Source organism: Tympanuchus pallidicinctus, unplaced genomic scaffold, assembly GCF_026119805.1.
Source record: "Tympanuchus pallidicinctus isolate F22 unplaced genomic scaffold, pur_lepc_1.0 scaffold4, whole genome shotgun sequence".
NCBI lineage: Eukaryota > Metazoa > Chordata > Aves > Galliformes > Phasianidae > Tympanuchus > Tympanuchus pallidicinctus.
Genome location: NW_026294758.1, coordinates 23,681,051 through 23,924,843, shown reverse-complemented (window position 1 = coordinate 23,924,843; position 243,793 = coordinate 23,681,051). Strand labels below are relative to the sequence as shown.

Sequence of the window (243,793 nt, the reverse complement as noted above, 5' to 3'; positions counted from 1 at the left end):
TTCCATTAGGTGGGCAGATCAACTTCTGTCTATTTGGAAAAAGGTCTGACACTCTTTTCCTACTGCTCCATCACTTTTGTTGTCATTGCACAATGCTGAAGCCTATTCCCTTCTTTTGTTCTGGCATTCATGTATGAGACTTAAAAAAATGATAATAGGCAACTCATGGCCTTTGAGAGCTACAAAATGGGTGATTTTGCAAACAATCGAACATACATCACTGCTTCTTCATTAATTTGAATTTATTTCTGTGAGATGACAATTGAGCACTAGGAATCATTGTGGAACTTTATGGAGGAGATTTTTATGGGAGATTTTTTTTCTGGAGATGAGCAACTTGCATGTGGTGGATATAAACATGAGGGATGAGAGTGATCCCTTCCTGAAGGGAAGCCATCCAAACCTGGACAGGCTAGAGAAGTGGGCCCATGAAAACCTTGTGAGGTTCAGTAAGGCCAAGTGCAGGGTACTGCACTTGGGTCGGGGCAATCCCAGGTATTTATACTAACTATAAGAAGAACTCTTTGAGAGCAGCCCTGTGGAGAAGGACTTGAGGGTCCTGATAGATGAGAAGCAGGACATGAGCTAGCAGTCTGTGCTTGCAGCCTGGAAAGCCAACTCTGCATTAAAAGAGGAGTGGACAGCAGGGAGAGGGAGGTAATTGTCCCCCTCAGCACTTGTGTCCAGGCCTGGGGCCCCCAGCACACAAAGACAAAGAGCTCTTGGAATGGGTCCAAAGGAGGGCCACTAAGATGATCAGAGAGCTGGAGCACCTCTCTGTGAAGAAAGATTGAGCGAACTGCGCTTGTTTAGCTTGGAGAAGGCTCTCGGGAGACCTCATTGTGGCCTTCAAGTACTTGAAGGGAGCTTATAAACAGGAGGGAGTATGGCTGTTTATGAGGGTGGATAGCGATAGGACAGGGGACAATGGTTTTAAACTGAGACACAAGAGGTTTAAGTTAGATATTAGGAGGAAATTTTTCACAGAGAGGGTGGTGACACACTGGAACAAGTTGCCCAAGGAGGTTATGGATGCCCCATCTCTGGAGGCATTCAAGGCCAGGCTGGATGTGGCTCTAGCCAGTCCCCATAGCAGGGGGGTTGAAACTAGATGATCATTGTGGTCCTTTCAACCCAGGCCATTCTATGATTCTATGATTCTCCCGGCACCGCACTCGTGTCATTCAGGAGCACATCTGGGGCAGACACGGAACAGGATGCTCCCGCCGCTGCCGTCCTCGGGCGACTCGCAGCCACGCCCGCCGAACAGCCGATGCGCCGCGGACTCCCGATGTCTGACCGGGGCCCAGCCGTTGGGGGGCGCCGGGGTCCGGCGGGGCATTGGAGTCCGGGCCCATCGACGGGGCTACGGTGCGGGGCAGCTCAGTGGAGACCTAAAAAAATCGTTTCCTTCCGGAGCGACGATGGCGGGGCTGTAACTTCTCCGGTTCGGACTGGGCATCGGCGTCCTCCGGAGTGAGGCGCTCGGAAACCGCGGAGGAATGTAGCGGAGCGGCAAGCGAGGGCCGCTGCCGTGTGGAGGAGGCTGAGCGGTAGGAGGGGCGGGGAGGGACCAGCCGCGGCAGTGACAAGGTGCCAGCGAAGCCGAGGGGACGCTGCTAGGGCTCCACCGCCCACGTCGCCGCCCGCCCGGAGAAGTTTGCCTCGGGAGCAGTGCAACCGCCGGGGCCACCGCGGCCGGGCAGGGGAGCCGCGTCCGAAGCCGCCGCACCCGGAGCCGCGGCGGGACGGGTGTCGCCTCCGGCGGGACGCGGCAGGGGGACGTCGCCCCGCCTGCGCCATGGCAGCACGCTCGCGGAGACCCTGGCTGAGCGTGGTTCTGGGGCTGGTGCTGGGCTTCACTGCCGCCTCCTGGCTCATCGCTCCCCGGGTGGCCGAGATGAGCGAGAAGAAGCGGCGCGGCGCCAGCCTCTGTTCCTACTACGGCCGCGCGGCGGGGCCGGGGGCTGCCGGGGGCGCCGGCGCGGCGGTCGAGCAGCCGGCGGCCGCGGCGGTACTGGGAGGCACGGGCGTGCGGAGCAGCCCATGGGAACTGCCGGCGGGAGAGGAAGGCACGGTGTTCAGCCCCGCCGCCGGCGGAGAAGCGGAGCAGGAGGAGGAGGAGGAAGGCGGCGAGAAGCGGAGCGGGCGGCCCGGCGGCAGCCGCAACGGGAGCGGTGACTGGGGAGGCGCGGCGGGCTGCGCCAAGCCTCGCAACTTCCTCTACGTTGGGGTAATGACGGCCCAGAAGTACCTGGGCAGCCGGGCGGTGGCGGCGCAGCGGACGTGGGCGCCCTCGGTGCCGGGCCGCGTGGAGTTCTTCTCCAGCCAGGGCTCGGCCGCGCCCCCAGGGCTGCCCCTGCTGCCTGTCGTCGCCCTGCCCGGCGTGGACGACTCCTACCCGCCGCAGAAGAAGTCTTTCATGATGATCAAGTACATGCACGACCACTACCTGGACAAGTACGAGTGGTTCATGCGGGCGGACGACGATGTCTACATTAAAGGTGACCGCGGGTGTCCCGATAGTTGGAGGGAGGCAGGGGAGCACTGGACGCTTCGCGGAAAGAGGCCGTCCCGTCCCACCCGGCAGCGCCCACCGCGGGGGCTGTGGTCTGGCGCTCCTCGGAGGCGGCGTCTTCAGTTACAGTGAGAATTCTCACGTGGCTGAGTAGCACTGCAAGCCGAGCAGACCTCAAAGTCTACCTGTAAAGCTGCTGCTGCGCTTTGCAGCGCGTTCAGAAAGTATTGGCCCAGGTGCCGCGTGGGTGTTGTAACACCGTTAGTTAAGGACGTTCTGCAACCTTCTCCCTTTTGGTATGTGCTTGCCACTGCCTAAGGAAAAAAGTTGCTTTCTGATAACAAGAGAAAAACCACTGTTATTTGTTATTCCTAGGGATGTATGGCCAAATGGCAGAGGCAGGAGTCTGGGTTATGAGCGTGGTACAAACTGTAGAAATTTAACTTGAGGTAACTGCACTATTTGTCGCTTGGTTTGTCTGAGTCATTTAATAGGTTCCTTACTTGTCAGCTGTCATTCATCCCTGAACTGTTTACACACCACACCTACATGGATTTGGTTGCAGGAGTAAAAGCTGACACTGTTGTCTTTGGGCTTAGTTCTGAGTTGTAGTTAACCTGTCTTTAATCGGGTGCAAGTTAAACCTGTGTGCCAACTTTAAATTTCAGGTAAATGCTGAATTACATTTCTTGCAAAAAATTGGTAAGCCATTTAAAAGAAAATGCTGGATTTTTGCCATGTTCCAAGGGGAAGAACAGGAAATTATTCTGTATCAAAGGTTTCTTCTAATTTAGGCTTGAGCTCATCTTTTCCAAAATCAATCTCATTAGAAATAATACTTGACGTTTTTCCTCAGTGTCTCTTCCTCCTCAGCTTAGAACTATATTGACAAATTGTCTCACATTAGAGTTTTAAACTACTGAGGGAATGATTTCCATGTGTTGGCTGAATAGTGTAAGGCTTTGATTATGTTCTCTCTTCAGGCTACATGAAAGTGCCATTGAAATATTAATTGAGGATATTCATTTTAAAAAACAGTCTGAGACATATGAATTTGCCCAAGGATACTACACTGGAGGTAATTTCCTATGATAGTCTAAGGTGTCTGTTAGATTGCAGAGAACAAGCTTGAGATGCAGGAAAACAGATGTCTGACTAAGTAGACAGATAACAGTGGTTTTTTATTTTTTCAGGTGAAAAATTGGAGGAGTTTCTTCGCTCGCTGAACAGCAGTGAGCCTCTGTATTTGGGACAGACTGGTCTGGGTAACATTGAAGAACTTGGGAAGCTGGGACTTGAGCCTGGAGAGAATTTCTGCATGGGAGGGCCAGGAATGATATTCAGCCGGGAGGTTCTGAGGAGGATGGTGCCACACATAGGTGAATGCCTTCGTGAGATGTACACCACTCACGAGGACGTGGAGGTGGGCAGGTGCGTCCGAAGATTTGGAGGAACGCAGTGTGTTTGGTCCTATGAGGTAAGTAAAAGGATTTGTCCCACAGGGTTGTTTATTTACAGAGTTTTGCATCTTGCAGAGTATCTGCCATCTCTTTCCACTATAATTAGGTTTTGAAAAATGCATTAGAATGTAAACTGCAGACTGCAAGGAAAAGTGGTAGGAAAACATTCATAGCACGTGGCTGCAACCATCTACTATTTCTACCTGTACTTTCTAGTTTTCATTTAGTGATGGTTACTGTAGCTTATATCTGTGAGCAGCCATGTTGTAAGTATTGCTATCTGGTAAGTTGCTAAAGCATTACCTGTAGGTTTTCTATAAATAATCCTTGGCAGGGTGCTGCTCCATTTGATGTATAATGTTGAAGTTGGACCCTTTCAGAAATCATTTCTATATAAGCATCTGGCATATCATATTTTTCTACGGCACAGATTCATAAAATATACTGTAGTATTTGAAGAGGAATTGCCTGTATTTTCTTAATTATTCGGATGCATTTGAATAGAAATCCTGATGGACAAATGTAGAAATTGGGACTAATTTTTTCCTTATACAGACATGAAATTTGTTATATTGCCTGTGTCCCTGATACACTTTCAACAGTATTTTACTTAGTGAACGTATTTTACTCAGTGTTTAAATTTATGACAGATACATACAGCATAACAAATCTTAGTATGCTTAGATCCTTCTGGGAAAAAATGACTTCATTCAGTAGCAACATTTTCTGAAGTAATAAAGATGTGTTGCAGCTCCAAAAAAGTTTGTTTGCGGTGCTGAGACTAGGAATCAGGGCTATTTCATTAAAAAACATTGTGGTTAATGGCAACATCATCTTTGCAGATTGAAATAGACTGAGTGTGCAGCTGACAGGAAGAGTAACAGTGTTAGCATAAAATTTTAGTTATTTTGACTGGTTCTTTAATATTAATCTTTGCTTGTCCTTGTGACGTTACCTCATAAAGCAGAAAAATCATTTAAATGGGCCACTGAAAGAGGTTATATGTTATTAAAGACAAAAAGTCAAGAAAAATAATTGTTTTTCTGCATTGATTTTTTTTTTTTTTTTCTGAAAGGCCTGGAAAAAGGTGTCTATTTAAAAATGGGTTTGGTAGGCTGCACTGAATGAATGGTGAGAGAACTGTAAATCTTAAATTGCTAATATGGATTTAGGAGGTGGAAATCTTATCTCTTATTCCACTATAGAAATGTATTTTTAAAGACTACTTCAACAAGTAGTTTGAATTAAAATGTGATAAAATACACCAGCTGCACTGCTAGAGCAGGGAACGTATTTATTGTGCAGGTGACGATTAATATTTACTAGTAGTTCTTAGTCAGACTTTTAAGCACTGGTAGCTTAATTCTATATTTTGATGTATTTGGACTTTGCTTGTGAAAGTTCATTTTAAAATTCTTAATTCTTAAATGCCTGCTTATTTATATCAGAATTCTAATTCTAGCCTGACAGTAGTATCTTGTTTTTTTTTTCCTTTTTTCTTTTTTCTGTTTTGTCATCTTGGGAAGAAAAGTGATGATAACTTGCTTATAATTTACTACTGAATGTAAGTGGGATAGAGCAAAATATGAGTTTGCTTTTTTTCTGTTTTGGAGACTTGTGTCTAGGATGGACTGCAAAGCGTGTTTCACATTTGTCTTGAAGGGGTTTTGTACTGAAATAATGAACTTAGTCCTGCTGGGCTGCAAGGTTTTTATGAACATCACTACCTTTAGGGAGATTTTGAGGTTTGAATGTATAGCTGAAAACTAATGTGAACTGGGAACAATTCCATTCAGGTTTGTAGGAATAGAAAACCTCCAGAATAAAGTTGAATCTGTGTGACATAATTTTGTTACTGGATTTATTCTCTAGGAACGGGAACTGAAAGTCTTTTTTGTTGTTGAAGATGAAGGAAGTTGAAGAACTTATGAGAAAACGTGATGTGCTTGATCTTTGCCGGGTGCCTCTGGTGGTGTAGGTGAACCTGACTGCCACTCAGGCTTTGTTTTGTTCCTGTGTAGAGGTACAGCCAGAATGTTGTACTTGCCTGTGTGCCTATATTGATTTACACTTACACTGGCTGGCAAGGAAAGGTCTACAGTGTTATTTTAAGAGTGTTTTTCTCCATCAGAAAGAACAGGAAAAGAAGAGGTATATGAACCTGCAATAACTGTTGCTTAGAGAGTAATTTTCTGGACTTTAATCCTTCTTGTGCCCAGTAGGAAGCCAGGGCTGAGAACCTATCTCCCACATGCCAAGTAAGTTATGGCTGAGGTGATCTGTCTCTCTGTCTCTGCTGACAGCACTCTTCCTCTTTAAATCACAAGTTAGTCACTGGATTGTTGAGAAAGCTAGTCTAATAGCAGAATTTTTGAGGCACCTTGGGTGGAGCAGATGAGAAACAAGCCTGCCTTGGGGCTGCTGTTTGTCAAATGGCCACAGTCAGCATTAAAGGTGGCTGTTGCTGGTGTGCACTGGCTGCCCAGTACAGGTGTTCTGCTTCGCCTGCCATGCTCTGCATGCCTGTGGTGAACTGGATGGAGTGAGGGTGAACCGTCCAAATCTATGTCCCTGTGTGACAGAGAGACAAAGGGCCGATGGTGTTTGGGAGTGTCTGGGAGAACAGCATTAGGCAGGTCAGGAGTAACAGCTGAGCTATAGCAGCAGTGCAGTGCCCCAGCATGGGCGGGAGAGACTGATGGAGCCCTGTGTTGTGCTCAGATAGTTTTCTTCTTGCTTTTTGCAGGAAATCCATCTTTGTTCAGATGCAGTTTTCAATTACGTCTTAACTTATTGTCCAGTTTTGGCAATGCTATAGTGATTAAGGTGTGATTAAAACTGGCACATTTGCAAAAAATGCCTCTCTAAAAAGTCTCAAGAGATTTTTCTTTTTCAGCTTTAGCATCTTCTGCTTTCCCAGATCAATAATAATAGACATTAAATAGGATCTTTTGTGTTCTCAGAGTCCATATTTCAAGCGACCAACTATCCTCCACTAACTTTGAAGCCTAGAAGAGCTTTGCAGTGGATGAAGAGGGTAGCTTGGCGTTAATGATTCACACTTTGTTTTGTTCTTTGGAAAGTAGAGATACAGTTGAAAAACAGACATTGTGTTCCATGCTTTGCTTTTTATGAGGATCTATTTTGTAAAGGGCTATTATGTAAATGAAAAAAACCCAAAACTCGAGAAGGCCGATTGCTTTATTCTCATCCCTTCCTCTTTTCTTTTCTTTAAACTGATCTTTATGATGTTAAAAGATAGCTTTGTAATAAGTAATCTAAGTACATAACAAATCAGAAAAAGAGAAAATAAATAAGGTGACTAACAATTCTAACAGAAACCAAACATCTTCAGAATACAGATACTATCAGTGACCCAGGAGATTTTTTTTGTTTTCCAGAAATGGAAAGGTGAGAAATGCAACATAAAACTAATTAAGATTTTGAGACTTTTATTCTAATGCTAAGTTTGTAAGGGTTGTCTTTTTGTAGACTTCATTCTACTTTCTAAAGGAGAAAAAAGGCATTAAAACTACGTTCATAGAAATTGGCCTATACACTTTCAGTGTTTTGGTGATGCATGCTTTGATATTGAAAAAAAGTAATTTGACTGTACATACAAGCAATCCACATTAATGACTGCATGTATTTTCCCACTGTTTAATAGTCTCGTCTCATCAAGTTTTTTTTAAATTTTATTTTAAATAGAGGAACTCTTTAGTATCGTATTTGTTTTCTATTCCCAGTACTTACAGTAAGTATCCTGCAAAGATATCTCTTTATCAAATTGCTTGCCCTGGCACTGTGACTGTCTCTTGAGGTATAGGAATGCCTACTAATCATCTTCTGCTGGAAATACTTTCTTTAAATGCTGATTTTCCTTTCTTATGTATCATAATTTTTGGTGAGGGACTTATCTGTTTGTGTTTTGGTGGTCCTTTTTGGAGCCAGGGATTGGACTTGGTGATCCCTGTGAATCCCTTCCAGCTTGGGATATTCCATGACTCTCTGACTTTGTCTCTCTCTATTTTGAAGATGGTGGATAAAAGTGGAGCTTTCAGTTGAACACCATACAAGCATTAGGGGTGTATTTGTTTTTGGTGAAGATAGGATGGTGTTTTATTGTTAGGATACTGGCATGCTTAATTCTGAAGCAGAGATACGTAAGCAACTGTACTTGGGCTGAGCAGCTACATTAGATGTTTACTTAAATGCAACCATTATATTAAGAAGGCATAGAATAAGCTGTCAGTGATCCTAGAGAAAAAAATGTATGAAAGTGTGAATAATTAAGGTAGTAGCAGTGTCTGAGGTTGTGAAGAAAGGAATAGAATCACAGAATCACAGAATTGTAGGGGTTGGAAGGGACCTCCAGAGATCATCGAGTCCAACCCCCTGCCAAAGCAGGTTCCCTACAGCAGGTCGCACAGGTCAGCATCCAGGCAGGTCTTGAACATCTCCAGAGAAGGAGACTCCACCACCTCCCTGGGCAGCCTGTTCCAGTGCTCCGTCACCTCACTGTAAAGAAGTTCTTGCGCACATTTGTGCAGAACTTCCTGTGCTGCAATTTCCAGCCGTTTCCCCTTGTCCTGTCTCCACTCACCACTGAAAAGAGACTGGCCTCACCACTATGGCCCCCACACCTCAGATATTTGTAGACCTGGATCAGGTCCCCTCTCAGTCTTCTTTCTCAAGACTGAACAGACCCAGTTCATTCCAGCCTTTCTTCATAGGAGAGATGCTCCAGTCTTTTTTGTACTGGGGAGCACAAAAGAATAAATGATTTAGAATGATCACAGAGGCCTCCGAATGTGCTTTCTTTAACTATTTCTTATTTAAAGTTACCTTGGTACAGCAACATTAATGATAGATATCAAAATTGATTACTCGATATGGTTCTCACCGGATTAGAAGAGTGATTTGTATTTCCATACCATTTTAGTACAGTGTTTCATAGAATCACAGAATGGCCTGGATTGAAAAGGACCACAGTGATCGTCTAGTTCCAACCCCTCTGCTATGTACAGGGTTGCCAGCTACTAGGCCAGGCTGCCCAGAGCCACATCCAGCCTGGCCTTGAATGTCTCCAGGGATAGGGCATCCACAGCCTCCTTGGGCAACCTGTTCCAGTGCGTCACCACCCTCTGTGTGAAAAACTTCCTCCTAGTATCTAACCTAAACCTCTTGTGTCTCAGTTTAAAACCATTCCCCCTTTTCCTATCACTATCCACCCTCATAAACAACTGTTTCCCTTCATGTTTATACGCTCCCTTCAAGTACTTGAAGGCCACAATGTGGTCTCCCTGCAGCTTTCTTTTTTCCAAGGTTTCCTCAACCTTATTTCATAGGAGAGGTACTCCAGCCCTCTGATCATCTTAGTGGCCCTCCTTTGGACCCATTCCACGAGCTCTTTGTCTTTGTGTGCTGGGGGCCCCAGGCCTGGATGCCTCACAAGAGCTGAGTAGAAGGGGGCAATCACCTCCCTCTCCCTGTTGGTGGCCACTCCTCTTTTAATGCAGCCCAGAACACAGTTGGCCTTCCAGGCTGCAAGCACACAGTGCTGCTCATGTCCAGCTTCTTGTCCACCAGGAGCCCCAAGTCCTTCTCTGCAGGGCTGCTCTCAAGGAATCTTCTCCCAGTCTGTATAAACTTGGGATTACGCTGGCCCAAGTGCAGCAACTTGCTCTTGGCTTTGTTGAACCTCATTAGGTTCTCATGGGTTCACTTCTGCAGCCTGTCCAGATCCCTCTGGATGGCTTCCCTTCCGTCCAATATATTGGGTGCACTGCTTGGCTTTGTGTCATCTGCAAACTTGCTGAAGGCACACTGGAATCCATTGTCTGTCTTTGATCAAGTGTTTCTGTGTATACATGTTACCAGATTTATAAGAAGTCATTGAAGAGATACTGTTTCAGTAACTGTAGTGTTGAAATGACATTCTTCTGTCATTCCATGTGGTCCTCATTTGAGCCACGTGCTCCTATAGCACTGTGAGAAATCTACAGTCAACCATTCTTCCTGGGCAATTTGGAGCTCCCTCCTTTGAGTTCTTCTTGCCCCACATCATTCTACAATGGGAGTTTGGCTGGCAGTTGAAAAGGTTTGTGATGAGAAGGCAAAGATATTCCTAGAATTTTCATTTTCAAAATCTTTTTATTTCTTGTATTCTGATGTATAAACTTCCTTTCCACACTTGTAAGTTCTTTCATGTTTATGGTTTCTGACAAAGTGTTTTGCTTGACTGTATTACTTGAGCCTTTTTGCAGGTGAGTTATGTGTTGCAGACTGATTTAACTAAATTAAATGGTATAATGTTGCTCAAAGTGTGTGCAATATTTTCAAAGACTCTAACCAATCTGGTGGCCTTTTATGATGGAGTGACAGAATTGGTGGACAAAGGAAAGGCAACCAGTGTCATCTACCAGGACTTGAGCAAGGCCTTTGACATGGTCCCCCACCACATCCTTGTCTCCAAATTGGAGAGATGTGGACTTGATGGGTGGACCACTTGACGGGTAAGAAACTGGTTGAAAGACCAAAGACAGAGGGTGGTGATCAATGGCTCTATGTCCAGCTGGAGGCTGGTAACGAGCGGCATCCCCCACGGGTCTGTCTTTGGGACCTGTGCTCTTTAATGTCTTTATCAATGACATCGATGAGGGAATTGAGTGCACCCTCAGCAAGTTTGCTGATGACACCAAGCTGAGTGGTGCAGTTGACACAGTAGAAGGAAGGGATGCCATGCAGGGGGACCTGGAGAGGCTAGAAAGGTGGGTCCCAGTGAACCTGATGAGGTTCAACATGGCAAAGTGCAGAGTTTCACACTTGTGCCGAAGGAATCCCAGGCATCCATACAGACTGGAAGGAGCAGTCCTTGAGAGCAGCCCTGCAGAGAAAGACCTGGGGGTCCTGATGGATGAAAAACTTAGCATGAGCCAGCAGTGTGCTCTTGCAGCTTGGAAAGCAGATGGTATCAGAAGAGGGGTGGCCAGCAGGGACAGGGAGGTGATTGTCCCTCTCTATTCTGCTCTTGTGAGGCCCCATCTGGAGTACTGTGTCCTGGTCTGGAGCCCCCAGTACAAGAAAGACAGGGAGCTGTTGGAGAGGGCCACAAAGATGATCAGAGGGCTGAAGCACCTCCCTTACAAAGACAGGCTGAGTGAGCTGGGCTTGTTCAGCCTGCAGAAGAGAAGGCTGCAAGGTGTCCTGATAGCAGCATTCCAGTACCTAAAGAGAGCCTACAAGCAGGAGGGGAATCAACACTTTGAAAGGGTAGATAACAGCAGGACAGGGGAAAATGGTTTTAAGTTGAGGGAGGGAAGATTTAGATTGGATGTCAGGGGGAAGTTCTTTACAGAGAGAGTGGTGAGGTGCTGGAACAGGCTGCTCGCAGACGCTGTGGATGCCCCATCACTGGAGGTGTTCAAGGCCAGGTGAAATGGGGCTCTGGGCAGCCTGCTCTCATATTAAATGGGGAGGTTGGTGACCCTGCCTGTTGTGGTGTGTGTGGGATTGGAGTTTCATGATCCTTGAGGTCCCTTCCAACCTGGCCATTCTGTGATCCTGTGATACTGTAATAGGCAGAGGCACTATGTCCCTACTCCCTCTCAACTCCAGAATTGATGAGTTTTGTTACTTTTTCTAGACTTTTTTTTAATGTCTCTTTTTGTTTGTATTTAGAAAATCTCATGATAGCTTTATTCTGACTTCCCAGCTTCACATCCTTTGATGAGCTCAAAAGATGTGAGATTCTGCTAAAACAGAAATGGCTCAGAAAAAGAAACTGGAAGTTGTAAACAAGGAGAGTTTAACTGAAATAAGTACTAATTAAATGTACTTTTAGTCACTGGGGTGTTTTATATGAAAATATATATTTTGAGTTATTGTCCTTATGTGCTGTTATATTATATGTTTATTTAAATATTTCATATTGTGACATAAAATATTTTAAAAGTTAATTTGAAGTGTAGCAAGAACTGCTGACTTTCAATGTTTCTTGCTAGTTACGACTAATAGTTTAAGCTCAGGACTAGTCCACAAGTTAGTTGCTTTTTCAGTATATATTAGAAGCTGGACAGCAAATAAATGTTGTAAGAAATCTTTCAAAACATACATATACCTAGCAAACAAAGACCATCTTCAGCTGGAGGTATAATTTTAGGAAGTTCTGGGGGAGTAATAACATAGGCTTTGTGAATGCTGTTTTATGTATAATTTAGTCTTCAAACAAACCTAGGAAAGCAAAGGTTACCTTTACTTTTATTTTAGCTGAGTGCTTTGCAGTCACTTTCCACATTGCTTGAAGTTTTATCTTTAGTAAGATAACCCCTTTTGAATGTTAAAAAAGAGTTTAAGTCTCTTCTGGGATCCGTAAGTTTAAACAAGCAAGATAGGCTAAAGAAATATGGTATGTTCATGCCTGTAGTGCAGTGGAAGCTCCTTAAGACCTTCTAAGCTGTTCCAGGTATTTATTGCAACCTTACTCCTGTAAAGCTTAGGAATTTATCTTTCAGTTTTTCTTTACAGTTATATCAGTGCAATTCTGTTTTTTATGTACATGTATATGTTCTGGCTTCCAGATTCATTTTAGCTTTTTGGCTTTTCATTTTTCGTGACCATAGTGTGCCTGTTAGCATAAAAACTTTTCATCACCAAAGGGAACTTTCTTACCAGTGAACTGCTTGAAGTACACGACTTCTTATTTTTGATTATGGTAAACATCAGTGACTTTTTCAGTAACTTTATATTGGCTGTGCAAAAAATTTTCTGAAGTACACGAGTTTTAGTTATAGAAATCAGGGAATTTAACTAGAATAGATGTTAAGTGGTGACAAAACATTTTGTCAAATGAAACTTTTATTAAGCTTTTCTATTTTTTTAGGTTGTTAACTGTTTATTAAGTATAAACCTTTGAATAACAAATGAAAACAGATTTTAGTATTTTCTATTCTTTTTTTTTTTTTCTTTTTTTAATTTGTCTTCATGTGGAAAAAGAAGGGGGAAGCAAGGGGAAAATAATTGCACCTAACCAATTTCTGAAATGAATTAAATAGAACACAAAATATTGGAAAATGGTAAAAAGTAATTTTTCATAATATCTGGCCATGGAAATTTTGGAGAATGAGTTTTTAGTATATACAAGAAGGTCATATAAGTGTATATCTTTTGTGGTATCTTGGGGCTTTGAAGTTTACTTAAAGCTGCAGAGTGTGTTTGTTTACCTCTCCCAAACATTGGTTGCTCTTTCTACTTTCAGAAAGAATTCTGCACTGAAACTCTGCATTGGGCATCCTTACACGCGTCTTGGTCATAAGTAGTCAGAGTTTGCTGCCTTCTTTGAAGTCAGTAAGCCATCATGTATAGCATATGAAACATGAGAATGAGCCTAGCTTCAGATTTGCTTCGGTTTTCCTCTTCTTCTTGAGTGTAAGCATGTATGTTTGGTGATGGAAGCTCTGTGGGGACAGATGTGGGAGATGTGTCATCTTCCTGTAGTGTCCACCTGAAATGGCTGGTTGTCAGTCTGAGTGTGTTCATCAGCTGTCCAGCCCAGTCCAGGCTTCCTAGTTCATCAGCATGACAATGCTTGGAGCAGCAGTGGTGGTGTTATTTTACTGTGCATGATGGTAGAACCAGGAGAGGAATGTGCTGAAAGAAGCTAAGTTGGAACAGTATACTGACGTGCCTGCATTGAGGTCGGTGTGTTAGGAAGAGCTTCTGTTGAATCAGCACCTTGTGTTTGGGAATTCTATCTCACAAGACTTCTCTTGTGACATATTGCCTTAAAACAGGCATGTTTGAGGAGTGTAAAAGCACTCATGCTCCCAGATTGATCTGAATAGGATTTATATTAGCTGTGGATGCTGTTGATAAAATGCTGACAAAAATTAATTAGCACAGAAGGGGAAAATCTAATTGACACCTTTGAAAGAGTTGTGTTAGTTATTTAAGTATGTTCTAAGATATTCTATTATATGCTGTTCTTGGTTGAATTATCATTGATAAAATGGGAACTCTTACAGTTTTCTTATATCTGAACATTGGTGATGCCTACTTCTGCATTTGAAAATACATATTAAGTGTCCCTGCGGGAGCTTCCCATAAGGACTTCAAGTAACTCAGCTGTTGGCAATTGGATTGTTGAGTACTGCATTATAATCACAGAATCACAGACTGGCCCGGGTTGGAAAGGACCTCAAGGATCATGAATCTCCAAACCCCTGCCACAGGCAGGGCCACCAACCCCTCCATTCAGTGCTAGACCAGGCTGCCCAGGGCCCCGTCCAACCTGGCCTTGAACACCTTCAGGGACGGGGCATCCACAACCTCCCTGGGCAGCTGTTCCAGCACCTCACCTCACTCTAGGTAAAGAATTTCCCCCTGCCATCCAGCCTAAATCTTCCCTCCTTCAACTTAAAACCATTTCCCCTTGTCCTGCTGTTATCAACCCTTTCAAAGTGTTGATTCCCCTCCTGCTTGTAGGCTCTCTTTAAGTACTGAAAGGCTGCACTGAGGTCACCCCGCAGCCTTCTTTTCTCCAGGCTAAACAAGCTCAGCTCCCTCAGCCTGTCTTCATAGTGGAGGTGCTCCAGTCCCCTGATCATCTTTGTGGCCCTCCTCTGGACCCTCTCCAACAGCTCCCTGTCTTTCTTGTACTGGGAGCTCCACACTTGGACGCAGTGTTCCGGATGGGGCCTCACAAGAGCGGAGCAGAGAGGGACAATCACCTCCCTGTCCCTGCTGACCAACCCTCTTCTGATGGAGCCCAGGATACCATCTGCTTTCCAAGCCGCAAGGGCGCATTGCTGGCTGAAGTTAAGCTTTTCATCTATCTTGACTGGGTCTTTTTCTGCAGGGCTGCTCCCAAGGACTGTTCCTTCCAGTCTGTATGGATGCCTGGGATTCTCTGGCACGTGTGAAACTCTGCACTTTGCCATGTTGAACCTCATCAGGCTCACCGGGATCCACCTTTCTAGCCTCTCCAGGTCCCTCTGCATGGCATCCCATCCTTCTTTTGTGTTCTTTTTTTGTGTTCTTTTGTGTTCCTTCTTTTGAGTTGTGTTGACTGCACCGCTTGGTGTCATCATAAACTTTTTGAGGGTGCACTCAATTCCCTCATTGATGTCATTGATAAAGATGTTAAAGAGCACCAGTCCCAAGACAAACCCCTGGGGGATTCTGCTCATTACTGGCCTCCACCTGGACATAGAGCCATTGATTACCACCCCTCTGTCTTTGGCCTTTCAACCAGTTTCTTATCCATTGAGTGTCCACCTATCAAATCCACATCCCTCCAGTTTGGAGATAAGGATGTGGTGGGGGACCATGTCAAAGGCCTTGCTCAAGTCCAGCTAAATGACATCGATCGCCTTTCCCTTGTCCACCGATGCTGTCACTCCATCACAGAAGGCCACCAGATTGGTTAAGCATGGCCTTCCCCTGGTGAAGTTGAGCTTGCTGTTCATGGATCACACACACATTCCTCATGTCATCAAGTATGTCGTCCAGGATCTGCTCCATAATCTTCCCAGGCACAGAGGTGAGTCTCACCAGCCTGTAGTTCCCCAGGTCCTCCTTGCTCCCTTTCTTATAAAAGGGGGTGACATGATCCTTCCTCCAGTCATCTGGGACCTCACCTGACAGCCACAACTTTTCAAACATGATGGAGAGCGGCTCGGCAACCACCTCAGCCAGCTCCTTCAGAACCCTGGGATGCACACCATCCAGCCCCATAGACTTGTACACATTCAGTCTCATGAGGTGGTCTCAGACTTGCTCTGCCCTCACAGTGGGTGGGGATTTACCACCCCCGTCCCCACCTAGAGGTTTAGGGATGAAGGGCTCAGGGATGTGAGAAGTACTGGAATCCTGGCCCCCAGTGAAGACTGAGGCAAGGAACTCATTCAGTACCTCAGCCTTCTCTTTGTCCACTGAAGCCAGTTCTCCTGTTACATTTACCACAGGAGGTACACTTGCTTTGGCCCGTCTCTTCTGGCCAGTGTTCTGTCTTCAAAATGTTTTTTAATGTTTTATGGTGTAATTAACAAACATTGTTCACTGAGGGTAAAAACTTCATAAGAAGAAATGTTCAGTAGAGCTCTTTTGGCATCTGTTCATCAGTACAGATTATGAGTACTTTTGTGTCTAACAGATTGATATTTCCATTTATTCCCATATTCTAAGGAAATGCTTCTTAGTTGCTTAAGGTCTAGCTGGTTGCTGAAGGACAACCTGATACAAGAAGCCCAATTTTTTGGGGGGGATATTCTTGCACAGCTTACATGGGTTTTACTGTCTAAGCTCATGAAAATCTAGGGCTCTGTACTGATGTATTCCTGATGTATTATGTTCTGATTGCTTTAAAGGATGTGTACTGGAGCGTATCATCTGACTATGTGTTGGTAAATCTTTCTTTGTAAATATGTTTGCAGCTCCTTACTGGGAGTTATTTAATTTTTCTAATAAGATTATGCATAAATATATAATGTACTGTTTTTAGAACAGTATGTATTTATCACATAGCAGCTCTTTGTTCTCATGAGCAACCAAAACTGACCCAGAAATTACTTACAAATAGTATTTTAGGGGAAAATCATCCATTTCTGAACCTGTATTCTGTGTATTCCCTCATGTAAACAACAGAAATTCTCTCTCTGTCTTGATCTTGAATATATGAAGATATTTAAAGGCGTTACCGACTTTCTTGAATAAAATTCAATCTTTAAAATGCTGCTAATTAGTGCTTCTAATGAGTGCTTGAATTATGGTATGGAGACATCTGTACTATCTTACTGCTTTTGTCTTGTTCGTAGCTAACATACACGTTTAATGATTGATATTCTTTCTTTTTCTAAGTTTTTTTTTGTTCTCTATTAAGGCACACAAACTTTCCACCATATTTTCAAAAATAAAGAAACCCTCCCACCTTACAGGCTTGCTATGCATGATTTATTTTTGTTTTCTTGGGCTAAATGCTCTCTAGCATTTACACCTGGAGACTTGTTCTTTCTCTTCGCTTGTGAAAATGAAAGGACTCTTCTGGGAAGACTTTCCATTATTCGGCTAGTATAAGCATCTCTTCCCAGCCTTCCCGTTTATACTGTACTACATTTAAACAGTAGATTTTCCCTTTTTACTTGTGCTGCGCCACAGGCAAACTGTGCCACAGGGATACTGTGAAAATCTGACTGCTTCAGTAAGTAGCTTCTTTGCCTCTGAAGTTGTGTTTGACAAATACACAGCCGTTTGTGCCTGTACCATGTTTTATTTACCTTAGAAGGCTCTGGTATCTTCCCTTGAGCTTTGCTTTACTTTTTACTGTGGCACTACATTTTTCTTCTATGGGAATCTGCTTCATTCCTGCAACTCAGGATTATTCATCACATTGCACATTCATTATCTGCATTTGGTTGGTACTGCTAGGTCAGTATCATCTTCAACCATTTTCAAATATTGAGCCTTTCACTAGCAAAGTATTTTATATATGCTAAAATTTACTAGTTTAGGGGTCACATGTTTAGTCATGCCACCATTGTATAACTGTGCTGTCTTCAATGTGATGTTTTATGAGATAAAAATTATATTTCCCTGTATAAAAAGAACAAACTTGGTTAGCCTAATGGCATATGCAGCAATGGCAAGTGCTGTGGCAGTGGGAGAAGGAGTGTGCTGTGTTGTGTGATCACATCCCTATGGAAAACACGCTGTTGTTCCAATTTCTACCTCCAATGAGAAGAGTGATTAGTGAGTAAGAAAGATGTTAGCTTGCAAAGACTTTAGTCACACGTGACATGAGCTGCTAAGTGCTGTTCCTACTGACTATTCAGTGCATCTTACAGCATCTAATCTAATTCTTCTCTCCTTGAGTTAAAACCATCCCCTCTTGTCTTATCACTGTCTACTCTTTTAAAAAGATGATTCTCTTCCTTTGGTCTCTGTGATTAGCCATTTCTTTTTAGATTTTGTTTATTGTAGGAAATATATAAGCATGTAACTTACTGTAAATCTCCACATGATCTGAAAGGTCTATCTTTAAACACTGGACCACATTATTAAAGTCAGTTACTTGAATCCAAAGCTGAACATCTATGGAAGATGAACATACAGTAGTTTCCAGTGTTTGCTATGCAGCCATTGCAATCAGGACAAATACTGAATGAATACTGGACCTCATTGGTAGAGTTGATATTTCTGGTTGAAGTATGTCAACCTTGTAGTGCAGAATTTTCCATGCCACAATTTCTTACCTAATTGTAAAAAACAAAAATCCTGTGTGTGCTGTTTATGAATTCTCTATTCTTAAATAAATGGAAGACTCCAATTAATTGTTTAAGGAGCTGTTACTTGAACGAGTGTGTCCGTATATAAATACATATGCGTGTATGTGTGTGTGTGTGTGTGTGTATATATACATAGAAGCTGAGAATACTGACAAAGTAACTTGACGCGCCAGTGAGTTGCGTCAAGCAGGTATTCCCTTGATTACAGCAGCACTGGGTGCATGGGATATGCTCCTGTTGGACATGCACACTGAGAGAAGCAGCAATAACATATTTAGAGGCCTAATATATGCATATTCATTGCATTCCAGGGACATAGGCAGAAATTCCAAGAAATAATTAACATCTGTGGTGGTTGTAGGATGAAGGATGAAGTCATTCTCTCTGTGAATTTCCAACCTCTTACGGGGACGTAGCCCAAACCAGTTCCCACTGACATTGCATTGAGCTGAGGCATCTGTCTTGCCGTCTTATCTTCAACAACGGGACATCTATTCTACTTTCTTATGTTCACTTGACAACAAGCTCCACAGCTTCCTCTGCATTCTGTTCTTGAGCTTACATTTACACAAGCCTCCTGTCCTTCAGTTTGTATCTGCTCAATTTATGCAAAAGGCTGTTCTTAAAATGTAGAAATACTGTTCTTGTGATTCAATATGCTTAGGTAAATATATATAAAAGTTAACTAGGCTAGAAAAGCAAGCCAGTACTTTTAAATGTGGTAGCTAGAGCTAATTTCTTGAAATGTCAGCAATGAAATAAAGATGTTATTTTTAAAAGACACTTTTGGTTGTTCAAAAGTATGTTCTACTGAAAACAAGGACTTGGTAAATGTGAGCTCTCAAAAAAACAATGTGTATGGGGAAAATCACATCTTGAAAATGCACTATTTAGGAAAGGTGTTACAGCATCATGCGTACTAGATGGATAAAATTGAAAGCAGAATGAAAATTTCTAGTCCTGCATGGGTATGTTCTTCAAGTTTTCTGACTTTTTACATTTCTTTGTAATGACACTTAGCTGAACTTGCTGGCTGTTGTGAATGTGCATTTTCTTTTTACAGCTATACTGAATGAGCATTATGAAGAGACTTGCCAACATGTCACCCTGTAGCTGTCAGAAGGTTACAGTGATTTCCAAAGATTATATAGAATTTATCTCAAATCAATGCTTTTTTTTTTTTTTCCTTTTCCAACTATTATTGTAAGAGGCTTTTATAGTGTGTTTGTAGCATTTATAACCATTGTATTCAGTTGATCTATGGTCTAGTGCTGAGATCTTTATTCTAAAAGCAGAATTTTTTTTTTTTAAGTTAGCAGAATCCAATTTATTTTTATATAAAAGAAGGGATTTTTTTATCAGCCAAGAATGGATGATATGTTCCAAAAATAATGCAAGTGGAGTATGAATGCTCTCTTTTTAAGTTTAGCAACTAGCTTAAATTACATTCATTAAATTCATTTAAATATGTATGTAATAAAGTATTAATGTATGGTCATGTTAAGCAGATTAACGTTTGCTTTTAGTATGAATTTCTTTGAAGTATGAATAAATTATACAACATTTTGTAGATGGTGCTACACTGAGTAATCTAAGACAGGGAGAATGCTTAAGGAATGAAGAGTCATTCAGGATCTTATCTCAGATTTCACTACAGGAACAAGTCCATAGCTGTACTTCATTTGTAGTTACTTTAGTTTAAACATTTGTTTATATTTTTAAAATTAATTTCTAAAAATACATACTTTAATTCTAAAATTCAGAGCTTTTCAGCTTCAATAATAAGTTGTAAATATTTTCTGTGCTAAATCTGTACTCCTTAAGCATTTCAGATCATGCCTATGTCTTGAGGGTTTGCATCAGTCCTGGAACTAATATGAAGCAAACAATTTGGTCCGCTTACCGTGTAAGTGATCTACTTCTGCTAGCTCTAGGAACTGTCTTGAAAGAAAAACATGAGTTTTTGCAGAATCCAGCTTTTCCTGAGCAAAAAGATTAACTGAAGTTGTAGATATAAAGCTGTAGTATCTTTTCACAGTGATGTCTGTTAACTGCTGTTCTGTCTTCAGTTACAAAATTTTGTGTTGTTGGCGCCATTTTGGCATTGGAATGGTGACAACAGCCATGAAACTTGGGGTTAGCTCAGAGGCCATAGCACATGTAGGTGTTAAAACTGCTATGTGAGCTGAGCAGTCCAACTGCTAGCTTTGCTCTGATCAAAATTTCTGTCTTGTTATGTATTTTTCTAGTAGCTGCAGTGTGAAGCCTTTGGCTTATGGGCCAGACACAGTCAATGAGTTTGTCATGAGCACTGGGTGACTTTTTTGTTTTCTGCTTTTGGGTAGCAGAACATCATCATCTCCTTTGCACATGCTGGAAAGGAACAGTCTTTATTCTTGCTCTTGTCTTGAGAAGTCTCTGAAGTTGGATGTGTGGTTATATGCCACCTGTTGAACACAGGGACTGATTTTCTGACATGAATCACAGAATCATAGAATCACAAGGTTGGAAAGGACCTACAAGATCATGTAGTCCAACCGTCCTTCCATTACCATTGCTACCACAAGCTACTAAAGCATATCTCACAGCTTCTCATCCAGATGCCTCTTGAACACTGCCGGTGATGGCGACTCCATCACCTTCCTGGGCAGCCATTCCAGTGCCTGACCACTCTCTGACAGAAAAAGTTCTTCCTCATCTAAATCTCCTCTGGTGCAACTTGCGGCCATTTCCCCGGGTCCTGTTTGTTGCCTGGGAGAAGAGGCCAGACCCCACCTCATCACAGCCTCCCTTCAGGAAGCTGTAGAGTGCAGTGAGGTCTCCCCTGAGCCTCCTCTTCTCCAGACTGAACAAGCCCAGCTCCCTCAGCCGCTCCTCATAAGGCTTGTGCTCCAGACCCCAGCAACACATTCCAGGACCTCAATGTCTTTCTTGTAGTGGGGCCCAAAACTGAAATTGCCCCCTTCTGCAGGGCTCCTGCTCGCCTTGTCTTCTGCCCTTTTCTGGGGCTTTGCCCTTCATATTCTGTTGCCACTTGTTTTTGCAATATCTGTTATCTCTGCTTTTAAGGTAGTGGGAAAATCTGTAGGGGCATAAAGTATTGTTGTGTGTTACTGTGGGAGCAGAACTGTTTCATTCAGTGCATTGAACATACCTAGAAAAGGAAAATGACTTTTTCAGTGCCTGAAACATGAGTAATTTCTGGAGGTTTTTGAGGTGAAGGTCCTATTTTTTTGGGTGTTTTTGAACTGTTTTTTTTTTTTTTTTTTTTTTTGCCTGCAGTCCCAGGAAAGTATCTCTTTTTCTCTATTTTTCTCTATTTGCTTGAAGTAATAACTGTGTTCACGGATACTTCTCAACTACCAACTACATTCTCTTCCTCAAATTTTGGCTTGAGAAAGCTTTTTTTTTTCTTTTTCTTTTTAAATCTTTCCCAACCAGTATTCACAGAAGAATCATAATATGTAAAATGTATCGTTATGTTTCCAGAGCAGCTCTGGATAACAGCAGTAGTGCTGTTCAGTGCTGTTGCTGGAAGATTTGCTTTGACACAAGATATATTCAAACATAAAGTCAGTTGTACTGACAGTTCTGCATACCTTTATCATTAACTTATTTTTAGTAAAATTTTTCTGAAGTGTAGAATCATACAACTATTGCTAAGTTCAAGAGGTCACATAGTTTATATACACCCTTTCTGTTCACTGTCAAAAATTCATCTGTTAACTAGTCATGATAGACAGCATTTGTTATCATGAGTTTTCAAAAACTGAATAGTATGATCATCATGGGGCACTTATCTCAAGGCTTCGTCTCGAATGGGGTTGGGAGGAGCTTTTAGAAAGCATATTTAATGTTTAATAGTTTCATATGCATTAATTCTCTAATGCTCTCTAGTTAACAAAGTCACCCAAGCATGCTTTCAGCATGATAATGTATGTTTTCTTAGAATTTCTTCTTGAGTGCCAGCAGCCATGTTCTGTGTTCCAAATCTTTCAGATTTCATCAGTGAGATGTGGTTTGTTCTCAGCATTAATTGGATGAGAGATTTGTGAAAGATCTTGGGTGTTTGAGAGAAATAAGGTAATACCTTATGAAGTTCTTACTTTCCTGAATCCATTCTCAGTGAATGTCTTTGGATGTTGCTGAAGAGTGGAGCACTTACGGTAGTTACTGTTGAGATGCTGTCTTCAGAAAACAAGCAGAGTTTTGGTTCTGTCAACAAATGACCCGAAGAAACTCCTTGTTAACTTACTTGACAGTCTTTGCCTAACTTGTTTTGTTTTATGGTCAGCTTATGTAAATCTCTCTACAAAGTGATAGACTATAATTATATAACGTTAGGCAGCTAATTAATTTTCATTTTGTATCTGGAGGAATTTTTGCCCTTTAGAAGAACTGAACTGATTGTACTTCCATCCAATGTTTCTGTTTCATTTTTTGTGACCTGCACTTATATATTCATTCTCAGTGAGACATTAAGCAGTCTCTGATAGCAATGTTGTTGTTTGCCAAGTGGGAAGACCCTGGCCCCATGGGTGTTTCTGTGCACTCAAAACCCCTGCAGCAGTGCACATCTTGAGGGGATGAGCTGAAGATGAGGAAATGGAAGGCAAAACTATAAGGTCAGAGTGAGTGTGCTTGTTTAAAAAGTTTTGCAGGAGCTCTTGAGATGAGAGGACATTAAGAAGAACTTCATGCAACAACATAAAGAATATCACCTTCTTGTCCAGTATGGAGGAGGAGAAAAGTATTCAGAGCAAAGTGAGAATGTGAAAGAGACAAAGCAAGAAGTGAAGAAGAAATATCTTATAGGGAATAGGGAATAGGGATGAAAACAAATGTATCAAGTCAGAGAATCATAGAATCATACAATCATTGAATGGCCTGGGTTGAAGAGGACCACAAAGATCTAGTTTCACCCCCCCCTGCTATGGGGACTGGCTAGAGCCACATCCAGCCTGGTCTTAAATGCCTCCAGGGATGGGGCATCCACAGCCTCCTTGGGCAACCTGTTCCAGTGCATCACCACCCTCTGTGTGAAAAACTTCCTCCTAATATCTAACCTAAACCTCTTGTGTCTCAGTTTAAAACCATTCCCCCTTTTCCTATCACTATCCACCCTCATAAACAACTGTTTCCCTTCATGTTTATACGCTCCCTTCAAGTACTTGAAGGCCACAATGTGGTCTCCCTGCAGCTTTCTTTTTTCCAAGCTAAACAAGCCCAGTTTCCTCAACCTTATTTCATAGGAGAGGTACTCCAGCCCTCTGATCATCTTAGTGGCCCTCCTTTGGACCTATTCCACGAGCTCTTTGTCTTTGTGTGCTGGGGGCCCCAGGCCTGGATGCCTCACAAGAGCTGAGTAGAAGGGGGCAATCACCTCCCTCTCCCTGTTGGTGGCCACTCCTCTTTTAATGCAGCCCAGAACACAGTTGGCCTTCCAGGCTGCAAGCACACAGTGCTGCTCATGTCCAGCTTCTTGTCCACCAGGAGCCCCAAGTCCTTCTCTGCAGGGCTGCTCTCAAGGAATCTTCTCCCAGTCTGTATAAACTTGGGATTACGCTGGCCCAAGTGCAGCAACTTGCTCTTGGCTTTGTTGAACCTCATTAGGTTCTCATGGGTTCACTTCTGCAGCCTGTCCAGATCCCTCTGGATGGCTTCCCTTCCGTCCAATATATTGGGTGCACTGCTTGGCTTTGTGTCATCTGCAAACTTGCTGAAGGCACTCTGGATTCCATCGTCTGTGTCACTGATAAAGATGTTGAAGAGCCCTGGTCCGAAGACCGACCCCTGAGGGACACTGCTTGTGACTGGTCTCCACCCTGACACAGAACCGCTGGTCACAACCCTTTGGCTGCGTCCAGCCAGCCGAATCTTAATCCATCATACAGTCTATCCTTCAAATCCACACCTCCCCAATGAATAGAGAAGGACGTGATGAGGGACCAGTCAGAGGCTTGCAGAAGTCCAGGTAGATGATGTTCACTGCCCCTCCCCCATCGACCGAAGCTGTCACTCCATCTTGGAAGGCCATGAGATTCGTCAGGCAAAATCTGCCCTTGGTGAAGCCATGCTGCCTGTCTCAGATCACCTCTTGATCTTATATGTGCTTTAATATAGCTTCTAGGAGGATCTGCTCCATTATCTTCCCAGGCACAGAGGTGCCTGTAGTTCCCTGGGTCTTCCTTTCTCCCTTTCTTAAAAATGAGTGTAATGCTTCCCTTTTTCCAGTAACCAAGGACTTCACCCAACAACAATGACTTTTCAAATATGATGAAGAACAGCTTGGCAGCCACATCCGCCATCTCTTTCAGAACCCTATGATGAATACCATCCAGCCCCATGGCCTTATACACATTCAATTTCATGAGGAGGACTTGGACCTGTTCCACTGTCACAGTGGGACAGAAACCATTCCCCACACCCTCATCTAGAGGTTCGTGGTCCTGGCAGACATGGGAAGCCTGACCACCTGTGAAGACTGAAGCAAGGCACTCATTGAATAGTTCAGCTTTTTCTATGTCAGAGGAAGCCAGCTCCCCATTACCTTTCATCAGAGGGGGAACACTCTCCTTGGCCTGTCTCTTCCTGCCTGTGTACGTGTAGAACCGCTTCTAGCTATCTTTCACATACCTCGCCAAGTTCAACTCCATCTGTGCCTTGGCTTTCCTAATCCTATCTCTACAAACATGGACAACATCCCTGCATTCCTCCCAGGATATACAAGCCTGCTTCCACTTCCTGTACATTTCTCTCTTTTCTCTCAGTTTAAGCTGCAGGTCCTTGCACAGCTACAACAATTGCCTGCCTCCCTTGCTCTACTTCATTTGCTGGGAGAACTGTTGCACTCTCAGAAGGATATCCTTAAAGAGCTGCCGACTCTGTTCTGTGCCCATGCCCTTAAGAACAGTTTCCCAGGAGATTCCACTCAGCAGTTCCTTGAGCAGCCAGAAGTTTGCTCTTCTGAAGAACAGGGTCCTAGCTCTGCTTTTTTTCCAGGCTTGTATTCTTCAGATATGGGTTTGAGGCAGGACCTTGACATTGAGGACTGCCAGAGTTGATAACAAGACGCTTTCCAGAAAAGGAGATCCAGCTGGGGTTCTTGTAAGTCTATGAAGAAGGCATGCAGCGATTAAATGCTAATAACTTCAAATGGCAGTCAGTTTAAAACAAAATGGTAATGGTGATGGGATTTTCTGAGCAAGACTGAAGTATCTGTAGTTAAGATGTGACATACGTTTTGGCAGAAGAAGCTAGTGTGCTGTTTGTTATTCTTTGAAGGACTGTATTTATTGAGGGCATATAGCTAATATAAATGAAATGTGAACAAAGAATTTACTCAATTGTAGTTTTAAAAAGAAAGTCATTTCTGTAAGAAGCTTTAATAAATCAGGATTTTTTTTTTACAGCTCTCAGATTTGTTCAGTATAGGTTGTTATAGTTTTTACAGCAGCAGCATTAATAAACGCAATAAACACAATATAAACACAACAAAACTGCACAAATAAAAGCAGTAATCCCTGAATGGAAGTAACTTGTTTATCTTTGAAGGTATGTCTTATAGACATACATATATATAGTATATATACAGTATATACACTGTATATATATATACAGTAAGAGTTGCCTTACTGATGTTTTCATTTTTATTGTTCTTTTTTTCTCTTACATTGCCTTTAATGGCATTTCATTATTAAATAAAAAAATAAAAACATTAATAGCAAGCTCTGTGGTAGGATGATGATGCAGTTTATTTTCTTCACTTTTAGAATGTTCACATATACTCATTCGCTTGTCAACTTTTAGCTTGAAACACCGGGTTGTAGCACCTGGTTATTTCACCAGTCACTGAATGTGTCCATTTTACTAGGTTTGCCTTTATGTGGGTACTGGATGTTTTCTTCTGCAAAAGTTTCATGGTGTGAGTCCATTTGTAATGAACAGCAGAGAGAAAAAATGTACAAAATTGCAGCAGTGTTGACTTCTAATAAACTCATGGAAACCATTTGTAGGTAGACATTCTACTGAGTAACACCCATTTAATAAATAGCAGGCTCGTGTTTTCCTTCAGTCATTACTTTTCAGTCATGGTATAGAAATGAAGCTCTTCTGTTCAAATGCAGAGTCTAGGTCAGGAACATCTTTCTTTCAAGCCTCTTAATCCCGCAGGCTTCCAGTGGTGTGGGGCGTAAGACAGGGCTTGATCTCTGGAGGAAGATCTGACATTATGACCTGTCAGTTTATCCAGGAATTGAGTTAGAAATGGTGGTTTAATTACTGTGTTTTTCAAAATGTATAAGTTTTATATACCAGTGTATAAGTTTTCCATCAATGTGCACTTGTAGCCCAGGAGGCCAACTGGGTTGCATCAAGGGATGTGTGACCACCAGGCCAAGAGAGGTGATTCTGCCCTTCTGCTCTCGTGGAGACCCCAACTGGAATGCTGCATCCAGTGCTGGGGCCTTCAGCACAAGAAAGGCATGGAGCTGTTGGAATGGTTCTGAATGAGGGCTATAAAGATGTTCAGAGAGCTGTAGCACCTCCCCTACAAGGACAGGTTGAGAGAGCTGGGGCTTTTCATCTTAGAGAAGGCTCCAGGGGGATCTTTAACAGCCTTCCAGTACCTAAATGGGGAAAGCTGGGGAGGGACTTTTTAAATGGGCTTCTAGTGACTGAACAAGGGAAGTGGTTTTAAACTGGAGAGGGTGGATTTAGACTAGGTATTAGGAAGAAATTATTTTCTGTAAGGGTGATGCTCAGAGAAATTGGAACAGGTTGCCCAGTGAGGCTGTGGATCCCCCTCCTCTCTGGAAGCATTCAGGGCTGGGCTGGATGGGACCTTGAGTGACCTGGTCTGCTTTTATCCTTGTCAGCTGTTTATGATCTCTGTGAGCACTGTAGTTATTAAGGCAAATAAAAACAAGCATGTTTTTTGTCATCTGGATTTTTAAATTCATGTGTCTGCTCATTAGACATGTTGTGCTGTGTATGAAATGTTTTGTTTTGTTTTTACCTTTTTTGTTTTCCTCTTTCTATGGAAACTTATTATCAAAAGAATAAAGGATGCAAAATGTACTCCTGTTCATTCTATCAGTTTTACTGTCTTTGCTGCGTTAGCAGTCCCACTGGCAAATTTCAGTCAGTTGTTGCTTCTGTGATACATACTTTTTCAGACATTATTTATTATTTTTAATCCAGTAGATGTTACGCTGCATGTAGTCCTCTTTCACAGATCTGTAGCGTAAATTACGTATTTCTAATTGTTCTTTCAACAGCTACCTTCAGTAAGCTTACTGAAAAGCAGCTTGGATTTTAATAACCTGATATGTAGAACAAGTTCTAAAATACTCTAGTTTTGGATTTGTTAGTGTGAAGAAATGTTGGGAGATGCAGAGAAGGGATTTTGAAATGCTGATCTTCTCATCTGGCTACAGAATACCGAAGTAAAAGCAGAATTCTTGTTTTTGGCAGCCAAAGAGGGACAATAACATTTATACCTGGGAGCAGCTCAGGATTTTTTAAAAATCTGAAATGTTAATGTCTGAGTAGTGTAAAGTGTATAGGATATATATGACATGAGATGGTCTTGCTATTCCTTGCTGATCCAGAAAGAACTCTGAGCCGCCTCGTCTCAAAAAGTTTTAACAAAATGATCTGCGGGGTTTTGTTTGTTTGTTTGTTTTTAAATCACAGAAACTGCGTTTCATTGTTCTGGATTTTTTTTTTTTTTTTTGGTGTATGTATAAATCTGACTATGAAACACAAAAGGAAAAAAATGCAGTATTTTGGTCAGCTGTAAGTTCTGATTCCATGTTCAATATTCTGAGCACGTGAGTTCTTCATGGTTACGTTATCTGACTGTTTCATTCATTCATGTAAGCAAAGGTTTTACTTTCACCTTTAATTTAAAGTTCATGTTAATTTTAACTGTGTCAGCTTTGATGTTGCGTAACCATAGTTTTGAATTTCTCTGTCAAGTAATTCAGTGTTTTTTACTAGATGCAGGATTTCTACATCTGTAAGTGGTAGATATTCTATTTTGTGCAGGTGCTGGAGGAGTGTGTATACACGTGTATTTTTACTGTTTATGAACATGAACTTTTCTGAATGCATATATAAATAGTTATTCTGTTATTTCTTCATCCAGCCTCTTGTTCAGACTTCTTTTCCACAGAATTTGCCTTGAACAGACATTTTAGGTAGCTCTTTGTGAAAAATGATTGTCCATCAGCTAATGAGATACATTGAAACAAATGTGGTAATGGAATATATGGAAGAGTTGGGAAGAATCAAAGAATGGCTTGGGCTGGAAGGGACCCCAAGGGTCATCAAGTTCCAACCCCTCTACCGTGGGCATGACCACCAACCTCCAGATCTGTTACTAGACCAGGTTGCCCAGGGCCCCATCCAACCTGCTCTTGAGCACCTGCAGGGATTCCATCCTCTCTGAGCAGCCTATTCCAGCACCTCACCACTGTCTGTAAAGAACTTCCCTCTGACATTCAACCTAAACCTCCCCTCCTTGAGCTTAAAACCATTCCCCATTATCCTATCACTGTCTACCTTTTTAAAAAGCTGATTCTCTTCCTTTTTATAATCCCATTTTAAGTACTGGAAGGCTGCAGTGAGGCAAGAGAAGACTCCTTTCAGCCTTCTCCAGGCTGAGCAAGCCCAGCTCCCTCAGCCTGTCTTTGTAGGGGAGCTACTCCAGCCCTCCTTGTGACCCTCCTCTGGACCCTCTCTAACAGCTCCACATCTTTCATGTATTGGAGGCGCCAGATCTGGACACAGTACTCCAGGTGGGACCTCTCAAGGGCAGAGTAGAGCAGGATAATCACCTCCTTGTCCATGCTGGCCACCCCTCTTCTGATGGAGCCTAGACTAACATTGGCCTTCTGAGTTGCAAGAGCAAAAAGTTGTGATGTAAGTACTGTATTAATTTTTGCAGCCTTTCTGGTAGACTGAACTGGTGATTGTGGAGAGATTTCCCCCTTTATTAAAAACTAATAACTAAAACAGTATACTTAATTTGAGTTGTGTACATTAACTACTTCAGCTTGTATTCATAGCTTCAGTGAGCTATACCGTAGTGGAATGATAGGTTTTGTCCTGCTTAATACTTAAAAAAAAAATTTATTGCTTCTGTTGATTCCTTAGTCTAAAGAACTGTATCGTTTCCCCTCTGCTCCTGGAAATGTTCCTTTTGTTTCTTGGATTATAAGTGTTTTCCTACTCTGCTTAATAATTTGATAGTAATGCAATAGCTTGCTGAGATTTGTAGAAAATTGGCTTGGAACCTGTTATTATAGCAATTCAAGCAAGAATGAATATCAAGTAAGATTTAAAAGACTTCCCTTTCTCTTATTTATTTTAAGGATTTATCAGTATTTTAGTTTGGCAGATGTTGATTTATTTTTTTTAAACTTGGCCAAAAACGAGAGATGAAATCATTTTGTGATTAAAATGAAAGTGGAGATTGGTGAACTAAAGCCAGTAATTAGCTTATATACTTACTGAAGGATACATTGATTCAGTTTCTTAGCTTTGATGGATGGAAAGTAAACTTAGTCATTTCATTAGTATGCAGTGAATTGTTATTAAACTCAGTTGAAAACTACTGGAGTTTGATAGACACTTCACAGTGTACCTTCAGTGGTGGTAATCTTTTGAATTCTAACTTCTGCAAATAATGAGATTAATTACTGACAGTGATTTAGCCACTGAGATTAGATGACTTTGTTTCTATTGCATTCAATTCATAATCAGCAATTGCTATGTGCCTTTTCCCTTCCTTTCTGAAAGATCACAGAATAGGTGAAATTAACAGGGACCTCTGTAGGCCATCTGGTCCAGCACTCCATTCACATGGAATCCCCTAGAACACATTAACCAGGCTCATGTCCATATGGCTTTTGAATATGTGCAGGGAAGGAGATACTTATCTGGGCAGCCTGTTCCAGATCTCTGTCACCCTCACAGTAAATATCTTTTTGCTCATGTTCAGTCAGAACTTTCTGTATTCCAGTTTGTGCCCACTACCTGTCATCCTATCTCTGGGCACCGCTGACAAGAGTGTGGCCCCATCTTCTTGACACCCTCCCTTCAGATCCTTACGTACCATCAGTCAGATCCCTCCCGCGCCTTCTCCAGGCTGTTAGATGGTGTTGTCAGGGTGGTGTTATCACGATGATGTTCTCTTTAAGGGTTGGTAGGCAAAACTATTGTCCCACTAGTTTATCTTCATAATCAAATACAATCAGAAAAGAAAAGATGTTCTCTTTAAAGGTTGGTAGGCAAAACTATTCTCCCACTAGTTTATCTTCATAATCAAATACAGTCAGAAAAGAAAAGATTAAAAGTAAAAAAACATTTTATATGTCATTTTGTGTAATTGCAACTTGTCATCTTGACAATTAATTGTACTTGTTTTAAAATATCCTATCCTATGTCAGTGTACGTAGTTCTTGTGTTTGCATGTCCATGTGTTGTTTGAGTAGAACTTTCTCTTACTAAATCACAGCTATGCAGAAAAGCATCTTAAAAATGAAGAAATACTTCAAAAGTATGCTTTTGATACATTTTGAATTTTATTATCTTATTGCTGAAGAAGATGGAAATATTTCAGAATTTCAAAAAGAACAGAAAGGAAGATCTCCGGCTCAGACTGCCTATTTACTTCATGATGATATTCTTTACATTCAGAGAGTAATTGCAAGTGCAAATAATATGCTTTGACTGCATCAGAAATTGGCCATGGTTGGGAAAAGTTCTCTTGGTTTCCTAAAGGCAAAGAATATTCAAATTAGTTTCCAAACTGGATTTCTGCTTTCTTTGCTATAAACACTGAAACTTGTATTCATTTGCCTGTACAAAATGAATTGTATTTCAGTTCATTAGTAAGGCGGAGGAACAAAATAGATCCAAAAATCATTTCATACAGTGGTTTGAATTGGGACAGTTCTTTGTTATTGCAGGAAATACAGTAAAATTGCCTAATGAAAACAGTAACAAGATAGTCTGAGTATTATATGTTTTCTCTAAGTGGTGAAATTGCTTCAGGCAATTCTAACACAGGCTTTAAAAACATATTTCCATTTGGAGCTAGATTGAGTATGCTCTCACTTTAGAAAACTACTTGATTTTTCCGTGTCATTTTCATGCTGAATACTTGATGAACAATATGCTAGGTAGCCTGGAAAATGCCTGAACTACTGTGCCTCTTGGGCAGTAACTTATGGTTCTGTGTTTAATTAGTGTTTGGTGAAAAGTGGTGTGCTCAAGGTGTCCAATACTGGATCCAGAATTGTTTATCAGAGCTTGGTTGCTGAGGAGGAAAATACCCTCTGCAATTTAGCAGGGAAGGGAAAAAGTGGGGTGCAGTACAGAAGAATTTTAAAGAGAAATGTAATAGCAGCCTTGAGGCAGTTGAGGATTGGGCATTGTGAAATTTCATGAGTTAAACAGAAATTATTGCAAAGTTCTAAGGGACTGGATGAGGAAGAGCCAGAAGAGGACTTCAGGTTTTTAGGGGATCCAAAGTTGAGCCAAAAGTATGCTCAACTTGCAAATTAAGCACGCCGCACTCTGGTTAGGCATGATCATTAGACTTACTGAAGATTTGTTATCCTCTGTTCAGTGGTGGAAAGATAATGCCTAATTTTGAGGGGAAGTGTAGTTGTAACCTATAGGTAATAGAAGGACAGTTACAGAGATGAGGAAGTGCGTTTGTGTCAATAGCTCTAGGCAATATAATGCATCTATCAATGCATTGTGCAGGTACAATGAATTTTGGGTGAATTGAACAGTCAGAAGATGTGTTTCTCCCTCTGTTTAGTATTACTATGGCCTTGCCTTGAATATTCTCTGCATTTCTATTTTCTGCAATGTTAAAAATGTGTTAATGGGTTTGAGTATGTCCAGAGAAGAGCCACAGAGCTGGTAAGAGGGCTGAAAGGCATGTCTTAAGAGGAGAAGCAGGGCACACTTGGCTGTCTAGTTTGGAGGAGACCAAGAGGAGACCTCATTGTTCTCTGCAGCTCCCTGAGAAGGAAAGTAGAGGGAAATGCTCATCTGTTCTCCATGGGAACTAATAGCAGGATGTACAAAAATGGCAGAGAGCTGTGCCAGCTGAGGATCAGAATGAACATGAGGAGAAATTTCTTTACTGTGAGGCTGGTCAATCTCTAGAAAAGGCTTCCTGGCAAGTGGTTCGTGCCGTAGACCTGTAAGTGTTCAAGAGATTTAACTGAGTTTAAATTTTACTCAACTCTGGAGTGTTCTGGCAGTTGGATGTGATGACATTTCAAGGTCCCTTCCAAAGGAAATGTTCTATTCCAAACTGTGGCTTATGAGGTTCAGGTTGTACAAGGAATGCTCTGAAAGTAGTCTTTCCTATTTTATTAAGTTGGCCCAAGACGTTAGAGACGGAATGTGGCAGTATAACAGTAGAGGGTGAACCAGACAATATGCTATTACTTTTTGTTGATGAGTGACAGATGGCAGCAGAGGAGTGGTCTGGCAGAATGGCATCTGACACAGAAGTGTTTGTGAGTCAGAGGTGTGTCATTGAATTTGTCCATGCATAAAAAAATGGCACCCACTGACACTTAGTCACCTGCTGAATGTTTATGGAGACCAAGCAGTGCATGTGAGCACAATGCGACAGGCAGTGGGCAATGCATTTCAGCAGAGATGTTCATGGCTATGGGTCAACTCTGCTGGTGCAGATGTGTACGAGTGTGGTATGCAGGCTGTTGTTCACTGCTGGCAAAAATACATAGCTAATGGTGATGACTATGATTCTCTAATGTAATTTCTCTGCGTTTCGAGAAGGAAAATTTATTCTGAAATCTCCATTAAAAATAGTTTTGACCTTGTAATGTCCATTTCCATTCTTTGACAAATATCTATAACCACTGGATTTCAACATCGAAATTTAGAAGATAGCTAATTTTATGCGCTGTCAGATTCCTGGTCCAGTAAGTAACAGCAGACAGCAGTAAAATTTTCCATACTTCATCAGGAAATGGAGAATTCATGAAAGTGTTCAGGTTCATGACGTCTACAAAGGCACAAAGTTTAAGATAGAAGAATGTGTACGAATCAGACTCATAGAATTGTTCAGATTGGAAAAGACCTTAAAGACAATCAAGTCCAACTGCAACCTAGCCATACGACCCTAAGAACCTTTCCCTAAATCATGTCCCTGAGCACCACATCCAAAGGGCCTTAAACACATCCAGGGATGGTGACTTAAGCACCTCTCTGGGAAGCCTATTCCAGTGCTTAACAACCCTTTCTGTAAAGAAGGTTTTCCTGATATCCAACCTAAACCTCTCCTGGCACAACTTGAGGCCATTTCCCCTGATCCTGTCACCTGTCTCCAGTGAGAAGGGACCAACCCCGTCCTTGCTGCAGTCACCTTTCAGATATTGGAAGAGAGCAATAAGCCTCTCCTCAGCCTCCTCTTCCCAAACTAAACAACCCCAGTTCCTTTAGTAGCTCCTCATAGAGCATATTCTCCAAGCCTTTCTTCAGCCTTGTTGCCTTTTGGACCTTTGGTCTTGTGTTTATCCTCTTGTATGCAGAAGAGTATAGTGCCTTTCTCAATAACGGTGGTTTTGAGGAGGACTTCTTGCTTGGATCATCCTCTGCTTACTCTGCTACTTCTTTCTGCTCTAGATGCAATGACACCTGTTCCCATTTCTGTCTCTCCCCAGGGACAACTGGCGTTCATACTGGTGCCTCCTATGTTTGATCAGGTTGTACAGTTCCAATGTTCTTTCCCTCTAGTTGGGCTTGGAGTCTTCTCCTGTTGGCTTGGATCTCAGCTCAGAAGCTCTCTCTCTCTCTCTCCAGAATAGTTTTATGCAGAGCTTGGTAAGCACAAGCCAAACCTCAAATAAGTCATAACTCATCAGATCTACCTAAGATGCAGCATCCCTGACTTAAATACTTTCTTAGGTTCTTGGGGTTCCACAGGGGTTCAAGAATGAAATCCCACGATGTGTGGTCCTCATCCCTCTAAGGTTTTTCCTGAACCCTTCCATATTCCCTGCCACTCAGTAATCTCTGGGTTTGGAGAAGGCTTCCTCTAGGTGGAGTGAATGAAGAAGGATACATTCAGGGAGATTGGTAACGTAATCATCCATTTAGCTTTCCAAAAATGTATAAGGAACTGAGAGAACCTGGAAACCTGTTTAAACATTGTGTTGTCTGTAAAATTAGCTATTTGCTCTGGGATGTAACTGTCAATACTCTGATCGTACAGCATTGCATACAGGTGCCAGGTAGATGACTCTGTCAGTGCTCTCAATTGGTTATGTTGTATATATAACTCCAATATAGAGAATGTGAACTTAATAAGAAACCAGGTTCCAAGAGTAAAAATTCTGAATGCAATGGCCTTTAGTCGATTATATACTGTTTCTAAAATAAAGAACTTCATAGTTGGCATGGTACCAAAAGAAAAAGACTCAGTACAGTGTCCAGTGTCTAGCAGACTGCCTGGCCTGTACTCTGATCTATGAAGGTCAAAGCTAGCTACAGCACTATGTGACTCTCTGTATGGCACAGACCTCCATTTTGCTAATGTTAAAAAGCAGTTCTGTAGGCCCACCAGCCCAAAAAGGGGGTGGGGGAGCAAAGAGGAAGAAAAAAAAAAAACAGTGGCAATGATTTTAGGAGGAAAGCTAATCTACTAATTATAATAGCAGAAATATAAGTTAATTGGGTTTAAAGCTAATCAAATAAATGAGAGAATTTCTGGGAACCGAGGTTCTTACTCTGATCCACTAGGGAGCAAAGAGAGCTAGTCTCATGACTTCCACGAAGTTTTATCATTCCCAGCATCTGAAAAACAGAAACAGAACAGCAGAGTTTTCTGGGACTTGCAGTACATTTCTTCTCATCTGAGACTGCCAGTGTACTACGTGATGTGATGATGTGGAATACTGATAATGAAGATCATAAAAGCACAGCGCAAATGAAAGAAGTGCTTCCCTTGATTCCTTACTGGCTTAATAATGTGTATTTATCTGCCTTATATACCATGACTAGATTTTCAAGGAATGAAAATTAAATATTTCAAATGTTTAAGTTGAGCAACTTAATAGCATTCCTTTTTTAGTAGTTCTAATTCTTTAATATTAAAGGATATGAAAGCTTTTGCCTATTCTTACAGGCATGAATAGCAGTTGTAAAGTTTGTTCAACTTATCAGACTGTTCTTGCGTCTGTGCTGTATTGCCACAGAATGCTCACAAGTACTATCTTTTAATTCAGAGTCATATTGTCTTCGTTTCAGCTGTGGCAGAATTGTTTCCTTAGGAGTGTCTGCTATGATGCTGTTTTGGTTCTAGGAGAAAAACAATGTTGATAACAGACCAATGTTTACAGTTTCTGCTAAGCAGTGATATATAAGGCCAAGGCCATTTGCAGTGAAGGGTCCAAGAAGCTGGGAGGGATCAGAATCAGTACAGCTGACTTAAACTGGCCAAATGGATATTCCATACCATATGACATCATGTGGAAGGAGTTTTGAAGAGGGTGGGAGCGCACCTCCCTCTCTTCTGCTGCTTAGAGAACCTAACCGGGCATTAGTCAGGGGGTGGTGGGCATTTCCTTGTGTATCACTAGTTATCTATATTGATATGTATATTATAAGTATTTTCCTTTTCCTTTATTGTAGTAAATAGTTTTATCTCAACCAGAGTTCTACTTTGCTGTTTGTTTTTCTTTATTTTTCTTCTCTCTCCCTCATCTCATTGTAAGGAGGGAGTGAATAAATGGCTTTGTGGTGCTGAGGCACCTGTCATGTTAGACCACAGCACAAACAAGCTGTAATTTCAGAATTTGGGGAATTACATTGACTTGACAACAATTTGTGTCGTAAGAGCTATTTCAGCTTGTAGCAGAAGATAAGAAGGTGCTGACCCTTGCTGTTAATTTATCTAGGATGCTGTGTGTGTTAGTTAGATCTGTCTGGCTTATAAATTATTTGAGTGATGTGTCGTCACACTTATCTCATCTTCTACAAGTTTAGATTACTCCTGGTTATCACACCAGGCTGTAGAACTGTCTATGTAGTAATAGAAGAATTTCCAGAAGCATATTTGTCCTTAAGAAAACTAGTTGTGAATGAAGGTAGGAATTTACTGGAAGACAAAACGGTGGACAAAGTAGATGGTTTACCAAATTTCTAGCACTTTTTGAATATAAACTTACTACAGTAGCATTTTCCATAATATTTAGAAAAATTGAGTTTTTAGCACTTAAGTGACAAAGAAATATCTGACTTTTGACTACAATTTCATGTGCTGTATTGTTTGGTTTTATTGATTAGCTATTTCATTTTCAGTTTTGTAACCAGGATGTTGGTACCTTTCAAATGTTCAAATGTGACACTGAGATTTATTATTTTGTATTTTTAATCTAATTTTTAGTAAGGAAAACTATAAAAGTTATATAGTTCTTGGACATGAGCATTTTTATATTGCAAAGTTGTAGCATTATTCTCTCTCTAAAAAGTTGAATAAAGGCTTTTCTTTGCCAATTTGGTCTGAAGTCATAGAGCCTTGGGAGGATGACTTCTCTAATCTTTTGTAGCCTTTATTTCTGTTCCAGTATAGTGAAGAAACTTATTTATTTTATAAGATTATTAGAATGGAGTCTGTTTTAAAATACGTTGTAAGTAGCAGACACCAATTCTCAATATATGCAAATTCTAATGTATGAAAACTGAAATTGTACAGTTCCCAACTGAGTTCAGTAATGATAGTTGACAGTAAGTACATATTTAAAGGTAGTGTGCTCTTACAGTATTTATGATCACGCAGAAGTCTAAGAATAGCTGTTGTCTCCTTTTTGAAGTTGTGAGTTTTTATTTTCTGCTGATTTGGACCAGAGTTAAGGTTCGGCAGACTTGGCTGAGGTTAAAACTGGAAAAAGCTCATGCTCGCTGTTTTATAGTAGAAATAGGTATCTTTCGATTCTTTCATAGAGAGATTAACTCTTGATAATTTAGAATAATGATTTGTTATATAAACTGAAATCTATTATAACTTAATTTCAGATGCTTACAAACTTTTTGAGTATGAATGAGCAAAAAACTGTCAAATTGACTTATGCATGTTTCTCAGTGTTTCTTTAATTCATTTATGTGTATTAATTATTGTATGAAGTGAAGAACACAGAGTTCTTTAAATACAGAAAAGAGCAGTTTTTCTTAAAATAGGAGTTGCGATCATTTAACATGTTGGTAGGAAATACTAATTAGTCAGAATATGATTACTGAATAGCTTATAGCTTCTTCAAAGATCATGTCAGTTACTTTTACTTTTTTGAGCTCTTGAATTTTTTGAAGCTGACTATGTGTTATTCATGTTATTATATACCCCAGGTGTAGACTGTAAATTTCAGCTATTGCTTTCTTAAATTGAGATGAATGATTTGACATTTTTTACCACAGCAAAATTTTCAGTTATTGCATGCTTTGTGTAATATATTACTTCCAGTAGACTTCAAAAACATTGTGCGCTCTGCTGTTTTCCTCTGTTAACTGGTTACCTGCTCTGGACTTACTGGAGCAGTTGTGTAGGCTTGTTGGCTGTGCACAGCTGATATCAGAGCCCTGACACAGGTCTAGATTTACCAATCACTGGCCTGGCTTCATCCTGTACAGCATGAACACCATTCTGTCTTCTTCTTAACTCTTTGTATCAACATAGTATTGGAAACGTTAGAACAGCTGAATGCTCTTACAGCAGAAAAGGAGTGGCAAGGCTAGACTTCCTTTTAATGAAGTAAATGAAAGTATGTGTGCACATATATGTGTATATATATGTATGTATGCATATATGAAATACTGAACATAAATTAATTTCCATACAAAACTTACTATATATCATCTTATGTATATGTAAAAGCATGCAGAAGCTGAGATGTGGTCCTGGTACTTCCAGCTGATATATACTTCAAATTTAGGAAAGTTTTAACAGACCAGTGTTTTAAGAGTTGATCCAATGGAAGGAAACTTTTTAGTATCCTTTTTTAAGCCTCTTGCAAGTAGGAAGTTGTTTGGGACGTATTTGAAATTTGTGTCTCCATTCTTGTTGCTTTCTTATTTGAACATAACATTGTGCAAAAATGTGACCAAGTAAAATGTGACTGAGTAAATCAACTTCCAAAATTATTTTGGAAAGGAGGTAATAGTCTGTTAGAAAATTCCTGATCTGCTACAGTTAAGAATTGTACATGATCTTCTGAAATAAAAACACACAATACAGTAGCTGTATGAACTGCAAGACCAGTAGTAGTAAGCTATCTGTAAATATGGTTAAACAGAAGAATGAACTGTACACTTCTGAGGACAGTAAAACATTTAAGGGATTCCTTTGTTACAGTTGCCTCTCATTATATATAATCAGTGAAAAAAGAGACCATTTAATGAAGTGTGGTCAAATAATATGTGGATCATCTGACCTGAGGATCTGAAAGTGTTTCAGAAATTCATGTAGCTTACTTTTACATTTATATATAATAATAACTGGAACATTTTATAGGAGATACATACTCAAACATCCTCCTTTACAAAAACAAAAACAGAAAAAAATGGAAAAGTTGTTTGCCATGCCATCTATACGTCACGCTGTGTGCCTGGAAGGGGTGTATGTGACTAGAAGACATAAAGTACAGTGCAGTAGGAAATCAGTGTTACGGATGTGGTGATTCTGTGATTCTGTGATTGGACTGGAATGATTCTTTAGCACTGCTGCTTGCTTATAAAAGTCTAGAGGTATCTTCTAGGGTGGATTTTGCTCCTTAGTGGCAGTGTTCAGTTGCTACCAACCTCTGAGAAGAATCTATCTGAAAAGGCTCGCTTTTTTTGCTTTGTTCTATTTTATATTTTGGACCTTTACACTAGATCCAGTAATCAGGGTATATTGTAAATTTGCTGTTTATACAGTGAAAGGAAATTACTTAATTGAACTTGCTTCTGGAATTGTTCAGTGAAATTTGAAATAATTAGATTTCTTTCTAAAATACTTTTTCATTTGTCACTGAATTAAAAGCATTTATATAAAGCAAACTAAACCCGGGTATTTCAAAGCAGTAATGTTGCTGTGTCAAGTACTTAAAACACTGGGGTCCAATTTCAGTGTGTACTGCTTGTGTTAGAATGATGTCATGGTTTCATGTTTGTGAGGCATTCTACATCACAACATTATGTATGCGCTAGCAATTGAAGAGGTAATGCTGTAGTTCTGTAATTGTTCATAGTTCTGGTCACCTGATCTCAGAAGAGAGGAGTGAACTGCAGCTCCCAGAAGACTGCATTGTTCTGTTTCCATTTTCCGTTTGGAGGGAAAGACAGAACTTACTGGGAGTTGTCAGACTGTCTCTTTTTGTCTGCTTTGCTGCGTCTGCTCCTTGGCCGTTTCACCTACAGCATTAGAGTGAGGCCTTTGGTTTCAGATGCTCTGTAATTTTATTTGATTTGTTAGCTTCAGTTCCAATTATATTGTATTATCATGGAGTCGAGGAATCCTTAAAGTTGGAAGGGACTCTGAGGGCCATCTAGTCCTGCAATAAACAGGGACACCACGGCTAAGATTGCCCACGGCCTTATCCAGTCTCGCTCATGAAAGTCTCTAGGAATGGGGCATCAACTGCATCACTGGCAACCTGTTCCAGTGCCTCACCACCCTTAATACAAAAGATTTTATCCTTAAATCTCCCCCAAATCTATCTTCTTTGAGCTTGAAGCCATTTCCCCTTGTTCTATCGCCACAGACCGTGTTTGTCCCCTTCTTTCCTGTATCTCCCCTTTAGGCTGCTATCAGGTCACCTTGCAGCCTTCTCTTACTCAGGCTGAACAAGTCCAGCTCCTTCAGCCTGTCCTCACAGGTGAGGTGTTTCATTCATTAGAATATTTCTGTTGCCCCGCTCTGGATCTGTTCCAACAGGTCTGTGTAATCTCCTGTACTGAGGGTGCCTCACTCCAGGTGAGGCTTCACCAGCACAGTGTAGATGGGCAAGAGCACCTTCATCGACCTGCTGGTTATGCTTTTGATTTGGTATTATCTCATATTCTATTATTCAGTAATTTGAATTTTTCCCTCATTTTCTTCATTGAGGCCGATCTTCCTACCTTTTCTCTTCCTCCCACCCCCCTTTTCCTGGTAGATCCGTGGGCCTTTTGTTCCCTGTCATGAAGTAGGCCCAACCAGGTGAACCATGACAAGTAAAAGTTTTTAGTCACATTGTTGCACATGCTCTTTCTTGATGGCTACATGTAAAACTTTGTTTCAAGGGATGTTTCTAATATTATATAAATGAAGTGAAATCATTGCTGTAAAACAATGTACCGACCTTGCTCATGTTGCAGTCCGTGTTTTCTTCTCTTTAGTCCAATACATATTTTGCTACAAATGAGACTGTGGTGATACTAAAAATGGGGTACTGTGAGGAATAGTATTTAATTCTCCTTTCTAATGCGCATTCCTAATACTCACGAATGTATTTTGTGTTTTATAAAATGGGCTTTAATAGCTAAACTATATACTGTGTTTTAGATTTAGGCACAAGAGAGCATATAATGGATAGGTTGGCCTTGTCGTTTGTTTCAGCTGTTACTCTGGAAGTAATGCGTCCTATGTATTTCCATGGAAACTACAACAAATGCAATTATGTTACAAGAGAACTGTCTTTTTCTCTGGCCTGAGGCTGTAAGTTTGAGCCTTCAGCTTAGTCAGCATTGTGATGTGGCAGTCAGAATTGATGGGTTTGCCTGGGTTCCAGGAAAACCAGAATGATTACCTTTCCTAATACCAAAACACTGCACATCACTTTACATGATGAGGGCTGCATCTTGAACTTTTTCTTTGTATGTGGCCACTCCATGAATTGCATGAACCCTGACTCATAGTGGTGACACCACTTCTCTTCATTGGTGATGATGCGAGCCGGAAAACTATCACCTCTGGTCTTGTATTTGTTCAGTAGATCCTAAGAAATATGCATACAATATTCTTTCTGTTCCTGCATGACTATGCGTAGGACTGACCCAGTGCAAACCCGGTGATATTCCAACATTGCCACCATTTTTTCAGTGCATTGAAAACACTATTCAGATCTGTACACAGTTCCGTGGTGGTAACCTGCTAATCAGAGTGGATGAGCTGATCAACACACTCTCCATTTCATGGTGTGGCAGTTGTGCATGGACATCTGGAAAGTGGCATGTCTTTCACGTTGCTGTTGCCATTGCTGAAACACACCACCCACTGACACTTACACTGCTTACATCCACTGTTCTCCATAAACATTCAGCAGGCATCAGTGAATGTGGGTGCCATTTTTTTTCTGTATGCATGAATTCAATGACATGCCTTTGCTCCATATGCTCTTCCATGTCAGACACCATTTTGTCAGACTATCTCTCTGCTGCCATCTGTCAGACAGCAAAAAAATGTAACAGAATATTGGCGGTAAGATTCAACCTCTACTGCCACGACTCTGATATGGGCCAACATAATAAAAGAATAGGCATTACTTTTGCAGCTTCCCTCAGATACCTGTGCTTGATAATGACAACATTAGAGAGTGCAGAGTGAGTTTGGGTTTTTTTCGTTTGTTTGTTTGCTAAATGAGTGCACTTTTCTTTTGCTGTCCTGTTACCATTTTGAGATGTAAGCTTTTTAACAAAACTTATTTTCAAAGCCCTTCAACTAATTATGCTGAAACTTCAATAAAATGACAAAAGGAATAGAAGGAGAGGAAAAATGTCGCCTGGAACATATTAATGATACTGTTGAGCATAATAATGTTTGTGTGAGGTGATGCTGGACTACTTCAGAAGTTTTAGTTGATGTAATACTGTATAATAACACTGCAACTCAAAAAAGTGTTATTTTAGAAAATAGTAAGGCACCAGAAAAAGAGTGGTGAATAAAAGGGGACTACGAATACAGTTTTAATGGAACGAATGCATCTTAATTGGACAGAACTGTACTAAAGTGAATGGTGAATTCAAAGTTGAAGATAGAGTGCAGGTTAATACATCTTTAAAGAAATGTTGTGAGTGTAGCATTTGTATGTGTGTCTGCTGACTCCAGCTAACTCTGGTGAGGCTAGAGCAAGAAGCATGTAGTCCCTGTGTATGAGATGGCTGTGCAGCATCTTATGCAAAATAGTTTACCAAAACACAGTGATAAATATGTCATGACTTTGTGAAGCGTTTTGGAGTAGCTGAGAATGCTGTCATGCAGAAGTGGATGTAGTGGTAGGTAGAGAAAAGAGATCTGAGGAATGTCTGTTCTCAACATAAACAGACACAGTTTTGGCTGAATACTACTAGGTAGGTAGTAGATGATGCTCTGTGCTTGATGCCTTTTGAATAGGTTTGATTAACCAAAGAGTCCATTTACATTGGAAAGTGTTCTGATTTTCCATATGTTACATTTACAAGATGTGTCCAGATGTTTGAGATGGGAGAACATCAGACCATTAGGCAAGTGTTCTATAGACCATTGGTTGTTTTCTAATCAAGTGCATCTTTGAGTAATAGAGAATAGAGAATTTGTGTAGATTTATCTACATGCATCCTCCTTCATTTGTATTGATGAACTTGAATGTTTATCTATTACTTTGTTTTGAACTTTGAAAAACATGGCTTTGTTGGAATAATGTGTATCAGACTATCATTGCTGACAGTGTAAAACTGAAGTGCTGCAGGTCTCTACATCTCAAAGTTATATGATAAAAACAACTTCTGCTTATATTGAGTTCAACTGAATTGCACTCCAGATCATGCTTTAAAAGTTCAAGAAAAATAATCATTTGTTACCACTGTATAGCATTCTCAAATGGCTAGAGACATCACTTCAGAAAGCAGTGTCTTCAAACACATACAGTTCTATTGCATTTAATTTCAGAGTTCTGTCATTGTCCAACTTGAAACTAAAAAATGACAAAACTTTTTGAGTGAAGTTATGGGAAACATTATCTGGAAAGTTCAAGAAGATGGAAATGCATTTTTCCATTTCCTTGCTCATGTGATAAATTTGAAGATAGTTGACAAGGTTGTAGTTTTATTTTCGTCCTGCATTCAAGCTCTGCTTCGGCAACCTTTAAAAACATGTAATACCAAAGGAGAAAATAGTTTCTTTTAACTGTTGTCTGTGGAAAGCTGTGTGATGACCCACTTGCTTGGGTGACATGACATCTGTTATCCTGATGCTACGAGTCAGAGCAGATAGTCCTGAGGTATTTTTTAGTTGTTAACAATTTATGTGATTCTGCTGGATGGTAGTTTAGGTATAGATCATTCATTTAAGTAGGTATTGTCTTCACTGCAGCTGAATTATAGAATCACAGAATCACAGAATCGTAGAGACTGGAAGGGACCTTCAGAGATCATCAAGTCCAACCCCCTGCCAAAGCAGGTTCCCTACACCAGTTAGATAATTGATATCCTATAATTTTTCTGTTATGTAATTCAGTAACCTGAACCTATAGTGAGAACAGGGAAGTCTTATAGAATCATAGAATCACAAGGTTGGAAACGACCTGTGAGATCATCCAGTCCAACCATCTCCTCATCACCATTGCCACAAGCACTAAACCACATCACACAGCACATTGTCCAGATGCCTCTTGAACACTGCCAGGGACAGCAACTCCACCACCTCCCTGGGCAGCCATTCCAGTGCCTGACCACTCTCTGAGAGAAAAAGTTTTTCCTCATGTCTAATCTAAACCTTCCCCGATACAACTTGCGGCCATTGCCCCGTGTCCTGCTTGTTGCCTGAGAGAAGAGGCCAAATCCCTCACCACAACCTCCGTTCGGGAAGTTGTAGAGTGCAATGAGGTCTCCCCTGAGCCTCCTCTTCTCCAGACTAAACAATTCCAGCTCCCTCAGCCGCTCCTCATAAGACTTGTGCTCCAGACCTCTCTCCAGTTCTGTTGCTCTTCTCTGGACACGTTCCAGGGCCTCAACATCTTTCCTGTAGTGAGGAACCCAAAACTGGACACAGTGCTCGAGGTGCAGCCTCACCAGTGCTGAGTAGAGGGGGATGATCACCTCCCTGCTCCTGCTGGCCACACTATTTCTAATGCAGGCCAGGAGTATAAGGGCTGAGAAAGTCACAGAATCACAGAATCACAGAATTGTAGGGGTTGGTAGGGACCTCCAGAGGTCATCAAGTCCAACCCCCTGCCAAAGCAGGTACCCTACACCACGTCGAACAGGTAGGCATCCAGGCAGGTCTAAGATCCAAGTCCAAGATCTACTCAGAAGACTTAATGTACACAAGTTTATGGGGCCAGATGACATGCATCCCAGGGTCCTATGGGAGCTGGCTAATATGGTTGCTAAGCCACATCTGAAAAAAAGGTTGGAAAAACTTTGTAGACAGTAATAGGCTGTACACTTTAATGGAGTTCGAATTAGAAGAGTGCTTTGTAAGATGACACCTAATGTCATCTACATAACTGTGTATTTGTTGATGTCTGGATACTACCATAAATCTAAATTGTAAACCTGTTAGCTGGGTTGAAGTCAAGATATGCTGTTTGTTTGATTTTTTTCCTTAAGAATTTCTTTGAAATTAATGACTGAAAATATGAGGCTCATCTCAGGTTCTTTTCTGCATTAAAAGATGAGTAATTGTTTTTGTACAGTGTATCCTCTAACTTTTCTTTGTATCACCTTGTTATTTCAGAAAGCTGAGATAACAGCATTGCATTACTATGATTAAGAAGTTGTTCTGCAAGCGTAGTCTGACTCGCCGATGTTTTTGGCAAGATGAATACTATCATATTAAATTTGAAGGATGTTATCTGATGTCGCATTTGTAGAACATCTTGAATGTCCATACTTTTGGAATACCTTATTTATTGGGATGAGCACTGCAGAATTTATTGCATTTTTGTGCAGTCTTCTCTCACACTCAAATCTTTTGGGATCCTAATTTATTTTAAACAATGTTTTCAGTAGAATTATGGAAGATGAATGTTCATATCAAATGTTGTGTGAGTCAGTAACATGCAGAAAATTTCTGTCATCTGTGGAAAAGTTTTCAGATGAACCTTTTTTGGGGGAGAGGGAAAATCTTATCAAATCTTAGATAGTCTTTAAATTATAGCAGCCTTAAAAAGAGATTACCTCAACTAGTTGATTTTGAAGAGCTGAGTTTTGCACAATTAGGCTGAACTCATCAATTAGTGATCGGATTACACAATCAGCAAAGCTGTCTATACTGTCTAATATATTCAGTCCCAGTATAGTCCTTGTTCTTTTGTGATAAGCAAACCTTCTCAGTAGGTGCATCAGTAACTTTATACTTTGAGTATTGATTTACATAATTACTAGCAATGTTTTAATATTATGTGAAATGTAAACCATTTCATATTCTGTAAACTGTAGTTAACTAAATCTTTTCTGGGTCCTATATTTAGAATTTTGAAAATACTCATCAGATGCCAAGATTCTGCTTCATCTTCTTTTGTAGACTGTCACTTGAGGCAAGGCTACTTTTTTTTTTTTTATTGAGACATTTCCAGTGAACAGACTTTGAAAACAAACAAACCAACCAACCCATTATTTATAATGGTGGTATATTCACTTTCCTCCGTTTTAATATTGCTATTTATTCATATTTGAATATGCACCTTGATTAGTATTCCTTCATTGCATTTTGAGACAGGTGTGAAAGACACAGAGGCTGAAAAAGATGAGGATATAAATACCAAAATACTTGTATGTAGAAAACATAGCCTTTGCATTTTCTTCTACTCTTTTAAAATATACGTTTATATAATATATATATATATTTTATAAGTAATAAAGTAAAAAAAAAAGAAGTATTTTTACTTCTATGGGAAGGTCAGAGTAATCCCGATTACTGTTCTTGTAATCAATGATGTATATAGTGACTTAAAATATTTATTTTATCTTACATTCTAGCAATTCAACTTTCCTCAAATGCAAGAAGCTTAAAGGGTGTGACCTTTGTAGTTTAAATGTAGAGATCCAATTTTCAAAGTGTAAGCCAACTGATCACTGCAGCCACAGTATCCCACTGACGCAGCTTATCGCGCATTACCTCCAGAGCTGGAACTTGAGTAGATCAGTCACACATTCACACAGGATTCCATCTGCTTGTCCTGTTCACGTGCTTTGCAGCCTCAGAAATTGGTGCCCCTGCCTGGAGAAAGCACAAGTCAAAAGAGGTGGAACAATGGATGAATCTTTAGCTTGTCCCCTAGAAACAACTGAGTTCTGAAGGGTGATGGTTTCTCCCTGGGTTTGGTTGGGGGAGTGACCCCCATCTTGGCTGGGGGGAGTGACTTACCTCTTGTACTTTTGAGAAGAGATGATGAGAGTGCAGAAATATTTGTGGTGTTCGAAATGTGCTTTTGTAACGCACTGTGCTTTTGTAAATACATTACAGTTTTTCAGAAAGTCTCATTGGGCCAATTTGTTCAGCACTGACACATTTCTAGATAGCAGTATTGTAACTCGTAGTCTTCAGTTTGGGCTCCTTTTTTTGCTCTTATTTCTCATTATTTTGTGAACTGGCAGAAGGGACCGTTGGCAAGAAAAAAAAAAAGCAAGTGTGAACAATGCATACCTGTATGATTAGTTATCTGTTAGTAGATTGGTGTATGTATGTCCCAAGGGCTGCTGTAAGAGAGATGTGCTGAAAGCAGGAAATTTAACTGAGGGTACTGTGTTTCATCTGCAGAGCAGTCACACCAGCTTGATAAAATTCAGTGATCCTTATTCTTATTGTATATTCTCTTGGTCTGCCTTCAGCACTGTCACGTAAATATTTTTTCAGGTTTAATTTTCAGTAAGACAGATAAACTGTGTGAATACTCCTATTTTCTATCACTGGCAAGAGGCAGATAAATTGCAGATGCATCTCAGAACTGTCCAGTCTTCTGTCACTCATTATCTGTTTTGCTGCCACTCTCTATTTGTCTGTCAGCACTTTCTTAAGGTAAATCAAATCCAGTCTATTTGTCCACTTATACAGGCAAGCACAACCTGTATATTTTCTGAGCAGACAAGCTGCAGTGAACAGCCTGGTGGTTCTCAGAAGAGTTTGATTGCTGCTAGATTTGACTTCCTTTAAAAGCTGTCTGCAAAAATTTTATAGAATGGCAAGAATTAAAATAAGAGATACATCAGTGGTAAGATTTATGAAACTCATTAAACTTACATTTTATTTGGTATCAAAGATTAAATTGGAGTTTGCCTCATTTACATATTTCTCCAGATACTATTTGTTCCGGTGAAGTATTTGTCAAGGTGGAGCTAATGTTGAAGGTTTGGTAGAATTTGAGAAAAATTCAAGGGAGAGACAACACAGCTATATAACTGGGAGTGTTAGGAAGCTGCTTAGTGTTCAAGCAACTGACTGCTCCAAGCATCAGTGAGTAATTCTGTGTTAGTGTCAGGTAGGCAGGCAGTCAGTTAAGATCTTCACACGTATGTAGTCATATACATATATTATATGTGGTGTAAATATGCTTATGCATACTTCCTTTTAAGAAGGTGCACCTCAGGTATGTGGCTGTGTAGTCATGCTAACTATAAGTGTACCTCTGCTGTACTGGTCTCAGCTTCTGTATTAGCAATTATATGTTTAATTGCATTTTTTTAATTCATTTATTTATTTGATTCTGTGCCATCTAAGAGAATGGAAGAGAATCCACATTTGCACCACTGGGATAGTTTCAGAGATTTTCAAGCTGCTTCTGTTACTGTATTGGTGTGTCTCAGAGTCATTGTCTGAATAGGTTGTGTGCATGTCTGACATCTGCCACATTTCTCATGCCTCTGACTGTAGTGTTTTGTAAGATGCAGACTTCACATCAAGTTAATATTTGCTGTCACATAATATACAATGTTATTTGTGTTTAGAGTATTTTTAATCAGCTAATGTAATGTTCTGAGTTACTGATTTATTTTTTTTTTGGAAACAGTATTCAACCAAATAACTTTTCCTTCATACTAAAGGTTGTTTTTCAGGCATTTAAAAGAAGAGTTTGAGTCAAAGTACAAGAACAAATGTATTTAACTGAATGGTCCCTTTCTATGGAGTATCTTCAGAGCAATTCAAATAATAAAGAAGGGCTTCAAAGGAACAATTTTTGAATAACTCTTCCAATAAAATTGTGTTGTAGAATCTTTGTTGTTTCAGTTACTGGTGGTAATAAAACAGCTAAGAGTACTTGGCAGAATCCAAACATTTTTTCCTCCTTTTTTTTCCAGATGTGTGTTAGTGAGCTATCACTCATTATACACTGCATTTTTATGCAGAGTATAATGAGTATACAATAATAATACAATAATGTATACAGTATTATTATGAGATAAACACAAAACTTGTTCTGTTGTCATGCATATCTAGCAAGAAATGTATGAAAGGACATGAAATTCTCCAGTAGTTCTCTGTTGTCTTGTGTGGAATATTAGAAGCAGAATTGTACTGTAAACGGATGTTTTTATAAGAAAAATGTAACACGCTGTTTCAAGCAGGCTGTTGCCTTTCTCATCTTTCTATACTTTTCTTGTGGCATTCTGTGTCATTTTACTTGTCCTCTCTCTAGAAAAACAACATAATTCCTCCTGTTGTATCTTTGTGTTAGCTTTTCCGTTGGATTTCTAAACTTCTGGGAGTTATTCATGTAATAGTTTTATTCCCTATTGTGCTATATTTTAGGATCCCTTTTTCCTCTTTCTCATTCTCCTCACCTTTCTTAGTGTCTGCACTCTGGATTGACTCAAGAAGCAAATCCTTTTCATTTTTGATATTTCTCTTTATTTCAGTCCCCACAATATTAAATTTCACGAACCAGTCCTGTCTTATATTTTTTTCTAGGCCTATATGAGTGGCAACTCCTTTCATTTCTGTATTTACAATCAATTAACTTAGATCTGATTAGTCTAAGTGCACTGTGTTTGTGCATAGACTTTATCTGTCTGCATCCTTGTGTTATGAGACATACTTTTGTGTAATGTTGCAGGGATACTTGAATCTTGCCTCTTTTTGTTCTGGAGTCTAGTGACATTTCTTAACCAGAGATTTCTAAAGCATTAGAGCTTCTAAAATAAATGTTGACACTCTTCTCCCTTCCAAATGTAACATGGTTCTTTTTGTTATCCACTGAGGAATGTCTTCTGTATTATTTTCATAAGTGTGATCCTGAATGTTTTCAGAGTCTTTGTATTGTGAAAGTAGTTGTCATTTCCTGAACGCTGCTCTTGGTAATTACCTAGTTTAGATTCTTCTGGAATTTGTATGCTGATGACATTTTATAATACATACTTTCTGTCATCCATTTCCAGACTTCAATTGACAGGTGATCCTGCTGTTTATTAGGGCAAACTTAATGTATTTGGAGCTTCTCAGCAAAAGGATGATCGTCATTATGACAGAATTCAGTAGAGACCTTTAAGCTTTTGTCTGCATCTCATTAACTAGCTTATGATTTTCTAGAGTGGCTATTAATTATATAAGAGACGGGGTGACTATAAAGGATGGTTCAAAGACAGGCTGTCTTTAAACTTGTCCTTAAGAATTTTTTCCTATTTTATCCTTCCAGAATTGTACCATCTTTCTGACAGGTCTAAATAGAGTGCTTATATTTTGCAAGAAAAAATGTCTAAAGGACCACACTCACATTTTTATTTGTATTTGGAATCTCTTAATTTACTGCACTGCCAAATTCTGTACCTTCAGGGCTTAATTGGAGCCTTAGCGTAGCTGCAAAGCAGCTCAGGATGAATAAAATCTGACAAAAATGGAGATCTCTCTTAATATAAAATCTTACCAAGCTGTAAATGATGCTGTCAGGCTGTTAAAAAGTACTACTGTGAGTTACACTGTAATGTGTTACTGTGTTGTAAAGGCATGTAATTCAGGATATAATTACACATTTTATAAAGATGTGTCAATGAGTATGCTGTGCCTTGTTAACCACATCATTTATGAGAAATTTGTATTTCTTACTTGCTGTGGCTTAATGGCTAAACCCAGTTATGACTACATGCTTTAAAAAGCAAACAGGATACCTTTGCAACAACCTAATGATAAAATTGGTGGAAAATAAAATAAATGGTGTTCAACTAAAATTTAAAGAATATGTGTTGAAGTCTGTTTATCCTCTGCTTGAACTCACTGATGGTATCTCCACACTCTACAGATTTCTCAGAAGGCTCAAGTATTTCAGTAGCATGGCAAAATGAGAAAGAGGTGAAAGATCTAAAGCAGAGGAGAAAGTAGATTGTTTTTGGTTGGGATCAGTAATGATATTTTATTCCTGCTTTAAGCTTTGATCTACTATTGCTTTGCTACTCAACGCTTGAGAAGAAGAATCAGGGGAGGGGATGTGACACAGAGTAGACTGCAGCAAGAAACAGAAAATGAACTAATTTAAATTCTGGACAAACGGAGTCTGTTGAGAAACAAAAATGAGGCAGCCATGTGGTCTACTAAAAAGCAGTAAAATCTTAATTAGTTATTTCTTGATAGGTTGAAGTTAAGAAACTCAGAAAATAGTGGATGGTATTCTACTTTGGCATGAAAGATGATTTGCTGATGGGTTGTTGGTGGTGGTGGTAGTGGGTTTTTGTTTCGTTGTTTTTTTTTTGCTATTGTAGCTATTGTTGTAGGGAGAAAAATACAAAAAGTCAAAGAATAAAGAGAAAATCAGTAAAAGATAGGATGGTTTCCCTGTCACTCCTATTTTTTTCTTTTAAAATGAGGGCTGAATGGAAAAAGACTTGCTCATCATTTCCTTATCATAAGTCACTAGTAATGTAGTTATTTACATTGCATAAAACATGATGAATCCATGTTTTGAAAGAAGTATACTCATGAATATCCTTGGCTAATGTAGTCTTTATTTCAGAGCCTTTTGTATTTAAATCTCTATAGTATCTTGGATCTTTAAGTTCAGCCAGAATTGTTACTGGCATTTCTCATTGGTTCTAAAGTTGGGAGAGGCAAGTAGCACAAAGTCTCTCTCTTGTATCTGAGGTATACGATCATGACTGGATTTTAATGCTAGATTATATGTGTCTCTGTTAGGATAGCATTTTTTCTGCTTTGGATTGAGATAGAAGCTCAAAGGCATTGGTGTAGCAGCTGGGAGCTGGATCTGGACTTGCCAGAACTCAGTTATATTGAAGCCATGTCTGTTGGAAGGGTGTTTTAGGTGAAGACTGCTGTGTTACCTGAAAATTTAGGAAAGGTCTCTGGAGGTCAGAGTGGAGAAACAGAACTCTGATTTTAAGGGCCTTGTCTTTGGTGGGAGAAATTATTTTTTGAGTCAGTGGGTTACAGTAGATTGCACAAATGTTACTAAATGGATAACTGTACCTTTAGATATTATACTTTGTGGTTACTTCTGAAAAGGAAAACATTTATTCTGGGTCTGAGGTAAATCCAAATTTGCAGTACTGCCACTTGGGAGTGCTTTTTGTCTGCTACCTCAGCAAATTCTGCATTCACCTCAACCGTGAGACAAGAGAAATGAAAAACCCCTCAAATGCTTTTTATCAAGTATCTTTTTTAAACTAAGTCACATTTAAAGATTATTACTTTCCAAAGCACATCTATTTTAGAGGATTGCAAATTAATCTTACCTTTCATGCAATAATTATAAGCATGATTCATATGGTCTTCCATTGTAAAAGCTAATATCAGGTTTAGTAATTAATTCTAGAGTATGAGTGGTCCTGTTTTCAAAAGTGCAGAAATGGTTTTAGCAAGCAAAATGGTGTAATTTCTGTTATTTTACATGTACATCTTACATGAATCTGTATGTAAAAAGAAAAAGAATGAATGATCTTACAGTTGATGAATACCTACATGGGAAAGAGGACTGATGGAATCAGTGAAATGCATCATTGAATCAAGTCTGAAAACAAAATTGTGCAAACTTAGGTTTAAAGTGAGATCTAAAATCACACCAAGAAGGAGGAAAGACAAAGCAACTTAACTATCTCCCTAAGCAGCTGGTGTGTTTTCTTGATGAAAACTAGATCACTTTCTATTATAGAACATTTACAGATATCTGTAAGCATAAGGAGAAAGTGAAATCAAGATTCTAGTAACATTTTATAATCTGACATTGTACAAAAGATCAAGTGAAAGTAATACTTTTTCTCATGCTTTTGCAATTGTGAAAGTCTAATAGTACCTTAGGGATCTAAACTTGGTGTTAGTTTCATTTTGTGAAGAGCAGAGTATTTTCCTGCACTGAAACTTTGTCCTTACAAAGCACAGCCATTTTTTTTTAAGTTCCTCTTGCTGCTAGAGTGTTTGAGCTCACAATTTGGAGCTTGCATAGCATGTAGGTTCATTGCTCTCATGTTATTGCAAATTTAGAAAGAATTGGTTGTAGTATAACACAGTGCAGAGAAATGAGTATTTATAATTGTGAGTAAAGTTGTCAGAAGGATTTGCATCCTCTGAATTAACGTGTGAATGGTGTTGAAAGAACTACTTTCAACAATTCTATAGTCAGAAAGAAGAACGTTTTGATCAAATTTAAGTATTTTTTAAGCAAGTCTGAATTTGGTGCGTATGAGGTACATCTGGGAAACAGAAGTAGTGTACTTTGCTTGCAGTTGAAGTCACAGTGATTGTTGACTGATCAGGAACAACACGATAAACTTGATTTTCAATGCCATTTAGTGGGGAATGTTTTTATATTTAAAAATAGGTGTTATATGACCTAAAATAAAGTATATAACCTGCAGTCTATACTTTTCATACAGAACTGGGTCTTTGAAAGACTTGATAAAGAGAGATGAGATTGCAAAAACTGGTTGACATGGAGAATGAGATCATTAAGATATCAAAACTTAAATGGATTTTCCTGCCACATTACTCAAAAACTGAGCTGAAAAGTATTAAAATATCTTAAAAATGTTAGAACTGGGTATATGTTTTTTCAGTCAATCAGTGTAGCTAAAGGTACACAGCTTCTGGAGCATGAAAAATAGTGTGGTTTTCTTTTTTTTTGGGTGACAGTTTGGAATGGAAGTCATGAGAAATTGTAAGCTCTGTATTTTATTTTTTTCTACCTGTTTGAAAGTAGACTTGGCATTAGTTAGATGGGAATTGTAGCAGACCTTTAAAAATATATTTCTGCTGTGCTTTTTTTTTAATGTCAAAAATTTAATATAGCTAAGCATAAGTAGATTCAAACTTATTTGTGTATGAGAGGGAGACAGACATGGGAATGAATTATTTCTCTGATGTTACACATCTCAATTGTTGCATTTTATTTTTGTACAAAACACAGAACAATTCAGTCCAAGCATGTGCAGTGCACGAATGCGTGCACACATATGCAGACATTTGTTTTTTAAATTGTGTGTATGTATACATGTATTTTTATGCTTTGCTTGCATTGTTTTGTATGGTCTGCTGAATGGTGTGTAGTGTCTTTGAGATTTGCTTTCCAAAAATCTTAACTGCAGTAATAGACAAATATTATTCTCTAAAAAAGCGTAGAATATGCTAATTGTCCACATCCAGAATCTTCTGTTGTTTCATCGCATATGTGTGAGGTGTTCAAACAGCAACTGATGCTAAACAAACACATGCACTTAATATTGCATGTGTTGTAATTGACCAGACAGTAGTACATTGCCATCAAACAAACAAACAAAAAGTGTTTGTCTATCTTTCCCAGAGAGATATGTTTTTTTGCTGTTGTGTTGTTGCTTCGTTTTCAAAGTCTCATAGTTACTTGCGTTTGATGTTTACAAGGCCTGGAGAAATAAATGTGGAGCCATGCTTTCCACATGCTTACACAAAGGTTACCTGTGAAGCTGCTATTAGTGCCTGGACTTTCTGGGCCTGAATAACAGTGCTCAGGCCCAGCCTATTTGTAGGAGATGCAGTGACACATCAGAAGCCAGCATGGCTTCTGATCAGCTTCATCAGCCTGGGTGTGCAGAACTACACTGGAACAGTACATGGATTGTCTGGGCTTTGTTCCCTCTTGCATTTGACATCTTAAGTTAGTTAGGTGTCCAAAAAAAAGTTTTAATGAGAATGTTTCAGAAAGGAGAAGCACGGATATCCTTTGAAGCCTTGAAGGGCTGCTCTCTTAACAGGGAAATACATTCTTGCATTTCTTTTATGGTGATTTCATTCTTAGTTTTCCTGTGTGGATGATCAGTACTTTACTTAAGTGATAATAAATGATTGAATGCTTTTAGTCTGTTGTGTTGTCGGAGAGTATATCCAAATGTATAGTAACCATGTACAGTCCTAAGACAGGTCAGACAGAAGCATCTCTGCCTCTCCTCCCAGCCAGTTACCCATCCTTGGGAGGACAGGCTGTAGCCAGTCCTTAATATGTTCACAAGGACAAGCATTCATTCCTGGAAGGGATGGAATCCTGAAATTCCCTGTTGATGGCCACAGTGCTAAGACTCAAGGAGAACATCTGGCAGTATGGAGAGATGGTTCCTGGTGGAACCTGGAGAAGTGGCACAATCATCTTATGTTGGCCCAGGATGGAGGGCTTGGAAACAATCATGAACTGCTAGATTTTATTTGACAGGAATGTCCTTTTGATTAGGATAATCTTATGGTTATTATAAACCCAAAGCCAGCAATAATCAGTTATGTACTTGATTTTCCAAATAAATACATGAAGTACTTAAGAGTGAGTGTAACAGCAATTTTAGTCTTTGAGAAGAATATTGGAGTGCTATATCTTTGTGGCCTGTGTTTTGTTGGATTCAGTTGTTTATGACTGCTGGTTATGAGTGTTGGATTCAGCTTTATTATGACTATTGCACTGTCCTATAAAACTCTCACAATAATGGTAGTACTCTCATGTCTCTATTACCTAGAGTAAAATCGTTGATAGCCTATAGGGCTGTAGATTTTGTTAACATTAGTAGCTTATGAAAGTATACAGTGAGTGGTGGTACATGTTCCATGGTACGTATTCCAACTTGTTGACTCCAACTTGTGGTAGTGTGTACAGTTGCTCACAGAGATGTTACAGGATTTGGTTTGATAGATCACAGATTTGGGTTAATGTTCAGGCATCACAAATCCAGATTAATTTTCATCCTTGATACAATTTGAAGCATATTGTGCTTTCTTTCAGCAGTGTCATAACAGAGACAAGATACTCAGTATACATATGTAATAGTCTATTCATATTTTGTTTGTCACAGAGGAACTGAATATACTTTTAAAGCTTTTTTGATGTTGATTTTGAATGTGAAGTTTATGCTAAGCGAGGCTGTTATCTCTTAATTTTTACAAGCACCTAATTTTTACAAGAGCATAGAAAACTCCTACACGTTGTCTCTAATCCTGCAGTCCTATTTTTTTTAACTGTTACTGAGGGCTGTAAGAACATTTACTTGTTGAGACTGAAGGACATTTCCCTATCTTTACCTTCCTCATTTCTTGCTTTCTGATCAACCTACTCCTTGGATCTTATGGTCTGTCTGAATTTTCCTGTGCTTTTAAAGGTCTTTCCTCTAGCTTTGCTTTGCTCTGCTTATTTTACCTAACGGCTAAGTGAATGTGTTTCTTACAATACTGTGTGTCTGATCCTATGAAAATCATTGTTCCTTGTCCAAAACCTGTCAGCAGACACTTGATGAATGTTTTCTGCCTATCAGTACCAACATATTTAGCTTGAGGAGAATATGACATGCATATGGGAAAAGCAATTGCACCTGTGATGAGTATCCAGTTCTCATAAATAGAAAGTATGTAAGGTCTAAGATTGGCTAAACTATGTGCCTGAAGTAGAGGGAGAAGTTTGGGTCTTCAAGGGATGAAGCTTTCATTTAGAAACAGCTGCAAATCAGCACACTGAAGGCTTGTTCCTGGAATAACTCACAGGCTATCAATTTTAGAGCGTTGGTGTCTTGGTCAGAGGTACTGAAATTTTATATTCCACCCACTTAATCACTTGTGATATTAGAGTACAATATAAACCTAAGAAGGATGTTTTATTTGCAATTGCTGGCTTTAGATGTAAAGGTTACCCTGAGTGGCTGCAAAGAGATGCCTGTTTATGTGTCCTTAATAGCAACTTATCTTTTGCTAGTAACTGTAGAGGGAGCTAAGTAAGTCCTGTAAGTATTTCCTGTTTCCAATTCTTCGAAGACCTTCTTGTCACCTTGGTTGAGCTAACATGTCCAGTGTTTGTTGGTAGTTTGATATTTGTCAAGATGACAAAGGTGTGACTAAAATCACATATGAAAAATGAAGGAAAAAGGTATGCTAATGCTTTTGTGGTTTTATTGCTAAGTTGTAAGGCGCGATCGCTGCTTCATTACCTGTGGCAAAATTAATCTAAAGGTAACACATAACAAACTTTCAGAGCTGGTAACAGCACAGTTTTCTGAGAAGAGAGGAAGGAGAATATGTATACTAATCTTGGTTAACATGGATTTGCTCTAAGATACTGCACCGTGTTCTGCTTCAAATGGTTAAAATTACAGCTTTAAATTATGGTTAGTAAGCCACAACTGACTTTACTGAAGAGATGTTCAGTGTAGAAGTAGTAATACTTATATATTAAAGTAAATAAATGGCTACTGTAAAAAATTTGAAAATAGAAATAGTGTAAGTGCATGTGGCAGTGGAGGTCTGTCCTGACAGCCTCTAAGGAATAGTTAACAACCTAAAATAACGATTGGAAGCACAAGCAGCTACTTGTTCTTTCAAGTAGTGCCTAACTTTGCTCAGTCTGTTTTTCACTGTTTTGCTTTTAGAAAAGGAATTCTGAACTTAAATTTTACTATGCCTTTTATGAAACAAAATCTAGTTTCCAGCACTTCGATCTTGTATGCAACAGAAAGAGCACTTGACACAGGATTTGTAAAACATTGGAATTATCCATAGAAGGCTGGAAACAGGTACATGATTGAAATTTTAGATTGATTCTAGAATGGCTACACTGCAAGCTCACATTTTACTCTTAAAAGGTTACAGGCTTTGCCTTGAAAATGCCAATCAAACACAATCTCTTGCTTTTAACTGGAATTATCTGTTCTCAGTGATCTATAAATCAGTTGCAAATCCATTGTAATCTGGGCAGTAGAGTTATCTAATCCCTGGCATGATTTGGGTGTATTCAGGAAAGACATCAATTAAAGATCGTTAGACCTGCATGAATCACCGAGTAAATCACATTATTAATTGTGTGAATCATCCATATGGCACTTGTCTTTTATCTGCAGACATACTGTAACAATTGGCCATTTAATCTGGAAAAGGTGGCTTTATAAGTTATTTCTTCACTATCAGCCTTAAGGGAACTAAATCATATTCTGGTTTTCTCTGGGCTTTTAAGAAATTATGCAGTAGCTTCCAGACAATATGCAACTTAAAACAGATGGTTGGTAAATTTATATTAAAAATATGCAGTTTCTGTAACTTAATCCAGAAATTTCAGTTAGCACATGTTGTTCTACTGTGTTCAAGCTGTTTTCCTGAACACAGAAGTGCATGAGATATGATGATCAGAATCCAACTTGAATTTTCAATTGCAGTATTTAGTTTTTAAATCATGTTGAGGAATAATAGGTCATTATTTTGAAATGCTTTGTGCTGAGTTTAAAAAAAAAAAAAAAAAAAGGAACAAAATTAGAGAAAAAAATACTTTATCAGTTACATAATACTTGTTATCTTTTCAAGCCAGAGTTGTGTTTCAAGTGTTAATTCCAGAACATTTGTATTCATTTGTTTAGTACTGTAGATTTTTTGCTTATCTCATCCGTGAGTGGTATCAAATCTGGTATATTCTTTATTGCAGCATAGCTTGTTATAATAGAAAAACATAGAATCTCTGCATCTTCTAGAGATTTTGCTTGGATGAGCACTATTGAGGACAAATGTAAGTCTTTGTTTTCAAATCTTTGGCCTAGCTACTTGAGGTTCGTTTGACAACAGATATTTTACATCTGTTGATTTATTTTTAGAGAGCTTGATGATGAACACTGATGATGACTTTCAGCAAACAAAGCTGAGGTCCAGGTTCTGCGTTGAATGAACTTGGATGCTGAAAACTGAGAAGCACTTAACCTCCTGTGTCAGTGCAACAGCCTAAACACCTTGTGTCCACTGATTTATTATTATGTTCAGAAGATTTATTTTGGCAGACCTTAACAGACTTGTTCTGCATTTAGGCTTTTTGGAGTTAAAAATGTTTTAACACTGTGAATTTTACATTAGTTGTAATGCCCAATCAGTCATAGAAGCACAGATAGAGGTTACATCTCTGCCTACTCAAATATATATTGCAGGAGCTATGAAGCTATGATCCTTTTCTGTCATCATCAGTTTTACTTTTCTTCTTTTTCATTTGTTTATTTGTTTTTTGTCTTAATGATTCTTACTGCCCAAATTCCTGTGCAGCAGTAAAATCTTAGGCAGATTCTCATTGAGGCCTTTTAGTACTTAAGTGGAGCTTATAAACACAAGGGAAATCAACTTTTTGCACAGACAGATAGTGATAGGACAAGGGGAATGGTTTTAAACTAAAAGAGGGGAGATTGATTTAGATACTAGGAGGAAACTTTTTAGTCGGGGTGGTGAAGCACTGGCACAGGTTGCCCTGAGAAGCTGTGGGTGTTTGAGTCCAGATTGGATGGGGCCCTGGGCAGTCTGATCTGGTCATGGCAATCCTGCTTGTGGCAAGAAGTTGGATCTAGGTGGTCTTTGAGATCTCTTCTAATCCGAGCCACTCAGTGATTCTGTCATAATGACCTCTGACGGTGTCATTCTTTTGGCTGACTTAAGAACATATTAATGGAAGGAGAAAGCAGAAATATTTTAAATGTTGCTGGTTTTAATTTTCTTTTTTTTTTTTTTTCTTTCAAGATATTTGCCCTTTTGATGAATTGTGTAGGGTTCTTAACAGAATAGCTTTGGCTAAGTTGTGTCTTTAGGCTGAAGAATCCTAAGAGTTAGGCATGTCTGTGCTCAGTACATTCACATGTTCATATTCTTTCTCTGTGTCTGATTCTAAAGCTTTATTTGTAGAAATCTGATGGCTAGAGCCTGATAGGGAAAATTTTCTTCCAGGTATATCTCTTGTGTATTTATGTAGTTGGCACAGATTTCTGTACAGATAGCTACGTTATCCAGAGGTAAGTGGTCATGGATATCAGAAGTGATAGCTTCTGTTACAGGAATGCAAATGATAAAGCAGTGAAAACAGGAGGAAGGTGGTAGGAAACTCATTATAGGAATTTTCTGCAAAGGATGAAATAGAAGGCACTTCGGTAGTTTCTCTGGAAGGATGAGATGCAGAAGGAGCTATGTGAAACTACTGTACTTGTAAATTACTGCAAATTGTTCATGACCTGTGGCTTCTTGGCCCTTGTTCTTCTTCTTGCAGAAGTTATATTTGTTTCTAATGTTTTCCTTTCCCCTCCAACCATTGTTCTGTTACTCTTTTAATGGAGTGCTTTAGTCTACTGTCTGCTATCTAAGTTGGAGCTTTTGTTATCTTTAACACTTTTTAATCTTAAATTTTCTGAAGACTGTGAAACAATTTTGGTTTTCCACAGTATCAACTGCATCTCCTATTGGTGCTTCCAGAGACAGTCTTGAATTCTGCTGTGAAGAATTATGTTTCTCTTTTAGACCTTTTTCATGATATATTTTATTATCTTTGTAGTACTGTCATGTGTCAACAAATATATACGGTCTTTTGGATAGACATGATCTGATCTAAAACAAAGACTTAAAAAGTGCAGTCTCACAGCCTTGTCTTGTGACTGCTGGATCCTTATGTGATGCTAAAAAATGGTACGTGTATCTCATAAATGCAGGAAGGAACTGCAAAAGAAAAAAAAGAATATGGTATGTAAAATTTCGTTCTTGATGTTTCAAGGAAAGTATTAATTAACAAGGAGTGAAAAGTGTCTAATTGTAGTTGTTCTTAAATTGTAAATGTTGTAACACAAACATGGAAGAAAGGAAAATCAAAGGAAAAATGTTTATTATATGCTTAAGTTACATCTCTGACATGATTTGTTGATTTTGACCTAAAATATTTCCATTAAGTGAGAAAAAAAAAAAAGTACTTTTCGAGTTTTGAATTTGCTGAGTGACTTTGTTTTCCATTAAAACTTTGTGCTTGCGCAGGATGAATTTCTTGTGACATACAGCTTACGCTTTTGCTTTCTGGATGGCACTTGATGTTAGTGCAAAGGTGCTTCCAGAAAAACAAACATGTAGTCTATCCAGAAAGTATAGCTCCAAGCCAGGCCATTTTCCGAAGGTCCATGATTTTCTGTAACATCTTGGATAAATTCATGGGAGCAAAAAATATTTTCATCTTGAAAACATTTTGAAGTAGAGGAGATGTTTTGAATGAAAAAAAGAAAATATTTTGTCTTTTATTCATTAGAGATTTCCTTGATATTAGAATGGAGATGTTTTCAACATGATTTCCTAGTCACAGCAGTGCAACGTCATGCAACTACTATAATTTTTTTCTGTTTCATAATGAAAAGAGATTTGAAAATGCAGAGTTTTCATTTTCATCACATTTAGCTTTGTTGCATTCTAGAGTTTGCACACAGATTGAAAGTCCATCTGTGAATTTTGGCAAATAAAATTAGTGTCTAGCAATGGCAAATGAAAAATGAATTTTTAATTCAGTTCAAGAAATCTCAAGATTTCAAGTTGCGCTCTCGGTGTATTAGCTTAGTGTTAAACTTTTAAGGGAGATTTAATATATCAGTTGTTTATTATAATATAAAATAAATATATTAATAGGAGATTTAGCAGGAGTCCTTCAGATTTTTTATAGAGTGAGATTTAGGATTTTCTTTTAACAGGTATAACATCACTTTCCTGTTTGGATTATAGTAAAGTATAGCTATTGACATAGAGCAACAAGCTGGATCCTCCTTTGTTCTTACTCAGCACATGTAAGTGATGTAGTTTTGATTTAACATTTTGTTGCATCTCATCATACAATAACAAATAAGCAATAATTCTAGATTTTTCAGAGGAGTAGTTGAATTTTTAAATCTAGATTTAATTTATGGAGTACAGATTCTTTCTAGGATTTGCCAGGAGCTAACACTTCGTAAGCAGCAGAACTTCCTGAGGCTGGTTCTCTAAATAGGGTGAAACATTCCTAAGTGGTGGTCCCTGCAGGCTTCATTCAGTGGTGTTTGGTTTTTGTTTCATATAAAAAGCACTGGCGAATATTAAGAATGTCATGGAAAAGAAATGAGAGTTGTTACTGTGACAATAAATACAAGATCTCTGAACATTTGTCTGACAGCAAAATAACATATGAAAGACTGCTGCTAAATCTGTGTAGCTTTCACTGGAATTTGTCAAGTCATTTCCCTTTTCTTAATGTGAAGAAGCAAGTAGTTTATAATTTCAAATTCGGTAAGTAGAAGGTTAGTCTAGATACTAAGTGCAGTAATGACTATCATAGGAATTGCTGTTTAGTCTATTTCAAAAGTTTATTTTTCCTTGAACTTTTATTTTGTAATCATAATCTTGCCTACTATTGTTCTTGTATAAACAATTATAGTAGAACTATGCTGATGGCATTGCTCTGAGCAGTGTGATGATGTAATCTACCCTAAGACTAATTGTCCTTGCTTTACTCTTACAAGTACTTACATAGAAATAAAGAGGTTAATTGTTACCAGTTATTTCCTGGCTTGAAGTAATTTCCCTTTTATTGCAATTAGTTGTAATGTTCATCAAGGGATTGCTCTGAATTTTAATGAGTGTTTGTAGAATTGGTAGCAAAATTGTTCACTGAAAGTTATGCAGGTGACTGCAGAATTTATTTTAAATGTGAAAAGTTATCAACTATAACACAGATTTTACAAATAATAAAAATATTAGTAATAGTTTCCATTATTTGGTGTAATTTTTTTATATTCATAATGTTTTTGCAGTGGCAGTTTTTTTGTTGTTGATGCAGTTGTTATTACTACATATGAGCTAAATCAGCATTTCTGCATTTTGAATAGAAAAATAATACTGCTAGAACTGAAGGCTAATCAGAATTAATTCTGTTACATTCTCTTTGTGTATATAAGAGCTTTTTATAATGTCTCCTGATATGTCAGTTTTCTCCTCTATTTACTTACTAATTTTATTTTAAAATGCTGTGTCATACTAATTTTTTTTTTCTTTAATATCTATACCCTTGGGATTTAATTGGATAGAGATGCAGTGAGAGTATATTTTTTATTTTCCTTCCTTTGTATTTCCTTCCCAATATTTGGAAGAAAATTTTGAGTGGCTATAATGACTTTTCTGCAAAGAGTCCTCAGTGGTTGCAGCTTGCTGTCCTACAGTAGTCTGTGTGTTTGGAAGTTAATTAGAAAGTTACACAAGGACCATAGACATTGTTTGAAATCAGATAGAGAAGAACCTGAAATCCTGCATTATTCTTGACATTGCTGTCTGGAGGGCAATCTAAGTAAAGTGGATGTTACCTGCACCTCTTAGAAAGAGCTCTGAATGTTTTCTCCTTGTTCTTTTCAGCCTGCTGACTCTCTCTCTTATATTGTCATTCTTGAAGAATTCAGGTTAGAAAGACATCCATTTCATTCTCCAGTCTGATGTATGTTAGCCATAGATTCAGGATTCTTTTAACAGGGAGCTTCAGCCCTTTTCTGGACAGTATAAGCCAGGGTGAGTAGCTTCTGGTGTAACAATGCTCACCTGTGTACAGGACAATACAATAGAAATTTTGTTCAGTAAAACAGTATAATAGGAACCTGAAATGTTAAATGTATTTCTTCTTTTTTCATGTCAGAAATTAATTTGTTTCTTTAACTTTCATGTGTGTAGTGTGGACACCTGGATTTTGCAAACTCAGTTTTATTTTCAGAAATCTTAAATGCTTGTGAGATTCTTTCATTATGCTTGGATGTGACAATCTATTGTTACTACCAGCATGGTTTTCTCTTTTCCCCTTTATTGGTCTTCCACAGATTATCCTGTAGTTGTTCTGTTACTAGCATTTTTGGTCCTTGTTACTTCAGGCTTATCCCACTTCAGATTGTGTCACTTGAGTTGTCTGTGTAGTTTTTCCATATTAGCAAGGATGTAGATATTGCAGTTTTTGCTTGGTAGTAGTATTGTAACTTACACTATTTTATTTTCTTGTTTTGTTTTGTTTGTTTGTTTTTCTTTGAATGCTCCTCGGTTGAGTTAAAGAATTTGGTTCTTTCAGCTAATCAAAAAATTAATTTTGACAATGTTTCCCAATTTTTGAAATACTATTTCTTGAATATTAGTGGTTTAAATTCTGGATAAATAACTCATCAGTAAGAAAAAGATTTAGCAGAAAAATATGGGAAAACATTGCTAAATATAATTAACTAATCCTGTTATTTAATCTTGCTGCAGGTAAAAAATGAAGTAGAGTTCCCTTCTAAGATAGTAGTACAGTTATTATTTTTTGAAAATCTGATAATTTAAATCAGTGCTGAACTGTATGAACAACAATGCTATAAAGATTATATGTACTGTTGAATTACAGAATCACAGAATCTTTCGAGTTGGAAGGCATCCATAAAGGTCGTTTAGTCCAAACGCTCTGCAGCAAACAGGACACCCATAGCTATATCAGGGTGCTTAGAGCTCTGTTCAGCCTGACCTTGAATGTCCCCAGGGACAGGGTATCTACTGCATTTCTGGGCAACCTGCTACAGTGCTTTACTACCGTTAATGCAAAAAATCCAGCCTAAGTCACCCCACTTTTATTCAGAAACCATTTCCCCTTGTCCTGTCATCGCAGATCCTGCTAAAGAATCTCTCCCTTTCTGTCTTATTGTTCCCTTTTATGTACTGAAAGGCCACTCTCAGGTCTCCCTGGAGCCTTCTCTTCCCCAAGCTGAATAGCCCCAGCTCACCTAGCATGTTCATGCAATTCCATCTCGTGAATCATTTCTGTGGCCCTCCTCTGAGTGCACTCCAGCAGGTCCATATTTCTCCTGCACCAAGAACTTCACGTTTGGATGTAGTACTTCAGGCAAGATCTCACCACTGCACATTAGAGGGGCAGGATCACTTCCCTCACCCTGCTGACCACACTTCTTTTGACGCAGCCCAGGATAATATTGGCTTTCTGGGCTGTGTTGGCACATTGTCCTGTCCATTCACATGGCCTTTTCTGTCAGGGCCGTGTTCTTTTTGGTATCTTAATCTCATGTGAACATCTTCATTCAAATTACTTCTAAGTTGCAAATATATTATAGTAGTTTTTAGCAAAAAGCTTTTGGAATCATTAAAAAAAAATGTATCTGCAATCTTTCCAGGAAAAATATTCCATTAAGGCTATGCAAAATCTCCCTGTTAAGTGAACTTCCACATTAACTTCACTGGTCAATGTAATCTCCAGGGAAATTAAAAAGCTTTCCCATGGACATACTGCAGAGGTATTTGGAGGAAACCAAGTCACTGTTACAAACATGAGGAAATTCAGAGTTTTCGTGTTGACCGGGAATGTTTATCACTTGATACCATATTCTTTTTTTGTCATATACTTCTTTGGTGGCACAAGATTAATTCTATGAAATGTACTGGAAGGTAAATATATATTCAGTACTCCTTCTTTGCAAATCATTAAAGAATCGCTCGCATGGGAAAAAACCCTCAAGACCATGAGGTCCAACTGCAACCTTACCATACTACCCTACCTCTAACAACCCTCTGCTAAATCATGTCCCTGAGCACCACATCCAAATGAATTTTAAACACATCCAGGGATGGTGACTCAACCACTTCCCTGGGAGCCTATTCCAGTGCTTAACAACCCTTTCTGTAAAGAAGGTTTTCCTGATATCCAACCTAAACCTCCCCTGGCACAACTTGAGGCCATTTTCCCTCGTCCTATCACCTGTCACCAGTGAGAAGAGGCCAGCCCTGCTCTCACTGCAATCACCTTTCAGGTACTGGAAGAGAGCAGTAAGGTCTCCCCTCAGCCTCCTCTTCCTCAGACTAAACAGCCCTAATTCCTTTAGTACGTCCTCATAGGGCATATTATCCAAACCTTCACAAACCTTATTGCCCTTCTTTGGACCTGCTCCAGCACCTCAGTGTCTTTTCTATATTGAGGTGCCCAAAACTGAACACAGTGTTCGAGGTTGGGCCTCACTAGTGCCCAGTACAAGGGCAGGATGACTTCCCTCGTCCTGCTCACCACACCATTTCTGATGTGAGCCAGGATGCCATTGGCCTTCTCAGTAAAATAGTGATCCCAGCAACATTAATATTTTGAAGTAGGTTAGTGAAGTTCAGGTAGCTTACATTTTGCTTGGAAGGATGTCAGAATTAGGTTAAGGTAAACAGTGAATACAAACAGTGATGAGGTGAGTTGTGGAAGGGAAGACAGAGAAAGAGCCCTTGTGTTTGATGGCAGAAAACTGTTAGTTCGTTTCAGTAGTGAAGAGTAACTCATTTAATAAAATGAGATTGAAGAATGATAGGATTAAATTTAGTAAGGAAGAAGAGAATGTAGCAAGAAGAAATGCAGGTTTTAAAATCAATATGTTATCATCGAATGTTTCCTAAGAGATTTCTATATTAAACTGTGAGGCAAGCGTATGAGCTTGGGCACGTTAATAGTAATAATTTCATGTATGTTTCACTTAGTTTTACTGTATTAAACTTGTTATGATAATGTTTAAATTGTTTTAAGATACACTATAATAGTATCATTTGTGATTTAGTGAAGATAAAATAACTAAGTATTTTCTTTAGCATTAAACCTATTTGCAGTGTTACTATTTTAAAAGCAACTTGTCACATTCTGTGTAATGCAACCTAAATTGCTGAGACTTTCTGAAAATGCAAGTCTTCATGGCTGGGAATTGAAAATAGCAGAGTTCTTGCGAGTATTCTGATTTTGTAATGAGCTAGTGGATCATTGTGTTGTAGTTCGGTTTTACAGGGAATTGCTTAGTTCATTCAGCAGTTTAGTCTCTTGACTTTCAAGAAAATCATGGTGACTTCCAGTTTTCCTTTTGGTGAGCAGAAGCACTTGAATACTGGAAAACGAACATGCTTACAAAATACAAGCTAACTGTTTGTATAATAACTGCTGTCCTTTGTTGTTTCATTGCAAAATGGGGAGTATTTATACAAAAGGCTTTCTATAGTAACTTTTTCAATACCAAAGGTACAGGTAATGTTTGGAAAGTGACTTCATCACATCTGTCAACATCTGTTTTAAAAGTAATTATTTGTGCTGGAGAACTGTAATAAAGCCTCAAAGCAACTGTCAGGCTAGATATTGCAGTGAACAGTACCCATATATAACACTGAAGATTTTGTGTTCTAGCCATCCAGAATGACAGTATTGGTTTCTAGTCACAAGGATTTCATACTTACTATGTTGTAGTGTTTTGGAAAGGACTTAGGGACACATGAGATAAATCTACTGTGAAACGTGAGACTTTAGCAACGTAAGACAATGTAGCATTTATATTACTGTTACACAGCAGGCTATAAAACATAGATTTTTATAAAAATGAACAGTAATTAGATGTTGATGTTCCTAAAGATGACTGAAGCAGTGTGAGCATCATGTGGATCTGTTAGTTTAGCACTGAATTAAAGGAATCTTTTTTTACAGTTCTTCACTTTGTCTGAGCTACTACACTTAATTTCTTAGCTTTATGTTGTATAACGGCATTTAGTTTTCAAAAGTCTTCAGTATTTTGACTGTGTTAGGCACATTAGGATTCTTTTTCCTGGATACTGTCAAAATGAAAGAAAGGTAAGAAAATAGAATAAGCTAAGATTGGAAAAATAATCTGACTTTTTAAAATCAATCAATTATTTATTTATTTATTTATTTATAATTATTTTTTTATTTTGGTCTTTTTACCTAAATTATGATGATTTTCTTGACCAATGCTTCTGACTGTTTCTTTGAAAAGGAATGTGTGAACTTCTTCTGTTTCACAGTATGTTAATCACGAGCACAGGGAATTCACATGATTTCATGAAAAGAAGTATCTATTGGCGTCATCCACTAAAAAATACCGCTAAAAATGCTTTTAAAACTTTTTAGTTCATGTTAGTCATTTCTATTATGTTCTGTTCTTACAAAATATGGTTGAAAGTGGGCATATTCTTAGAGGCAAGGCTGTGGGGGTTTTGGAATTTCATAGTTCGGAGAGTATAGACGCTTGCTGTCTATTTGATGTGGCAGAATATGATTCAATGGATAAAGCTTTCTCTTTTGAAGCTGTGTCTATTTCTGTCTGCCCGTTTATTAGAATTTCTATCCATGAAAGGGGCTGCCACACCTATATAGTGTGTGTGCTTTTTCCATCTATTTTCTCATGTAAGCTAAGTTATCTTACGTAATAAAATTTTCCAAGCCATTTATTTTTGTCTTTGTTCAGCAAAAGTATGATAATATCCATACTAACTTCCACTACTGTTCTTCTCTGTTTTAACGTATTCACAACTTCTTCAGGTCCACTATTTGTACTCCTTTTAATTCTGGTTGTAGGAGTTGCTTTAAGACTTTATATCCTTCCTTGTTTTCAATCTGTGTTGTTCATCAATTATATTTCCTGTCTCTCTCTAACTTGCTCGTTTTGGTTTATATCATTGTCTTATAAGGATGGGTTGTTTTGCTTAATTATTGCTCTGTCCTACATAGAAATGTATCTTTTTTAATACTTTTTAATTCACACTGAATAACCTTTTCCCTGGATATCTTTTTCTCTGATGATTCTTTACTGCAGTCTCAGATGCGTTTGCGTCAGAATGCATTTGCCTCAATATATTGTTTTCACCAGAGGTTGATCTTTGAGAAGAGTTGTTCAGAATCATTTTTGGGGTGTCCTTTCTTCATTCAGTTATGTATTTAAATCAGGCATTACTTTCCAATTATCCTGGATTTGTTCTTATTTTTCCTTGAATGTTTTCCTGTAGTTTTGTATTTTTTGTTCTATCATACTCCTGTCAGTCTTTTTTGAAACCTTGTCTGTATTCAGTGTCTTGTGATTTCTCCTTTCAGCTTTCTTTAACTTCTCTATCAATATATTTTTCTCTCTTTTGAGTTGAACAAGTTTTATATTGTGCCACTGTTTCTAGTAGTCTGCATCAGAATACTTCAGTTCATATTCTGGAAGACATCACTCTTGTCTCATAGAGTCCATATACTCCAATTTTGAGTTGGAAAGCACAAATAAGATCTGTTCCTCCTGTGTGTTTTCTTTCTTTTTTTCTTTGTTTCATTAAAAGGTAAGAAGATTTGATATAAATTGTGAACATTTTTCATAATGTATATTGAACAATTGGAGTTACTTATATTCTTTGAATGATTTTTTCTTTTTCCTAAATGCTCTGTATTCACAGTACATTTTCTTTTAGTTAATTTGTTTTTCAAGTTCTATTCTAGTTGTGAAGTTTTATCCCTATATATGAAGATTCCTTGTATTGATAAAGTCATCAAAGTCCTTCCTGGAATCAGGGGCTGCTTTGACCTTAATCTGTTATGCCCTGAAGAGTCTGTGTTTATTTTTCACTACTGTCTTTTAATATGTGCATTTTTATGCCTTTTTAAAATTTTGATCTCTAGAAAGACTTTTTTTTCCATGAGAGAACAGCCTTTCAAGTAAACCTACATTTGTGTTTTTTTCAGTTCTCATATTCTTCCTGTAAAGTGAGTGGAGTTGGAAACTGATTGTAGCTTTTTCGTACTTTCCTTTTAGATCTAATACTTTATAAATGCTTGACATAACACTGAGATTTGACAACGTTTGAACATACTTTCTCATCACTGTTTTTTATGCACATGCTTATTCAACAGGAATCAGAATTTCTATGTAGGCTCTGTAATAGTTTCTCACACTTAGTAATACAAGAGGCTTAGGGTTTTTCTTTCTGATGCCTCCACTGTGGTGATCACCACTGTTGGTTACAGACACTATGCTACCATCTTCAAAAAGGTTTTTTTTTGCGCAAAAATAGCTTATATTTAAAAAAATAATTCTAAACTGTTCACACTCTGGATATTTATTGTTTTATTATTATTTTTGTTCCTCTTAGGTCTGATTCATCAGAAAAATATCATCTGTCTGGCTGTTTTTTTTGAAAATGTAGCTTTCTGTCTAGTCATAAGTCATAGAGCATAAGTGAGAGACTGATTTTTTTTTTTTTTGCATTAAGCATTCTAATCCACACCTTTTTCTGAGTTGTCCATTTAATCAGCTCTGACAAACTGCTGCTTATGGGAAATGAATCACAGACATGTTCACTTTTTTTTTTTTTTTCCAGTGATTTGGTCAGGGTCATGTTCTTCCCAAATAGCTGATGTCAGAGCAGTCAGATGAGAAATTTAAGAGTTTGTTGCCCTTCTTCTATAGAATCATTCTGAGGATTTTAAAAGAGTTGTGAGCAGGCTTATCAGTTTAAACCACAGACAACAGGGAAGGTGTGTTTGTTTAGGAGTAGTTGTTAAATGACAGATAAGTTGTTGTCAATAATTTAGACATTCTTCGCTGTCTTCTGCACACACAAAATTGTTTGTTAAACTGTCCAAGATACTATAGGTAAAAAAAAAATTCTATAAACAATCACAGAGAAATACATGAATAGATAAATAAATGAATTAAGTACTTTGCTAACAATATGTGGTTTCTGGGGAGGCTGAGAGAAATTATTTCTGCTTAAACTTTGTGAATATCAACAATAATCACATTTTCTACTGTTTCCTACTTTCTCCCTCAAATTTATATTTTTGAAGTATTTTAATAGATAATGTAGTCTCAATATAATATCAAAATACTCTGGTCTTGCTTAGGTAGAAAAAGAAATAAAAAGTTAAAAATATATTTGAAATCCTTGCATGTGGCACTGGAATGTTTTGGGTTTAATTTAATAGAACTTAGTGGAAGCTCCTTCATAAAATGGTTAGACAGTTGTTTTTTACTTCTGTTTTGAGATTGGGGTTTTTTGAACTTCCTTAATTTTTAATTAATTAATTAATTAATTAATTAATTTAATTGTCAGCAACCTTGAGATTTGGCTGCAAACTGCTTTATGTAGAGACTTTTATGGAAACGAGGAAGGTTGTGTGGAATGCATTTCAAAGAAGATTTTCTTTAAAGCATGCTTTATCTGGTTGTTTTACAGAGATACAGCTTTGAGTGCTTTGGTGGGTAGAAGTCAGTCAGATTTTTACTTAATTTTTATTGCTGGATGTTAAGATAGAGCTGGGTTTATTTGTTGTTTCTCCCATTGTGTTTGGTCGTTTGGTTATTTTGTATGGCTATTTTGTAACTTAATTGGTAACTGTGAGATGGCAGACATGAGACATGGTACTGAATCAAGCTGCACATTGTCTAGGTTGCCAAACACCTTTAAGGGAGTTCTGAATGTTCCTTCAGCAGTGTGACATTCACCTCAAGGAGATGGGAGAGTGTGGCTCTGAGCTAAGTTGAGCTGCTGATGAATAGCTGCAGAGTTGGTTGTCTTGAATGGTTCTAAATCTGAGGGTAGACTAAGGTAAACACCAGGAACTGTTTCTGCCAGAGTATCTGGAAAGAATGTATCGTTTAGAATTTGTATTTGTATCTACTCTAGCTTTTGGGGTGCTTGTAGATTCTGTTCTTATTTTTTGAGCTATCAGAGCAGAGAGAAAATGCAATAATTATTAGATTATGATAAAAATCTAATATTTGTCTTGAATTCTAAGATAAGCTTATACCTTGGACAAACTTGGAAGCTGTCAGCAGTCTTGTTTCTCCTTCTTCCTTTGTTGTTTCATATTGTTTTCATGGTACTTTTACATGTCAGAGCAGAAACTGGAAAGGGAAGTCAAGAAAAAGTTTTAGAACAACTAAAGTATCTGTTTGATTCCAAACCAAATATTCTTTAATGCTGAGAATGCTGGTTTGAAATTTGGAAATTTCAGGGGTAAAAAAATCACTAAAGAAGTTAGTTGGCAGCATTGAAACGGGTGATTTTGTTCTAATATATCTTGTCAGAATCCTTATGAGCTCAGAAATTAATTTGCCATGGATTTTCTTATTTATAATTCCTGAAAAAGCTTTAGATCGAAATTTCATTCAGTTCAAATGAGAATGAAATTCTCTACCATAGTTGACAATTCTTGACTAGCACCTTGGTTGAAAACACATCCATCCACATTTTTTTTGTGTCTTGATCTGTCCTCTGATAATCTTCTCGCTACAGACTCTGTTATTACTCTTGAAATAGTAGTTTTCCTGAAGATTTTTCTGGCACTATACATGGTTACATTAATTCAAAAAAGAAAACATTATCAAGTTATTTTTTCAAATGCTTATTAGTTCTAAGTTGGATTGAATCTTCTTGTTTTGCCTGACACGTTTTGGGATCCACTTTGTCTCAGTCTTATGAAGTTGAGATCTGCATTCTGTTCTGTATCTGTTTTGGTCTAGTACTACTTTAGTCACATAATCTCATTTTTTCTTATTAAGCTGTTTCCACTCTGGTAATTCAGAGATTCTGTATATTTAACATCTGAAGTATGATTATTTTGCCATTTACTCTTTCTGTTCTCTTTACTTGATCTTTCTGTATTTTTGGCAAAGAGAAAACACTTACTTCTTTTTTTCCATACTATCAAGGTATGATAAATCATTTTGTGGCTATTTTTTTTTTTTCCCCAAGTGTTCTTGTATGAAAGTTCAGATAAATGAGCTAAATGGGATAGGATTTCATTCATTAGGTGTTTGTTCTGAAAGGCAGCCTGACAGGTATGTCATTTCTTAAATGCTTGTCAACTCTTGTTGAATTTAATGGGAAACTTTTTATGATTTAATTTGGCCGTTAGTAGATATCCTTAAAAATACTAATAAAATTACTCAAATTTTTACATCTTATGTGGATCTGTATTAACATATAGAAAGTAAGATTTTTATGACGCCTACAAGAAAAATTTACTCTCTTTTCTGGTAGAAGGGCTATTCTTGCACCAGAATTAAATGAGCTGACTGAAACGGGAGAACAATTCATTATTCTGACTGCTGGATTAAATTTTACAAGTGGGTAAAGGGGTAATGATTTTCTGTTGAGGTGTTTTTAGTCTAAATTCTGCCTTTCTGAATGTATGTCTTTAGGGTATTTCTTTAACTCAGTCTTTGCTTTTGTTGTTTCTTTTCCCTTTTATTAAAAAAAAAAACCAACAAAACAAAATCCTTGGCAAAATGGCCTCGGAAGGATTGAGAAAGTGTTCTTAATTAAAAGCTGAAAAAGGAGACTATTGCTGTATGATATGTTTCTCCAGGTGATATAGTTAAAGAAGCTCAGAAGCATAATTTTTTCTTACTTCTCAGTGGAATTATTGATTAGAAAGTGCTATTGCCCTGAATTTATGGCAAGACAGAAAAAGCACTTATTAATTTTTTATTGCTCTTCACTTTAGCTGTCATCTTAGTGTAATATTCAGATCTCATAGATCTAAAAGTGAGTTTACATATGAGTGAAAATTCAGATGTAGTATTTCAAAGCAAAAAATAGCGCATACATTACATATTGTAAACTTCATCTCCTTGGGGTGTCCTCTTGATATTTAAATCCCGATTCAGATTTTTTGTTACCTTTCTGTTTCATTGTCCTTTGCATCTTAAGACAGTATGTTGTAAAATAAACAGTGTTCTCCATCAATATTGGTGTAACATCAATATTGCAAGAAAATTGAATTCAATAAGCAAGAAAAATGAATTGCCATGTGGAAAGTCAAATTTTCTATCATGGATGTCAGTAAATAGGAGGTTTCTTTGTAAGAAGCTCTCCAGTTGTTGTCTTATTTTCCACAGGAAAAAAATGCTAATGTTAAAAACTTCTGATGATGTTTCTTACTAAACAAAAGTCTGATTGAACACTCCTTAGCTTAGTTTTTCTTATAGTTGTTGTTGCCTAGTTCTTCATGTTCAATCTGTGGAATGTGTAATAAGTTAGAATTTTTCATTTTCATTTTCTTAAATGAAAATGTATGAATTTCTTAGCTCAGAATTGGGAAGGAAAGAACAATGGTGTCTAATGTATATATATATTTATGGCAGGGTAATGGAGATGGTAGATTGGCATTCTAAGAAGCTATTAGTTCATAGTCAATAGACTTGGAATGCAGTTTATCACAAAACATGGTTACTAATGCGAAGCTGAGAAAACTGAAGAGAAGAAAGGAATGTTTTGGCTTTTTTCTTGCAAATGTATCATTTTATTTTCCCTTCATCCACAGGTTCTCTCTTCTTTCTCTAGGGCTAGATGCATCTCTAACTATGCCATACCCCACTTCTGAGCACCGTGTGTGTAGGCACGATTTGCATGGAAAAGGAACAGTAGCTGCTGGCCAACATTTTAATCAGTGTGCTTTAGGAGACTCTTTATTGTGATTGTCTTCAAGTAATGTGTCAGGAAGTGTATCCCAGGTGTTCTTAAAGACATTACAGCTTATTTCTTGGCAGGACTTTTTTCCCCCTGAAAATTTTAGTTGACCTCCTGAGTTGCTCTCTCCAGATCAGTGCAGTCTCTTCATACTGACATAGTTGCGTAAGGTACATTGTTATCTTTTTCAATTACACCTTCCAGACGTTTTTGGTTTTGGGGAAAAGGGATTTCTGACCTATATTCAGGCTGTAGGAGCACGTTATGTTTTAAATAGTATCTTAAAATAAGTTCCAGAAGGAAACAGACTCCACATTTTGCATTGTGCTTCAACTCTTCATTTCACAGAATACTGAACATAAATATGAGTAGTCCCTATGCATTCATATTCTCCTTCAAAGAATTTACCATTTCAATTTGGTAATAAAGATAATGTTCCTAGTTGCCAGAGTTTGACAAAATTTTTAAGATGTTGAAAGATAGCACACCTGCTAATGAAATCTTAGAGAAGCAATGCGGTAAGAAATGAGCATAGTCAGAATCAGACAATAAAGCCAAACTAGTTCTAGAGTATGGCCTTAGAAACACTGCATATTAACTCACCTTGGATCTCACTTGGTGTTCATACTCTTCCCTTTGCTAGGAAAGAAAAAAAATCTCATGAAAAAATTAGCTGTGGTTATGTCAGAATTGAGCTATGGCTACACCAATGCTTTTATAAATATAAAAAAGTTAAACAAGCAATTAATTTAAATTTGATGTTTTAGGTTTTTAATTGATTTGATACAAGTCTAGAAAATTGCTGTTGTGTATGTCACAATAGCTCTGTTAACAATTGGTATACTTAAAATTTTCTATTTCTGACTTGGATTTGACGGAGTACCTGGTAAATGCAAATCAGCAGTTTATGTTTTAATGGAAAATTATAACCTAAACCAAGAAGCTCCTGTTGTCTGACTCACTTCTGAAATTAAAACCTGAGTTGTTTCTCTTATTTCTGACCTTGTCCAATATTTCAGAGCCTGATACCAGCCTGCTTATCAAAATCTTATTTGAAAGAACAGTGAGTTTTGGGTGCTGATTGCATCAAGCCGTATATGAGAAAAAAACCTGAACAAGCATTTTCCATCTGTATAGCTCATGTATGAAGTTTCCCTAAGGAGAAGATTATGTAATCATGCTGTAGCTAAATTCAGCATCTGAAGGTATGATAATTGTCTCTTGCCCTGATAAGTGCTTTACACCACCTTCCTTTTTTTCTTTTTTCTTTTAATGTGCTTGTGCGTGGAATTTCTGGCTATTCTGAACTCTTTGAAACTCTTTAACTTGTTTAAAAGTGCTGTACACACCCTTTTGCTGTGCCAAAGGCAAGCTGCAGTGCAGTGATCAGGCAGGTAGATAAACTGTCAGGAGTTCAGATGTCTGGGCAGTGCCAAGCCCTGGTCTCTTTTCACCATCTTTCTGGATACAGCAGTCTATCAATATATTGATAGAGGCTCACAAAATCTCAAAGGAATCTGAGAGAAGAAGGAGAAGCCTTAATAATTGATATCGACACTCCTCCATCAGCAGAAATTGGTTCTGGCAGTAAGAAGACGGACTGAAATGAGTAAGTCAGAAGGTGTGTCATATATCATATTATAAATTAATTTATGAACTCATGCTTTTGGAACTACATAGCTTCATTTCATATATATCGGATGATTTTTCTTCCCTGTACGCAGTGTTTTCTGTGTCGCGTACAAATATTTCAGCAAAGTAATATTCAGAAGTTAAGTGATTTCTCCAACTGATCAAATAAAAGAAAGAATATCCTTTATGTTAAATAGTTTCTGTGTGATAATGGGAGATGAAAAGGGAACGTGTAGACATATTAGGTCAGATTTTGTATGTATTGTGTACTGAGTCAGTGGTAAGCTGCTTTTTAAAATATCCTCTATTTCTACCAATAAAGGGGTTTCCCCATTCCGGTAAAAAAGCGAAAATGGTGCCCATTTCTTTAATATTAGTATCAGTAATTTCAACTTTCAAACATGTTTTATTTTTAAGGATGGTTTGCATTATTTTCAGTTATCTCTTACTGTAACATTTTTTTTTCCAATACATTAGTTGACAGTGGAAACTGAACTGAATTTCCTTAACAAAAAAGTTGGTACTTGTATAGAAATGACTTGAAAAATCAGGATAAAAGATTATAGAAAGTGATAAAGAAAAGGAACCAAAACATTGTGATAGTAGGAAAAAAAAAAAAAAAAAAAAAAAAAAGGATTAAAAGAGAAACAAAAACAACTCTCCAAAATAGTATCTGACTTAGGATAATTAATTTATTTCTTATTATCATTTTTCATTATCAGAACTGGACAAAATAGCACTAGCAGACAAAATATTCCAGAGGGCAACTGAGTACTAATCTTGATCTTTAGATCTTCCTAGCAGCTGTCTTATTCAAACAAGTAGGAAATCTTTGATAATTATCGATATTAGCATCAGGTGATCTGTTCATGAGTGCTTTAACTGTAACTAATATATATGTTTTTCTTGTTGTATAGCTTATTGTGAGAGAAAAAACGTGGAGGTTTTTTTGTATTTTTAATTTCGATTTGATTGACTTGAACAACTTAGCTATCTCAGTGCAACTGAGAATTGAAGAGAGAGTTTGTTACTGTGAAAGAAGCTTTAAGAATCAGCTTAAGAGAAGAGCTGATGCCACTCTTTGATTGTGTCAAACAATCTGGAGATTGTTGCAAAGGATTATTCTGGAGAGGTCTTGGAATGCAGCATTTGGCTGGTAAAAAAGCAAAACAAAACTTGACAGCAACCCATCAAGTACCATAAAGAAAATAAATTCTGGATTTTAATCTTGAACTTTTGTCTTTTCCACTAAGTATGTTCTTCACTTTCTGCTTGAAGTTATTAGCTATTGCGCGCAAAGTCAGATAGTGCAGTGGGCTCTTCCTGCTTCTTTCTGCCACCAGAGCTATCAAAGCTATAGTTCTTACTTCAGAGAACCCTAAAGGCTTTAAAGCATGTGTTTAGGAATATGTCACAAAAGGATGATAAGGTAAATAGTTTTCATGAATTCAGTAGAATAAAATTAAAAGGAAAAAAAAAAAAAAGATTTAAGCTTAATAAGGCTTAGGACTTTTGCTATAGAGAAGTTCATCAGCTGTACTGGCAATGTGTTTTCCAAGATAGCCAGCTGAAAATGGTGTGAAGAAAATTCAATTGAGTTTGGCTCTGTGTAGAGATTAAATGGAGAAAAATTCTCAGATCAGTTTTGATTTAAAAATAAACTTTATAAACAGTTAAGTTTGACGTATATACATATAAATGTTGCAAATATACAAAAGAAAAAATTGCATTACAAAATCCTTAAGCTTTCAGAAGCACTAATTATAGTGATGCAGGCATATGTGGACAATTTCAAAATTTAATCCGTATGAGATGAAGAGGGACTGATATGTTTGTTCATCTCTCTATTTTGTTTGTAGATGATCTTATTCTCTAACACTAATTTTAAGCAAGCTCGTGAAGATTACTTGGATGCACTTAATTTTCATCTAATGGCCTGCGTACAGTAATTGAAAGGTGCAAGATTAAAGAGTGTATTGTTTTTACATCTACCTGTGTGGTGTGTAGGATTTCTTAGTCATCTTGATCTTGAAGCCAGCTGAATATCTACAGATAAAGGGGTATTTTGTAATATAGTACTTTTGTAAAGAGATTTGCAGGTAACAGTGGAGAACAGTCATGTTTACAGTGCTCAGTTCAGTGACATTTCAGTCCTGAAGAAGATGTTTAGGTGTTACCAAAATTGCATGATCTCAAGACTAGCTTCAGAGTATGTAAGAACTCTTTGCAGAACTGCTAGCTGCAGCAATGTCACTGAGTGTGGGTGGTAAGAAAAAGGGAGCAGGACTGCATCTGTTATTGTGTATACTCTTTAAATACTGCAGAGCTTCAGATGAGCTGAGAAAATCCAAGTAGTGAATGATGTTTTATAACCTTCTTCTGACAGGCTGCAAGATGAACAAAATTCTTCTGTCTTAATTATTTACTTCCAGGCTGGGGAATACAGCTTTCAATTGCACTGTTTGCTGAGGACATAGGTAAAGACATAAGGATTTTGATATGGGTAAGGTCATTCAGGACAGATCTGAAAAAAGCCACAAGCCTTTTTAACATTCAGGAAAGCAGATCTGTATGGCAAGGGGAGAGGCCAAATGAAATGGAAAAGGTAGAGTCCCAAGTCTGGCAAGATCTGTCTGGAAAAGGTAGAGTCCACATGAAATATAATCACAGTAATATAGTTAGAAAAGCTAGCATTCAAACCTGAAGCATTTCATCATGCCATGTTGTGTTACCGTTGCTCACATGACAGACTACTAACTTCATTTCTACAGGATGGAACCATAAAATATTTTCCTCCCTAATTTATTTGCTGAGTGCATTATATTGATCTGAGGCATTCATAATAGCATGCAAGAGTTAATCTGTCTACTGTCATGCTTTAATTTCTCTAAACGATATTCCTATAAATTAATTTCTTTTCCTTCTTATTTTCAGAAATGATACAGTTAATTTTATCTTCTAAAAATGGTAAGAAATTGTAAGAAATGTATTTATATGTTGTGGATATGTCTATGTACATACATACCTATGTAGGAGGGGAAATGGAAAAAAATAACTTTTCTTTTAAAATAAAAATAGTCTCTGAAGCAACTTGTGTTCATTCATCTTGTAGATCATGTTGAGGTGCTGAATTTATTAGGCTCAGAAGTGAGAAGGCATAAAAGGTGAGAATCTGCCTTTTAAATAAATCTGTAGATATGCAGGCATAATGTAGATGTACACAGTGTAAATAATGAGTATTACTATTAGGTATGAATATAACCTTTAAGAATGCTGACTGCTAATAAAATTTAGTCAGGTTTTATATACTGGTATAACTTTGTTCTTAATTTCCAAACTTAACTTGTATTTGTAGAAGACATTCTTCAGTTGTAGCCAGTTTGTGCTGCATGACAGTTAGCTGAATGATAGGAACAAAGTTAGGTGAGTAGATGATTGAGCAATTCCCAGGAATCTCGAATGTCTTAAACAACACAAGAGTAGTCTTTCCCTTAGCAGTTACTGAGCCGTTCTGTAAAAGTTTACACAAAAAATAGATACTTACATTAAATTCAGTGATTATTACTTCCTTTAAGTTTTATTTAAATATGAATATTATGTGGAAAAGTGGTTTGCACAGACCACAAGCTGGGCTGTGTTGTCTCATATCTCAGCTTCTCTGGCCTCCTAATGACCTTCTGTGGATCACTGCTGTCCTGTAATGCACTGTGAGTCCCTGAACAGTGTTAGGGAGTGGTTTAAACCCATCACTCTGCCCAGGGAGGCTTACTGCCCTGGTCATGTAGTTTCTCTGTCTCTGGCTTCAAAAAGTGATGCAATGTGAGCATGAAACCAACTCATTCACGTAAGTAGTGAAATTTTATCTATATGTTAACAGTATCCTCTTTTCTAAAACAAGGCTCATGTCAGCAGCCCTACTGTATTTGACCTGGAGATGCTTTGTTGCCTTCTTATGATCATCCCAAAGTGAGAAAAAAAATCCTGTCCTACTTCCTGTGGCATCTCATAGAGAAATAGTTGCCACAGTGACATTGCACTCCCACGTCATCCTTAAAATCATAGAATGGAATCACAGAATCATAGAATGGCCTGCATTGAAAGGGACCCCAATGGTCATCTACTTTCAACCTCTCTGCGATGTTTAGGGTCGCCAAGGAGCAGACCAGGCTGCCCAGAGCCACGTCCAGCCTGGCGTTGAATGCTTCCAGGGATGCGGCATCCACAGCATCCTTCAGCAACCTGCCCCAGTGCATCACCATCCTCTGAGTGAAAAAACCTACACCTCTCGTGTGTCGATTTAAAACCATTCTCCCTTGTCCTATCACTATCCAACCTTGTAAACAGCCATTCCCCCTCCTGTTTATACACTCCCTTCAAGTATTGAAAGGCTGCAGTGAGGTCTCCCCAAAGCCTTCTCTTCTCCAAGCGGAACAAGCCCAGTTCCCTCAACCTTTCTTCACAGGAGAGGTGCTCCAGCCCTCCGATCAATTTAGTGACCTTCCTTTGGACCTGTTCCAAGAGATCTTTACCTTTGTGTTCTGGGGGCCCCAGGCCTGGACGCAGTGCTGCAGATGGGGCCTCACAAGAGCTGAGTAGAGGGGGACAATCACCTCCCTCTCCCTGCTGGCCACCCCTTTTTTAATGCAGCCCAGAACACAGTTGGCCTTCTGGGCTGCAGGTGCACACTGCTGGCTCGTGTCCAGCTTCTTGTCCACCAGGACCCCAAGTCCTTCTCTGCAGGGCTGCTCTCAAGGAGATCTCCCGGTTTGTATAAATACCTGGGATTACCTTGGCCCGATTGCAGCACCTTGCACTTGGCGTTGTTGAACCTCATCAGGTTCACATGGGCCCACTTCTCCTCAGAATGGCTTCCCTTCCTTCCAATGTATTGGCTGCACCGTTCAGCTTGGTGTCATCTGCGAACTTGTTGAGAGTGCACTCGATGCCATCGTCTATGTTGATGAAGATGTTGAAGATAATCCCAAGATCAACCCATGAGGTATACTGGTTGTGACCAGCCTCCAACCTGACGCAGCACCACTGATGAAATTATCTCGTTTGGTATGTTCTCTTTTTTGAATGAGTGGCTGAAGATATTCAGAGGGATGGGATAGAAAATTCTAAAAATTTCAGTGTAAAGAAGTTGAAAATGGTAGAATATCTTTATGATTAAATTTGAAAAAAGCAGTATTAAAATCTAGTGAATCTCAATCAAGAATCAGTTCCACATATCCTGTATATTAAGCTTGTAATATCTTGCTGAGTTAAACTGAATAATTTCAGGTTTGCTTTTTGCTTTTTTTTTTTTTTTTCCCCAAAATCACTTTTTTAGAATATACTTCATGAAATTTTATGGCTATAATTTATAAGTCACTTACTTTTTATCTTTGGAGCCGCCTGCATTTTCTCAATTGAGCATGATGATTATATTTGATGATGTGCCAGGAGGTCTAGAATGATTTTTATGTTGACTTCCCAGGCATTGAAGCTTGCCTTTCTTCCACAAGTAAAGGAAAATTCCTTGGAATATTTTCAGAAAAAAATGGGTTTTTTTGGAAATTTTGAATGTATCTGTATTACATCAAATAAGTAAAGTCTGTTCTGCTGACCAGTATTAATTAATACTTGTCATCCATGTACACTGATGTTACTATAAATTACTCTGGAGGTAGGCCTTAGAAAACTTTTGCATTGGAGTGTCCCCACAAATAAACTTGCATACAGTGGAGTGAAAGGAAGGGAAAATAAGATCTCTGTTAATTATAGCCATTGATTTAAACCAAGCATCGTATGAATTTTTGAGATCAGGTCAGTCTTTAGATTCTTTCTGGTTACATAATCATCAAAAACTGGTTATACACAGTACTTGTTAAAATACCATTACTTTCTGAATCTCTGATTACTGTCTGATTTGAAAATGGAAAATTGACAGTTGGTTACATGTGGGCAAGGGCAGGGCTGGAACAGCCTGAGTTAAAGTCAGCCTGCAGTCCCATGGCAGTGTGGCCTCCAGGCCTTGGAGCCAGTGGAGGAAGCCTTCACAGGAATCCTTGGAGATTTGGCTGGTTTTGTCACTCTGGTCTTAGTTAACATACAGACTTCTCAGTGTAGCAAATGAGCTGTGAAAAGGCCAAAGTGCTCAAGGCTAGTAACTGTAAAATTATAAATGATGTGGTTCATATTCAGTTCATTTATTTAGGTGATTCTTAAAGGCAATGGCTGAAGTGAGAATAAATAGAAATGAAATAACTTTTCCTATTTTATTTCGGCTTTTTCAGTCTGCATCTGAGTTAAATGAGTGATTTCCAATCCTGTCAGTTGGAATGCTCCCTGGAGAGTATATTGATGATGCATAGTTGCTTTATTTTATTATTCTTTTGGTAGCAAACTGAGAAGAATTTTCTTTGAAATACAGTTAAAGTCTGTGAAGAGTGTGCTATGCTGCATCATAATTTCATCTGTTAAAATGATTTGCAATCATAATATTCATACACTTGCTACATTGAAATCATATTTTGAAATGTCTAATTGCAGGAAACTGTAGAAAACTGCTGAAACGCTCCACGAATAATATAGTAAATATAGTATTTATTCTGCATCAAATTTTAGGCAGTGTTCCGTAAGTCATTGTTTTCTTAAGCTCAGTAACACGTGTTTCAAGTTTATTGTAAGGACTTGCAATAAATGTAACAGATTCAGGTTCATTGCTTCTGATGTTTTCCTTTTGCCAGCTAAAATTTTACTTCGTAAGTCTGTGAGAAAATATATTCTCCTAGATTGTGATGAGAACCTCATTAGGTTCACCTGAGCCCAGCCCTCCAGCCTGTCGAGGTCCCTCTGAATGGCATCCCTTCCTTCCACGGTATCAACCGCAAGGTCAAGAGTTTCTACGCAAAAAGTTTTCTTCAGGCTGCGGAAGACCTTACTGAATGTTATTTTCCTGCTAAGTTGTGCTGCTATTTTCAAAATGCTGTGGTTTAGTTTAATTTCTGTGCACATCCTGGCATCAGTGTAGTGAACACATTAATTGACCCAGTCTGATGGCAGCCACGGGGCCCTTAGGAAAAACTGTCTGGCTCCACTTGTTAAAGTGTAACGCCTGACAGAATGGTCATGCACTCTGTTGAATTTGGTGCTAAAGGCCTTTGTCTTTAGAATCATAGAATCATAAATCACACTGTTGGAAAGGACCTGCAAGATCATGTAGTCCAACCATCCTCCCATTACCATTGCTACCACAAGCACTAAACCATATCTTGCAGCTCCTCATCCAGACGCCTCTTGAACGCTGCCAGGGACAGCAACTCCACCATCTTCCTGGGCAGCCATTCCAGTGCCTGACCACTCTCTGAGAGAAAAAGTTCTTCCTTATGTCTAATTTAAACCTCCTCTGGTACAACTTGTGGCCATTTCATCAGGTCCTGTTTGTTACCTGGGAGAAGAGGCCAAACCCCTCCTTATCACAGCCTCCCTTCAGGAAGTTGTAGAGTGCAATGAGGTCTCCCCTGAGCCTTCTCTTCTCCAGACTGAATCCCATCTGCCTCAACTGCTCCTCATAAGACTTGTGCTCCAGACCCCAGCAACCAGTTCCGTTGTCCTTCTCTGGACGCACTCCAGGGCCGCAATGTCTTTCTTGCAGGATTTTAGTTTTTTCTGCTGCTAATTTTACTGCCATGATAGGCTTAGGCTATTAGCATAGTAGATGTCTGTTCTTAATAATTTATTAAATTATTGAAATGATTACACAGTAACAAAACAATCATCACAGATATTATCTTATCGTTCTGGAAGTTCATCTTAACCATGTCAGTAGTAGAATTTTGAGCTTTGCTTACAGGAAAATCCCATCTCCTTCATATATGGACTTACAGTTTTCTAGTTGTTACGTTATATTTAAATTAAGCCACATACTTGTGCCCATCCATACAGGTATTCTGTGGAAATGCACAATCTTTAGTGAGTACTTCAAACTTAACTGAGGATAGGTTTGTGGAGCATACTTCTGCTCTGCATTTAGATTTTGTCTACTTGGTGAGTCAACTTTATTTTACTCACAGCACTTTTTCATAATGAATTAACTACAAAAAATTTTTAAGAACATAAATAAAATAGATGGTATAGCAAAAACTTCACACTTCGGCCCTGGACAATCATAGAATCGTGTAATAGTTTGGGATGGAAGGAACCTTTAAGATCATCTAGTTCCAGCCCCCCCTGCTATAGGCAGGGATACCTCCCTCTAAACCAGGTTGCTCAGAGCCCCATCTAACCTGGCCTTGAATGCTTCCAGGAAGGAGGCATCCACAACCTCACTGGCCAACCTCTAGCACCAAAGTTTTTGTGACTCTCATGCACGTCCATATTTTCTCTATGCTGCTTCTTTGAAATAGAAAATATACTGTTTTTAGAAGGAAAGTTGAGATTTTAATAAAAATTCAGGCAGAAGGCTATTGCTGTCTATCACTCACATTCTGTGAAATGACCATTCCATAGAAGGTCACTTCTGTCTGCCAGTGTTGTCCCTGGAATTGCACTTGTTTTAATGAAAATGAGCTTGTTTAATTTAAATGTAAGGAGCCTGACTAATACATCAAGAGGCCAAAAGTCTGTCATGGTTGTGAACTGTTAAGTCAGCTGTACCTGATCCAGGTCTATAAATATCTAAGGTATGGGGGCCAGAGAGATGAGGCCAGACTCTTTTCAGCAGTGTGTGGAGACAAGACAAGGGGAAATGGCCAGAAACTGCAGCATAGGAAGTTCCTCACAAATGTGCGCAAGAACTTCTTTACAGTGAGGTGACGGAGCACTGGAACAGGCTGCCCAGGGAGGTGGTGGAGTCTCCTTCTCTGGAGATGTTCAAGACCTGCCTGGATGCCTGCCTGTGCGACCTGGTGTAGGGAACCTGCTTTGGCAGGGGGTTGGACTCGATGAGCTCTGGAGGTCCCTTCCAGCCCCTACAATTCTGTGATTCTATGATTCTATGAATAGAAGAGAATCCCTTAAGAGAATCTGTGATCCAGCCTTAAGGTGACCATTTGCTTCATCAGTCACAGAACAGTTGATGTGGAAAACATGATAAGTGGATTAGTTTAAATATACTCTGTATGATGAAAGCACTGATGAATATCTACAGTGCTAGACACTGTAAATATTAAAAAAATCCTCGTTCCTCCTAAAAGGCTGTAGTAAGTGTAGCTGCTAATTTCTAAAAGAAGATTTTCAGACTCTCTTCAAGTTCATAAAACAATGAAAGGGCTGTCTCACTGAATAATTTCTGTTCAGAAACATTGCATGTAACTTGAGATCTCTCACAGAAGCAGGAAAGTTAGCCTTTTGGTGCTCAATAAACATTTAAATGGAAGCAAATGTATTCTTCTTCCTTAGCCGGGAGCTGTAAGATAGCTTAAAAATTAAACATGGAAAATCAAACACTTGGTAAGTTGAATCCCTGCAATGAAGCCAGTTTTCTGTGAATAGCAGTTGGTGACATGCTGCTTTTTGTCAGTTATGGGTTAGTGCTGTGCTTTACAAATGTAGTTTAGCACATCCTTGTTTAGGTTTCAAGTGATTTATTTAAAATGCCTATATTCTAATCATTAAAAACTATCAGCTTGCATGTGGTTCAGTGAGTTATATAAGATGAAAAGAGTGTTGTAAATTACACAGTCTCTGTATTTGGCAGCTAGTTAAAATGGTAATTCAGATCATGCAAGTCTTATGGATTCTAATGGATATAAAATATATTTCAATATCTAGAGAAAGATAAATTCTTAATTCTTAATTTACTCCTCCTCATTGTATCTGTGTATGTTTATTTTGCCCTGGCTTCCAGTTTCTAACTGTTTCAGATGAAACTAGGCTCGTATATAAAAATGTGCACAAGTATGTAAGTATGAAGTTGGTACAACTCTTCCTTTTAAAATTACACTCAGTAAGTCACTTACAGTAAATTATGTAGGCAGGTTTCTGTATGGTACTCTGTTCTTTGTTGAAGAGGATCTGATCAGTATCCCATTTCTGTTAATTATTTTGCTTTATTTTGTGGCTTTATAAAAAGTGAGTTTATTTTTGTAAGATGCGCTTGTTTATAAAAAATTGCTAGAATGGATTACCTGATTTACTGTGCTGCTTAATAGGAGATGTTAGTGTTATTAAGATTGTTGCAACTTTCATTGTCTTGATACTGTACAGAAGGACTGAGTAAATTTTGACTTTGGAAATTTAATGTTGCGAAGCTTTACCATGGAATAATTTAAAATTCTGTGTCAAAATGTCAGTCATAACATCACATCATAATTTTTTCACATGCATTCTAATAAATTTTCCTTGATGATTTTTAGGCAAGTAAGTGTTAAGGAAAGTACACAAGCTTAGGATAGGGATTTCAAAATCTAAGAATTAGAACATTGCACAGAACTAAATGAATAATCTTGGAACTATATTCTGATTTGGGCGATCTATTTTCATGGGGTTGTACATCTAAACATTACTGTTGTTTCATCTACATTTTTTAACTATGTGAGTAGAAAAGCTGCCAAGTGTAGTGTAAAATGATCACAAGTAATTTGCTGTTAGAGTAAGCCTTCATCTGGGCATCATCATCCCGCTCTTATCTAGAGCAGTCCAATTAATATGTGCCATTGTTAAGACATCAGCATACTTTAATTTCAAAAGGGAAGCAACTTAAAATTAGTCAAAGGGTAAGTCTTAATTAATAGATGCTGGAATAGTCCTGTAAAAACTTGGTTCACTGATTTTGACATAGTTCTTTTTGACTGTCAAATGCATGTAGGTTGTGTGAACCTCTCGTTAAATAATACTAGAAAGTAGTTTTGCTGTTGTATAGAAGATGATGTTAGTTCTAATATGTTTTTGCCTGTAAACTCTCTTTATGTTTAGCAACCATTCTGTTGAGATCTGTGGAGCACTTCTGTTGCTGTTATGTCACTACTTTTATTTTGTGAACATCACTACAAGCAGTCATTTCCTTTGTGAAGAATCCTATGTACTGAGAAAAGACAGTGTATGTCTGTCTAGTAATTTGCAAAGTCAAAAAAAGGGAGAGGAAGAGGCAATTGAGAAAAGTAAGAACAAGGTGCTACTAAAGCAAGCAGATGAGAGGAGAAAGTTCAGACTCTTAAAGCTTTTGATGATGTGATGCAGATAGGTCTATGAAAGAAAGGATCTGCTGGGGAAATTGCAGTTATTTAGTTTTATTAATAACTGTGTGTTAATTCTTACAACCCAGTAGAAGTATTTAGTACTCCAGAACTGCAAGAAACAATGTTTTGCAGGTAAAGTGTATGACAAGAAAATCTTTTTTTGAAGGTGATTGAAGTGGCAACTGAGTTTTGTTTTTGTTTTTTTTTTTTTTTTCCCCTCAGTTTATGTTTAAGAAGAATGGCTTTCAGTTCTTTTGGACTAGTTAAGTCTACAGAAATAAGGAGTTTGGATAATGACCTGCTCTATCAATGGTCAGATTTCTCTTCTGAGGAAAGGTACTCCAGCAGCTGTCACCTTTTCAGCAGCATATGGAGTCCAGTTGTATTCTTGTCAGGCTTTGCTGTCTTGCTGTGGAGGGTAAAAAAAAAAATAAAAATCACAACACCTAATGCAAGGTTGTACTGCATCAGTTGTTACATTAAGCATTTCCTGATAGCTTTTCAGGCTCCATGACTTAAATACATGGAATATTGATTGTTCACAAAATGCTGGTCTGCTTTTCCCAGCAAATCTGTCAACAGTTTGTCTTACGTAAGTCAGAGAAGCATGATTCTTCCTATGCTTTGGTGTTAGATAGGTTAAATAAATAAAATGATACTTGTACCTGTAGGACTAGTCAGTTATTTTTCCTTATTTTATACTGGTTTTCCATTGGTATGTTTGGAAGCTGTTTGACAGAGACTGCTTTGTCAGCATTCTATCTGTTCATTAATTTTTTTTTTTAATTTTAAAATGTGATAATATTAGAAATATGTTGTGGAGAAGGATGAGCTTGCTTTGCTTCTCAGTCTAACAACTGATTAAGAAAACTTGAAGTGATAGCATAAAAACACTGTGTTTATTTTGTTTGTTTTGGTGGAGAGAAACTTTGCTTTGTATTTTGCTTATGAGTAACATCACATCAATCTTTGTATGCTTGTGTTGTAAAAAAACGTGTCACCAGATTCTGCCAATATAATAAGAGGAAGAGACTTTTACAACTGTTCTTAAAAATGCCATTTTTTTACCTTCATTGTAAAAATTAGTTGTTGTACTTAAGCAGATTTGAACATGAAATATTCTGTATGCAGTTCTTAATATAAGGTAATATGTGCAGCATTTCTTCAACAGACAGATTGAAGGGGTCTTTTTAGAAGGTTTTTTTAAAAGAATCAGATGAATTTATTATCTGTTCTTCTGTATCCCAAATGAGTCTATATTATTATGAAGTGCAAGACCGCCTAATAGAATGAAGTCCTTCAGTATCTTTCAGAGTACTGTTAAAAATTTCAAGTATGCTTCCTTCTCCAATTCATCTGTAAAGGAAATATTAGAAAATCATTTCATAATTAAATTAAGGATGCTTACTGTTGAATGGTACTGTCTGGTCTTTTCCTCTATAAGCCGTATAAGTATATAACATTTTATAAAGTAGACCACTGTTCTGCTGCCTGTCAATACTTTGTTTCTGAAATGAGACCTTTGACTGAAGCTCCTTCTGTTCTGATGAACTGTTATACTGTTACACTGTATCTCTATAAATTTCTTGTTGAACCCTCTTGAGTGTTTGAAGTAAATACTGAGACTGATACATACATAAGGAGATACTACATAGGTTTTTGTTTACTGCCAAGATTTTAACATAATTGTTTCAGTGATGTTGTGAAATAAACATAAAAAAATCCATCTTACTCTTCTACTGTCCAAAGCAGCAACCTAAAATTGAAATCATTTAATCATCTCTGGAATTATGCTACACAAATAGGGCCCAGGTTTCTTCTAAGAAACAGTAAAACTTAGGAATTCCCTGCTAGCTTAAAAGAAACGGTAATTTGTTGTTTAAATATATTGCACTTGTATAACATAAAATGTTCACACAGTAGGTAGTATTTGTTCCTTTAGCTTCTATGCTGTGAAAGCTTTTAATGTGTACTGTTATCAAATGTAAAGGTCTTTTTTCGTTATTTGTCTTGGGTTATGCTTTCTCTCTGTTTTTAAATACTTTGATATTAATATAGAGTTGGTTAGCCCAATATTGCAATATTTTCTCAAGCATTATTAGCGTGTGTAAAAAACTGTAATAAAATTATTAAAATTTTGCAGTTACATATTTCAGTGTTTTGATAAAATAACGTTAGTATTTTAGCTATATTTTTCAGAAGCTTATACTGAATTTTATTTACTTGGAAACTTTTGCTTAAGCATATAACACCTGCAAATAAAGTGTAGAAGTGTGATGAAGATAGTTGTTTGAATGTGTGAATACTGTATTTGAAGGTATGGTGTATGTTCACAGTTAAAAATGTGTCGAAGTGAAGATTCATTATATCATCTCAATTTGCTTCCCTTTTTTTTAATGTGCATTATGGTGAAATTTCCATTTTTATATCTGTGTACTTCTATGCTTGGATATTTGAAAAACTGCAATTAGGAGATAATTATATGCAGCTCTAGCCTGTGGAATAAGGGATAGTACTTAATGAACGAAAAGTGATAGCAAATACAAAGTAGCTTTACGCTCTAAATTAGTAAAAACCTTATCATTAGTTTCTCTGCTGTTCTTCCTTCATAAAAGAGAACACTATCAGATTACTCACATAGGGCATATAGAAGAAGCCGCAGATTTCCCCATTGTACTGTCTGGTGTAGGTTAATAAATGTAGTTTGATAAAAGTAATTTTAATGGTGTACTACAGTGAATGTATGCAGTTCTAAATACCAAGAGTCCATTTCTATGGTGATTAACAGTAAGTATTTCAATCTTTCATCTCCTACCACTCAGATCTGTGTCAGTCTTGTGGGTTTTTTTTGGTTTTTTTGTTTGTTTGTTTGTTTGTTTGGTTGGTTGGTTTTTGGTCTGGAAAACTTTATTGGTCTGTTTAATTATGCAGGTATTATTTATTTCATCTCATTTTCTCTTATTCCAACTTTTGACGTATTCTGAACTTTTCCTATTTTTGTACAAATAGTGTAGAAAAAGTGGTAGTTCATTAAAAGAGGAAAAATAGAAAATAGCATTTCAAAGGGAAAGGCCTAAAGGAACACAGAACTCAGTTTTACTTTAGCTATTCAGTTATAGTGTCTTGGTCATGATATACTTTTGTTGATAGAAGAAATTTTGAAAATACTGTTTTGAATTAGAGGCCTCTGCTGTTGTGCAAAGAACAAAGTGTTAATTATATTCTTTAGAGTTGTGTAACATAATTTTTCACAAAATGTTTGAATTCTGCTTTTCCAGAAGCTATTTGTACAGTTCTGACCTTTAGGTACCACTCTAGATAGGTTTTAACAAAATGACGCAGGTGAATTTTACACATATTATTCTCCAAAATACAATAAAGCCTTTCTTATTAAGATTTATGTAGTCTTGGGAATGAGTGTAACATAAATACTCATCTGATTCATAACTCAAAACTTTTCCTTTCTCTATCCTTTCCAATAAAGAAATATTGTTCTTGCATTTAATTTTTCAGTGGCTAGGTTGGAATGCTGTGCTAATGATATATATGATAGGCTGAAACTTTAGTATTTTATGAATTTTACTATTCATTACTTTACTATTTACTGAATTTTATATAGCCTGCTGTCTGTATCCTGTCTGGATGTGTTTTTAAAAGTTGTTCTATACGCAACTTTCACACAAAGTGGGAAATGAAGGTATGATGTAGAGGAGACACTTTAGTTTATGGAATCTCAAGTGATTATGGGCAAGTCTTTTTTGTAGCACATATAAATTGTATGAGAAAAATAAAACAGCTGGGTTCATCCCAAATGTCATTAAAGCTACAAGTTAATAACCATGTCTCTAAGGATAATCAAATCCATGTGGTTTCTTGTTGATGCCATCATGGTGATGCCATCTGAATTTCATGGAATACAGAGATTTTCCTGCTGTTCTAGTTTGAATGCATAAATTCAATTTCATATCATACTTCTCATCTTAACTTGAATGAATATAATTCAAAGGCAGTGTGTTTTTGTTAGCTGTCCACCTTTATGACTGGCTGTCTGGATTTTGTCATGTTATGAGGAAAACATATTTTCATGTATATGACTTTTGTATATTTTCTGCATTGGTAAACAGCCAAATCATGGTTCACATTCTTGCAATCTTATGTGTAGGAGAAACTTTTTTTTTTAAAACAAACAAACTTTGTGCTGTTGGAAGCAATTTTGAAAAGCTAGATGAGAAAGGGATGCAACTATGGAGAAATTTGTATGCAAAAAATATTAAAGTTATTTGAGGTTTGGAAAACTTCAGAATATGGCTAGTTGGGTGACTTGTGTGATCAGATGTGAAAGAGTATAGGTATAAGTGGCCTGACAGTCTTCCTGTATGTTTCCTTTCCAGTACTGTACTTTCCAGCACACCTTTCCAGTAAGTGAGGGGGAAGAGGGCTTGTGAGTTTTCAGAAGCGGGGGGTTCTTGCTCTGTATTTTTATCATAGAATCATAGAATCATAGAATCACCAAGGTTGGAAAAGACCTAAAAGCTCATCCAGTCCAACCGTTCACCTATTCCCAATAGCTCCCACTAAACCATGTCCCTCAACACAACATCCAGCCTTTCCTTGCACACCCCCAGGGTCGGTGACTCCACCACCTCCCTGGGCAGTCCATTCCAGTGCCTGACCACCCTTTCTGAAAAGTAATACTTCCTAATGTAGGCTACACTCATGCACGTGATGTTACCTGTCCCGGCTGAGACAACTGCCTGAGTTTTCAGAAAGAGCGGAGCTCACATTTCGGAAGAAAAGTTGTTTCAGAAATTTCTGTGTCTGCATTGTTGCATGTCATAGGTGTAACTTTCTGACTACAGCAGGAGTGCTATTAGTAGTGTGGTAATTTATCCAGGAGACAGCAAACAGCAAATTTAAAATTTTGTTTTAGAAGTACTAGTAGAATTAGCTGCTAACTGGATCAGTGGAATCCAGTTTTAATTTTTTATAATTACTGCATACTCATTACTGTAATTTATGGTTGCTTCAGATCTTTTTCTGAGACGGATTTGGAATCAATTATCTTTGCCCTTCTGTGCTATGAATTTGCTGTGGTACAGTGCATTTTTTCTGAGTCTACCTTTGCATTTCAATTGCTTGGATTATCTATGCCTTTGATGAAGAAAGAGGGGGCAAGAATGTAAAAGTTCAGTAAGTGTAAGAGCCCTAATGATTTTCTCAGTTTATGAGGATAATATTATTTTTCACTGCAAATAGTTCATCAGATTTATCTGCCTCATTACATCACAGTCCTTGCATGTAAGGAGAGAAGCTGTTCATATTTAAAAAAAAAAAAAAAAGGGCAAACCGCACAGATCTACAAAGACTACCTTGTTCTGTAGAGTCAAAGAATAACAGAATGGCCTGGGTTTAAAAGACCACAACGATCATCTAGTTTCATACCCCCTGCTATGTGCAGGGTCGCCAACCACCAGACCAGGCACCCAGAGCCACATCCAGCCTGGCCTTGAATGCCTCCAGGGATGGGGCATCCACAGCCTCCTTGAGCAGTCGGTTCCAGTGTGTCACCACCCTCAGTGAAAATCTTCCTCCTAATATCCAACCTAAATCTCCCGTCTCATTTAAAACCATTCTCCCTTATGCTATCACTATTCAATCTTGTAAACAGCCATTCCCCCTCCTGTTTATACACTCCCTTCAAGTATTGAAAGGCTGCAGTGAGGTCTCCCCAAAGCCTTCTCTTCTCCAAGCGGAACAAGCCCAGTTCCCTCAACCTTTCTTCACAGGAGAGGTGCTCCAGCCCTCCGATCAATTTAGTGACCTTCCTTTGGACCTGTTCCAAGAGATCTTTACCTTTGTGTTCTGGGGGCCCCAGGCCTGGACGCAGTGCTGCAGATGGGGCCTCACAAGAGCTGAGTAGAGGGGGACAATCACCTCCCTCTCCCTGCTGGCCACCCCTTTTTTAATGCAGCACAGAACACAGCTGGCCTTCTGGGCTGCAAACGCACACTGCTGCTCATGTCCAGCTTCTCATCTACCAGGACCCCCAAGTCCTTCTCCGCAGGGCTGCTCTCATGGGATTCTTCCCCCAGTTTGTATAAATACCTGGGATTACCTTGGCCCGATTGCAGCACCTTGCACTTGGCCTTATTGAACCTCATAAAGTTTTCTCATGGGTTCGCTTTTCCAGCCTGTCCAGATCTCTCTGGATGGCTTCCCTCCAGTGCATTGACTTCACTGCTCAGTTTGCTGTAATCTGCAAACTTGCTGAGAGTGCACTTGATGCCATCGTTTGTGTTATTGATGAAGATGTTGAAAAGCATCAGTCTCAAGACCAGCCTTTTTAGGGATACTACTTGTGGCTGGCCTTCATCCAGACATAGAACCATTGACTGCAACCCTTTGGCTGTGGCTAGTCAACCAATTCTTAATCCATTGAGCAGTCCATCCTTCAAATCCATATCTCTCCAACGCAGAGAGAAGGATATGATGAGGGACCATGTCAAAGGCTTTTCAGAAGTCCAGGTAGATGACATCCATCGCCCTTCCCTTGTCCATGGAAGCTGTCACTCCACCATAGAAGGCCACCAGATTGGTCAGGCAAGATCTGCCCATGGTGAAGCCATGCTGCCTGTCTTGAATTACTTCTTTGTCTTATATGTGCCTTAACACAGTAGCCAGGAGGATTTGCTCCACGCTCTTCCCAGGCACAGAGATGAGGTTCACCAGCCTATAGTTCCCCAGGTCTTCCTTTAGTTCCCCAGGTCTTCCTTTCTCCCTTTCTTATAAATGGAATAATGCTTCCTTTTTCCCAGTCACTGGGAATTTCACCCAACAACCGTGATTTTTCAAATATGATGGAGAGTAGCTTGGCAACCACATCATCCATGTGAACCCTGGGATGCATGTCATCTGGCCGTATGGATGTACATACATTCAGTTTCATGTAGAGGTCTCAGACCTTGTTCTTCTGTTACAGTGGGACAAAATCCACTCCTCTCATCCTCGCCTAGAGGTTTAGATCCTGGCAGATACAAGGAGTCTGATCACCAATGAAGACTGAAGCAAAGCACTTACTGAGTACCTCAGCTTTTTCCATGTCTGAGGAAGCTAGTTCTCGCTTCTCATTTATCAGAACACTCTCCTTGGCCTGCCTCTTTCTGCCCATGTACCTGTAGAACCCCTTCTTGTTATTTTTCACATGCCTTGCCAAGTTCAGCTCCATCTGGGCCCTGGCTTTTCTGATTGTATCTCTACACATGCAGATCACACACCTGTATTCCTTCTTGGCTACACAACTCTGCTTGCACTTCCTATACATTTCTTTCTTTTCTCTCAGCTTAAGCTGCAGGTCCTTACTTAGCCATTCTGTTTGCCTGACTCCTCTGCTTGATTTCTTCTGCTGGGGGATGGAGAGCTCTTGCACTCTCCAGGGTGTCCTTAAAAAGCTGCCAGCTCTGTTCTGTTCCTGTGCTCCTAAGGACAGTTTCCTAAAGGATCCCATTGGGCAGTTCTTCGAGCAGCTGGAAGTTTACTCTCCTGATGTTTTGAGTCATTGACTGCTTTTTGCTGGGCCTGCATTCCTCAAGATCACAGACTCCACCAAGGCATGGTAACTTCAGCGCAGACTGCCTCCAGTCTTAACCTCTCTAATGCTCTCCTCTGCTTTGCTGAGTGTCAAGTCTAGTAAGGCTTCACCTCAAGTCAGTCCATCTAATACCTGAACGAGGATATTATCCTCAACAGACTCCAGGAATCTCCTGGATTGTCTGCCACCTGCTCTGCTGCTATTTCAGCAGATATCTGAGTGGTTGAAATTCCCCATCAGGACAAGAGCCCATGAGCACAACACTTCTTGCAGTTGAAGACAAAAGGCCTCATCAGCAGACCCCTCCCCATCAGGTGGCCTGTAACAGACCCCAACCATGAGATGTCCTTTACTGAGCCAATCCTTGATTTTAATCCATAAGCTCTCAACTTGGTCATGGCTGTTTCTCAGACACACCTCTTCACAATCTATTCCATTCCTAACATAGAGGGCAATTCCCCTTCCTCTCCTCCCGTCTGTCCCTTCTGAAGAGCCTGTAGCCCTCAATCACAGGATTCCAGTCATGAGATTTGTCCCACCATGTTTCCGTGATAGCAATTAGGTCATAATTTTCCAATTGTGCCACAGTTTATAATAAATCCTGTTTATTTCCCATGCTGTGTGAATTGGTATAGGAGGTGCTTCAGCTTGGCTAGTGGCCTCATTGCCATTTTGGAGAAGCCCTCTCTAGTACCTCTAGGAGACTTTAATCAAATACTGTATTTGCCATACTTATTTCCTTTAGAAAAAAAAAAAATAAATAAAAGTATTTGGTTTTTTTTCCTATGAATGAACAATTTTCCAATAGCCATATATATCCAAATTAAAATTATTTTCAAAACTTAGTGAAACAGAAATTAAACATCAATGGTATCTAATCACCTCACAAAAACATTCTATGTAAAAATTTGTCCTTTTCTGGCAATGATTAATTGCCACAGATCTTCACAGGGTAGGGATGAATTATTATCAATGCAAAGTAATATTACTTTTGAACACATCTCTTCTTAAGGGATTCTGACTTTTATTCCATGAGATGCATGATTAGGATGAATAAACACTTTGGCTGTTTTGATGGGTTGATTGCTATGTGGTAGAATTGTATTATGGGGTGGAACTGAACATTCTGCTGCAGTTTTCAGCTGAAAATGCTTCTCATGATTCTCATGACTGCTGGTTTGATCACAAGATTTTCCAGTCTTTTAAAAATACTAACTGAATTCACCAGTGCTAAAAGCAGACAAACTCATAATGAAGACTTTTCTGAAAGGCATTTGATGTCAGATGTGCCTGCACATATGAGCATTATGAAGAAATGTGCTGCAAGACATAACTGCTAAAGTGCAAACAGACTGAACACAGCAATGAAAGCCGTTGAGTTATACTGCTTTGTACTCCTCTAGTGTACTAGACATATGTACTTTGCAGATTTTTAATGCTTTTAGAAAGCTTTAACTACTTGTTTCACATCCATTTGTTTCCTCTATCTATTTTTAAAGGTTCAGGTGACAATATATTTCCCCGTATATTCTTTAAGAAGTCTAAAATGAAACAAAACAAAACAAAATATTTTCTCTGAATAACAATTCTTCAGTTTTCAAATGTGACCTTTCTTTTTTTTAATGTGATCATAGAAAATGAAGAAAGTAATCAACAGCTATTTCCAGAAAGCTTCATGTGCAGTTGTTATCTCTGTTTTAAATTATAAGTAAGCATGACATGTTGTGCTGAAAGCAAATCATATTCATTTAGTTGCAGAGGTAGTGACAAATGCTGCTTCTGCAAAAGTTGTATGTGCAGATATGCTACGAACTTTCTCCTGCTGTTGTTCCACAGTGCTCTTTTTTTTTTTTTTTTTTTTTTTTTTTTTTTTTAACAAAGATTTAATGTTGTCATCAGTTGATAACTTTATTTGAAAAACTTTCATTCTAACTGGAAGAAAATGGTGAAAGTCATTGACTTTTAAACACAGTGCTGTATCTGTTCAAAGAAGCAATGGGAATTTAAAGTTTTGAAAGCCTAATGTAGCTAGAAAATTTTTGTACAGGAATGGAACTAAACTATGTGACCATGAGTTTTACATAAGCCGTGATTGTAGAAGTATAATTATGTCAGAATTCTGTGCAAAGCCTGATTTTTATTATGTTCAAAGTGCTTGGATTTTCATTAAAACAGAATATCTGAGTAATGACTTACCTCACTAATTAATTGAGTAAAATGCTTGGCTTTATTTAAAGCCCTGATTATGCCATTACTGCTAGCAAATGTATACAGTTTTTGAAATGTTAAAACAAATTATTTTTGTAATCAGATTCAGTATCAGTACACTGAAGGTTTGATAACTAATTCTCTTTTATTAGTAAAAGTCTTTGCTGTTCCCTAGTGATTATAATATAAATGCCTAAAATTAGGTAGGAATTAATTTGGATATTTTGCTGTTTAAGTCAACATAAATTGTTACTGCTGAAAGAGTAATGTTGTAGTCTCCCAATAGCTCTCTCCTATTTTTCCTGGTTTCAAGTACTATTGTGATATTTTAATTTGGAGACATTTGGATCAACTGTAGCAGTTCTAAGACAACTGTAAATTGTGTATCCAGTAGAGAAGAAAATATCTTTTAAGTTTTTAAATCCTGCATGGAGTCTAAAATAAATTCTCTTTGAATTGGTCTTCTTTTCTAAATTTTTCTCTTATTTTCTCTGTGTAACTGTAATTGCTGAGTGCATGCATATAAAACTATATCACTTATCATCATGTCTTTATATTTTAAAGTTGCAGAAGAGGTCTTTCTGTGTACCCATTTCATGTCCTATGAAAGTGCCCTGTATCATTCACTTGCGTTTAACTAATTTTGGATAGCTACTATTATTTGTGTGTTCGGTCATTCCATACTGGAATACACAGATGTGAACTGTAATTTCACCAAAAAGAAACAACATAATCTCTGATGTCAAAGTAAGTAAGGATTTAACACTGCCTGGCAGAAGGGTGAAATATTGCAGAAAAAGTACTAAGAAATTTATATACAGATCATGACATGGATAAATGCACATAAAGGTTTGATGTGTTATGTGGAAACAGATGGTAGAGATTACAGTGACTTTGTTTTGATTCATCCTATTCCAAATGTGTGAGAGCTAATTAGAAGCACTTTTGTATGTTTTTAAAATTTAATAGAATAAATTATATTCTTTATGTATTTTAGTTATCTTAATGTTTCAGACAGACCCAATCTAACCAACAAATAACTCAGCCAACCCTAAATCTAAGTGGACCTAGACATTCTCAGTTGCTGTTGTATCGATTGTGCTTTTCTTGATCATTTAGGACAGTCAACAAAGTATTGCTCTAGCCAAACCATACTGTAGTGTTTCCATGGGTAAAAAGTATTACTAGTGTTTGAGAATTGGAGGTTTTGTTGTTGATGCTGGCATAGGTTTAGTTTAGGCAATAATGGGAATAATTACAAATGTTGATATACAGCAACACATAGCAAGTATCTCTTGTATGGAATTTAAAATATTTTAAAATTAAATAGCATTTTATTTTAATATAGGAGCAGTAAGTATCAGCTTTGAAAAAAATGAGAAATTTTGGTACTATGAAAAATCTCATTGGATTAAGACAGTTTATGTTGATGCATAAACGTTTATTTTCAATTTCTATGCAAGTAGAGAAGTGGTTAAATTTTGGTGGTATTTGATATCCAATTCTCAAAGCCTTTGAAACATTTTGTTTCTTATCAGGACATTATTACTGTTTCTCTAGTATATTTTGCGCATTACTTATTAGTATCCAAATATCCAAATATTTTTCTAGTTCACAGGTGTCTGAGTTAGATGTGTACCTCAACAGCGAGTTAATTCTGAAGGCTGAATAACCAGGATAAATTAATGGAGTGATACAATTACTCTTTTAAAACAGTGGCTTCTGTTCCGTTTGTCCTTTCAAAAGTACAGAATGATAGCCTTACTAAGCACATGGTAACACCTTTTAAGAGAGAAAGGTACAGATAGGAACTTTGTGCTTACATAGCTGTGAGTCTTCTTACTAGCTTACTGCATATCAGTTTCATTAACTCATTGTCTTTGATCTTTCTATGCTATGTGGAAAAAAATGATTCAGAGATGGAGACTAAATTGGGTTCTTCATTTGATTAATTCAGATATTTGTCTTCCAGTGTCAGATGTTTTTTTTTCTCTTTTTTGCACTCCTGTTTTTACATCTCTCTGTGTCATAATTTCTTCCAGTATCTGTCCAGTGAAGAATAACGAAGACCTGATCTCTTGCAGTGTGCTACTGACTATAATGGACTCTTGCTACCTCTGCTGATCACTGTTGAGTCTTGAAAAAGTGTTTTCTGCACGAACACCACAGTTCTGTGGGACCTCATAAGGTTCATACAACATGCTGTCATGTAGGCAACCTTTTAAATAAATAAATAAATAAATGCCATTTGATTTAGAGGAATTGTCGTTGCCTGACAATATTGGGAGAGTGAATATATTAAGAATACTGTCCATAAGGATGTTCTATGACTTTGTCATCCAGCTTCTAGGCAAGTATCTTATGACCTGCTGAATTTTAATTATTAATGGTGTAATCCTCTGCTAGTAATTTTCTCCTTTTTTCACGCTCATTTAATCCGTATCCCTCATAACTACTATTCTGGTAGAAAAAAACACTTAATATTAGCTCTTTGCAAAACAAGTATAGATATTGTAAGATCATCTAGTTCATGCTTGTGTCTTTCCAGGTGAGTCATGGCCTAAGTTCATTTTAGAAACTTATGAAAGTCATAACATCATCTCATTAGGCCATCTGTTTCAATGTTAACAGAACTTCTTTTCCCTTGCTCTCTCTTGCTGCAGTTTTAGCTACTAATAATTGTGGAATCCCCTGTGGAGACAGAGAGTATCACTTTGCATTGAACTGTGTGTTCTCCTTCTGTCTTTTCTAAACAACTTATCACAAACTTTTTCAATCACTTTTTGAATTATTTCTTTTAGACCTAGAAATTCTCATTATTATCCTTTGTTATAATTTCAAGTGCAGTGCCCCAAATTGAACAAAATTTGCAATAATGCTCAGAGAATTATTTACTATTTACATATATGCATTTATTAGTCATATTTACTTTGTTTTCATCTTCAGTATTCTAGTATTTTCTGCTGGAGTTACCTAACTGAAACTGTAAAGCAGTTCCTTTTTACGTTCTCAGCACTTTGGATGCAAAGAATTAATAGGCATCAAGTTTGTGACTGTTTCAGTGTTACGAAGAAGTGAAGGAATAGAATCCTCTGAAAAAGGAAGGCCCAAATGTAGAGGTTTTGTCTCAAATAGAGTTTCTGATGTCTTTTCCTGTAGAAATTACTTTCTGCTCTTTGTCATTTAGATTTTCAAAAGATCTGTTGGAAAACAGATTGGTATAATAGAAAGTACATGATTGTACCTGGATCTCCATGTTGCTTGTTGCTTTCTTCTCTTTCTATTCAGTGGAAAAGTGAGACATGAAGTTTAGTTAGTGAGAAAGTGGGAGGATAATGCATAGAGCTCATGCTGTGTCTCTCATTTGGTATCTCATTTTCTTTGATGCAATATCTGACAACCCTGCATCAGCACAGGTTAGGAGATGATCTGCTGGAGAGGAGCTCTGCAGAGAAAGACCTGGGTGTCCTGGTGGACAACAAGCTGGCCATGAACCAGCAGTGCGCCCTTGTGGTCAAGAAGGCCAGTGGTATCCTGAGGTGCATTAAAAACAACGTGGCCAGCAGGTAGAGGGAAGTGGTCCTCCCCCTCTGCTCTGCCCCCTGGTCAAGCCACATCCGGAGTGCTGCATTCAATTCTGGGCTCCTCTGTTCAAAAAAGAGGGAACTTCTCTAGAGAGTCCAGCAGAGGGCCACAAAGATGATGAAGAGCCTAGAGCACCTCTCATATGAGGAAAGGCTGGGAGACCTGGGACTGTTCCCAGCACAGAGAAGAGAAGGCTGAGAGCACTGTATATAAATGTCAGTAAATTGTTTATAAGTATCTAAAAAGCAGGAGTCAAGGGATGGGATCAGGTTCATTTTGGTGGTGCTCAGAGACAGGACAAGGGGCAACAGACAAAAACTGGAGCATAGGAAGTTCCATCTGAACATGAGGAAAAAAATCTTTTTAAGGGTGACAGAGTCCTGCCCAGAGAGATTGTGGAGTCTCCTTCACTGCTTAAAAATCCTCTGGATGCTTTCCTGTGTAAACCAGTGTAGGGAGCCTGCTTTAACACAGGCTTGGACTTGCATGATCTCCACAGCTACGTTCCAACCCCTATGATTCTGTGATTCTGCTTTGGAATTGAGAAGGTACCAATATTGCTCACCTAAACAGCGATTTCCTAAGGAACTACTGGTAGTTTTTACCTGTCATGTTGTATCATTTAATTCTATCTCTGAAGAGTGCTCTGCTAGTGTACCTATTTTGGAGATGAGAAGGTCAGCCCATTGCTCAAAAAACATATTGAGAAGATGTGGACTGAATACATCAGTTTCATCTTTGACTAATTTAAATTTGATTTATGTTTTCAATCTAAAATTGGGGCTTTATTATCATTCATCCCCTAGGTGTATTCTATCAGCCAGGTACTTAATGGGTTGTACTTTAGAGCCATTTAGATTATTACTCAGATACTGATTTAGCTATCACTTACATTCTTATGGAATTTGCTCAGCCTAAGGGTATTCTGATCGTGTAGCTTGTAATTCTGCACTCAAGTTTGTTTGCAGCTTATTGGCTCAATGTCCTTGGCCGTATGTGTCCAGCATCTCTTCCAGACCAAATTAGAAAATTAGATCACAGAACAGGACTTGTAATGAAATATATTGTTGCATCTGCAGTGTACAAGGTGCTTGTGCTGAAAAGGGGCTTGGATATAATTGCTCTGGCTCTTGCCATTATAAAACTAGAATGTGCTTGTTAAATATTTACCCTGTGTGGTGGTTTATCGTTGAGTAAGGTCCAAGCTTCCACCCAGCCACTCTCTCACTCTTCTGCCTTGGTAGGAAGTGTGGAGAGAATAGGAAAAGTAGAAAGGGGAAAGCTTATTGGTTGAGACAAGGGAGATCACTTCACAATTATAATCAAGGGCAAAACAGACTTGGCAGGCAGAAAATTAATTAAATTTATTGCAAATTAAAATGTCACTTCTTCCTCCATCTTTTCTGACCTTGATATTTCCCGCTCCTCTTGTTTCCTCTTCCTCTCTCTGTCCAGTCTGTGTCTTGTTCAGGCTTTCACAGAGGGGCCATAGACAGGGGTTAAATGATGTGGTTAAGTGGTTCCATGCATGTGGGAACCAGATATACCCAGGACCCTGAAAACATTCTGTGTGCTGGGAGATACACATCTTATCTGTTGGTAGAATGCCACAAATGTAAATACTGCCTGCTGATTGCAAATAACTCTTGTTTTACAATTGTTTTTCACTTGTTCAGTGGATTGCAAGCTGGATTGCAAGTCAGCTATGCGCTCTTGCAGCCCAGAAGGTCAACCATATCTTGGACTGCATCAAAAGAAGCATGGCCAGCAGGTCGAGAGAGGTGTTCCTGCCCCTCTGCTCTGCACTGTTAAGGCCTCACTTGGAGTGCTGCATCCAGATGTGGAGTCCTCAGTATGGGTGAAACAGAGACTTGCTGGAGCGCATCCAGAGCAGTGCCACAAAAATGATTGGAGAGATGGAACACCTCCCCTGTAAGGACAAGCTGAGAGAGCTGGAGCTGCTCATCCTAGAGAAGAAAAAGTTCTGGGGAGATCTGATAGTGGCCTTCCAGTATCTAAAGGGAGTCCATAAGAAAGAAGGGGACAGACTCTTTAGCATTGTCAGTTGTGATAGGACAAGGGGACATGGTTTCAAACCAAAAGAGGGAGATTTAGGCTGGATATGAGGAAAAGGGTAGTGAAGCACTGGAACTTGTTGCCCAGAGAGGAGGTGAGTGCCTTGTCCCTGGAGATATTCAAGGTCAGTCTGGACTGGGCTCTGTGCACCCTGATGAGTTGCTGTTGGTTGAAGGGCCATTGGACTAGGTGCCCTTTCAGGGTCTGTTCTGACTCTAATGATGATGTGGTAAAAAAAGAAACTAGTTAACTGCAGTGGATTTTTTACACTGTGAGTTAATTGCAGAAAAAAAGACTGCACATGGGATGGAATTTTGTTTCAGATTTTTATTCCAGCTTAATCTAAATTTGTGCAATTTTTACACAGAAGAAAGGAAAACTTTTTTACGCATGTGAAGGTATGTTTGATTCTGTGCTTAAAAACTGAGCAAAAATGAACTCTTGTTCATCTTCAACATGCAAGTTGTATGTCAATTTAGAGCATTTCACACTTTCTTCACAAAAATCTATTTCCAGTTGTGAGTGTATTTCTTTCAGTGGGATGAGTATTAGGATATTCTCCACTGGTATTGCAGCTAACAGGGGCGTATTACTGTCTATAAAGTACTCTCTTCTTAAGTGTTGTTAATAACTTTAAGTTACAATTGGTAACAAGATTAACCTGATTTATCGAGCTCTGTTCTTCATTAACTGAATATCCACTTTGTGCTGGAACGCCTCTGCCACTATTGGAAGGCAGAATGAGATTTCATTTTGTCTCTTGTTTGTTATTTCAGTTCATTTAAGTAAATTTAAACTTCAATATCCTGGCTGTTTCTTGGCTGAGAAGTCTGTTGTAAGCATGCAGAAATTGGCAGTGCTTGCATCTTTGGCATGTATTGTTATTGTGTGTTGTCATATGTTGCTGGGATCTGCAGATACTGCAGCTGCTGGTCATTCCTGGGGTACTTGCATGCCAAGATGAATGAAATTGAGGGAGGGGAACTGTGATTGGCAGAATCCTGAAAAAGCAGCAACGCAGTAGGATTACATGAACATAACAGAGGAGGTCTTGTCCGACGATGTATACTTGGCAGATGTATTTCATGACATTGAGGTACAGTGCATAGTGTTTTGGAGGGTGTTGCATGCTGTTTAAGACACTTTAGTGATCTGTGAAATTTGTCACTCTCTACAGTGAAACCAAACTCTTTGTACCTGAGAGCAGAAAAACAATCTTATTTATCTGCGGCATAAGGAGTGATATAGAGGAGCTGTGTATGCCGCAAATGATACGTGGATTCTGTGGTTATAAAACTTCTGCTTGCGTAGATCATTTCCTTTTAAAAGAATTGGTTTTTGTTGCTGTTTTTTGCATAAGTGATTGGTATTCTCTACTTCATCATCATATATTTGACAGCAAGATAGATGCGATTATCCATGGATAATTTAAAAATAAAAAGAAATCATACAGGAACATAGAATGGTCTGGTTAGAATAGTACCGTAATGATCATCTAGTTTCAACTCCCTGCTATGTGCACCAACCAGCAGACCAGGCTGCCCAGAGCCACATCCAGCCTGGCCTTGAATGTCTCCAGGGATGGGGCATCCACAGCCTCCTTGGGCAACCTGTTCCAGTGTGACACCACTCTCTGTGAAAAATTTCCTCCTAATATCTAACTTAAACCTCTTGTGTCTCAGTTTAAAACCATTGTCCCCTGTCCTGTCACTATCCACCCCCATAAACAGCCATACCCCCTCCTGTTTATAAGCTCCCTTCAAGTACTGGAAGGCACATTGATTTATATGGTGCTTTTTACAGCAATGCTTTATATATGAACTACAATTTTATAGCTGAAGTATTCTGATTGCCAGGTTCTTATACATGTATTTTTATGTTTAGGATTCTAGGAGCAATTTGTATATGGAAAGGGAACTGTGTAACATAAGTTCATATATTATATGTACATATGTATTTATATTTGCATGTATTTTCCTTTTGAGAGCTGAATCTCTTGGACCCTAGCAATTGTACCTTGAAATAAGCAACTTGGTATCTGTGTTTCCCTAAAACAGCTATATTGTTACTGTCAAGTGCTTAAACATACCTGAATCACATGGTAGGGTTAAAAGGTTAAGGTATGACCTAGTCTTCTATAAGCCTGAAATCTAACCTATGCAGGAAAACAAAAGCTGTGGGGAAAGTGGGGATTAGAAAAAAACACATTTATTTATTCATTGCCACAGTCTCGGAAAATAATTAAAATATGGTTTTATCCATGTTGGATGCTGATACTACTGGATGTTAGTTCCAGAAGAGGCTGGTAATCTTTAACCTCAAGGAGATTTATTTACAAGCTGTGACAGGGAAGAACATCTGGTAGAAAATTCAGGCAGATGTTGCCCTACGTACTCTTGTCCTATGTTTACAAATAGGGCTAACCAAGAATGATTGATTTGTACCCGATCTTTAAAACTATTTTAGTTTTTAATAAGCTGAACAAATGGCAGCGTTTCACAACTTTCCAAAGTACAAATTTCATGAGTCTGTTTATTTTGCCATTTTATGTTTGTATTTGTTTGATTTTTGTGAAGACAAGCTGAAGTCTGTATTATGCTCTTTACTACAACATATATGTACTAACATTATTCAGAGTTGTTTACATGTAAATGTAAGTAAGTGTAATGTAAGTGCAGTAAAGGCCAATTTGGCTAAGCAGTATTGCATTGCATCCTCTTGTTGCCTTATTCCTAATGTGGATTTCCTTTTTTTCTTGGCTCTTTTTTTTCTTCAGTATCTTTGCTTCTTCAGTTTCTTCAGTCTTTGTCAATCTTCTGTATGTTAATTATTCTTCATGCTGTTGCCTGAATTGAGTCAGCTTTCATCACGGCAGCAGAGGCACTCATGGCACCTTGTAATCAGTTCAGTGTTTGTGACAATGTTTGTGCTTATATGAAACATTTACAGAAATTATTCCTTTGACATAGTATGGTTTCACAAACACTTATTAAAATTTCCATTGTAAAGGGCATGGCTAGCATCTTAGAATTTGTTCTTGGACTTGTTTTGTGTGGTTATAATAGAGGTTATAATTTGAGGTGAAAGTCAGGTGACTTTCCTGATGTCACCTGATGAAAATGTTTTATGCATTTGATGAACATTTTCTGGATTCTTTCTTCACTTCAATTAGAGTACAGTTTATTTTAAAAAATCCATTGACTTTTCTGTCTTAGGTAACGTGCAGGAAGCACTAACCATATTTAAATGATTTCTGGTGGCTTAAATGGTGTTTCCTTTTATTTTCTGTGTATCTTATATTTGATACTAACACTTCATTTATAATGGTATAGAGACCTTTTATATAACTGCATTTTATTATTATTTTGTAGTAATCTATACAGTAAATGAAGTATAAAATGTAGTGTAAGATTTCAGGAAATAACTGCAGATTTTGTAAGAGCACATTCAGTCATTGATTTCAGCCAGGATTTTCAACCAGTAGTTCAAAAACATAGTAATAGTCATTTGGTAATAGGGTCCATAACTGTGAAATGACGTAACTTACTGTAAAAGTTAGTAGACTATTTGGTTATTTTGGCTGATGGCCTGAGCTGGTTATATTCAGACAGAAGGAACTTTGTTCATCTTGAAGGCTTAACTGTTGCAGTCTACAAAATGTGTACTACTTTCTGCTGTGGCTGTTCTGTTTGCTCATCTTTAGAATTCCCTGACGTGGATATTTCATGTTAGTTTTTCAGCAAAAAGTAAGAGATTACTGTGCTTGAAACCCACTTAATATGCACAGTACTCCCTGTAACCATCTACGCAGAAGACAGAGAAGAATAATTTTAATCTGAATTTTTATCAGGACTTTTACCTCTTTCTTATTCTTTTGACACTAGTGGGCATGCTATTGGAATAGCAGTGTAGTAAAACCTTAGTATTTTATAATTGTTAACTGTATTAAAGTATCTTAGTGTAGTCGATCACACCATGTATGTCATAGAATGGGCAGTTTTGCATTTGCCAGATAACTTTTCGTATGATACAAGTTATTTCCTCTCTGTGTCTCCATAGAAGGATTTTTTTCTTTGTCCAACTGTTGTTAAGATTGCACTTGGAAATTATATGGCTTGCAGCCTTTCAAACGAAACTTGGTAACAGAAAGGCCAAGCATGGATTTTATTTATTTATTTGTTTGTTTGTTTGTTTGTTTTGCCCTGCTTCAGGGGGATTTTCCATGCCAGCAATTGATGAAGCAGAGTGATCTCACTTACACTAGAGCTGTACACTAGTTGTATGCTAACAAGAGTTAGTGGCTCAGGAATATGGAAAGAAAACACTTTTTATAAAATGTGGTTGAAGGCTTTCCCTCTCTGAAAACAAATCTCCATACAGGATTCAGTGATCAGAGCAAGCAGGCAGCTGAGCCTGAACTCACCAGAGTTAGCAAAACCCCTGAAAATGTGCAATAATTAAGTAAAAAGGACGAATTTTTACTTCCAAGAAAAACCAAGAAAACTTGTGATTGTCAATGTTTTATGGGCTTGCTCAATGTAGATCCATGACTAATAGGGCAAGGTGACCCATGGACTCATGCCCCAGGAAAGGGGAATGAGCAAAAAGGGGGAAGGATAGGGAGATGGGCCTGAAAACAAAACAGCTGCAATGATCTGAGGAGGAAAGTTAATCTACTAAATAAAGTATCGCAATGCAAGATAACACAATATGATGCAATATAATTGGAATTGAGGGAAATAAATAAAATGAGAGAGAGAGTCCAAAGTCTAAAGGCCTGATTCTGATGCTGAAAGCAAGATGGGTAGGGAGCAAGCACTGCCAAGAAAAGCAGTAAGGAAAGAGGGACTTCATGTGACTTCTTGTGACAAAGTTCTGTCTTTGCGTCTGAACGGAAAACAGAAATGAAAAGTCCTCTGGGATATCAGGTACTTCTCCCCTGGGTGCCTGGAAAATTGGCAGTCCACAGAACTGGAGCATTATCTCTCTAACTCCCACTGCTCTATGTGATGTTATCATGCAGAATACTGATAACAAAGAATCATAAAACCACGACATTGTCATGTGGAGGTGTCTAGCAAATGCATTTTGAATTGCTTAGGAGTTGGAGAAAGTGTAAGTGAATGAAGACAGGAGTTAAGTGATGCACATTCCAGGAAAGAAATGGAGATATGACCCATATAAATAAAAATGCTGTTACTATATGGGTCTTTTTCTTATCAACATAAAACAATAATGAAACAAAGAACAACAAAATAAAAACAGAGAAATTCAAACTGAAAATCTTACAAATTCTTTTAAAGGAAATATATTTAAATCCTGGAAGAGCTATTGAGGCAAATGGCAGATTACCTCCCTTTGGTGCCTTCAGATTAGGATTTGCCTTTTGAAAGTTTACATTGCCAGGGATAACACGTAGACTTTAATTCAAGGCTTAACTACAAGGTAGGTGAAAGTTTGCTCTGTATAAAATTGATTGTGATGAATATTGTGATTTATCAGTCTCTCTATGAGTCTGAAAATGGATGACCTTTCTTGGCATATTTTTTTTTACCTTTCTTGGCAGGTTCTTTGTTACTTAGATAAATTAGATTTCTGAAATGAAGAAGATGGTAAGGGCACAATGCTTCCAAAACATGCAGCAGAGAAAAGAGAATGAAAGAATGCAAAATACGGCAGGAAATGAGAATGCAGTACTGATCTGGAAATGGAGTATATTAGAAGGGAAATTGGCAGTGAGTAAACTATGAGCATGTGAGGAACTTCTAGAGTGAGACTGAGTTCTTGGGAGCAGTGATTAAAAGAAATTCTGAGCAAGAGCAACCAACATTTTTGCTAATGTGAATAAGCAGGACAATGTCAGTAATGTCCAAAGGTGAATACTAGACAACATAATTGAAGATCTAAATTTACTTGTAGGCTAAAATAACATGATGATTAAAGTAAAATAAAAGAAGGTTGAAATATGTCAACACAAAGGAGAACAATCCAACAAGATTGGTACATGAAAGAAATAAGTGTTTGAACAGAGCAATACAAATATGACATGCAGATACCAGACTTTGGAAAAAACACCTAAACAGAAGAGTCAAAGGTGACATCAGAGAGAAGCTGAGGCAGGATCTGTCTATTGGGCCCTGTGTGTTGCTGTGATCAACCAAGTGGACAGCTGCAACACAGAGGAGAGTTCTTCAGTTGCAGCAGTGAACTCGGTTTTATACTGGTGACTTCTTCCAAAGTGTTGCTCTGGGATGATGGACAGCAGCTGATACCCATACTGTACTGTTCACTGACATAGAAGATGCATTATGAAGGTGCAATGAGCAGGAAGATTCAATGACTAATAAAATAACAGAGCAGATGAGTTTTCTGTTCTAGGTGCAGTCAGGAGCTAGTCAGCTCAAATCTAGTGTGTGCACAAAAGTGTGTGAAGCAGCCAGTCAGTGACAAAAAACATACCCTAAACAGTGATGATATTTTTCTTCTAAAAGAAACCATAAGCCAAACTAAATAAAAATTCTTAAGCTTTTTAGGAATATATTCTCCCAAGTTAATATATGGACATTTCTCAGTGAGATGACTAGATGAAATTGCAAGGTTGCTTCTTTTATTCTAGCTTTTTTCTTTTTGGATCGAAAAGCAGCTTACCAGGCTCAGGTTCAAATGATACACAGTTTGGCCCAAAACCAGTGCAGAAAATGAGTCATCCCTCCAAAACTGGACAGTTTTCATACTGACTGTATTTTATTTGAGGAGTTCTTTGGTTTCCATGAACTGTGAGGAGGGAAAACATGTCAATTTAAGTATGTTAGAAAGTGAGAATCTCTGGATTTTTCTTGTGTGTTGCAGATAGCAATTCTGTGAGGATATGGGGGGATTAGCATTGAATGTGCATTTTACTTTAGCAGTGTTACCACTGCTGCTATTTTAAATCACGCTTTTATGTATTAAGACACAGGAAGTGAGTTTGCAGATTCAGCCTTCTGTATGTAGAACACCTGCTCCAAAAGTAATACCTCCTATTTTATTATGTTGGACCATAACATGTTGCTGCCCTGTGAGAGATGGCAGTAAAGGAGCAGTCTGACGTGCTGGCATCTGACATGGAAGTATGTATGAAGCATGTTGTTGAATTCCTCTCTGCATAAAAAAATCACATTCAGAGATTGTCATCCATTGACATTCATCAGTGCTTGCTGAACTTTTGTGGGGAATGAGCAGTAGATGTAAGCATGGTGTTGGGTGTGTGTTTTAACAGTGGCAATAGTGATGTGAAAGACAAGCCATATTCCAGAGATAAGGTCATGCGTGTGAATTGGTATATTACAACTCAGGAACTGTGTATGGAGATGAATATCAGCTTCAGTGCATTAGAGACAGTGATAGGACTTTGAATATTGCAGAGTTTGTGCCATGTGGGTCTGACTAATGCTCACACAGGAAGAGAAAGATCACCATGTGCAGATTTCTCAGGACATGTTGAATGAATATGAGGGCTGAAGGCAGCCATTTCCTATATTGCATCAGTAACGAGGCATGGTCACCATGGTGAGCAGGATTAAAAACAGCAGTCCACGTAGTAGTGATTTTTGAATTCCCCACTGAGGAAATAGTTCAAAACACAGCCCTCAGGAGGTAAAGTGATGTGCACTGTCTCTTGCAATAGGAAAAGGCTGATCCTTCTGGATTTCTTGGAACCCAGACAGGCCGTCAGCTCTGACCACTGCACTGCAGTGTGAAAAAACTGAAGACTCAGACTTCCATAGTCAGGCCAGAAAGGAAGACAGGCTTTCTCTCGCAACACAATAACAGGCCCGTGGCAGTTTGAAGATCCTGCAGCACTCTGCCAGTCTTGGCTGGACTGTGTGCTACCACACCCACGCCAGATGTGACACCTTCTGACTTTCCTCTGTTCTTACTTACAATGGTGGATTGTGTGGGCAACTTTTTCAACGCTGTCATAGCGGATGTGAATCAGCAGGTCACCTCTGCAAGTGGTGAAGGTACGACACTTCTTCATCATGGCTCAAAATGAAGAGCTAATGCGGTGACTGTTGAGAAATAGTTTTTTAAAGCTGAGAATTTATCAGATAACATTCTGCTCTCTGTATTGCGGCTTCCATGGTGATAAATAGGAGGTGTTCCTTTCAGTGCCACCTATCTATTCTTTAATAATCATGCCAAAAACTGTATATATTACATATTGCATTTAAAATATACTACAATTTTATATAGTAAAATAATGCACCTACATAAAATACTCTGTGTATTTGGTATGAATTCATTCATGTGCTTTTCTTACCATCATTAAAAGGAGAATGCTTTTGTTCACAATGTCTAAAACTGTATTTTAACCTGCTGAACTCAGCTACAGTTTAAAAAAGTATTAAAGAAATTATATCTTTGGTGAAGATTCAGTTTATCAAAGTGTCTCCAATTAAAGTCAGAAAACACAGAAATATCTTGCTGTTTCAATCAAAACTTTCTAAAACAAAGTTCTAAGAAGGGACAGCTTATGTTTCATGTTATTTTTATAACTGCAGGTAAAACTAGAAAAATTACATTCAGAGCAGTAACACAAACTGTCTAACTTTTTTCCGTATGGAATTGAGTCAGTAATTATTAAAACTATTCCTTTATTTCTGTAATTAATTACTTACATGTAGTTGAGCCTACAGATTTTGACACTTCAAATTTTTGACTTCTTTTTTCATTAGCTATATATTGTGACAGAAAACTTGAAGCTCAAGCTAGCATATGTAAAAAGGGACCAAACTGAATGGACTACTGAGTGGAATTATTAATTATAACTCTATGCTTTGATTCAAAACGTATTTACTTTTTAGGTACTGGACATCTTGAGGATTTTTGCCTTCAAAAACATGAAATTCTCAGACTGAATTAGTTGGTTATTCTACCAGGATTGGCATAGCAAAGCCTCATGGTAGTGGTGTAAAAATAAGAAAAAGTGTAAATATCCAAATGTTTTCCATAATCCAGTTATTTCTTTTTAACTTGCATTTTTAAATTCTGTTTCTGTTCTGTACTGCATTGTGGTAATTTTCAAAGAATATTTTACTCTATGAATATTAAGCAGCTAAGACTGTAGAACAGAAACTAATTCTTTTCTATGAATGTGTCATTAGTAGGTTCATGTTTACAACACCAGCATCTTACAATAAATTATATACAGAAACTGTTTGAAGTGAAGTTATTCTTGCAGCTAAAAAGTAAATTTGCATATAAAGATTTTATGAACATTGTTTAGATTTTCTTTCTTTTTTACACACTGAGAAAATACAAAAATAAAGCTAATCTAAAAGAAGATTTTGCTTATTATGCATGAAATACAAACGTCAAGTTTAAAAAGAAATAGGCCAGAGTATGAGAACAAAACAGCTGCCGTTTTATCTAGCGCTCCCTAAGAGATCTTGCATGTCTTTACAATCGTTTTCTGGGGTAGTTCTATGAATTCCTCTATCTACACTGAAATGTATTTCTAGCTTCATCCATTTCTGATGTCCTCTTGCATTTCATTCTCCTTTTCTTGAGCTCAGTTTCTCCTCTGAACTAGGAATAGCAAACATTCAACTATTATAAACATTTATCCTCTTATCTTTTTTCCTTATTCTTTTTTTTTTTTTTTGCCTTTGCCATTATCCTATTCCTGTTTCTTTCACATTGCCAGTACTCTTCTTGTCACAGTGTCATCTTTTGCCAGGTAGCCAGCTTTGTCTGTTACCTGTAGAAACTTGAACAAATAGCAAGGTGCAGTCATCCAATATATGGAGTTTGAATAAAGGTTTCAAGAGACCTAAGAACAGTCTTTAGTATACAGTGATCAAAATTTATCCTTTTCTTTCCTGTTTTGAGAAGCATTAATTTTTGTTTACTTATGTTGCTTCAAAAAATGGCCAAAGACTATTTGAAGACCGAAAGCTTGGCTTAGTCAACAGTGTTATTTTTTGATAAAATTAAAAATGTGTTGTGCTGCTTCCAAGTCATTGTTGTACAGGTTGGGTCAGATCTGAGCTAATGTGGGAAACATTAAAGAGACTGATTTTTCTGCCTCTCAAATTACTGCTACATGTGGTAAAAAAGAAGAGAGAGGAAGAAAATAAATGATAAAATGTTATATAACCAAGTCTGCTTTAAACACTATAGATTACATCTGTACTACAAATAATATTAAGAGGAAAACTATGTAAGATAGTGCTCTTCCAAAAATGACTGTTTTCTAATTTGTTGGCAGAAAAACTGATCTAGAGAGAATGTTTGATTCTGGCTGATGTCAGAAAATGCAAATACACCATGAAAGAATCTCTAAGATTCAATACACTGTAAGCCATTGGTTTATGGAGCTTTCTATTCCATTGGAAAAATCTCACTAATTTTTGATGATAACTGGCAGATTTTCTGTGACTTTTAACAAGTATTTTCTTAAAACATTGCATGTATCAAACAATTTACTCCAAATACGTTAATTTTTTTAGACTAAATGAGTCCAGAAATTCAACTGAATTAATGTAACACTCTCACTGAAAAATACTAAGTAGTCACTAAAAAATACTAAGAGTTTGAGATTTCAGATGCAGAGACTTTCATCTGTGAAAAAAAATTGCAACATAAATCTTTAAATTGGCTTCTAAAATAAAGGAAGGGGCAAATCACTGAAGTGTTTGAAAGACGAAGTTTTAAGGAAAGTTTGCATTCTTCACAGTCTCCTACTGTCTATGGTCTCTTTAACTACATAGGGTGTTGTGAAGTTTTTTGGGTTTTTTGTTTTGTTCTTTTTGTTTGTTTGTTTGTTTTTATGAGAAAGACTGCTCTTCACATTCTTTTGGAAAGTTTAATGGATGGATTTAGTTGGATTTAGTTGAACTGGCATGTGTTTCGATCTTACTTCTTCGAATACCCGTTTCTTTTCACTTTCAGAATAGACAAGGGAGAGGCCAGAAAAAAAAGAACTTTGCACAGTAAGGAAGAGAACAGGAAAGACAGAAAAATGGACCTTCCAAAATCTGGAGAACGTGAATTGTTTTCAGCCTTTTAAAGATACGTCTTTGAGCTGCTTGCTTGGCTCATCAAGTCAAATCCATTTCTTTTTTTCAACAAAAAAAGAAATCTTCTCAGTGATGACAGGTGACAGGATGAGGGGAAATGGCCTCAAGTTGTGCCAGGGAATGTTTAAGTTGGATATCAGGAAAACCTTCTTTACAGAAAGGGTTGTTAAGCACTGGAATAGTCTCCCAGGGAAGTGGTTGAGTCACCATCCCTGGATGTGTTTAAAAACCCTTTGGATGTAGTGCTCAGGGACATGATTTAGGGGAGAGTTGTCAGAGTTAGGGTAGTATGGTTAGGCTGTGGTTGAACTTGATGATCTTGAAGGTCTTTTCCAGCCTGAGCAATTCTTTGATTCTGAGATTTTACTGCAGAGTAGCTGCTGGAAAAGCTAATGGTAGGTTGATGTCTTCTGCTAAAAAGTCCCTGGAGGAACACCAAAGCATTCTCTTTCTAAGGAAAAACTCCATAATTATATGTTCAAGGACTTCTTTTTTTTTTTTTCCTTTCCTTGCATGTAGTTAGGGCTCTTCTTTCTTATGTATGTTTTTGGCTTTTCTGAATTGGAGTGAGTCTTATATAATTAATTTTCAGAATTTCCTTTATGACATGCAATATTAGAGCCCTGTGGGTAGAAAAGGTATGGAATATATGACTAATGATTTTGGGGTACAAATTGTTTATATTTTTTTTCCTCCTGGAAATGTAAGCAAAAATAAGGAATCTTATTTACAGTATTGATAAAGTAAATCAGTGTGGGACTACTCACAATGAAGATCAATTTCCAGATACATTCCAGTGTACAGGCAAACAGTGAACCAACAGTTAAAGTTCTGCTCTGTAGAGAAAATGTGCTCATGATGTCCTTGAATGTAGAGAAGTGCAATAGGATATGAGACTAAAATTGATGTCCTCATTATGGCTTTGGTTTCCTATACTCTGCATTTTTTAATTGTGAAACAGTGATCTTCAGTCCTACAACCTTAATTGCCCCTTCAAATACCCGAGGATAGGCATCCTTTAAAACATGCTGGCAAGTGGAGAGAACTGGCATTTACAAAATATTGTTGAATGCAATTGAAGGGAAGAGTGATAACAGGAACTGTTCTTTTGCTTAATGTTCTGAGCAGTTCGAGTACTGAAATAGATTTCACATTAGAAGATATTTTCCCATTGTTGGTTTATTTTAGTACAATATATTGATAATGTATGCAATGGGAAGGCAGAATTCCTACAGCAAACAAACTTGAAAAACAGCATACCTTCTGTCTGACAATTTCATTTTGAATTGGCAGTGGACACAAATAGCAACCCTTAGGGTATTTTGTTTTGTTTTGTTTATCCTGATTTACACTTATTTTTCTTGCTGGATACTCTCCTATCAAGTGATGAGTTTAATCTAAAAATCTTTTTCTTTTTTTTTTTCTTGAAAACTGGACTTTGAGTGTCGTAAGACAAGTCAAATAGCTTTTGTTTTCTTTACTGAATTTGAAAAACGTGCAAAATGGATAATCAAAATAACAAGAGGAAGGATTTATTTTTCCTTTCTTCCCTTCCACCACATAGATGCTTGTTGCTGCACATTCAGGATGTAAGCAATGGTGAGAAAGGAGGCCATGAGAGGCAGTTTCCTGCATCCCCTCAGTTGATTACATGTAACTGGGGCAGCTTTGCTGGAGAAAGGTATCTGCAGAAACATCTTGCTACCTTGCTTCCCAGTACTTCAGGATAGCCGTGGTTTTATCCTTAATGCTGTTCACAGAATAGCGTCACAGACTGGCTTAAGTTGCAGGGGACTTCACATAAAGCCCACCCAGTACCAACCTCTTCTATGGGCAGAGCAGCCACCCACTGGATGAGGCTGCCCAGGACCCATCCAGTCTGGACTTGAACACCTCCAGACAGAGGACATCCACGGCTTCTCTTTTGCTGAACATGACCACTCTATTTACAGGAGGAAAATAGAGTGTGAGCCCCAGAGTCACAAAAAACAGTTGTGTTTTTCTTTAAGTGTTTCTTGAGGAGTGATTTTTAGATTGAAGAGGGATGAGACCTGGCTCATCATTCTTCTGAGATTTTTTGAATGCACAAAAACAAATGGTTGTGGTTAAGTCCTTAAAACCAAGTGTTTGTTAAGGTTTATTATTTTGTTAAGCTTGAAAAATATTATGTCTACTATTCCCTTATTAGATATAGATATATGGGACCAAAGATGAGATACTATTCCATTCAATTCTAGTAATATGAGAACGCACAAGAAATTCTAACCTATAACTAGAAAGCAGCAGTTTCTCCCTGAATAATCCTTATCCTTTAATAAAGGTAGCACACTTCAGCACGTAATGCAGATATTGTAACTATTTCTCTTCAACATATTTCTCAACCATTTTTTCTATATAGCACATGAATTGCTGTCTTGGGTCACCATTACAATCATTTTAATTAACACGGTTAAGAGCTGGAAAGCAATTGTAAAAGCAAAAGTCTATCTCTGCTTCAGTACGAAAACAAGTTTTTTCTGTGAAGCATATTCTGTATGAAGCAAAAGACTATGGAAAATGAAGTAGACAGTCTTGCAGAATTAGTTGTGTTATTTATGAAGATACGACTGTCAATGAACAATTATGTTGATAATGCAATCTACAAGATTGCTTATAAAGCAATAAAATAATAATGATGGCTATGTTGTTATAGCTCTCAAACAGATTTTAGCTGAGTGGAAAATTCAGTTTGCAGAAAACTGCCTTTCTTACAGTGTTTCTTGAGTACAACACAAACTGGAAGAAAACATTAGCGGGTGGAAAAATAGGATGACAAAGTTCTGTTTTGATCAAATCTGGCAAATACTGCCATATATCAGCTCTTGCAGTACTGCCTAAAGTTTCTTAAGAAACTGTGTAATATATTTGTAACAAACTTGATGACCATATTTAGAACAAGGGAAATAAGTAAAGCACAACACGATGTATTAAGTGTAGTTTCAAAGGATATGTAAAGACAACTGACGCAGGAGGCTGATATTGCCTTGGTCAGAACTGGATTATTTTGGTCAGTCGAAGTCAAAGTCAAAGTCAGTACAAATTAGAATGATCTGTGCTCATGGTCTTAATGGTCTTAAGCCAATTCCCTTGAAGATACAAGAGTGCATAGCTTTCTATGTTTTTATATTCAACTTCATAGTAATAGCAATCACTGACCTAGACTGCCTAGTCTGCCTATTTATTTTGAGATGTTCCTTAAAGGATTTAGTAGTTTAGGGAGAGATTTGTAAATATTGATATGTGTGACCCTCGGCTTAACCATGTATTATGGCACTGTTACTCCAGCAGATTACCAGCTCTAATGTTGTGGCTTAATTATTACCAGATAATAAGCAACAAATCAAAATAATTCTGTTAATGCTCACAACAAGGCTCCCTCTTCACTTTTAATGAGGGCTTCAATTGTAATTTTCTTTTTAGCATTTTTGACAGATGAAAGAAGAAAAGGCTGTTGAAAAGGCAGCTCAGTTCCAGGAGCCATTCCAAGTCAAAGCAAAAGAAGGGAAACAGTGGTGAACAAATAATGACTTGAAAAGAGATTCATTAACTAGTTAGTATTTTAGACATGATATTAAAAATTTATCTTCATGAGGTCCGATCATATTTGTCTTGTACTCTGATAGGAAATTTCCTTCCTTCCTTCCTTCCTTCCTTCCTTCCTTCCTTCCTTCCTTCCTTCCTTCCTTCCTTCCTTCCTTCCTTCCTTCCTTCCTTCCTTCCTTCCTTCCTTCCTTCCTTCCTTCCTTCCTTCCTTCCTTCCTTCCTTCCTTCCTTCCTTCCTTCCTTCCTTCCTTCCTTCCTCCCTCCCTCCCTCCCTCCCTCCCTCCCTCCCTCCCTCCCTCCCTTCCTCCCTTCCTCCCTTCCTCCCTTCCTCCCTTCCTCCCTTCCTCCCTTCCTCCCTTTCAATTGTTTTAATTCCTTGCACAAAATACTAACCTTAGGGGAAAAAAAATCTGATTAAAATTGATTCCTCCCTCCTTCAGCTTAAGGTTTTATTTTATAATTTTATGTAGTGTGTTCCTACCTGTTTCTAATGTTATCTTTTGAAAGTTTTACCTTTGATCAAAATACAGTACACGTAGTACAGCACAAATATAATAATGTGAAAGCATGACTTAATCTAAAATTCTTTGGTAACAATTGCAACAAATTACAACAAAAGAGATAATTACTTGGTTAACATGAGTCCTGTCATCTTGTTCATTGATGCATGTTGACATGTGCAATCTATCAGTTCCTAGGGATGGATCTTTTTTTTTTTTCCTAATAAAGTACTTGAGCTGTCACATGGAAATTTGCAACTTCTTGCATCTCACAGCAGTTCTGATCTAAATTAAGTAGAGCTGATGCTTGTAACAGTAGTAGCAAGTTGTTTTTTATTTGCTCTAGTTGTATCAGTGGTGATTATTGGTAGGTCAAATGTAAAAGATACACTTTTTTTTTTGCATACTATTTGATCCCACTTACATCAGCATATTAAAAAGTTACATACATTTGTAAAAGACATTTGAATCTGAATTGCTATGCGCATCAGCCTGTGGCAATATTATTGCTTTTCTCTAGGCTTTGCACAAGTTTCTGCTTATAGTAGAATGTCAGCGCTGAAACATACAGTTATTTTTTGGCAGTTGCTCTTGGAGAGGAAAATGATTTATGAACTAGAGTGATAAATGCCTATGGAGCTTTACATTCCATTTGATTGGAAATATCTTATGTATGTAGAAAAATCGTGATCTTTTAAAAAGTACTGAAAAGTATTGAATTGCATTTGTTAAAGCAACCTTGCAAGTTATATTTACTCAGGTGATCAATTCTATGGGCTTAACTACACCATTTTCCTAGATTTTTAATATTCACATAGGTAACTTCAACAATGGAGAGCAGGATCAATTGTACTATTTTTTACTATATTCAAATGTGTCCTTTTGCTGGCTTAAACATCTGTCCCATTTGGACAGATTTGTGGTAAAATCATGACAATGATCACAACCAGACTTAAGTTGTGTTTTACTGATGTTAAAAATGTCACAGACTATTGGGGGCAGTGCTGATGGTTTTCTCCGTACATATAGAATTACATCAGAATGGGTCTGTCCAAGTTTGAACTGGGAAATGATACTGTTTCTGTCTTCATCTTCACTTCAAAGGAGGCTTTTTCAGAGACAATGAAATGGTGTGTGAATTTGCAGAGAAAGTTATAGTGCAGTTCTGAGCAAGAGGTATGCAGAATGAGGTGGAATTAGATGTTGAGTTACACCTCTTACTCTCTGCTGTTTCTTTAGTGTTTTGGATTTGTTTGTTTTGTTGTTTTTTTTTTTCATAACTTCTTACCTTTAAATCTTTGTGTTTTTAAATGAGACGTCATCCCTTTCATTAAAAAAAAGAAATTATTTGCATTCATTGCTATAGACAGTAATTACAGTGTATGGAAATTGATGTTGTACTAAAAAAGGAAATAAATCAGTGATTAAATTGCATAGATGCAATAGAGATAATTAAAATATATATAAAAAATGATCTTTACAAACCATAGAAAGAAATCCATCTGTTTAAAAGAAAATATAACCAAGTGTAAAATTAGCTTGACTTGTAATTTTTTCTGTAGGCCTTAAACATCTGTGAAAATTACTTTGCTAGTGTAAATGATGGGATTTTTGCTTTCACCAGCAAATATTTCATTCATACAAGTAGAAGACTATAAATCTAACAGGCACACCGCTGAGCAGGAAGGTATAAGTTGGACTTCTTCCATCAAAAGTTGATCAGAGGGGTGCTGCAGTTCTGCTTTGGGGCTCTTACTAGTGCAGGTTCCTACCTTCATACTGCATCCTTCTGGAAGGTCAGAGAGACAATCACAGTCTGCGTGGTCATGCCTTCTAAAGAAAATCTGCAGACTCAGTGAGGAAACAATAATGTAAGTACAAAATAGTATAAAAAACAGCAGCTTAATTCAGGGAGAGTTTATTGCATTATTGTGCTTTCCAAGTATTATATATATTCTTTTAGTCTTTCTATATGTAAATTTACCTGATCAATAATCTAAAGAATTTCTTTTCCTTTTTTTTGTTCTTATTTAATTGTCTCATGGTGGGATTTTCTTCTGCATTTTCAGTGTAGTTCAAATATTTAGTAGTAGATTACAAGAAAGATCCCCAACCCTCAGTTATGTGCCCATAGCACCATGTGTTCACTGTTCTGTAATACTCACCATGCACCTTTAGCTAATGAGAATAGCTGGGCTGTGTTAGTACCTAATGGGCCTCCTATCAGAAAATGCCTGGCTCAAACTGAGACCTAAGCTTTACAGTCAGCAATTATCTGCAGCATAATGCCCAGATATGACAGGTTTTTTGGTTGTTAGAGAGAATAATGAAGAGTGCTTAGTAAAATACAATACTTTCTGCAAATGAACATCTGCCTGCACAGTTACAAATGTCAAACTTAACATTTTTTTTACTAACTATAAATAGAGCAGCATTGGCTAATATCATTCAAACAAGGAATAACAATTTACTTCAAGAATAGTAATAACTTTTCTAATAGAGAAAAATAAATAATGTGCTTTCCTATTCTTCTTTTTGTTTCTTTAATGTCTGATGAGAAAGGAATATCAGATGGAACAAAATTTTGTTAAGTGCCAGAGTTTATTGTTTCTCTGAATGGGGAAAAAAGTCATCCATGGCTGTGGTTGAAAAGTGATAGGAAATGAAACAGTGTAAAAGGATGGAAATATAGTTTGAAAAAAAAGTTAAAATTCTATATTTAAGCAAATTATTTAAAATCTGTAACCATGACATTAGTACTCAAACAGCTGCAAATCCCTGAGTAGCAGAACTCATTTATCAGACAGAGATACTATAGTAACAGGCGTGATAGGAAATTGTATAAATGAGAACACATCATAGAAACGTGGCTGTACTTGTAATCAAAGACTTTTATTTGTCTTTTGCTTTAGGGAGCAGAATGAAGGCTTAGTTCAGGGTAAGAAGCTCTGCTTAGCACTCTTTTCTCTGTATTTCAACATGTTGTTACAGTTTTGGCATAAGTCAGAAATGTATGATCTATTATACATGATACAGCATATGTAGATTATGAATACTTAAACAGGTTAATCACTGGGCTAGATATGTTTTATGATTTGTAATAAGTCTGTAATTTATTATTGAGGAGCCAGTAAATACAGAGATCTTTTAGAATCTGAAATAAATTAGTTTGAATTTTGTGTCTTGATTTAGAAATTGACAATGGGAGGTAATACCACTTTATTCATAACATAAATATTCGAACTTGTATTAAAAAAAATACCATTTTCAGCTGTAAAGACATATGAGCAGTATAAAGTGGATTTTGAATTAAACCACTCTGTAGCTGAAAGTCTTTTTGGTTTTACTAATGAGCAGCACTTGCTAATTCGGAAACTACACAAAAGTGTCCTGTTAATGAAATTTCATAATACCAAGAAAATGAAGAGTCACTATTTGCTGCAGCATGTATCATCATCATGAAGCATATAACTCACTACACTTGGATTTTATTTTTAGCATAAGACTAATTCTCAGTAATGTGCAAACATATTCATTTTAATTAATTTTAATTAATTTTAATTAATACTATATTTTCATCCCGTCTAGTTAGAAAACTCTGCTCTGCCTGTGGAAAAGTAGAATGGCAATATAATTAGGATTTCTTTAAGAAAAACATTGTAACAAACATCCTGCCACGCTTATGTTATTTTAATTGGATGTTTAGCTCAAGGATGGTTCATAACTTGTCATAAACTTTAATATTAATAAAATCAGCTGGAAGGAAGCACTACTTAAGCTCCTTGATTACACTGTAAGGAGTGAAATCTTAATTTGATTTCATTTTTTTAATTTCTTCCCACCTTTTGTTTGTTTTTTGTTTTGTTTTGTTTTGTTTTTTATTGACAAGGTAAGAAAGGGAAAGTTTGTTCATGAGGAGCTCATGCTATTCAGCTCAGCTGAGTAATGGTTCAGTGCAGTGCAAATGCACGAAATTACATCAGAAACTAAGGCTGGCCTGTTACACAGAGTAGCAGAATGCCAGCTGGTGAAGCAGGCTGGTCTTTGTGTCAAGGGGCTGAGGAGGCATCACAGAAAATCGTCATCAATAACATATTGATTTTGTGTGTTGCTTTTTGGTGGAGAATTCAGGCTGGATGATTCTTAATTTCTCTGCTTCAGTCTTTAATTCTCCAGGGGTTACTTATGGGAAACAACTGTGAGCATTTTATCAGCCACTGGGATAAGGTTTCAGTTGTTCCCAGATTTTGTAGAAGTTGCTGTAAATGTTAGAAGAGAGTATGTGATTGTAAGAAGGGAAAATTTAATCAGAAGAGATCGAACAGGGAGCCTTGGGCCATGCTATATCAATCTGCTGATGCATGCCTTTTCTTATCTAAAATGGGACTTGCAATACATTTGTTTCCAGGATGTGCTCACCAAGTTAAAAGTAAAGAGTTCTATTTTCACTACTCCACACTGATTGTTTTGTTGTCCAGAGGCACTGAATCTCATTTGCTGAATCTGTTTCACAAAAAGAATACTCGCCTGTCTTTGAAGATCTAGGCTTGCAAAAAGACTCCACAAAGGAGGGATCTCCAGCAAGAGATCTTTCCTCAGTGGCAGTCAGCCCTGAAGTCTTCCAGTTACACGGACGAATTGCCTCCTCTGTCCTCCCATTTCTCACTGAGTCTCTCCTTCCAGGTGCTCAAACAGTGTTTCAGGCCTTGACTCAGCAGTTCTTATACACTCCACCCCTTTATGGCATGAACCAGTGATTGAGCTAGCTGGAGCATGAGCCTTCCCAAGTACAGGGATCCAAAGCATTGTGACTCTTATACAATTGCCCATCATGATTCAGGTTGACACAATGTAAGACAATTTATGATCAGTTTGTGGCTGAGGTTCATGTTCTTTCATGGGCCAGTGCTCAGTAGTGTTACCATAGGCATGCTAGTTGTTTGGTGCAGGTCCATCTTACGTTCTGTCAGTCCCACATAGGTCATCATTGGATGTCATTCTTGATCTCACAGCGACACTGGAATGCTTTGATGACATTTTGCTCCTTCCAGTGATCCTAGAGACTCCAAAGATTCATGGAAGTAGTATAGATGTTTCAGAGATAGCGAGAGGGAAATCTGCCCTCCGTGACAAGATACAGGCCATATTCCTGTCCTGGGTCAACATTTCACCTTGCACTGGGGCATGTTCCAGGTGTCTGTGTCACACTCTTTGGCCAGATATCTGTGACTGCATAACTTTTATCAGGTACCAAAAGTGGGGTCCAGGTCTGCCACAGGGACATGATTAGGGTCCCCTTAGCAATGAAGACTGGAGTGTTGACCAAAGTGTCAGTAGACCATGTACCAATTACTGGAGGGACTACCAAACTCCCCACCTACAAAAGTCTCCTTCAAGGTGCAGATAGGCCACATCACTTCAGTCCTACTTGCACCTTCTAAGGCCATTTTATTCTATGGGTACCAGGTTCCAGATTCTTGGGCAGACAGCAGGTTATTTTCTTTGCTAGTTTGACCTGATTGTTAGTGCCCACAATTTGGATCCTAAGAGAGAAGACCCAAATAATCTGAAGCATCTTTAGGGCAGTGGGTCTACCAGACCTAGATCCATTCAGATCCTACAGGGTTTCATGCAATCTCTTTGTCCACCCCAGGGACCAAGACTCTATCTTTAGAACAGCCTTAAGGACACCATTATAACGTTCAATAAAGCCAGCTCCTGCAGATTATACAGCAGATGTAATCGTCATTCAGTGCTGTTCTCTTGTGCCCATCATTATACCATCATGCCTGTGAACTGTGTACCCTATTCACTCTTTATGGCCTGTGAAGTCCCATATGCTGCCATTAAGTTATTTAAAGCCTTGATGGTATAGGCCTAGTTTGCTTTTGGTATGAGATAGGCCTGCATCAGTCCACTTGCTATGTTGATGCAATTTAACACATATCTAGATGATATCTGACATTGTTATGGGCAGCTCCATGTTTTGGCTGCTGCCCACATTGTCTTCTGTCCAGCATGTTGCAGCTTCTGGTGCAGCCAGTGGGCGATGTTCTCAGAAGAAGAGTTCTCAATCCACTGTACTCAAGTCAGTGTGTCAGTTTCATCATTTCCTGGTGACAGCAAGGGGTGATGTCCAGAAATGTGATAGACACATATGGTTCTGTGTTTAACCACATTCTATACATCTAACCACATCTCCTTGCCCCAAATCAGTCAGGTGTGGATGGTCCTGTCTTGAGTGGCCCACTGTGCAATCCAAAGAGCAAGCCTCTGATACACAGCCCAACTATCTGTGCAGATGTTCAGTGCATTGTCACTGGGTTCCTTGCTGATAACCATCTTCATGGCTTGAAGATGTAGCCCATTGACTACTTTGACCATCCCCCTCTTCAAACCATATGGTGTCAGTAGAAGGATGGTGTACCTCTGCTCGCCACTTGCTTGGTTACCTTTGCTGGATCCATCTGTATACCAGGCGTCTTCTGGAATGGCATATTTCCCATCCTGACTGGTACTCTTTTCTGGTGGAGTGACCATTGTCTCTTCTGGCATGTCACTATGATATGTCACTGGGACAAAGGTCTTCTGAAGTTCTTCCTTCAACAGCATTGAAGTTGGAGTGCTCCTCTGGCTGTGGTAGACAACCCAATGTGCCACAGTCTGGACTTGGGCTACCCCTGTCTTGGGAAGGAGGGTTAGATCTTTTATCTACCCCCAGAATGACAGAGAACAAGAGAAAACATAAGTTTTTTTGGTAACATTTCTGAAAGCAGTGTTAGAACTGTTATTAAATCATAAAATAAAATATGTATTCTTGTTAGTCAAACTAATAAATGCCTTGTTGTAGCTATGGAGTTTACTTATTTTAAAAAGTTAAAATCATCTCCAAAATAATTCATGTATTTGAAAATGTTTTTTAGTATTTTTGCTTCTTGATCTTAAACTATCCCTTCTCATAGTGTTATTAAAAGAAATGAAAATCTGTTATCTAATATTTATTTCCATCTTGGCAAATTGGGATGAGTTGTCCCAACATGCTTTTTAGCACAAAGTAAATTACAGATTCTCTAATTCACAAGCAAAAACATTAAAATCTTTAAAATTAATAGTCACCAACATTTTGTGTCAGAAAAAAAATGGAAAAAAAAAAACTTTAAAGATCATGCATTTAAACAGAAATATCAAATTCTGTTCATTGGATTCCAGAAAAAATGATGGGATGGTGATGTGATGACTATCAGAATTGTTTCAATGTCTCTTGTGTAATAACCTAGTAATTTTTTTAAATTATAAACTTACTGAAACAGAGTTGGATGACTGTATAGCTGATCAGAGATCTGAACACTGTAATTATTCTCCTGCGTTCATTGTTACCACAGAAGCTGATTTACAATTTACAACTTACAGTGAAAGTGAAAATGTGATATTTTTGTGATTAACAGATAACATTGTGTAGACTCACAACATATGCTGTTTTTCAGAATTATACCAGAAACAATTTGTACTCAACAATTGACCTTTTGTTTGAGAAAGTTTGAGCAATTACATTATTTCTGTGACAAGTTTGATTTCTTAAGCTTTCAATTTTTTCAGTTCTGATTTTTAATGCAGAGTGTTAAGCAGTGTTCTGTGGCTTGTGGTATATGTGATATGTGGTGCTCAATACTGATGACTTCAAGGGAGCATAAATCCAGCTGAAGAAGATGCGTTTCTGTATCTTGACTGTTGTCTTCCATGGAAACTGTACATCTTATGTTGCTCTGCAAAAGTTGAAAAGTTCTTCCTTAATTGATTCAATTCTAAATCTCCTTACTTTTGAAATACCCAATTCATCAGTTGTAGAAAACATTGAGAAAAATAATACATCAGTTGGAAAAATATAAAACATAAACATAAAATATGAAAGTCAGGTTCAGGACTGCAAACCTCTACTGAACCTACTGAGGTAAATTTCTTTTCTTTATAGGATCATTTTAGATATTTTGCTGTTCCTTTGCATATATTCTTCTGTATTTGAGTGTCAGTGCTGTATGATTTGTCTGCTGATAGGCTAAATTATAAGATTTTATGTCTTTACCATATATTTTTTGTAACATAGGCATTTTCACTGTACAGATTTACTAATCTGGTATAGCAAAGCGTTGGTGAAGTATCCGTATGAGGACAGCTAGCATCATGTGCAAGAAAAGCATCTTGAAGCATCCATCTTATAATGTCTGACCTGTGTTGCAGGAGAACTTGGTTTTTGTTTTTTGTTTTTTTTTTTTTTTTATTTCGAAGCTTTTCCAAAAAGAGATATAAAAAAGTACCTGCTGGTACCTGCTAGTCTTAGCAGAGCAGCACTGTTTTATGAGAGCTTGATCTCACATTTTCTTGATAGAACTTGGCTTAAAGAGAGCAGATTTCAAACCAATGTCTTTGACTGTCACAGAGTTATATCTAGATCTGAATCCGTAACAGGGGCACAAGCCCAGAAGGAGACAAAAGAGAAAGGAATAAAAACTACCCTACCTTTTAATGGCGTGGCCGACCCCGGCCCGTGACTTAATGAGGCATGGCACATTGCGGGCTGTGCGCTCCGGGAGAGGGGGAGAGGGGAAAGCGTTGGAAGATAGCAATGAGTCTTTAAAAAAAAAAAAAAAAAAAAAAAAAAAACCAACGGCAACGATGTGAGGAGGAACTGTAATTTACTAAATCCAACAAAATCCAACAAAATGAGGGAGAAAAGTGTCCAAAATATGAGGTGTTACGCTAGTAGACTGCAGGGGAACCACGTGCTTTTCTCCACGACAAACCGAGAGACAGCGAGAGGGAGAGCAGCTGGTATCGTGCCATGAGCTGCACCTTTCTTCTTTTGCCTCCCAGTCCTCCAGGAATGCCGCTCCTCTCCTCCCTTCCAAGAACCCAAAATACCCAACAAAGGCAGCCCACAGAACAAGAACATTAACTCTTTAACTCCCACTGCTTTACAGCATGTTCTGATGTGGAATATCAATACATTCATTAATGTGGAAAAAAAAAGCGGGGTTGATATTTACCTTTATTTTTTAATCAAAGAAGAGGGCAAACAAAAGAGTTATAAGTAATTAATGCACAGTTCTACTTTTTGCAAGAGTCCAAAAGACTTTTGAGCACTGCATGTTTTTTATTTTTATTTTGAGCACAGTTTGGTTTTTTTTTGTTTGTTTGTTTTGTTTTGTTTTTAGCTAGAAATTTCCCTTTAATTTTGTACCCATGCAAATATATGGCATGGTAGATTTTCTCTTGTTAATCACAGAATCATAGAATCTTTAGAGCTGGAAGGCCATGTAGTCTAACTCGCCTGCAATGAATAGGGACATCCACAGCTAGATCAGGTTGCCCTTGGCCTTATCCAGCCTCACCTTGAAAGTTTAAAGGGACAGGGCATCAACCTCATCACTGCGCAACCTGTTCCAGTGTCTTAGTGGCCTCACTGTAAAAGATATTTTCTTTATATATTATGTTTTTCTTAAGATTTTTTTCTTATATCTACCCTCTTTGCGCTTGAAAACATTTCCCTCTGTTCTGTCACCACAGACCTTTCCGAAGAGTCTGTCCCCTTCTTTCCTGCAGCTCCCCATTAGGTTCTAAAAGGTATCAAGTCAGTATCAAGTCTCCCCAGAGCCTTCTCTTCTCTAGAAAGAATCAGATCACCTACATCTCTCAGTCTGTCCTCGTAGGACAGGTGTTTCATTTCATGGATCATTTCTGTGGCCTTCTCTGGACACACTCCAGCAGGTCTATGTGTCTCCTGTACTGGCGCCTCACCAGTGCAGAGCAGAGGAGCAGAATCATTTCCCTTGACCTTCTGGCCATGCTCCTTTTGATGCAGCCTATCATTGCAGGATAGGATCATGCAGGATATCATTGGCTTTCTGGGCTGCGAGGGCACATGGTTGGCTCATGTACAGCTTGCCTTCCACCAATACCCCCAGCTCTTTTTCAGAAGGGCTGCACTCAATCCTTTCTTTCCCCAGCCTGTGTTGGTAGGAGGGTTGCCTTGACTTCGGTGAAAGACCTTGCATTTGGATTTGTGAGCCTAATGAGGTTCACCTGGGCCCACTGGTCACATCTGTCTAGGTCCCTCTGTATGGCATCCCATCCCTCTGGTGTATCAACTACACTCCACAGCTTGGTGAGAACGCTATTGACCCCATTGACAATGTCATAGATGAAGATATCATCACCTGACACTGAGCCACCGACCACAACTCTCTGTACTCAATGCTGCAGTTGGTTCTTTGTTCATTGAACAGTCCACCCATTAGATCCATATCTCTCCAATTTGGAGAGAAAGATGTTGTGAGGTACCATGTCAAAGGCCGTAGTGAAATTGAGATGAGATAGATTACATCAGTGGCTCTTCCTATGTCAACTGATTCAGTGACACCATCGTAGAAGGCCATTGGGTTGGTTAAGCAGGATTTGCCCTTTGTGAAGCCTCGCTGGTTCTCCCATGTCACCTCTCTAACTTTCATGTGCCTTAGGAGAGCTTCCAGGATGATCTGTTCCATGATAATTCCCAGCACAGAGGTGAGACTGACAGGTCAGTAGTTCCTGGGGTCATCCTTTTTACCCTTTTTGAACATGAGTGTGTGATGTTAACTTTTTTCCAGTCACCAGAGGCTTCACTTAATCTCTTATCTTATGTATTTAATTTAATTTATGTATGTATGTATTTATTATTTATTTAATGTGTTCAGAGACAGTGCAATTCTTATCCTTCATTTTGCAAATTTAAACAAGCCAAATAACATTCATCTCTTCTCACAGAACAATTCACAGTCCTGGCAAATACCATTTGCATTGATTTGGGCCCACATATTTCATGAAGATGTGGATTCAGATTTGACTGTAATTGTCTACTGTGTCTTTCAGAAATATTCTTACTGAAGCAAACACATGATTTCATTTTTCTTTTTGGTGGAGGAAACACTGATGTTTTCCATTCACCTTATCTGCTACCATGCTAGTGTACTCTTTATTTGTCAGTTATTTTCAGTTCAAACAAAAATCAGCATTCCTAGGATATTTGTTCACCTACCTCACATAACCATGAATGTACAATTTTGTGTGCTGTCCTGAATTTTGCCAAGTTCTTTGCTACATCTATTGGATGTTTCCTCTTCCCTCATTATGTCTGTGACTTTGTGTCATGAGCCAAGTTCTGAACTTTCTGCCACTGTCACTGAGTATGGTAGGGCTCCTTATGGGCTACTGTAAATGACTTCCCTCCAAACTAGCAGTTCCCTACTTCCTTGTAACTAGTTGTTGTCTTTCTGTTGCCCATTTACTACTATTTTATAATTTTTTAAAAAGTCTTACTCTTTCAGTCCTGAACTAAGCTGACAGTTCTTCTCATGATACTACACCAAATTACTTGCTGATGTGTACTTTCCCTACCCAGAAATGTATGATCACCCACTGGAAAGCTGCAAGTTGGATTTTATTTCACTACAAATTATTGAGAACATTCTACTGCACATGTAGCTTTCTCTCAAGCTGCACCATTATTGTTATAATGTTTTTTTTTTTCTCTCTTGTCTTTTGATTAAGATACTTAGTATGCTGCTGTTTAGCCAGTTACTATCATCCCAGACTTAGATCTTGTGTAGATTCTTCATGTGGATGAAATGCCTCTTTAAGTCACTGGAAAATATTAAGTCTTCATGTTAAGGAGAACAAAATTCTAAAAAAAAAGCAGCATGACTAAAGATCAGCAATAGTTCCTGTTGATCATGTTTCTAATTTGTTTAAAAGCTAAGTTTAGGTAAAATGTTGGGCAGTTTAGTAGTATTGTAGATTTAAGAATAGCTAGAGTGGCTGGCGGATTAAGTAGCATGTCTTTGCTGTTAAATGGTATCAATTGCTTTTAAACAGTGCTCAAAGAAAAATTATGTTAATTTAAAATCCACTGTTCTCATTCCATTATTTAATATGCAATAGTCTTGCAATAATGTGTGTTGGTTTGGGCTTTCGTGTGTGTGGAGGAAGAAATTTATTTTTTAATTACATCAGTAAGTCATGAAGATTACAATTTCTGAGCTTGCAATGCAAATTACATTGTACTTACGTATTATCTATTGTATTTCTCTGCTGCAAAAATCAAGTGTTGCCTTTATTCTAATTTGGTTCATCTCTTCCTTTTCTTTTCTTTTTTTCTTTTTTTTTTGCCTTTTCCTTTTTGTTCCTGCTTGCATTTCAGAGTTCCATTGGGCATGATTAGATTATCTGTGTTTCTTGCCAACCTTTAATTTCAGCTGACATTAAAAGAGGCAAGCAGCAAGTCTTGCCAACTCTTCTATCAGTTCTGCTACAAGAATAGTTTAGAAGCCAGCATACTCTTCAGGAAAATCACAAAGGCATGCAATATGAAAAATTAAAACGTTGTGCATACCTTTGTTGCACAGAAAATAATTTTTCCATTCACCACTTTCAGTAAGTGATCAGTAAGTGATTGCATTATGTCATGGTTATGTGTTTGCTTGGCCAAATATTCTCTCTCTGCAGTAGCATGTAGAAGAAACCAAGGGAGAGGTAGAAGGGAATAAAGGCATATTATGACTCAGTCTCACCTGATTTGCCATCAGTCTGTAGCACTGAAATGTTCTGGAGAAACTGTACCTTTGTGTTGATCATATAAATGATAGAAATCTCCCATTAGGGTATGTGCTTAGGTTTTGCATGTAAAATTCTAGCATCCACAGCTTGTTCCAGTTAATTCTTGAGTGTGGCAGTCCCCACTGTAAATTCAAGCTGGGAGATGCAGAGATGAAGCACAGCCCTCCCAAAAAGGATTTGAAGACTGGTGGATAGCAAGCTAAATGTGAGCCAGCAATGTGCCACAGCTGGAAGGCCAACCATATGCTGGGCTGCATCAAAAAAAGTGTGGCCAGCAAGGTGAGGGAGGTGATCCTGGTCCTCTAGATTTTGTAATGATATGTCACCCGGAATTCTGTTCCCAGATGTGGAGTCCTCAGTAGAGGAGAGACATGGACCTGTTGGAGTGCATCCAGGGAAGGGCCACAGAAATGATCCAAGGGGTTGAAGACTTCCTTATGAGGACAGGGTGAGAGAGCCGTGTCTCTTCAGCCTGGAGATGAGAAGGATCGTGGGAGATCTGTTAGTGTCCTTCCAGTATCTAAAGGAGGGCTATAAGAAAGGCAGGCTCTTTAGCAGGGTCTGTTGTGATAGGACAAGGGGAAATGGTTTGGAACTAAAAGGTGGGAGATTTAGCTGGGATATAAGAAAAATGTTATTTACAGTAAGAGTAGTAATGCACTAGAACAAGTTGCCCAAAGATGTGGTGGATGCCCCATTCTTGGAGACGCTCAAGGACAGGCTAGACAAGGCTCTGATTGAGATGTAGATGTCCCTGTTGGACTAACTGACCTTCTAAGGTCCATTCCAACTCAGAATGATTCTGTGATTCTGTGAGTCTGTGATCTCTGGTTGATGTCAGTACCTTTCTGGTTTTGAGTCTTTTATGTATCAGAGCTCCTATATGAGAAGAGATTGTGATTATTCCTATCCCCCTCCCTTGTGGGCCTACCTCAGAGCTAGCCTTCTCTAGAATACTCCCTTCCATCCTAGTCATCTAGTAATCTAACAGTACACACGAGTGATTGTCCAGTGTCTTTATCTTCCTAAGCTATCAATTTTATTTGGAACAATAAGGTATTGACAAAGTAACTGCAGATGGTGTTCAAGGTTCAAGTATGCTCTGGACTTACACAGCTTTGCTGTGTAACTGGAAGCACAGTTGTGCTTCCGAATCATTCTGGACTTGTTACTGAATCTCAAAATAGCAGGGACTGGAAGGGACCTCAAAAGATCATTGAGTCCAGCCCCTCTACTAAAGCTGTTTCCCTTTAGCAGTACATAGCAGGTATCTAGATGTGTCATGAATATTTCCAAAGAAGGAAACTCCACAACCTCTCTGAGCAACCTGTTCCAGTGCTTTGTCACCTTCACTTTAAAGAAATTCTTCACATATTTTGTGTGGAACTTCCTATGTTGACTCTGTAGGTCCTGTTTGCTCACTACTGAACAGTGAAGTTACATTAGTACTTAATGGTCTACTGTACAATTGTGTAACATTACAGAGTGCAAACAACTGTCACGCAATCTCCCATCATTCAGGTATAATTAGAATTGCTTTCTTCACATGTAGTTTACATTTTTCTGCACATAATTTAATCTGCTGTTTTATTACCTAACCATTCAGTATCATGACAGCTTTTGAAGGCAGCTTTACATTTATCTAGCTCAATGGTTTTGATTTGAATATTTCCAAGTATCTGAATTGCCTCCTCCTAAGTAATTTCCTTTTCTAGATCACTTACGATAGCACTGATATGTTTACACCTTGCATAGATCCATTCTCTGAGAATAGCCATCTTTCCCTTTGCTTCCTAGGATCAAACACCTTCTTCAGAAATTTCAAGAAGTTAAGATCATGTTGAGGTGATTTAATCTAGAACTTAATAATTTGAGATTTAAGAAGACTTTTTCGTTTCCTACAGTATTGAAAATACGTGGAACTAAGATTTAAAAACAAAACAAAACAAAAAACTTAAAGGAGAAAAGCATTTTGATAATTTTCATAGAAATTTCAGATCTGAAATTCTAAGAGGTCAAAAAAAATGTTATTAAAATTTTTAAATGAAAATATCATAGTGGTGTATTAAAAATAAAAAAGAGAAATTTGGTTCCACTGGATTAATTGAAATCAGCTATTTCAAACAAGTTATTGTTATAACTGCTATGGCTGCACTTTGCAAGGGGAAATAAAGCATCATCTGAAATTTTCAGAAAGTTTATTTCTCTTTTATTTGTTCTCTGCATTAAAGTGGTGTTTGGGAATTATGATTGGCTTTGGGCAAACAGTGCGTAAGAATGCTCAATACCTTTCTTCACAAAGATTTTATACATTCAGTATTATATATGTTCTCAGTTGTTTTCTTGTTATTGAGATAGATTAAAAATATTCAGTAACAACGATGAAAATGGTTTAGTGCAGCTGTATATATGTGCGATAGTGAGTTGATAGCAACTTCTTTTCATTGCTGTTGTTAATCTGTTGTTGATTATCAAAATTAAGTCATTAATATAATGGAGTACATCTCACTGTGATTTCAGTGGAGCATATCTAATAAAGCAAGGCATCTGAAATTTGAATGCAATAAAAATGCACTATTTATGTAAATAGAATATCCCTATTGAATGAATGCTGCTAGTGAATCTGCTGTGACGCTGAGCTTTTAATAAGTCAAGGTAGGGTTATGAAATGTTTGCACAAGGGAAGTGTTTAGTTTTACAGTGACTGTCAACTGCTTAAAGTATTTGTGGTAAAAAACATTTTATTATTATTTCCATTTTAATCTTTTTTAATGTTTAAAGCTCCTTTAAATGAAACTTGCTCTGAAGATTGAGATGCCATAAGATAAATGTGTAACAGTTGTTATGATCAATCTTTCTCAAATACTCTTTTTGTGGAGAAAGAAGAGAAACTTGTGTGATAATGATCAGAGGATATAAAAAAGAGAGGTACATTGAGGATTGTGAAGAAAGATGCGGACAACCATTCAGCAAACAGCCTTTACTTCTTTCTTTTGTTTTCAAAGTTACACATTTTCTTTCTCTCCTAAAAGAAAATTTGAATGTGAAGTTCTGAAAGTGAAAATCACGGATTCAACTTTTCCCATAAATAATATAACCATTGGAATATATTTGTGATTACTAAAATACTTTTACTTCTGGTATCTTATGAAAGCAGGCATAGCTGTTGGGAATTTGTTTCTGAAAGAGGAGTTGCCTTGCAAACCACACAGTAGACAGTTTTAATTAAAATGGAGAAGGAAGAGAGTGGAGCCTGTCACTGGAGAGATGGAAATGTCACCTGATCAGATGTTGTTTTTGCGTGATTAAAAACGTGAATCATAGGGGAAGGAGGGAAAATGACTCTTCCAGAGATAAAGCGTCCTCACTCAGGCCATTCTCAGGAATTTTTCTCTAAAATTCGGTCCTCCATCATATAACCTTTCTGTTCTGTCATTGTCTATCTCTCATCCACAAGGAATCCATGTTTTGATTTCACCAGTGATGCTGGTAACCCTCTCCCAGAGAGTTTGTGTGCCTACATTCCTGAAGGTCTTCACCTGTTCCAGCTTCCCCTGCTGGATCAGAGATTGAGCCAGATGGACAGAGGTCCCTTCCAGCCTCAACCATTCCTAGATTCTGGGATTCTTTAATTCAGTACTTTTAGTATTGTTGCATATTATCTATGACAGCAAGGAAATCGCCACACCATGCCCTTGGTTCAACTCATCAGAAGTAAGAAGAAAAATGCTTCTCTAGACAGGACTAATGCGTTCTGACAGTTTTAGACAGGAATTCTGTGAATGTGAATTGCGTGAATTTTTTTTGTAACTAATATTGTCACTCTGAAATAATATCTGCTAAAGGCAAATTTAAGATTGGTGAATGGATTTTTTCATTATTAGTTTGTTGGGGTTTTTTGTTGTTGTTGTTTTGTTGTTGTTGTTCTTGTTTTTCCTGTCATGATTAGGCCTGGTTTGGCCTGGTTAATAAAACCATGTCATTTCCAGTGTAGCCTAAACATGCTCACCCGAATAATAGTACACAGGGATTTGTGGCCAAAATGGGATGGGGAGAGAGGTTCTATAAATTTGTCATAAGCCTCTGCATTTCTGAATATGACATTGTCTATTTTTTGTACATGCCAATTGTTTTTTTGAATACTTGTTGTAGATTTTAGCTTGGTAAGAGTTACTGTATGCTTATTGCCTTATGCTTATTATTATTTCCTGTAGCAAAGTCTCCATTCTTTAAAGAAATGCAGTAAAATGGTTTACACGTTTTCAATCTGAGACATTGTGTCATTGGATGCCACCTATCTTGATTTCCTCAGTATATTAAAGACAAACTTCAATACTAATCTTAAAATCTGATTATACCTAAACTTACAACACATAATGGAACAAGATTTCCTGTCTCATTAGCACATCTTCCATTTATATTCATTACTGACCAATCTGGTTTTAGATGAAAAAGATCAGATTCTTTATCTACCATTCAGTGGCAATTTCTATTTTCCTGTGGAATTAATAGGTGTTGTGGATCTTACATTTATTCATGGGCTGAATGCTTTACTTCTCCATAATACTTTTAAAGAATGAATGTTCATAACATGAAATATATAGTGAGCCAAGCTTGCTTTTAAGCTGAGTCAGAAGAAGTTTTATGATTTCTTTGTAGTTCAGCTGTTTGGACAGAAGCTTACAAAGACTAGATATTTTAAAATCCTAGACTATATATCTCTTCACTATTTAGTAGACATTACAATCAGTAATTTGTCAGAAGTAAACTTTTCTTGCCACAGAAGTATGTTGGAAATCAGTTAGGATGAGTTATGCTAGCAGAATCAGTAGTTTATTTGATGTACTATTATATGTATCTCTCCTGGCACACAAATTCAAATTATTATGTGTCTGTCCCTTAATTCTTTGCCCCTTGTTGATCCCCAACAGAAAAAAAAAAACGAAAAAAAAGAAAAAAAAGTTGTGTTGAAATGAAGCTAATTAGGTTTTAGATGTATCTGAAGACTTGATGTTTCATGCATAACATCCGTAGTTCAGCCTGCACATGAGAACTAGGAAAAATTACCAATAGACCTCAGTTACAGGTTTGATTAGTGTTGCAGTTAAATCATAGACTCGTAGAATGGCTTAGGTTGTAGGGGGTCTTAAAGGCTATCCATTTTCATCCCCCTGCCATAGGCAGAGCTGCCACCCATCAGATAGGCTGCCCAAGGACCCATCCAGCCTGACCTTGAACATCTCCAGGTGTGTTCCAGAAGCTGGGCATCCCTAGCTTCTCTGGGCAGTCTGTGCCAGTGCCTCACCACAATCTGAGTGAAAAATTTCTTCTTCACATCTAACCTAAATCTCCCCTTTAAAGCCATTCCCTGTTGTCCTATCACTGTCACAATGTAAATGAAGTAAAGATGGTCCCCAAATATCTGCCCTTCTGTTTATTTAGGTTTAGTTACTTACTGTGGCTTGTACTATAACTAAGACCAAAATCAATCAAAACCAGTAGCCTCTTGAATACTTCAAAATTCTGTGCTTAAAGACAGCTGTGATCTGTCAGAATTGCTAATGACCAACGGTACCAATGTAGATCATTCTGTAGGAAGAAGCAGTGTCTGTTAGCTAATGTCTTTCTTTTTCCTCTGTTTTCTAGATGCAGCAATTGTTCCATGAGAACTATGAACACAACCGCATGGGTTATATTCAAGACCTTCACAACAGCAAAATTCACACAGCTATAACACTTCATCCAAACAAAAGGCCAGCCTACCAATATAGGCTGCACAATTACATACTGAGTCGCAAAATTTCCGAACTGCGCTATCGAACCATTCTTCTCCATAGGGAACGTGCCCTCATGAGCAAACTTAGTAACAGCAAAGTAACGAAGGAAGATCAGCAACTGGGAGTGATACCATCTTTCAATAATTTCCAGCCACATGACAGATCTGAAGTCATCGAGTGGGAATTTCTGACAGGAAAATTTCTTTACTCGATGGTAGAGGGCCAACCACCCCGGCAGAGTGTGAGCAGTGTTCTGCGGGCTGCACTAGATGACACTGTGATGCAAGTCATGGAAATGATAAATGAGAACTCTAGGTCTAGAGGAAGACTGATTGATTTCAAGGAAATACAATATGGATACCGCAGGGTGGATCCTATGCATGGGGTGGAGTACATCCTGGATTTACTGCTGTTGTACAAAAGGCACAAAGGAAGGAAAGTTACAGTTCCAGTGAGACGTCATGCTTTCCTTCAGCAACTGTTCAGCAAACCTTTCTTCAGAGAAGCAGAAGAACTAGATGTAAGAAGCCTGCTGGAGGACACCAATGCTGACACACAATCTTTCTCTTTTCTTTCAAATTCTTTAAAGATTTTTTCTTCATCATTCCAAGGCACCAAAGACATTGTGGGACACAGTGACAAGAAAATACATATTCTTGTCCCTCTTATAGGAAGATTTGACATTTTCTCAAGATTTATGGAAAACTTTGAGAAGACTTGTCTGATTCCCAGACAGAATGTAAAGTTGGCAATAATTCTCTTCAGTTCTGAGTTAGGACAGGATTCCAGTAAACACATAGAGCTGTTTAAAGAATATAGCATGAAGTATCCTAAAGCAGATATGACCCTGGTTCCTATGGCAGGAAAGTTTTCCAGAGGTTTAGGTCTTGAAATGGCTTCATCCCAGTTTGACAATGGCACTTTGCTGTTGTTCTGTGACGTTGATCTGATATTCACACCAGACTTCCTACAGAGATGCAGAGAAAACACTATTCAGGGAGAACAGGTTTACTACCCTATCATCTTCAGCCAGTATGATCCAAAAGTAATATATGGAGGCAACCCTCCAGCTGACAGTAGTTTTATTTTCACAAAAAGAACTGGATTTTGGAGGGAGTATGGATTTGGAATTACATGTATTTACAAAAGTGACCTACTTACTGCTGGTGGATTTGATACCTCAATTCAAGGCTGGGGTCTTGAGGATGTAGACCTCTATACTAAAGTGGTAACATCAGGCTTGAAGGCTTTTAGAAGTCAAGAAGTAGGAGTTGTTCATATTTTTCACCCAGTTCATTGTGACCCCAGTTTAGATCCAAAACAATACAAAATGTGCTTAGGATCCAAAGCAAGTACATTTGCTTCAACCATGCAGCTCGCTGAACTCTGGCTAGAGAAATATTTGGGTGTCAGATACAATCGAACTGTCTCCTGACATCCCAACCCATTTGGCCTTTTAAGGGGAGTTTACCTCATTATTTTTTTATTTTGATGTTGTATTTTTAAACTCCCTTCTCTTTGTCTTCCAAAGACTGCTGACCTCAAACCAGATGAGTCTGCTGTTCACTGATGTTTCTTACACCTACTGAACTGATTAGGTGAACTCTTTCAGATTTCTTTTATTTGAAAATCAATCAAACCATGGCAATCACACGATCTCATGGAGCACATCCGTCACAAGAGACTACATCAGAAGAATATTCTTTTTGGCTTTAGGATACAGTATCATCTTTGTTGCATTTTTCAGACTTGATGTGATACAAATATTTAAAGTGAAGGTACCACAAAAGTGCTTTATGCTTCTTCTGGGGATGGAACTTTGTTAGATAAACTTGAGTTTTATAATTTATATGAGGACTTATATGTATAAACACTACTTTTCTTCATCTTTAGAATTTTTAAAGTAAGCGAATAACTATGATTGTACCTTTATTTTTAAAAAGGAAGAAAAACCGAGGAGTTGCTTGCAAATGCAACTGGTACTGGCTACCAAGTTACCTTAAACGTCTCATTAGAGTAACAAACTCCTCGATGTTCTTCACTCTAAGTGTAAATGAACTTTATTTTCACAAGGAAAGGAATTTAATCTAATCCTCATATACATTTTAGGAGATTTCTGAACCAATGTCCTTCATTTGCAGACAAGAAGCTATGACATAGCATGGTCATTTATGGTAAAGTGCAGGCAAACAACATTCTTTTTTTGAAACATGTAAGTTGGTGTTTCTTTTTAGAATGGATCTCTAATATGTAATTTTCTTTTACATTCCTCTCATAAACTGCACTAGATAGAGAGCGTTAGAAGTTAAAGCTGTATCTTTTTTTTATGTTTTCTGTGAATATTGGTACTCAGAAACAATTTGTTGTTAAAATTAAAGTAATTGTAGGATAATTATTTAAGTTTCAAAATTTATAATTGCTGGTCAAAATTCCTTGCCAATATATTTATATTAGTGGAGGTTATAAGACTGTGTTAAAATCTATCTCTCTGGACAGCCTGATGTTGTCGTATTACTGATTTATGGAGTAAAGTATTTAAAATGATATCAACTTAAGAAATAATGGAACCAACTTTTTGTATTTTGAAGAAATGTTTATATGGGGATCTACAAATGTGCATGTGTGTGTGCGGTGTGTGTGTATATGTCCCTCTATATACATACATATATATATATTTATATATGTATATATATATGTATAGAGAATCATAGAGAATCATTTCAAAAGATGTTCCTTTTTTTTTCATTTCAGGCAGTGAATTTGTTATAATTTTTTTTACCACATACTTGCAACATTTCATATTATACTGTGGTAAGAGTTCAAAGACATCCAAGAAGCCATCAACCTTCAGTCAAACTTAAATACATTGGGTACTTCTGATCTCAGTACTCTAGATTTCAATCTGCATTTCAAATTGAATTGGTGTCAAAGGTTTACGGGCTGGTTTGGCATGGTCTTGTGACTAGCGGGGTGGAGGGACACAGGGACCTGCATCCCGCAAAAGATATAAGGGAAAAGGGGAAAAGGAGAGAGAAATGGGCCTAAAAACAAAAGAGCAGCAACAGTCTGAGGAGAAACAAACTATTTTACTAAATAAGATATCAGAATGCAAGATAACACACCATAATACAATATAATAAAATGCAGTAGAAACTAGTAAATCAAATTAAATGATGTTATGATGTGGAATACTGATAACCAAACATCATAAAACCATGACAACTGGAAAAAAAAAAACAACAACAACAACAACAAAACGTAAGCAATTGTTGAAGTTTTCTTATGCTTAAATACATTTTTCATAGTGAGTGGCTTGTTCTGGAGGAAAAAGGCATCCCTGAAGGGGAATCGGTGTACTGGATAATAAAGGGCTGGCCATAGCCTTTTTATATGCCTTTAAGAAGGCCAGGTGCATTGCCTCAGAAAAGCTAGTAATTGTAGTAGATGACAGCAGATAACTCATGCATGTCTGCCCTCCCAGAGGAGAGCTTCTTGCTTATCATTCTTCTGGAAATTCCTAGCCCAGTATCAGTGGCTCAAATGTCTGGAGAAAATAAAATTATTAGAAAATAAAAATATTTGTTTTGAAGGATTTCTTGCAGACTTCTCTTTGAATCTGCATGAGTGCAAAGCTCTTGCTTAGTTTGATTAGAAAGCCAAGAGCAAGGAACAGGAAAGTGAATTCCTGCTGATAAATGTTTGTGATGATTTCGTAGAATCATAGAATCATAGAATGGGTGGAAGAGACCTTAAAAGATCACCTACTTCCAAACCCTCTGCCATGAGCAGTATTACTAGCCACCAGATCAAGCTGCACAGTGCCTCATCTAGCCTGGCCTTGAGCACCTCCATGGAGGGGGCATTCACAGCTTCTCTGGGCAGCCTGTGCCAGAGACTCACTGCCCTCCAAGTAAAAAAATTCTTCCTAAAATCTGATCTGAATCTCCCCTCTTTTAGTTTAAAGCCATTCCCCCTTGTTCTATCACTACTGGACTGTGTAAAAAGTCGGTCCCACTCCTGCTTGTAAACTCCCTTCAAGCACTGGAAGACTGCAATTAGGTGTCCCTGGAGCCTTCTTTTCTTCAGGCTGGACAAGCCCGGCCTTCTCACACCTTCTTCTTAAAAGAGGTGCTCCATCTGTGCATCCTTGTGGCCTCCTCTGGACTCGCTCCAACAGCTCTTCTTCCCTTGTGTGCTGGGGGTCCCAGGCCTGGATGTAGTGCTCCAGATGGAGCCTGACAAGGGCAGTGCAGAGGGGGACAGTCACCTCTCTCTCTCTGCTGTCACCCCTCTGTTGATGCACTCCAGGATACAGTTGGCCTTCAAGGCTGGAGGGGCACACTGCTGGCTCATGTCCAGCTTCCCATCTACTAGTACCTGTAAGGCCTTCTCCACAGGGTTGCTCTTAGGGAGTCTGTATCTGGGATTGCTCTGACTAAAGTGCAACACCCTGCACTTGGCATTGTTGAATCTCATCAGGTTCTCATGTGCCCACTTTTTAAGCCTTGGACTTTTTGAGTCCAGGTCCCTCTGGGTGGTGTCCATCCCTTCCATTGTGTCAGCTGCACTACTCAGCTTTATATCATCACCAAGGGTACATTTGCTGAGGGTACATTTGATCCCCCTACATACTTTCCTATTCAAAGGAAGATTCTTCTCTGAGGCCCTCTGCATGCTTTTGTGTGTTTTGCTCCAAGTTTCCTTACACATTTCATGCACATGAATGAAAACATGAGTGAAAATAATGTAAATAATGATTACGAACTTGTAAGGAAATCATCTGCTGAGGTATAATCCGGTGCTTATTTCAATTTTTTAACTTAGAGGCCAGAAATTATTTGCTCAGTTCGAAGTAAAATAGTAGAATAGAACAAGAAATTAAAGCAATCATTCTCTGGGGATTGATGTATACAGAGGGCTTGCAGGATCAGGTCCAAAGCAAAAAGTTAGTATCCACCAGTATGAATATTTATTTAATGTCTGACTGGTTCATTTGTTTATATGATGAATGACTTTGTTTAAAAAACAAAAAACAAACAAAAAATTATGTTTATTATGAATTATTGCATTGACTTTTAAAATAACTATCCTGAGATAACTTGAGTACTTGTGTTAGTTTGCTTAAGGAATAAATGCTTTATAAAGAGGTCATATTAAAAAAAAAAACAAAACACTAAAGTGTTAGAGTAATATTGTGGATGTATAGATTAAAATTGGAATGTCTCTGCTAACCATTTGCTTTTGTCTAGTCTCAATCACAGTCTCTGTTGTAAAATGAAGTTTCTAACTGTACATTGTCCCTTTGTAAATATGTAATTAATGGATTCACAATCGAGCAAAATGACAAGTCTTTCCAAAACCTCCTTACCCTGAAAATATGTTCCCTGAATCTTAGCAATGCATGGCTTAGACCAATCCTGACATGATTTCCTGTTCACAGTACTTAATTTGAGAGTGTTTGCATCAGAGTATGCTTTTTCTCAGCCTGGAGAAAGGCAGAGATGTTGGGGAATTGCTTTGGAATCTCCGTCTTCTATCCGAGGCACTTCCTGACTGCTACCAGCACTGCTTGAAATGTCTCCTTGGGGCTGCAAGTAGGCAACCCAAATCAGCATAGAAGAGCTGGTTCTGCTGCTGAATTATTTTGGGAAGCAGAAGGACAATTTTTATCAGGGTTTGGGATGAGTGAATGGAGAAAGTTAAACTGAAGTTTTACTGGGATAGGGTGGCATGGTGTCATGCACATAACCTCCATTTTCCTATGGAAAGAGAGATGTGATCCCTCTGAAGTTTCTTACCTCCTTAAGGAGAAGGAAAGGAAGGGCAAAAACAGTAGTCCATCCACTCAGTGGGGCTAAACCTTGCACTTGAATACCTACTACCTATACCTATTATGTGAGACCTGGGGAAAAAATGCCAAAGACTCTGTGCCAGAATTACAGAGAGAAATGCCTTGTGCACTCACCAAAGACTAGAAGGATGCACAGAAGTGCCTTTTGGAGCCTTAAACCACTGTGCAGTTTTTCAAGAGCCACACTGCTCTTGAAAAAAGTTGCAACAATGGTAAAATGGCTTAGGAGCGCATTGTAGACCTTAAGGAAATGTGGAGATTTCCAGGAAAAATAACAGACGATGATAAATAGAGCAAATATTTGATTTAAATATATTTTGGTGTAGTAATTAGTTAACACGTACTTTTCCACACGGGGTATTTTGCACCAAAGAACAAACTTCAAGAAACAACTTCAAGAAACAAACAAAACATATTTATTGTCTACATCCTTTATTTTCCGTATTTCCACCTTGAAGACAGTAAAAATTATTGGACAAAGCTAAGAATTTCTAAGTTAGTGATTAGAGGACTGTTTGTTTTTCTACTCCACTTTTCAAAAAGAGAAACAGGTGAGGTTAAAAAAGAGGACTGTAAGGTAAGCCACAATGTGAGGGTAGCAGTGATGATTATTGTCCTGAATTGCAGCACAGAATATTAGATAAAGGTCTAACTATTTAGAATAACTACTTAAAATAACTATTTAAAATACCACTGAAAGTCTTCCTCTGTTAAAAGTCTGTATATAACACATGAAGTTAAATCAATGCTTTCTTAATTCATTTCTTTTTTAGAATAATATTCTGTAGTCTTCTGTTGGCATTTATTCAATTGTTTAATGAGTTGGTTTAATATAACTCATCTTCTCCTTTCCATTTTTTCCTTTTCTTAGGTCTTCCCCTTTGCAATATATACTGCTACAGTAGTTGCATGTTTTTGTTCAGAGCCTCCATTTTCCTGTGGAAGGAGGAATACAGTCCCTGTCAAGTACCCCATTTCTTGTCAGGAATCTTAGAATCATAGAATTGCTCAGGTTGGAAAAGACCTTCAAGATCATCAAGTTCAACCAGAATCTTACCATACTACTAACTCTGAGAATCCTCTCCTAAATTATGTCCCTGAGCACTACATCCAAATGGATTTTAAACACATCCAGGGATAGTGATTCAAGCACCTCCCTGGGGAGCCTATTCCAGTTTATTCCAGCTTAAAAACCCTTTCTGTAAAGAAGGTTTTCCTGATATCCAACCTGAACCTCTCATGGCGCAACTTGAGTCCATTTCACCTTGTCCTGTCACCTGTCACCAGTGAGAAGAGACCAACCCCGCTCTTGCTGTAAGCACCTTTCAGGTATTGGAAGAGAGCAATAAGGTCCCTCCTCAGCCTCCTCTTCCCCAGATTAAACACCCCCAGTTCCTTCAGTCATTCCTCATAAGGCATATTCTTCAAGCCCTTCACCAACCTTGTTGCCCTTCTCTGGACTTGCTCCAGTACCTCACTGTCCGTTCTGTATTGAGGTGCCCAAAACTGAACACTGTACTCTAGGTAGGGCCTCACCAGTGCCAAGTACAAGGTCAGGATGACTTCCCTAGTCCTGCTCACCACACCATTCCTCATACAAGCCAGGATGCCATTGGCCTTCTTGGCCACCTGGGCACGCTGCTGGCTCATATTCAGCTGACTGTCCATCAGTACACCTGGGCACCAAGATGTCAGGCAGCTTTCCAGCCACTATTTCCAAGCCCATAGGGTTGCCTGTGGTTGTTGTGACCAAAATGCAGGACCTGACAGTTGGCCCTAGTGAAACTCATACAGTTGACCTTGGCCCATTGATGCAGTCTATCCAGGTCCCTCAGTAGTGCCTTTCTGCCCTCTGGCAGATCAACACTCCCTCCCAGTTTGGTGTCATCTCCAAACATACTGAAGATGGACTCAATCCGCTCATCAAGATCATTAATAAAGATGTCAAATAGAAGCAGTCCTACTACCAAGCGCTGGGGGGACACCACTAGTGACCAGCTGCCAGTGGGATTTAACTCCACTGACAACAACTCTTTGGGCCCAGCCATCCAGCTAGCGTTTCGCCCCATGGAGCATATGCCCATCCAAACCATGGGCAGCCAGCTTCTCCACGGGGATGTTGTGGGGGACAGTGTTGAAGGCCTTACCGAAGTCTAGGTAGACCAGCCTTACCTTCATTCACTAAGTGGGTAACCTTACAGAACAAAATCAGATTTGTCAAACAGGATCTACCATTCATAAACCCGTGCTGACTGGGTCTGATCCCTTGGTTGACCTTTAATTGGTCCATGATGGCTCCCAAGATCATCTGTTCCACAATCAGGGTAAGACTGATAGGCCTGTACCTATCAGGATCATCTTTCCAACCATTTTTTAAAGGTGGGCATCGCATTTGCCAATCTCCAGTCCACCAGGACATCCCCAGTTAGTCAGGACTGCCAAAGGATGATGGAGAGTGGCTTGGAAACCACATCCATCAGCACTCTAGTGTGCAAACTCTCTGGCCCAATGGGCTCATGAGCATCCAGCTTTCAGAGCGGGTCCAAAACCATCTCATCATGGATCATGCAGGGATTATTCTGATCCCCATCCCTATCTACCAGTGCAGAAGGCTGTGTGCCCAGGGAGTAACAACTAGTAACAACTCTTACTATTAAAGACTGAGGCAAAGAAAGCATTAAGTACCTCAGCCTCATCCTGATCTTTGGTCACCAAGTTGCCCTTGGCGTCCAGCAAGGGATGGAGATTGTCCCTACCCCTCCTCTTACTGTTGATGTATTTATAGAAATGCTTATTGTTCTTGACCTTAGTGGCCAAGTTCAGTTCTAGCTGGGCTTTGTCTTTTCTATCTTTCTCCCTGCACAGCTTCACTATGTACTTGTAATCATCATAAGTAGCTTGCCCACTCTTCTAAAGACCATAAACTTTCCTGTTGTTCTTGAGTTCCAGCCAAAGGTCTCTATTCAGCCAGTCTGGCCTCCTTGCTGTCGGCTTGTCTTCCGTGATTTGGGCATGGTCAGCTCCTGCACCTTTAAAATTCCTTAAAATATTGCCAGCCTTCCTGGGTCTAGTCTCCCACACTCTCCAAAACTACCTCCCAAGGGCCCCTCTCAACAGTGGTCCTAAAGGGGATTAAATCTGCCTTCCAGAAGTCCACGGTGGCAGTTCAGCTGACTTCCCTCTGTGGTTCAACAAGGATTGAGAAATCTACCATCTCATGACCACTATGCCCCAGATGACCTTCAAACTTTACATCCCCCACAAGACTTTCTCTGTTAACAAACAGCAGTTCCAAGTTTTCACAGAATCACAGAATCATAAGGGCTGGAAGGGACCTCCAGAGATCATCAAGTCCAACCCCCTGCCAAAGCAGGTTCCCTATACCAGGTCGCACAGGTAGGCATCCAGGCAGGTCTTGAACATCTCCAGAGAAGGAGACTCCACCACCTCCCTGGGCAGCCTGTTCCAGTGCCCCATCACCTCACCATAAAGAAGTTCCTTTGCACATTTGTGCGGAACTTCCTGTGCTGCAGTTTCTGGCTGTTTCCCTTTGTCCTGTCTCCACACACTGCTGAAAAGAGACTGGCCTCACCACTATGGCCCCCACACCTTAGATATTTATAGACCTGGATCAGGTCCCTTCTCAGTCGTCTTTTCTCAAGGCTGAACAGACCCAGTTCACTCAGCCTTTCTTCATTGGAGAGATGCTCCATGCCCTTCACCATCTCTGTGGCCCTCCGCTGGACTCTTTCCAAGAGATCTCTGTCTTTTTTGTACTGAGGAGCCCAGAACTGGATGCAGTACTCCAGATGAGGTCTTACCAGGGCAGAGTAGAGGGGGAGGATCACCTCCCTCGACCTGCTGGCCACACTCTTTTTAATGCACCCCAGGATGCCATTGGCCCTCTTGGCCACCAGGTCACACTGCTGGCTCATGGCCAACTTGTCGTCCACCAGGACACCCAGGTCCCTCTCCGCAGAGCTCCTCTCCAGCAGCTCATCCCCCAACCTGTACTGGTGCATGCAATTATTCCTCCCCAGATGCAAGACTCTACACTTGCTTTTGTTAAACCTCAACCGGTTTCTTACTGCCCAGCTCTCCAACCTGTCCAGGTCTCACTGAATGGCAGCACAGCTCTCAGGTGTGCCAGCCAATCCTCCCAACTTCATATCATCAGCAAACTTGCTGAGGGTGGCCACTATCCCCTCATCAAGGTCATTGAAGATGTTGAACAAGACTGAAACCAGCACCGACCCCTGAGGAACACCACTGGTTACAGGTCTCCAGCCAGACTCTGCACCGCCAATGATGACCCTCTGCACTCTGCCACTCAGCCAGTTCTCAACTCACCTCTCTGTCCATTCATCTATCCCACATCCCCTTGTTGGCTCCTTCACCAGCTGTGTAAGGTTGCTATCCCCCACACATTCTAGGAACCTCCAGAACTGTTCCCTATCTGCTGTATCCAGGGAGAGAGACCTTGAGACCTCAACCAACCATGTATAAAGTGTCTTTTCCACCTCTTCATTCTGGTTGGGTGGCCTGGAGCAGACTCCCATGATAATGTCCTATTGGGCTTCGCTTTTATTCTGACCCATAATCTCTCAACCTATCATCACCATCATTAATTCCCATACATTTTCTTTCTTAACAAGAGGGCTAGACCACCACCTTTCCTGCCTTGCCTCTTTTGAAAATTAGGTAGCCATCCATCACAGCACTCCAGCTGAGTCATTCCAGCATGTTTCCATGATGGCAACTATATCATAGCATGGCTTTCTGACCTCACAGTGGCTTCCAGCTCCTTATGTTTATTACCCATGCTGTGTCCATTTGTAAAAAAGCACCTGAGATGGGCCTTGTTTTGAGTGGCAGTGTGTAAAACCCTCCTGACCATATACAGGTGTTTCCGTAGCAACCAACCTCACACCAGCCCTTGTTTTCTTCCTACAAAAGTGTGACTCCTCCTCCTCCTTCACCAGGACACAGGACTGTGGGATCTTACTATTACATCCCTCTCCTACAAGCACTGTACATACAGGCCTGTTCTAGTGACCCTGATTACACCCTCACCCTCCTTGGTACCTAGTTTAAAGCTCTATCAATGAACCTTCCCAATGCCCATCATGAGGCCCCTTTCCACTGGTGGGATAAGGTACTGCTATTTGTTGCCAGCAGGTCTGGTCTTGTGTAAATTGAGCAGAGGTCAAAAAAACCCAAACCCCTATCAGGCACACCAGGTTCAGAGCCAGGTACTAATCCTTTGGCCCATCATATTTAGTCCCTCATCATTCCCTATAACTGGAGGGACAGAGGAGAACATGACTTGTGCTCCTGAACCCTTGACCTGTCACTTCAAGGCTCTGAAGTCCTTTTTCAGAGTCCTTATGGAAGTACATCCTATATAATCGCTGCCTACCTGAAACAACAATAAGGGATAGTAATCTGAGGGCCATACAATGGAAGGAAGTTTCTTCTTTACATTTTTAACCTGGGGCCCCAGGAGGTAGCAGACCCCCCCTGCGTATTTGTCCTTCTGCTCCCTTCAGCAGAGAGCCACCAATGACAATGACCCATCATTTTTTCTTCATGGGAAGGATTTTAATACTAACTGTGGTCCAGCTGGACTTTGGTGATGCCCCCAGCTGGGGAGAACCATCATAACCACCATTGTCCAGCTGCTCCTGCAGAGCACTGTACATGTTCTACAGGGGCAGTTGGGGAAGCAGGAGAATCTCTGGTGCTGGTGCACCTGCATTGCCAAGCAGGGGTCTTTTGCCACTGCTCCATGCCCCCTAATTCTTCACTGTTGTTGTTAGGGGGGAAGAGAGGACAGGGGGTTCACTGTAGCAGGAAGACCACCTTCCAGCTGATTCCTCTCTGTTACCTGTTTGCAAGGTGGCAGGAGGTGATGTGCTCCATGTTGAGCATCAGCTGGCTGCCAAGATCTCAGGTCGACAAGGACTGGTGCCACCAATCAAACTCCCTCTCATATTCTCTAATGTTCTTCAGGCTCTCCACCTCCTCCTTCAGGTCAACCACAAGGCTGAGTAAGTCATTTAGCTGCATTTAACACAAGTGCTGTCTCCATCACCTTGCACTGCAAAGGCCAAGCTCTGGTACTGCAGCTTGTGCACTAGCATATTTTTTTCGGGACTTAGTCTGAGTATCCACATTTTTCTCAGCCGCAGCTTTCTTTTTATGTGTGCATGAGACCTCAGTCTGGATCTCCACCTTTCTCCAGGCTTCCTCCGGGCTGCAGCCACAGCAAAACAGCGGAATTAGGGTAGCGTTAATGGGGTGTGACTGATCAGCTCTGCCCGGCTGCCGGTAGTGCTGACACCACCCTCGCCCCTTTACCAGGCTGTTAACAGGTGCCCCCACACTCATCACTGGCTACACAGTGAGATAACAAGCCTTCTCACTGTGTCGTAATGTGAATGAGTGGCTTACGGCTTCTCAGCTTTTGAGGCTCATGGGAGTCACACAAGTGAGTCCTCCTCTCTGTCTCTAATGTCCAACGACCCGTCCTTGCCCATCCCGAGGCATTTTCTCGGCAGGGGCCGTGAATGCAGAGCCGTTGCCGCTCTCCGAGAACTTCTCCATTATCTCAGGTTTCCTTGGATGAAGGAACTGTGTGAAGCCCCCCTGCACCTCGAGGTCAGTCATTGCGATTCTGGCTGGGACAGCTTCAGAGCAGTAATGTCAGCAATCAAGTCTTGGTGAAGGAATGGAAGGGCATGAACAGTAGCCCATCCACTCAATGGGGCTAGGGGGGTTGAAGCATGCACTTGAAGACCAACCACACTGTGCAAGACAGTACAGTAGTTGAATATTTTGAACATTTAACATGTTATTTCTGTTGTGGTTTTGTGACGTCACTGCCATGAAAATCTGCTGAACTAGAATATTTTGCTGAATGAGTTTCCAGTCCTGCTTCAAATTGTTTCCATTTGCCTATACAAAAATATTTATCAGTATAACTTAAAACTGTTCTGAATATGTATTTTTTTTCCTTTCTCTGGTCACCTTAATAAAATCAAAGAATGACTTGGGTTGGAAGGGATCCCAAGGATCATCAAGTTCCAATCACTCTGCCACAGGCAGGGCTACCAACCTCCAGATCTGGCACTAGACCAGGTTGCCCAGGTCTCATCAGATCTGGTCTTGAATACCTCCAGGGACAGAGTACCCACAGCCTCTCTGGGCAGCCTGCTCCAGCACCTTACCACTCTCTCTGTAAAGAAGTTCTCTCCCTGACATCCAATCTAAACCTCCCCTCCTTGAGCTTAAAACCATTCCCAGTTGTCCTATCACCCTTGTAAAAAGTTGATTCCCCTCCTATTCGTAATCACCTTTTAAATACTGGAAGGCTGCAATGAGGTCTCCTTTCAGCCTTCTCTTCTCCAAGCTGTGCAAGCCCAGTTCCCCCAGCCTGTCTTCAAATGGCACCTGCTGCAGCCCTCTGATCATCTTCATGGTCTTCCTCTGGATCCTCTCTAACAGCTCCACATCTTTCCTGTACTGGGGCCCCAGACCTAGATACAGTACTCCAGATGGGACCTCACGAGAGCAGGACAATCACCTCCCTGTCCCTGCTGGCCACCCCTCTTCTGATGGAGCCCAGGATACCATTGGCCTTCTGAACTGCAAAAGGACACTGCTGGCTCATGTTCAGTTTTTTATCCATCAAGACCCCCAAGTTGTTCTCCACAGGGTTAGTCTCAAGGAGTTCTTCTCCCAGTCTGTATACATTTTTGGGGTGCTCTGACCCAAGTGTAAAACCTTGCACTTTGCTGTGTTGAGCCTCATTATGTTCACACAGACTCACCTTTTGAGTTTGTTATGGTCCCTCTGAATGCTGTCCCTTCCTTTTAATGTGCCATTCACACCATTCAGCTTGGTGTCATTGGCAAACTTGCTGAGGGCACCCTCGAGCCTATCACTGAAGTCACTGATGAATATATTGAAGAGAACTGTCCTCTACCTGGACATTGCTATTCAAACACAACCCTCTGTCTACAGCCTTCCAACCAATTCCTTATCCATTAAGTAGTCCACTCCTCAAATCCCTGTCTCTCCAATTTAGAGATAAGGATGTGACAGGATACCACTTCAAAGGCTTTGCACAAGTCCAGGTAGATGACATTGGTCATCTTCCCTTTGTCCACTGATGTCATGCTATCATAGAAGGCCACCAGATTGGTCAGGCACAACCTTTCCTTGGTAAAGCAATGCTGGCTCTGTTGGATCATTCACTCATTCCTCATATGCCTTAATATGTCATCCAGGAGGATCTGTTCCGTGATTTTCCCAGGCACAGAGGTGAGGCTCACCAGCCTGTAGTTCCATGAGTCCCCCCTTCCCCCTTTCTTGTAAATAGAAGTGATGTTTCCTTTTTTCCAGTCCCCAAGGACTTCACCTGACAGGCACAACTTTTCAAATATCACAGAGTGGCTCAGGAACCACAACAGTCAGTTTCTTCAGAACCCTGGGATGTATTTCATCTGGCTCCTCATAGTTTTGTGTACATTCAATCTCATTCAGACAGTCTCAGACTTGCTTTGCCCTTACTGTGGGGACTTGGAGGAATTCCCCCCCTCCCAATTCCCACCTAAAGGCCCAGAGATTTAGGGACATGAGAAATACAGGAATCCTGACTGCCAGTGAAGACTGAAGCAATAAATTCATTTAGTACCTCAGCTTTTTCCACATATGATGTAGCCAGTTCTCCTTCCTCATTTACCAAAGGAGGTATGTTCTCTTTGTCAAACCCAGACAGCATCCCTGTATTCTCTCCAGGTGACACACCCTTGTTTCCACAGCCAGTACACTTCATTCTTTTCCCTCAGTCTAACCACCACATCCACACCAAGCTATATTGGTTTCCCACCTCCCCTGCTCACTTTCTTATTCAAAGGGATGGATAGCTCTTATCTCAGAAAGGCGTCCTTAAAGAGCAGCCATCTCGTCCACCAATTCCTTAAACAGCCTAAAGTTCACCCTCCCAAAGTTCAGGGTCCTGACCCTACTCTTTGTCAGGCCCACGTTCCTTGAGATCACAGATTCAACCAGGGCATGGTTGCTGCAGCTTATGCCTTCTCCAAACTTATTGCCTTTAATGATCTCCTCTGCACTGATGAGCACCAGATCGAACAGTGCTTCACCTCTTCAATAAATCAGGCATTTGCACCAGAAGGTTACCATCCACACATTCCAGGAGATTCCTTGATCTCTTGCAGCTTACCATGCAGGTACCTGAGTGGTTGAAATCCCCCCATCAGGAAGAGTGCCTGCAAGCATGATGCCTCCTGCAGCTAAAGGAAGAAGGTTCATCAGTAGGCTCCCCTTCATCAGGTGGCCGTGGTAAATTCCTAGCAGCAGGTGCCCTTTATTACTCCTTTCCCTAATTCTAAACCAGAGGCTCTCAACCTGCTCCTCACTTTTTCTCAGAGGGAGATCCTCATAGTCTATCTGGTCTTGAACATAGAGGGCAACTCTCCCACCCTTCCTACCTAGCCTCTCTTCTGAAAAGGCAGTACCCCTCTACAGTCTTCATAATCTTTTTAATGGAATCTCTGCAAAACAACAAAATAGAAAAGCTTTCTAATTCTTTAGGAAAATGAATGTAATCATGAGAATTTTCTTAATCTCTGTCTTTTTTTTTTTTTTCCTTAATAATCACTAAACTATCTTGAATTTTACTACTGCATCCCTCTGTCTCCTTTCCTGACATTTTGAATTTCTTGGCAGTAAAAGAAACACAAAACCTTTCCAAACATCTTCAAAATTAGGTTTGAAGCATGTAAGAGTTCCACTGATAGCAGCAGACGCTAAAGAGTTTGGTGACAGAAAAGTGAGCCCTCTAAAATGGAGAAATAAAACATGGAAGAAAGGAGAAGTGCTTCTCTCCTGAGACACATACTTCATGAGATCACGATTTATAATAGCTTCCTATAAGAAGTAGCTGAAACTCATAACAAATACATTGATTTATTATAGACTTAACTGCTAAGTATATTCTGACAGTAGAATTTATGCAATAAATTAAAATGTCAGGAAAGGTATTTGGAAGAGAAGCAAAAAGAAAAAAAATACACCCATCTGCCTCTACTCCAAAGCTGGCTCTGCTAGCACTCCCAAAGCAGTGAATCCAGAAAGGCCTCTACTGCTCACCATTCTTTTAAAATGGTTTGTATTTCCTAAAGAAAACTAAGTGCCTTACTGAAAACCCTCAGGCTTCTCTACTGCTCATATTTATGTAATGACACACAATCACAGAACGATTGAGATGGTAAGAGACCTCTGGAAACCATCAAGTCCAAAGCTCTATCCAAAGGAAAGTCCTAGGGTTGCATTAGACTCTGTTCAGTCAGGATTTGAAAATTTCTACAGACTGAGAGGCCGTAACTCCAAAGGGAAAACTGTGTCCTTTTTCAGTTGAACCCACAGCAAAGATACATTTTGTTAATTTTCCTGTATTTCAGTTTGTGCTAGTTGCCTGTTTTTCTGTCACTCGACACTACTGAGAAGAGTTCAGTTGTTGTCTCCTTTATACTTCCATGAGGTAATCACACATATGGTTAAGATCTCCACATACATTCTTTTCTCCAGGTTCAACATCCCAACTCTCTTAGACTTTCCTTATATGACAGGTGCTCCAAGCCCTTTATCATCTTTGTAGCTATTACAGGACTCATCCCACTATATCCATCTCTCTTTACTGGGCAGCCCAGAGCTGAACATAGGACTCTAGATGTTTCTCACTATTACTGCACAGGAAAGAATGATCACCTCCCTCCTCCTACTGGCAGTGGTCTTACAAATGCTGTGCAGGAGGTTTTTGGATTTTTGTTTTAGTAAGACGACAAATTCAGGTTGTTGTCCACCAATTCCCCCAAAGCCTTTTCTACAGTGGAATTTCAGTCCACACTGGTCTGATAAAGTCAAGAAAAGCAATATCTGCTGCTCTCCTCTTGTTTGCTATGTCAGTCATTTCATTGTTGAGGGCTATCAAGTTGGTCAGGGATTTCTCCTTTGTAAGGCCATGCTGACTACTCCACTCACCTGTTTGTCCTACATACATTTGGAAATTATTTCTGGCTTTGTTTGCTCATAGTCCCTTGCAGAAATCAAAAAGGGACTAATTCTTGTCTGAATTTCCTTGAAATAAATAAATTCTACTGCTTTTAAAAACGCGGTAAAATGATGTGAGAAAAATTGTTTGGGCAAATTCTTCAACATGTTTTATCTTGTCGGAACTTAACTCTGTTCAAAACCTTTTTCAAACACGCTGGCTGCCTCCCAGTGGAAACCGTTGAATTATCTCTGAGTTTAGCTGGTAGCCTGAGAGTGAATTCAGATGCAGATGTACTGCTAAAAACTGCTGGCTTGCTAATTAAAAATCATCTACAGAGTAGGTAGATAGGTGCAAATCAGCTACTATAATCTTCTGCTCAGGGTCCATCTTTTCATTCTGTTGTTGTGCATAGGATACTCTTTGATACAAAGATGTCTGAGAGAAGACCCAATGTTAAGCAGGCAGAAAAGTTGTGGAATATCTCAGGGTACTTTTTAATTGGTAATTCCAATGGAAACTGCAGTGCTGCTCTTGTTAGGAAGGTAGTTACCTTCCTAACTGAGAACTGAACTGAGGTAGGAAGCTGGCAGATTTGACTCTCAGCATGGCAGAAACAACTGTTATGTGCAATATTGTATACTGATAAACTAAACCATCACGTGTGTGGGGGCTGAATACCTGAGACAGAGATCCAACTACTATTCAATTACAAGTTTGCTTTCCTTTTCATATTCTTTCAAGATCGTCTATTATAATGCTAGGTATCCAGAAGCAGCATAAGTTAGGCTTAATTTCATTCCTGCAAGTCTATTCTAAAACATCAAAGAGCAATAGCAATATGCTGATTGCCAAAGGAAATGCACTGAAGTCAATATCACTGACGTTGAGGGAAAATATTCTATACATAATATTGCAATTATAGAAAGGAGAGAATCTTCATTTTGGCAGTGCTTGACTTTAATTTTTAGACAGTGGTGCTTCCTCCTACAAAAGGGAACATATGGGTATATAGAATTTCTCACACAGACTTTCTAATGTTACCAGTAGTGGCAACAAGTTATAAACAAAATTGGGTTCATCATAAAGCCGTCAAAGAGATTTGTCCACCAACCCACGATTGTAAAAACTCCAGAGAGCAGCAAGTAGCCAATTAAATTATTGCTGGTGGTGTTCAACAAAAAGAGGTAGAGTTTTTTCTACAAATAAATGTAAATTGACCTTGCAGTGGTAAAATGGCAATGATAAGTATCAGTTTCTGAATTTACAAAGTAATATCTGCAATGCAGAATGAGTTTTGTACGTTAATGGATTAAAGAACTCAGTGGCATATTCACACTACCTTTTCACATATGGTTCACATATATAATTTTGACGTGAGTCAGACCATAAAAAGATATAATCAAACAAGCTTTGAGAATATATGAGTACTAAAGAAGGAAAGTAAAGCTAGCATGATTTCTCTACAATATGGAGTACAGTGTCATAGAGTCGTAGAAACACAGTATAATTTGAATTGCAGGGGACCTGAAAGACCATCTTGTTCCAAGCTCCTGTCCACAGTCAGGGAAACCTTCCACCCAGCTGCCCGAAGATCCATCCACCCTGGCCTTGAACACCACCAGGGTTGGGACATGCATGACTTCTCTGGCACTCTGCTGGACAGGGTCACTACACCCTGAGTAAAGAATTTATCCCAAATATTTAATCCAAATCTCCCCTCTTTTAGCTGAAAGCCATTACCTTTTTTTCTATTTGTTCTGTTTTGTTCACTGCACTCCCTGGTAGAGTCCCTCCCCAACTTTCATGTCTTTTTTGTTTTGGGGGTCCCAGGCTTGAACACAGTACTCCAGGTGGGGCCTCACAAGGACAGAACAGAGGGGCATAACCACCTCCTTTGACCTGCTGGCCACCCCTCTTTTGATGCAGCCCAGGCTACTGTTGGCCTTCTGGCCTGCAAGAGCACACCTCTGGCTTATATTCAGTACCCTCAAGTCCTTCTTTGTAGAATTGCTCACAATCCACTCATCCAGACAGTTCCTTTTTTCTGAATTAGTCCATCAATCCAATCTGCGTCTTTCCTGTTTGTAGACAAGGGAGTTGTGTGGGACAGTGTCAAAAATTTTGCATGAGTCCAGGCAGATTACATTGGTTGCACTTCCCTTATCCATCACTTCTGCAACCCGATTGTACAAGGCCACCGAAGGAATCAGGGACTGTTTCCACTACTTTACATAAGATCTCAATTGGTACCATAGAATCATAGAGCATGACCACAACGATCACCTAGTTTCAACCCCTCTGCTATGTGCAGGGTCGCCAACCACCAGACCTGGCTGCCTGGAGCCACATCCAGCCTGGCCTCAAATGCCACCAGGGATGGGTATCCACAACCTCTGTTTTTTCAGCCAGATATATTTCATTGATCAGGCTCATAAGACAGCTAGCAGTAGGCTATATTCTGTATAAACCATACTTTTTTGGTTCAATACATTCAGCGTTTTAAAAAATTAGCTTTTAAAAAAATTATAAAATTTGTACTGCTTTTCTTCAGCCATATAGATGAAGCATAATTGCCTCTTCATCTTCTTTTACTTGGAGAGTAAGGTGGAAAGAACATCTGTTATTATTTCATGGCTCATTTACAGAAAATACAGTTTTGATGTAGGATTTTTGAGATTTTCTGAAGGTGGTTTTTTATTAAAATGTAATTATGCAAGGAAAACTTGAAAATGTACTGCTAACTTATTCGCATGAAAAGATAGGGATACAAATGTAGCTGTGTAACTTTAGCTAAAGAGCTTTTATGAGAAAAAAAAAAAAAAAATCTCCATGCTATTTAAGCTGAAATGGCTCAGAGGATGTTGCTGGCAGAACTTGAGTTGCTAGTGGAAAACTTCTCTAGTCACAGGAGTTATTCTTGAGCAAAAGCCAAAGGAATCAGACGTGACTCACTTTGTCAACTAGTATATTTTTGATCATTGGAACAATCAGTTTGCATCTCAATGATTAATCAAAACAATGTAATTTGACAACCTGCTAAAACCTATGAGATCAGGATTCCTCTCCTAGAAATAGGATGCCATTAAACATCATCATCACCGTCACCACTGTTCCTGCAGAAACCGTAACGGTTTCAGCATTATCAGTATCACTTAACACTAATAGTTCATGAAGGATACCTGTCTGGCTTATAACCTTTGATTGCTTGAAAACTCCATTGTGCATAATGCAATTCCCTTAACTTTTATTACAGATATTGTAACTCAATAAGAGTACACATTTTTGGGAAGGGCAGTTGTATTTATTGTGGAAGGAAAAACCTGGCAAGATTTTTATTCTGGGAGCTATTTATAATGGGTTTAATAAACTCAGAGGCAATGATGTTATAGCTTAACATGAGGATGAAAGCTCAAGCACATTCATACCATGGTATGCACTAGTATTGTCTTTGTGATGTATTTTGAATAGACGTAATTTAGAAACTGAGCATCATGCCAACCACCATCTGTATTCCCTACAATAACTACTGCTTTTCTGGGTGTTCAAGTCTCAGCTCACTGCTATACACATTCCCTTTCTAGAACTGAAAAACTATTAAGTTTTATTATTTATTATTAAGTTTTTAAACATGGCTCTTATAAAGCTGCCTGGAGTGGATCCTGCTTGCCGCTTCTGATTAGTTACAAGTTTTGTTCCCCTTCTGTCTTGTTTGATACAAGTAGGTCTCTGGGGGTCTATTCAGTTTCTAGGCTTGTGACTGTATCAGGCACATTAAGACATGAATGAATTTTTGGGCTCTGATACACACTAATAAAAACAACAACAAAATTAAATGACTTTGTCTTATATTGTATTTGTGCTTCATCTTTTATTATGAATATATACTGAATTTGGATCCAGTGCAGCCAGTTTTGCAGAGAGAATACTTTCATCTATATCAATATGATAGGCAAAAGTTCTCCTACAAAATATAAATGCACTTTATGTAGAAATATAAGGTTGCATATTACAGAAAATTCAGTTAATTTATAATTTTCTCAGTTAATTTTTTTCAGTTAATTTATAATTAGTACAGTAAAGTTTCTTTACTTTACATGTAAGTGTTTTCTGTCAGAAGAAACACACACAAAAAATCTCTGAAGAGCTACACACACACTGAAGATACTGGCCATGCAATTAGCACTAAAATAGGTGAGCTCAGCAGCTAAGTCCCCATGGAGCCCAAAATTCTAATGAACAGTTCTGGTTTTAGAAGTCTATAGATAGATCATTCAAAGAAAAAACATGCAAATCTAGAAGACTGTTCCTTGGGTCTGCTTAAACGAGGCACAACCCTACTATTGCATAGATCTCATTTTAAGTAATTAAAGGAAAGGGAAAGAGGGAAGAGGGAAGAGAAACAGAGAGATCTGAAGCCTATTCAGAAACAGACAGCAGACAACCATTGAGGACACTGAACTGAAGCAATGACCAGGTCCATAAAAATTGCTATGATTTTTTTATTATTATTTTTTTTGTTCTTCTTTCCTGCACACGCTGGATGTTGGCCTTTAAAATCTTTAAACTATATCAAAGACTTAAAATAACTACCTGGGAGTAGATGCAATGATACTGATTAATCATTTGCGTGTCGTTAGCTACTTTAGTCCTGTGTTTTCAAATATGGGAGTTCTCACCTTCAATTCAATACGATAAAAACAAGAAAAATGGTCACTATGTGGGTTGTCGTGGACTATGGAAACAAAATACTGTAATTAAGAGCCACTGATGGAAGAACAGATGGTAAAACAAATGACAGCCTAAGATGAAAAGCATTTCCACATTCTCAGTAATCTGAGATGAGCTGACAACTGTAACAAAGTGAGAGGGGGAGGGAAAAACCTGTTGATTAGCGCTGCTTCCTGCTGTCATGAATCCCATCTTAGTCTCATCTTCCATGTTATTTCCACGCACAGTAAAGGAAGAAAACACAAATAATGCAATATAGCGTATCCTGGTTGCTTTCTAGGCTGCTGTGCAGAACTAGTCACTTCTTCATGAGTTTTCATAACAAAAACTGTGTGTTCAAAAATTACTTTGCTTGCATGGACCAGTAACTTTTCCACAGCATTCTCAAAGATCTTGGAGTGTGCTTGAAGCCTGTAAAATTGTAGTCAATTGTAGTCAGCTACTGGGCAGCCTGAGAGGATCTCTTCAGAGACCAGATCTCATGGTGGTGGGTGAAAGGAAAAGAAGGCTCTGAGAGAAAGAGCTGCTCTCTCCTCTGATCACTTCACCACTTCTGTGAACACAGCAGCTACATCTGACAGCAGCACTGGGGCTCTCTGTGCTACCCTTCATGACTCCATAATTATTTACTCTTCGTTATAGCAGTCATTAAAACGGTAGTGAAGGCTATTTGAAAGTGCCTAGCAATGAACATCTTTAAGAATTTCTAATACTATTATTTTTACATCCCCTCTTAAATGTTAGAATTACTCAAAGTTTAAATTTGAACTGAAGCAGCTTCATTTGAAATCTTGATATTGAGGTGGAATTTCACTGTATGTTCTTTCATTTTATTTTTATTTTTTTTAAATTTTTATCCCTCCCTCCAGGCCTATTCAAATAAATATTTCTTAAAATTATTTTCTAACTCTACACAATCAAAGAAAGTATTCTGTACCTTTTAAGTTCCCTCTTGACATTCCTCTAATTGTTTTAATGGAGTACATTTTTCAAGTCTTTACTGATCCACACAAAATGCTGCTGTTTGCTATTTTGGAAACCATGCATTTTAATTTCAGGTAAGATAAGCAGGAATGGAAAAGAATTGCTGTCTTATTTTCATACCATATAACATTCTACCTGCAAGATATACCTATAGTATATTTTAACTTCATATTTATAAACTCTCATGTATTTCAGATCTGAATGAATTTGCTTGAAATTTCTGTCTATGTTTAAAGACTTTCTTTGATAAGAATTTAAATGTTTAAATATTTTCACTATAAGTAATATAAATGAGATGTTGTTATATTTACTTTCTCCCAAGGAAAGAGAAGATGTAACCCAGAGTATTTAATTTCAACATAAACATTTTGAGAGTTGCCATAGTAATTTGTGCTAGCAATTTTAGTGCTTACATGTTCCCCTAAAGTTTGACAGCCTCTGAATTTACCAGAAGTGACTCCTGAGAATAAATGTTCTAAGAGCTGTTGGTTTGACTTTCATTCTTTTCATTATATCACTCTGCCAGATGCGAGACTTCCTGGAGGAAAAAAAGAAGAAAAAAAAAAAAGATTTGGGGACTACATGTCCTATATGCAGCATGTAGTTTCCTTGAGATGAGCAGTGGCCACATTTGTAAGAGGTGCAAGGTTCATTTTTAATTCTTTATTAGGACTGGAGAAGTCCTGAATAGTGGCACTCAGTATTCATACCAACCACTTTAACTCCTGAAATTTCAGCTTGAGTACTTCTGGATAAAACAGTAAACATTAAAAAAAAAAAAAAAAAGATAAATCAGCATAATAAAAACTGTATTTATTTGCAGTTCCACTGACTAAACAAAACAATGGCAAAAACAACAACAGGAAGTTGAAATCTTTAGAGACATTGAGTTGAGGTCAAGTAAGAAAATGTAGCAAATATTAAAGTAGTTATTCAGGATTTTTTTTTTATCTTCAACAATCTTTATTCTTGTTGTTGTTGCTTGTTTTATTCACTAGACTGAATGATCATATGAGAGAGGGAAAAGGAATTATGGCATCCGTCTGGTCGCTGATGAGAGCAGGTATTCAGAGAAGTTGTGAACATCAAACATTTGCAACAGCAGGCTAATTTCTGAGTACTAACAAAAGTTTCTGGCATATGTTATACAAGGATTGTTTAAGTTACATTCATTGTGGCCACAGAAGGAAAATTTGAGAATATTTAACACATCATGGAAAAATTTGAAATTAACCTCCTATTGTTTATTTATCAGAAAATATTGTATAACATGCAACAGAGAACCTGCAGAAGAAGTAATGTTTCTTTTCCTCTTATACATTTTCTTGTTAACACTTAATTACTTCTAAGTTTCTATTGTATTTAGCTGTGTCCTGTTCTTCAGCTGTCCTGAAGTAAATTACTTGTACATAGAGGCTGTGTACATATTATACAGGTGATACATAATTCTTACAGTACCTTGCATATATGCCACTGGTCTGCAGCGTCACATTATTTGTCCAGAAAACTCCTGAAATTTACAAAGAAAAATAAAAATATTCCTTCTTGATTTGATACTTTCAGTTACATATGTCTGTTTAAACTGCTCTGTGTCGCAGCAGAATTGCATGTTAATAACTAATGAATGGCCAACCTCAAAATGTCACAAGTACAAACCAGGCACCTCATGCATGTTTACATCTGGTGCAAGGAGCTATTGTGCTTGTTTACTTATTTGCAAGGTCATGGCTTTCTTTGTCCCACAATTTGTTCTTAGTTTCTATCTTGTATGTCTTCATTTAGATTTATGTTGCTTCATAAATATTTCTCACACCTATATACATGTATTTGAAAGGTTTTTGTTTGTGAAAGATCATTTTTAGTCCACAAAAGATTTTATAAAAATAATCAAAAAGAAAGTATTAATGTGAGAGCAGTTAATTTCATGTTGTTGCTGAGAGCTGATCTTTCCATTTTGGTTGAAACAAGGAGATGTCAGTCATTTATCATTACCTTCTATTTTAAATGAATAATCATTTTAATATAGCAAAAGACAACAAAAACTCCCTTGTTTTTTTGTTTTTTTTTTGGTTTTTTTTTTTTTTTTTTTTTTTTTTTTTTGGCACAGAAGTCTGCGAGTAATGCCCCTTGGACTGCAACCTATCAATAATTTTTCTTACAGAGTTCAGCACCATATGTGACTTTTGAAACAAATACAGTAGGAGAAAAACATTAATAATTTGCCACAAGACCTCATATTATGCATCTGAAATACTTTCTAGAGCTTTCAATAATCACAATATCCTGTTCCGCAATATGTGAAGAACTTTTTTTCTGAATATCATTTACACATTTGTTAGTCCTGCCAATTTCTTAAGGAAAGTCTGAAACGTTAATTGTTCTGTTACGATACCCTAGAACTACCACAGATACTATATTCTTGATGTACTGTGTCTATTTTTAAATATTCTTTTTACTGAAAGGAGAAAATATGATAAAAATCACTCCTGAAAAAAAACCACCAAACTGTCAGTGATTTCTGTCTCAAAGTCACTTCTGGTTTGATTGATTGATCTTTTTAATAATACAATGTAAATTGCTCTCTCTTTGCTGGAATTCCCAGTCATGGGTACCCTCCGTGTATACATAGGTTGGGCACACTGAAACATCCATAAGATCTCTGTAACAGTCTGCTTTCTTCCTATATGGGAGCAGCAGGTAGCAACCTTCTGTTGAAGCAAACATGGTGACAAGTCCACACAATGGTGGTGTGGATAATGAGGTGGAAATTCAGATGGAGGGCCACTACCTTTCCAGCATCCAGATAGACCTCCTAAGAAGCAACAAAGACGTGCAGATCTCCAGTTGCAAGGAACTCCATAATGAAGTCCTGTCATGTTTTTGTAATTTTTGTTGTCAGTATTCCACATCATAACATCATGTAAAACAGTGGGAGTTAAAGAGTTAATGTTCCGGTTCTGTGGACTGCTTTTTTTGGGTATTTGGTTCTAGAAGGGGGGGGGGGGGGGGGGGGGTGGAAGGAGCAGCATTCCCCAGAAGACTTCACACCAAGAGGAAGAAAGCTGGAGCTTTCTGGCAGGTCACAAATCTCTCTTTGTTTGCTGAGGAGGAACACATGGTCCCTGATTGTTTTCACCTGCAGTGGTAGAGTAAGGCCTCGGTTTCAGACACTCATTTTGTTTAATTTGTTGGTCTCAATTACAATTGTATTTTTTTGCTCTGTATTATCTTGCATTCTGAGATCATAATTAGTAAATTAAAGTTCCTCCTCCGATTGTTGCCACTGTTCTGTTTTTAGACCCATCTGTTATCTCCCTTCCCCCTCCCCCTGCTCCCAGGGCAGGATCCACAAGTCCCCTGCCTCATTAGTCACTGGGCCAGGCAGGATCAGCTGATAAACCACCTTTTTCTCTTTTCCCCTCTCTCTTTTTTTTTTTCTCCTTTTTTCTTTCCAGGTCTGTGTCCCCTGTCACAGACACAGATCTAGAGAAAACTCTGCAGCAAGTCCCCCAAGCGCCTGAGTGCAGACAGTGCTCTTGTGGGTGGAAGTGTTCCTAACTTGGTGAACTTTTTGAGCAAATGGACAGGCTGTATGAGGCAGTCGCCAGGCAGTGCAGTATTCAGGCCAATTAAGTTGGCCCAACCAACCATCCATTTTAGAACCTCTGCCACACACACACAAAACGAAAAACAACAGCAACAAAAACAAAACAAAACACTTCTCTCTCTAGAGAGGTTTTCTGTCTGCAAATAGACATGACACGATATGGTATGGAATATCCCTTCAGCCAGTTTAGATCAGCTGTTCTGATTCTGTCCCCTCCCAGCTTCCTTTCCCCCCCTAGCGCTTGTTGAGAACCTGAAAAAATAGAAACATTCTTGGCTCTGTGCAGCACTCTCCAGCACAACTAAAATGTTGGTGTGTCATCAACCCAAAGTCAAAACACAGAATCATAACAGACACAATGAAGAAAATAAAATCTGTCCCAACTGAAACCAGGACAAGATTAAATGTTACTGGATCTGGTGCTCACCGCTGCAGATGAACTCACCAAATAAGTTAATATTGTAGGGAGTCTGAGCTATAGCAACCCTGGTTTAATTTGTGATCTTGAGGAATATGGGCCTGGAAAACAGCAAAGTGAGGATTCTGATCTTCAGGAGAGAAAACTTCAGACTATTTAAGGAGTTGTTGGATAAGATCCCTTGGGAAGCTGTCTTTAATGACAAAAGAATAGAGCAGAGCTGGCAGCACTTTAAGGATGCTTTTCTGAGGGCACAAGAGCTCTTCATCCTCCAGTTCATGAAATCAAGCAGGAGCAGCAGGAAACTGGCATGACTGAGTAAGGACTCACCAGTAAAACTGAGGGATAAAAAGAAGGTGCACAGGCTGTATACGAGTGGCCTAGGATAAACACAGATGTGCCATCCAAACTGGTAGAAGCAAGATCTGGAAAGCTAGGGCAGAAATTGAACTGAACCTAGAAAGGGATGTGAAGAATAACAAATAGTCAGAGGGCTCTTGCAGCATAGAACAGCAAATGTGCGCAGAGCTGCATCGAAGGAAGGATGGTGAGGAGGACAAGGGAGGTGGTTGTCCCTCTCTACTCTGCCCTCATGAATCTGCAGTATTGCATCCAGGTTGGGGGCTCCAACACAAGAAAGTTGTGGAGTTGTTGGGACTGTTCCAGAGGAGGGTCACATATGTGGTCAGAGAGCTGGAGCACCTCTCCTATAAAGAAAGGCTGAGGGAGGGAACTGGGCTGATTTGGCCTGGAGAGGAGAAGACTCCAGGGTGACCTCATGTTGGCCTTTCAGGATTTTAAAAACAGGAGAGATTTTTTCCAAGGTCTGAGAGTAGTAGAAAAGGGGTACAGTATTAAACTAAGAAATAGGGTATTTATGTTAGATATTAGGAAGAAGATCTTTACCCAGAGTAAAGTGAGACACTGACACAGGCTGCCTAGATGAGCTGGAGGTGTTCAAGATCAGGTTGGATGGGTCCCTGAGCAGCCTGACCTGGTGAGTGGCAGCCCTGCCAATGGCAAGAAATTGGAACTTGTCCAGCTTTTAGTTGGGACAGAGGCAATTTCCTTAGTAATGATTGATATGATGCTGTATTTTGGCTTTGGGAGAAAAACAATGTTGAGAACACTCTAAATTAGTTTTAGTTATTGCTGAGCAGTGACTGCACAGAGCCAAGGATGCTTCAGGTTCTTTTACTGTCCTGACATTGAGGCAGCATGGGGATGCAAAAGAAGCTGGGAGGGGACAGAACCAGGACTGCTGACCTAAACTTGATAAGAGGATATTCCATATACATACATCATGTGAAAAATCTAAACCGGGAGGAGTTGGCTGGGGGGAGTCTACTTTTGCTTGGAGACTGGCTTAGAATTGGTGAATGGTGAGCAGTTTTATTGTGCATAACCTGTTCTGTAAATATATACATAAACATAAATTATCTTCACTACTTTTTCTCACTTCTTTTTTAGTGAATAGATTTTACCTCAACCTACAAGTCCAACTTTTTTTCTGATTCTCTCCCCCATCCCATTGGGAAGGAGGGGTAGTGAGCAAAAGGCTGTGTGGCGTTTAGCTGCCAGCCAGGTTAAGCCACAACAGAAATAAATGATCTTTAAGTCCTTTTCAACCCAAGCCATTCAGTGATTGCATGATGAGTGCATCCACTATCTGTGTACTACTCAGACCTGACCTAGAACTACTGTTCAAAAATACGTTGTTTTTCCTAGCTGCTCTTACCCTGGTCTCTGCTTTCAGACACTTCAGCCAGTGCGAATTTAGAGCTACTAATGACTAAACAAGTCACATGCTAACCAACTTGATCACAATGGAGAATAGGTAGGTATGGCTGTGGCATTTTTTCTTCTAATGTGGGACGTCTTAAATAATATGTACTCAAACAGAAAAATATTGCTGCCGGTGTGGTCTGAACTTATAAGCAACATCCAATGGTTTCTATCTTTTCTGATGCTCCAGGTCAAGGATGATGGTCAGTGTAACAAAAACTGCAAGGTCTCCAGGTTATGCTGTCATGAAGTGTTACATTGCAAGTGGAACCTGCCACTGGGGAAAGCAGATGGATAAGAACGTGTCTCAATAGCTCTGAAAGACTGCTGCGAATGTGGGCAACAGAATGGACAACATTAATTTCAGAAGAATCTTTACAATTAAATCTTCTGTCTTAAAAATGACTAATGACTTACTTCAAGTGCCATATTGCTTTATTGTAACAAAAGTTCTGTGTGATTTTTGTCTTAAAAAATGGTTATTTCTGGTAATTTTTTTCTTTTCCAAGTGCAAAAGATCCATCTGAATGGCAAAGGAGGTAAATATTATAATTGTTCATGAAGAAAAGCTGAAGAAATTCAACAGACTACACAATCAAGTAAACTGGTAAATGCTCTGTAGTATGTCTTACTTTTAGACCATTGGTTTATGGGAATGCAAGAAAAATTGTTTAGAGCAGCAGATAAACAGCATGAAAACCAAGGAGACCTCTAGAAGAAGAAGGAATGGCTCATGGCTCTGATTGGATAAGTGCCCTCATGCAAGGTTAAGTAGAATACTCTGTTGACATGTAATGATGGATGGGAAAGTTCTAAGGGTGGATGGGAAAGCTGAAAGAAAAAAAAAAGAAAACTTGTGAATGTATATAAATGATGTGAGAACTTGTAGTAAATGATTCGGATTGTTCACATCTGAGTCTGTGCATCAGACACTGCATCAGTGTAACAAGAACTGTTCACACTGAAATTATATTTGAATGTTTGTCAGATCACAGCAAAGCAGTATTTCCAAGTGTTCTCCAGGTGTATTCCTTGGAAGTATGAGTAACGTAAGCCCTTGTGTCCCCAGTGCTCTGTAGTGTTCATATAATTCTAATAGTACTCCATGAGAAAGAGAATGAAATATTGGAGAAGAGGAATTCTCTATTTTTAAATTCACCATCTTATTGAATCCTCATTAAAAAGTTCTTGGTGCACAGCAGGGCCTATTTTTATGTGTCAGCGATGATATGATTCTCTCAAACTCTCCAAATATGTTAGAACCAATTCTAGCAATAGACCAGTAATTTTAATTTATTTTGCAGCTGCTCTGGCCAGAAATCCCACATGAGATTTCTAAATTAAAAAATTATTTTCATGGTCATGGTTTGATTTAATGTGTAATCATAAGGAAGAGAGAGTGGTGAAATTTTTGGAATAGATATTTATTGAAACAAAATTCTTGGCCCAGATGTCTAGGAAGTATTAATTAATACTCTTTACATTTATTGTTCATGGCTGTGGGGCTTCAATGAGGGAGAGTAGTCCATCAGCTTAGATTAATTGAAAGATACATAAAGTACCCTAGACTTTCCTAAGCATCCTCAGTTACTTATATAGTATAAAACTTGTGGCCCACCTGTAAAATGCTGGCCACATGATGGGATGTCAAGGAATTTTCCTTCTCATGACAAGATTGTTTTTTTTCTAATTTATCCTCACATTCCCTCACCTGAACAGCAACTCACCAGCCTGCCCCATTTAATTAATTGATTAAAGGGAGTGAATTTCAACCAAACAGCTTGTGCTGCCTTCAGTACCTGAGATGATGGCCACCCCTGGTAGAGAGAGGAAGGAAAGTCAGCTAGCTAGTTTAGAAGCAATTGTGCAGAGAAAAAAATGAGAGGCTGTTCAGCACCTCACACTAGTCCTGCAATGTGTGGCCTTTATCTACATACCTGGGCGTCATGGTTTTATGATCCTTGTTATTGGCATTCCACATCATAACATCATGTAAAACAAGGGGAATTAAAGAGTAAATACTCCTGTTCAACTTTCTGGATGCCTGGTTCTCTGAAGAGAACTACGTACCTCAGAGGACTTTGCTCTCAGAGGGGAAGATAAGACCTGTAATCACAGGACATGCTGTCTCTCACTGCCAGGCAGTGTGTGGCTGTGCTCCACAGCTATTTCTCATTCAGCTTAGAGTAAAGTCTTCAGTTTTGGGCACTCTCTCTCTCATTCTTTTCATTCATTAGCCTCAATTCCAATTATATTGTATTATATTGTGTTATCTTGCATTCCAATATCATACTTAGTAAAATCAATTTTTCTCCTCAGATTGTTGTCGCTGTTCAGTGCTTGGGCACAGCTTCTATCTTCCTACTGTCCCCCTTCCCCTTTCCTTTTCCCCTTCTGGGCCTGCAGGCCTGCTGCCCACTGTCATGGACAGAGATTGATCTAGATAACTCTGTGACACCTGGGAAGATGTGCCAGGCTGGAGAAAGGGAAACTCTTCTTTTGGCACACCATGCTTTGCAAGAGGCAGTAGTCACTCTCCTGCAGGAGACAGGGTGATGCTTCACATCACAAGGCAGGGCAAGGGGGTAAGGTAAAAATGTTGGTCATTGGTATTATTAATTCATCTAACACTTAAAAAGAAGTATGATGGTATGAATGACTTTCAGAAGACATACAGGAGCTGCCTCATAATTGCCTATCTTCACATACTTATTCAAGCACCAGGAAACCTGACAAAGTGCCACAAATTAAGCAAAACTCCAGATGTGGTGAAATTATCATATCATAAGCTACTTTCATGCAACCCTTACTTACTTTGAGGTCAGTCCAGGGTTATTGACACAATGAGACAGGATGTCGACCTCTGCATTATTACCGTGACTGACATTGTACTGGATTTCACAACTGATACACACTCTAGGCTGTTTCTATGGCTGTGGTTGAGGATCCAATGGCCAGGGCTGAATAAACGATTCAGAGACCTCTTGGAGGCTATCTAAAATGTCATGTTGTAGATCTGGAGGAGCTCTCTCTGAGTTATGGTGCACAGAAAAGAACACCCGACCTTTAACAAATTAAATGCATGGCATAGAATTGTTAATGAAAAATTGAACTTGTCCTAATATTTTGATAGCATGAATGTACTGGTTATCTTGCCTGTCAGTCTTTATTTGCCATAGTAAAATGTTTATTAACAAAATAAAGCCAGCTACTAGACATTTTAGTGCAGCTAAAATGGGCTGCTGTGTTGAGTACTACTTTAAGAAAAGTGATCCTCTTCAAAATGTTTTTTCTTGGAAAGATCCTAAAATGAAAAGTTACAAAGAATAAATTGTATTTGATCTGCTACCTGAATTGTCTTTACAGTGGTAACAATTCATTTAGCAGAAAAAGACACTAAAAGGTATTTATATTTCTCTACCTCCTCCTCCCAACTTCGACCATTTGCAGTGATGTCGTAAAGCAGCTGTAACCCTTTTTTCCTTCTCTTTGCAACCCTGGCACTCATACAACCTAATTTGCAATGTATTAGGAAAAGACACACAGTAGAAGGCCCTTGCTGCTTCTATCCAGAGCAGTGTCTTTGGAGATCACTCATGATATTGGACATCACTCTTGGTATTCCCTCCTGTTTTGTTGTTTTGGCTGTGTTCTTGAAGCAGAATTACTTAAGGCTCCATAACCACTCCAGAGAAGGTTGTAATATTAATTCAAGGTGTGAAATGGATGGTTAATAATAAATTCAGCAAACTACAACACACGCTGATCCTGTATTCATTTAATAGCCAAAATTCAATTTCTAGAGAAGTTTTTCTAGGTGGTAGTTTGCCAGTGGATTTAATCTACACTTACACCTTCTACTTTGAAAGTTTGAGGATAGTAGACCATTTCTAATGGGAGATGGAAGCTCAAAAGGATTTTGTACTGAGGGACATGGTTTAGTGAGTAGTATTGGTGATGGATGGTTGGACTGGATTATCTTGAAAGTCTTTTCCAACCTTGGTTACTCTGTGATGCTGTGATTCTGTGAAAACATTCAAAATCCTGACATACATTTATTCAAAATACTATTAATCTTTTCACAAATTAATGCTTTTGAATATATATATATGTTTTTGTTCCCAGTCAACTACTTCTCAAATACATTCCAATTTCTTATTTCCCATTGTCTTGCTTTCCTTTTTCCTTTCTTTTCTCCTTTTGTCTTTTCTCCACAAAAATTTTACTTTTGGTCATTGACTTACTTACTGCAAGGAAGATATTTGTATCCTACATGAAACATTGAGTCCACACTCCTTAATTGTTACCAATTACCTCCAATCTTCCCTTTTTTTCCTGCTATGAAGTGTTGTTACCAGAATACTTGGGCAGTTCTTCAAAGTTAAACTGATTTTGCTTGTTCTGCTTTGGAATGTAGTGAAAATGCTTAGGTTCTAGTTCAGTGAAGCCTTTTATTCAAGATGAACATCAAGAAACTACATATTTCCACATTTTTTTCCCATTTTAACAATATATTTTCTCAAAAAACATCAGTCAGAGGCTGCATGTTATGTGAACATGATGTGATAAGCAAGGAAATAATGCTGAGCCACAAATCAGTTTTTCATGAAATAGCTGTTCTCTATCTCTTTGGACTACCTTAGGATACACAATTGCTTGTTATATTTGCTATGCAGTGGCTGAAAAGGAGTAACTGTACTTGAGCTGCTAGACAGATGCAATCTACATGGCTGGGAAAATGGTTTAAAAGTGACTTAATTATGCAGCTGCATAATGTATTGGTGGTATCTGAAACAGCCCTCGAACAATACTGGGATCACCATAGATATTAATCCAAAGATAATCCAAATACCTCGTCTCTTTATCTGATCTCTAAAAATGTGTTTTTCCTTCAGTTCAGCTGATAGATCTGGCATGCCTTAATTTCAGTTGTATGCTCAAAATTTGTGTAAAATACTCCTGTTATTCACTGACTGGATTTTGATATAGTATATAGAGAAATAGACAGAAGCAGTTGCTGTAACATTGAGGGTACTGGGTTGCCTTTTTGATTAGTTGAAACTTGTGACAAAAAAGATATAAAGAGCTAAAACCCATATCATTTTGTTCCATCTCTAGCTAATGATATGCTTCTGCAACTGATTTTTGGCAGCTCACTTGGATAGAAGTAGAGAAGCATATTCAACCAGTTTGCTCCTGCTGCATATAGTTAGTGTTTGTTTTAGGATGAGAGAGGGCAGGGCAAGAGAAGTGCTATGGAGCTTCTCTGTCATTGCCTTCCTCTAAAGAGGATGAAGCCATTGGCAGACTAGTTTATCCTCCAAAATTGAGAGTGATTGGTCATAAAGCATATTTCCAGGGAAATTTCAGGAAAGATTTAGGAAACATAAATGATTTCAGAAATTGGAATTGCTTCTAGTTTCTCTTCCTTTCATAGCTACAGAAGTATCGTGCTGAAAGATTAGAAGACTGAGAAGTCAAAGAACCAACAAGCTGCACCAATGTAGGGGATGCAAAATGTAGAGGAAATGTCAGAAGATAATTTAATTATGGTATTTATTGACTTTTGACAGCACTCACCTGCCTCTGAATAAACAGGATACCTGGATTAAGGGAATTATGTAATGGAAAGGCAAGATTTTGATCCAGAAAATTAATGATCTCCTAAGCTGGACAAAAATTTCCATGGTCTCTAAGATTTCTTTGTGTGCTTGTTTTGTTCTGTTTTTTTTGTTTGTTTGTTTGGTTGGTTGGTTTTTTGTTGTTTTTTCTTAAAATTTAATGGTAAGCTCAGAAATTAAAATCATTTTGCTGCTTCTTTGTTTAGTTAGAATATAAATAAAATGTGTAATCAGTTTAAATATGATACGTAATCATAAATAAAAAATGTAATCAGTACATTTAATCTCCTTTATTTCATTATTTCTTTCCATGCTCTTGGCAGGAATTTTTTAAAGAGGAAAAAGTGAGATTGCTAATTGTTACAATTAGAATTACTGCTGCTAAAGCAATTATCTCTATAATTAAAAAAACACCCAAAAACGTTAACATTCCAATTTTAGCAAGCAGAGAAATAAAATTGCCTGAAGCTGCACTTTCGTATGTTCCATAAAGATTTGGGGGTCTGACATTAATCATTGTCACTGTATACATCCAGCCAAACTCCTGTTCACTTTATGAAGAGAAATATTTTCTGCCTAAATTACACATATCTTTTTATCACTGTTTATTTCAGATTTTTATTATCATAGAAAATAGAGAAATAGCTAATGATCTGACATCCCATTTTATTGTATTTTTTTGATGTGTTGATAGTTTATGAGTTGATGGATAAAGCTGAAGTAAATATTTTAAACCATTGTTCCTGCAACTGAAGTATTAACTTTTGATTTCATAGAACAAAAAAGTCACGGAGGCTGGAAGAAGCCTCTGGAGACAGTCTAGTCTACCCATCTGTTCTCAAAACAGGTGAACATTGGTCAAGTTCTCAGGGCTGTGTCTGGTCAGGTTTGGAATATTTCCAAATATTTAGATTCCAAAACTTCGCTTGGTGATTTGTTTCAGTTTTTCGCTGCTTTGAATGCTGCTTTGCTTATGGTGTATTTCCTTTTGTTGTCGTCGTTTGTGTAGTTTGGTGGATTTTGCCTTTTTTCTGTCACTATGTGCTATGGAGATAAGTCTGTTGTTAACTTCTTTATAATCCCATTTGATAGTTGCACATGAGGTTAATGATTCCAGCTCTCTCAGCCCCTCTTTTTAAGATAGATACTCCAGGACCTGCATCACCTTTGCAGCTCTTTACAAGATTCACTCCAGGATGCCCATGGCTTCCTGTACTGCAGAGTCCAGAAATGGACCTATGACTCTAGACGTGTCTCACCAATGCTAAGCAGACAGAAAGGGCCGTATCTTTCCAATGCAGTACTGAAGGCTGCTGGCATTATTTATTAGAAGAGAACATTTCTAACCTTTGTGAGCATGGTACTGGAGACTGACAAAAAGTCAAAATAAACAACATCCACCACTGTTAATTGGTTACCTCATTGTAGGGGGCTAGTTCAAAGATTAAGAAAATTTACTTGATGGAAATCTCTGCTAATTACTCATGATCACATTCTGGTTGTTAATGTGCCTTTATATGCCTGGAAATGGTTTCTGGGGTTAGCTCCATCATATTCCCAGGTGAGGATGACTGGCCTGTAGTCCTCCTTCTTGCCCTTCCTGAAACCAGGAGTGATATTTACCTCTCTCTAGTGCTCAAAATCTCTTCCAGTCACCTTATTTAAAGATTGCCAAAAGTGGCCTTATAATGAAATCAGCCAGCTTCCTCAATGATCTTGGGTGCAACCTGTCCAGGCCTATGGACTTACATGTATGCAGTTTTTAAAGTGCTCCCCCTGCCTATTCTCCCTCTGGAAAGATTGAGTATTCCTTTCTCTGCTTTTCCCCAGTGGTCTCAGGAACCTGGGATTCCTGAAGAACAATTTTTTTCTGCTGAAGTCTGAGGCAATGAACATACTGAATACTTTGGCCTTCTCCATTTCCTTTTTCACCAGCTTCCCTATACTTTTCAGAAGAGGACATACATGGTTTTTTTTCCGGTCCATTTTTTTGTTGTTTTCATACTTGCAGGGCTTTTCTTGTTGTCCCTTATGCCCTTTTTAGTGTCAACTCTAGATAGACTTGGGCTTTCCTAATCTTATCCCTGCATTATAGGAAAGCAGTTTTACTCCTTCTGAGTCATGCTTCCACCTCTTCTAAAACATTTTTTCTATGTCTGAGCTTTGGCAGGATCTACTTGTTCAGCCTTGAGGGTTTCCTGTCACTTTGTGGAACTAAACTGGGCTTATAAAGGACATCTTTAAAATTATCCCTTAATACTGTAATTCACAAGCTAGTTCTTTTCAACACAGTGGTAAAAAGTTGTTTCGTTTTGTTTTGTTTTGCTTTGCTTTTGGTGTAATGGACATTTTAAAAAGTAACATCCCTGTATTTTCACTTTCTAAACATGACCATTTGGCAACTTTTCCTGAAAAAATTATTGCAAAATCACTTTCTGATTTAAATCCCAATAATTGAATAGGTATCTTTTCAGAGTATCTGTATCACACAAATACACACACACACACAAAATGTTATTATTAAAGCTAGCAGAGGCAGGAAATCTCTCTAAGGTCATACATTGTTCTCTCTCCTTTTTTTTTTGTTGTTGTTGCAGCAGCAATATCTCTGACATCCTTGTCCCTAAACCCCTTTACGTGTTTTCAAACACTTGTTTCCCATCACCTACCTCCATTATTTCGAACTATCAACATTTACTGACTGCATATCCCATTGTATATACACAGACATTGTATGTACATATAATATATACAAGAGTTTTCTAAATAAATTTTTAAAAATCTCATAAATATATCCCTTTCCTCCACAATTGGGCCTACCTTTCCCCAGACCTCTGTTTCTCACCATTTGCTCTATTTCCCTTCTCAAAATATTTATATTTACAAATAAATGCAATAAATCCCCCTATGCTGAAATATGACAGTCTGGAATTCATGCAGACAGAATTTATGGCAGGTTTCCCATGAGTGAGGCTGGCAATATGGCAGGAAATAGAAAAAATATATATATTAGGTTTTTTTCCTGTTAGTTTTAACTATCCATTCCAGCGCAGTCAGAATTTGAGAAAAGCACATCTGACCAGAAAGAAAATAAAGGCTGAACTTGGAAATGATTTTGTTGAGTTCAGAGCATGCTTAACTTCCAGTGAAGGAAGTTTCTATTTTATCTGAGTTTTGTTTCAGCTCTTGCTGTTATAAATTAATGAGTTGGGTAGAGGTGGGAATGAGATTGTAAGAAGAGCACTAATCCTTCTTAATAATAGCTTACATTAACAGCTAACATTAGCTAATAGCTAACGTTGCCGGACAACTCCATAGTAAATATTCCTGATCTTTGTATTCTCACATTCGGAATAATAAATTGCTGTCATTGTACTGTGGGCATACTCTGAAAATAATAAAGCTCAGAAACTGTAACAGTCCTTGCTAAGGTTGTATGCCCAGATATTTTCATTATTCAATCAAATTGACAAGGGAATTTTTTCTCTTCATTCTTCTTGAATTGCCTTGCCTTTTGGTTACAATGCTGCAGCACTGCTGAAAAGATTCTTTCTTCAGCCTTCCCCACATTTCTACATCTGAAAATGAACTCTTCTAAAATGTGTTAACTTCAGCAGGTTGTAACAAATAGTTTAAAAGAAAAGCAGCTGCATTCCATATCTTTGACATAACTTCAATGTGCTATGAAAATGGTAGACATCTTCAGGTCTAGAAGTGCTCTTATTTGTGAAGTAAGAAGTGGGATCAGGTGGGCTGGATGCATTCACACAGTTTCAGCCCATGCCCCAAATCTACACATGATCCTTCTCTGTCTTTAGCAAAATTTGCAGTCAGTGGAGGAGAGAAAGATTTTCCACATTTCTGTTGTTTTCCTCTGGGAGCATGTGTTGAGTTAGTTAAACTGGCTTGATGCCTTTCTTTGTAGCAAATACTCCACATTATTTGCACTGTAGTAAGCAGACAAATCAAGGCTGGCAGATTCATATGAAAATAAACCTGATTCTTTTCCCCTAGGAAGAAGAGAAATTTCCTGTCAGGTCAACTGAGTAGCTCTTGAAGAAATGAGGTGAGGGGGAGAAAAGAAAGAGGGAATTCATTGATAATTCAAGGTGTCAGCCTCTCTGGCAGCTTAGGAGCCTGGAGCTACCTGGTTATTTTTGGAAGAGAAGCATAGAGGGGCTCAGCTGTGCAGGACGCCATCTGACAGTGAGGCAGGGATGCCCAGGAAGGGTTCTGCCATTTGTGCAATGACACTGAGAGCAGCACTGGAGATGTAACACCAAGTCATTAAGTTTCAAAGTACTGGAAAGACTGTTAAGTCAATCTCCTGGAAATTATGTACTGTGAGAATTAAAGATGGATATGAAGTTGTTTCAGCAGTCCTGCCATACTTTGAAGTGCTGTCTTTCTGACATAGCTACCTATTACCTTCTTACATTTCTTTATGCACTTTCCATCATTTTGAAACTATTTCCTTTTGCCTTTTCTACTTAAAAAAGAGACAGAAGGGAGTGGGATAAATTTGTGTGTTCAAAAACATGTAGTAAAAAAGTTGTAAATAGATGCAGGCAGATGGTCCAAGGAAAATATTTGTAAGATCAGAATAAAAGAATGAGTTAACTATGGACATTCTTGATATCTGTTTCTTCCACTTGGTGGGATCACTTACTGTGAAAAGCAAGTACATTCCCTATTTCTAAGGCTACAGTTCTAGTATATAAGCAGATAGGCACTTTAAGTTTCAGAAGGTTTATTGCTCTGTTGTCATTATTTTTCCATAGACAAATGGGAAACACACGTTTCTAGGGTGAGATTGTAGTTTTTCATGTGGATCTCAGCACTTATCTCAATTAGGTACTGAGTTAAACCAGTACCAGCTCAGGTGGAGGGCAGGGTGGACCAGTTTATGTTAAATTGGATGCTGCTGTAGATGGATTGTCATCAAAATATGAGCTGACTGTTTTAAGGCTGCCTGCTGGAATGCAGAAATAGGAGTAACATGGAGAGGCTGCTCACATGTATAAAATTATATATAAAAAGAACATCTACATTCTTTTTGTTTTGCTTTGAGAGTCCTTTTTTTTCTGATAAAAAGCTCAGTTTTCATTCTATTTCGCTGTGATTATTAGAAATGTTTTTACACATCTTCTGCAGTTAATTTTGTATATGAAGCAAAATAAATCTCAGTTTTTTGCAAGCTGCTAAGAAAGAAATTTTTTTACTTAAGTTACTTAAATTAAAAAATTACTTAAAATCGCACATTCAGGAAAAAAAAAAAAGAAAAAAATACAAAAACAAGAAGAGAGAGGGTTAATAAAACAGGTATTTAGTGGCTAATTGCTTTCCAACTGATACTGGAAAAATTACTGTGAGTCTTTCAGAAACATTGTACTTTTGGTAACATCTGAAATTCTATGAAGTTAAGGATGAAGATCCTTCTTGTTTACAAAGAATCTGTCAAATCTCTCAGGTGTGTGCCCTTTTATTTCTACGTGCTTCTTACATTTTGATTGTTTCACTTTGACATCTTCTCAATCTACCTGTTTTATAAATGGCAAGAACTGCCATCCATTGTGCAGTGTGCTGGGGTTTTAGAAGTAATTAGCCCAACATTAGTGATGTAGTCTTCTTTTCTTCTTGAAAAGCAAAGAATTACTGTTGTGCTGGAGAGCACTGACAAGGAAAAGTAGACTTTCATCTCAAAGCTGGCAATATACTGTGTTCTTTTTTACATTGAAAAGGAAATAGGGGACAAGGAAAGGTGACATGAAATAACTAATGTATTTTAGAAAGTCAGTAACAGAAAGAAGGCTCTGTAGCTCTTGTTCACAAGCAAATCTATCCAGAGATGAGCATCTGGTACTGACCCTACTTCACTGTGCTGAAAGATGTAGTGTCCTGTCATGTCCTTTTAATGCTGAGTCATAAAATCCAACATACAGTAGTATGCTTATGTCTCAGAATGTGATGTCCAATTCTGTGCACACACCAGAGCATTACTTTTTCTGACTAGTTCTGCCACACCAAGTAGCTGCAGCATCTACCACCACTCCACTGCTGAGGGAGTGGGTTGGGGGAGAGGAGAGGAGAGGAGAGGAGAGGAGAGGAGAGGAGAGGAGAGGAGAGGAGAGGAGAGGAGAGGAGAGGAGAGGAGAGGAGAGGAGAGGAGAGGAGAGGAGAGGAGAGGAGAGGAGAGGAGAGGAGAGGAGAGGAGAGGAGAGGAGAGGAGAGGAGAGGAGAGGAGAGGAGAGGAGAGGAGAAGGGAGATGGGAGATGGGAGATGGGAGATGGGAGAAGGGAGATGGGAGATGGGAGATGGGAGATGGGAGATGGGAGATGGGAGATGGGAGATGGGAGATGGGAGATGGGAGATGGGAAAGGAGCCAAGCCAAGCTTCTGGAAAGTTCACACTGCCTCTCTGGACCCAGGAATATCCCTCCCCAGGACAGATTTATTGTAGTAGCACTAATACTGTGTTGGCAGTCACACTCGTGCCCCATCTTTCAAAAAAAGTAGTGCTGCCAGGACAGCATAAGTGCTGGGGAGGTATCTCTGAAGCTGTTCATTTAGGAAGTTTGCTATTGAGCATTTGTGGAACATTTGTGGATTTTGGCAAATTATTAACATCAAAGTGACACACAAGTGTGGGGAAGACAGTCATCATTTGTATGTACATATTTTTTGTAACAAACTTCTTCTAGAACATTAAAACTAAAATACTGTTTCCTTGGATATTTGGAAAGGAATATCATGACTCAAATCAGGTCATCATGGACATTTTGCTGTATGCTGACACCTCAGAGAAGAGCGAACAAATAACAGAGGTATCTGATAGCCTCTAAAGAACAATTTTGCATGTATACCTCATTTAATACTAGTACTAATATGTATATTTTTTTCTGTTCACTAAGATCTTTTTCACAGGAAAGTAGAAGAAAAAGAATAGAGAAATTCTGCTAAAAGAGATTTTACAAACACTATCCTGAGCATATTCAGGAATACTGAAAAGGGAGAGAGCAATAAATACAGACAGCCAATTACATGCGCCTTTAATTTAGTATGTTTAATTTCACTGAGTGGCCCAACTGTTTTAGTGACTCATCTGTGGCTATGAAAATCGCCTTAAACCTGCATGCTAGCATATTTTATTTCAGTACTGCTCAGTTTTGCTTACCACCTTGCAATACTCTGCAGTATATAAATTAAAACATGAATGAGTTTCATTTTTCCAGCCTCATTTCAACAGGTTTACAGCAGAGCTTTGAGAATGTGAGATTGAATCCTGCAAAGCAACTAAATAGCCATGTTTGCTCTAGTCAATATCTCAAAGCATCATGGTATTTTTCTTGGTTAACCTTTATTGCTACTTTCTTTCCTTTGTTTTCAGCCTTTATTTCTTGGAGATGTGACAGTGAGTTAAGCTGAATGTGTTGAATATATCTGCTCTAAAAGTGAGCACATCCTTTCATCAAAAATCCACTTCAGTTTCCCTTGCCCTTGTTACTTGTCAAATTTTCAGGGAGTAGCAACAGCAAGATTTAATTCATAGGGTGATGTAATTTTTCCCTTGAATTACTCTCAGATTTTTCAGTCTTTCATCAAAACAGAGAGAGGCTGGCAGGCACACCATTAATACAAATAGCCAAGGTATATACAGTCTGTTTTTAACAAAAATAATGTCTAATATGTAAAAAAAAAGAAACAAAAAAACCAACCAACCAACCAAACAAACAAACAAAAACCCTCCCTGTTTCTACTTGTTTACTCTGTTCAGAACTTCCACTAAATAGTCCAAGACCTCAGCTATAAGGGTATCAGTTCTATTTTTGTGCCTTGTTTTTCTGTCTAAACTATTACTTCCTTCCCATGGCTGGAATTTTTCTTTAAACAAATTTCCTAAAAAATGAATCTTAACTTTTACTTTGTGTTCCCTAATTCTGAATGAAAGACAATCACAAAAATTTACCAAATGATCTTCAGAAAATGCAAGCATACATCTCATATAGCTTAGAGGTACAAACTAAGTCTGACAACAATAAAATAAAAGTGAGGCAAAGAAAGCAAGAAGGATCATTAAAATAAATAAAACATACTCTGACATTTGCTCACGATATTCTTGTCCGTTCACCAGACACTATCACAGGAGGAAATTCTCTACAGTCTGAACTGAAAATCTGTAAGAAAATTGAAGAATGAAATTCCTCTCTTTCACTTGAAGACTTTAAACAATTTCATTCTGTTAGGATGGAGATTTCTCAGGGAATGATAAGCTGACTGGCGTGTGAAATGAGATGATGAGACAGAAATTTATTTGGTTCACCTTCATCATTACCATTGGAAAATCCTGGTGCAGACTGACACTGAATACTTGACATTGCAGCAGTCCAGTAAACCAATATATGATTTTTTTCCTAAGCTTTACATCTCTAAAAGATGTTTAAAACAAATAAGGAAAGAAAAAAAAAAAATAGGAAGAGGGAAGGAATTATTTTCCTATGTCTTATTTTGAAATCCAGTTGTGTTTCATTTTAATCTTCCTGTTCACTAAAGGTTCTTTGAACTCATAGCTCTACTGGCAGTATTTAGATAAACTGGAGACTCCAGTCACTGGAAATCTTACATCTTTCCACCTCCTCATAAAATTAAGATCTTACAGCTGCAGTTTTAACAGGTCTGGTTTACTCTATGAAGATGACACACTTCTGTTTCTCCAGCCAGTATGCAGTTAGTATGAAATGCCTTGAAACAATAGTTTTTTTCATGGTGAAGCAGGTAATTTAACAGTTATTATACTGAAAGTACCATATCTTTGATAATAAAGGTCTCTATGAAAGAAACTACTTTCCTTTTATTTATTTATTTTTGCGGGGAATTTCTAGTTTTTGAGTTACAGATTTTTCTGAGAATTCCTGTTCGACATACATAAGGAGTTAAATGTTTTCAACATTGTTTACCTAATAAATACCCATGGCTGCTCACAGTGTTGAAAAGCGTTCATGGCTTCTACAGACAATGAATATGAAAAATATTATCATGAAGATACAAGTTAGGGAAAGTCGGGAAACTGAAAAGGAGTGACTACACTGGAAGTGTTACTTCAGTATTGGTTACAGTGATCTGGTTACAGCAATATAATGATTTGCATAAAAGAACGATTGATGTTTTTTGGTTGTTCATATAACTACTCTCAAGCAAGGTGTTATACTTCATGTCAATGCATTTCGAAGTATAATAGAGAACAACTGTTACAATTACAGAATTAAAGTTGTTATATGAGATGAACAAGATCTCCTTGACTGACTTTTGTAGTCAGCCCTGTGAAAATGGCATTTTCACAAGCAGTATGTAGAAACTGGAACAGTACCAACCTCCCAAATATGAGGACATGTATCATGATTTACTTAAAATTAGGAAATTTACATTTGATGAACTGATGCTGTTCTTTTCAGATTATTCAGATTAGAATGGCGAGGCCAGACTGTTTTCAGTGGTGAGTGGAGACAGGACAAGGGGAAACGGCTGGAAACTGCAGCATAGGAAGTTCTGCACAAATGTGCGCAAGAACTTCTTTACAGTGAGGTGACGGAGCACTGGAACAGGCTGCCCAGGGAGGTGGTGGAGTCTCCTTCTCTGCAGATGTTCAAGACCTGCCTGGATGCCGACCTGTGCGACCTGGTGTAGGCAACCTGCTTTGGCAGGGGGTTGGACTCGATGATCTCTGGAGGTCCCTTCCAACCCCTACAATTCTGTGATTCTGTGATTCTGTGATTATGTTTAGTGTTGCACAAAGTCATGTTTTGTGCTTCAGGACTATAACACATTCTGACAAGTGTATTTTCTTATGTCAGTGTTGTTGTGTTCTTGTTCAGCGTATTAAAATTAGGTAAAAATGATTATTTTAAAATGCATAGACTGCTTGAAAACAGCAGTCATAGAACCACAGTAAGACAGAATCTCTGGAGATCATGTAGTCCAATTCCCTGACTTAAAGCAGAGGCAGCTGCAGCAGGATATGCAAGTTCATGTCCACTCATATTTTGAATATCTCCAGAGGTAAGAAAAGTCTTTTACGACTTAAATCTACGTATAATTATGAGAAGATTCTTGTTCTTTCATTTTCATTCTCTCCATACTTTTGAGCATTCCCTTTTTATTCAGAAAGAAAATGGTATCCCTCCATCAGAAGACGATTGGCCAGCAGGGACAGGGAGGTGATCAAACCACTCTTCTCTGCCCTCCTGAAGCCCCATCTGGAGTACTACATTCAGGTCTGGGGCTGCCAGTACAAGAAAGACAGGGGGCTCTTGGAGAGAGTTCAGAGGAGGGCCACAAAGATGATCAAAGGGCTTCAGCACCTCCCCTATAAAAACTGGCTGAGGTAGCTGGGCTTGTTCAGCCTGGAGAAGAGAAGACTGTGAGTTGACCTCATTGCAGCCATTCAGTATCTGAAGGGAGCCTTTAAACAGGAGGGGAGTCAACTCTTTACAAGGATAGATAACAGCAGGACATGGGGAAATGGTCTTAAGCTCAAGGAGGGAAGATTTAGGTTGGATACCAGGGGGAAGTTCTTCACCAAGAGGGTGATGAGACACTGGAACAGGCTGCCCAGAGAGGTTATGCCCTGCTCTTAGAGGTGTTAAAGAACTGCATGGATTGAGCCCCAGGCAGCCTGGTCTAGTATTTGATACAGAAGTTGGTGGCCCTGCCTGCAGCAGGGAGGTTGGAGCTTGATGATCCTTGAGATCCCGTTCAAACCAAGCCATTCTATGGTTCTATGATTCTGGGATTCTGGGATTCTGGGATTGATTTCTTTTCTCCAGGCTGCACAGTCCCAGATCTCTCTACTTCTTCTTAAGTGGAAGGTGCCCCAGTTCCTTAATCATATTCATGTCCCTTCACTGAACTCTTGGTAGTTTGGCTCCTTATGTAACTCATGTTTCATAAACTGATCTATGAGGGTGTTATGGGATGTACTGTAAAATCTTACTAAAGTCCAGATAAGGACTTTTAAGTCCAGTGTTTTATGGTCAGCAACAAAACCGGTTATATAGAATGCTGATTAGGGATTGTTTGTCCTTCATTATCCAGTAACTTTTCCAGGGGCTGGTGTGAGGCTGATCAGCCTGTATTTCCCCATGGGGGAGGTGCTGCATCCCTCTGACCACCTTTGTGGCTCTCCTCTGGACTGTCTCCAACAACTCCTTGTCTTTCTTGTACTGGCAGACCCAGACCTGGATGCAGTACTCCAGATGGGGCTGCAGGAGGGCAGAGAAGAGCAGTACGATCACCTTCCTGTCCCTGTTGGCCACCCTTCTGATGGAGCCCATTCCATCAGGATACCATTGGTCTTCCAAGGTTCAGGAGCACACTCATGTTCAGTTTTTCATCCACCAGGACACCCAGGTACCATCTAACATTCCTTTGAATAAATTAGTTTCTCCTATTTCACTTGGGTTTCTGCTTCTTCCTTCGCACCTCTTCCCCCTAGGGGAGGGAGGGATATTGTGTGATTAACTCTTCAAACTATGACAGGGCCACAGATCTACTTACAGAACATCAAGCTGAGCCTCAAAAGGGTTCACTGTGAACATGTCCTCCTCCCACACATCAATTAATTGGGTACATTTTTCCATGAATCCACATTTCCCCCCCATTTTTTTCCTTATGTACTGATAGATCTGTAGAAACACCTTGATGTCCTTCATATCATTAGCTAAGGGCAGCTCCAGGTGGCTTCAGGTGTCAACCTCAATCCTGCACATTTGAACACTTGTTTCCCCATTTGTCCTGATCACTTGTTACTGCTTCTACTTCTTGAATGCTTCCTTGTCATGCCTGTGTTTAATCAGGAGCTCCTTGTTCAACCATGCTACAGTCACTTGCTACATGCTACAGCAACTTCTACAGTCTTTGCTTGATTTCTCATTCACAGAATTCCTTAGCTCAGATGAAGGGTTCCAAACCCTCTATGGCCATTTTCTATAGGATATTTCCAACCAAATTGCTGCACTAGACAAAGATTATTCCTTTGAAATCAAGAGCTGTGATCTTCCTATTTGCCTTGTTCTCTCCTGATTCCTGAAATTAATACTTTGTTGCTCCAGCCTATGCTGCTTTTAAATCTCTGACAAATTCTTCTTGCTTGTAAGCATCAGACTAAATAAAGTACTCCTCAGCCTTTATCAAAGTCCTCTCCTCTGTCACCTGTTTTAGGAAGGTATCATTAACATAAGATACCTACAGGACGGCTTTGGTTCTGATATGTTGTATCTGCAGCAGATTATTTGGATGGTTAGAAGTCCCTGCTGAGGATCAGGGCTTCTGAATGTGGAGCTGCTTCTAGCTGGTTGAAGTAGGTTCATCAACACCTCCCCAATCAGCTGATCTGTAGCAAATATCTGTAACAACCTCAGCCACACTGGCAATCCCAAAAGGCTGATGCATAAGCTCTCACACCACTGATCAGTTGCTCCTTGCAGAGCTCTGCACATTCCTGCTACTTTCCTGTATTCAGGGCAACTCCATCTTCTTGCCATTCCCACCTATCCTTTACAGCCTAGATCCATCCACTGAAATACTGCAGTTGTGAGAGTTTTCCTACATGCCTCAGCAGTTACCCTGTAGGGCACACAGATCTCTGGTTCCTTCTGTTTGTTCCCTGTCCTACCTGTACTAGTATAAAGGTACTTGAAGTGAAGCACCAGGCTGATTTCTCAGCTGAAAGATAAGAGCTTCTCACATAACGCTTCATTAATGCTCCATGTAGTAAACAAACAAATAAATAAATAAATAAGGTGTGGGTTTTTTTGTTTGTTTGCTTGGTTGTTTTTTTGCATCCTTTGTAATTAAACAAGTCTATCTAGTTGTGACTTCTGGTAAAGCTTGTACCACTAAGGACTACCATTTAGAATTCAACTCCGAATATCTTAATTTAACCTTGAAACAAATACTTACATAGGTATTTGAAGATGAATCCTGCTACAATGCTGACCTGAATCTGTGTGTGTATTTGAGCAGTTGTCCTGAGAAGTACTTGCCACTTCAGTGTGCTCAAGTGCACAGCTCTAAAAAGAACTCTCTGTTGTTTCCCAAAAGATACATTCAGGCAAGAGATGCAGAGGAATTCTATTTTAATGGAGAGATACTAAAAGAGAAATAAGATGTGCTATTACATAAAAAGCAAACATTTTATATTACTGTTTATAGGATGTGATGTGAAACAGCTGCTTGGCACACAAGTCCTGTGCCATTCTTCTTCACTTGGTCTTGGTTGTTTCTATGGCTCCCAAGCAATAAACTTGTGTGGAATTACTGTATATTGCTAAAAACTCATGATAGTAGCAAGCAGGAAGCACAAGTTAAGATACTGAGTCACAATGTTGACTTAATAAATATGGAAAAAGACTTTCATGGATGAAACTGTACTGTAGAGATGCAATTCTCAGGGCAGAAGAGTTACCCAGTGATGATGTTTGTCAAGCAATCTACTCAGACATTACGTATTTTTTACAATTGGAGTAAAAATACAATATAAATTCAGAACCAAAGATCAACTACACGGAGATTACATTTCTTTCATATTTTTGGTAAGGAAGACCGATTTAAAATTTCTCTTCTATTTACATGTAGAAGACTGCTCTACATACCTATTTATGAAGCAGAATGGGATACATTTGCAATAAGAAGTAATATCAAATAGATGAATAACTGACATCTTTTGCATGAATTTTAGTTTGGTTATTGATTTTGGGTTTTTTCTTTTCATTCATGTCTCTCTAGAACCTTTTCTAATTTTTTGAAAGGAATAATATTTAAACTAAGATAGATATGGACATTAAGTGAGACTTACTGTTCTACCAGATAGTATAAATGTGTACATTTAAACAGACAAACATACAAACAAAAAACATTTTTTTTTTTAAACCTTCTTTAACAACCAGTGTGAACTAAATGAGAATTAGATTAGTTTTTTGTATTTATTAGATAATCAGAGAAAAGAGTTTGATGATTTAGGCATTGATATAAAAGTGTCATTGGTGTCATTGAAGTATCCTGAAGGATAAGGCTTAGTCTAGGCTTGTTTCTTCTTTTAAAGATGATTTATCATATGGAAATATTAAGGTTTTACCATTTGATCTGCCTTAGGCGAGATCCTTGGGCTATATATCTAAAATTATCTTTTGGCCATTTATACAGAAAATGAGTACAGTTTGAGGAAAAGTAAATCTCAGAGAGAAAAGAATTCAGACTTGTGTATGGTAGGACAAATATCATGAAAGAAAGATATATGAACTTAACATCTCCCTGTATCAGTGAAAAAGAAAGAGGTGTTTTCCTTAACACAAACTAAAATGAAATCCACTACCTGATCCATCATGCTAACATCAAAATTCTGTTAACATTCAGTAGAATAAAGTAGTATGAGGAATTTGTCGTCTTTCTTGCCAGCTTGTAGTCTTAAGTAGACATTTATTTAACATGAAGTACTACTCCAGAACGTATTACAACTCAATGTGTGACCAGACACTGAGACACCATTCAAGTTCTAAAACTATTTTTGAAACAAGTGTTTGATTTAATACCAAACACATGCTGTCTTCTACAACACCACATAAATATCTATTAAAAAAAATTGTCAAAGACTTGTTGGCTGCTCTTAGATTATTTTTAATTACAGATGCCAGGACCTGCAGTGTTGAAATTCAAATTAGAGTAGCAGAAACACAGCAAAATGTATTTTACTCATCTTTGAGGATCGAAATACTAAACAACAGAAGATTTTGTGTAATAGCAATCAGCATTAACCCTCCGCTACACTAGGATTTTTTGACACCATAATCAAAGACATCACAACTGCAGAAGCTTCCAACTTCCATATTCAAAACACTCTCTGCTAGTGACCTGAACACATCCAAAAATGTGTTTGGCCTTTTCCAGGACTGGACATCTATTTTCCAATCTTGTCCAGTCTTTGGAGTGCAGTGTCTTATTTCTGCATGAGAAAATGTAGGCCATTTTATTTGAGGCTTGATATTCCATGAATTAATTTGGATGATTTATGAGAGCTGCTCCAAAGGTAAACTGTGTCCAAGTGGAGTCTGGTAACAAGCAGTGTCTCCAAAGATTCCATCCTGGGAGCGGTATTCTTAACAGCTTTTTCAGTGAAATAGGTTATGGGTTATAGCACTGAGTGTATTGTTAACAAGCTTGCTGATGACACTAAGCTGAGCGATGCAGTTGATACAGAAGAAGGAAGAAATGCCATCCAAAGGGACCTTCATAAACTCAAAAGATGGGTGGTTGTGAATCTAATGAGGTTCAACAAACCAAAGTGAAGCATTTTGCAGTTGGGTCGAAGTAATCACAGACATGTATACAGACTGGGAGAAGAACTCCTCAGTCCTTCTGGGAAGGAATTAGGGGTTCTGTTGAAAAACATAACATGAGCCAGCTTTGTGCTCTTGCAGCTGGAGGCCAATGGTATCCTGAGTAAAATCATAAGAGGAGTGGCTAGCTGGGCGAGGAAGGTGATTGTTCCCCTTTGTTCTACCCTAGCGAGGTCCCATCTAGAATCTGTGTCAAGATCTGGGGCCCCCAGCACAGGAAGGATGTGGAGCTTTTGGAGAGGATCCAGAGGATGGCCATGAAGATGAGCTGGAGCACTTCTGCTGTGAAGTAAGCTGAGGGAGCTGGGCTTGTTCAGCTTGGTAAAGGAAAGGTTTTAGGGACAACTCCTTGTAGCCTTCCAGTATTTAAAGGGAGTTTATAAACAGGAGAGAAGTCAATTTTTTACAAGAGTAGATAGTGATAGGACAAGGGGGAATTGCTTTAAACTAAAGGAAGGAAGGTTTAGATTAGATGTCAGGGGGAACTTTTTTACTGAGAGTGGTGAGGTGCTGGAACAAGTTGCCCAGAGGCTGTGGATGCCTTGACCCTGAAGGTGTTTAAGGTCAGGTTAAATGGGGCCCTAGGTAGCCTGATCTTGTACTTGATCTAGTGGTTGGCAAACCTGCTTGTGTCAGAGGGGTTGGAACTTTGTGATCCTTCAGGTCAATCTAAGCCATTCCATGATTCTGTGAGACTATGACTATGAAGCAAGCACAAAAGTAATGATCCTTCCTGGAGTTTTCCATGGGTACAAGGCCACTCTTTCTATCCTAGCTTGAATTTGGACTGGATAGATTGTTGCTGATGGACCTGGATTCCAGGAGTGCTTGCTCTGGAGGTGACTGGCTACTGTGCTGCTGTTTGGAGATGAGCACTGCGTGCCTGAACACAGTGAAAGTGCAGCCCAGGAAATAACCTGCTTCCTTGCTTTCTCTGTCTCCCTCATCTCCTCCTTGTCTTAACACTAACTCTTTTTGGGTGTAGAATTGGCTAGCTGGAATGTGCTGGTATCATTTGACTTAATTGGACAGGATAGGTGGAAACCAGGGGTGGACACTGCTGTTGCTGGAGCTGGAGCAGGGTGTAGAAGGCGGCCTCTCCTATCAGCTCTTCTATGGCTGCGTATCAGGACAAGAGATACAGGCTTGAAGAAGCAGAATAGGAGAAATTGAAGTTGGGAAAGGGAAACCAAAAGTCTTTCACACTTTCAGAAACCAGAGCTTGGTTAAACCACACTTGTGGATCGGAACAAATGTCATATAAAATGTATGTGTATACAGACTTCTGGACAGGGGCAGAAAACAAAGATGTAATGGAGGAAAGCACAAATTGAAGCAAAAATGCAACTCATTTCCTGCCTTTCCCAGGTTTGGTGAAAACGCTTTCCTTTTTCCTTTCTTTCCTGTCTAGTGAGAGGACTGTGCCATGGGTGAGAGCACAAAGCCATCTACTGTATGAGTTAAGCCCTGTCCTGATGTAAAGATTTATTTTCCTCTGTGATCAGAGAATGGGATTATATATTCAGAATTGTCTCAAGAAAGTGCGGTGTGGAGAAGAGACTTTTTGCCAAAGGATGATCACAATAAAATATCAGTAGGAATTAGTATATCCCATCAAAAGAGTAAGTAATTAAATCTTCTGGCAAGAAGTGTCAAAAGCAAAACTAGTTTAATTATCTCAATATGAGCAGGTATATTTTAAAAACAGCATGGCACACATTTAGAAGAGTGAGTGGGTGAGAAACAGGAGCCAGGCTGCTTCCATAAGAAAATCTAAATTGATAATCAGCATTTCCTCAAATGAAGAGTAATAACATTAGAACATTATTACAGTGTTATAATTGCTATTGGCAATTACCTGTTAATAAGGAGTTTTTTAACTGATATCATCTTTGTTGACAGTTAACAAATGTTAGCTATGTTAGCACTTAAAAAATGATTTTATAAATGAAATGTGGACGTGGTATGTTTTCTGATTTGAGTTTTAAATCAGTAGAAGAATATCAACTTTGAAAATCTTTTACTTTTGATGCAAACAGCATTATAAATTTTTGATACTTTAATAAGGCAGATCTTGATCTTTTCCTGATTATGAAAGAAGTGATAATTAAAAATGATGTTATGAAGAATGGATTGTTCTTTTCCTTCATAGAATGATTGGAAAGTGTTTTTCATATTTCCTGCTGTGCCTCATTGTCTCCTTGATATTTTCCTGGGCACACTAACCACAAAACAAAACCACAGACATCACAGACCAAATGTATAAGCTATGTTTTGCAGGAAGTTCAGTCACTATAAAAGACCGAGGAGGATTCAAGGCACATCCTTGTTTTGTCCCTTGATGATACACTGAACAGTTACAAGACTGGAAGAACAGTTGGACAAGCCTCATAAACACATCACATTAAATATATTATGGCTATGACACATCCCACACATACTGCTTGCTTTGGACATTCATATCTTAGGGAGTTTTAAAAACTTATTTTGGCTGAAAAAATTTGATTTAATCTAATGTATTAAATATTCTTAAATCAACAACTGGAATTCTCTCTTTCATGTTCTTCATTACTGGTTGAGACAACAGAATGATTTTATTTATAAAAATAGAAATATCTAGAAATAAGAATTTACAGAAGGAGAGATGCTTCGTATAAATGAGAAAGAATCAAACCCATACAACAGAATATAACTGTGAATGGGCTTAGACCTTTCCTTCTAATCTCCTAGCTCCACAAAAGTACTAATTCTTCTATTACTACAATCATAATAAGATTTTTTTCTTTGCAGAATGTGAACTTGAGTCAGTGCTCTTGCATTTTGAAGTAATGACAAATTGGGTCCTGAGCTCTTACTAATAATTCCTTCCTCAACTGAATGGAGTTATAAGTATGCTCTTCTGCCTATTGGTTTACATTAATAACATTGGAGGATTTGGTTTAAATGACTATGAATAATGTAATGCATTAACAGTTCTGTGATGATCTGAAAGTTATTTAAAATTATAAAGTGATAATGATTTCGTGATTTAAAACATTGAGTAGATACATTTTAGGCAACAAGTTGGATACAATTCGTCTAAGGCAAATTATCAAATAAATTTTAGTGAATACATCATCTCCCTTTTACACTGATGTGATTTGCTTTATTCAGTGATTTATGGGATAAAACAGACAGCTCTGAAGGTAAAACTTTAATTGTTAGATAAAATCACAGAAGTTCAGAATCGCAGAAACACCAAGATTGGAAAAGACCTACAAGATCACCCAGTCCAACCATCCACCGATCACCAATAGCTCTCACTAAACCATGTCCCTCAACACCTCTTAACACTCCTTGAACACCGCCGGGGTCGGTGACTCCACCACCTCCCTGGGCAGCCCATTCCAGTGCCTGACCACTCTTTCAGAGAAGTAGTATTTCCTAATGTCCAGCCTAAATCTCCCCTGGTGCAGCTTGAAGCCACTCCCTCTGGTTCTAAAAGAAGTTACTCTAGTCCTCTAGAAGTTACTCTTAAGTTGGGAACAGTATGTTTTTCTGGAAAACTGATTCACTTAACTGACGGCATCATCTGGTCTCTAATTTTATTTGTTTAATTATTTATTTATTCTGTCTTCTATGCAGTATATAAAGACTTCATAATTGCAGATTATTAAATGTAAGTCAGGTGTACATCTTCAGTTCTCTCCTTTTCTTGTAGGACAGAGACATGAGGTTTGGAGTAATACAAAGGTCTTCATTAGCCAATATTTAACGGTTTCTTTTTGTTAGAGCGTTTGATTTATTGGTTGTCTTTTTGGCTTGTGGGAATTGTTTTGTGTATTAGACCCAAAGCAACCTTCCAATATCGACTGGTCTGTTATTCTGTGATGACTAATGGTTCAGAATATTTCTTTGCTTAGTACATATAGATTAAAAAGTTATGCTTTCAGAAGCTATTTCTTGTAAATCTTGTAAATCCATCATATACTGCTGTCATATATCACCCACAACTGTAGACAACAAAGTTATCTTCAAGATTTTCCAGAATTACTTTTGCCTGTAGGCACCCAAAAGGATTATTTGCAACTATGGACAATCATTGTAGTACTTGTCATATTTGATTGAATTCAGATTAAGTTCATTTTCAAAAGATCATCAAATAATTGAGCATGAAAGTGACCTCTTGGTGCCCCCCCAAAAGGTTGTTATGCATCCTGTCTAGATGAAGAAAAGGTTAAGTTACTGATTATGAAATAGAAAATGGCTTCATATGAAAAAGAATTGTGTTCTTTCTCACTGAGACTCCCCCTTGCCTTTAAGAAAGCACAACAAGCTAGCTGGCAGAAAGGGATGGCAGAAACTATGATGACAAACTACCTTTAATTTTCTTCCCTTTATTAGTGTGGTCACTCTTTATTCTCTCCCTTGCCTCCTACAACAAAACCTCTGTGTTTATGTCTGGGCAATGTGAAGGCAGTGAGAGGAGGAGCCCTCTTTCTGTACACTCTATCGGTTCTACTTCATTCTTTATAAGCATCACTGAGCAAGTTCCATCTATCTTAAAGAGCCTTTTTGCTCTTTTTGCAGGATTTTCTAGGCAATTCCAACATTTTATAAATCATATGTCGTGAGAGATTCACCAGATTGCATCTGTTTCTATTCATAACCTCTAGGTTGTATTTGTTCTTCATGCACTTCATGTGCGACAGTGATCATAAAAATGCTGCATCTGTCACTTGTATTAGTTTTCCAAAGGTTCCTACTCTTCTTTTCCAACCTACAATTGTCAGAATATTCCCTATGATCTTGTCCTGAAATCACTAATTTAAATTAATGTGAACTAGGACACTGTAAAATACCTTTTTACTTGAAGCTATAAAAATAAAAAGATATACAACATACAGTGACCCTATCCAAAGTATCTACCACAAAGATTCTCCCAACTCCAGATTTCTTGTTATAGAGGAAGTAAATGAAACATATAAATGTCTTCAATTTTTGCTTTTAATTGAGTTTGTACTTCACCGTACTGCTAGCATTTTTGAACTGTAACTATATCTTGAGTGTCTAATTGTACATTTGTACAGATTTTAACAGAAAGATGCTTACCAACAACTCAGATGTAGGTCAGTTTCCATCCATGATGGTTATTTGTCATCCGTAACACATTTTCCACTATACTTTTTTTGTTGTTTACTTTGTTTGCTTAATACAAATTTAATGCAAATCTAGTTTACAAATTTGTTACTATGCTTTCAAGACTGTACTAGTATTTGGAACAAATAAATCTCAGGTCCTAGAAGAGAGGTGACTGGGTAAGATGTATTTATTTTAACATGTATCCAGTATATTTTGTTTCATTTAACTAGTTAATTTTCAATCTTCGCTTGCAGGCATAATTATCAAAGCTGATAAAACACTCTGCTTACTGGCACTACCAAAACCAGTGCAAACATTGACAAGGGGAGGCCTTTAATTGCACCAGCACCAGGACCAATTAAATTTCAATGACAGTTAGTCTTAACACTGAACTGTTCAATTTTCAGTTGTTTTAAGATCACTGACATAAGGTTACCATGACTGAATTAAAATTGTTTGTAATCTTGCAACAGTGTATGCTGTCCCTCTTGAATTGGCCATGCTATATTCAACGCAGGTTGAGATATTTCAATTATATTAGCAGATTAACATTTAAAGTTGATGTAAATCTGTAATTATTGCTGCACTTGAATATGTTAGGGAATCAGTGTTCCAGATGGGATGATATTTTTTCTATTATGAAACTATTTACATGTTAGTATTTACTCGTTTTTGTGTAACAGTTGTTTATAAAGACGCAGTTTATAAATGGAAAGGGCCTCCTATCAATAATGGTTAATGTTTTGAGATTTTGTGGCTTTATCTCGTTGGGACTTCTGAACTTGTTTCTCACAACAAGTCTCCCTTTTGCAGTTACTTCCCATAGGAACTGGTCAATGCAGATCTATTTCATGCAATTTTATTAAATTTCTTCTTATATCAAAACAGGCAAAAGTATTCACAGATAGCTGCCTAATACCTCCAAGCAAATAAGATGCCAGATTTGTCACTGAGTTTCTGTGATCCATGTGATGCAGCTTGCTAGGAACATGAAGTCTACCTATGGCAGGGATCGTACAGAAGTATGGTGCTTGTGTGCTTGTCTGAGTATTTGTGTTTGGCCCTGGTAGCACATGTCTGACCAGAATTAGTGAAATGTTCATTCACTTCTGAGGGCAAGTACTTTTTACAAATGTCTGTAGCAATAGCCATTTGCTCTCCTTGAGACAGTTTGGACTTTCACCATCCCTGCTTAAAAGCAAGTGCTGCATCTTCCCTTTCAAATTCTCTCTTGCAGTATTTTGGTGGAGTCTGATCTGTACTGAGTGGTACCAGACACTGATAAGATGGTTGCCTGCTATGTGAGGTGCAGAGAGGCAACCATCTTACATAAGTATTGTGCATTGGTCTTCCAAGAGAACCAAGAAGATTCTTCAGCTGCACTGTTCACAGGAACTAGACATTGTGTGAAGGAGACAAAAATTTCCTACTTCTGAAGACATACGTTCAAACATGTGCTATGGATAAATCACTGAAGAATAATTAATATTCTTGGAATATTATCCACCTAATGCAGCTGATGTTGTTGCAATTTTTTAGCCTATGTCAGACTGAATTAATGACCGTTGTCAAAAAAGTCTTAATGTGAGGAACTTTCACTCTCTTTATTTGGCTTTTGTGCAATAAAACCATGCAGCAATTTCAGAGAAATTATGTCAAGATCATGCAAGACTTTTGATCTAAGAATTAACCTCATTCTATAAAATTGTACTAATATGGACTAACTAGGATCTATTAAGTTTAATTAAACAGTTAATTAGGGTTAACATCTCTTTTCTTTAAGGATATTCATGGTAAACTTCAAGTGCATATTTTTTTTAGTCCTTGGAATTCGTTGTTTCTCTAAAAAATACTCCTCAAATTAATATTGCTGAGGCTAAAATTAGAGCATTTTCTCAACAAAGCCACAATGTTTTTTGGCTTTTATTCCAAGGAGGGAGGAAACAATGCTTTTTTTCTTGTAATTTCATAAAAAAACATATGGTATTAGCTGAAGTGTGCTTCCAGTAAGATGAATGTGAAGTTAACTGTACATCCCCTAGAAGTGAACAATTGCACTGTTCTGATGACTTACTTTACAATATATGCTCAGGAAATAAGCACCATTTTAAAAAAATGTATTTTTTTTTCTGCGAGTATTGTGGGAGATTGTTCAACAGCACTGAATTTTTATATAGTGTGAAGGAAAATAAAATAATTCTTTTAGGGTTAGGAAAACCTAAGGAAATATGGGATACTGTGGAAACCATCCTGCAGAAAGGGGCTCTGTGATATGTGTTTTCTTCAGCTTGTCAGAATGAGTATACATAAAAGAGAAAAGGCAGCTTAAGTACATATTTGAACAAATGTAATCACTTAGAAAGTTAGACACAAAATATTTTATGCTTCCATAGGCAATTAGAAACAAAGTACTTGTTTAATTTTGAATGACACATTACACATAGTGGGCTTTTTGGTATTATTTGTCGTCTTGTCCTTCCTGCAGGACAGGTCAGGATTATGCTGTGCCTATATCAGTTAAGATACATCAGAGTATGCAGCACACAGGAATCCTCAGGCCTCTGTCCTCTGCACCAGTCACTCACTAAACTGCTAACAAATGGATGAAAATAATCCCATTCATACACAAACCAAAGAAATATAACAAATTATATACTGCCATGTGGTACACAGAGTCAACTGATCAAATAAATTTTGCACTCAGAAATTGCTCTAAAATTAAAAGAAAATCACTTCATATGCTCTTTTGGGTTCACTCATTGCATTTGCTTACACAGGTATGAAAGGAAATGTGGGCAATTGTTGGTATTAAAGGCTTACAGAGAACTGATAGAAAGTTATAACAGCAGCATTTTCACAGACACAGGATGTCAGGGATTGGAAGGGACCTTGAAAGATCACCTAGTCCTATCCACCTGCTGGTGTAGGAACACCTAGATTAGGTAATTTTATGGTATTCTAGTCAAGTCGAGCTCTTTTAAGATCCACGTGATATAATATCTCTTAGCTACTCCTGCTAAATTGACTTAACAGCAAATGAGATTTATTTATACCTATTCCAGTATATTCTGTAAATCTTCTTTAGTTCCCCCACCACTTTTGCAACTAGAGGGATTGGTAAGATTGATTGAATCCTGTGGTTAACATTTAAACTGATATGACATTTTTAACATACCTTTTTAAATATACCCTCTTTGTACACCCTTGATACACTTGAAGGAAAAGACCTTGACAGGCTTAAGAGCTGGGCCCATGTGAACCTCATAAAGTTCAGCAAGAGCAATTGATAATCAATAGATCCTACATCTGGTTCAGAGCACTTGCACTTGCAGCACAGGAAACCAACTGCATCCTGGCTGCACAAGGAAAGTGTGCCCAGTAGTTCAAGGGAGGTGGTCCTTCTGATCTGCTCTGCCCTGGTGGGGCCACATCTGAATTACGGTGTACAGTTCTGGTCTCCTCAGTTAGAGAAAGACAGAGAACTACTGGAGAGAGGCTGGTGAAGGACCACCAAAGATAATGAAGGGCCTGGAGCATCTCCATTATGAGGAAAGACTGAGTGACCTGGGACAATTCTATCTGCAGAAAAGAAGACTGAGAGGAGATATCAGCTGTTTATAAACATAAAAAATGTGGGAGTCACATGAATGGGGCCAGGCTCTTTTCAGTGATGTGCAGCAACAGAGCGAGGGGCATGGGAACAACGTGGAACACATGAAGTTCCATCTGAACATGAGAAAAAAGTTCTTTACTCTTAGGATGACAGAAAGAACAGACTGCTCAGAGTGTTAGTAGAGCCTCTTTCTCTGGAGATATTCATACCCCTGGTGGACACTTTCCTGTGTAACCTTCTGTAAGAAACCTGCTTTAGCAGGACATTGAACTGGGTGATCTCAAGAGGTCCCTACAATTCTGTGATTGTGCGGTTTTTAGGATTTGTCGATAAGAAAAGGAAGTGAGAGAAGTTTACTTTTATTGCATCATAAGACTCATGGTTTTATGCAATCATACATCAAGTCTTTTCTTGCTATAGTTCTTAGTATGCAAATCACAGATGAGAATTTCTCTTAAGTAAAGCCACAAAAATCCCTTTGTCTTCTAGACAGGTTACCCTTCTAGTCTTTAATCATTTCAGATTTAAAATGTGTGCAGTGCACATGAAAGGATGAGCTGTTTGATTGCCAACTTAAAGGCAATTTATAACCTTTGTAGAATTTTGCTGCAGAAAAAAAAAAAGACAAACTACACTGTACCCTGAATTTGTCAGACTCACGAGGGAGATGTTGGTTCAAATCATAGCCTCACCAGGGTTTTGATTTTTTATTTCTGATTATATTCATAACAAGCTAAACCAGATTGACATTCCCTTCTGACACTTGAAAGCTTAAATGATTCACAGATTGTTTTTGTAACTAGTGAGACTACACAGCAAAATTGTGTCATGTGTATGGTAAATGTTTAAAGAAGTAGTCTAATGGTGCTCCCCAAGATATCCAAGAAACAAACTTCTCAGAGATGTATTCTAGAGGAGACTGTGTGCATGTCAAAGGATATAGATGTCAAATAGTATGTGACAGGAAGAAAAAGATAGAATTAAAAAAATGAGGAATACTCTGATGGGAAACAGAGAAATTTGCTGAGAAGACTGTTCGAGGTAATGCTTAAAATAACTTATTAGCAGAGTAAGCATTCTGCAACTAGATTTGCAGCAGAGGAGTGAAGGTCATAAAGCATATTAGTTGAGTTCACAAGAAATATCATTAGGTGAAACAGTAAAAAAAAAATCAATAAATGCAATTTATTGAGGAAACAAACAACACACAATGAGAAAGAGAAAGCAGGTTGCAGAAAAACTGCTACTTGTTAAGTTAAACTGTGCAAATAATGGAGTTTCAAATGGAAGACCAGCTCAGGTTAGCACCTGGTTGAGAAATGGTGCAACTATTTCAGATCAAATCCTTCCCAGACATTTATTACAGCATGAACGTTATAAGGTGGTTATAATGCTGATGGTAACTGGTCTCTGCTGAAGGAGAATACAGTTCTCCTAAATTTTAGATATAGAGAGCCAAGTGACACTGCAAGAAAAAATATTCTATCTATTCTGTAGTTTTAATATAGCCCCAGTATAGACATCATAGAGTCTCTGTGTACCAAATATTTTCTACCTAATCCAGCATATTATGCTTTCAATTTGATGAGGGACTGCAAAATCCGATCACTGCAGTTCTCCTGAATTATTCACTGTGGAGAGGAAATGCTGCTAGCAGTTGGCAGCCCCTGGGTTCTCAAGGGGGTTTGAGGCTGCTTGTGGCACTTCTAACTTTATGACAGGTGCAAAGCTGCCAGAGTCAGAATGTGAGATGATGGTACCATTAGCAGGGGAACGATGACAGGAATCAAAAGCAAGGTCAACAAGGACTGGGTTGCTCCCTGGAGGTAGAGAGGGGAGTGGGCATTTCTTTAAAATGATTGATTCTCAGATTTTTATGTTCCCCAGAGTGTCTTAGAATCACAGAATCACCAAGGTTGAAAAAGACATCTAAGATCATCCAGTCTACTTATCACCAATATTGCACACTAAATCATGTCCCTCAGTACAACATTTAAGCATTACCTGAATACCTGCAGGGTTGGTGACTCGACCACCTCCCTGGGAGTCCTGACCACTCTCTTGGAGAAGAAATGTTTCGTAACATCCAACCTGAATCTCCTCTGCTGAAACTTCAAGCCATTCCCTCTAGTCCAATTACTAGGTACATGGGAGAAGAGGCTGATCACCAGTTCACCACAACCCCACTTCTGGTACCTATGGAGACAAATAATGTCACCTCTAAGCCTCCTCTTCTCCAGACTAAACAATCCCAGTTCTTTCAGCCACTCCACCCTGTGCTTCCTCACTAGCTTCTTCACTGCTCTTCTCTGAACATAGGCCAAAGGCCTCAATTTCATTCTTTCTTTGCATGCTTTGAATCTCTGCAGCTTTTAACATTTTTTCCAAAAGTTCTGTGACTAAGATATTATTGCTTAAGCAATGCAGTATGATAACATTCCGGATATCCCAGGAGAAAATGGATATCCCATGTGCTTGTACTACAACTATTACAAATGTCAGATCTGTAAATTGCACAGATACCATGCCTTCTTAAAACTGAGCTAAAGTTTACATCACATCACCAGGTATGCCTGTAGACCTCATTTTATTATATATTACATATCACAGTGTCACTGGTGTAGGCCCAATATGGCAAATTGGGGTTACACAGCTAGTTTCATAAGAAGGAATACAGCCTTGAAACCCGTAATATTCAGCATTTTCTAGCTCAAGCTTTTAAGTTTTGTATAATCTTTTATAAAATATTTGCTGAAAAATGTGACAGAGGAATAAAACTGATATGATTTAAATAGGAATCACTTTTGGTTAAGCTGAATCTTTATTTCTTATTAGCTTTTTAGAAAGCTGTGCTTCTCATTTTCTAATCAAAATCCACTTCTTCCTTGGACTGTATGTTGTAAAGATAATATTTATTTACATATTTTTAAACCTGATGTCTTCACCTATGAGAAGTCAAGTACTTCTCATTGCATTGACTAGATGATGAAAGCTACATTCTTCATGAATGTTTTCTATGAAAGCACATTTGAGCCTGATGTTGAACACTGGATCCAAAGTTTGCTACTGATGAGCAAAAAGGTATAGAAAAGAACACACATAATAAAGATTGTACTGTATGGACTGAATCTTTATAGAGTAATGGAACAAAAAATTCCTGGATTTCAGCCCGAGCCTTAGGGAAGCAAAGAACAAAAGTACAATTTCCAGCAGCAAAATCTAAGAGAGATGTCCTCATTTTCTGATGAGTCACTGGCACCAATTTTTTTATATTCACTGGCAACTTTGTCTTCCCAAAAAGGGCCTGGGATTCCCTAAGGTTTAGCCTGGGATCTTCAATAATCTATTTCCTTCCACACAGGTCCTTCCCTGTGTTTCTCTTGGAGAAAACTTTACAGAAAATCTTCATTGGCACAAATTACTTGGGAAGACAACACAGCTAGAAAACATTTCAGTGGGAAAAAAAGGCAAAACTGTAAGCTAATTATATCTCATCATTATTCAGTGTCTCACCTGGGGGGATACTACTTTCATCTCAGTGTTGGTAGCACTGAGAAAATGTCGAGAAAATAAAAGAGTACACTTCCAATTACTGACAGTCTTCTGCCTTGGAAGCTGGCATTCAGCTTGAAGCAGTTGGTGAAAGGTCCTGCCGCCTCTCTTTGTATTCAGTGAGGTTTCCAGGAGCTCTGATTTGATGTAGCATTATTCATGGCGTGAAAAGTTACTGATCTTCTGGTAATGTGTGAAATGGTTTTTGCTCCAGTTCTCCCCAAGCTGAGTGACCCCATCACAAAGAACCTGTCAGTTTCACAGACATCCGCACTGAAAGGTCCAACAGTGAAATGAGGACTGGCACAAAGCCCTTCTCCATAGGGAATTAGTAACTGTGTACTGAGTTCACACCAGGGTGAGTATGTAGTTGTCCACAGAGCAGCTCTGGCTTGATCCATCTCACACGTTTCCAAAGGGCTCATCTTTGTGTGAATAAGTTCCTACAGTGAACCCTTCAGAATTATTCCTGTTACTATTATTAGTTGCTACAATATAGAAATTTGAAGTATATGTGAAAAGACAAAAGCAATAACAGAGCCTTTATTTGAGACACAGGTGCCACAGAACAAGATATCAAAGAAAGAGGAGCCAACTCACCCCTTCCAACAACAGCTTGGAAAAAAGGGCGAGCTGAGGAATGCAGCCCTCTTCATTTCAAACTGGCTGCGAGAAGGAAGCAAAATGGTGAGGGGAACCCATCCACAGACTTAGACTGCATACGCACTTCCAGAAGCACCTCTGAGATGGGGAGAGACGAAGGGGTGGATCTAGGCTTCCCCTGCTCTAGGCGCTCTTGTTGTCACTTTCTGGTTCAGGCTGTGACCTAGGAATTCCACTGCATTATAGTATTATTTTGCCATGCTTGTTTTCTCTCTCCCAGAATCACTTGATCTGATTATTTATCCTAAGAGAATATTTTCTATGTGCACTGAAAGTAATGCTTCCTATTTATTTCTTTGGAAACTACAACAGCTACAAAGAGCACAATAACATTACTTGATACAGAAAATTCTCAGCTACAAAACACAATTTTTTAGCATAGTCATAATCTTTAACTTATCTGAGTGGATTGAGCTAAGCGAGATGTTCTTCATTTCACAGTGTAACACCTTTTCATGGCTGTTTGAAATACAGCTTGCCTTTCATGTTGCTGTCACCATTCTGGTACATGCCAGCCACCATCTCTCAAAGTTTGCCTCCATAAACATTAACAAAGTGTCAGTTAATGCCACTTTTTTCTGTGTGGATAAATTCAGTGAAACACCTTTGCTCCGTACACACTTCTATGTCAGACACCATTTTGTCAGACTGTCTCTCTGCTGCACACCTCTCACCTCACAATAAAATGTAGCGGAATAGTGGCAGGAAGGTTCAGCCTCAGCTGCTATGCCACAAACATCTGCCTCTGAACATCATGGACCAATGTAATAACACAGGAAACTTTACTATAGGAGCAGCCCACTATAAAAACAAAACTGTTAAACTGAAAACTGCTAAGAGACAAACATGCCCGATACTGGACAACTTGATGATTTCGACAGCGCTGTCATGATCCTGATGAGCATTTCTTCTTCTGGATTAAATAGTCAGGTTACACATTTTAAAAAACATCAATTCAGGTGATAGTTTGCTTTTATTTTTAGTGTAAAATAAGCTTCATTCTGAAGTTTTCCGACTTCAGTGTGTTATGTGACCATTCAGTGTAATTATCAGGTAATTGAGGGAGTGGGAGCACAGGTTGTTCCCAAGCGGTACTCCTTCAGGTAGAGGGGGAAGTACTGAAAGGAACAGGAAATCCCACCTAATACTACGCTAAAAGGCTGGTGCCAATAGTGGAGTTTTGTTTTTGTTCTATAACAGGGTGACGTATATCACTAAGCCCAGCAGATGGGAGTTCACTTGCACAAATACACATAGCTTGGGCAACAAATAGGAAAAGCAATAAGTCATTGTACAACAGAAAAACTATGACATAGTTGCCATCACTTCAGCATGATGGGATCATTCTCATGACTGGAATGCTGCAATGGACAAGCTATTCAGAGGCGACAGACAAGGGAAGGAGGGGTGCTGGCATAGCACTGTATGTTGAGGAGTGATTTGAATCTGTAAAGCTCAGTGCTGTACAGATTATTAGGTCAACTCCCTATAGATAACTGTTAAGGAAAGGCCAATAAAGCTGACATCCCAGTGGAGGCCAGGATGCAAGCGCAGATGAAGCATTCAACAAGTAGGTCACAGAAGTCACACAATCGCTAACCCTTGTTCTTATGGAGGACTTATCAGATGTTTGTTGGAAGTACAGTGCAGCAGAGAGAAAATAGTCTGGGAGATGTGTGGAATATGGAGATAACTTCCTGACTAAGCTGAGAACCTAGCTAGGGAGGTGCCCCACTTAGACTTGCTTTTTACAAGCTCAGAAGGACTCATAAGAGATATGCTAGTAAAAGGCTGTTTTAGGTGTAGTGATCAAAACATGACAGTTCTCCTGACTTCTTGGTGAAGTCAGGAAAGAGGTCAGCAAAAGTGCTACCTTGGACTTCTGGAAGACTTTGAACTTTTTAGGACACTGGTTGGGAGAGCCCCTTTGGAGTCAGTTCTAAAGAGCAAAGAGGTCCGAAGAGAGAAGCTAGACATTGCTCAAGAAAGAAATCTTAAAGATTGACTGTGTTAGCTGTAAAATGAGCCAGTGGCCAAGTGGCTGAAGAGGGAACTTTCACAGAGATTTCAGGGAAAATCATGAGTTTATCACCACTGGAAGAATGGGTAAGCAATTTGGTAGGAGTACAAAGATGTTGCTATGATATGCAGAGAATATTACAAAAGCAAAAGCCCACTTAGATCTTAACTTGGCCACCATTGTAAAAAATACCAAAAAGTGTTTTCAGAAATAGCTTAACAGAAGAAGGAGGGCCAAGGAGAATATTCATACTTTATTGGATATAGTGAGGAAAATTATCACCAAGGATGAAGAAAAGACTGAGGTACTCAATGCCTTTTTTCTTCTGTCTTTGATAGTCAGATCAGTCATCCTCAGGATACTCAAACCCTCCAGGTGGAAGACAAGGATGGAAGGAAGAGTAAACCCTCCATAATTCAGGAAGAAACAGTTTGCTACCTGCTACTCCACTTGGACTGTCACAAGTCAGTGGGACCAGAGAGGATCCACTCAAGGGTGCGGGGGGAACCAGTGAAAGTGGCTCACCAAGCCCATAGCATTCTCCTAGGGATGTAAATTTGAGGATTAGACAGATATACTCTTAGTTAGACAATAAAATGTGTGGATGGTTGAGCTCAGAATGGTAGTGATCAATGTTAAATCTGACTGGCAGTCAGTCATGAGTGGTGTTGCCCAAAAGTCAGTATTAGGACCCCTCCTGTTTAATATATTTGTTGATGATTAGAATGAGGAAATTGAGTGCACCCTCAGTAAGTCTGCAGATGAAAAGGCCGGGAAAAATGTTGATCTGCCTGAGGGTAGGAAGGTTCTACAGAGGGATCTAGACAGACTGGATCAATGGGCTGATGCCAGCTCTATGAGATTGCTAGTCAAAAGCTGGCTGAACATAAGTTAGCAGTGTGCCCAGGTGACCAAGAAGCCAGTGGCATCCTGGCTTATATCAGAAATGGTATTGCCTGCAGGACCAGGGAAGAGGTTGTCCTCCTGTGCACAGAACAGGTGAGGTCATGTCTCAAGTACTGTGTTCAGTTTTGGACCCCTCACTACAAGAAACACATTGAAACACTGAGAGCATCCAAAGAACTGCAACAAAGCTGTAAAGGGTCTGGAGCACAAGTGCTGAGAAAAATGACTGGGAGCATTTTTTAATCTAGATGATCCTAGAGGTCTTTTCCAACCTCCATCATTGTATAATTCTATGATTCTAGGTATGTAGTGATGTGGTAAGGGTAAATGATTTTAATAAAATGAGGGGGGATTTACATTACGTGTAATGGGAAAATTCTGTACTCAGAGGATGGTGAGACACTGGAACATAACGCCCAGAGAAACTGTGGATGCTCCATCTAGGAAGATATTTAAGGCTGTTGAATAGCATTTTTGACCATTTCATCTACTGGATGGTAGCTGTACCTGCAGCATGGAAGTTGAAATTAGGTGATCTTTAATGTCACTACCAACCCAAGCTATTGTACGATTTTATACATAAATCTTTATAAGTATTATAAAAATTAAATATCAGTCTGTAATTGTCTTTTCTCTTTTTTTCTTTTTTTCTTTTTTTTCTTTTTTTGCTTTTAAATATCCTCAAATCAATTAATAATGCTATTTGTCAGCAAGCACTTTGCTATGGTAAGATTTATTTTTTCAAATGTGTTAAAAAAATTCTACTAGTGATTTATCTCTAGAGGTAGCAGTACATTTGTGATTGGCTTTCTTAATTCAAATCCATTGATCACAGAGTCTAGAAGGCTGACTACCATGAGGAAATTTTGAATTTGTTACTGGAATTTGTTATTGGATGTTGTGTTGAGGGACATGGTTTAGTGGGAGCTATTGGGAATAGGTGAACGGTTGGACTGGATGATCTTTTAGGTCTTTTCCAACCTTGGTGATTCTATGATTCTATGATTCTATGGAAGTTGCTTCTCTTGTAGTGTGATTGTGTTTGGTTTGGTTTGTTTGTGTATTTTTGTTTTTCTTTTCTTTTTTTTTGTTCGTATTGTTTTAACACTACAGATTGAAGTAACAGTTTAAATGCCGATTTTATTTATATTTTGTTCACTCGTATTTCACTCATATTAAGAAATATGAAATGTTGTAGTGGGAATGGAAACCACATTATACAGGCAAGGCATTCCTGGGGTTTATGCTGCAATAACTTCCGAAAAGTTTTGTTATTTCAGTAGAAAAACTTCAGTAGTGCAATAACATCTTTTCTTCTGCAAGTTGTGTTCCCCAGGCTTTAATTTCTTTACTCATTACTGCAAGTTTGGAAGGTGTGTGTTTTCTCAATTAAAATGTCTGTGATATATCTCTTGAATTTTGATCCACAACCAAGAACTGCTGTACACAATCATCCCAGAAGATTGTTATTCTTGATCTTCTCACCTACTCATTTCCATCTGCCATCACACTAAAAATACCACTATTTTGTATCACAACTGTACATTAAATTTGCATCTCTCTCAAATTTGCTTATCTCTACTTCTTCACCATCTCACATGGGCTGTATGTAAATCTTGTACTTTCTTCAGAACATTTTAATGTCTGAGTTTTTCTTATGCACTGCATAACCAAAACTCATGACCAGTCGGTTCACATCTTCATGCTTTCAGTGTCTTCCCTGCTTTAACACATGCCATAAACCTAAAAAGGACATAATACTTCAGACAATAAAGTTATGTCGTTATGTTGTTTTATCCTTCTACTAATGTGACATTACAGTTCTAATTCTCAAACTGATCTTAATCGGAGGTCTTTTTACAGCATCTTCAATCAACAAAATGTTCCTTTTTGGTACCCAATAATATGTGAGTAGAAAGAGAGAAAAAAGACTTGTTGTGAGCTCGTGCCAGATTACGTACATTCAACTAAACAGCAGTTTTCAGCAAGAAAACTTGTCCCTGAATGAAGAACTTTAAACATAATGTCTACATTATTTATGTATTTGCCTTTTCTTGGGAACACATTGCCCTTCTGGAGCAGTAAGACCTTAGGCTACATTTTAAGAAAATATCTATTACATGGCTGAAGGTTGTTGGAAGTTTTTATGCACTTGCTGAGCTACATTTTTTCATCTGTTTTTAATTAATAAGTTCAGCTTAACAATTTAAACATTTCCTTAACTTTAGTTCTGCACACTCTTTTTTTTCTTCAGAAAACAGTGGAAAATATGAAGACACTCCAATAATCTAACTTGTTGAACATTGACAATAGCATTTCGGCTGTGGTTCATTCTTTCACTGTTCTTTAACTTAGGAGTTCGGGACTGTGGTACTTTTCCCTGAAGAGCCCAACTTGTTACTTTCTATGTGCTTGAGGTGTGGCATGCTACAGTGGAACCATCTTCTCCTGTTCAGCAGGGGCAAAGTATTTAGGTTGCAAGCTGAGTTCTGAACTTCCCAGACAATTCATCAATTTCTTTTTTAGAAGTGTAAACAGTGAAGAGTCACTTAGATTTTGTTACAGAATTATTTTTATTATAATTATTTTTTTAATAAAGTGGACAGGGGATCATTTTTTAATTAAAAAACTTATTTATTTGTTTATTTATTAATAAATAAAATTTTGGACAAGGACAGAAGTTGCTCTAGTCTTATTTCGTTTGGCAAAATATGACATAAGCCAGTAGAGAATCTAACTTGAATATTTTATAGGTACCGTTGCTTTAGGATAATTGGTCCCTACATTCAAACAAAAATCTTTACTCCATTCTCTTGTCGGCTAAATTGATTCTACCATGGAACTTCTATTGTATACATAAAGATGAAATTGTCATTTTGCAATAACTTATGCACAGAGCACAATGACCTAGCTGTTAATTGTAATAGTGTGTATATTTTTTTCAGCAGGAAGACAAAAAGCCAAAGGAAAAGCTGCAGCTCAGAGTAACCCTGAGTCAAAAGTTAATTGTAAAAAAAAAAATTTCTAACTGTCAAAAAGTTATGAGGTCATGGTATGTAAATATTGTAGGTTTTCATTTTGTGCACATCCACAGGCTAATGAACTTATTTAACAGATCATTGCTTCCAAAATGGGAAACTCCATATCTCACACAAAGCTTAGTCTCATTCTTTTCTTTGTGTTGGTTCTTGTGTTCAGCAGCAGTCAAACGAACATTTATACCAATTGTAATAAAGAACAATATTTAACCTCAAATTTGTAAAATACATTGAGCACTCTAACAGAAAAATAGTTCTTTTTGAAGTGGTCTTATTAAAGTTTAATCTCAGATGAATTACTGTAGTGGCTTAGTTGAAATTCCACCCTACTTTTATTTCAGTTTTATTCCTTAGTTAACATAATGAGAATAACTACTGTTATTTCAACTAAACTTTCAAAAATCAGATGTTTCATTGTAAAAGCACAATAACATTTTGTCTGACTGCATCTTCACTCAGTTGTCTCTCTGCATAACAAACATACAAGCATTTCTGTGTTGTGTTACTGAACTACTCTTACATGAAAAACAGTGAATAAATGCTCAGAATTCTAAATATAAGACTTTGGCAATATTATTCAAACCTTAATCTCAAGGTTTCTTTTCTATCTAGCTTTTTCTTGCAAAACTATCTTCTCCTTCACGTGTTGACCTGAGAGATCGTGCAGGTACTAACACTTCTGTGATGCAGCGATCTTCAAATGTAGTGTCAAACATCTTAAAGTCAACAATGAAACTAATGGGAATGTTCATATACAAAAATCTCCTTCTGAAACAACAGGAAAGTTGCTGCAAAGGAAAGTTTTCTGATATTTTCCTCAATAAAAGAGGTTCTCAAGATGGGGAACTGGACTGAACTTTTACAATTTCTTCCACATTCTTCCTCAAAGTTGTTGTTCTACTAATAAGATGGGGAAGATATTGTCTTTCATTTAAATAATCGTAGTTAGTTGTTAAGGAGGTATAATCTTTACTTACCAAAACAGCTGGAGTGCTGTTGGTTAAGAAGGCAATCCTTTTCTTATTGGGACACTAAATCTATTTTACTGAGGTTCAGTATTTACTGAATAGTCTATCAGCTAAGATACCCTGCCTGGTATCCCTGACTGTACCTTAAGGTGTATCTGATTTTTATTTTTGTTTTTCTGTTTACACCAGAAGATTGTGTTGTGTTGCATTATCACAGTTTACTGAGCAGATTTGCTATCAGAAAGTATTCATAATGCACTGCATGCATCAGTGTTCCCTCATAAAAGATTTCGGAATTTAATTAATTGAATAACAACTGGGGACCCATTATGACAGTTCTCAAGTGCAGCACATTAAAAATCAAAGTGATGTTAACAGATTTTCTTGTCCAGCCTCTGAATGATTTTTTAATGTGCTATTTTTAACAGAAATAAGAAAAAAAAAAAAAAAAAAAAAAAAGAGAAGGAACTGAGGAGTATGTGATTTACTGATCCATATCCTAGTTGTTACTAAAATAGTTCAGAGACTTAATTCTAAAAAGTTTTGCCAAGTGATGTTTTGTCATCTGGGCACAAACATTGACCAAGACCATGGATAGAGATTTATTTATTCATATAACTACCTTACTTTGTAGTTTCAATTTGTTCATCCTCTTCTCATAAGGCTAAAGTTGATTCAGTGATATTAGTTCTGAGTTCAAACAAGAGGATGTAGACTGGAAAGATGTATTGAGAAAGGAATTAAAAGTAATGAGAAGCTCTGCAGTTACAGGTTATTAGCCCAGAAAGTAAATGAAGTGACTTGACACACTAGTGAGTTATGTCAAGCAGACATTCCCTTTATTACAGTTCTGGGAGCATGTGGGATCGCTCCAAACAAGCACATCAAAGGGAGAAACAACTTCATATTTAAAGGGATAGCATATACATACTCATCACATTCCAAAAAAACATGGTAAGGGTCTCTGTCATGGGATGAAAGCTAGTAATCATTCTCACTGTGAATTTACACAGAATTCAGATTATCAGATTTCTACATTTCTGGAATAGCCACAACCAGCTCCCACTGGTGCTGCATTGAACTGAGGCATCTGTTATGCCATTTTATCTTCAGCAACAGGACATCTATTCTACTTTCTTATTTCCACATGACAAATTCAATGGCCTCCTCCACATTCTGTTCTTGGGCTTACATTTATGCAAGCTTCCTGTCTTTTAGCTTATATCTGCTTAAGTTACATGAAGTTCTGTTCTCACACTGTGGAAAAGCTGTTCACATGATTCATCACAATAAATATTGTTATGGCTTTGATACAAGTTTTTTTCTTTTTGTTCTTTGTAGGAATAGTGCTTTATAGGACCCCAAAATATAGTGAGAGCTTGGAAGAATGTATTTCAAGGTTTTAGATCTCAGGACATTATATTTCTATTTGATTTCAAGTAACTGCATGCAATGAAGTGATTATCATGACCAAGAGGAACCTGAGGAAACCGAAGAAGGCTGGAGAAAGTGGAGGTGGGGAAATAAACAGAATCAGGGGAGAGTTTTCTTAAGACAAAAAAAAAAAAAGACAAATGGCCCTGCCTTACAGTTATTTTCTATGTGTCTACTTGTCAATCTGTATTTACTTTTTATGTTTGTTTCTTCCAGCCAGTCTTATAAAATTTCATTTTCATTACTAAGGCCACCTACAGTTCTCACAGCAGTAATTCTTCTAAAATCATAATTTTCATTCTGATTTTCATGGTATCAAAATAAGAGAAAGCTCTATATTTCTTGTGCACTGTTCATTACCCAGTCTACTATCCCTTTATTACAACTGATAGATGTAACAGATAAACATAATATGGAGTCCAGTGGAGGGCCATAAAGACAATAAAAGGCCTGGAGCATCTCTCCTATGGGGAAAGGCTGAGTGACCTGGGTCTGTTCAGCCTTAAGAAAAGAAGGCTCAGAGGGAATCTGATCAATGTTTGGAAGTATCTTAAGTGTGGGAGTCGAGGAGACATGGTCAACCTCTTTTCAGAGGTCTGCGGGGACAGGACGGGGAAAAAGCTGCAAACTCAAGCACAGGAAGTTCCACACCAGTATGTGAAGGAACTTCTTCACAGTGAGGATGATGGAGCACTGGAAGAGGCTGCCCAGAGAGGTTGTGGATTCTCCTTCTCTGGAGATGTTCAAGACCCACCTGGATGCCGACCTGTGCAGCCTGCTGTAGGGAGCCTGCTTTACAGGAGGGCTGTACTTGATGATCTCTGGAGGTCCTCTTCAACCCCTACAGTTCTGCAATTTTGTGATTAGTGCAATAACCTGAGAAGTGCCAGTTTGTCACCATATTTTTCTGTGAGTCGGAGAACTCAAATAGCTATAACTATTTAACGATGTTATAATCCCTTATGAATTTCTGGGATGAAGTCAGTTTGTTAATAAGAAACTTAGACTCGTAGAGTGTTGAAGTAATCAGTACAAAAATGATCTTTCTACCAATCCCATCTGAAGATCATTCGTCATTGAAGAACTCCTCTGTAGAGGGTAGAAAAAAAGGAAGCTGAGAAGAGACTTTACTTTTTCTTCCTGGGGTATTTGCCATTCGTTCTTTGATAGCAATAATAAGATGAGAAAGATGCTCCACAAAAACATTTAACATAACAAACTAGTTACTACAGGGAAGTAAAAAAAAAAAAAAAAAAAAAAAAAAAATGTAACCCATTACTCACCTAGCAAAATTATTTAGTAGTGTAGCTTTTCATCCTGGCTGATAAGATGCTTTTTCAAATGATTTATGAACCTATCAACATTTCTTTGGATGCAGCTTGCAATTTTTTTCTTTTTATTATTAATTTTCCCTGATTGTATTTTAATGTTTGTTTTAAAATCTTTGCCCTCTGGCATCAAATTTATTTGTCAGCTTAAATTAACTTTCTGTTCTTGTAAGACTCGTGCTGCCTTGCCTTCTGCTAGCTAGTATTCTGACTTGACAGAATTCAAGAGAGTCATTCTGATTCTCACCCTTGCGAATTTTTTAAGTGGCATCTGAGATCCCATCTGCATCCTATTTTTTGATTGTTAGCTTATGTTAAAATTTAAAGTTTTCTTGAATTTTAAGCAGCCAGCTATAAACTGACAGTGTTTCTTTTCTTAGTCGCTTTCTAAACTAGTGACTGAGAGTATACGTAGTATTTCTCTGGAACACAAGAATATTTCTGTGTTTAGTTCTCAAAGTCCTCCGAACCCAGCCATTTCATAACCACTGCTGAACAGGACCTAGTACTTATTGCAAGGTGATTGCTCATTCTTATTACAAATACAGAGCACAGTAGTGAAAATTGCCACTGTTCATTGGCATCAGTAACAATAATTTCTGTAATTCCAGCCAGGTGCATTGAGTAGACATTGTACTTCAAATGTCTACTCAACAGGCCTAGAATTTTTTCTATTACTACAATTTTTACTATTTTAGGTACAAGTGGGTTCTACATTCATTTTTATATTACATACAGAGCTCCAGGTGCCCTAGAGGAACCCAGTGGCCCTGACCAGCTCCAGATGGACCCACACTCAGCTCATGGGCTTCTCATAAGCTCAGACAAGGGCACCTAGTTATTTTAGGTGTTTGATCTTCACCAGAGATGCCCGTCTTCAAAAATATTTCTTGTGTGGATCCCTCAGACCTGTCCAGAGCTAATCTTGCCTATATCTGTGGGTCTGGAGCAGATCCATACGGAGCAGATCCATCGCCTTGCTCATGGATGGTTAGGTGCTCTGCTGCTCAAGATGGTGATACTGCTTTTATTTCTGCTAATTATAACTAGACCATATTTCTACCAAATTAAATGTACATACCTTAAATTACTGATCCTCCTTTCAAAAGGAATTTGGGATTGTAGCAACAGCTTTGCTTCTGTTACCTTTCTACTCTACCCTCTATTACAATATTTATGCTGTTTTGTCAATACCTTTCTGTCAGTGCTGGTACAGATAAAAACACTGAGTTTTCCCTTGTGTTTTTTTGGAGGTCTTTTTCACCAGTATAAACAGATATCAGTATAAACAGAAATACTAAAATCTTACTGACAGCAAAACAAATCAAAGCAAAAACCAAAATGATTTAAATACCACCCCATTTCTTATGAGAGCTATTTTTTTCAGGCATTTTCTGTTCTTATTGTCCTCTATAAACACTCTTTCAAATTTCTTCTTAATATAGTTTAATTTTCTGTTCAAAGTAAGAAGCAGAGTAATCTTTGTATGTTTACTACCACATCCATGTTAGGAAAGGCAGTGCCTGGAGTATGTCTCTCCTGACTGGTCGCTGAAGAAAAGCTGTAAAATAAACCAGCATAGTTTTGTAACTTCCAGACATCTCTCTTTTGCACTTCCTGAACTAGGAGTTGTTGAAACATTTAATGTATTTAATACTTCTAAGTCTCTCTACCATTCACTTCCCTAACTGATGGTTAGCCTTCTTATACTCTGATATCCTAAGCTTCTTGCAGCAGTGAGCCTTACACGGCAATTCCGCTTTCTAAAGAATAACTTAAATCATTCTTTCTTTTCTCCTTCAGGATGCTGTAGAACTCTGTCATAGTCTTCTCCGAATGTCTTTTCTTCAAATAAGAAGTCTTTATCTGTTTAACTTCACTTCAGACAGAAATTGTTCCACAACTCTGAGCATCTCTACTGTACTCTTACTAATACTGTACTATTACTAATATAAGCTTTTGATAAAGAATTATCAGATCAGAATTCACAATTTAAGATGCAGATGAAACTAGAATATATATTGCAGTGTAGTTGTTTTGTTTTCTGGTATTTTTCTCTCAATTCTGACGTTCTTATTTTTACTTTTCTCCAGAGTGATAAAAGCCAGTGTAGAAGGCATTTTGAGGGCTAAAATTACCTCCTTAAAATGGAAACCAAATCTGTCTTTTTCTTGGACATAAAAAAGTCCTGGACATAGTAGTGTTAGGTTGACGATTGGACTCTAATATGTTAAATATCTCTTCCACCCTAAATAATTTTATGAATGCAATGGAAGCTTCTACAGACTTCATAATATCACAAGCAAAATGTATGTTTTCATTCTGTATTCTAATATATGCTATTCAACTTTTAGAACTAGGAATTATTACACAGGTTATCATGAATAATTCCTTGATATTACAACTCCTATTGTGAAAAATATAATTTTTCAACAATACAGATGGCAAAAGTGTGTACTGCTTGCCTGTCATTAAATATTTGAGCTAATTTCTAGGATATTAGGGAAAATGTGTTCAGAAATGCCAATTTTTTAAAAGAATGTTTAATATTAAATGATATCTTTATATAGAAGTATTGAGAGGTAATTTCCCTCTTAAATACCAAAAATGTATTTAAAGCAGCAAAAATTATGTTTTGGGGTGTATCTGTAATACCTTTTATAATTGCTCTTTCTCTCTCAGTTTTGCAATGTGCAAATTCTCACTGCAATTTTGCAGTGTGCCATACTGTGTGGACAGACGTCCACATCAATTTTTGTGCATATATTTAGTTTTTCTCTTTCAAAGCAGTTTTTTTCATTCTCAAGGTTAGGTCAGTAGGTGTTGCTAAATCATCTTACTGGTATTATAGATCTATAAAGTTCCATCTATTACTTACTGGTACTTTGTTTTCACATACCTTGTATCAACCTTCTCAGTTCACAAGACTGAGGAAGAGATCACTTATGGGAGATTAAATGATATCATCTTGGAGAGAGAATATTGGGTCAGTAAGGTTTGCAACAGAATGGTGTTAATCACGGTGGTTAACTGGAGGAGGCTATCTTTCTATAACTTTGTTATAACTGAAATAAAAGACTAAGAGATAAATACATAAAAAAGTCTTAGTAACTTGCTGTGATATTTCAACAGGCAAACCTACTAATAGGGAATGTAGGCACAAGGAAAATTAAAAGTATTGGATAACAACTGTGGTGCTAACACAAAATCTCCACCTAGAACAGTAGTCCATAATTAGCTATTTCCTTTAGTAACATTTTCAGAGGTGTGTGTATACCCTCAGACAAAGTCTTCTCACATACAGAATTCATCAGAAATAGTACTACTACTACTAATAAAAAGATTCAGTGTCAACTCTAATTTTCTTTACTAGTTGATATTATTAAATAAAAGAAATTTAGAGCAGTGTTAGAATTTGATTTACAAGGCAAGCAAATTTAAGATTTGAGAATATGTAATCTATACGCCCAAAGATACAGAGACACTGCGAATTAAAGCTCTTGAGATATCATCTCAGCAGAATGAAAGAATTTTTTACTTGTGTAAATTTTCCTGTTGTCTTTAATTACAGAAACTGTGGCAGTTCATACAATGTGATAATCTGATCATGTGAAGTTAAATTCATTTGGAAACTAACATTCTAGGAAATGAAATCAGCACAGTTTCTGGTAATACCACTGTACTCAGGAACAAGGTTTTAAGTGAAGTTTTAGGTATGAATGGAGACCATATTTCCCAAGAAACTCTAGGTGTAGAATATTTAGGGAAACTTGTTAATGTCATGTCTCAACTACTACATGCCACAGAACAATTTTGAGTTATATGAATTAATATTAAATATCAAACTTTATAAGAAACAGTCTATTTTTAAACATGAAACATGAAGCTCACATAGTGAAGGACTACTTTTTTGCTAGCATTAACATTTCAATCTTACATTAAACATCAAACAGCAACTCCTCTACTGCCTACTTCCTGTCTAGTGTAATGATTTGTCCTAGATAATAAACTTGAAGTGAGGAACCCTCACAGGGAACTAATCATTAAAATACACAATGTTTTCACAGCACCTTACTCCACTGTTTACCTCATTTGAACACAGGAAATTAAACAAAGATAAAAAACGAACTTTTGCTTAACCTCTGAAAGAAAATACCTCAGAGTATTGCAGCACTATTCCAATTTTCTCTATCAAGACAGGAGTATTTGATTAAATCAACACTTTCTAGATATGTCTTTCAAGTTTTATTAAGGAAAATATCTGAACTGCATATTTTAGTACATCCCCTTAGAAACCAGCATCTGTATATCATAAATACAGCTATAATTTAATAACACAAATTTGTTTTTGTCTGTGGAATGCAAGTAGTGTATGTAAGGTTTTATAAATTGCTGCATGCTCAACAACTTAATCAGCCCAAATTAGCAAATACTCTGTAAGCTAATCAAACGACTTTTTTTCATGTATAATAACAAGATAATTTACACCATTTCAGAGCTGTAACGCATCATATAATTCTGCATAATGTTAGTATTCGAAGTTATATACTGCCATGTTGTGTACATTATTCTTAATGCATCTCATCCCATATGGATTTTACAACTTTTAATAATCATTTTTTCTCTGTTGTTCAGTTCCTAAATCTTGGAGTTGATATATCAGTGGCTGAAAGACTGCATGTCATGTGATTTAATCATTTCTTAGTATCTTTAAATATAATGGAAACAATAGATTAACTACTACTACTCATGGTTCAAATTGTTTTCTTAGAGTCAGGCCTAATTTTACATGTATGAGTTGACAGGTTGGATCTTTGCTGCTTTTCTAGAAGTGGAAACATGCATCTTCTTTCATAAAGAGGTTTTATTCAGTCTTTGCATTGGGATCACCCATTCCTGGATCATATGAATAAATACAGAATAAGTAGAGAGGTCTACAGAATGAAGATAAGATGTCCTTTCCATCAAACTTTAACATTCAGAATTCTCCCCATCACCAGACTGTCTCCTTTGCAAGTAAGAAATATATGTTCATAGGCCAAAGAATGTACAATCAGACATATTTTTATTGTTGTTGCCAGTAACACCAAGCAAAAATGACTGATATGCTTTAATCTGTGTCTGGGTTTGCTCTTTTACTGAGTAATGAAAAGATTTATTCATTCTGAATCCAGGTCATTTTTCTGCAACTTCCAGTGCTGACTATCACACTCTATTGGTGACTCAAATGTTTTTGATTTCTCAAACACTTGTACTAAAAACGACCATTTAAAATTTATAGCTCTGGTCTAGTCCAATATGTTTTCCTGCTTTTTGAATCCTCACCACAAATTCTGGTAAACATGCTGAAATTCTAAATAAATATCTGACATAGATTGTCTTTTCATTCCTATATGTACTTCTAAAAATATATTCATTACTTTCAAAGTGCATTTCTCATAGTTGAGAAGTCACATAATGCCTGTTTTCCCATGACTATATGTTATTAAGATCATTATTTTAGACCTCTCTGAAGCCAAACCAAATCTCACTCTTCACTTCACCGAGCCATGCTTTTGGTCTTCCAGAGATGAATCAAGCTATTAGGTTCAGGAGTGAGGAAACTCTACCATTTTTTTGATGAGTATGGTCATCTGCTCTCAAGCCAGGGTGACCATAGCCTTCACTGTAGATGCCCACTGACCAGGGTTGGTTAAGCACCTATTTAGCTGGTGCTTAAATAAGAGGCTAGCAGAACAGCTAATGGAGGTGCTCAAACAGATACAGCATTTTGTGTAGCAGGGTGCAAAGGGAGTCTCATCAAAATCTGTACAAGTGTAAACAGTCTTATGAGTTGTAGCTAAATGTCACAGGGAAGTTTTTCCAACAGCTGCTGGAGTAGAGTCTATTACAGAGATTCAGCTTGAGGATGCAGTCCTCCAAATCCCAAGCAGTAGGGAGTTCCTGATTCCTCTCTATGATGCTGCAACAGATGTTCTTCTGCAATGCAGAGGTATGTTGCCTTGGAAGATATGGGTGCCAAGTTAAGGAGTAACAAGATGTAGTGGGCAATTCATAGAGAAACAAAAAAAAGGATGAAAGGGGGATAGTTAGGATTTTCTGTGTGATGCACAACTTGAAGAGCTCTGGACCCTGTAAGGACAGTAGAGACATAGGCAGTATCCGCCTCTAGTATTAAAGTGCAAACTCTGAAGGAGAAGGATGAAAATTGGTGACTTCTGGCATGAAGATGAAGGCTTCTGCCCCACCTAAGAACTTACAGTGACAAAATAGGTTCCCTGGCCTTACATTTGAAGACTAGCCAGATATTTCTTCAAGCAAAATAACTAGGCTGCCAGCCATGCAAGACCACAAGGAAGGAGCAACTATCATCATAATGGGAGACTCCCTGCTATGAGAGACAGGAACACTCTCATCTGTCAGTCTTGCACATCAACTAGATTTACTACCTGCAAGTCACTTCGGTCCTGGATATTCTTGGAGGGACAGCTGAAGCTCATGAAACCTTCTGACTACTACACTTTGCTCTTCTTCAGTGTGGGCACAAATAAGAATGAGAAGGCGTACATAGATAATGCAGGTCAATAACTGTGAGTGGAGCTGGTTTTGAGGACAGTGCTTTAATTGCTATGAGCATGAGAACCTATTTGCAGATATGTTTCATTGAGATGGATGGTATCTACCTCATTAAGCTGGGCACAGTTATTTTTGCCAGTAGAATGACTAATCTGGTAAGGATTATTTGAAATGTTAGTGATAAGGATGGAGTGATGAACAGGTTAAATAGCAAAAGGACTGAAGGAATGTGATGGTAAAGGATTACAAAACCAAAGGAACCAGGTCTTTAGCAGGGCCACCTCCAACATATAAGGAAATACGAGCCTACAAGGTACCATTATGGAAAAATCTCAAAAAATGCTGGGATGCCTATAAAATGTCTCTGCACTAATTCATGCACCATGGGGAATAAACACAAGTTAATGATGGGTATGCAGTTGCAGATCATGATTACATTGGGCTAAAAAGTAGTTCTGGACTTCAAAAAGCCGACTTGGTTTTTCAAGTATGTTCATGGAAGAATTGTAGAATCATAGAATCATAGAATCAAAGAAAGGCTTGGGTTGGAAGGGACTTCAAGGATCATCATGGCTGCCAACCATGCCCCATGTGATAAGGTCCCAGAAGCAAGAGGGGTCCAAAAAAGTTGGTCATTATTCAGGGATTCCTTCCTCCAAGCCCAGAAGAGTCCATTCTAGTCTATTCAAATGACTAGAAAGGAAGTAAAAAGTGCTGGAGAACTGTATAGAAAGAAAAGAAGCTCCAGAGTGAACTCTAACACAATAGTGAAGCAGGAGCAGATCAGCTGGAAGAAATAGAGAGACAATATCCAAACACACAGGGATGACAGTAGGGCCATAGAATCATAGAAACATAGAATGATCTGAGTTGAAATGGATCACAGTGATCATCTAATTTCAATCCCCCTGCCATGTGCAGGGTCACCAACCACTAGACCAGGCTGCCCAGATACACGTGCAGCTTGGCCTTGAATGCCTCCAGGGATGGGGCATCTACAACCTCCTTGGGCAGTTGGTTGCAATGTGTCACGACCCTCTGAGTGAAAAACTTCCTCCTAACATCTAACCTAAATCTCCCCTGTCCTAGTTTAAAACCATTCCCCCTTGTCCTATCACTATCAACTCGTGTAAATACTCATTCCCCCTCTTGTTTATACGTTCCACTCCAATACTGGAAGGCCACCGTGAGATCTCCCCCGAGTCTTCTCTTTTCCAAGATAAACAAGCCCATTCCCTCAACCTTTCTTCATAGGAGAGATGCTCCAGGTCTCTGTTTGTCTCAGTGGCCCTCCTCTGGACTTGTTCTGAGAGCTCTGCATCTTTCTTGTGCTGGGGGCCCCAGGCCTGGACACAGTATTCAAGATGGGGCCTCACAACAGCAGAGTAGAGAGGGACAATCATCTCCCTCTGCCTGCTGGCCACTCTTCTTTTAATGCAGCCCAGAATGTAGCTGGCCTTCCAAGTTGGCTGCAAGCACACACTGCCAGTTCACGTCCAACTTCCTGTTTACCAGGACCCCCAAGTCCTTCTCTGTGGGGCTGCTCTCAAAGACATCTTTGTATGTATGAATACCTGGGATTTCCCTGGCCCAAGTGCAACACCTTGCACTTGGCCTTGTTGAACCTCATTAGGTTCTCACAGGCCTACTTTGCCAGCCTGTCCAGGTCCCTCTGGATGGCTTCCCTTCCCTCCAGTGGATCGACTGCACTGCGCAGCTTGGTGTCGTCTGCAACCTTGCTGAGAGTGCACTCAATTCCATCATCTGTGTCACTGATGACGTTGTTGAAGTGCACCGGTCCCAAGACAGACTCTTGGGGGATACCTATCCTTTGGCTGCACCCAGCCAACCAGTTCTTAATCCATCCAACTGTCCACCCTTCAAATTCACACCTCTCCAGTTTACAGGGAAGGATTTGGTGAGAGGCCACACCAGAGCTTTGTGGAAGTCCAGGTAGATGGCATCCGTCGCCCTTCCCCTAGCCACTGGTGCCATTGCTCCACCTTGGAAGGCCACTGAATTGGTCAGGCAGTGTCTGCCCTTGGTGAAGCCATGCTGGCTGTCTCAAATCGCATCTTTGTCTCGTGCGCGCCTTAACATGGTAACCGGGAGGATCTGCTCCATGATCTTTCCAGGCACAGAGGTGAGGTTCACCAGCCCATAGTTTCCCAGATCTTCCTTTCTCCCTTTCTTAAAAATCAATCTGCTCATGTAGCTAATTATGGAAAATTCTTGGTATCGCTATTTATTGTAGATTCAAAATAATCATTAAACACTCACACTCCTCTGGCATCTGTTTCCTTCTTTCTCATTTGTGATAAGATCATAACTATATATAAAGCATAGAAAATATGGCTGAGTACAATTTTAATCATAATGTGTTAAACTACATTCATGTGAAGCTGTTTCCACAAAAAAAAAAAAAAAAAAAAAGTCTTTCCCTCTTCCCTACCCATTGCAGATTTGCAGTGTCTTCAAAATGATTCATTATGAGCCATCTCTATTTAGTTTTAAATAGCTTGACACTTCCAATATATATCCACTTTTTTCTTTTCAAACAATGGTGTCTGTATCTGGATTACCTTTTCTTTTTTTTCCCACAAAAATATTAAACAAAATTGAAAGGAGCTTCACTTTACTAAGATTATCAGAGTTCTCTTTTCTTCCACTTTTCACTTTTTCTTCCCATTTCACAGGTCTTTACATGAGTTCCAAAACAATTCTGAAAGGGACACATTTTCTCCCTTGGCATGACAAAAAGTACCTCAGCCACCAGCTACAGTTGTGAATAACAAGTACTGAGCATTGAGCCTGTTGCCTTTCCAAGTAACAGATCTGCTTGGGCTGCATGCTTCAATGGAATAAATCCTCAGCCTGCTGAAAGCACTACTGGCTGTCAGACTGTGGCCAAAACCTGCCTCCTGCCAGATGCCATGTCATTTGGCACTCCTGAGCAATTATTCCATCCAATTTCTCCATCATCAGCTCTTTGCTCATCTCTACTCTGTCAGCTATGTGCCAGTGCTAGTCCAGTGAGACACTTGCTGTCACTCCAGCTATTCAGGTGCATGTACTTCATCTGATCACAGTCTCCCTGAAGTACAGCAGCTTCAAAACCACAGTGCATAAAAGGCCTAGTGCAACTTCTCTAAACAGCCGCTGTTAAAAAATCTTTTGTGGGACACTTTCTCAATATGTCAGTTCTAGGCAGGTACTTGAAAATCCACAGCACGGGACATGACCAATCCAACTGATTGTTCATGCAAGTTAAATGTCAACAGAGCTGCTAAAGAATTGCAGCAAAGCAGCAGAACTCATCAGAACAAAGATAGAAAATATTTATGGGAAGGTGAAAGTATATCTGTTTGAGCTGTAGAGAGTTTATTTCACTTCAAAATTAGACTTATTCATGGGTTTAGTCCTTAGCTTATTTTTATGACCTTCTGTTACTCTTTCTTCCATACACTCTCTTTCAGTCCTGTTAAATTTTCACGTTAAATTTGGAAGAATCTCATGGTTCCCTCTTGCTAATACTGCTTTATATATCAATACACTTTTCACACACTTTTTTTGGCTGTCTTATTTTTCTGTGTATGTTTTGTCTATTAGGATTTTGGTGGAGCTATGATAAAGCACTGAAAAGGCAGGTTAATTGTTATTACCGAGTAACCTAGCTATGCACAGCCCTTTACCAAAGGAGCTATTGCCAAATAAATCTGCATTCATTCCCTACGCAGCCAGTGATTCCTGTGGTGCCCATAGCCAGCTAAACAAACTAATCAAATAATAGCCTTTGGAATGCTGTGGATACATTTCTCTTCACAAACGTAATTTCAAATGGAAAATTTTTCTGAGAAAATTGTAAACCACATTACTTTAATAGTAGCTTTATACCATTTTTAAACAATTCCAATGTTTCTTAGAGGTCATGCAGTATAGAATGAATGAATCTACAGCTCTCCTCTACCTAATATGTCAGTATACTATGCATTTCAAAGCATTTGCATTAGTTATTTTTCCAAATGTAATGCACTGTATTAAATTAAACTAGAAAAGTCTTTAGATTACCAGTAGTAATTGTTCAATTATGTATAATGACTGACTTGTTTTTCTTTAAGACTTTTTTTTTTTTTTTTTTTTTTTTTTTAACTTGCATTCAAGTAATTAACAGATTATAAGGATAATTTCAACAGGTAAAACTAGAGTTTGTGCTGAACATTACGTCAGTAAGGGAGAGTACCAATACAAATTAGAAGTTGCAAATTGCAGTGACCTGTGTCTAGAACTGGCTTAAATGTACAAGGAGCATAGCTAATTTGAGTTTCATCATAATTGATCTTGCTTTGTTAATGTTATGCATGCATTGACAGAAGAGCAAGCAGGTAAATCCACATAACAAGAATTAAATGGATTGAATCTCTGTGCTGCTTAACACAAATCTTCTAATGAACTTTAGCTATATAACTAACAAACTGAGTACTCTTTCTATTCCTTCCTGTGTCTAGAGCATAAAATCTTCCATTAGACTGCTGTATAACAATGACTAGACATTTAAGATTTCTGCTTCTAATTTGCATGATGACCTTACACGTATTAACAAGCTTGATACTCAGAAGCTCTTGAATAAAGTCACTGTACTTCACCTGAAACCTTGCTTCTGTTTCTTTTTTTTTTTTCTTTCTTTCTTTCTTTCTTTCTTTCTTTCTTTCTTTCTTTCTTTCTTTCTTTCTTTCTTTCTTTCTTTCTTTCTTTCTTTCTTTCTTTCTTTCTTTCTTTCTTTCTTTCTTTCTTTCTTTCTTTCTTTCTTTCTTTCTTTCTTTCTTTCTTTCTTTCTTTCATTCTTTCTTTCTTTCTTTCTTTCTTTCTTTCTTTCTTTCTTTCTTTCTTTCTTTCTTTTTTTTTTCTATAGAAATAAACATTTAACATTGTCAGAATATTAATACTAGAAACATAGAAATACTGAGAATTTATCCCTGCTTTAGAATCATAATGTGGAAACTAAATTCCAAAACTATCACCACAGAGTATGCAGACAAAAATCTGCTAAAGTTATACTGGAGTCCCTGGATACTGGCTCAGGCCAATAGGTTTGCGCAGTCTGAGAATTTCTGTTATTCTGTATCTTTGCAGTACTTTGTGAAGACGTACAAATGTGAGCTGGATGGAAAGATCAGGTCCTACCAAGTGTTATCTGTACCTGTTTGGAAATCAGCCAACATTGTCTGTCTTCATGAGTTCAGCAGCTGATCGTCACTTAGAGCTGCAAAGGAAATTAAACTCCATGAGCTCCCTGTCTCTTTACATGGGGAGAAAGACTTTCCAGAACTTCATTTTATCCCTCAGCTTTACCAGGATGAGATACACCATCCAGGCAGTTTAGGAAGAGAAGTGGCTACACTGCCACTGGTTTCATCCCTCCCTCCCTCTCCTAGCAGTGGTACCATGAAGTTGCAGTTTGAATAAGGGTGTAAGGAAACAACCCATAGAATTTATGTGAATGTACTGACAGACAAACAAAACAAATGACCATGTGCAAGTTCTGCAACTCTGAAATGAGTTGACTGATTATTTTTTTTTAGACTTATGGCTACTTAAGCTTAAGAAAGGAGTGATTTGGAAGATAAGCAAGTTCATCACAGAGAAGACCGCAAGAGATTACACTGTTTATTCCATTCCACCATTTCTCCATTAGCCACAATTCCTCTGGGAGATAAACTATCTCTTAGAACGATAAATTAAGGGACTCCAAGGATTTTCAAAGTCAATTCAAGTATCTTTTCTTCTAATTAAGCTCATTTGAATTCTCTGTTGAATTTAGCTAACTTCCAGCGTTTTGAGTCATCATATGAAAGGGGATTGAACCAGTCCTCACAAGACTTTTCCTCTTACATTAGCTTGTAATAAAATTCTTTAATCTGATCAGTATATGATCAGCATCATTGCTATTACATAAGCTCTGATTTTATGTATGGTTAGTGACTATTAAGCACTCTGACACAAGAAACCTCAGGATCATTCAATTAAATGGCAAAAGTCATGTGACTGTTTTCAGAACTGGCACGTCAGCAACAGAAAGCTAATACATCAGAACAGCATTAAAGAAAATTGATGATTTTTATGCCTTTTTTAGATCAATCCTATATTAGCAAACAAGATTCTCCACCTCCATACTCCCTGGAATGTGCATGTATGACTTTAAATAGGAGGATCACCTTAGTTTATGCTGACAACTTAATTTTCTCACAAACATTTTTCTAACAGAAATTCAAAGTGCAGGGAACTTAGAGATAACTGAGAGTTGGAAAAACAAAATGTCCAGTACACTTTAGAGCCATATTACTTTAAAAAAATCATATTTAAAATATAAGAATTGTATTTTTTTTTTTTTTTTGAAGTTTTATTGTCTGATTAAAGTCTCTTTTCTCCTGGAAGGAAAAATAAAGAAGTGTAATCTGGGGTGTTGTTTTTGTTGTTTTTGCAAACTAGGAAAGAGGAAGTAAATCATTTTAGAGGCTACATCTATAGTCAAACCATCAAAAATGCTTTCTATTTGAGAAAAGCTGGGAGGTCTGCTTCTAAGAACAGAATACTTTTCTAATTAGAATTAATTTTTTAAAAAATCCATAAGCAGCGTAGTCCATAAAACTTCATTATTTATTTTTATGGAAAGAAGCTAGAATTCATGAAAGAGTTGCCATAAATCATTTCTGCAGCGTTTTGGAGGTTGGCTAGTGTGACGTGGTGCTCTCTTCACTTAAGCTATTGTTTTGTAACTTAGATCTGCCCAGCTATTTTGATAATACTGGTAGTCCTAATATCACTGTTTCACAGTTGAAGACATATAGAATTCACACTAAGACTCTCATCTGTTTTGAAGAAGAACATTTAATTTGGCAACATATAGATTGACTATTCCATCAGTTTTACAGTCTATTAGACACAGTAAAACCTTGTTAAAATTTATATAAATAAAGTGACTACTGCTAAAAAGTTGAGGTCAAACATAGGCATTTTAAGTTTAAACTGTTTTTCACCATAGAATATTTACCTGTTTTATTCTTGAGTTAGGCATACTTAAATTACTGAAGCACAAGGAAGGTGACCATCCCAAATTTTGGGTGGTGGGTTATGCAAACTTTTTGGACTACATTTGAGCTAATATTCAGCCACTGCCATATTCAGTAATGAGTTATTTTTATAATCTTACACAGGTTGCAAATATTTAACATTCATTTAAGAAAAAAAAAAAAAAAAAAAAAAAAAAAAAAAAGCCACAACCCAGCACATTCATTCCCTAAAATAGGTAGTATCTGAATTTACTGCAGTAGCCCTTTTACATTTACTACATCCCAGCATTCACTTTTACTAATATCTTTTTTTTTTTTTCACTAATAACTTTTTTTACTTTTACTAATATCTCTTCTCTTCTCTTCTCTTCTCTTCTCTTCTCTTCTCTTCTCTTCTCTTCTCTTCTCTTCTCTTCTCTTCTCTTCTCTTCTCTTCTCTTCTCTTCTCTTCTCTTCTCAGCAGCAATCTGTAATGTTATTGCTTTATATTCTTAGTCAATGTTAACCGAACTACAAAATAAAGAATATGCGCTATTTTAGAAACACTGAAGTGGCAAAATGGTGGAGTGGAAAATATAACAAAATATCCCCTTTTTAATTATGAAAATCAGACTTTGCAAAAAGTGTATCTCGAGTAAAATCAATGTTGTTTATAGAAGTCATTCTGAAGAAATGAAATGTTTGAATTCTGAAATGCTAAATAAGCTACAAAACTTTATCGCTTTGTATTTAAACTTCTTATTCTCTGACAGGAAATTTACTTTTTCTCTGGAAGAAAGAAGAGCCACAAAGAATGTGGCTCTGTAAGAAAACCTCAATGAAAGATTTTCAGGAATTGAAATGATAATTTCCTGTTTACAGCTCTCCTCCCTCCCCTCTTCTATTTTAAGAGAACAATTATCATCTTTTAAATAGACAACAGCACTTCTCTCTACAAGATATCAGATTTCAACTCTGAAACTTTCATTTTGCTGTTAGATATTATCACATAACTGAAAAAAGATGGCTTTAATTCTGGAACTTCTAGACTACCTACACCAGCATCAAGGTCATTGAAATGACAGAAAGATGCACAAAAGCTTTGTTTCCATGACTGCAGTGAATCCAAATATATTATTTTACAGACATCTGAAATACATAGTTAATCAAGATGAAGTAGAGAACAAATAACCAAAGGACAAACTACGGCATTGTTATTAACTATGCATATGTATTTATTTTAAAGTCAGATGTGACCAGAGCTGATTTACTCTGTAAACATAAAGCTCAGTAAAACTGGTGACAATTCAAAAGTAATCCCAAACTGCAGAATACATGTGAACCAGAAACACAGAATAAGCAAACTTGCCTCCATAACTGACGGCAACTTTTCTAGCTGCAAAGAACACGTAGCTAATTCATTCTATACATAATAACTGAGCATTTTACAGATTAAAAATTATCCAAAGTCAGATGTCTTCAGCTCTGCTGCTGGTTTAAGCATTCCTTTTGTCCTAAAAGGAGCCTGAATGAAGATGCCCTAATATGGATTTCAGCAGCTCCCTTTAGGATCTGGCATTGCATTTCATAAACTGATGGTTTTACTCCTTGTTGATAAGATAGCAATGTGGCCAGATGAGAGCACTGGAAGCTAAAAGACCAAGTTGTTCATTGATCACAACTGAGTATACTGATCACTGAATTATCGTTTAGTGATGTGAATTAAGTATCTTACCTCACTGCTATTTGCAATAAACGTTTCCTCATGGCTATTAAGGGAAGTGAGAAACTTGCTTTTTTAACTATTAAACTGGTTGGCAATGTTCCTAACACTCTTTACCCAAGGAGACTAGGAAGAGTTCTGTTGTTTCCACTGGTAACCAGCAAGAAACTCATCACAGATGGCCACTCTCTTGAACGTATGCTATTAGCTATGCTTGTCCACAAGAACAAAAAGCGTTCTTCACATGCAACTCAGGACATTAGTGCCACCAGCCTAAGAAAACTGCATATCAGGTTAGAAAAGAAACATTCGAAACCCACTGCATTGAGAAGATCTTGTGAGGCTCTGTCTCAATTCATGATACACTCATCCTTGTGCTGAGCATTTTATGTTTCCATAACTGGTGTGTTGTTCCTACTGACTTATTTTACTAGACTACCAAACCACTGGAACTGACAAAGTGGAAACAATATTCACTTGTTTAGCTAATTCACAGAGCATCATAAACAATAGCACTATAGAATAAAAATGTATGCACTCAGGAAAGCAGGGAATGACATACCAATATTTTGACTTCAAATGCCTCTAGGTGGTTTAGGAAACACATAGCACTGTTATTTGGAGAAGCATAAGATTTTGCAGGGAGGGTATTTTATAGTCTAATATTCTTACAGAAAGAGCAGTTGGACATGCTGAAATAATGGGAAGCATAACTAAAACAGGAATTCAAATGAATCTTTTCTTTTTCTTTGAGTCTTTGTAAGGGAAGAAGCAAAGCTGTTGCTCTCTATGTAGATTCTGTAGTTATGGAAGAGGAGTGAAGCACAGCTGTGCATCTGCCTTATTTGATCTTTGATTTGTGGTGAAGATAAGTATTTTAATATTGTGATAGTGACTTGCCAGACTGGAGGGAATGATTTTTTTGTTAATATAGAGTGACCTAGTTCATACTGTGTGTCCGGTAAAATACACAGGAAGTATAACAGAACTACCTTGGAGAGGCATCAATCAACACAAGAAAACACAAGGGAGCACAAGGAAAATTCTGAGGTGAAAATGTAGTTACAGCACTTACTGATCTTCCAGAGGGAAGCTGAAATCCCAAGGAATGAGCAGAACCCTGAAGAGAAGGAGCTGGGGGTCTTCATGGATGAAAAACTTAATGTGAGCCATCAGTGTGCTCTTACAGCTCAGAGAGCAAACGGTATCTCGGGCTCCATCAGAAGAGGGGTGGGCAGCAGGGACAGGGAGGTGATTGTTCCCCTCTGCTCTTGTGAGGCCCCATCTGAACTACTGTGTCCGGGTCTGGAGCCCCCAATATAAAAAAGACAGAGAGCTGTTGGAAAGAGTTCAGAAGAGAGCCACAAAGATGATCAGGGGGCTGCAGCACCTTCCCTATGAAGACAGGCTGAGGGAGCTGGGCTTGTTCAACTGGAGAAAAGAAGGCTGCGGGGTGGCCTCATTGCAGCCTTTGAATACATAAAGGGACCCTATGAACAGGAGAGGAGTCAACTCTTTGAAAGGGTAGATAACAGCAGGACAAGGGGAAATGGTTATAAGTTGAAGGAGGGAAGATTTGAGCTGGATGTCAGGAGGAAGTTCTTCACTATGAGAAAGGTAAGATGCTGGAACAGGCTTCCCAGAGAGGTGTGGATGTCCCATTCCTGGAGGTATTCAAGGCCAGATTGGATGGGGCCCTGGGCAGCCTGGCTCAGTATTATAAATGTGGAGGTTGGTGGCCCTGCCTGTGGCAGTGGCATTGGAGATTCATGATCCTTGAGGTCCCTTCCAACCAGGCCAGTCTGTGATTCTGTGATTCTGTGATTCTGTGAATGAGGACTTTTCTAGGACTGAAATGCTGTAGATTTGCTCATAGACTACCAGTTCTGCCTGAGCACTTGGCTGAGCCACACAGATCTTTCAGGCAAATGCAGTATGGATTGCTGTATGACACTTCTACCCCCCAGCAGAAAACTTTCTAGGATCAAGCCTGTAATGTAGGTGATTAACAATCTGAGCCTATTCAAGCAGCAGTGTCTGTCAGCCTGCAGGTGCAACTAAATAAGTGACTAAATAAAAGTCAGTTTGACAGTGCCAAAACTCATATTTTAATCTAGATTATTCGCCTTTATAAGGCAGCACACAAATCTGGTGACTTCCTTTATTAGCAGTCCCTACCAGGTTAATTACACATAGCAATGCTGGTACATTTCTGTCCTTTACAAAATCAGCCTACTTTAGTTTACATACCTTTATTTACTCACTATCCTACCACAAGATACTTTAATCATTAGCTCTGTCCTTATAGATGTTAGACTTTATTCTGTCTGGAATTTTTTTTGCATCCCATATAATCTAAAGATGACAGACTCTTATGTTCTGAACCCTATATTCCATCCTTACAAACACAGGGGGACAAAACTGATAGCTCATCTGTGAAAACAAACCTGATAACTTTAAGCCAGGCTTAACCTATCTCAGTGGCTTCTTGCTGGAGTGTAGATGGGTCATTTACACCTATAACTCCTTTCCTAAATTTGGTATCTGTAAAACTGTGCTGATGTAGATAAGCTGAAAACCAGCTTGCTAGCAACACAGTTTATTTGTGGTGAGCAACACAGAATAAAATGGAGCTTTAAACAAAATACTTGAAAGTAATTGCTCTTATTACAGCGTGTCTAGTTCTGTTCTGTAAAACAGATAAATAATAAAGATATGTATTCTATCTGGGATTAATTAGATGATGCATTGCCTGGAAGAAAATAGAATAGAGGCAACTAGTGAAATGGTCTTAGGCAAAGGTGGGAGAGCACAGGGGAAATTCCATATATAGCTCTTTCTTTCGAAGAACAGAAGGATTTAGCTGTGTTATGTGTAGTGATAAACTATACCAAGTGCAGCTGATAGGACCTCTGAGAATCTATGATCAAATGATCAAATAGTTATGGAGAGTTACAGATCTACTTCCTTAGATCACACTTCTGCAAGGGTATTTATGCAACAGAATGTTGCAAATTGTTAAATTTGCTGAATTTCTGAGACACCTTGCAATAGAAAAATGGGACAAAAATATCTTGACATGTCCAAGATATCGTAAGCCTTCTATAAAAGTTTTCCATATCACTGAAGAACAGCAGTCGCAGCAGTATTAATTCTGGAACAGCTTTTGAGAGACCCCTTTTTCTCACAATCTGCAGGCAGATCCCTACAATCCTAGGGTTCCCTACAATCTGCATATGTGCATTGGAAAAATTCAGTCCAGGTTACACCTAGGCAATAAGCTGACCTGCTTATTCCAGAACTGATTATTCAATGAATCTGTTCATTTGTATGTCCAGCAGCTGGCCACCACAACAGCATTGCTATATTTCACTGAAATGTAGCAAGAGAATACTGGAAGGCTGTTCTTACATCCTCGGTATATTAATTCGCATGCTCCCATGTCCAAAAATTTATGGGAAACATTATTCTTCATGCTCTGGCAAATAGTATTAAGATAATTTGTCTCCGAACGTAGTAGTCTTTTCTACACATCCAAATATCCGACCTTTTTTTCTCAAATCATCTGAATAGATCAGACACCTTCCTGTACCCCAGGGGAATTTTATGTATTCCATTAGCAGCTACAAGATGCAAGAAGAAAAGGAAGATTTGTTTGAATGTGTTAACTGCTCTCAAAGCCTTGGATTTCAAAATGGTATGTTTTGGCTCATTTCAGAGATACAGCATCAAAACTGTGTAGACATTTTTCTAAAGCATGACATAAAGTACAGCTATGTAAGAATTTTGGAGTACAGTTATGAGCCTTATAAACCTCTTTTTTTTACTTGTGGAAATGCAGATAATCTTGGGCCATGACAGAAGAATTTATTACTCCAATGAATTACTCCTATTAGCTTTCATGCATTGTCACTCTGTAGCTTCAAGTTGCATTTGTTCTACTGAGCTGCTACTATGTGGCCAATAAACAAAATATTTGTTGTATCCAGGTAAAGCAGTGGTCCCCATTCTCTCTGAACTAGAAGAACACAGCTAAAATACACTTGCCCTGTAATTTGCCTTCCCCCACAGAACCCTTCTTTTTCAACTCCTTCCACTGCCACTGACATCATCTGGCTTTGGAGCACTTCAATTCCTGGCATCAGTGGATACTGCAGTGGTAACTGCTGCACCTGATGGCTTATTCGTGACCTTTTCAGTCCATCAGTGTCAAGTCTGAAAGCACAATGACATGCAGCTCTCTTTGGACATATAATCAGTCTGAAATGGTGTGTTTGTGAAACAAGCATAGCTCTTCAAGGCCTGGAAAAACAGGAACATACACAGGTTGTCATCAACAAATGTATTTTCCCGCAGGTGCAGTATCATCTTATCAGTGTGCCAGTTTCCCTGAGAGTTAGGGTTTAAAAGTCATTTTGAAAACAAGATTACTTAGGCCAATTTGTCTCTCTTTTCAATAACGTTGAACATTGTCATTGCACATAACAATGAGGAGAAAAGCTGTTTTCATTGGACTTTCAAGAAGTCTTTAATGTTGTACAGATAGTTGGCCATTGACCTCCTTCTTCTGATTCTCAGTTATGAACATACTGTAGAAAATGCTGACATTTAATAAGCTACTGAAGGGAGCCATACCAGGCCAGCTCTTACTAATATTCAAGGCTGTTTTGATCCAATTGAGGAGAAAACACATGAATTCAAGGAGAGGAATTAGGAATTAGGCTGTGGTTTGCATTATCTGACTGAATCTCTGCCTCATTCGCATTCCTGTGAGTAGGTGTGTAGAAAGGCAGTACAGAGTCCTTTACTGGTCCCTGGTTTCCATACAAAGTGTAGCTGAGATTGCTGCAACTTTTCAGTTGAAATGAGGAGCTCCTACTTCTAGACACATAGGAGATTTACATAGGAGATTTCCTTTCTTCTATTTTTCACCCTCTGACTGAGAAGTACAGAGCAGCTCTTCCTCCCTGGCTGCCTTCAGTGTGACTCTGAGGTATCAGAGAACAGCAGTTAGATTTTGTCTTGATAACTTCTAATTGGACTGAGAATACGTCAGAAAAACAATACCTGTACAATGCAACAGTCTCCCCCCTTTTTTGAAATCGATAAGCAAATCAGGGACTTTTATTCCTTTCTTACTACAAAATCAACAAGAACTTGTATGGGTTAGATGTGTTAACCTGTGTATTGAACAGCCACTATATATTCCCTGCAGCAGGTTGGCTGACAAAATTTCAAAAAAGAAACCTTTTAAAAAAATCTGTGCACGCAACAAATTTCCAGCAGATTTCCAAGCTCTTGGGAGAAGCATGCACCTCAATATGCTATACTGCTTATGTTCAGAGGTGACAACAACTCTCATCCATACTGCTTGACAAGAAAGCAAGTATGGCAGGATCCAAGTTATTCAAACCCATACCAAAAGAGGCAGCTTGAGTAACGAAAGCCTTTAGACTGGCTGGAGCAGCCAGTGAGAGAGAGAGATGATGGCCAAATAATTTACTGAGAAAAAGCAGTGATAATAAATAAATATTTTTTTTTCTATTTTTCTTGGGGAGTTGAGAATTATTTTCAGATCTCCTTGGTTTAACCCTAAGGCAAAAGTCACTTTACTGCACTGCAGAAGCATGTGGGTGTGGTTTTGTCTCCTAATGTCTCTGATCTATAGAGGTCACTTTCCATGTCTTAATATGCTGGTGGCTGTGAGTAAACACAGGGCTGCCACTTCTGTGCTCCCTCACAGCTCTTGCTGAAGCATACCTATCCCACTTGATTAATCATCACAGGTTTTCTTTATTGTGTTGGCTTTTACTTTCAAGTTATGTTAAAATACACCTACTTCACATGCCAAAATTCTCAGATCAGTCTAGACAAAACTAGCAAAGCAATCACAGCAAAGACGAACATACCAGGGCAAGCCCAATGGCACAATCAGATTTGTCTGTAACAGAAACAGTGAGGTCCCAGTGAAAAGGCCTCAGTCAGAGCTGATTTGGATCAGATAGTCCTGTCGTGTAATTCTCGTTCTCCTGTGCTGGATATTTCTCAGTAACCTTGATAGTTAAATGGGAAATTGCCTTTAGTGGGTTTTGGATTGTGCTTACAGGCTTTAGTTTGTCAAGGCCTCATGTGAGTTAAAAGCTTTTTATTTATTCCACATAAAAAGTCGAAGGTATAAGGTCCTGCCAGTCTGAAAAACAAAGCTTAATATGCAGAAATGACTGAAATGTTAAATGATTGCAAATTGTAGACAATATGAAGCACTAAATTCATCTCTGCTTACAGACCATCTGCTACTTGCATGGACATGTGAGTAATTTCAACTCTCTAAATGTTAATCTCATGGCACTTAGCTGGACAGGTTGTTGTTCTTTTTTATGAAGCCAATGCCTAAAATGTTGCTTTCTTTCATTGCAGATTTATGAAATTATGATTTCTGGCTTTTTCTGAACTATTTTTGCAATAACGTTTCTCAGGTAATCAGCAAGAAAATAGCAGTTTTTCAGACATGAAAGAAGATAAGGACAACGCTCCAATTAGATGCTTATTAATCTAACTCCTTGAAGAATTACTGACAATAGAGGCATACTTGGTTAGTAGAGGACATGACTGTATGAGCCTAGGCTAAGGCCTAGGTGCTGTGGTGAATGTGAAACTGACTCTGGTCAGTCACAGTCCTTGATAAAGTCAGCAAGAAAAGGGAGATGCATAAGCAGAAAAAGAGCTGCATTAGCAAAAGAGCAAGAAGTTACAATTCAGGGTGAGGTAAGAAGTTTATTACCAATGAATCAGAATAGAATCTCAGGTGTGTGATTGCCTCAAGCCATCCACTTACTAACCAATCGATCATGGAGGCATTATGCATGATTCATGCCTGCATCTAATCAGAAGCATGCTTTATATTATTTAAGAGTTGTATTTTTTCCAATAAACTCTGTTATCACTTCATAAATTGCCAGAGTCTGTTCTTTTTCTCCTGACAACTGACTACAACTAATTCCATGTGCACCCTCCTGCTTAGATTGGCCTGATATGGAGGTTTATTTTCTAGCAGAAGCTGTTATAGAATCATAGGATCTTAGAATTGCTCTAATTGGAAAATGCCCTAAAGATCATCAGATCCAACCACAACCACACCATATTACCCTACCTCCAACAACCCTCTGCTAAATCATGTCCCTGAGCACCACATCCAAATGATTTTTAAACACATCCAGGGATGGTGACTCAAGCACTTTCCTTGGGAGCCTATTCCAGTGCTTAACAACCCTTTCTGTAAAGATTTTCCCAATATCCAACCTAAACCTATGCTGGCATAACTTGAGTCCATTTCCCTTCATTTCAAGAGGAGCTTTAGCTGTGTTTTACTAGCTCTTGGGAGAAATTTCCTTTTGAATCACTGTATTGTTTTTCAAGAGACTGGATTATCACTACATATGGCAATATCACAATAACCACATCATTTCCATACCTGCTGTCTCCTTGTGTAAAATGCTGGGTGGTATTGCTGTGTCTAAAATGAAACATTCTTTTCCAATCCTTTCTCTTTGTGGTACATCATGGAAGGAAGATTGAAAGATGTCCATCTGGTCATCGAAAAGATACATGGAGCTTGCAACCCCATCTCTACCACACTGTGCTTGGTCACCAATGGAGTGGTTGCCACAAGCCTGTCCATACAAACACAATGCTCACCAACAAGCTCTTGAAGAGGAAAGACTTCAAGAGAAGCAAGTAGCGATTGTCTTGGCAATGTAGAAGAATCTTCTCATATTATCACAAAAGTTTAAGGGATCATGCTGTAATCAAAACCAGGTGAGGTGTTTTGGTATCTGAAGAACACGCTCCTTCCTGATGCATCTTGCTCTACGGTTCACATAAACACGAAAACTTTGTCTAATGTCTCCATACTGATTTTTCATACATTTTACACGTGCGCATGGAATAGGTGAGATTTCTCATTTTCTACATACTACTTCATGCTCCTGTTATGGATTTGTGGCTCCAGTTCCTGTGTACTATCCTATCCTGAGAAAACCTAAATAGCGTCAGGTCAGAGTAATGACAGAAACATGAGTGGTACTGTATTACTTCCTTACAAAGAAAAGCAGGCCTTTGTCAGCTCTGCCAGCTCCCATGGAGCTTGACATGGAGTAATACAGCAGCAAACACCATCTACTGTGCTGCTATCAAGTTTAAGTCTCCAACATTCTTTTCAAGAAGGGATTCTTTTTGGCACACATGCTGGTAGTCTCTCAAGCCAATCAAACTCCAAAATAAATTTTCCAGTGCACAGTAGGAGCCAGGATGACACACTGGTCTAGTTTAAGAAGAAACAAATGGGACAGTGTAAAGAGAGACTGCTAAAACAATGCTTTTACTCAAAATGCTGTGATACCATTGATTATAACATGTAGCAAGTAGCACTACATTGCAGAGACAACTCTTTTGTTTATCTGACATACATAATTTGTCATTCTGACAGGACAATAACTATGAAGCAATTTATTGTGTCATTTTTTATTTTAAAACTCAACTTCTCTGCCAAACAGAATTTTTACGGCGGCTCTCGTCTGTATCTTAAAATAAAAATGGGTTGTCATGATTCTGTTTTTGAAGTACTTAGAATGTCAGTTCCTGGGAAACTCTGTGAAAATGAAGACTTGCATGTGATAGAAAAATATAGCAACATATGAATTACATCTCACTAGATGGAAAAATATTATAGTGAGAATGAAACTGAAGGTTTTATTACTTATATGAGATGCAATTTTCTTGCTAAAACCTGTAAGTCACTAATTTAAAAAAGTCTTTTTTCAAGATTAGGAGGGCCAGAAGAGAAATTTTTGGATGTTTTGTACTAAAATCATAATATTTTACAGATCTTAACACCAAAACTAAGTGTAAAAATAATTATCCCCGATAAAATATATAATAATGTATTCAAAGAATTTTACTCCCTTTTTTAAGAAAGAGAGAAAGGATGACCCGTGGGGACCTACAGGCTGGTGAACCTCACCTCTGTGCCTGGAAAGATCAATGAGCAGATCCTCCCGGTTACCATGTTAAGGCGCGTACGAGACAAAGATGCGATTTGAGACAGCCAGCATGGCTTCACCAAGGGCAGACACTGCCTGACCAATTCAGTGGCCTTCCAAGATGGAGCAATGGCACCAGTGGCTAGGGGAAGGGCGACGGATGCCATCTACCTGGACTTCCACAAAGCTCTGGTGTGGCCTCTCACCAAATCCTTCCCTGTAAACTGGAGAGGTGTGAATTTGAAGGGTGGACAGTTGGATGGATTAAGAACTGGTTGGCTGGGTGCAGCCAAAGGATAGGTATCCCCCAAGAGTCTGTCTTGGGACCGGTGCACTTCAACAACGTCATCAGTGACACAGATGATGGAATTGAGTGCACTCTCAGCAAGGTTGCAGACGACACCAAGCTGCGCAGTGCAGTCGATCCACTGGAAGGAAGGGAAGCCATCCGGAGGGACCTGGACAGGCTGGCAAAGTAGGCCTGTGAAAACCTAATGAGGTTCAACAAGGCCAAGTGCAAGGTGTTGCACTTGGGCCAGGGAAATCCCAGGTATTCATACATACAAAGATGTCTTTGAGAGCAGCCCCACAGAGAAGGACTTGGGGGTCCTGGTAAACAGGAAGCTGGACGTGAACTGGCAGTGTGTGCTTGCAGCCAACTTGGAAGACCAGCTACATTCTGGGCTGCATTAAAAGAAGAGTGGCCAGCAGGCAGAGGGAGATGATTGTCCCTCTCTACTCTGCTGTTGTGAGGCCCCATCTTGAATACTGTGTCCAGGCCTGGGGCCCCCAGCACAAGAAAGATGCAGAGCTCTCAGAACAAGTCCAGAGGAGGGCCACTGAGACAAACAGAAGAAGAACTGCATACCCCAGGAGGCTTTGCAGTCAGAGAAGAGATATAACCCCTGCTAAAGTCACCTGATGTCTTCTTCATCAGCTTTTCTTCATCAGCTCTTCTCTGTCTCCCTGCTGCTCAACTGGCCTGCACATCTCACCTCAGCAAATAGTATAAAAATATTCCTATTTTTGCAAAACTTACAATTTTTTTTTTTTTTTTTTTTTTTTTTTTATTTTTAGATAGTTGTATCATGAAAGTGGTTCTTGTCTCTCAGATGTTCACTTTTATGGGCCAGATCTTGGAAACACTCATAGCATGAGTAGTTAAATCATGGCACTTAAATCAAGAAGTTGTCCAATTAAATCAAAGTGCTCATTGGATAAAATCCAAGAGCCATTTAATCAATTGAAGTTCTTCGACTATCGTCAGTGAAAGCTGTATCTAAGCCATTATATTAGCAGCTCTCCAAAAGTACCATCACTTAATATAAAATACACCTACTTAAATTCAGTATAGAATAGTATTCAGTTAAGAATTGAATGAAATCTTTCAGTTTTTTACAAGACATTAAAATGCTTCTTCATAAAGACTTGAGAAGGAAAATGTGATGACTCTGTAACTAAGAAAACATTTGAATGCTATGTTATAAGGCCCCATGGGGAGAAAAAAAATGTATCAGAACTGCTTCTCTCTGACCTCATTTGCCTTATTGATTCATAAATATTTCGTTTACATATGGACTCTAATGTAGATTCATTATCTTAAAATTTGAAATTAGTTCATATGAATTGACCATAAGAATTATTAATAATTTAGCAGTTCTGAATTCAACATAGTAAGTGCAACCTGAATCGAGTTATTCTGAAATTCCAGTTGTACCTACCTAGAAAATAGTTTCATTATATTATTTCATAAGATTTTTTTTTTTTTGTATATTACATCACATGTGAATGGAAAGGGAGTGTGGATGCAATACTAGTTTTATATGGTTCTTCAAAGTTTTCACTGTAAAATCAAGATCAATATGAATACATGAATACCTTTAAAATTTATTCATAATAATTTGCAACCTACTAACTGAGATCTCAGCTTGTTATTGACAAGATGAATTAAAAATTAATTAGCAATTGCAAATTTGCAGACTCACACTCTGAGCTCCACAAATTTTCTGCAGAACATTTACCAGTGAAATAGTGTAGTTCAAAGGGAATGGGAGAAAAGATGTTTTGCCAGCAATTTCAAAATAGCAATTGCAGCTCTTTGGAAGGAGTACATGCAGTACTGGTGACAGCCAGTGAGCAGGGAGTTGATTTCAGTATTAGGTTTGTTGTTATGTTGTGCTTACTGAGCATCATGTACTTCCATAAAGTAATTTGTACTACAAGGTTCAGACTGTCTTTCAATTTTGAAGAATAATGGAGAGGCTTGGGTTGGAAGGGACCTCAGAGATCATCCAGCTCCAATCCCCCTTCTGCAGGCAGGATTGCCAACCTCTAAATCAGATACTAGACGAGGTTGCCCAGGACTCAATCCAACCTGGTCTTGAACACCTCCAGAGATGAAGCATCTACAACCTCTCTGGGAAGAAACTGTTTGGAAGTACTCATCATATGTTAATAATGTAGTAGTCTATTTTTATTTGCAGTTCCTTGTTGGGAAAAAAAAAACAACAAACACTAAAAAACCTCAAATATTTGTCATGTCAAGCTTGTTTGTTCAAGATTAGATCAGTAGCTTACAAAGAAAACAAAAAGTAATGCTTAAGAACAAGTTGTTTTAAAGGCGAATCTAGATTTCTTGAGTAGTTCAGATTCGTTTGAAAAGTACATCTTATAGCATAACTGAAAATATATACTATAAACAAGAAACGGAAAGCAGTTTTTCAAACTCATTTAAGAAAAGAGACTAGATTTCATAGCTTATACTATGACTCAGTTTTGAAAATTCTGGTAAAGGAAATTAAAAATCTACATACAAATAGGAGAAAAATACATTAAAGTAGTGAGGCTCATTCCAGGACTACAGTTAGGCTGGCTTGTTCATTCTTTTACTCCTGCTGCCTACAAACTCCAGACCTGCTCTTTAAAAATACATTCAAATTTTGTGAGTTTCTCTTGAATGTTATATTTTTTGAAAGAACGTTCTTAATTTAGTTATACTTAGGCAATGCTTTCAGAAAACTGCACGCAGCCAATATATGGAAAATATTTTTGCAGAGTGTAATGGCTCTACTCTTGAACTTCAAAAAAAAAAAAAAAAGAAAGTTTATTGCAGCCACTGCAAGTATGGCATTTCCTCCTTATAAATTTAAACAGTAAAATAATGCTCATACGAATAGGCTGACAGAAAACAAAAAAAAAAGAATGCTCACCATTTGCAGCATTTGAACTGCTTTCAGCAACAGTTTGTGTGGCTGTCTGCAGTATTGTTCGTGCTTGATCTAATAAGAGGAAAGTATGAAAAAAGAAGATTTGAAGTAGTTTACAATAGGAACACCTACACCTTGCAATATGCTTATAAAACTTCCAAGCTACAAACCTTAAGCTGTCTCTGACTGTGTTGGATGTCTATTACTAGAGATAACATGATCTTTGTACAAATTGTTTTAAAAAGCAATAATGTAAATGATTAATATGTTGAAGAGTATGAATACATGCAGACCAAAAACTATCAGGACATTGACATAGTTCACAATTAAGAATGAAAGCAAAATTATCTGACACTGAGCATTCCTTAATTGCAAACAGAGAAAACAGAGATCGTAGATTTAATTTGAGAAGTCAAAAAAAAAACCCCAATATTTAAACTTTAGGACAAGGTCTCAGCCTCCATCAAGTTTTCTGTACCTTGTAACAAATCGCACAGTGTAATGATTCCAAACATTTGATTTGAATTTAAAGTTTGAGGACTTCAGATCTGAAGTTCAAAACTCATTCCCAGGGTTTCCCTTTTCCCTCTTAAACTCTTTTCTAAACAGAGACCAATTTAAACATTCCCTGTTCAGTGAAGTACTAGGATGGTAAAGCAATTCTTAACCTAGCTAAAAGGACTTAAAGGACTCACTTTCCCTCTGCAATTATTTATTTTCCTTTTTCCACACAGCAGTAACTCCAATAATAGCATTAGCCCTTTTAAGTGTATCCTGCCATTTCTGCGAGTTGCAATGCTCAAATTCTTTATGGTACCTCTAAAAGAAGACAACACTGCTTTGTTTTCCAAGCTTATCCAAGGACAGGAGAAAGGTAAAAACAAACTTCTGTTCAAAAATTCTGTCCCTCAAAAGCAAAACAAAGTCTTTGCTTAAGTAATGGCAGAGAACATTTGTTTTCCTACAACATACTGCTGCCACTGTATACAAAGACCAGAGGCAATAGTAATAATGAGATACATTAAGGTATTGTGTATACTTTGGAAAGCTACATAAAAGAAATTCATACCACAACTCATTATGTTACGCAGACATTAGTGTAAGCAAGGAATGAAACAGTTTGAATGCACCCACCTATTACACTTAATGCACGTTGCTGCCCACCTTCATGTGAATTCAGTGCTATTCCCAGCACAACATCAGCAATATTTGTAAGAAGCGAAGTCATATGAGAGAATCTCCTTTGGCTTAATGACAAAAGATCACTTTTTGCTTTTGTGCTCTTTTTTTTTTTTTTTTTCCTGTGGCAGAGTGACTTTCTTTCCAGCCTTAGGTAATTGGAATTTAAATCCATGATTTTTCAGTAGCGCTGCTAAAAAGTCATCCTAAGAGTGTTTTGTTGCTTTAATCATAAGCAATCTCCCACATCATCGGAGAGAGTCTATGTAAAGCTTGTATATTTTTCCATGTAAAGAAATATAGTGATAAAAGCAGAAGAGGCTTGTGTTCATCACAATTCAAATGTCAGCACTTAGCTGAAGGATTCTGGATTCTATTTCCAGTCATACAGACACAATAATCTGTAAAATCTTTTCTCCGTTTTCCTTTTTTTTTTTTTTTGTCTCTTGCTTCTCCTGTCTCTTAATTTATTACGTCTAAGCATTTCTATCTCCACTCTTAAATAGAACCCCATTCAAAAAACATCAGCTGGTGGGGATGTGGGCATTTTCCTGCTAGATTTATTTTGAATATCTTCACAGAGGGGAATCACAACCTCTCTGGGCAGCCTGTGCCAGTGTTTAGTTGCTGTCATAGTGAAGAGTTTGTTCCTAATGTTCAGGAGGAAACTCTTCTGTTTCTGTTTGTGCCAGCTGCCTCTTTTTTCATCTCCAGATACCTTGATAGAATCTGGCTCTATATTATCTGAAGTACTTACAGAAGATTCAGATAACTTTCAATGACCCCTGCAGTTCATCCAGACAATACTTCATCAGTACTTACAGAAGACATTTGAAAAAGCCTCAGTGAAGGCAGGGGAAAAAATATCCACTGCCCCCTCCTCATCTATCAAACCTGTTGTTTCAAGACAGAAACTTCCCAGGTTGCTATAACTTCCAACTTCCACTCAGTGAATCCACGTTGACTACTCAGAATCACACTCTTGACCTCTAGATGCCTGGAAAAAAATTACCATGACAAGCCGCTGCATCAGCTTCTGAGGGATCGAGGCTAAGACTGACCAGCCTTTAGCTTCCCAGCTCCTCCTTCTTGTCCTCCCTGAAAATAAGAGAGACACTTGCTTTTCTGCAGGTCTCAAGTACTTTGCCTGATTGCCATGATGAATCGAGGATTACCGAGAGCAGCCTTGCAATAAGATCAGCCAGCTTCCTCAACAGGTGTGGCAAAATCCCATCAGGGCACATATGTGGTATTCCTGATTTATTCCTCTTCCACCAATGGCATATCTCCTTTTTTTCAGCTCTTTTCCCTTGTGTCTGGGACCTAGGATCCCTCAAAGCTACTTTTGCTAGGAAAGATCAAGATGAAGAACCTTAGTGTTGTGTGTCACTATCTTATTCAGCAGTGGCTTCCCATTTTTCCTAGTCTTCCTTTCATTACCTGCACGCTTCTTTCTGCCTTTCTTGTTACCTTTGATACTGCACACCAAATTCATTTCCAAGACTTATTTTGCGTGACTCTTTCAAACATATATTGGAAGAAGCCAAAATTTACTCTTTAAAAGTCCAAAACTACTTTTTATAATTGTCTTCTTTTTATCAGTATTTCATGTCATGATATCATGCAGTTGGTCACTGGGTGCAGAGGTGAAGTTCACTGTGGAGATGTACCTCCTGGTCCTGTGTTCCTAGCAGTTTCACAAGAGTTCAAACTCTTCAAGAAGAACTATTACTCCAAAGATTGTTCCATTGTTCTAGACATCATCACAGAGTCTGGGTAACAGAGGTGAAGGCCTTCCAGGTGCTGGCAGCACAGCAAGCAGTACAATATAGCCTTTCTCTCTCTTCCATTTGAGTTACTAATTTTAACTTATTATTAACATTATTATCTTACATTCTTTTATCATTCATAGTAAATTTGTTTTTCTCTCTTATCTTAATTGGGTTGCTAGTCTTTCCTTCTCCCTAGAAAGGGGAGAAAGGGTCCCCCTTTCCCTGTCACACTTGAAACCACAAGAGTTCTACTCCCCCTTCTTTGGGTCCTGAATTTCACCACTTCCTGAACACAGCAGCCAAGGGTGCCTTTGACATTCACATGGCAAGGTATTGGAGCAGGTTGCCCAGAGATATTGTGGGTTCTCCATCTCCAGAGGCACTCAAGGCCAGACTGAATGGAGATCTGTGCAGCCTGATCAGGTGGGTGGCAACTTTGCCTATGGCAGGGAGGGAGTGGAACTGGATGATCTTTAAGTCTCTTCTAACCTAAGGCATTCTGTGATTCTTTTGATTCCACTATCAGTGAGACCCTTCTTGTTGGTCCAACAGGGCACTTCTCCTTGTTGGCTTCTTTGTCAATTGGACTAGGAAGCTATTGCCTGCACTACCCAGCCTGAATTGTTTCATTGTTTATGGGTGTGCTTTTTTTTATTCTGCATAAGACATCATAGTGGTTGAACTCTCCCATGAATACTAGAGTCTGTGAATGTGTTGCTGCTTATATCCATTTTTAGAAGGCCTTGAACAATTTTTCTTTCTATTCATTTTTTCTTCAGCTTGGTATCTATAGATTTACAATTTTTTATCTTCCAGATTAGGTGTCATTCATCTTCTGATTGATAGTTTTGAAATTGAGATGCCGTAAGAGACTTGTTTTACCCTTGTATAACAGGGATTTTGAATCTATTTTAATGTGTCATTTGTCAGAACAAATACTGTGTCGTTCATTACTCACTGGTATGATTAGTCTGACTAATACTATCTAAGCAATTTCTTTCTTATCTTTGTATTGCAATAATCTCAACCTTGCAATTCTTTCACAAGATGGATATTTTTCTGACTAAACATTTTATTCATCCTGGAAGGTTATGCAGGTGACATAGGAGAAACCTAAAATTGCTTAGTGTATTACCTACATATGTCTCATTTGCTAATTTATTATTCCCATTCTGAACTGATCCCAAATTTGTGTGAAAGTAACTGTAAATGGTTTAGATAAGATTGCTCTAAATAAAGTGCAGGGCCCCAAGGTTGTGTAAAGCCTCCATATTTCAGACCTCTGTTCCTGCTTTGCATCTTCTCTTCTTGGAGACTTGCAATTAGTTCCACTTGGTACTTAAATGATGATCTGCTGGCTGCTTTGGCTAAAGAGCTAATCCAGTGAATCCAGTCAGTCAACTCCCCCTTGACAGGCAGAGATTTGTTTTCTCTCTTGGTACTGTTTCTTGAGTTTCTTCACTGGAGTGCTGCTATAAGCACCCTATGAAAGAACCATTCAAGCATGATGACTTGCCTTGGCAGCTGTACAACTTTCTGGAACTTCAGTCGTACTCCTCAGATGAAATCTTATGTAAATCAATGATAAGAAGAAAACGTAAGCATTTCTAAATATAGCAAAATGTCTTCATGTCCCTCTAAGGCATTTTTTGTTTTCTTAATCCCGTGGACCTGTCTTAGATCAAACAAGAGGCCGGAAGTCAGTTTTTCTAACAGCATTTACAAATGTTTTTCCTTACATGGAATTTTATTTTCAATATAGAAAAAAAGTCTTTATTAGATCTGTGACTCATAATCGTAATGAAAATATTTTCAGCAGTTAAGAAGTATGTCAGAGGTTCTGCTCTGTGTCTTCTACTTTAAGATCCTTTCCTTGAGAAGAGGAAACAAACATAAAATATCTCTCTTCTCCTAGGTACTTCTTCCAGAGTTAGATTGGTACAGATATGTTTCACCTCACATCCTTAGGAAGAGGATGTAAACAGATCTGTTGTGCCTAATACACACAAAGTATTTTAGGAGATGCAAAGTGTCAAACCAATGTGTACCAACTGTGCTCTTGAATCTTCCATGTATATGCTGGCCTGTTAATTCTGGATTTTTTTTATTTTTTTTTTTTTAATGTGTTCTCTACTTGTCTGAAAGGAATGAATATGAGCATTACAGACCTATCTTTACAAACTGGGAGAAGAAATTACAGACTGGGAGAAGAACACATGGACTTAGCAGGTCCATGCAGATGAAAGGCTTAACATGAGCCAGCAGAATGTGCATGCAGCCCATAGGCCAACAGTATCCTGGACTGCATTAAAAAATGGGTGGCCAGCAGAATGACACTGAGTATTGTTCCTCTCTACTCTGCCCTTGAGAGGTCCCATCTTGAGTACTGCATCCTGTTTGGGGGCCCCAGTACAGGAAATATGTGAAACTTTTGGAGAGGGTCCAGTGGAGGGCCACCAGGATTATCAGAGGGCTGGAGCACCTCTCCTATGAAGGCAGGCTGAGGGAACTGGGTATGTCCTCATTCAGGACTTCCAATATTTAAAGGCAGTTTATAGACTGGAGGAAAATCAACTTTTGATGCTGGTAGATAGTAATAAGACAAGAGGAAATGGTTTTAAACTAAAGGAGGGAGGATTTAGATTACATATAAGGGGGAAGTTTTTCACTGAGAAAGTTGGAAAGTAGAAGTTGGAAACCTTGCCCATGAAACAAGATAATCTTTGCTATCCCTTCCAACCTAAACTATTCTGTGATTGCAGTTGTTAGAACAATCAAAGCTGTGATTTCTTCTTAGCTTTCTAACATCTACAAATCCCAGCCAAAGTTGGACAGAAAAAAAGATTGCACTGCTATTTTTACAGCTTCCTACCTAGTGATACAATGGAAGCAAGTAGTAAAAAATATTGGGAAAAAGAAATCTTCACAATATTTTAAAAACATATTTAAGAGTCTTGGCTTGAGCACAAGACCTATGATTACTGTGTAATGCATAACATTGCATTATAGACAGCATTCCAAAGAGGTTAAGGTTAAACATGAATTAAGAAGAAGTAGATAATTGTGTTCTCTCCTTCTTTTCTCTTGTTTAATTAGGTAAACTATCACATGATAGCTCAATTTCATTAATGTGGGAATAACTGTGATCTTTAGTTCCATTTGCATTGAATGCACATAAGGAAAAACACGCTTAATGAGACAGAAAGGGCAGCTCCCTTACTGAATACAGTAGAGTTTAAAAATTAAAGTTCATGATAAAAACTTCATGAAATAGCATGCAATGTAATGTTTTCTGTAGCTAGAGAAAGCACAGTGAATACTTCCTTGTAAGTGACTTCATAATAAGGAGCAAGCTGCCAGATTATGTGTGATCCCTTCTTTACAATATGTAGCTATTAACTAAGCCAAACTACCAAATATACCATGGAAGCCAAGACAACGGACAGCTTTTAAAGAGAAATTATTCAATATTCAGCTCATTGCAATTTAGAGTGAAACTTAACATCACAACTCTACTATACAGCAAAGTAACAGTTGTGACATGCAGAAAGTGATTTACTGAGAAATATTAAAAAGCTATTCTCTTTTATAACAAAGGTCTTCTAAAACAATTTTCCTTACCAACATAATATGTAATATAGTTATTGATACGTGGAATTGCACTGCAAGTATTTCACTTGACATTTATCCAATAGCCAGGTCACCTTGTTTGCAAAAACTTTCAGTGGCCTCAGGAGGCTCATTTTTTCTTACCAAGCATAATATGTAATATAGTTATTGATATGTGGAATTTCATTGCAAGTATTTCACTTGACATTTATCCAACAGCCAGGTCATCTTGTTTGCGAAGACTTTCAATGGCCTCAGGAGGCCCATTTCAGTAGTTACGAGACAGTATGCATAGGCAGCAGAAGCAGATTCTCAGCCCACACTACTGAATTTTCTGAAAATTACCACAGTCCTTATATGTCAAGAATAATTTCAAAATGATCCTCACAGTTACTAGTATCTTTAAAATAACTGCCGGATTCCCTTGCTCCCTAACCCCCTCTGAAAATAAATCAACAAGAATGTTTTGAGTAGGCAGAAATGACAACTTGATCTTCCAGCCTGGAGCTGACGCTCTAATTTGCAAGAATACTTAGAACGAAATCTAAAATGTCTTCTACTTCTGCAGATTTGTAATGATTTTGCTATAGCAGTAAGGCTGCAAGAGAAATGTGAAGTAGTGCGAGAGGAAGAATTTGGAGAAGAAATTTCCTCATTTGTAGTACCAGCTTCTAGAAGATCCATTTCTGATTTATGTTCACTTTATTGCACAATAGATCCTACCTAAATGTGTATTTGTGATCTTATCTTATTGGAGCTTTCCAAGGACTACAAGAATCACAAAACTGTAGGGCTATTGAGTGACCTCTGGAGACCAGATAGTTCAACCTCATGCTAAAGCAAGTTTCCTGCAGTAAGTTATAGAGGAAAGAGTCCAAGTGAGTTCTGAATTTCTCCAAATAAGGAGATGGCCTCTCTATGCAACCTGTTCCAGTGCTCTGTCACCTTCAAAGTAAAGCACTTTTTCCTCATGTTTGGATGGAACTTCCTGTGTTCCAGGAAGGGGTGTCTACTGCCCCTTGTCCTGTTGCTGAGCACCACTAAAAAGAGCCTGGCTCCCTCCATTTGACTCCTGCTCTTTACATATTTGTAAGTATTGACAAAATCCCTTTTCAGTCTTCTCTGAACTGAACAGAACTGAACTCAGCCTCCCCATTTAATGCGGATGTTTCAGTCTGCTCGTAATCTTTGCAGCTCTCTGCTAGGCTGTCTCAGATTATTCTCTGTCATTCTTGATCTGAGCATCTCAGAACTGGACTCAGGACTCCAGATGTGGCCTCACGAGGCAGAGCAGAGGGGAAGAATCACTCCTTTGACCTGCTGGCCATACTCTTTTTAATAACCCCAGGATACCAAGGGTCTTCTTGTCCACAAGGACACACTGCTGGCTCATGACCAACCTAGTGTACACCAGGACGCTTAGATACCATGACGTACCTTGGTAGAAACTGTGAATTCCTTAATCTCTTGGTTTAGGATGAAAAACATTCATTTCTGACCACGAATGCTTGTTCTGGAATCCTAGATACAGCTGCACAGAAATTCATGCCATGGTGTCAGTGAGCATCACTATGGACAGAAAAAAAATCTGGGCTGAAAAAACTGCTCGTATGGCAATGTTTTATTTCATATATATTTAAAACTTGGTATTTGGGATTCTGTGGTTGTTATATTATTTTTCAGGAAAGTTTTCTTAAAAATAGGCTTTCAAGATACTGTAAGACTATGAACTGAGTCATATGAATGTGGGTGTAAAGATATGTGAAACTCAGTGAAACCTTCCTCTCTTTAGGAACTTGGAGTAGAATATGGCTATGTAAAATTCTGTTTAGGAGTCTCATTAGCAAGTAAGAAGAAAATGTGAAGATGAATATTTAAAAAAAAAAAAAAGCATAGTTTTGTCTTCATTAGTTTTTTAATGTTTAAGACATGTGTATACGTGCAAACCCACACAACGCAAAAAAAAAAAAAAAAAAAAAAAAAAATCAGAAAATCTCCAGTGATAAGAATGAGTGTTTTGTTTCTTAATTAGTATGTTAATATATTACA

At 38.3% G+C, this 243,793-nt stretch overlaps 1 protein-coding gene across 1 annotated transcript; it reads left to right on the top strand.

The window, feature by feature from the left end:
* Positions 1–1,536: 1,536 nt before the first annotated feature.
* On the top strand, positions 1,537–138,660 carry CHSY3 (chondroitin sulfate synthase 3). The gene is made up of 3 exons (XM_052700997.1): positions 1,537–2,504; positions 3,712–3,995; positions 135,362–138,660. The coding sequence occupies exons 1-3, from the start codon at positions 1,802–1,804 to the stop codon at positions 136,925–136,927; spliced, it is 2,553 nt and encodes an 850-aa protein (XP_052556957.1). The 5' UTR covers positions 1,537–1,801; the 3' UTR covers positions 136,928–138,660.
* The last annotated feature ends 105,133 nt before the right edge of the window (positions 138,661–243,793 follow it).

Bases quoted from the DNA above. Each gene is read 5' to 3' on its own strand.
- CHSY3 (XM_052700997.1), top strand. From the start codon at position 1,802: ATGGCAGCACGCTCGCGGAGACCCTGGCTGAGCGTGGTTCTGGGGCTG. The intron at 2,505-3,711 runs GTGACCGCGGGT...TTATTTTTTCAG, and splicing joins CGACGATGTCTACATTAAAG to GTGAAAAATTGGAGGAGTTT. The intron at 3,996-135,361 runs GTAAGTAAAAGG...TCTGTTTTCTAG, and splicing joins AGTGTGTTTGGTCCTATGAG to ATGCAGCAATTGTTCCATGA.